The sequence below is a fragment of the Pipistrellus hanaki genome (assembly GCF_964339955.1).
Source record: "Pipistrellus hanaki genome assembly, chromosome: 8".
NCBI classification, from domain to species: Eukaryota; Metazoa; Chordata; class Mammalia; order Chiroptera; family Vespertilionidae; genus Pipistrellus; species Pipistrellus hanaki.
Genome location: NC_140510.1, coordinates 73,873,357 through 74,143,460, shown reverse-complemented (window position 1 = coordinate 74,143,460; position 270,104 = coordinate 73,873,357). Strand labels below are relative to the sequence as shown.

Sequence of the window (270,104 nt, the reverse complement as noted above, 5' to 3'; positions counted from 1 at the left end):
CATCCTTTTATTGGAGTCATGAATGAAACTACCCTGTTACTTTAATTTCTTCTTACTCTACTTATACTTTTCAAATAGCATATTAAAGTTATAAAATTCCAATTCTCTTGGGGGGAAAGCCCTAAAACTCCAGGCCAGTGTCTATAGCAATTTGCAAGGACCTCTCACCCTGATGATGCTCAGCAGCCCGGGAGGCAGGGGTTCACCCCACAAATTCCACTTTGTAGACGAGTGGCTATGATTCACTTCCTGTTAGAGCTGAGCCTCGAACCTAGAACTTCCCAGTGCTCTTCCCTCCCACAGCTACAGAGATGTCATTTCATACAGGGCATGCATTAAAAGTTCAAAAGTGAAAAGTGAGTTGGAGATAAAACTTATTTTTTTTAATCCTCACCTGAGGATGTTTTTCCATTGATTCTTTTAGAGTGGAAGAGAGGGAAAGACAGAAATAATGATTGAGAAACATCAATTGGTCGCCTCCTGCATACTCCCTGACTAGGGCTCGGGCCAGGGAGGAGCTTGCAGCCAAAGTATGTGTCCCCTGATCCGAATCAAACCCAGGACCCTTTGATCCACAAGCTTTTCATAAAACATTCACAAATGTATCCATTCCCAGCTTGGATTTTGATCTACAGTGGAGAGCAGGGGAAAGCCATATGTTGATTTAGGATAAAGGGGCTGATAAACCTTATAATCGCTATTTGGTCTTGACCCTTGGCCTTGCTGTCAGCAGTACCCTTTCTCTTGTTTTGTTTTCTGTGATGCCTACTTTCAAAGCTCTTCCCCCCTCCCTGCAATATGAAATGTTCAGACAAAGAAGTAGCTACAATCTGAGACGGGATGGGCAAACCATTCATTTCAGAGCAGTGGCTTGGTAGGGGGCCTTCCAGAAGGAACTGCTGTTGTCTTCCATCCTTTTCTCACCACAGCGTGAGAAAATTAGTAAGGTTAATAGGCTTACTCTCAGGTAGGTATCTCCACAGTTTTCCCTTCCACTAACATAAAATGCTCTCCTCTGTTGCGGGTTGTTTTGTGATCCTGAAATACTCAACACAAGCATGAATCTTTAACCATTAACAATGTGCTGACAATTTGAGAGAGGAAATATTAAAGGAAGGCTAAAAATAAAAGAAATTTCACAGACTCTTCAGGGTAAGGATTACTTAAGAGTTGTGCCAGGGGAGGCTTGGGGGGTCATTGAATGGTTAGGCTGTGGATTAAAACAAAGAGGATGTGCAGAGATTTAATCTGGAACAGCGAAGTGACTGGCAGCTGATAGCAGCTAATTTCCCGTTAAAGCTTTTCTCTCGAGACCAGCAACACTACGTGCTTGCAGCCTCGCAGGTAAGACACCCTGCCGAGTGGTCCTCAGTACCAGCAATCCACCTGACTGCCCTTCTGTCCGTTTTCAATAGCTACAGGTACAGGCCTGGGCTTTCTGGTCTAAGTGGTTTAGCAGCATTTAGCAGCATTCCAGAAATTTCAGTGTGTATTAAAGCTGTGCAAAAGTACTTTGTAGGTAAAGAAAATTATTGTGGCAATTATTGACTTGGTATAAAACAGGCCTTACATAAATGCTTGTCTATTGATTACAAAAAAAAAGAGGGGGGATAGGAAGGGGGTTGAGTTCTAGGCTCAGCTAGTTCTAGAGGTTTTCTTCCAGCCACAGGCAAGTGCAGTGGGCATTTGAAGCTTCCCCAGGCCATGGCGTGATTCTTCATTGTCAAGGGAGGGAAGCGTCCTCAAAGAGCCATGGGCCGGTTCCCCTGCCCTCATTCCCTCATGCCCCCTTCCCCTGGCCTGCTGGCTGAACGACGTGATGGATGGCGCCCAGCCACCACCTGGAGCAGGAGGGTGAGGAGCACACTGCCTCCGGGGTGGGGGAGGGCTGAGTGGAGAGAACCCACTCTGAGAACTTCATGGAGTAAGGCTACCCAACCAGCCCGGGGCTGTCTCCGCCTCTGGACGTTTACGTGAGCAAGATATAAACTTCTGTTAAGCCACTGTTGTTTTGGGCTTCTTTTTCTTGAAATTAAACCTACCTAAAACAGCCCAGCCAGTATAGCTCAGTGATTGAACCTTGACCTGTGAACCGGGAGGTCCCAGGTTTGATTCTGGTGAGGACACATGCCTGGGTTGTGGGCTGAATCCCCAGTAGGGGGCATGCAGGTGGCAGCCGATTCATGATTCTTTCTCATCCTTTATGCTTCTATCTTTCCCTCTCCCTCTCTTTGAAATCAATTAAAACATATTTTTTAAAAGCTAAAGAAATAAACCTGCCTAAACCAATATAGAAAGTAAGCTCTAAGAGTGTGGCTCAGCAGTAACACACGACTCTGGTACAATGAGAGAACGGGGCTCCTGAGTCAGTTAGGCCAGGAAAGCTTCTACACTCTGAGTGATGCTAAAATCAACGAGGCAAAGCAGAGGGAGTGTTTTATGAAACAGCAGTTTTCTCTTTTGCACAACTAGCGATGATCACAGAGTAAGGACCACAGGGCAAGGATTTCTTGTTTGAGGAGGATCCCAGTGGGTAGCACAGTGCCTGGCTCGCCCAGTAAGTGTGTTGCAAATACATTTCAGGGCCCCAAAAGCTGCATGGCCAGCGTGGTTGAGTGAGCGGTGTGCTGTCTATCGATCTGTGCCCCAGGCCTGGATTCTTTGTGGGAGCTCAGGCGGGAGGATGATCCCCTCAGACAAAGGCGCAGACATGCCTGACACGGAGGACCTGAAGCGCTCTACACCGTCCAGTCCCGAGAATGGTACGTGGCTCCTCTAAGCTAGGCTGGCCTGATACCGTCACTCTGGATGGGTGATCAAATACATGGGTAAAATTCTGGCAGATTCACTGCGATTCCTATAGGATCCTGTACACTTTCGAGTGTCCTACCACATGTATTGGTTATAAGTCTAAGTAATTTTCAAGGCAGAGAGGAAAGATATGGACCCAAGGTCTTACTTAAAACTAGAGCTTCATAACTTGTTCGCATTCAAAGTGTCGCTGCATCAAATAGAATCCCTATGAAAACGCTCCTAAAAACCCAGGCATTCACAAAAACCTGCCCAGTCCCTTTAGTCAGTGGAATCCTGAGGTGTATATTAAAACCTTATTGGGAGTTAGAGTTTTTAAATAACACCTTCAATAAGCATTTTCAGAAAGTGTAAAGACAAATGACTCTATGTTTGAATTAGGGAAGGAGGACCCAGAATAGATAATTTGGAATAAGCTGGTAAGATTGGGGAGAATATAAACAATATTGCTCTCACCACATCTTCCACCTGTGTACCATGACCTTATATTTCACCAGGCGTTAGCAGGAGCCCTATGGGAGAGCCAGCATATTCTCTTCTTGCCGCAGGCACCTGGGTTCCAGGTAGCTGGCTGACTTTCTGAGCAAGTGACAGAATAGGGCCTGAAGGCAGATCCTCTGGGCTCAAACTCAGTGTCATTGCCACCCCTCAGAGCCATCTGTCCTGTGGCACATCTCAGCTGGCTTGTCCTTCTCGTGCACTCCGTTTTCCTTGCCTCCTCCACCTGCCTGCCACCCTGACTGCCCTCTGCCTTTCCCAGGTCTCTCTCAAACCCTGAGGCTTGTGCTGCAAGAGCTGAATCTGTTCTACAGCCGAGACGTGAGCGGACTGTGTCTCCTGTACGACCTCCTCCACTCCCCGTGGCTGCAGGCTCTGCTCAAGGTGCGCCTGACACTCAGAGGCCTTGGCCCATCCTGGGGGCAAGAACCACCTATCCAGCGGGGCCGTGGCCCTGGCAGGAAATCCCAATGGGGAAAATGTTTTTTTTTTTAATTTGTTAAGTGTATTTTTTTTAATATGTTTTATTGATTTTTTTACAGAGAGGAAGGGAGAGGGAAAAAGAGCTAGAAACATCAATGAGAGAGAAACATCGATCAGCTGCCTCCTGCATACCCCCTATTTGGGGATGTGCCTGCAACCAAAGTTCATGCCCCTGACTGGAATTGAACCTGGGAACCTCCAGTTGGCAGGCTGCAGGCCGAAGTTCTGTCCACTGAGCCAAACCGGTTTTGGCTGTTAAGTGTACCGTATTTTCCGGCGTATAAGACGACCCCCTAATCTTACAGTTAAAACATAGGTTTAGGCCTATATTCGCTGTATAAGACTACCCCCCACTTCCGAGGCAACACCAGTTCTTTTTTTAATAGACCGCCTCTCTGACTCTGGCCAATCCGAGCAGGCTTTTTACTAGAACACAGTGTAGCTTCGGGTACAGAATATGTACACTGCGTTCTAGTAAAAAGCCTGCTCGGATTGGCCAGCGTCAGAGAGGCAGTCTATTAAAAAAAGAACTGGTGTTGCCTCGGAAGTGGGGGGTAGTCTTATACAGCGAATATAGGCCTAAACCTATGTTTTAACTGTAAGATTAGGGGGTCGTCTTATACGCCGGAAAATACAGTGTTTTTATTGATTCCAGAGAGGGAGGGACGGGAAAGGAGAGAAGCATCCATGATGAGAGAGAATCATGGATGGGCTGCCTCCTGCACGCCCCACACTGGGGATAGTGCCCTGACCAGGAATTGAACTAGGACCTCCTGGTTCATAGGTCGTCACTCAACCACTGAGCCGCGCTGGCCAGGCAGAAGAAGTTCTTAGAGGGCAGTTCTCAGAGAGAGCGAACACACCTCTCAGTTTAGGAAGGAGCTAAGTTAGGGGGTAGCGAGGATATGGCAGCTCCTTTTTTTTTTCTCCCCGAGGGCCCGGGATCACGAAGCAGCCCCGTTCCTATCTTAAACTCACACAGGGTTCTGTATCAATCACATCTCAGGGAAGTGGGGACCCCACCTGCTTTGTGTCAGGTGCTCTCCCTCCTGGAGAGCTCAGCCCCGGCTGGGTGGCGCGGACCACGCTCTCACCGCTCACACCGCAGCGTCTGTGCTTTGCGCTCCGCCTCCCGCATCACCCTAGTGGGTCCCGGACACTGAGCGCCGCCCTGAGGCCGAGCAGGGCGTGCGGCTCTCCAGCCAGGGGACTGGGCCAGCGGCCGGCAAACTCATTAGCCAACAGAGACAAATATCAACAGGACAAAGACTGACATTTCTTTTGAGAGCCAAATTTGTTAAACTTAAACTTCTTCTAATGCCACTTCTTCAAAATAGACTCGCCCAGGCCGTGGTATTTTGTGGAAGAGCCACACTCAAGGGGCCAAAGAGCCGCATGTGGCTCGCCAGCCGCAGTTTGCCGGCCACTGGACTAGGCTGTGCTGGCCTCTTGGTCTTGGTTCTGCATCCGAAGAATAAACGATGTTTCTAAAATGAGATGAAGGGCTGCACCGTGGAGACAGGCAGGCCTCGGTGTGCCCGACCCAACCCTCGGCCCTGTGGTGGGAGAAACTCCTAAGACTCAGCGGAGGTGACGTCAGAATTTTCACAAATGAACTCTTACTGGAGAATTAAGAAAGGGGGGGAACACAAACAAAAGGGAAGAGCAGAGTACAAAGAAGCAGGTGTGTGCCTGGCCTTTGGCTCACATTCTCCTGTGAACCCTGATCCCAGCGCTCACGTCCTGCCCAGCTGCCGGGCCCCGGGCCTCATGGGGGTCTGGCCCCAAGTGGGCATTGGCCTCAGTCCTAGAAACCCCCCTCTTGCTTGTTTTTTTTAAAAATATATATTTTGTTGATTTTTTTACAGAGAAGAAGAGAGAGGAATAGAGAGTTAGAAACATCGATCAGAGAGAATCATCAATCAGCTGCCTCTTGCACACCCCCCACTGGGTATGTGCCCACAACCAAGGTACATGCCCTTGACCGGTATCGAACCTGGGACCTTTCAGTCTGCAGGCCGACGCTCTATCCACTGAGCCAAACCGGTTTCGGCTTTCCTGGTTTTTTAACAAGAGAAAAGGTTGAGTCTTTCAGTGAAATCAGTTAGGGAAATCACTCTCCCATGGCAACCAGGGGGAGAGACTTTGGAGCATGAGAACCACCAGCTTGGCTTCATCTCTCCGTGGCAACCGGAGACCCCTGCCTAAAGGCCAGCACGCTGCCCTGCTGCTTGTGCGGCTCCTCTGCTCCTCCCCTTGGGGATGCTGGCCCCCAGGATGTCCACGGTTCTGCGGTGGACACGCCCTTCTCGTTCTCGTTCCCCTGCCCTCTGCAGGTGTATGACAGCCTCCAGGAATTCAAAGGGAAGAAACTGCTTCCCGCCACCTCCCGGGCACAGGCGCTGTCCCACGAGGTGAGGTGGCTTTTAGTCCCCAGAGCAGCAGAGCTGGGAGGGGCTGCATTTCACTGCCAGAGCTTCTTAAAGAAACCAGCGGCGCTCGTGGCTAAGGCTGGTGGATGATTATGCATCTGCTGAGGGTTTCTCATGGAGCTTTACTAAAAGGGGGGGAACTGGCCGCTGTCCCCCTCATTAAACAATTTCACAACGTGTGCTTTCTCCCCGACCAGGTGGTGGAGGTGTTACATGCAGCCCCTGGTTCCCCTGAGACCCAGGAGCTGAGACAGATCCTCCAGGCTCCACACTTTGAGGCAAGTGCTTGCTAAATGGACAAGACGCCCCTGCCTGGCCCATAGGCAGAGCGGGGAAAGGGCAGAAATGCCGGCGAAACGTGCTCTCGGAAGGCAGGTCCTACTGCTTTCCACGGGACCTGCCGTTTGTACCTAAACATGTCATTGTTGTGTCTTACACAGCATCAAGTCGCTGTTTTCCAGACAGCTCTGTCCTACGTGTGCCGTTTGTTCACCTCGCCCTTCCCTGCCCCCAGGCCTTGCTCCGTGCCCATGACACTGTGGCTCAGAGAGACTTTGAGCCCCTTCTGCCCCCACTGCCGGACAACATCCCCGAGGGCGAGGAAGCAATGAGGATTGTTTGTTTGGTGAAGAACCAACAGCCCCTGGTAAGACGGCCGTTTTATAATTCCCGCTAGGATTATACCGGGGTTCACTGTGAACTAGATTATCTCTAGCGGTGTCCTGGCCATGCTCTTGCCTGAGGTCCCAGGCACAGTCTGAGGCACTCAGGACATGGGAGGGGCACTCTGTTCCAATGTATTTCACTCAATTCTAATGTATTTGCCTAGTTCTTCCCCCATCCCCACCCCCATTAACGGGAAGCTAAGAAAGGTATTCTTTTGATTTTCTAAGAATAGCCCCCCTTGATTAGTTGTAATTCTGGGATGCTTCTTTATCTCTGGAAGGCTCTACATGTGGTTATGTCTGTGCGGTTAGAGAACTCAGGCGGCTGATGTTGAATGGCCTTTCCCTTTTTTAAAAAAAAAAATATATATATATATATCTTTATTGATTTCAGAGAGGAGGAAGGGAGAGGGAGATAGAGATAGAAACATCCATGATGAGAGAGAATCATTGACTGGCTGCCTCCTATACTTCCCCTAATGGGGATCAAGCCCACAACCCAGGCATGCGCCCTTGACTGGAATCGAACCTGGGACCCTTCAGTATGCAGGCTGACACTGTATCCACTGAGCCACACCAGCTAAAGCGGCCTTTCCCTTTCGATGGCTTGGCATGGCCCTGCTCGGTAGGAATGCCTTCATCTGAAAGACCAGAGCTCCGCTGAGGGAAGCCAGCAGAATGGTCCCGAAGCTCAAAGAGGAACCCGTGGTACTCTCTCCCCAGGGAGCCACCATCAAGCGCCACGAGATGACCGGGGACCTCCTGGTGGCCAGAGTGATCCGCGGCGGGCTGGCCGAGAGGAGCGGTAGGCCGGCGCCCCAGGGTACAAGCGGGACGGGAAACTAGGCAACGCTCGGCAGTTTAGTCTTCGGGGCAGGAAAAGCCCTCTGTCCTAACGAAGGCTGGGGCTGTGATAAGTGCCGTTGCAGTGCTTGGTTACCAAAGAAAGAAGGGGTACATATTCCAAAGGAATCCTGTCCCTCCTTCTCTGAGCTCCTCCGCCTGGGCTCCACCATCGTGTTCCCTCTAAGTACCGTATTATCATGCCATTTTACAGAGGGGGAAACTGAGGCTCACGGTGATTAACGAGCTTGCTCCATTTGAGTTGGGATTCAAGTCCCGGTGAGCCTCACTCTATGTTCCCAACTTTCACTCTTCACTCGGTCCTCCTGCTCTCAAAGGGCACAGCTCTTCCCCCTCCTGAAACGCCTCTCGCCGGTCCTTTCTTCCCGCCGTGAATCTTCCACTCTGTGCTGCCGGAGCCAGCCGCTCTGTCCCTGCCGCCCCTGTCCTCACTGTCCATGGCCCCAAACCCAGGCGCAGCCTTTTACCCCGACATCCTTACAGTAATCCCCCGGGATCTCCTCGTTGCTAAGTCCTCTGGCCCTTCCTCCAGCCTCTCTGGCCCATGTGATGTTGTTGACCTTGCCTTTCTCGAAACTGTCATCCTCCTTGGTTTCTGGCCAATGACATCATCCTGCTTCTTGTCTCCCCTTTCTCTCCACCCCACTGTTCTGCTTCGTATTTCTCAAGGCTTGATCTTCACCCCCAGGTTTCTCCACGGGGTCTCTCTTGAGGTGTTTCCCCCTTTTCTTTCCACTTATCATTTCCTCAGGACCCTGACATCTTTACTTGTAGTGTTATCTTCTAACCAGTGTTCCAGTTCCCATTTCACCACATCAGATTAGCACAAATAAAAATGCCGCCATCAGTTAACATCCAGGGCTGGCGGGGAAGTAGAAAATGCAGCTCTCCTGCACTCTGGTGGTGGTGTAAACTAGAATAACTGCTTTGCTCTATTACTATCAGCATTAGTATTTCACTGTCAGAGCATGGCTGAGTGAGCGGCTTTGTCACAGAGCTTTGGGACAGGTGCCCCTGTCTTCGCCAATACCGTTGTCCCCTTCTCTGTCTTGTGTTCCCGGCTGCCTAGGTTTGCTTTATGCCGGAGACAAACTGGTGGAAGTGAACGGAGTTGCGGTTGAGGGACTGGACCCTGAGCAAGTGATCCACATTCTGGTAATCGTCTCCTCTTGGCCGTTGCGTGCCTCATGGAGATGCCAGGCTGAACGGGCCGTGCAGCCCCTGGTGTGTCCACCGAGTGTGAGGGGACTTGACCCCTCTCCACACGTCCTCTTTCCAGGCCTCAGACCCTGTCTGTTTCTGTATGCCGTCCCCCCGCCCAGGACAGAGCAGAGCTGAACTTCTTCCTAATTTCCTGTTTAGCTGTGACCCCTTGTGAGAGTTCCTGAGGAGGAAACCACTGTTACACTCGAGCATTTGAGTTGGAGCTCCCTGTGCTGAGTCCCAGGAGCTCCCCGAACTTGGCCATGTGTCATTCTTCCCCCTCTGGCATTTTCCAGGCCATGTCTCGCGGCACAATCATGTTCAAGGTGGTTCCAGTTTCTGACCCGCCCGTGACCAGCCAGAAGATGGTGAGAATGTACTGCGCCTTCGTGCTACTGTTCTCTAGACTGTTGTGCCCTTCTTCGATACTGTGTATATTCTTCAATACTGATGACGCGAGAGGCAAATGAATAAAGGAATACAATAAAAGGAGATGAGGTACCAAGAAGTTAAGAAGTCATATAAAGAATGGCGAACATGCCCTAGCTGGTTTGGCTCAGTGGATAGAGTGTTGGCCTGCAGACCAAAAGGTTCCGGGTTCGATTCTGGTCAAGGGCATGTACCTTGGCTGCAGGCTCCTCCCCGGCCTGGGCCCTGGTTGGGGCTCATGCAGGAGGCAACCAATGGATGTGTTTCTCTCACATTGATATTTTTCTCTGTCTTTCCCTCTCTCTAAAAATTAATGGAAAAATATCCTCAGGTGAGGATTGAAAAACAAGAAAAAAGAATGGGGAACATTTGAGCAAAACCTCTGAGAACTAAGATTATATTCCTAGAGTCACTTTTCCCATAGCTCTTAGACTCAGTTCGAGAGGCAAGCCCTCCTTTTCTGTGAGGATGGAGAGGAGAGGTAGAATGGTCGATGGAAGAGTGGAAGAAAATTCTGTCTGGGTGGCCCAGGCGTGCACGGGTTCTTCTGATAGTGCCATTATGCACCCCCCCCCCCTCCCGTCAGGTGTATGTTCGAGCCATGACTGAGTACTGGCCCCAGGAGGACCCCACCATCCCCTGCACAGGTGGCCGGGCTGCCTTTCCAGAAGGGGGACATCCTCCAGGTGGTGGACCAGACTGATGCGCTGTGGTGGCAGGCCCGGAAGATCTCAGACCCGGGCACCTGTGCAGGCCTCATCCCTTCCAGCCACCTTCTGACCAGGTGAGGCGCGGGCGGCTCCCGGACTCAGCACTGAGCCACCGGGAAAGAGAGCGTTCCGCAGGCTCCGTTCCTGCAGTTCAGATGAGAAGAGAGAGACAGGCAGATGGACAAACTCACACACTAGCTTAAAAATCCAAGTGCCGACGTATCCATATGCCTTACGCTTATTAAATACCGAAGGACTCGAATAGTCATTCCAGTTAGAAAAGAGGGAAAACACGTAGGAAACCAAATTAAACTTTAAGTGGTAGTTCCAACTCCTCTCTCAACCTTTCAAGGCTGAGTTGAAACCTCAGATACTGAAGCTCAACCCATCACCCTCGCTTCTGTGCTACTGAGTCCAAGGGAGTAAAGACAAAAACAAAACAAAACAAAACAACGTTTTTACAAGGTGGAAGGCTCAGCCCACGTAAAGAAACCAGGAAGTCGAAAAGAAACTAGCAACGGATATTGAGAATAAAATTGAAGCAGGATGAAAATCAAAACAGTCTGGTGTTCTGATCCACTAGGTCAATTGCTATTGAGCAGTCTGAGAACTGACTGTTGAATTTAGCAACATGGATGTTTTTGGGGGGTCCCGATAAAAGTGATTTCTGGGGCAGAGGGTAGGGATGAGGGCAAAATGTTAGAAGAGGTATTTGTGTGCCTGACACATCTTCGGGAATTAGGGCAGACCGTGAGCGAGCAGGAGTAATCTGCGGTCGCCAGAAGGAGGGGGTGGGGGGATAATAGTCAGAGCTGGGGATTCTAGGGAGGAGGGAGAACCATCTGGAGATACTCTGACAAGCAAGGACACGGACCGAGCTCCAGGCATGAGTAATGATACGCTGGGCCGGCTGACAGCCGCTGTGTGCCCCTCTCTCAGTCATGCTCAGCGAAGTCAGGGTGGCAGCTGGAAGGAACAGAGACATCAGAGGAACTAGCAAAAGCTACATATTGGGGCTCCCCTGCCCCAGAGCGGCTGTGCCTGACACCACTGGGAGGGGGAGGGGCCAGGTTCCCCCGGGAAAGGTGCAGGCACAGCTGGTCTCAGGGAGACCTGGGCTTTCTGAGGGCGAGGATTGAAGAGCTGGCTCACAGGCGGGGCTGGGTGTGTGTGAGAGGGCTCGGGGAGGGGCCTGGTGGGCAGTCTCCAGGGATTAGAGTGTAGGGGACAGGGGTGATCTGAGCTCTGGGGGCTGAGGACACAAACAGGGATAAAGGCCCAAAGAGATCCTTCTCCATGGTCTCCTGAGGGCAGATGTGGTGGGGAGGCTCTGGGGGGTCCTGCACGGGGCACACGAAATTCCAGGGGTACTGGACGAGGAGCAATAGCAGGAACTGTCTCTAAAGGAACGGTGGAGGGCAGGCATCCACAGCCAGAGGGAAACAGCACCTGCTAGAACATTCTAGTGAGACCAGCTGAGGAGGGGAGGGAACTGTAACGAGGCCTGTGGCCTGCGAACTAGTGGACACGGGCACATTTTTACTCTGAGTCAGTGTGGCTCTAACAATATCCCATGAGGCAGGAGAAACATGAGAAAGTTGGTGTGTTTAGAGAACGTATTTGACAATGTGTTTGGGGAAGAAATCTTTTTCCCTTGGGCAGAGGCAGCAAGATTCTAGGAACATTCTGACCTGGATCTATGCCTCCTGGGTTGACCTGGGTTGATTTTTCTTCTCATAGTGCATTTCTTTTTTTGTAGGAAGCGACGAGAGTTCTGGTGGTCTCAGCCATACCAGCCCCACACCCACCTCAAATCACCCACCTGTGAGTGTGCTGACATCTCAATCCCTGCACGTGCACCGTGGCAAACTGGCTTCCTGCCCAAGACAGGATCTTTATTTTTATTTTTAAAATATATTTTTATTGATTTCAGAAAGGAAGGAAGAGAGAGAGAGATAGAAACATCAATGATGAGAATCATTGATTGGCTGCCTCCTGCACGCTCCCCACTGGGAATTGAGCCTGCAACCCTCGCTGGTTCGTAGGTCGATGCTCCACCACTGAGCCACGCAGGCCAGCCTCCTTTGTGTTTTAACAAAGTTTGTTTATCAAGCCATATTGAAACACTCCTGTAATTCATTTTCCTATTTCATTTCTCAGAGACACGTGGGAATGCTGACAAAACTTTAATCAGTATCTGGAAACTAGTATGGCCTCTGGGTGACATGCAATTTGCTCATTTAGCCCAGGTGCAATTCGTATCAGTGTTTTTGAAAAGCTCACCCTGAAAACAGCTTGCACCCTATTAATCCCTAAGGCCAGGAATGCCAGGGCTGGAGCCACTGACTCAAAGGGTCACCTCTTACAGGGATGTTTTTGATGGAGTGCGATCACTTTCTAAACTATTAGATCATTTCTTTTTCAATATTGTAGATGATTCTACAGTAGATATCATTTTGCATCTTCCTGCTCTGCTTATATGTTACCTTAGGAAACAAAAATCCCAGGAGCAGTTTACTGAGTCGAGAGATTTGGGCGTTTTTATTAATGAAGACTTACTGAAAAATTCCAGGCCTATGTTAGTTTGCAGATGGTTATCAAAAAGTTATTTACTGAAGATGCACTTATAGTTGTCATCCTTCTGTCTTTCCCACTTTCTTTCCCTTTCCTCCCTACCTCCCTTCCTGTCAAGATACAAGTTCCTAAAATATGCTGAACTGAGCATACTAATTCAGAAGTGAGTAGAATGCAATCTTTTATTGGGATGAAAAGTAGGATTTGCCAGATACAAGTAGATCACCAATTTTAATAAGGCTCATAACAATATTAGTTTCTATAGGCTATTCACTTATCATTTTGTTACTAAATCTTTACTAAATTTCTGGAGAATAAGCCCAGAATATTAATTACTATAATTTTGGCTCTTTGCTTTTCTATATTGTAAGTAAGTTAATATGAGAAACTGAGTATAGACTAATGTGTGCCCCTCTCTCCCCCACCTCTCTCTCTGCTTCAATCATTTGTCTGTATCCAGCGATTTCTATGGAAGAAGGTAAAAAATAGCATTGGGGAAAACCCTCATCTCCAAAGTCTCCTAGAAATGCCCTGTAGTTCTCATCAGCTCCATTCAGTTCAGCTGTTTATTAAGCTCTTCCTATGTACCTAGTGGTGTGCGAGTCACTAATGCCCCAATGTATGGACAGATGACAGTCAAAAGAACACACACAGTATATTGTCTTAACCCTGAGAGGAATAAAAGAAAAGAGAACTAACATTTACAGTTTACAGCCCCAAAGTTGAAGGCAGCCCACCATAAGAACTCAGAAGAAAAAAAAAGAAAGTTAGGAAACTGCTCCGCACTTTTGAATCAACTGCTTTACACATACTGTCTTCACAATAGCAGCCACCCTAGCCAGCAGTATGGACTTGCTGATTTTGAGAGAAAAAATCAGTAGCTCTATGAGATCCCAGAATGACAAGTTTAAAAGTCAGGGCTACTTGTGCTGTTACTATAGCTTTTGTTTGCCTTTAGAAAAACAAAAACAAACTAGTTATGTCCTAGGAACTAATGAATTCATTGTTGCTATAAACCACATGTGTCAAACACAAGGCCCGCGGGCCAAATCCAGCCCGCCAGGCCTTGCAATGTGGCCCGCACCGCGCTGTCATCACTGCACTCCGCTGTCAGTTTATGACATTGTCAGTTTATGACTGTTCAGTAAACCATTCGGCCTGCGATTTAGGCTGGATTTTAGATTTTGGCCCCTTCTCTGATTGAGTTCGACACCCCTACTAAACTATTAATGTAGAAAATAATCTCTAAACAAAGATAAGGCATTAAATAACACCGTTGAAAATCTCAGCTACACTACTTGTTTATCTGTGCCCCTTCTCTATAAAATAGAATTTATTCCATAAAATGTTTCATGTGAAATATTTTATTTAAAAATGTTGATTAATGCTGTGCCTTTTCAGGAGGTGATAAGTACTACTTTATAACATCATAGTCTATTATATAGAATATAATATGTACTTTTAAAACATACTTAACACATTTATTAAAACACCATTTATTGATCTCCAGGGAAGTCCTGGCCACTGTGCTAGGCCCAGAGGTACAATGCTGAAATAAAGTATGTTTTGATATTAAGAGGAAAATTCAACTCAGTTTAATAAATAATCCACGTACCTACTATGTGCAGGACGTTGTACAAAGACCTGGAAAGTACGCAGACATTAGTAAGACATTCTCGCTCTGCAGGCGCAGTCTGGGCGGGTGACACCCAGTGGTTACATTACAAGGTAGACAGATGTGCAGCTGCAGAGTTCCAGGAAGCAGGAAGAAAATGCCGTCCTGAAAACGGCAGGGATATTCATTTTGATCAGGTTTCAAAGGGACCTTGAACATTATAGCAAAAGCAACAGCTTAAGCAGAGGCCCAGAGGAAGAGCCAGTGATGCCGGCTAACAGGAGTGTAAGATCTGTGAGGGATGGCAGTGGACAGTGGCCTTTAAAGTTGGGTTGGGGTCATGTTGTAAAGCAGCGATTTGTCATTTCATGGCTCATAAACTAATTACTAAAATTCTGCGGCACACCAAAAAAAAATTATTTTTTGCCAATCTGGCAAATTTTATAATTTCGATTAATTTACAAAGTGACTTTTTAAAAAAGCAGATGCTTGTACTTGTATATAAGGACTTCTGGTACCGCGAATTAACTAATCATATGCAACCTTATTATGCTACCCGACCAATAAGATGCAACTCTGTTCTATGACCTAAACACACAGGTCAATTCCGGGCATTCACACTGGACGGTTATTGTTGTGTTGGCTGTTGTCATTTTCTTATGTGACAATCTAAGGGAAAGAGGTCAGTGCCCCCGGATAAACAGTCAGGTGTTGAATGATTGGAAAATTCTTGTGGCTCACTGGTTGAAAATCGCTGTTGTAAAGGGTTTTCAGGACTAGGATGAATGCCTTTAAAAGTTATATTTTTTTATTCTCTTATACATAACCAAGCTAAGGTAAAACTAGTTAACACTTACTGAGTGTTTGCCTCGTGCCTTTTCATCATCTTATTTATTCCTATCCTATATGGTAGGTGTTATTACTATTCCCATTTACAGAAAGAAACTGACACTTACAAGGCAAACTCCTCTATCCAGCTTCTGAAAGCCCATTCTTTAAAATTTGTAGCTGCCCATATCATACATCTTCATTTAACACAGTGGAGCCTTTTTTTATCCCGTGAGTGAGCAATAGTTGTAAGAGTGGCGTTCTTAAAGGTGGCCTGTGCTTTACTGACAGAAGCCTGCATGTAGGCAGTCTTGTTTGTGATGCTATAATAACACACTTAAGTTCTCCTCTTCTCTTGCATAGACGACGACATGAAGATTGACGAGAAGTGTGTGGAAGCAGGTAACATTGCCTCTTGATAGATTTACCAGCAGCGGAAAGATGGAGCACCTCAGGGCCAGAGTCTCTTAAGCAGAGCCAGCCAAAGGGGCCACAGGCCTTTCCTCTGTTAGAAAGGTGTAAAATGAACCCTTTTTCTGTGGTTTTGACACTTGGAAGAGCAGTCCAGCTATGGGGATGTCTCCAGGTCTAACCAACCTTCTAGAAATCAGTACCTTGGAAATGATCCCAGTAACACTGGGGTGTTACATTGAATAACATTCAGGTGGAACATAGAGAAACCACCATGAGAAATACTATAAAATATAATATATTTAAAAAGAAAAATGTATAGTTTGATATAGTCTGGTACCATCTTCTGATAGATTATAGTATAGATAAATAGTACAGGTTCCAAATTTGAGAAATATATGAGAACTTTTTACATTTCTATACTTAATTAATTGATTTAAAAATATATTTTATTGATTTTTTACAGAGAGGAAGAGAGAGGGATAGAGAGTTAGAAACATCAATGAGAGAGAACCATTGATCAGCTGCCTCCTGCACACCCCCTACTGGGGATGTGCCCGCAACCAAGGTACGTGTCCTTGACCGGAATCACACCCGGGACCTTTCAGTCCGCAGGCCGATGCTCTATCCACTGAGCAAAACCGGTTTTGGCTCAGTTTTATTTCTTGAGGCAATAAATGCACCCAGGTTCTTCCATAATCCTTCCAGACACGTTCTGTGCATATGAAAGCAGGGATGTACATTTTTTCCTACTCTCTCTCACACTGATACTTACCTTAAACACACACACACACACACACACACACACACACACACACTCACACACACACACACACACACAAATAAAAATACCCTCAAATAAAACCCTACACAAACTGTTCTGTTCCTGGCTTTTTAACTTGGCATTATATATATCTTGGAGATGATTCCACCTTGGTACGTAAAAAGCCACTTCATATTTTTTAAACAGCTTATTTTTATTATAAGCAATGCTGCAATGAATACGTTTGATGCAGCATTGCCTGATCCAAGGATGTGTGGATTGATGATGTTGCTTTATATTTCAATAAAACCTAGCTCCTTAATCCTCAGTATCTCTTTCCAACACGAACAAGAACATTTTAACTGATGAGAAAGTCGGTTTCAAACCATTCATATACTCATTCTCCTTACCATGCTTCCCTGGCTCAGGAGCCCCCAGTCTTCCGCAGGGCAACCCCTCCTGCATCTGGATGGCCCTTGAACAGCGCAAATATCCAACCACCTATAGGAGCTCCCCCCGACATTCTGCCTGTCCCTCCCCTTTGAGCCTAGTTCTAGTTATTCTCTCCTGTGTCGTTTATTTTAAGCTCCTACTGTACCCTTGCTTGATATCATGGCCCAACTGCTCAACACCATCTCTCACTTAAGACTGATACGTGCCAAAGAGACACCACTGATTTTGTCCAGATTTAAGAACACATTTTACAGTTGGTGTGTGTGCAGAAGCACGGGGACAGGGGATTATGCTGTTAGACTACAGATTGAGTATGACCTGTAATATAATGACACTTTTGGTGTTTTGCCTCCATGGAAAACCGTAGACAAAGAAACGTTTGAATCTGGTAAGTAAAACACGAGTATGTGGTTCTGATTTTAAAATGTATACAGGGTTTCAGATTTCGGTGGAGTTTGAACACCTGTTTAGGATAGGACACAAGCGTTGTTTAAATTCATCAACAGTACAGTGGTGAGAGGTAAATTTCACCTTAACCAGTAGGGCCATTTTGGAACTGCGAGGGCATAGTTGGTGTCACCTTGGGGAAGGGCACCCCTGGCCTCTAACTGGTGGGAGTCGGGAAGGGTAGAAGGGGTGCCGTCCATGACACCGCCCTGCACTATGCTCTGAATTACCTGCGGAACAAAACTCATTACAAATATGCGAGAAGTTCTTTGTACACAATGGCGAGGGAAGTTCTCACCAGACAAACACGGAGAGCTGGTGGCTTATGAGACAGTCACTATGGAGAGAGACTTTGAACAGAAAAAAAGACACGGCCTTGCAACTGCTGAAAAATCAATCAATTCCACACACTGTGTGTATAGCATGCTGATAGCAGATAACCTGGATAGTGAGTGATGGGCACCAAATCCGTTATTTTCTTTAATGTGTGATCTGTTATTACTGATGGTACATGATATCACCAAGTGTCTGTCCCTCAAAATAATGTCGGCATCATTAGTAGCAACAGAGAGCCCTCAGAATATCTTTAGAAAACTGGCCACCTTCTGGGGCCTGTTAGCATTACCCACCCTCCTGCAAGTGTGTGCTTCCTCGTTTTCTCCTTTCGTCACCTATAACTGCTCGGGCACATTACCCCTAGTTCACGTAAGGCAAGTTCTCTTCCTCTGACCGTGTTCAAGGAAATGTTTGTGCTCAGCTTCGCCTGTCTTCAAGGGGCCAGCTGGGGATGGGCGGGTGCGTGGGTGAGGGTAAGGAAGGAGGACACTCAGGCTCCCTCTGGCAGCTCCTGCCCCAGGCCCGGACCCAGGCCCCTGCCCCCTTCCTCCTCTTCCTGGCTTCCCAGGCTGCAGCCCAGGGGCCTCTGGGGGAGCAGGACAGCGGAGGCTTAAACGAGTTGCCTTTCTATAATTTCTCTCTTTCAAGCCTCATTCCATGCCAAGGAGAGAGGAGTTTTCATGGCTAAAAAGCCTTCAGGGAGAGTCCAGATAAGCAACTTGCAGAAAAAGCTACTGTGCCCCCAGCAGCAGGGTCATGCCAATGGCTCTGGGCGGGTGTGTGTATGTGTGTGTGTGTGTGTGTGTGTGTGTGTAGCGTGAAGGGGGTTGCTGTTCGCTCTGCCAGGACTCCCAGGACTCCCAGCTTCTCTCAGGGGGACGTGACTGCCTCACTTCGTCATTGTCTTTATTTGATGGCTGCTTGATCTCAAAGGCTTAACTTGTTCATGTTTACTTATTTATTTTTACACTTCCTCAAATGCCCAGAGGAACTTTCAGAAGGTAACTGTTTTTATTTCTTGGGTAAACCAAATAAAGCTATGTTTAAGGTCATTCAGTGCCTCAAAGTGAATACCTGACAGAATACATTTTAAGATAGACTCATGATATTTTAAGGCTGAACTATTCAATCTCATAGAAAATATTTAAAAATAAACAAAGAAATTCAGCTTGATGAATATATCCCTAAGTAATCATTTCCTTTTAAACTTACTAACGTATTTCAGTTAGAAAAATATGCTTACTTACCAGAGATGGAGTCGATATTGGAGTGTTTTCTTTATATTTTAAAATGTGTGGGGTTTTTTTGTTTGTTTGTTTGTTTTTTTAAGAAAATGAAGGTTAAGAGAAAAAGCTTGTATGTGTCAGTTCATTCTATGAACAAATGCTCTTTGTTTTTTTTTTCCAATGATCAGAACAGGGTTGTGTAAGTGATGAGAAACAGATGTTAGTAAAAAGTAACTGGAAATGACATTTCTGTAATATTTCTTTCTGGTGTTTATAACAAGTTTACTGAGACCCCAGAGGAAGCAGAGGCAGGAGTTTCAGGGCCGCTGGACAGTATTCTTCCCTTTTTGCCTCTCCCATTCTTGAATAGTCAAAAGTAATGGGCAGCTGTAGAGCAAATACTAACTATATAGAATGAGTCATTTAATAATCCTATATAATAAAAGGCTAATATGCAAATTGTCTCATGGGGAGTTCGACCAGGAGTTTGATCGCTCACTGTGACATGTGCTGACCACTAGAGGGTGGCATAGAACATGGCAGGCAGCCAGCAGCAGTGGGGTGCTGAGGGAGTGAGGGAAGGAGGAGGTGGGGAGGCCAGGAGGCAGAGAACTTGATCGGCCCTGATGGCTGGCCAGGCCTAGGGACCCTACCCATGCACGAATTTAGTGCACTGAGCCTCTGGTAGAGAAGATTAAAACCCATCGCTGACAAAGAGCTTACTTACAGGACCTGCAGAAATCAATAACTACAAGTTAAAGCCAGAGCCGGTTACCTCTCTGTGTGTTTTTAATCAGTTTACTTTGGGCATGTTTAAGGATATATACCCAATTTTTACATGTTTTTACAATGGTTCACTATCTTTCTTATAACTTCACATAAGCCTAAAATTGGTTCCTGTTCCCAATCATATGAGACAGATTATATGAAGTGTACTGCTAAAATTCTGAAGGTGTCTCCATGTAAATAGTTTGGTACACGCGATTGGATGGATAGTGCTTAGACACTCAAGGCTAAGACAAGTGGTGCTGCCATCAACTGAAATAGTGTCCATGAAGGTTTGGAGAGAATTGCATGACTCTGTTCTAAGTAAACTTCTCCTCCTTCCCCATGTATCCCGCTCCCACCACTCTCTGTGCCCCAGACAAGGAGGAGTTCGTTGGCTATGGTCAGAAGTTCTTTATCGGTAGGTTTGGCTGAATCAGAGGTGGGTCTTTGGCACTTCCTCAGTTATTTTCGTACCTGACAATCCTCTGATAGCTTGTTTTGTTGATGGACATTTCCAACCTTGTTCCTTGTTCTGGTTTTTCTCTATCTTTTGTGTGTGTGTGTGTGTGTGTGTGTGTGAGTGAGTGTCTATATTCTGATATGTTGATCCTTCGTTGTTATTCATCTGGTTTCCAGTGGATATTTCTAATTATTTACCCAGTATAAATATTTTGTATTCTGCCAGACTGTCCCACAAGTGCTCTTAAGTGATACAATAGGTAAATGTACTGAGGATAATAAGAGCTGTTTTTCTTTGTTAGAGAAAGGAGTTACACATGTGGAAGGATTGGCGGGGGGACAGGCATGCTAAGATAAATCCTGTAGTGCTGAATTGGCCTTGAAGGTATTGGTGTGAACTCATGCTTTTCAATATATATAGATGCAAATATGGATGTGTGTGTGTGTGTGTGAGAGAGAGAGAGAGAGAGAGAGAGAGAGAGAGAGAGAGAGAGGCATATATAATCTCCAGCTCTACCTACTGAGAGGGCCTGGGAGCAGCTTTGGCACTTCCAGAAAGCTCTGAGGTTCAGTGGACAGATTAGGTAGGATTCCAGGAGTTTGCAAATCACGACTGAAATGTCCAACTCTGCCACTGAACACACAGTTATGAGCAGCCACTGGTACTGTCTGTGTCTTAGTGCTTCCATCTGGAGGTTGTGAGTAATCAGCCTGCTCCACTGTTTCTACCCTGGCCTGAGCCACCAGCCCCCTCATCTGGGAGTGGCCCCTGAACTGCTGGCCCCTGACCCTCTGCCTCCTGGGCCTACAGTTTACATCCGGCCTTCAGCAACCAGAGGAGTTCTTCCAACATAAACCAAATCATGTCACACCCCCCTCTTGACCACCCAGTGACTTCCCACTCCACTTTGACCACAATCCAACGTGGGACCCCTTGTGTGGCCTCCCCAGCTTCCTCTCCAGCCCACTTCCTACCACTGTCCCTCCTGCTCACTGCCCACGGCTACACAAGCTCCATGCTCTTCCTCAGGCGCTTCAAGCTCGCCCCTTCCTCTGCTCCTTTGCAGTGTTCCCTCAGCCGGTCTGCTCTTCCCCCCAGACGCCTCCTTAGCTGGCTCCGTTACTTCATCCAGACACCTGATCGGTGTCCACGCTTCGGACACTGGACTGAACCACCTGCCTGCAGAAGCACTTTGTCAGCTCTCTACCCACCAATCCTCCACCTGAGCACTCACTTTTGTTGATTTTTGTCTCTCCTCCTCCCTAACATGTACATTGTATGAGTTTCGTTGGCCATTATCTGACCAGCATCTGGCACAGAGTGGGCGCTGGGTGGGTGACACTTCGAGGTAACGTCTGGGCATCTTGTTATTTTGCCTTCTATCCCTTCCTCTCTCCTTCCGCCAGGCAGGCATGGCTCTGCTCGTTAGCACGTTAGATCGCAGTCGCTGCGTGTCCACCAGGGTGGACGCTGGAAGGAGGCTCTCCTGCCTGGGTCTCACGTTCTGTGCTTTCCCCGCCCAGCCGGCTTCCGCCGCAGCATGCGCCTCTGCCGCAGGAAGTCTCTCCTGCCCGCCCTGTGCCCCGGCCGCTGCCCCAGGGCCCCCTACGAGGAGGTGGTGAGGCACCAGCGGCGCCCCTCGGACACGCACCGCCTCATCGTGCTCGTGGGTACGTCCCATCCATCCCCATCCGGGCAGGCAGCCTCTCCTCCTCAGTGAGGTCTCCCTTCTCCTCTCGGTGGCCTCGCTGGGTGCAGTGGGAAAGCACAACTCTTTAGTCTAGGGGCTGCCATGAGGACAGCGTGAAAAATAAAGCCCGTTTTATGTGCGCGTGTTTAGAGGTAAACCCTTAATGCCTCGTGCTTTTATTGTCTATAGTTGAATGTCACATGCTGTCTTGTACTTGAACTTGGAGAAGAACAGGTTGTATAGTGGTAAGACCATAACTGAGATTTTATTTTATTTTATTTTATTTTATTTATTTGCTTTTTTGCCTGATTAGAATTTGTTCTCTAAGCATAAATGACTGTTCTCGCAGACTGGATCATTAGTCTGTGTAAGGAAAAAATCCTCAAGATCCATTTTAAAAGAAATTTGTCACCACCTCTTTTAAGGGACAAAAACTCCTGGACCGTATCCTTGGTGCTAAGCAACAAGGCACATGAGTGTGGATGGGCCTTTTGTGACCCAGACCTCCACCAGGTGGTCCCTGCAGTGGCAGTCACCTCGTCTTACTGCCCCCTCCTCTGTGATCAGGGCAGGTCCCTGTGGGGCAAACAGCATGGCTTACAGCCGGGACCAGCTGCCCCGTGTGCAGCGCACAGTGCAAAAGGGGACTGCAAGGCCCCTCGTTCCAAAGTTACCAGGGATTTACCGCAGCAAACGAAGAGCATTTAACCCAGGGCAGTCCCCGAAGCACTGGCTCTGTGCCCCAGGTCCGCCCTGCCTCCGGGGGCACGTGGGGTGCTGACTCACCTGCCTGTGGGGAAAGCGCCCTGACTTCTGTCAGCCACAGCACCGCTCACTGTGGAGCCTGGCTTCTGGGTGGTGAGTCGGCAGAAACCTCATTTGCAGAGGACAGGCCGAGGCTCTGAGACGAGGTAGAGCATTCGCACCGGGCCCCACCTTAGACGGGGTTTGCTGGGCTGGCAGTTTCTGCAACTCCCCGCCTCATTTCTGCATGTTAAGATGAGGACTCTTCTGCCGCTGCTCCCGTTCCTGGGAGCTGTCACCCTGAGAACATTTGCTCCCAGGTTTCTCAGGGGGAGGCTGACATGTGATTCACCACATCTGATGAGTTCTGTCTGTGACTGTTCTTGTAGGGCCTTCTGGTGTTGGAGTGAATGAACTGAGAAGACAACTCATTGAAGTTAATCCTGACCATTTTCAGAGCGCTGTGCCACGTACGTTTTGTTTCTCTCTCAACACAGTTCATGTTTTGGTAAAAATTTCTTTGCATCTGCAGAGGCACCAAGATTACTTAGTTATGTCTTACCCTCTTTGTTGAAAAAATATAAGACATGAGGAATAGTTCTTAAAATTTCTAACTGTATTTATTTTTACAGAGGAAAATGAATTACTAACTAGGTTTTAAAAAGATGACTGTCCTTTTTCCATTTCTTAGCAGTCATATAAATACCTTCCTGGCACTGCACTTGATTCTTATTTGCTTTTTTATTAAAATGTATAATATTTGCACATATAATGCCATGTAACTGTAAGTGTGATTATACCATACATTGTGGGAGGAGCTTGTGGGTACTTCCCCTTCACCCCAACTTGAGACAGAGGAATTTAAGAAAACCACTTAAAGAACTTAATATGAGTTTCCTGCAATTTAGGTGTCAAACTGAACCTGAAACTATCTAAAGGATAGAGCTTGGAGGACGTGACCAATGGCTGTGGTTTTGGAAGTGGCTACCCTGTGAGAGTCTGTCACAGTAAAAAGTGCTGTGATGTTTCCCAAGGACCAGCTGAGGGTGGATTATATGGGAGGGCGACCCCTGGGCTGTCTTAGCTTTGCCAAAGAGGAAGTCTCAGTAGAAAGAGGCCGAAGGGGACCCCAGATACTTCAGGGTGTGGAAGAAATCACAAATGATTGGCTGGCATAGAGGTGGATTTGAGGTACTCAGTACACGTTAGTTGAATACATGGATGAGCAGACAATGAATCGATTTTAGGTAGTCAGTGGATTCTTATGTTTCATACCAGATGTTCTTTAAGCTGAAGATACCAAAGTGCTCATATCAACCAATCAGATTGAATTCAGACCCCCTGACCTCTCCCTTCTGGAGATCCCTAATCACCATTCCCCACAGACTGCGGACTGTCCTTGGCTTTCTCCATTTCAAATCTCAGACACTCTGGTGCAGTAGAAAAGATTAGTCTAGGAGGAGACAGAATACCTGGGTACTTGTTCTCAACTTTTCTTTTCTGTAGTCTATGTATGTGAGCAAGTTAGTTACTCTCTAAAATCTTCAGGTAGCTATGGTAATAGCATCTCACCTAGCTAGGAGTGTAAGGGGTGACATGAGATCTGTGAAGTGCACTATATAAAAACATACTGCTGATATTGCTACCTGGGAGGTACATTAGAGCTCATACATAATTCACTGGTGCTTATTTAGAAGTTATATCAGGTGTTCCCTTAGGGTATCCCTATCCTGGCTTAAAACCTAATATATTCTTGTCCACACTATGAGCATTAAATAAAGGCTTACAGATTAAATAATTTTGATATCAGAACTACTTTACTATCAACAAGTCAGACTACTTTTTGGTTCTAGTATTTTGTCTACATACTTATATATACATTATCTGTTTTGTAATGAATCAAAACATTTTGAAGACTCTAACATCTTTAAAATTTCTGACAGATACTACTCGTTCCAAAAAGAGTTATGAAGTAGATGGACGTGAGTATCACTATGTGTCAAAGGAAGCATTTGAAAGCCTCGTGTGTAGTCACAGGTAAGCTAGATGTTCAGAATCCGATCCTCACTTCTGCTTGTTTTACATTCCAACTAGAGTCTCTATTTTAAGCACTGCTCGAAGCTTCTGAGGAAATTGATTTTTGTTTCTGAAGAATTAACCAAGAATGTACATTGCTATACTAGTAAACCAGTCACTGGGCTCTGAGAGGGAGCAGAATAGAAGTGCAAATTTTATTTTAAAATATATTTTATTTTTATTTTTTAAAAATATATTTTATTGACTTTTTTAGAGAGGAAGAGAGAGGGATAGAGAGTTAGAAACATCTATCAGCTGCCTCTTGCACACCCCCTACTGGGGATGTGCCCGCAACCAAGGTACATGTCCTTGACCAGAATCGAACCCTGGACCTTTCAGTCCACTGGCCGACGCTCTATCCACTGAGCCAAACCGGTTTCAGCAGAAGTGCAAATTTTAGAGAATTTGAATTCATTAAGTCCTAGATCTCCAAATATTTTTTTCTCCACTGATAGTTTTTGTGCTAGCAAAGTTCCGTATTTTATTCCATGCTGCTGGAGTTTATCTCCATGTTACTACTAATAATATCTTACCCGTAGAAAGAGTTCTTGTTTTCTTTGTCCCACCTTGCAGGATGCTCGAGTATGGAGAATACAAAGGCCACTTCTATGGCACCAGCATGGATGCTGTTCAAGCCGTCCTCAATGAAGGGAAGATCTGTGTCATGGATTTAGAGCCTCAGGTGGGTCTGTGGTGGAATGTTTCCCATCTTCTCATAGTAATGAATGCATGCCATTCATTTTGGGCACCTGCTATATAGGTTTTATTCTGTTACTGTTGACCTTTTAAGGATAAGACTATTTCCCATATCTAAGGGTCAGGATCTTACAAAAAGAATCAATTATCACCCTAGCTTGTTTGGCTCATTGGATAGAAGGATCCCAGATTGACCCCCAACCTGAGTATGTGCCCTGATGAGGAATGGAACCTGCCACCTTCTAGTTATAAGATGAAACTCCAACCAACTGGGCCACACTGACTAGGGTAAGACTTCTGTTTTTAAATGTGCACTTAATTTCTGTGTAGGGCATTCAAGTGGCTCGAACCCGTGAACTGAAGCCCTATGTCATATTTATAAAGCCATCTAACCTGAGTTCTATGAAGCAATCTCGAAAAAATGCCAAGATCATTACAGACTACTTTGTGGACATGAAATTCAAGGTAAAATCACTGTACTGTTTCCACAGCCTCCTTATATTAAGGAATATAACTTTTGTTTCTAATGAATAATGCCGTATGATTTATCTTTTATAAATATTAAAGTTTAATAACTGTTATAATGCTACTCTTGTTTTTTTCCTTTTTCTTTTTCTTTTTTGGAGGGAGGGTGTCTAGATTAACCCTTCAAACCACAGTTTGCAAAGCCACATAGAAACTGGGTGTACACAGGCCTGATATCTGTATTTAAAATGAATTATTTATTTTATACAAACATTGGGAGTTTACTTCTTAAATCTTTTAGTGAATATATCTCATTTGTAATGAGACACTTTATATATATTTCTAAACATGAAAATTTTTATTAATGAAGATGGTAATAATAGAGGGGCCAACCCAGGTGAGATTAATCAGTGAACTTTTCCTAGGATTGCTGATTTCCCCTCCCAACCCCAGTTTTTAAAAGTAAATCTACCTTAAATATTTTAAGTCATGGCATATATTTAGCAAGGTGTATAAATCTTAGGTGTAAGCTCAATGAATTTTTACATGTCTGTGCACACAGATGGTCATCGTCTTGATCAAGATCTTACTTCTTCCACTTATTTTTGTGTGTGCGGTAAAAAACAAACAAAACATGTAACATGAAACACAAAACTTAACATCTCAACCGTTTTAAGGGGATAGTTTAGTAGTATTAAGTTTATTCACATTGTGAAAAGGATCTCCAGAACTTTTTTATCTTGCAAAACTGAAATTAAACATATAAAATGCATCATGAATTTGGATGCCATCCTTTATATAGGGACTATACGAATGCCTGTATCACTTTAATTATAGTGTATATGTTGCCTAAGTGAGCACAGGTGTCTTTATATTATCATTTATCTCTCATTTTTATCTTTTATTTCAATGACTTCTGTATGCATACAAGTCTGATTCTCCAGTTTGCATTTCAGACAGTGGAGTCCATGGATATAGTCCCTGAGTCTCATTTTTATGACAGTGTAGACAAATTAACAAAATTATTTCTGGATCATGTGTGTGGTCACCTTGTAAAGGAGTACTGCCACAAGATCTGTGTCTGCATTTATATTTATGTTTATGATTGTATAGACAACAAGTTGTACTAGTTTAATTGTTGTGGACAAATTAGAAAACAGAAATGAACTTAATGCTTTAGTGTTGAGTGAAGGCCAAATAACCTTCACTGAATGAACATTTCATAATAGTAGAAATAGATAATATTATAGGTGAATTAAGTCATTATGAAGCAAAGTGTAATTTAGGAATGCCTATTCAATAGAACCATTTTACCATCCTCATGTTAAAAGTGACCATTTTGTATATACAAAATAACACCATTCTTATTAGATTGTTTAAAATTTATGTTTAAGTTTTATTTATATTTAATTGGTAAACATTTTTTTTGTTTTATGTTGTATATGGTTTGAGCACTCCAAATGTTTAAATAATAGGATAATTTAAGTTTAAATCAGAACTTGAGAGGATTGGTCTGTCTACAAACCATCATTCAATTTTGGAAAACCTTGACCAGGGAAACATTAGTAAGACTAAAGAAAGAATCATATGTCCTTTGGTTTAAAATAGAGGACACTTATTTGACCTAATTTTTAAAAAATAGTTTGCATCTGAATGTAACAGCGTAACAAACTGCTATCATCTCTAATCCTCCCGTTGAGTTTGTTTTATCCGCATTCTTTTCACTTCCCCTAAAGGATGAAGACCTACAAGAGATGGAGGATTTAGCCCAAAAAATGGAGACTCAGTTTGGCCAGTTTTTTGATCACGTGATTGTGAATGACATCTTGCAAGATGCATGTGCCCAGTTGGTGTCTGCAGTTCAGAAGGCTCAGGAGGAGCCTCAGTGGGTACCAGCAACGTGGGTTTCCTCTGAGACTGGGTCCTAAGGGCTTCTGCTTCACGCTTGAGTTTTAACAGCGTTGTCTATTTCAGCTCTGGAGTAACAGCTGCAATTGTGTTTCCCCAAAAATAAGACATCCTCCGAAAATAAGACCTACTTACAGGTTTCCTTCTGAGTGAAATATAAGGCATCCCCCGAAAATAAGCCCCCCCCCCCCAGGCTAAACATGAGAGATTTGGTCCACTGATTCTGAAAGAAATGGAGTCATAAGAAATTCACCAGGAAATTCAGGAATTGGATTGTTATGATGATGTTCCAGAAGATGATGACATGATTGTCATTGAATAAATGAGTAAATTCTTGATACTGTAGGATTCAGTTTGTCTGGTTTGTGTTGACAATTACCGTACTACCGTATACAGGTAATAAATTTCCTTTATTTTCATTTAACAATAAATGTGTACCGTATTCTTCTTCATGGAAAAATAAGACATCCCCTGAAAATAAGACCTAGCACATCTTTGGGAGCAAAAATTAATATAAGACACTGTCTTATTTTTGGGGAAACAGGGTATCTGAAGCAGCAGTGTTTGCCCCGTTTTAATATGTGCAACTTTTAAAGTCCTGCAGTTTGTTAATTAACCTTATTTGAAAAAAAAGTTTGCATTGCATTGTTATATGGTTACCTGTTTGGCATTTTTTAAAAAATTGTTTGCTTTTACCTTCTATACAGCAATTGGTAGGGATAAGAACAAAGTCAAGTGACTGAGTAGAAGAAACTTTTATAGTTTTCATATGGTTGTAGTACAGTTCAGATAAAAAGAGCTTTCCTAAATAAAACAAGTAGTATTTAATTTCAGAAACTGCTTTTTTACCTTATAAAACTTATTTTCGGAAAACAACTTTTATAAATTTTACAAAAAATGCCTACTTGGCGAACTTCAGCAAGAAAGATGGGTGATATACATATTTCACACCTAACATCAAAACCTACAAAACTGCACTGCCCTCATTTTACACGAGACAAGGAAAAAAATATTCTTCTGATCAAAGCTGTAATAATATTAAGTTTCCTAAAAACCAATATCTACATTTATGCTTAAACTAGTGGCCTGGCGCACGTATTCACGCACATTGAAAGGATTAACTAGAAGGTGGCCGGCAGGGCGGGACTGGGAGAGATGGCTGGACACACCCTGGAGCCAACCTCGCATGATCCCTCCCCTGCCTGGCTGCACCTGGGGCAGCTCTATGGCTCTCTAAGGACCTCTGAGGTCCCCGCAGCTGGGCAGTAAACCAGATTAGGGGCCAATAGTGCCCCAGCAACAAGGTAAACCATTGGGAATCGGGCTCCCTCCTCTCTGGTTCTGGGGTGCGTCACCTTGAGAACCCAGAACCACCTCTGCCAAGTCACTGCAGCTTGACAGCTCCTGCACAGAGCGTCTGCCCCCTGGTGGTCAGTGCCCATCATACCTACTGGCCAGGTAGATGGTCAGACAGTCGCTTAGTCTTTTTTCTCTTTTTTAAAATTAATTAATTAATTAATTAATTAATTTTTTTATTTTTTTATTTATTACAGAGAGTAAGGGAGAGGGATAGAGAGTTAGAAATATCAATGAGAGAGAAACATCGATCAGCTGCCTCCTGCACACCCTCCGCTGGGGATGTGCGGGCAACCCAGGTACATGCCCTTGACCGGAATGGAACCTGGGACCCTTCAGTCTGTAGGCTGACGCTCTATCCACTGAGCCAAACCGGACAGGGCACAGTCTTTATTTATTTATTTATTTTTTTCAGGGCATAGTCTTTTATGTAGACAGAATTTTAGTCCGAGACCAGTATCTGGGAAAGCCACAAGAAGGGAACATTATTCCAAGAAGTCCTGATTTCCTGTCTTCCCCAGGCCTGAGCCTCCAGCCGCCCTTCCAGCCCGTGTCCACCTTCTGCAGCCTCTCCCCGCGTCCCGCACCGCCCCTCTCCTGACCACCGAACGGAGGGCCGCTTCCACGCAGCTGTAGTTTGCTGTTTAAAGTAAACAGCGTCTTTCTAAAGATCCCAACCACGCAAAGCGAAGGTTGCCCTTTTTAAGGACCCTCAGGGCGAGCCCGGGTTTGCCTCTCTGCTGTGCGTCTCGGAGAAAAGGTTTCCCCACTCGGTTTACCGGGTTTGCGGACGGAGGGACGGCCGCGGAGGATCCGGGACCGTCATTGTCTGGACCCGCCCCGCGCCGCCGGGAACGGGGCGGAGCCGGCCTGGGCGGCGGCCTCGCCCGCACCCGCCTCCCACGCCGGCCGCCCGCCTCCCGCGGTGCCGAAGCCGCGGCGGCGGCGCGGGGACGGGCTCGGGCCGCGGCGGTTGCGCCTGGGAGCCCCGCGGAGAGCGAGCGCCATGAGGGCCGACCCGGGGCCGCCGCCGGAGGGCCGCCCGGTGAGCCGCCCGGTGAGCGGCGAGGGCGCCGCCTGGCCCGCGGCCGGGAGGGAGGGCACCGGGGGGACGCGCATCGGCGCCCGCGGGACGGACGGAGCGGGGCGGGGCGGACGGTCCTCTCCCCGCCGGGACCGAACCCGGGCCGGCGGCAGGCTTCCGGGCCCGGCGGGCGTGTTGCCTTGACAACGCCTCACTGCCCGGTCGCCCCGGCCCGGCCCGCGGGTGGGAATGCCGGCGGCTCCCGGGAAGGGACCGGTTTTTGCCGGTGGAGACTGTTCATCGTGGGCATCTCTGCCGCGTCTCCAACAAGCAAGTCTCTTGGGAAACCCCGGGGGGCCCGTGATTGCACCCACGCCGGCTGGCGTCTCCTCCGGGGCGCGTCAGCCACCCCTGGGTGCCCCGCGCCAGCGGCGGTGCCGGCGAGGCCAGGCCGCGTCCCGGCGTCTCCCCGCTCCCCGCGGGGAGGGGGCTGCGCGCCGGGCGCACTGCGCCTGCGCGCGGCCGACCCGAGCCGGGAGCGGGGATGCGGGGCTGCGGGGCCGCCGGGAGGCGGGGGATGCGGGGCCGCCGGGAGCGGGGATGCGGGGCCGCCGGGAGCGGGGATGCGGGGCCGCCGGGAGCGGGGATGCGGGGCCGCCGGGAGCGGGGATGCGGGGCTGCAGGGAGCGGGGATGCGGGGCGGCCGGGAGCGGGGATGCGGGGCCGCCGGGAGCGGGGATGCGGGGCCGCCGGGAGCGGGGCTGCAGGGAGCGGGGATGCGGGGCGGCAGGCAGCTGGCGGCCTCGGGACGTTAGGAAGAATGGGGAAGAAGCAGGTGGGGAGCGAGCCTCCGCTACTTGTGAGTTACCGGATTTTTGCATTCAGCTGAACTGTCCTACCTTGGAGAGGCGTGCACATTGGGGATTTCGAATGGGTGACATGTGGTTTTTGCGGAACTTTTGTAACGTGGAGTTGTGAGAACCGGCCTTGGGATCGAACGCTCCGCGCAGCATCCTTAGGACAAAAGCGCTATCGCGGGACCGTGGTACTTTCCCCTGGGAACGCTGAGTGCTGGGCCGGGTGAAGGCATCTTGCCTTGCCTGCACCCGGCAGCATTTACAGGAACACGCAGTTTAAACGGCTGCAGAATAAACTGCAACAGCCTGAATGCCCACCCCTTTGAAGCGATGTTCTCTGCAAGCAGCGCGGGGTACTTGGCCCAGTGAACTGCTGCAGGCGTTTCTGTTAGTATTTTGTTTGGAAAGATCCCATTCTTTACTATCATCTCTCTGGACAACAAATACAGCTCTTCTTATTCATGGAAAGCAGCGTTTCTAAGGGCTCCCCTCCAGTCTTTCAGTCCTAAAATGCATCCTTCATCCTGTGTGCAGGGGGATCTTTTTAAATAGCCTGTGACTGTGTGGCCTAAAACCTCCATCGGCTTCCTGTTAATGAATTAAAACAACATCTAGCTCCCTTCCCTCCAGCTTCAGGACCCTGGTTAGTCTGGCCTCTGTCCACCTCTCCATGGTCACTGCTGTAGCCTTCCTGGCCTTTTACCTGGGACCCCCCTCAAGCCTGTCTCCCCCAGGGCCTGGGACCCCCACCCCCAATCCCGTCTCCCCCAGGACTTGTGTGTTTGCTTCCCTTTGTCAAAAATGCAGGCTCCTTTCCCAGTCAGTCTTCGCTCAGGTATCTGAGGGATAACTGAATGTCGTGAAAGCAGGATCTCCTCCTTTTGTTCATAAATGCATTCTTGGTGCTTAGAACAGGGCCTGGCCGTGGGTAACAGGGTACATAGAAAGGAAGGCATTTTATATGAAATTTAAATATTGCCCATTTGGTTCTCATCAGAACCGCCTGGCTTTCCCTGGTGAACAGCAATCAAGAGGTTTGAAAAATGGGAAGTAAAGCTGCTGTAGGCTTTTACTGACAAGCAGTTTTCTTCTTTTCCCCTAGCGGCCTCCACGAGCCCTCCCACCTGTGCCAAGGTAAAAGCACAGGGGTTTTACTGTGGGGTTCTAAACGTGCACAGTGAACAAAGTGAAGAGTTGACCACCATTTGCAGATCCATCATAATTCAGAAAAGGTTTCTTGATATTTTTAAGAAAAGGCTTCTTAACAGTCTAAAGGTGAACAATCCCTGAATCTTTGGGGTAACGGTTACAATGAAGTGTTCTGTTTCAAAGCCTGACTTCGAACACGGGAGGATAATGGATCTCTTCTGAATGTTTCAGGTTTTTGTGTAGTAGAATCCTGGCCGCGCTCTGTTTGCTAGAATTGTTTCCTCAGAGTTTAAGCTGGTTTTAACCAGCGACCGGGACTTTAGGAAGAGTAAGAGTTCTTAATCTGTCTAATCCACTTTATTAATAGATAGAAGGGAGAGTGTATATGTAGATTGAGAAAATATTGGGGTTATTTTATTAGCAGGTTTACTGGCTTGTTATTTGTAAATAAGCTAGTTTGTAAATGAGCAAACTGTGTGTGAAAACTAATTCTATTTTAAATTTGTAATGATTTAAGTCGGTTTTCAGTTTGACAATGTTGTAGATTTCTAATTAATGGAGTTTCTTTTTTTTTTTTTGTCTTTGTCTTGATTAAATTTCGTCGGTGTCATGTAAAGTAATATTCAAGGTGAGTTCACTGTTAATGTAAAATTTTCTAAATATGGTATTAAATATTCAGAAGTTTAATTTATTGATGTTTCTCTTAAAGTTGAATCTGGGTGGTATAATTTATAATAATACAGCATCTTTATCATAATAATCTATGGCTGCCATTTTTAAATGATGGTTGAGAAATAACACTAGTAATATGGTTGATACTTGACCTTACAAACATAAAAGCATTCATTTCTGTATCGAGTCACCCGGATCAAAACCCCTGGCTAGTTATCGTTCTGTATTAGGGACTGCATCTTACTGTGTCTCATTTAGTCAGGGTAGACTGGGCTATGCCACACAACCCCAAAATTTCAGTGACTTAATATCATGTAAGGTTATATCTGGTTAACGCAAAGTCTGTTGTGGCAATGATTCAGGGCATTTGCCTCTCATCGCCTCTTCTCTAGTGAGGCAGTGATGCAGGCCACTTCCGTCCTGTGGCTTTGCCATCTCAACGTGAGGCCTCCTCTGTTGTCAGGAGAGGAGAGAGCTGCAGGGCTTCTCACTGGCTCTTTCCGTGTTCTGGCCTCCAGATGACACAGATCACTTCTCTCATAGCCTATGCTCCAGAGCCAAGCACAGGCCCAGGGTAGGGGTCACATGGATATTTGGTGAGCACACCTCCTGTGTCACTGTTTCTGCCGCCACTGACCAGCAGTGAGCTCTTAGTGCCGCACCGTGGGCTCTCTGACTTTGTCAGTGTCTTACCTTCTTTCCCTTCCTGTGTAGGTGTAGGCTGGAAGAGAGGGAAAGGCCTTCCCTATTAAAAGTTCCCTTTTGAAAACACTGTCCCCTGCACAGGATTTTAGGCAGCCTTTCCTTTTTTTGTTTTTGTTTGTGTTACAGATGATGTTCCCCTTAGTCATCCCAAGAAAAAGAAGCCGAGGACAAAAACGGTGCTAGGTAAGAAGTTGCTCTCTGTGGTGTGGACCTCAGGTTTTCCCAGGCCTCGGGCATGAGAAACATCGGATCAGGGAGAGACGAGGTCCACGGCCACCGGGAAGCAGCGGGACTCCTGGTGGCAGGGAGGGACAGGCAGTGAACAGCCTGAAGGGTGCCTCGGAGGATTCCTAAAAGAAAGGGTTGTGCCACCAACACTCTTACTTCCACCACATTCTTGGACTCTTGGGGGTCTTTTATCCCCATGACAACATGAGTTATCTTAAGCTATAATTGGTTCCAGACCTTGAATAGGTTACTGGGTTTAGAGACATAGGATTCTTGGATCTCTCCTTTTAAATACTTAAAAATATTTATTTATTTATTTATTTATTTATTTATTTATTTATTTATTTATTTCAGTGAGGTAGGGAGAAGGGGAGAGAGATGGAAACATCAATGATGAGAGAGAATCATTGATCGGCTGCCTCCTGCTTGCCCCCAATTGGGGATTGAGCCTACAACCCGGGCATGTGCCCTGGACTGGAATCGAACCCAGGACCTTTCAGTCCACAGGCCGATGCCCTATCCACTGAGCCAAACTTAAAATTCGAAGTTACAAGTGAGGAGAAAGGAAATCAAGATTGGTTCTGTAGGAGAAGGGGTTATTACATCGGAAACATTCCAGTTCCCTCTTTTCCCATCTTTTTACGACTCTGTGGTCTCTATTCAAGTTATCCCATTTTTATTTTTATTTTTACTCTATTTCTGTAGCAAGTGCTTCTTTGGAAGGTCTTGTTCATAGGTCACCCGAGAGCAGCGAGTCACCAACTAAAGAACTGACAGAGCATCCAGAAGCTCCTGTTCAAAGAAGACAGAAGACAAGGGTACCTCTTGGTATGTAAAAGCAGCCAGGTTAGATGGTGATTTTGGGTGTATGAGTAAAAACCTGAATTCTCCTCCCACCCCGACTCCCACCCCACCCATATCCCTTTATTTTTCTTGCTTGCTTAAATTTTTTATCACTAGAGTTGCTCTAATGGGTTAAGTCAAGAACACTTTAGAGCACATGTGTCAAACACAAGGCCCGCGGGCCAAATCCAGCCCGCCAGGCCTTGCAATGTGGCCCGCACCGCGCTGTCATCACTGCACTCCGCTGTCAGTTTATGACATTGTCAGTTTATGACTGTTCAGTAAACCATTCGGCCCGCGATTTAGGCTGGATTTTAGATTTTGGCCCCTTCTCTGATTGAGTTCGACACCCCTACTTTAGAGGGTCTCTTGATACTATGTGTGTAGATTATGAGGGAAGTGGTGCAAATTCAGGACTAAAAAAAGTTTAGATTTTGATGTGTAGAAGAATTTAGTATATAATGAAACTGATATTTAAGATTAGTTGGGAAAGGATAGATTCTCTATTGACAATATAATAAAGCAACAGCTAACACTGAGTTTCTTAAAATATATTTTATTGATTTTTTACAAAGAGGAAGGGAGAAGGATAGAGAGTTAGAAACATTGATGAGAGAGAAACATTAATCAGCTGCCTCCTAGACACCCCCTAGTGGGGATGTGCTTGCAACCAAGGTACATGCCCTTGACTGGAATCGAACCTGGGACCTTTCGGTCCGCAGGCTGACACTCTATCCATTGAGCCAAACCAGTTAGGGCCATTAATTGAGTTTTGCTGTGTCTCAGGGACTGTTCACAAGGTAGACAAGATGATATAATTTATTTTGCCTATCGAGTTGGCAATGCTTTTAAAAATTTATAAAATAAATGTTGATGAGAAAAGGGTACACCCATACACTGCTGATAGGAGTGTAAAATGGTATAACCTGTTCAAATGTATAGGAGTAGAAGTAACTACAACAGCTACAGTAATTAAAGGAGGTCAACTGAAATATTATGTATCAGAGCAGAAACTGGTAATATCAAAGATTTAACAATGTGGTAAAACCCAGATAAAACATGTTACCCATTTGATAGAAACCAAGTACTCATTAACAGGATTGTTTTGGTGATATTGTGATGTGGAAAACCGCCAGTAATATATTGTTGAGTCAAAAAGCAAAGGTTGTAAAATAGGATGTATCAGAGGATCCCATTATGTAAAATATGTTGTATTAATTTTTAGGACTGCCTTCACAGATTGCCACAAACTGAGTGACTTAAAATTTAGTCTCAGACAGACCAGGAGACTAGAAGGTCAGGAGCGAGGTGTGCGCGGGGCCACGCCCCCTCCGCAGGCTCTAGGAAAGAGCCCACCTTTCCTCTTCTCGCTTCTGGTGATCTTAGCTGTCCTTGGCTTATGACAGCATAATGTCATTCTCCGCCTGTCTTCACATTCCTCTGTGTGTGTCACTGCTGGGTTACATCATTTCCCCCATATTTTTGGCATTGCTACATCAAACATTTTGTTGTGTTTAGAGATATAAAATTTTTTTAATCAAATGCAAAACAGTGTTACCCAATTAAAAATTTTAAGGTGCTCTTGTATTACAAAAGTCTTGTACATTTCTTTTCTTTTTACATTATAGTAATTAAAATTTTTAATCTTTTTCTTTTTCCCCCCAGAATTGGAGACTGCTTTCACCCAGAAGACATCTAGTCCACCTTTATTACGGAATGAAAATGGTATTGATGTGGAGCCAGCTGAGGAGCCCATTATTAAAAAACCTCGAAGGAAGACAAAGTAAGAATTTATTTGTTCTTCTAAATATTCTTCAGGGACACTCTGATGCTTAATTTGGAACTTCCAAGTGATAGCTTCTGATGAAGTCTATAAATACTAGTATATCTCTAGGATAAATACTAGTATATCTCTAGGATAGTATATCTCTAGTATATCTCTAGGATTGGTTTAACTGATATCTTTGTAGTATTACAAAGATATCAGTTAAACCAATCTAATGACAAATTTGAAAAGTGTAGACCACTGAGAAAAGTAAAGTACTGTACTTGAATAAAAATTCTTAGGAGCTGTCTCTAAAAAAGAAACACAAGTAGAAGATTTTATATAAGTAACAAAAAATTACATATTCAAGATATTAAAAATGAAAGGTAATATTAATAAAATAGGCTATTGAAATTTATTTTCTCATTTTATTAAAATTGAAATGATCATTACTTCAGCAATAAATAATAATGTGTAATTTAGCATAGGATTCAGAGTTAGATAAAATAGAAAGACATACTTTAAAGAAGTACCCTGAAGTTATATAACACTATTATTTGTATTTAGACATGACCCTATATTACGATTTAAATAGTAATCAATCCTATATAATTAAAGGGTAATATACAAATTGACCCTAATGGCAGAATGACCAGAACGACTAATGGACCAGTCACTATGAGGTGGTCCCTTTCCCCGAGCTGGTGAGCGGGCAGGAACGGCCAACCTCTCGGTTCCGTCCCCTGGCCGTCAGGCACCAGTCACCAGATGGCAAATGGGGAACCGGGGGTGGGTGGTGATGGGGGCGGGGCCGGCTGTGGGCAGCTGAGGAAGATGGCCCTGATCACAGGACAGGCCTAGGGACCATACTCAGGCACAGATTTCATGCTTGGGCCTCTAGTGTCTCTATAAGACGATATAATTTTAAGTCTGGAAAGAATCTTACAACCTAGTTCAGCCACTTCCTTGTCCAGAGGATAAAACTGAGGCCTACACAGCAGTTAATAACTGATCTGTTTGAGTAAAATCCAAATTTCTCTGCTCAAAGTCCAAGGTTCTTTTCATTCTACTCACAGGTACGTCCTCGTGTGGGTCTGTAAAAATTCAGTAAGCACCTGGTTTCTTCCTTTCTCCCTGACCCCAGGAAGGCCCGGCCAGCGGAACTGCAGTATGCCAATGAGCTCGGCTTGGAAGACGAAGACATAATTACTGACGAGCAAAGGAGTCCAGAACAACAGTCCGTATTCACTGCGCCCACCGGCATTAGCCAGCCTGTGGACAAAGTGTTTGTGGAAAAAAGCCGTAAGTAGTTCCTTGTTTTGGAATATTTCTTTTCTGTCATCACAGAGCATGTGCCATGCTACATACCCTGGGGTCTTTCCCTAAGAAATGTAAAGGGTTGTCAAATATCGGTGTACCTTTATAGTGTTGACATTTAAATGTTAGTACTTCTAAAATCTCTAAATTAGAATATATTAGACGTTGTCATCTTAAAGGTTTCTAGACTTTTTTCTTATTTGGAAGCTCCTTATTGTATTTTACTAAACACTAGAGGCCCGATGCACAAAGATTCGTGCAGGAACAGGCCTTCCTTCCCCTGGCTGCTGGCACTGCCTTTGCTCCGGCCAGAGCCACCTTCCCGCCTCTCGCTTTGTCGCGTCAATTTGCATATTCTCTCCTTATTGGCTGTGGGCGCTGCCATCTTTGTCACAGAGTTATGGTTAATTTGCATATTCCAATCTTTGTTAGATAGGATAGTCAATTTCCCAAACTGTTACGTCAGCATCTATTTTGGTTTGAGAAGGAAGCACATGGACACACTCCTTCTACGGGTCCTTAAGGGAGGAATAATTTTTTAAAAAAACTCAGCAGGTTCTTGGATAATTGTGTAATGTGTTCTTAGGGCGATTCCAGGCCACCGACCGCTCAGAGCTGATAAAGACCACGGAGAACATAGACGTGTCGATGGACACGAAGCCCTCCTGGACTACCAGGGACGTCGCCCTCTCAGTGCACCGGACTTTTAGGTGGCTGCCTTTGTTGGACTTTTCTTAACACAAATATTCTATTTTTTTTTTTAAGTGTCAATTGTTCAACACTGTTAAATAAGAAAATGCTTGATTTTACTTTCTATGAAATGTTGAATTTTATTCTTGTATATGAGTTGGTTTTAAAAATACATTAGCCTTTCACTTTAGTAATTCATGTGTAATAATTAAGCCCTTTTCCATTCAGGATGGTGGGCCTGTTTTCTCATGGCTTCTTGGCTGGCTGTGCTGTGTGGAATATTATTGTGATATATGTTCTAGCAGGAGATCAGCTTTCTAACCTCTCGAACCTTCTGCAACAATACAAGACGTTAGCATATCCATTCCAGAGTCTTCTCTACTTGCTTTTGGCTCTCAGTACAGTTTCAGCTTTTGACAGGTAAGACTGTTGTGACTATAAATCTTTCTAACTTTTCTTCAGGGGGAAATGTTGAGCAAAATGTGTCACTGACTGTGACAGTCTTCAAAATAAAATTGTTTTGACTTTTTTTTAGGCAAGTCTGTTTTTGTTATTTGTGGGAGGGAGTTAGAGGTGGGAATACTGTGGCGGGGTGAGGCAGAAGGGGGGAGAAACAACACCCAAAAGTCTTAACTCATTTCAGCATCACTCTAAGTCAAACACTTCTTTCAAATATAATCAGTTCAAAAAAGTGCAAAATATAATCTTCCAAATACTTTTAATGAGATATAGAAGAGTCTGGATATTTTATGAGTATACTGGGGTTACTATAGCAAAGTACAGCAAACTGGATGGCTTAAAAGAACAGGAATTGATTCTCTCACAGTTCTGGAAGCTAGGAGTCTGAACTCAAAAGTGTCAGCAAGGTTGGCCCATTTTGGCGGGCTCCAAGAGAGCCTGTTCCATGCCTCTTCTAGCTTCCGGTGTTGCTGGCCTCCTGGGGCTCAGTGGCTTGTAGACTCAGCACTGACTGCAGTCTCTGCCTCTGTTGTCACATGGCAGTCTTTCTGAGTGTCTCTGTGCCTGTATCTCTTCTTTTAAGGTCACCAGTCACATTGAATTCCGGTCCATTCTAATGGCCTCATCTTAACTTGATCATGGCTGCAAAGGCCCTCTTTCCAAATAAGCTGTGACTACTTCAGGCTTAATAAGAGACAATAAATGTGGCAGCATTCGAACAGAGAGGGAAAAACGCTAGTCACATTTTGTAAGGTTATGGTTGCCCTGTGACAAGAGACCTCTGTATTTTCTAGGATTGACTTTGCCAAAATATCAGTAGCAATCCGAAATTTTCTTGCCCTGGATCCAACAGCTTTTGCATCTTTCTGTGAGTAAATAGTTTAATTTGATAACTGTGTAATGCTTGAGTAACATTGTAATTGTGAACAAGGAAAAGTTTAATTTTATTTTTTGAAACATGTTATATTATTGCTAGCTATAAGCATTACTTATAGATGTTTAGTAGAATTTATAATTAAAAAAACATGGTAATCATAATTTTGATAATACTATTTTTCAAAAGAAGTTGAGCTTAGTAACTTTTAAGAGTTTATTTTGTTTTTATTAAGTATTATCTAACTTTTGTATTTCTACTTGACATTAAACAGATTGAGTTGACATAGCATTTCAGTAACAAATGATATTTTTTATCTTTGGATAATTTGGGATACATTTTGTTCTGTTAAGAAAATATTAACGAAACTAGTGTTAGGACCTTGAGTCAGTCATTTAATTTATTAAAAGATCTTCTAAAAAAAAAAAAAAAGATCTTCTAGATTCTAGTCATTTCTAAAGATGAAATAGTGAGCATGGCAAAAGTACCTGTGTTCTTGAAAAAATAATCCAGTCTATTGAAATTGATCAAATGACTTTCTTTTATATTGTCATTCCCTAAAGTAGAGATTACTTTTGACCTTAAAATAATCTATAAATTAAAAATAAACTTGACTGTTAAAAACACAAACATCATTTATCTTTTCCCCAGTGTACGTCGCTGCTCTTACCCTCTCTCTGAGCCAGCAAATGACAAGTGACAGGATCCACCTTTATACACCTTCTTCTGTGAACGGCAGCCTCTGGTAAGGTTCAAACAGCATTAGCAGTTGTTGATGGTAATAACAGCGACAATGGGAGTAACGGCACTATTCTAATCCTTCCACTCTTTCATGTGTTTTTATCTATTAATAAAGGCCCTGTTTTTATCTTCCAAATTGTGGCAAGAAAATGCCTATTAAATTTTTTAATGGGTAATTATTGTTATAAACACCTGCATTTTTTAATGAAATGTCCTCTTTTTATGATCTGTTTTAAATCTCTTAAGTTATGGTTTTAAAATATGTCATTACATGATGAACTGGAAGAGCCTGGCACCCTCACCCCCAATCTGAGCCTAATACGTCAGAATAGTGACGGGAGGGAGAGCGGGGACCGAGTGGGAAAACCAAGCCGTGGGGAGATAGAGCAGGCTACGGTGCGCCACCCTCCTCGGCGCTGGGGCTAACCCTGGAGCTCACAGGACAACTGAGATTTTAGTTCACAAAACTTAGAGTGGGGGGTCTTTTTTGAGAGAGTGGCTAGAGGCATGAGGTAAAGCGAGAAAGGAAGGACATCTCATGAAGAGTAACACCACAGTATCTGGAAAGGAAACTTAGAAAAAAATTTGGCAACACTGAATTTCCATTTCTATCGCTGTACAAAACAGGTGTGTTTAGAATTCAATAACTTTGTACATTTGTTTTCATGATACATATTTATGAGATCTATATATATGGTTGTATTTTATAGGGTATCATGTTTTATTTCACGCTTTCCTTGCTATTCCTGCAGATGAGGAATAAAAAAGATATATTTAGATACATGAACAAAAATGAAGACATTAATAATGAGTATTTCTGTATCTTTAGGGCGGCAGGAAATGAGAAACAGGTTCTCCAACCGTGGATCCTGGTGAATCTGGTGTTGGCCATTCTGGTTGGACTGTCTTGGCTTTTCCTGTCGTATAGGCCAGGCATGGATCTTAGTGAAGGTATTAAAGAGCAAATAGTATACGCATATCATGGAATCTTCTATAATGATCTTAGAAATCTCTTTTGGCTATAGCTTATGATAACTGTGGTAACAAAGATATTTAAAGTAAAATAACATAAGAAGAGTGACAATAAAGTGGTGGAGCAATACTAAGAGAAGCAGAAAGGAGCGTCTAGGAGAGCTGGGGTCTGGAAGTGCTGAATGAGGCCCTCTGTGCTCTGGTGCATATTTAGAGGTGTTTTTAACCCTTCAAGTGTTTTATAGAAAGTCTCTGCTCTTCATTTCTCCTACTCTCCTTACAATCAAAGTATCTCTTTATTTTTATTACAGTTTTATTAATATTATTTTTTCAATATTACTTCAGTATTATTTTGTATTAGTTGCAGGCTTACAGCCCAGTGGTCAGACAGTCATACACTTTACAAGGTCAAAATATCTCTTAAATAGGAACAAATCACGCTTCGTCTATGCAGCCTCTGTCAGATGCAAATTAAAGTGAATTATTCTTACCTCTTCCTCTGTGTTGAACAAATTCTTAACCTTTTATTGTCTAACACAGTGTTGACTAACCTGACCCTTGTGTGCCCGTGGGAAGCGAGATTTACTCATTTCTAGTTCTCAGACCCCTTTGGGACCCCTGGAGGAGAGGAGTCTATTGACAAACTGCTGGTCCTCTGGCACTCATTTACATGTTTGCAGTGTAAGGTGTATTTCATCACTCTTGAACCTCTGTGATATTTTCTGGACTTTGGTTATTATTATGATCTTGATTGTTGAACATCCTGAGCATTTAGCTGCAATTTGGTCAACTAATTACCAAACTGTCTCAGAAGTGTTAGAATTGAGAACCTTCCCAACATTCCCATTTGTAAAAACCAAGACAAAAAATGTAATCGTGTGTATTTTCATTGATGAATGTACCTTTTTTGTATCATCATTCTTATGTGGCTTCAGTAAATATCCTGTTGCTTTATTTCTTTTGATATATGTAAAGTATTTTTTTAAAAATTTTCTAAGGCAGTGGTCGGCAAACTCATTAGTCAACAGAGCCAAATATCAACAGTACAGTACAACGATTGAAATTTCTTTTGAGAGCCAAATTTTTTAAACTTAATCTATATAGGTAGGTACATTGTTATTAACTTAATTAGCGTACTCCTAAGCTGGCCTTTGCTAAAAACGCAAGGGGCCAAAGAGCCACATGTGGCTCGCAAGCCGCAGTTTGCCGACCATGTTCTAAGGGTTTATATATTTTGCTATTTTCTTTCACTCAGTATAGTTTTTAAATCAGTAGATGGGTGGATAAAAACAGCTATGGTACATTTACACAATGGAACACTAATCAGCCATAAGAAGGAAGAAAAATTTATCCTATAAAACACGTGGACCTGGAGAGCATTATGCTAAGGGAAATAACCCAGTCAGAAAAAGACAAGTATTATACCATGTGATTTCACTCATTTGTGGAATTTAATGAACAGACTTACTTAAAAAGCAAAATCAAGACAGACCTACAGATAGAGAGCAGGCAGACAACTCTAATGTAGGGGAGGGGGTGGTTTGGGGAGTGGTGGTGGAGGGATAGAGCAAAAAAGAAAGAAGAGAAAAAAACTCAGGGACACAGGTGGTAGAAGGGAAGAAGTGGAAGAGGGTAAATGTGGTAGGGGGTAAATGGTGATGGGAAAAAATCCTCACTCATTTTTACTAGACGTTATAATTCAAATAAAGTAATCTAAAGAAAAAAAGATTTTTTTTCATATAATACTTACATCAGAAGACTGTATTCTAATTATTTCTTGTTATTTTAAGAAATCACATATTCAGTATATGCTAAGTAATAGTTGCAGTGTAGAAAAGTCAACTAATATCTTTCTACACTGTAGTTGGGATTGAAGTTACATCTAGCAAGCTTGTGCAGTATTCAAACTAAATAGCAAAGTGTGTTTCTAAATATTTGCAGAATCCTGCTCTCTCTTAGGGTCATGTGAATTATGTAACATTTTTATCATGTGGATAAAAAATCACTATAAAGTAGGGATGATAACACCTCACTTACAGAGTTACTATGGTGACTAAATGGGATAGCACATTTAAGATATCCTGGCAAGCACCTCGTATTAGTTCCAGGCCCATTCTCCACATCTGCTCCCAACATTTTAGGTCATGATCACTTACAGAATTAGACATTTCAGTTGTTTAATGATCCTGGGTTCCCCAGGTGACTTACATTTCCTGGTGAGCATTATTATATTATCTCCATTTTAGATGTTTTATTTTTCAGGGGCTAGCAATATATTTAAAACTTGGAAATTTTTACTTTTTGGAAAATTTTAAACGCAAAACTTTTACCCTTGTCATTAGCTCATCCTTTAAATCAGATTTCACTATCAAGAATTCTTCTTGTACTTGAAGGCTTTCTGTTGTTTATTTTATGTCTATACGTAAAAGGATTGTTTAAAACTAAACTGAAAAACTTGCTGAGGTCCTGGGAAATCATTTTGAGTATGTTCTGTTCGCTTTCTCTCCCAGAGTTGATGTTCTCCTCTGAGGTGGAAGAATATCCTGATAAAGGAATCAACGCCTCTTCCTAATGCCTGCTCACCTTCAGAGGAAAACGGCCCAGTGCTTAGAAGTCTTCCCATCCTTGTTTTTAAATGTATTTTTATAAGATATGCACAGGTGTATTTTGAAATGATTTTTTTGATTATGTAATACTGAAAAAAAATCTCAAGATTATGGAAATTGTTAAAATTGTACCTGCAATTTATACCCAATCGTCATTATCTTAATGACAAAAAGGAGGTAATAAGCTTGAAACAAGTAGGTAAAAGTGTTTATTTCCCGTTCTGTCAAATTGGTGGCATTTATAATCATTATCTTAAAGAGAACAAGTAACTTCACTGTTACAAAAGCTATATCAGGTTTAAACATAAATTTAGGGAATGGGCACGAAGAGAAATAAAGACCTTCATTATTTATTTTTGATATCTCCTTCCTGGGTTCATTGAAATATGAAATTTGTCTTTTTTTTTTTTTTAAGTGACTTAGTGACTGTGTATCATGTAATAAGTATAATGTAATGTAATTTAGCTTGAAAGATGTTTTACTTCATGACTAATAAAAAGAAAATATATCTTTTTTGTTTGAAAAATTTTATAACTGAAAAAGTTTACTTCTTTTTAAAACCGATATCAGTGGTTCCCAGAGCTGGTTGCACATCAAAATCATTTAGGAAGCTTTAAAAAATAATTAGGAAAAAAAAAAAAAAAAAAAGACGTAGCAAAAGAGAAGCAGAGTAGGCAAAACACTCCAGGGAAATAAAGCAGAGGCCAGTGAGCTTGCTGAGCTAACACTCAATTGACTTTTGCAAAACCCTTTCCGCTGCCTCTGTTTTGGCATGACGAGAAGAATGAGTAGAAATTCACTGAATCTATTCTCGAGAGATTTCTGGCTCTCGAAATCCTACTCCTGAGGTGGCCTGCACTGGAACAGGTCTCTTCAGAGCTGTGTCCAATGGCGCCTCAACTGGTGTGAAACCCTGGATAAGGCTCCATGGGGCAAGGTGTCACAAAGCCTCTGGGGCACAGCAACAAAACGAGTGGGCCAGCCCTCCTTAGCAAACAGCTGAATGTTGTAGAACAGAAGAGGATTGATCAATTGATAATAGAAGTGGATGCTCCTAGAATAGGTCTAAATGTGGTGTAGGCATCATAATAGGAGTGGTTTGCCGTCTCTGAGGCTGGAGTTGCTGAAAAGGGATTCCCCCTTTTCACAGAACTGTGAATGCGCTGGCATCCTGCCAGTCCCAGCTTTCACTGCCAGCAAACTTCAGGGAAGCCACGCTCATTCGAGCTGAGGCTCACCACATCTGAACAATGAATGTTATGAAGGATAAGTATGAGAAAACCAATGTGGGGGATTGTGCCCTGGCTGGGAATGGAACTGGTGACCTCTTGGTTCCTGGATCAACACTCAACCACTTGAATCACACTGGCCAGATCTATTTCTTTTTAAATTAACAATTAGTTGCAATAGGGTGAATCCACTAATGAGCTATATCGAGTGGCAACTTGGAGACAGCTGTTAATTCTGCATTTGGAGTATGTGTATGGGGTCTTATGGCTTACCTGGAAGCTGAACTTTGAATTGGTCCTTGAATAAGAGAAAAATGGGTTCCAAATAGAATAGCGATTAAGGATTCTGGAGGCTCTTGGTTTTCGCATTAAATAATTCCAATTTACTGTAGCCCCAGTTGGTTTGGATCAGTGGATAGAACATCAGCCTGTGGACTGAAGGATCTCAGCTTCAATTCCTGTCAAGTGCATATGCCCAGGCTGATCCCCAGTGGGGGGCATGTAGGAGACAGTCAATGATCTTTTCCCTCATCATTAATCTATTTCTCTCTCCCTCTCCCTTCCTTTCTGAAATCAATAAAAATGTATATTTTAAAATTCCAATTTATGGCCAATAAAGAAGCTCTGGCGTTCCTGGTTTTGTTTGTTCAAAAAGCAGACTGTATTTTTAAGTGTTAAAGGTGAAATCGTGGAAAGGATGGATGACAGCGGGCTGGGAGACCCATGCATACACCATGGTGCTTGTGTGAGATGGCCTACACTAGGTGCCATAAAGGGGAGGAGTAGGCTTCAAATATTTGGGGTTAGAATTCAAACGTGTCTGGCATTTTAAGCTTTTGTGGGGAGAACACTACCAGGTTCAAATGAGATTGGGACACACAGGAGGCCTAGGAGGGAAGATGCACATCAACGCGCTGTGCTATGTCCGTGGGGCAAACTGACTCTCGAGCCACATGCGGCTCTTTGGCCCCATGAGTGTGGCTCTTCCACAAAATACCACGGCCTGGGCGAGTCTATTTTGAAGAAGCTTCCATCTGAGTTTGCCGACCAGTGGTCTAGGCTGTTGGAAATAGCGCATCTGGAACGTAGGGTAAAGCAGTGATGGACGCTAAGTCTCCGGGAAGGACCGTTGCAGGGAGGAGGGCTTCGGGGAGGATAGGGGCAGACGGGACGCACTCCGGTGTCGGACACCGGTCACGTGCCGAGGAGCCTGCTGCCAGCCGCATGGTGGGCTCCTTCTCAGGGCACCGGGCACGGCCTGTCCCTCCAGGCTCACAAGGCTGCGGGCCCCCAAAGCCAGCCCCGGGCGGGGCCGCCTAAACGTGCGGCCGCGCAGTGTTGTACGCTTGTGCGCCTGCGCGTGTGCGTGCGCGTGTGTGCGTGTGCGTGTGCGCCTGCGCGTGAGCGGGAGGAAAGCGCGGGAAAAGCGGCGGGAGGGCTGCGCCTGCGCAGTGGCAGGCAGTCAGTTAGGCACAGACCCGCCCTGGGAGGATGGACGGATGGATTTCCCCAACAGATGCCTGAGGTTTCCAACGCAGCCAGCCGCAGTCGAGAACCACGCGGGCGGGTCCACTCCCTGTTCAGAGCCCCCGTGCTTCAGAGGAGCCCCCGAGCTCCCTGGAAACGCGCCCATCAGAGGGTCTGGGTGTCCCCCAGGCCGTCACTTCCAGGAGTAAGGCAAGACCATTAATCTCTCCAAGGACCAGGCCAAGAGGGCCCTGGGCACCGGCAGGCCAACGTGAGTGTCTCCCCCGCCTCTCCGACCCCCCCCCCCCCCTTAACCCCCTCCTAACACCCCCCGAACCTCGACCCCCACCCCACCCCCGCCCCCCGCGGAGCCTGCCCCTACCCGACCACCCCGAGGGTAAGGAAGGCAAAGGGACCAGGGCCTGCAGCTGGGAGGGAGGGAGACCTGCCCCAAATGGAAGGCGGTCCTACCTGAGAAAGAGCTTACTTGTGGGGTCCTGGCAGTTACTTCACCTGTCAGAGCCTCGTTTTATTACTGTTCACGGAATACACGGATGACACCTGCCTCGCTTACCAGGCTGTCTGAGCAGCCACAGGAGGTAAGGATGTAAAGGGCGTAACAGGGCAGAGCACAACGCACAGTCAGCGTTAGCCTTGTCCTCCTCATTGGGATTTCATGTAGGTGGTTAAAGGGCTAGACTGAGATATGTCCATGTTCAGGTCTGTCATACTAATGTTATTTATTAATGTTGTCATTTATATACAGTGAACTAAAGAGCTTTTTCAAGCACCCACGTCTGTAAAGTATTTTTAAATAAAGTTCTTTTTGTTGTATAGTTGAAAAAAGAAATAAAGGGCTAGACTGCAGAAACTTTAGTTACCCTTGTTTTCAATTCCCCAGGTTCTTTTCTTTTTCCAAATAAATGTCCTAACATCATTACAACAACAACACATATTTGCCCTTAGGACTGGAGATGTCACCTTTAGACTATGTTACCATATGTACTAGTATTTGGGTTCCCCTTCCCCCAGAATTTCTATTCTATTCCACCACTCTCTTTGTCAACTTCTGTATATTACATCAATATAACAATATATATAATATAAAGTGTGCCTTGCTTCTTTATGCTTTTACACTTGTTTATTCTATCTAGGCTCATCTCCCTCTAGTTCTTTTTTTTTTTTTTTAAATATATTTTATTGATATTTTACAGAGAGGAGGAAGGGAGAGAGATAGGGAGCTAGAAACGTTGATGAGAGAGAAACATAGACCAGCTGCCTCCTGCACACCCCCAACCAGGGATGTGCCCGCAACCAATGTACATGCCCTTGACCGGAATCGAACCTGGGACCTTTCAGTCCGCAGACCGACGCTCTACCACTGAGCCAAACCGGTTTCGGCTCCCTCTAGTTCTTACTTTTTTGTTTCTTCAAATCCACTTGAAGTATCATAATCTCCTTTCTGAATAATCTCTCCCCACCCCACTTATTTGCCCTGTGTTTCTGGGATAGTTTGTAGGCATTCTGAATAGGGCTTAGTACTGGAATCTGACCCTCGCCAACTCTTGTTATTACTTGTCTTGTTTAATTGGGAATGAAGGAAGTAAAAGTGTCACTTTTTATAGATGACACAATCCTTTATATAGAAAACTCCAAAGACTCCACCAACCAACTATTAGAAACAATAAACAAATACAGTAAAGTTGCAGAATACAAAATCAATGTACTAAAATCTGCATTTCTATACTAACAGTAAAATTTCAGAAAAAGAAATGGAAAAAAATTCCTTTTGCAATTACAGCAAAAATAAAATAAAATAAAATAAAATAAAATAAAATACCTAGGAATAAACTTAGCTAAGGGTGTGAAGGACCTATATTCTGGAAACTACAAAACAGTATTAAAAGAGATTGAAAAGACACAATGAAATGGAAAGATATTCCATGTTCATGGATTGGAAGAATCAAAATAGTTAAATGTCCATATTACCCAAAGTAATATATAGACAGTGCAATCCCCATCAAAATCTCAATGACATGTATATAAGCAAATAACTTTTGACAAAGGCGCCGAAAACATACACTGGAGCTAAGAAAGCCTCTTCAATAAATGGTGCTGGGAAAACTGGAAAACCGCATGCAAAAGAATGACACTAGACTACTGTTTGCCCTTGTGTACATAAGTTAATCCAAAATGGATCAAAGACTTAAATATAAGATCTGAAAGAATAAATCACATAGAAGAAAACATAAGTACTAAACTTATGGACCTTGGTGTTAGAGAAGATTTTATGAATTTGATCCCAAAGCCAATGGAGGTAAAGGCAAAAATAAATGATTGGACTATATCAAACTAAAAATCTGCACAGCACAAGAAACCAATAAAACAAAAGGCAACCAATCAATATTTGCAAACAACAGTTTCGACAAGGGCTTAAAATCCAAAATATATAAAGAACTCATACAACTCACCACCAAACAATCCAATTAAAAAATGGGAACAGACACTTCTTGAGAATTAAAAAAAAACCACCACTGCAATGAGGTATCAGCTCACAACTGTTAACATGATATAACTTTACGCTTGCCAACTTTTAAAAATGCTTTGCCATGACATTTTTTAAAGGTCAGTTTTCATCTATTTGTAAAACAGACTAAATAATCTACTTAAAGTCATGTACATGGCCAATCCACTTAACTAGCAAACACAACACCGTGAAAGCATGAGGGCATTCATATGAACCCTTCTGAGCATGAAACCACACTTTTCCTCAGAATATTTGTATGCTGCTTAGAGTCAGCTCAATAGGGTACTTTCTTGTTTGTTAAAGAAAACTGCTAAATTCTAATATTTTCTCTTGCTACCCTAGGGGGTAATCCCTGGGCCTTGCTGTGAGTGTTTTATTTCATGAGGACCGAAAACCACAGAGGGTGAAAAGAAGCCATTGCTCTTGAGCTTGGGCTGGGGAAAAGAGGCTTCAAACAAATCTTTTTGAGTTAATAATTCCATGTACCTATGACTTGCACAAGAATAGCAAGATTTGACCAATCAAACAAGTTATTCTTTTTCCCATGTAGAAGATCTGAGTTGGCAAAGAAAGAATAAGACAAGCCTCTTTTCTTGGCAGTTGATTTTTCTATAATGAAGCTAAAATTGTTTTTCCATCTGTCTGTCTTCAACACCAGACTGAACTTCGTAAGGACAGGAACACTTCAACCTGGAGTCAGCACAATGCCAGGCATATGATTGTAAATAATACTTAATATAAGGAAAATGAGGTTTCCATTAGGAAGTAGGAATATCCTACCGGAGGGTAAGCATGTAGGCTAGTGGTTTTCAAACAAAATGGTGGAATGGAAGAGAGTGGGTCAAGAAGGTCATTCGGAAAGAAGTGCAGAACAATGGGAGTGAATGCAGACTTTTAAAAATATATATATTTTATTGATTTTTTACAGAGAGGAAGGGAGAGAGATAGCTAAAACGTCAATAAGAGAGTAACATCGACCAGCTGCCTCTTGCACACCCCCTACCGAGGATGTGCCCAAAACCAATGTACATGCCTTTGACCGGAATCGAACCCGGGACCTTTCAGTCCGCAGACCGACGCTCTACCACTGAGCCAAACCAGTTTCGGCAAATGCAGACTTTTTAATAGAAATGGGAGGGACTGCTATTCAGGGTGTGGCCAGCAGTGACAGAGATGATAGGCATAATAGAATGAATTGAAATAAAAATTCTCTGCAGATTCAGGAGAAATTCTAGGTGGTGTCAGAAGGTATTATATAACTGATTTCTAGAACTTTTGTTCAAGGATCTAATAGAATACTGGCAAATAATTGTACTGTCATAGACAAGAGCTTTGCTCAGGTGAGGAAGGAAAAGTAAAAAGTTGTAAGATAAGGGGGAGGTAGGATTTTTTTTTTCCAGTTTGTTAAAGATAAATTGAACATCTGTATTTTAAAAGAAATTTTTCCTGTTATTTTGAATTTTATAAGATGCACATTCAAAAATCAAAATAACTTTCAAGTAGACTTCCATAATAAAGTTATCAAAACATTAGAAAGCCTGAGGTTCCACATTAAACACACATATAGTGTACCACAGTTTAATATTTTTCTGACAATACAGTAATTGTAATTAAATTACTTTAAACTACAAATTTTACATACACACACATACACACACACAGGGTGGGATGAAAGTAGGTTTGCAGTTGTTCATATGAAAAATAATAATATACAAATAAATTCTATGTTTTGCATACGCACAACTATAAACCTTTTGCCCACTCTGTGGAGCAAATATAAAAAAACATTAAACAGTTAGATGCAACAATAACAAAATGATCCAAAATGTATAAAACAAATTTTTCAATACAACTTTAAAATAAAAATGTCAACATAACAAAGGATTTATTTTATACTTGAAAAATCAATGATTCATGAAAGACATATAACAACAAAGATTCATGGGAATTTAATGTTTGTAAATAAGAACATGTTAATTTGAGTTCAGCAAAGGTTGGGGATAAATATACTTTTCAAGCTATATTTTTAAAACTAAATTTATTGGGGTGACATCTATATATATATATATATATATATATATATATATATATATATATATATAAAAGCCTAAGCAACTGGCTGACCAGCCAGTAGCTATGATGTGCACTGACCACCATGGAGTAGACGCTAAATGCAGGAGCTGCCAAGCTGCAGTGTCTTGGCAGCGGTGGTTCTTGGATGACACACCCAGAACCAGAGAGGAGGGAGCCCGATTCCAGGGTACATCACCTGAGAACCTCCCTCTTGAAATCCAGGACCCCTTGGAGGATGTAAGAGAGCTGGTTTTAGCCCGATCCCAGCAGGCCAGACTGAGGGACCCCACGGGTGCACGAATTCATGCACCAGGTCTCAAGTTGGTCAATAATAAGATACAAGTTTCAAGTGTACAATTCTATGATACATCATCTGAATATTATATTGGATGCTCACCACCCTAAGTTAAATCTTCTTCCATCACCATATATTTGACCTCCTTTATCCTTTACTACCTTTATTCCTTCCCTCTAATAATCACCATACTGTTGTCCAAGTCTCTGAGTTTTTGTTTGCTTTCCTTATTTGTTCATTTGTTGCTTTCAGTTTTATATCCCACATATGAGTAAAATCATATGGTTCTTAACTTTCTGTCTATTTCACTTAGCATAATATTCCCAAGATCCACCCTTATTGTCACAAATGCCAATTTTAAGTCATATATATATATATATATATATATATATATATATATATGTGTGTGTGTGTGTGTGTGTGTGTGTGTGTACACATCTATGTATTTATTTACTTATATGTTAATCATCACCTGAGGATATTTTTTTCCATTGCTCTTTAGAGAGTGGGAGGGAGGGAGAGATGGGAAAGGAGAGAGAAAGAAAGAGATTGATTGGTTGCCTCCCTCATGTGTCCAACCAGGCTGGGGATTCAAACTGCAACCCAAGTGTGTGCCCTTGACTGAAATTGAACTCCAAGACCCTTGGTTGCACGGGCCAATGCTCTAACCACTTAGAAACACCACCCAGTCTAAGTTATGTTTTTAATAGGCAGTTTTCCCCTAGTCCTCTTGCTTCTCCCCTCCATTCCCCCTTTCTCTTTACTTTAAAAATCTATATTAAAATGTCTTATAATTTTTAAGGCTAACCATTGTGTATAGTGATTAGAACCCTTAGAACAAAGTTTAAAACCAACCAACAGATAGCGGTTAGAGAAGTTACTCTGTCATAACTAAAACCCCAAACCGTTTGTTCACTGCTTTATCCCACGTACTAACTATTCCAAGGATTAAATCCCAGTTCCTTCCATGACTGATAAATGCAGGAATATTGGGATAATTTGCAAGTAGGATCACTGCTCTTAGTTCGATACAGTACCAAGTCCACACCAGGTTGAGACTGGAACATGGTAATGATGGCCCTTTTAAGCAAGGACTCATTGTTTATGCTACAGTGTACTTCTCTCCTTTGCTCTCTGCTAACTCATTGATAAATTTGTTGAGGGTAGAGATGAGTTTTCTAGTCAGATTAATATCCCACTTCCTAATATAATACCTGATACTAGAGACTCATAAAATTGAATTGAAATAGTTATATTATTTGCCTCTAAAGCCTTAATTTATTTACACTGTAGATGCAGAGGAAAACTTTTACAGGGTCTGAAAGTAAAGAAGGAAAAGGAACATCTAAACCAGAAAATTTGGTGCCATTTGGGGATGTGGTATGTATGATTAATCCTTAGTAAACCCATATAAGTTATTTCTTATTTTACATTAAAACTAGTTACTGTTTATTATTTGGTAATCAAAAGTATGCATAGAAAATTGTACTTTCTGATAGCATACGCATTGATTTTTTTTTTTTCATTTTTATGAGTCAGAACACCATTCTGGTGATCACTGAAATTATGGAAAACATCCTGATTCAAAGAAAAAAATGTTTTCTATATTAGGAATTCATAAAGTCAAGTTTTATAAGAATCATCTGGAATAATTTTTAAAAACATTGCTTCTCAGGCCCCACCTAAAACCTGCTAACTTAGAATTTGAGAATGGGGTTTTAGGATACTGAATAAAAAAAGCTTATCTCAAGCAAGGCATATTTCTTATTATTATATGAAGGTGTTACACTTTACCACTTCTTACCTAATATAAAATAAAAATGATTCAGAGTGATGATTGGATTTAAGTTGGTAATGAACCATTGTTTTGCTTTGTATTCTTGTTCATTTTAGGTTTATCTTAAACAAAGCCTGTCTGTTTTTCTTCTCTGTTTCTGCTTTCTGGTGTTTTCCAATAACTAGAGATTTCTAATGAGAAACAATATTTCTTATGAAAAAGACTAACAAAGTAGAGCTTTAAAAGTATGTAGTTTGGTATAGAGTAAAATAGAAGAAAAGTTACTTTTAAAAATTTACTCACTGTGTTTTTATTTTGATTGTTATAGGTTGGCTGTCTGGCTATTCATGTAAAGAGCTGCAGTCATTTTACACCTAACAGTATCCTTTCTTTTGATTAAGAATCATGCTAATATCATATATCACTATTTCAGTTAGATATTACTATATTATAAGACACTCTAAGACTTAATGGCTTAGAATATTAATTATTTTATTATTAATCACTATATGTGCACTCCTTGGGTGGTACTCCTGCTTTATTATCGCAGCTGAGGCTATAATCACCTGGCAGGTCAGAAAAGCTGGGATGTGTATGGGTCATTTATGTGTCTGGTGCTTTAGTGAGATGCCTAGAAGATTGGCATTATTTTTTCCCTCTATTCATTTTTATTTTATATTACATTAAAATACTATTTATCTTCATTACTGAATTTGTTGGTGCCCTCTTAAATTTTGTCCCCTGGCTAGCGCCTCTCCGACACTTTCCTAGTCCCAGTCTGGTCAAGTTCATTGCTTGTTAAAGCAGTCATTGGTCCAGGTGAGACTCAAGAGCAGAGGACAAGAAATGTCGCTCTGGATGTGGACAGTGACAAAAGAATTTTAGCCATTGGTAACCCACCTCAATCACCATCTAAGTTAAAGGAAAATATATATGATATCTTCTTGGAATATATATTACTAATTCATTCCTAAGAAATAACTGTGCTTCTTTTAAGTGGATTTATTTAACTTGGTACCCTTAAATAAATCCTCTTCTTAGATTTATCATGGCATACACCCAGTCTCATTATGAAGATGTGGTGTTTCTTTTTTATATAAGTGATTAGTGAAGAATTCTACATAGAGATTTTTAAAGATAATTAGTTAAATCATGAAAAAATATTGTTTTAATGGAGTGCTATGAAAAGTAAAAGAACAAGCTAATATAGTATAAGCGAGTATGTAGTGAATTAAAGTAGAATGCTGCTTTAAAATTTGTCCTTAAATTAAATAGAAATTATTCTCAAATGACATATTTTTAAAATTTCTATATAATTATGCTTACCAAAAATTTTCAACTATATATTGTAAATGCTTATTAACCCTTAAAATATGAAAAATTGCAAAGGAATTATGTTTATTTTTTTTAAATATATTGTACTGATTTTTCACAGACAGGAAGGGAGAGAGATAGTTAGAAACATCAATAAGAGACAAACATTGATCAGCTACCTCCTGCACCACCCCCACTGGGGATGTGCCCGCAACCAAAGTACATGCCTTTGACCAGAATCAAACCTGGGACCCTTCAGTCTGCAAGCCGACCCTCCATCCACTGAGCCAAACGGGTTTTAGCTGAAAAGGAATTATAATGGAATTGTGACTATAAAAATATGAGAATTGATCTAAGGAAGTATCAACCTTTTCTAGTTAAATTGTACCTAACATTAATGGGCAAAAATACTATTTTAAAAGACTTTTCATCATTCAATGTGTTCTACAATTATCTCTTTATTTATTTGATTGATTCTTAAGTTCTAGCCTGAATTGTTTAATGGATTAATTGTATAATGTGTTATTGTTTAATTACAACAAAATTTGCTTCCTAAATATTTATTTATTTTCAGTCAATTTACAGCATGACGAATTTTGCATTCGTATCTCTATAAACAACATTGTGAAATTTACAAAACTGTGTAGCTTGCTATCCCAAAATATACCATTTATGCATAATGAAAAGAAAATTATGATTAAGTTTGATGAAGTGAAGTATTTTTCTGTACAGGTAATATTGAAGTTTTCTTCTAGATATAAGAATGCATTTGTTTCAAATATGCTACATTAATTATATCCTTTGGGAAGGGATAAGGGAAGAAACAAAAGCAGTACCTTTTAAAAAAATAAGTAGGTTACTGTAAAATGCACAATTTTGGGGGTCTTTTTCCCTGAGATCTTACTGTATGTGGTTTATCACACATGTGTTTTTCTCTGTCTTGCTCTTCCCTTCCTATCTCCCATTGCCCACCCCGTCTTAATTCATTTGGGCTCCAATAACAAATTACTGTAGATTGGGTGGCTTAAACAACAAATGTTTATTTCTCACTTTTCTGGAGAATGGGAAGTTCAAGATCAAGATGCTGGCAGATCTGTTGTCTAATGAGGGCCTGCTTCCTGGTTTGCAGCTGGCCCTCTGCTCATTGTTGTAAGTGATATAGCAGAGAGCAAAGAGAGATCATCCTTTTTGTGTCTCTTCTTATAAGGGCACTAATCCAGTTCATGAGGGCTCTACCCTCATGACCTAATTACATTCCCAACACCCCACCTATAAGTACCATCACACTGGGGGTTAAGGGCTCAACATGAATTCTAAGAAGACATTCAGTTCATGGCACACCATTTTTTCTCATCTCCCCCCCCCCCTTTTTTTTTCTTCTTTCTCCTTATATAAAATCTCCCCAATTATTTTTGCATGGATTAATCTCTTCAGTTTTTATAATAATCCCCTCAAATATGTATACTCTCATTAGCATTAACAAAATTAAAACACAACCTACAAAATGGGAGAAAATATTTGCAAATCATATATTTGATAAAGGGTTAATATCCAAATATTTATAAATATTTAAACTCATACAACTTAATAGAAGAAAAAAATTAAAAAAGGACAGAGGATCTGAAGAGACATTTTTTCCAAAGAAGCCATCCAAATGATCAACAGGTACTCACCTTCAGTAATGATCAGGGGAATGCAAATCAAAACCATAGTGAGATATTGCCTCACAGGGGTTAAAATGGTTATGATCTAAAAGACAAATTGCCAGTGTTGGCAAGGATTTGGAGAAAAGGGAACCTTTGTGCATTGTTGATAAGAATGTAAATTAGTGCAGCCACTATGGAAAACATCATTTCTCATCACTGTTATTTCTCTCCTTTTCCCTCTCAGAAACCAATAATAAAAAATATACATATTTTTAAAAATCTTTATTGTTGAAAGTATTACATATGTCTTCTTCTTCCCCCATTAACTCCCTCCAGCCAGCCTCTGCCCTCCCCCCCAGGCCTTCAGCACACTATTGTCTGTGAATAAAAAATATATATTTTTAAAAAGAGTATTTACAGCCCAGCCAGATTGGCTCAGAGGTAGCTGATCAATTATTCTATCTCTTCAATGCTTCTATCTCTCTCTCCCTCTTCCTTTCTGAAATTAATAAAAGTATACTTTAAAAATTAAAAATAGAATTACCATATGATCCAGTAATTCTGCTTGTGGGTATTTATTCATAGAAAACAAAATCACTATCTTGGAAAGATATATTCACCCCCGTGTTCAATGCAGTATTTACAATAGCCAATATTGTAAAACTAAGAACCCATCAAGGATGAAGAGATTTAAAATATTTTAATAAAATATTATTTAATCGTAAAAAAGAAAGAAATCCTACCATTTGCATCAAAATGGATGGACCTTGAAGGCATTATGTTAAGTGAATAAGACAAAGAAAGGCAAATACTGCATGATCTCATATAAATCTGGGGGGGGAAAAAAAACCCACCACCACCACCAAAAAACCCAAACCTAACTCATGTATACAGAGAATAGATTGGTGGTTGCCACAGGTGGAGTTTTGAGGGTGGGCAAAATGGGTAAGGTGCTCAGGATATCTAATGTATGGCATGGTGACAATAGTTAAATACTATATTGTATATTTGAAAATTACTAAGAGACTGGATCTTAAAATTTCTCATCACAAGATGAAGATTCTAACTGTATAGTGATGGATGTTAACTAAACTTATTGTGATAATCATTTTGCAATATATACAAATATCAAATCATTATTTTGCATACCTACAAGCAGTACAATGATATCAATTATATATCACTTAAATTTTTTAAGCACTTAGAATCTTGGGATAGGAAGGCATGAGATATTTTTCTAATTAGCAAGAGAGTATGGATTTTAAAGGTGACTTAGTAATTGTATTACAGGTTTCAAAGTTCCAAGTTGAGACAACTGTGTTCATTTCATCAAAAAGTTAAAAAAAAAAAAAAAAAAAAAAAAGACTGAAATGGATTAAAAAGAGAGAGACAATGTAGGCATGGGTGTTTCAAAAAGACTGTAATTGACAGTAGACATAAAGAAGATCCTAAGTTTTGTGAGATTAGTTTGAAAAGTTATGACTAATAACATGAAAACTAATTGCTAGACTATGCACATAATAGAATATAGTTTATGGATGTATTTATTCAAAAGTTATATCTGAAATTCAGACTGACAATTTAAGCCTTCTTTTTATATGTATTTTCTATTAAGGTTCCCAGACGTCAAAATGATGCCCGGAATAAAATTTTCTTGGATCTAGTGCAATATGATAATAAAGAAAATCAGACTTTGTTAGGGCGTGTTCAGGTACACCTTTATGAAGTAATTCAGGTATATATCAAAATATTTTTTACTTTGAGTAAAAAAATTGTCCAGTTATTTATTGTTAAGATTTACCTATACCTGATGGATTCCTTTTATTTATTATCTACCTTCAAACTCATGGGCTCAGGAAACAATATTTCATCTATCTGTTAAAAAAAAAAGAGAAAGAGAGAGAGATTTGGTTTATAACAGTATAATGTTTTTGAAATTTTAATTTTCTGGAAGGGCAGTGATACAATCTAAAAAAATTAAGCTTGTTTTATTATGCTTTCTGAAATGTTTTAAAATAAGACTCAGACCGCAAACTCTATCTCTTAGTTGGCAGCATAAATGTCAGTTCTTTTATCCTTATCTGGGCAGCTTGCTATCTGCCCTGTGCGTGTGTCATTTAGGGGTCAGCCAAAATTTTGGACAGACTTTGTATACAGATTTTATGAGTCCTTCTGTCTTGCTTTCTCCTTCCTAGAAGTGTTCCCTCCTGTGTGACAAATTTTGAAAAAGGAAAAATCAATGAATCCTTGGTGATGACAGAGAGGAGAGAGAGACTGGGAAGAAAAAAGGAAGCTTTTTATTTTTAAACAGAAGAATGCCAGTGTAGAAGGATTGATAAAATTACAAACTCACCATTTTTACAACTTTTTATAGTAAATTCAGTCAAGAGTTAGCAATGGCACTAGAAACATTAGGTAAAAGGTGCTTGGGGAATAAGATATTTGCCTGGTGCCAGAGTAACGGTCCACAGATTAATTATTACAAAGGGGAAAATGCCTATACAGTAGACAGATGTGGTGGCTACCACTTTAACCAAGAGCTTGAACTTAGCATAAGAGATTGTGGACAATTTTAACACCCACCGTGATACAATATGATGTGCACAACCTAGGAATTATTCTCATCAAAACCATTGAGCCCAAGCTTAACTAACCTGAGTCTAGATCTAACTGACCTAATGTTTAGGGAATAGGGAAGAAGTTAAATAATGACCTGGTCAGGTAAATGCATAATGTGAGACATACCAGCTTTGCTTCTTTAAAAAGTTAAATCATTAAAAAAATATATAAAAAAAATGGAGCAACTGTTCAAGATTTTTAGATACAGCAACTTTGAAAACAAATTTGAAAAAGTTACAAAAGACATTCTTGTGAAATTTAGGGAATTTTGAATATATATTGCATATTAGATAAATTCTAAAATTATTGTTAATTCTCTAAAGTCTGATACTAATATTGTGGTTATGTGGAAGGCCATCCTTATCTTTACAGTACGCAGGGAGGAGTTTGACATTTAGGAGTCAAGTGAGATGACGGCTGCAACTTGTAAATTGTGCAGTAACCATGGACACACAGACAACGCAAACGTGGCCAGATGTATATCAGTGCTTATTATTTTGACTGATCTATGTTTCGCTAAGTGAGAATTAGTGATTAGTGACTGGAATGTCTGCAAGAGATGCCAGATAGCATGAGGCTTAAAATTGGAAACTGTTCATATCTACCTGGAAGCAATAGAAGGGAGTGTGGACGATGTTACCCCACCTCCTGACCTTGAGGTTCGTGGGCCTTCAATTGAATGTAGTGGTGAACCGGGTTTCAGGTAAAGTAAAGGGAGATGTATAGTGGATCAGTTAAAGGTGTAAGGTTGCTGCATGGTGCGGGGCCTGATACGGCGGGGTTCTCCCATTTTCGTGGCCAGCGCAGAAAGAGATAAAATTGGTTCTTCATAGAGGCATCCGAGGACTGAGAAATAATGAAATGAAGAGAGTTGACGCAGAAATAGGTTCAAGCTGGGTCCCGGGTGGGTCGCCGACCTCCTCTGCTGGAGAGACAGACGACTCACCTGAGCCACGCAGCACATCTACCCTGTTTCCCCGAAAATAAGACAGAGTCTTATATTAATTTTTGCTCCCAAAGATGCGCTAGGTCTTATTTTCAGGGGATGTCTGATTTTTCTATTAAGAAGAATACGGTACACATTTATTGTTAAATGAAAATAAAGGAAATTTATTACCTGTATACGGTACGGTAGTACAGTAGTTGTCAACACAAACCAGACAAACTGTGAATCCTACAGTATCAAGAATTTACTCATTTATTTAGTGACAATCATGTCATCATCTTCTGGAAGATCATCATAACAATCCAATTCCTGAATTTCCTGGTGAATTTCTTGTGACTTCATTTCTTTCAGAATCAGTGGACCAAATCTCTCATGTTTAGCCTAGGGGGTCCTTATTTTCAGGGGATGCCTTATATTTCACTCAGAAGGAAACCTGTAAGTAGGTCTTATTTTCGGAGGATGTCTTATTTTCGGGGAAACACGGTATTTATTTTCCAATACACAAGGGGGTTTCACTGGAAAACCCAAGACCAAAGGAGCCTGGGAGGGCCCAGGTCCCACCCATCCCTTCCTCTCCGGTGCCAGATGGATTCCACATCTCAAAGCCCTCTTCTGGAACCCAGACAAAGGCAAGCCAGGAACTGACACCACCTCCGCACTCCCAGGGCAGGGGTGCAACTGACATGACTCTGCCAATGGCCCAGGGCCCAGCCAACAACAATCTAAACTTTAAAGAATGTCCATGTGTCTTCCCAGGGGGCCCTCTACACATGGCTCAGTGGTTGAGCGTCAACCTGTGAACCAGAAGCGTCAACCTATGAACCTTTCAATTCCCAGTAAGGGCACATGCGCAGGTTATGGGCTCGATCCCCCAGTAGGGAGCATGCAGGAGGCAGCCTATCAGTGATTCTCATCATTGATGTTTCACTCTCTCTCCCTTCCTCTCTGAAATTAATAAAAATAATTTTTTTAAAGATGTAAAGCTGTTAATCATGGAATGGGAATTTCACAGGTCGAGGTGGGAAATGCTGGGAAGGAAGGGAACTGTGGGGTGTTGCTTTAATGGGAGAACTGATAGCACAGCAGAGATGACCAGAGATGGGTGACCAAGGACACCAAAGTTGACCTGGTTTAAAAGATCCCAACAGTCCCTGAAAGATGAGAAAAGCCCCCAGTCCTGTCAGCAGTCAGCTTAGCATTAGGTTATGGTGTTTGGTGTGTGCGTGTGTGTGTGTGTGTGTGTGTGTGTGTGTTTTATGTTTAACCCTTCAATCACAAACTACAGAAATGATTCCTGGAAGTACTGTAGGCAGGTGCTTTGAGACTTCCAAAAGGAGAAACTATAACAGGACGATTTTTTTCTAAAACATACATATTAATATTAATATTTATTTTTGGTTCAATCTAGAATTTTTATTTTCATCCAAATATTAATTTTATTTGTAATAAGCTATTAAATTAGTATGTGCATTAAAATAATCTGATTTTTTTAAATTATGAAATGGTTTAAATTATATACACAAGTGAGTCACTATTTAAAAATTTTATTACTTTTTTTCTAGAAAGGGTGCTTTACAGAAGAATTTCAAATGATGAATGAAAACACAGTAAGAGCTTTACTGAAACTTCCAAAGTTTTTTGCCCAAACTTAACATTTCATGTAACTTTACTCTGATGTTATTTGTAGTATCTATTGTTTTTATTCTTTTGGTACCCTGTTAGACACTGTTTGAATTAATGGAAATATATTAAATAGAAAGTACAATATTTATTCATAAAATCTTTATCTTCACCTTTAAAAAAACAAACAAAACTCTATCTGACTGCTGAATGGTGAATGAGGAAAAGAGAATCATTGGGGAAGAGAGGAAGATTCCTCCACTGCTCCTTTGATTGCACAACCTCAGGATCCTCCCTTGCAAAGAAAACTGTACTTTTCTCCTTAAGGAGTTTCTGAAGAGATGTTTACAGTTAATACTTGAGTTTCTTTCTAAGTACTTAAAACTACTATCTTGATTAATTGCACTTCTATTCAGAGAGCCCTCTGCTGCCAATAGCCAAAATAAAGACAGGGACATAAAAAGTAGAATGATGACTGGTTTGGCTCAGTGGATAGGGGATCTGCCTGTGGACTGAAGGGTCCTGGGTTCAATTCTGGTCAGGAGCATGCACCTCGGTTGCAGGCTCAATCCCCAGCTCTGGTTGGGGCGCATGTGAGAGGCAACCAATGTGTCTCTCTCACATTGATGTTTCTATCTCTCCCCCCCTCTCCCTTCCACTTCTCTAAAAACAAACAAACAAATATAAAAAAAAAACATGGAAAAATATCATGGGGTGAAGATTAACCAAAAAACAAACAAACAAACCAGAATGATGGACATTTGAGGTCATAATCTCTGATCCCCTCCTTTACTTCACATATTAGTGAGCTAAGTTTAGTGTCTGAATCAAAATATCTGAAAATGGAAGTGGAGGTGAGAGAAGTGTGAGTAAATACTTTAATATATATATATATGTATATACATATATTTGTATCTCAGCATAATCCTTTTAACAATTATAAATTGATATTCTCCATATTCTAGTCATATAACATTCCTTAACTTTAACATAAAAGTTTAAAATTTCAGTAACTTCATAGATTTTTTAATAAGATTTCCTTGTATAAATGTGGGTTTTTGTTTTTTTTATTAGCTTGTTTTTGTTTTGTTTGTAAATCAGGAGATTTCATGCTTTGGTTTTCTAACTCACAAATTTATGAAATAATAATATCACTTGTTATAACTTCTTTATTAAAATATTTTTCTGATCAAACAATAAAGTAAGTTTTCTACATGTTTAGTTTATCTGCAGGATGGAGGTGGACTTCATGTTCTCCTATGGAAACTTTGGTTATGGATTTTCACATCAGGTTAGTTCCCCTTCTGGCAGATATTTAGTGCTCAATAGATATTCTTTCTTCCTCTTTTAATTTCTTTTCTCATTATATGTGTTGTTTAATTTCTTTTCACATTATATGTGTTGTTCAACTTGTGTTGAAACTCAAGTATTTTATAGTCCTGAAGAATAATAGAATTAAAGTGAACTGTAACTGTCATTAAACAGTGTTAAAGTATACTTACCGTTTTCAGTTAAAACCTCTTCAGAAAATTGTTGAGCCACCTATGTTTATGAATATTGCACCGCCTCCGGAAAGAACAGACCCTATGACGTAAGTGTTTAAGTCTTACTAACACTGTTAGATCATGTGGCTTTTCAAACATTTAATCCGATGGATGAGCATTTTGGTTTTGTTAGAAAATGGCCAGAATGGATAAGTCTCCAAGGTAAAGAGAGCAGTGAATTGGTTTGCTTAAAAAAGGAGGAAGAAAATTTGAGTTTCTGGTTGCAGTCCTGAAGAGAGCTGGGGAGGAGGTCTGGAGATAGAAAAATAAAGGAGGTGGGTGACAGCTTCGTGGCGGAAGGAGGGAATGAGGTGGGCTGCCTGATGAGGGGTGGCCAGTGGAATATTCCTTTTGGAGAAAGAAGTGGGGGCCTTCTAAGATCAGGATGTCTCATAGTTTTTAGTTTTCTGCTCTGCCTTATAGTAACGTTTACCTGACTTCCACACACTCTAGTGTTACTTCCAAATCTAGCCAAAAGTTTGTCTATGCTCAGAAAATGTCATTAGCATTTTACTAGGATAACTGTGCACTAGGGAAAGGAAATCATCCAAGTGTTCAGAGTTACTGGACATTAGCTTTGAGCTGACATTAATTTCAGAAGGTCCAACACATCACTGTTGTTGACCAGTCAGAGCAGAGGTTTATGAAGGTCAGGTGATCAATGGAGTTTTAACTCTGATCCATCACACAGCGGGTCTAGTGGGTCTCCAAACCCATTCAGGAATTATTTTCCTAATTCCAGAATATGTAGTTGCAAGAAATATACTCAGCAGTTGATGAATTCATACATTGGTTTCCTGACCTGTGGAATGAGGGATATTATGGTAGGAAGGGTCAAATAGAAACCACTAGAGCCACCTCTACCCAGGAAAATAGTAAACCAAAAGCAATACCACATTCCTCAAGGGATTACAGAGATTAGTGCCATCATCAAGGACTTGAAAGATCCAGGAGGGTGATGCCATCTCATTCAACTAGCTTATTTACCTGTGTAGAAAGCAGATGGATCTTGGAGACTGACAGTACAGACAGTCCTTGGGTTACGTTGGACTTAATGTATGTCGTTTAATGGCTATGTCGCCATCTCCTATTTATTTATTTAAAAAAAAGTTCTGTCATTTTGACTTCTGTACATATGTGCTTTATGTTTTTTTATTATTTATTTACCACAAGTAAAGTCAGGAATTGTTATCTTTCTTTTAAATTTTTTTTTTTACTGTTTCACTTCATTACTGCTGTGTGTGTGCTCCATGTGATTGACATAGGTGCTTATGTAGGTGGGTTCCGACTTAAAGCAAAAGTCATGTTACATCGGATCTCTGGCGTAATCCGAGGACCTGCTATAGATTGCTGTAAGCTTAACCAGGCGGAGACTCTGATTGCAGCTGCTGTGCCAGATGTGGTTTCTTTGCTTGAGCAAATTAACACATTCCCTGGTACCTGGTATGCAACTATTGACTTGGCAAATGCTTTTTTCTTCATGCTTGTTAATAAGGACCATAAAGCAGTTTGCTATCAGCTGGCAAGGCCAACAACACACCTTCACTCTTCTACCTGAGGGGTGTATCAATCCTTCAGTCCTATATGTCTCAATTTATTTCATAGGACTCTTTACCTTTCCCTTACACAACTGATCACCCTGGTCCAGCATAGTGATGGCATTGTGCTGATTAGATCAAGAACTATACTTTTTAAAAATGTTTTGGTCCAGGTGTACAGAACAGTGGCTAGACAATTATATTATTAACCAAGTGATCCCCCTGATAATTCTAGTATCTTCCTGGCACCATACGTAGCTCTAGACTTACTGGTAAGACATCTGCATGTCAGGTTGAGAAATAAATCTGACAAAATTCAGGTGCCTTTATCACAGTGAAATTTTAGGAATCAGTGATATGGGGCTTGTCAAAATTTTTCTAAGGTGAAAAGTAAGTTGTGTCTAGCCTCTCCTAAACAGAAAAAGAGGCACAACATTGAATGAGCTTCTGGATTTTGGAGTCAACACATTTCTCATGGGGGTCTGGCCCATTTACCAAGTGATCTGAAAATACAGTGTGACCCCCAAAATGTGTACATACTTAACAGCTGATAGCCCTCTTGATGTTTCTTTCTTTTCAGATTTAACCCATTGGAATTAATAATTACTCAAAATGTGTGTATATTTTTGGGGGAGATACCCTGTATATATTACATATATCTTTATTTTCTTCCCTCTCTTATCCTCTTATCATTAAATATAAGATATATTGACTTTACATCATAATATTTAACTATTGTTAACCTTGCATTATAGAATTTAAGTTTCAGGAGAGTGAGGAGAAGGGTTAAGGACTTTGCACGTCCTCTTCTGAGGAAGAGGCTAGTGACTTTTTGGTTGTGTGTAGGATAGTTATAGCGATTAGGAGGAATTATGACCTTGTTATTGTTTTCAGTTGGTGACTAAATATGTTTTAAGGAAATGTTTATGAGTGCCAAGATGACAGAAGGTGGATGTGATAGTATATTTTATATATCAACTTGACAGGGCCATGATAGAAATTGGGAGAGAGGTCTGGGCTCAAACACTTTCTATTTCTGTTTAGAACTTTAAGTCCTTCTTTCCTACTTCTGCTGCCCATGATCTTAGTAGTAAGATTACTCAGAGAGCACTTCTCTCAGGATTTCTGACTTTATCTTCTTTCCTTGCTTGTCCTCTGATGGCTCAAGGTGACAGGGTAAAAAATAGAAAGATTCTAAAGTGATAGCTAACAGCGTTTTAGAAGTGTACTTTTGTATAATTTCAATATTTAACTTTATTACCATTTTGCAGAAATGTTATTATACCACAGTCAATAGAATATCCAGCATTCTTATCCCCAGACCTGAAAGTTACTGTTGGGATGCCACCTCCAGTAGCCCAATCCACTCCAGTGCGACTTGAAAAACTTCAGCAACAACCTCGGGAAAGGTAAAAAACAAAAGCAAAATAAAAAATATTTAAAATATTATTTATGTGTTATTTGTGTATTAGAGGGCCAGTGCATGAATTCATGCATGGGGGTGGGGCAAGAAAAGGGGGAGGGTCTGGCTGGCCTGGCCCCAATTGGCAGATCAAGTCCAGGCCAGCTGTGGGGAGGGGCCACGGGCAATTGGCCAATGGGTCCTGCCCCCAATTGGGGGTTGAGCCTGAAAGGGGGAGGGGCTATGGGCCAATTGGGATGGGATGGGCCAATCGGGGGCAGGGCCAACTGGGAGGAAGGGCCTTGGGGGGTTGACCAGCTATCCCACCCTTGATTGGGATGAGAGAGGCTGATCAGGGGCAGGAGGCTGGGGGAAGGGGCCATGGGAAGTTGGCTGGCCAGCCCCACCCCCTGATAGAGCTGGTTCACTGGCCAGAGTGGGTGTCATAGCGACTGGCCATTATAGTTATTACAGTGTTACGGTTGCTGGCTTCATATATATATATATATGAAGATTCATGCAAGAATGGGCCTTCCTTCCCTTGGCTGCTGGCACCGCCTTCCCTCCAGCCAGGAGCCACCTTTCTGCCTTTGGTCTGGCCCAGAGCTGCCTTTCTGCCTCCCCATGCTGCCCAGAGGCTCAGAGCTGCTGGGGTGGTGCGGAAAGCCTGCATTGTCGCCATGGTGATGATGTAAGCATCCAACCTCACCCCTGGCTTTTCGGCACCTGTATATGCAAATTAAGCCACCATCTTTGTTGGGTTGATTTGCATACTCACTCTTGATTGGATGGTGGGCATTGCAAAGGCAGGTCAGTTTGTATCTCTTTTATTAGTGTAGATAGATTAAAATTTTCTTTTGAGGCGTGGACTTGCTATTACTCTGAACCTTCATCATGGTTATATTTCATGGGTTCAGAGGTTATAACTGAGTTTTGCTTAACATACCGTATTTTCCGGCGTATAAGATGACTTTTGAAATGAAAAAAGTCAACCGAAAATTGGGGGTCGTCTTATATGCAGAGTATATCCTGAAAAACGTCTCGATATGCTGCTAAACGAATTTTCGAACTCGATCCCGAAAATCGTCTGGATATGCCACTAAACGAATTTTCCAACTCGATCCCGCACCAATCACTGCAAGGCTGCTCGGACCGCCTCTCTAACTCAGCCAATCCAAGCAGGCTTTTTATGCATGCAAATTATAGTACATGTTCTGTACCCGAAGCTACACTGTGTTCTAGTAAAAAGCCTGCTCAGATTGGCCAGAGTCAGAGAGGCGGTCTATTAAAAAAAGAACTGGTGTTGCCTTGGAAGAGGGGGGTAGTCTTATACAGCGAATATAGGCCTAAACCTATGTTTTAACTGTAAAATTAGGGGGTTGTCTTATACACCTGGTCATCTTATACGCCGGAAAATACGGTATTTAGATATTTGTTTTAAAAAGTCAGTGTTATGGCACAAAAAGAAATGAGAACTCTTATTCAAGAAGTTAGTGTCAAGAAAATAAAGAGGTAAACTAAAGCAAGGTCAAAATTGACAAAAGATCAGTTTATTCAGGAATAACAGAGGACATGCAAATTGTAGCTACCTATAAGTAAGTCACTTGAGAGTTAGGGGTAGACTGTATGGACAGGGAATGTATAATTTGGTAAAATAAAAAACAGAGCCCTAGCTGGTTTGGCTCAGTGGAAAGAGCGTCAGCCTGTGGACTGAACGGTCCCATTCAATTCTAGTTGGGAGTGCATGCCTGGTTGCAGGTTCAGTTCCTAGTGGTAGGCATGCAGAAGATAGCCGATCAATGATTTTCTCATCATTGGTGTTCCTATTTCTCTCTCCCTCTCCCTCTCTGAAATCAATAAAAATATATTTTAAAAAAATATAGAGACCAGCTTTGAAAATTCCCTGAGCTGAGAAAACCAGTCAGCCAGTCATACAAACAGCACAATTTAATTATTTTGCAAGACCAATTTGACTTGGGTCATTTCTTGTTCGTGTTCAGGAAACCATAAAACTTCCCAGGTTGATATGAGTGAAGCAAACCCTGGATTAATTTCCTATCATTTAAGAAAATTCCAATATTATCAGTTTTCTGTAAACTAGGGATTTATAGGAAATCAGGTTGTCAGTCCTTAAAGTTTGTTTTCTGAGGTCACATGGGTGAGATTTTCCATTTTGTATTCTTTGGTTCCATTTAGATTGAAATTCTTCCACAGGAGGAAATACAATATTTGCTTTGCCTTTGACTCAACAATGGAATCTAGAGGCCTCTCATTCTCTGCTCTATAGTTCAGTCTAGATATTTTCTTCTCACTTATTTACAGTTCACTGGTTTATTCTTCTTTGTATCTAATCAGCTGTTAAACCAATTGAATTCTTAATTTCAGTTTTCTTCTTGGTTGTGGAATTTTCCTTTATTATATAGTTTCTACTTCTCTACCAAAATTCTCAGTTATAGCTCTTAATTTTTTTGAACATATTAATCATTTCTCCATTATCTGGATCTTCTCCTATAAGTTGGTTTCTATTGATGACTTTTTTTTTTATAGTTTTCTGTCAAATCTTATAATATACCTACGTGTCTTTATAGAGTGCCGAACATTGTACTTGAAAACTTACAGAACTAATAATTCTTGGGTGTATATACTTTCAAAGAAGATATGCATTTGCATCTGGAGTCAGCCAGCTGATAGGCATTAGGTTGTTTCCACTTTGTAGCTATTATGAATAATGCTGTTATGAGTATTCATGTGTAGATTTTTATGTGAGCACTAGCGGCCTTTTGCATGAAGAGATTCATGCAATAGGCCTTCCTTCCCTTGGCTTCCAGCACCGATTTTCCTCTGGCTTCTGGGATCCAGGCCTTCACTCCAGCCAGAGTCTGCCTTCTTTGTCTTTGCTGCAGACTAGCCAGAGTCTGCCATCTTTGCTCAGATTCAGGTTGGAGCTGTCTTCGTCTTTGCTGTGGCCAGGGTGCTGCTCCTGTGGCCAGGGTGTGGCCAGGGTGCTGCTCCCCCACTCTCCCTCTCATAGCAGGCGTCCTGCCCTGCCTGGCCCCTCCACTCCTGGAGCAGCTGGGTGGCCACCATCTGTCTCCTATTTTGCATTTTCCTTCCTGATTGGCTGGTGGGTGTAGTGGAGTGATGGTTAATTTGAATGTTTCTCTTTTATTAGTGTAGATATTCTTAAAAAAAAAAAAATATATATATATATATATATATATATATATATATATATATATATATATATATATATATATATGATATATAAGGAGAGGGATAGAGAGTTAGAAACATCAATGAGAGAGAAACATCAATCAGCTTCCTCCTGCACACCCCGTACTGGGGATTTGCCTGCAACCAAATTATATGCCCTTGACCGGAATTGAACCTGGGACCCTTCAGTCCACAGTCCACAGGACAACACTCTGTCCACTGAGCTAAACCAGTTAGGGCAAGCATATGCTTTTAATTTGATGAATGCTCCAAATGTGCTTGAGAAGAATGTATATTCTACTGCTGTTAGATGGAATGTTTGTAAATATTAAGCCAATCTATTGTAATATAATGCATAGTTTTAGTCCAATGTTTCCTTAAACAATATATTATTGGTTTGCCTCTTTTAGAACTTTTAAAAATGGATCATACTAGATGAATTTTATTGTGAATCTACCATATATTTTTCTTGCTTATTAAATGTATAACTCTGTCTTTTCTTTTTTTAGGCTGGAAAAAATGAAAAAAGAATATAGAGATCTGCCTACTTGGAGAGAAAAAGCTACATATTTAGAAGGAATTCTTAACCCCAAATTGGAACCTAATAAACTTAAGGTAATTAACATTTGTTCTCCCATATAGAGCTTTTAATAATTTTTATTTTAGAAGATTATGATAATTAAAAGTGATGATTAGATATTATTTATGTTCTTGATATAAAAATGTTATTTATGGTTCATGCACTCTACTATTTTTATAATGTGACATTCAATAAATATTACTAATTTATAAGGTTTAGTATTTTAACAGCTTGGATTTTTCCCTTTTTTTCTTTATTGATTAAGGTATTACATATGTGTCCTTTTCCCCCCATTAACTCCCCCCAACTCATGCCCTCACCCTCTGGTGTTTATGTCTATTGGTTAGACTTATATACATGCATATAAGTCCTTTGGTTGATCTGTCCCCCTTACCCCCACCCTCTCCTACCTTCCCTCTGAGATTTGATGGTCTGACTAAGGCTTCTCTGTCTCTAGATCTGTTTTAACAGCTTGTTGAGATATAATTTGTATAGAATATAATTCACCCATTTAAAGTATACAATTTGCCCTAGCCAATTTGGCTCAGTGGATAGAATTTATACAATTTGCCCTAGCCATTTTGGCCTGTGGACCAAAGAGTCCCGGTTCTTTTCTGGTTAAGGGCACATACCTGGGTTATGGGCTTGATCCCCAGTACGGGGCATATAGGAGGCAGCCATCATTGATGTTTCTATCTCTCTTCTCCCTTCCTCTCTGAAATCAATAAAAATAAAAAAACATTTTAAAACAAAAAGAATGCTACCTTCTCTCAAAGCATCAATACAAGATTATTTAAAAATATAATAAAGTGTCCATTGTTACAATCAATTTTAGAACATTTTCTTTACCCCCCAAAGAAACCCCACACCTCTTAGTCTGTATCCTTCAAGTTCCCATGTTCCTTAGCCTTAATTTCAGTCTCTATAGGTTTGCTTTTTTTAGACATTTAATATAAGTGAAATCATACAATATATGGTCCTTTCTGACTTGCTTTTTTAACTTAACATAGTGTTTTCAAGGTTCATCTTTATTGTAGCATGTATCAATACTTTATTTCTTATATTGCAAGATAATATTCCATTCTATAAATATATAACATTTTATTTATCTATTCGGCTGATAGGCATTATTATCTATTCAGCTGATAGGTTGTTTCCACTATAAAGTGAATATTTGTGTGCAGGTTTTTATGTGATCATATGCTTTTAATTTGGTGGTGGTGAAGGGGGATATGCATGGAGTGGAATAGCTGGATAACATAGTAATTCCCTGTTTTACTTTTTCAGGAATTACCAAACTGTTTTCCACAGCAGTTGCACAATTTTACCTTCAACCAGCAATGCATGAGGGTTCAACATCTTCTCCAACACTATTTCCCCTTAAAAAAATATAGCTGTTGTAGTGATTTTGAAGCGGTATCTCATTGTGGTTTTGATTTGCATTTCTCTAATGACCAATGATGTTAGCATCTTTTCATGTGCTTATTACTCATTTGTATGTTTTCTTGGATAAATGCTTATTCAAATCCTTTGCTAATTTTATAAACTGGGTTATTTGTATTTTTATTGATGAGTTGTTAGAGTTCTTTACAAATTTAGACCCTTAGCATATATATTAGTAAGATTTCATATTTAGAAATGCAGTCTAACCTCTATTTAAAAAATTTTTTTTAAAATATTTTATTGATTTTCCACAGAGGAAGGGAGAGAGATAGGGAGCTAGAAACGTTGATGAGAGAGAAACATAGACCAGCTGCCTCCTGCACACCCCCTACTGGGGATGTGCCCGCAACCAATGTATATGCCCTTGATTGGAATCAAACCTGGGACCTTTCAGTCTGCAGACAGACACTCTATCCACTGAGCCAAACTGGTTTCACCTAACCTCTATTTTTACCTGGCAATAAGGATTCACAGGGATTTCAGTAGATAGATAAACCAATGAAATGGTAGTTATATTAATATATTCATGATTTTTGTTATCTCTGCTATAATTGGGCAGAGTTCTGCTGCTATGGAATAAATGGATTAGCATTACCAAACTGAATAGGTATTTTAGGAAAAATTTGAGGGTTCTTCATTAAAGGGACTATGGACTTTGGGATCTTACTGAAAAATCAGTATATATAAGCATGATTACTCTACCTTATAATTCTTCTTGGAATTTTGTAAAGATCCACATCTCTTATCAACTCAGAGGCCATAATATATTTTAATAAAAAAGTCATGTTTCCTCCCACCGTGTGGGGGCCAGATATGGTGGGGATCTCCCTTTTCCGCGTCCAGCAGAGAGAGAGAGATGAACGAACCAGTTCTAAGTGGAGGCGGCCAGGGATTGAGAAATAAAAGAAAGAAGACACAGAGATAGATTTATAAAGCTGGGAGCTGGGTGGAACTGCTGCCACCTCTGAAGGAGAGGCAGGGACCCCTAGCCCACACAGGGCATTTATTTTATACCCTCAAATACCAGGAAGTATCACCAAAATTTAGGATCAAAGGAGCTTATTTGCATTCTTGAGTAGACCCCAGCATTCCTGTGCTTGACTGGATTTACATGTCTAAGCCTGCTACTACAGATCCCTGGCTGAAATGAAGGCCAAGCTGATAACACTCTTTCATTTTTTGGCAAAGGGTGTTCCCAGGGTGCTGCTCTGCCTGTCACCCTGAATTCAGCAGACAATAATTAAAGAAATGCCCACGTGCCTTCCCAGGGGGCCCTCAAAGTTACATTATATCATTTATCTTATAATCTTTTTCTCATACAATCATGCAATCATCATTAAATACCCTATCAATTCCTGGGTATCCTCTCCCTGGAACTACAAATCCTAGCCAGATGTATCTCTCTTTAAAACAGTGCTGTTTGGTTTGGTTTTCTTGTCTTCTGTACATTAAAAATATTAAAAGAAGGCAGAGAAAAATGTTTAGCTCTTTAAACATTTGTCTAATCCATTTTTTCTCTTTCTTTCTTCATCTTTTTTTGGTTCTAGGAAAGTAATATCCATGAGGAACCTGAAAACCAATTTGAAAAGAAGCCTGAAGATACATCAGGTTAAGAAACTAGTTTACTTTTTGTGTTTATTATTAAGATAATTAAAAACAGGGTAGTTATATCACAAATATAAAATTAGTAATTTGCTTTAAGTGGATTTCATGTTTTGATAAGGAATAAATATGCCTTTCATTATAGTTTAAGTACATAGTATTTCTTTTGTAACACTCCAAAGAAAAGACTTAGACTTAATCCAGTTATTTTAATTTTTTAATAGTCCTTTTCCTACTTTAAGGACAAGAAAAAAGTTAAATTTTAACTATGACCTATGAAAAAGTATTTTAAACATTGTTAACTGTAGAGCTATTAGTCTCTTAGGTAGAGGGTGTGTCTGTGTGTTGTGTGTGAAAGAGAAAGGGAATGAAAGAGAGAAGGACAGGAAATTAAATTAGCATTAAATTTGCAAACAACACAATTATCAGTAAGATATTTAATTAATGGAAAAAACTGTTTATGCAATCTTTTCTTTAAAAAAAATCTCTGTAAAAAGTTTCATTTGGAAAGTTAAAATGGATGCATAATACCATATCTTTAAAATCTTAAATTCTGACGGTGTGGAATAAGTACATTGTTATAAGATTTTGGTCACAGGTGACTTTTCTACTTCACTGCCTCTCCTTCTCTGGCTACATCAGGCATCAATATATTCATTTCTTAACCCCTGAGGTCAATCGGCCTGGCTGAGCTGCTGCATCTTTAGTTCACTCTTCGCCTGAAACATTCAGTTTTTAGGTGTAGGGGAATCGCATTTTTCTCTTCAGTATCACTGTTCAAGATGGTATGTTTACCTCTTTCACTCACTGGTAGTGGCCATCTTTTTTTTTTTTTTTTTTTTTTTAATTTTTCCACTTATCCAAAGAGCTTATTTTAAGTTCCATTGGATCATCTAGTGACTTCTTTCCTTTTGGTATTCCTATGGTTTCCTATAGTTACAGAGAATATTTATTTATTTACTCATTTATTTTCTCACCCAAGGGTGTTTTTTCGTTAATTTTTAAAGAGAGTGGAAGAGAAGGAAAGACAGAGAAATATAGATGTGAGAGAAACACATCAATTGGTTGCATCCTGCACGAGCCCCAACCAGGGCCTGGGCCAGAGAGGAGCCTGCAACCCAGGTATGTGACCTTGACTAGAATCAAACCCATGACCTTTTGGTCCAAAGGCTGACACTCTATCCACTGAGTCAAACTGGCAAGGACATAGCTAACATTTATTGATCACAGTGTTCTAGGCACTTTACTTGGGTTCTATAAGTCAATCCTCACAGCAGTCAATTGAGGGCATTATTATTATTTAACCACATTTTTACAGATGAAAAAAAAGAGGATCAAACCAACAATGGTCACACAGCCAATAAATGGTAAGGATTGAATTTGAGCCTACTCTGTTGAACTCAAGCATTTAACCATATGGCTGCTCACATCTTACATATATTTGTGTCATACCTTTAAGATATCATTAGCCTATTTTATTTATGAGAAAAGCAAGGCTCAGAAAAAATGAGCTGAGCATGATGGTGCAGCTAGTAATGATCATATAATTTTTTTACTAGACTTCATTCCTTTATATCTCAATTCTTTATTCCCTCTCTCTTTCTTTTAGGTATTCCTTTTTTCTTTACTAAAAGGGATCCTTTGTATTTTTAGAAAAAGTTTACAAGTGCTTTATTCAGCTTCTCTTAAATGGTCTCTTTTCACTCTTTTTTCCAATCCCAACCTTATCACTGACTCTCTGGGGTTTATTTTCTTTTCTTTTGACTTTTAGCAAAATACACTGAACACTTGCTTTTATGTCTTAATCGATGGATCTGAAATGTCATCACTTTATATGTTTTCATTTTACCTTCACACTTGTACATTCTTCCCAATCTTCCAAGAGATTCATCCGTCTGTCTTTACTAAATAGTGTTTGTTTAAATAGCTACCTTGATTTAAATTGTTCTTTATTCTTGGTGAGAAAAATTATAATAATAATAATTTATTGGTGTACATATTAATAAGTTTATTTTCTATATAATAAAATATTCTGTTAATTTAACAGATATCTCTTATATAAATGAGGAAGTTGAAACTATTCCAACTGAGGTAAGGGAACTTGGAAGACAACTTCTAATAGTCACGATTTTTTAAAGGGATGAAATATTTATAAATGGAGAAATATTTACAAATGGAAAGAAAAGCACTCATGAAGTTATTCAGTTTATCCTGTTATTTTTGTTATGATAATATTGTTAGTTACATGACTTGTTTAAGTAAAATTATACTCTTAAAGGAGAAGTTTTAGCATAAAATAGTAATATTTAAAAATATCTATGAAGATAGGGGACAAAGAGAAGGGGGCAGGTAAAAGAAAAAGCATCAAGTTCTGCATAATGAACTTAGAAATGGATGCCACAGACTGAACCACATTCTTTATTTTTTCTCTATGTAATGATAATCTATATCTTATAAAAAGAGTTTACATAATATTTTATCTAATTTTACAGAAGGTACATTCCATAAAGTAGTGAATTCTTATGTAAACCAATAAAAAATAAAAGACTCTTCTATATTACTTAACAAATGGGATTTAATGATTTTCACCTTTGGGTCAAATATCAGTTGAAGAGTTAATATGTACTGTTTCACTAAGTCCAGGAAGGGGGGAAAAGGATAGGGAACTTTTCATAAAGCTCAATTTATTTAGTTTAGCAGTCCTTTATTATAAGACTAGAGGCCTGTTGCACAAAGATTCGTGCAATAGGCCTTCCTTCACCTGGCAGCCAGCACTGGTTTTCCTCCAACACCCGGGACCCAGGCTTTCACTCTGGCTGCCACCTTCCGGCTTCATTAACTCTAGCAGGTGTCTGCAGGCTTCATTCTGGGCCAGAGCACTGCTCCTGTAGCTCTCTCTGCCCCCGCCCTCACCCTCATAGCAGATGTCCTGCCCCGCTTGGCTGCTCCATGTCTGGAGGAGCTGGGGGATGGGGCTGCCGCCATCTTTGTCCTGCTAATTTACATATTCCCTCCTGATTGGTTGGTGGGCATTATGGAGGTATGGTCAATTTACACATTTCTCTTTTATTAGTGTAGATACCATTCTTTGTACTATTTTACTATTAAAATGTCTTTTATTTTATGATATGTTGGTAATAGTATAAATAAAAAGTTATACTATATTCTTTTTTGAGATATTGCTGATTTATAACATCTGAATATATGAGAACCATTGATTTATAAAGTAGTATGAACATTGTTATGGAAAATAGTCCATGTTTTCAGGCAAGTAGAAAATCGCTCAATTCTTTTATAAGGACTGTAATAATTTACAAATATTGATGGTAACTTGTTATAATAAAGGATAAGGGTACAAATGATTTTAAGTCCAGTTTTGTTAGTTTTAAATATTTCTAGTCAGTAATGTCTAATTGGTAGCTTGTTTTATTGATATATTTTCTAGTTACTGGGTAATGATGATAAGAAAGGCGAGACTCTACCAACTTTGAACAAGGAGGATAGAGATCATCCAAAGGAGTTTGCCTCTAAAAAGGATGAACCAGCAAAACAAAGAACTGCTCTATTGTTCACTATTCCTAACCTGACAATAACCGAAGGGAACAAAATAGTACCTCTAGAGGAACACCATTATGAACCTGCTCCAGACAGAAAACTGAAAAAGCCCTCTCAATCAGAAGAAAAAGTATTAATTAAACGGCCTAGCATTTTAAAACCACAGTCATCTGCATCAGAGGTAATGTTGGAAAATATTACTAATAGTAAATCCCAGTAGAATAAAGAGGATTATTCCCAACAGAAATTAGGTGGGGAAATAGCAGTCTAAGCTTAGTTAGAAGAAAGAACACAAGTTTAGTTTTTCCAAATTAAAAAATCAAAAGGTAGCTTTCAAAGCCAAAATCCAAAGGAAGACCTTGAACTAAAGGTATTAGCCCTTGCCCTGACTGGTTTGGCTCAGTGGATGGAGCTTCGGCCTGTGGACTGAGGGGTCACAGGTTCGATTCCGGTCAAGGGCATGTGCCTTGGTTGTGGGCACATCCCCAGTAGGGAATGTGTAGGAGGCAGCTGATCGATGTTTCTCTCTCATTGATTTTTCTAACTATCCCTCTCCTTTCCTCTCTTTAGAGAGTCAATAAAATATATTTTTTAAAAATAATAAAGGTATTTGCCCTCATATTAGTATAAGACTAGGAAAACAAAATTAATTCATTTAAAACAACAAATTAAATACAATAAATTGAAAGTGCATTCAAATGTCTCCAAGCAGAAGTGTGTCTTAGTAAACACTAGAGGCCCAGTGCACGAAAATTCGTACATGGGGGAGGGGAGTCCCTCAGCCCAGCCTGCCCCTCTTGCCCCCCTTACAGTTCGGGAGCCCTCATATGATGTCTATGGGGAACCGGCCTAAGCCACAGCCTGGCCTCTCTCTACTGGAGGTGACTGGCCAATCAGATATATAGATACTTTCTGGTGGCAGCATGGTCTCCTTCCTTATTTCTTTCCTCAGAGGTTGGAGAACAGGGGACTAAAACATGAAGACAGAACTGGGGCTGGGCCTGGGATTTTTGTGGGCAGCAGAAAGGGGGAGAGGGCTGGGGAAAGTCTAGTAGACACATTTCCTTTAATTGTACCGGAGCCCAGTGATGTTGGTATTCAGCCCCCCTCACTTCTCAACTGAATGTACAACCACCTCAAATTCCAAGCGGGGCTGTTTTCAAGTGGCTAAAGTGCTGGGAACTTACAGCTCCTGGCCTCTCCCCTCTCGGTTTCCTCCTTGGGTCAGTTACGAAGTTCACTGAGACACCAAAGCAGCTCTGCCCTGGGGGGAGGGAGTGCGGAGGTGGATTGGGGACGCACACATGCAGGCACCACATCCCAGGTCAGGGACACAGGCAAGCAGCATCATGGCCCTGACCAGGGATGCAGGCAGGCAGCTTGACCTCAGCGCTGGGGCAGGCCTGAGTGTGCCTCTGCTGGGGCAGAAGTCCCAGCCCCCAGCCCCGTTCCTGTGCGTGCACAACCCGTTGACGGGTCGTGACTTGTACACTTAATGGACAAATTAGTATGTTACCTCTTTATTATGTAGGATTCCTATTTATACTCACCATGTAAAGAGGGGGAAAAAATGTATGAACACTTTTATTTAAAATTTCCACTGAAATAACTTTCCGGCTTTTAAATTTCCTTTCAATTTACATTTTGTTATACTTTTAGCTAAATTTTACACCAACCCATGAGACTAACATATTTCTGGTATCTCTGATCTCTTTGCTTTTGCTTTTTTTTTTTTTTTTTTTTAAATAAATCTTTATTGTTCATATTATTACAAATGTTCCTCATTTTCCCCCCTCCATTGCTCCCCTCCACCAAGTTCCCATTCCACCCTCTGCCCTTTCCCCATCCCCCATTGTCCTCATCCATAGGTGCACAGTTTTTGTTCAGTCTCTTTCCACACCCCCCACTCCCCTTTTTCCCGAGAATCATCAGTTCACTCCCTTTCCATACCTCTGATTGTATTATATTCACCAGTTAATATTGTTCATCAGATTTTTAAATTCCCTTGGTTTTAGATTCACTTGTTGATAGTTACGTATTTGTTGATCATAATTTTTATCTTTATTTTCTTCCTCTTCCTAAAGAACCCCCTTCAGCAATTCATATAATTCTGGTTTGGTGGTGAAGAACTCCTTTAGCTTTTTTATATTTGTGAAGCTCTTTATCTGGCCTTCGATTCTGAGTGACAGCTTTGCTGGGTAGAGTATTTTTAGCTGTAGGTTCTTGCCATTCCCGTCTGGCCTGCATGGTTTCTGTTGAGAAATCAGCTGACAATCATATAGGTGCTCCTTTATATTATAGGTAACTACCTGCTTTTCTCTTGCTGCTTTTAATATTCTCTCTTTGTCTTTTGCTCTTGGAATTTTAATTATGATTTGTCTTGGTGTGGTCCTCTTTGGATTCCTTTTGTTTGGGGTTCTGTGTGCTTCCTGGACTTGTAAGCCTAACTCTTTCACCAGGTGGGGGAAGTTTTCTGTCACTATTTCTTTCAGTATGTTTTTGGTATCTTGCTCTCTCTCTTCTTCTGGGACCCCCATAATTCTGATGTTGGTTTGCTTGAAGTTATCCCAGAGGTTTCTTACATTATCTTCAACTTTCTGGATTCTCTTATCTTCTTGCTTCTGTGGACGAGTGTCCTCTGGCTCTTTGTGTTCCAAATCTTTGTCTTGATTCTTGCGATCTTCCATTCTGTTTTTAGGACTCTGTATAATATTTTTTATTTCAGACAATGTATTCTTTATTTCTAGTTGAGTCCTTTTCATATTCTCATAGGTCTCATTTATTTTATTGGCCTTTTCTAGGAAATTCTTGAAAAACCTTCCTTATAAGCGTGCTTTTGAACTCTATATCCAGTCGCTTTTTCTCCTCCATTTTTTTTCATTTGTGATGTTTCCTTGTCTCAGCATTTTTGCAGCTTCCCTGAGTTGGTAGCCTTAAAAGTCTCTGTGTTCAGCTTGGATGGAGCGGAGTTTCAGGGTTGAGCCTACAGCCTTGACTTCCTTAACCCCCGCCCTTTGAGGCTCCTGAGTCTCAGTGTTCCTCAGTGTCCTTCAGTACTCGTTGTAAGCACCTCTGAGAGAAAGGTGCCCTCGAGTTTCGCCCACTACCAAACAGTCTAGGCTCTCCCCCAATGAGCCCGGAACTGGTGTTCAGTTTAGTTGGAAGTTGGGTTCAGAGCAGTCTGGAGCTTTTGTCTCCTTCCCGCTAGGGAAATCCTGTGGCACAGTCAACACTCCGTTCTCTTCGAGCAATGTGCGCGCTTCCGGGACTTCCTTTCGCCGCTCCCCTGAGTTTCCACCTTACAGCCCAGGCTCCCTCCATATGAGCCTGGGTCCCCAGGGTCTGGCCTAGAACTGGGGTTCAGTGCAGTCGGAACTGGAGCTCAGCACAGTCCGGAGCTTTTGTTTCCTTCCCGCGAGGGCAATCTAGCAGCAGAGTCAATAGTCCATCCTCTGCGCGTAATGTGTGCGCCTCCGGGACTGCCTTTCGCTTCTCCCCTGAGGTTCCACCTTACAGCCCAGACTCCCTCCTTATGTGTCTGGGTCCCCAGGGTCTCGCCCAGAACTGGGGTTTAGTGCTGTTGGAACTGGGGTTCAGCATAGTCCGGAGCTTTTATCTCCTTCCCACTAGGGAACGCCAGCCAGGCACTCAGCCTCCCCTTCCTCTCCAGCTCCATCCTCTCCATCTGCGCATTATGTCTGTGCACCATGTCTCTGTACCTTAGGCTTTTACAGCTCCTCTGATTTTCCTTCTGGTTTTCTCTTTCTTTCTCATTGTAGAATTTCCAGTCAGTCGACTTTCCTGTAGTTCTGGGTATTGTCCATTTTGTATTTTAGTTGTATTTTATTGAAATTGTTATTTGAGGCTGCAGTTAGGTGTTTACCTATGCTGTCATCTTGGTTTCTCCTGATCTCTTTGCTTTTCCAAGATCCTTAGGCTCATATTCTACTGTGCCAGGTTTAGGCTTGAGATACAGAATTTTAACATCTAAATCAGCCTCAAGAAAGAGGCTTCCTCAGTATGGCTTCACTGCGAACTGAAGATACCAGTTAGCTATCCGCTGCTTATATGAAGGAGTCAGGATCAGAAAAACTACCATATTCTGAAGGTGAAGGAAGGAGAAAGTGAAGGCAGTGAGTGGGCCATACCAACTTGGAAGCTCCTGGCTCTGCCCTTGGGACTAGGCTTTATCTTCTGAATGATCTTTTTTTTTTTCTCTCTCTCTCTCTAAAAATGAGCTTATATGTGTAACTGAGTTGTTTTGCAGCTCATGTCTTGTCTGTAGAAAGTTGAAACCCTCTTTTCATTTTAAAGTGTCTCTATTTCTTTCAGTCCAAGATGCTATGATTATCTTAAAGGTCTTGTGAGCTTCCTATGTGCCAAATTATGACCCCAGCCAAATGTTACATCTTCAAGACAGGCTACTTGCCTTTGGCTCATAGTCAAGGTTCTATAGTACCATATCCTTGAAAACCTTAGAAGCTTTCCTGTCTATGCACCCTAAGTTACTTAGAACATTTTTTGTCTACCTGAGTTGGTCTGTGATAACCACCTTAAATCTTTTTTTTGAGGTCTTAACAATTCTTACAGCCTCATCCTGTGATCTAGACCTTGAAACCACTTTTTACTCAAAATGCCATTGGGCCCTGAGTAATGAAGTCATGAGGTGAGAATTTTGGGGCATTGATTCAGTGGCTTAACAAAACCAGGAACCTCTTCTTCCTCCTCTTCTTCCTCTTCTGCTTTCTCCTCTTCCCCTCTTTCCCCCCTTCCCTTCCCCCTCCCATTCTCCCCTCCCATCCTCCTCCTCCTTTTATGCTCATGCTTGACATTTCATCATCATAAGATGTTGCTTCAGTCCTAGACATCATATATGGATCAAGGCAGGTGAAAGAATGTGGGGTAGAGCAATCAAGTACTTCTTTTGCAACTGCTCCCTTTTATTTTTACAAAGAAACAGAAGTATGGTGTATTGGGATGATGCTCTAACCAACTGAGCTACCTAGCCAGGTTGGGGACTGGATGAAAGAAGATAAAGGGATTTAACAAAACAAATTATGTATATGTATAAAACATATACACAGACAGCAGTTGGTGATAGCCAGAGAGAAAAGGGGGTGGGAGTAGGTGGGCAAAGGGGGGATAAATGGAGACATAAAGAAAGCCAACTCTGAAAGTATCTCATCTTGTCACCAACGCTGTCAAGAACTTACCTACGTGTAAACTAACAAGTTAGCCTGCCAGGGCTCTGAGCATGCTAATAGAAGACATGAGTCTCCTGAGTCAGAGACAAAGGACAGATTGTTGCTAATTATCCTCCAGGTGGGAAGACTTCCTTGCCAATCTGATGATTTGTTCCATTTTAACAATTGGTGCTCAGGTCTGTACTCAGAAGATTTTACTCTTTGACAACAGTTACAGAAATGCAGACCTACACTGAGGATGACAGGACAGGAATTCATGACTGCCATGGACAGAAGCCAAGTGAATCATCAGAACTTTGGCTGGTTTGCTTGGGAGATGAGGATACAGACTGTGTGATACCTGTAAGGGAACAGTGACAACAGCTCGGCCATCTTATGTCAACTACTCTGGAGTATTAGTGTCAATCTTACACCCATTTCAAAACAACAGTAAAATATCTCAGTTTTTTTTGTGGTGAGTTTTGGCTGCTATAACATAGTTTTGGCCCTCCAATGAGATTTCCCTGAAGCAGATGAACTCTTGTGGAAAACATACTCAGACATTGACTAGTATTCAGGCTCTTACTACCCTGTGTTGGGTACAAAATGCTGATGAAGATGATACCCTAGGAAATGAGAAACAGAACCAAAGAAATACAGATAAATTTTTGCAGTTGGCTTGCTCTGGATAACTCTTCTAGCCTCTATGTTGAAAACAGGTAAGAATTTATGAGATGTCATCATGGTAATGGGACAGCAGATGCTTTGGACTGAAGTAGGCTCCACAGAGTAGCTTCACTGCTTTGCAAACCAATTCCAAGCTATCTGAGTCCGCACAGACTTCATGGTCCTTTACAGAAAGCAGTATAGATAAGACTGCTGTCAAGGCATTCCCAAAGATGAAGTAAAAGTTGTTAGCTATGAAGACCTTGCTTCCTGATATAGAGTATTGGAAAGATTAACAGCAACAGAAGTTCATTGGATTGAACCATGAGTTGCCGCTACACTACTCAAAACTGAAAGAAAATGTGAAGCACTGTTAAGTGGCATGGAGTTGCTTCCTCCTCCTGCATCCATGTCACCTCCCTTCCAACTTAACCTAATCTCAGCTACTTGAGGAGAAACATGATTGGAGGTGGAGCCAAGGTCTCTTGTCCCTAAAGAAGCTAGAACGCTCTATATAGCCATTCGGGTTTGCTGGGGAATTTCAGAGAGGGTAGGGCACAATCTTTTATAGCTCTGCTGGATATGGGTGCACAAGAATCTTACTTGCACCTGTGGAAAGCAAAGGCACTTAGATTCTGGTATGGGGTTTGGCAAGGTTCACAATGGGGAAGGGAACTAACATAACCTTGTGGATGGGGCTCTGTAGATCAATTGAATATACTGTTGTTTCTATATCTGGATGTGTAGGAGCAATTATTGTGTTACATACTTGTTCATCTTCATTTCATAAGTGCCACAACTAGAATCAGAAGAGCCACAACTAGAGAAATACTGGTGTGAAATGTAAGTCATTACCCAACTTGTCTCCCTGTGCCTTCCCAGGTGGTCTAACACTGTAATTCTAGGAGAGCAAAGAGCAGTAACAGCCTTCATTAAGGACTTACAGGCTACAAAGAAAGTAACAGATGCATTATCTCAACAACTACCCAGTCAAATTTGCTAATGGAGTTGGAGACTTATAGTAGATTATCACCCATAGAATCCAGTTGCTACTTCCATACCCACAGTTCCAAATATTGTGACTATAAGTGAATCCATTATACAGAATGATGGCACTTGGTATGTTCTCTTGGACATTGCCACCACCACCTGTGCTATGCCATGGTACCTACTCACCTGCCATTTGTCACCAGTGAGTGGGTAAGCATTTAAGATGATGTCCCTCTGGGTAAGCATTTAAGATGATGTCCCTCTGATGTCCACAGCTTTCACTATATAAATCATGTCATCAAATCAAAAGTCTTAGTCTCAACATCCTTGAATATGGTATTATCACATCTTCACCAGCAGAAGTGGCTTAGTAAATCATGATAAAATTCATGTGCCTACTTACCAGGTACAGTTCATTGGGGTTATCTGGGCAGATTCATAACATTCAATCCTCTGGCAGTAAAAGAAAAACTGTTGCCTCTTTGCCCCACTTCCATCCATCAACTCCATAAGAGGATGCCCAGAACTTTGTTGGACTCTGAATATAGAAGACAGTAAGCATCTCACTTGGGCATTCTACTGGTCCTTTGTATTGGCTAACTTATAAATTAGTATCCTTTTAGTGGAGCCCAAGCCAACAAGCTGAGTTAGGAGCTGTTCAGCAAGTTGTGATACACTATCTTTGGGGTCCAACCATCCTAAGAGTTCTTGTGAGCTATAGATCTTTGTGCTGATTGGAAACCCTGCCTGAAAACCCTTCTTGAGGTTTTGGGTTTATTCTCAGACACAACTCACAGGTATCCCCCTTTTGGAAAGCAGTTATTACCTTGAGTAGCTAGTACCAAGAGCTACTGAACTTCGTGAACACTTTACCTGTAGAGGCCTTGTGACTTTTTGGCCTGTTGTTTCCATTTTGGGATGGATCAAGTTTGGCTCAGCAACTAACAAGGTGAAAGGGCCCAATAAGTTTTCCAAATGGAAATGATATATTCAAGAACACAGCCTGGCCCTAGTGAATCTCAGCTTTACATTGTGGCATTAGGGAAACCATATTCCTCCCTCTGCCTCCTGAAGAAAATCAGTGGTTCCACTGTCAGCTTACCTGGTATCTGATGGAAAATGCCTGTTAAAGAAATTTTGTATATGATGAATCACTTCCTTCTTACTGCTTTCAAGTTCTCTCTTCAGGTATTTTGGTAGTTTGATTATAGTATGTCTTGGTATATATCTCTTTGAGTTTATCCTTCTTAGAGTTTGTCAAGCTTTTTGGATGTATGGATTCATGCCTATTATTAAATTTGGGAAGTGTTTGGCCATTATTTCTTCAAATATTCTTTCCAACCCTTTCTTCTCTCTTCTTTGACTCACATGATGTGTGTATTGATGGTTGTCCCCAATGTTCTTTAGACTCTGTTCATTTTTCTTGAATCTATTTTTTCAAACTATATAATTTTGTTCTCCTATGTTTAATTCACTGATTCTGCCTTCTTATCTGCTTCCATGTGCTCTCAAACTCCCTGAATAATTTTCTCATTCCAGTTATACTTCCTGATCTAGAATTTCTATTTGGTTCCTTTTCAAAATTTCTATCTTTTTATTTTAAACTTGTGGCCCAGTGCTTGAATTCATACACATTGAAAGGAAATTAATTAGAAGAAATATTTTAATATAACTATTTGCCCTTTAAAAAAAATAGAAGTATCAACCAAATTCACGATCAACAATGATATATTGAAACACAGGCATGTGATTGGCACCAGCAAGAGCTTTTTATGTATCACGCATGCAGGAGTCAACTAGCCTTTCATAAAAATAGAACAAACTTGCTTAATTAGACCTGCTTTCTGATTTAGCTAAACTTTTTCCAGCCTGGTGAAGCACCCTAACTTTTCTTTCAGGAAATTGTTAGCAACACAGCAGTAAATATCAACACAAAGCAGATTATTATTGTAGGTCACATGGAGAACAAATGATAAAATATTTAACTGCAGCAGTGTTTGACTATATTCTGTGCAGTAAGAAAATCTGAAGTCATTTTCAAGGTCCACCATTTCTTCTTCTTTTTTTAATCTTTAATGTTCAGATTATTACAGATGTCCCTCTTTCCCCCCCCTCCCCCAAATCTCCCCTCCACCTGGTTCCCACCCCACTCCAGGCCCTCCCCCTCCCCCACCAACCTTGTCCAAAGGTGTAAACTCTTTGCTCAATCTTGTCCTGCACCCTCCAAAACCCATTCCCCCTGAGAATTTTCAGTCTGCTCCCTTTCCATGCCCCTGATTCTATTACATTCACCAGTTTGTTCTGTTCATCAGGTTTTTTATTCATTTGATTTTTAGGTTCACTTGTTGATAGATATGTATTCAATGTCATTTTGTTGTTTATATTTTTTTATCTTTACCTTTTTCTTCTTCCTCTTCTTAGAGAATACCCTTCAGCATTTCATATAATATATATAATAATGATTTGGTGGTGATAAACTCATTTAGCTTTGTCTTGTCTACGAAACTCTTGATCTGACCTTCAATTCTAAATGATAGCTTTTCTTGGTTACTTGCTATTCATCACTTTGTATATTTCTTGCCACTACCTTCTGGCCTGCATAGTTTCTGTTGAGAAATCAGCTGACAGTTATATGGTTACTCCCTTGTAGGTAACTGTTTTTCTCTTGCTGTTTTTAAGATTCTCTCTTTGTCTTTTCCCCTTGGCATTTCAATTATGATGTGTCTTGGTGTGGTCCTCTTTGGATTCCTCTTGTTTGGTGTTCTCTGGGCTTCCTGGAATTATAAGCCTATTTCTTTCACCAGGTGGGAGAAGTTTTCTATCATTATTTCTTCAAATAGGTTTTCAATATCTTGCTCTCTCTTTTCTTCTGGCACCCCAATAATTCGGATGTTGGTATGCTTAAAGTCATCTCAGAGGCTCCTTACATTATCTTCATATTTTTTTTATTCCTTTTTCGTTTTGCTTTTCTGGAGGAGTGTTTTTTGCTTCTTCATATTTCAAAGATTCTTGGGATGCTCAAGTCTGCTCTTGAATCTCTGTATATTATTCTTTATTTCAGTCTATGTATGCTTAATTTCTGATTGGTGGTCCTTTTCCATATCTTTGAAGGTCTCACTAAACTTATCAGAGGTTTTTAGAAGATTCTTGAGTAACTTTATAACTGTGGTTTTGAACTCTATATTCAGTATTTTGCTTTCATCCATTTCTTTCATTTGTGACTTGTTTCTTTGTCTCAGCATTTTGGCTGCTTCCCTGTGTTTGTTTCTATGTACTGGGTAGCTACTAAGTCTTCTTGAGTTGATAGAGTGGCCTTGTGTGGTAGGTGTCTTAGCAGGGCCCAGTGGCTCAGCCTCCCCAGTAACCTGAAGTGGACGCTCTTGGTGCACCCCTTTGTGGGGTGTGTGCACAGTCTTATTGTAGTTAATGCTTGATTGCTGTTGGTATCACTGGGAGGAATTGACTTCCAGGCCAATTGGCTGTGATGACCAGCTGTGTCTATACTGAAAGATGTGTTGCGCAGGAGACACCCTTATGGGGCAGGACTTGCTTCAGTGGGGCTTTGGTGCTCACTGAGTCTGCCCCTTGAATGTGTATCTTATGGATGTGAGAAGTTGTAGTCCGGTATGATCTCCCTCTGATTACTGGATTCACTGGCTCTTGGATCTCCAAGGAGGTGCAAGTCAGCCACTGTCTGGGGCCACCCAGGAGGAGCTACAGAGAGATCTGTAGATTCCTCTTCTCTTATGGAGTTTGGAGGTGCCCAGGTGAGGCCCAGTTGTGAAGCAAGGCAGGCTGCTGCTGCTGAGGCTTGGGCCTTCTTTTGGAAGCTCTGAGGCTCTCTGACCCAGCTGCAGTTTGACAGGTTTTAGGCAGAGAAAGTCTATGCCATTCATATGCAAAAGCCTATGCACATAGCTTGGGTGATGGTATAAATTGGGTGGGGCAGGGTCTCTGGGAATCACTAGGGTGGAGTAAACAGCAATGGCTGTTAGTCAGCTCCAAACTGGGGAGGTCCCCACATCTCCATGTCCCTTACCTCATGCAGGAACAATGATCACTGCAAGCACTGGTGAGAGAAAGCTGCCCTCACGTTCCTGTCCCAGTGCCAGAAAGTCAGTTTCTCACCGTATGTATTTGGGTTCCCCAGAGTCTTGCCCAGAACTGGAGTTCAGAGCAAGTGGGAGCTTGTATCTTCCTCCCAATTAAAAGAGCAGCACATCCAGGTGCCAGCACTTTCTGTGCCTCTGCACCTCTTACCAGTCTCATTGCACTTTCTTCACCTCTCTACTTGTGGAACTTCCACTCAGCCAGCTTTCCCACAGTTCTGAGTGGTAGTTCAAAATTAGTTGTAATTTTGATGTGGTTGTCAGAGGCAGCAAATATAGGTGTTTACTTATGCTGCCATCTTGGTTCTCTCTTCTTTTCAGTTGGGTCAAGTTTCTAAACTTTCTAAATCTTCATTTTCCGGCTAATGAAAAGAAAATAGAATTCCAACAAGTCTCCTATCTACCATATCTACTCCAGGACTTCTGTGAGGATCAAATGAGATGAGGCATGGGAAAATGCTTCACAGACATTTGGTTAGAGTGTAAAGTGTTTCCACCTGGCCATAGTGTTTCTGGGCTGAAGAAACTGCAAGAAGGCTAATCATTGCTAGGGAGAGGAAACTTGGCATTGCTATGTGATGTCATTACCTGGACAGAGGGAAGGACACTTAACATATTAGCCTTTTATATATATAGATTTTTTTATACATTGTTTCTGTTGCTGTTTAGGTCTTTGTGATCCTTTTAGCTCTTTGAGTATATTTAAGAAAGTTGTTTTAAAATCTTTGTCTGGTAAGTCCAATGCTTGCATTTTCTTAGGAATTGCTTCTATGTTCCCCCTCTTTCCCATGAATGGGCCATATTTCCTGTTTATTTGTATGCCTTATAATTTTTTTATGGAAATTAGGCATTTAAAATATTATAATGTAACTCTATAACTTAGATTATTCTCCTCCATATTATGGGATATTATTGTTGATTTTTTAGGGCTGCAGTTATCTATTTCTTTTGTGATTTATTCAAATTATTTTTGCAAAGACTGTGTTCCTTGTCATTTCCATTAAGTCTTTGTTCCATTATCTCAGTAGCCTGGTAATGAACTAATAGATTTCTTAAAACACCCAAATTTGGCTATCCTTTAAAAAGTAATCAGCCCTCTGGTTGCTATAAGTTTTGCAACTAGAATTAGATTCTGGAATTTGAAATAATTGATCTGTCAGTGTTTGACAATTTATACTGGTTTCAATGGAGAAACCAATTCTTTGAGCACCATACTCCACCATTTTGTATAATGTCACTTCTCCCTTCTCTTTTGATACATATTTTCTTTGATATTATTCTTTTTTATTTTATTTTTTAAGTAATTAGTCTCCCACCCTCCAGAGCTTAGAGCGAACAAGGGGGGGTGGGGGTGTCAATGATATACAAAGTAATATCACATGACTTGTGGGTTTTTTTTTTAATGCTTGCCAAACCTACTAATACAATGTTTCAGCCATGCAAGTTATCTCACCACCTGCAGTTGCACTAGTGAAATTATAAAGGAATTATTTTCTTTATGTGAGATAAAGCCAAATTATAACAATGGACCTCATTTTGTTATCTATATATATGAAAGTCTAAGTGACTGTTAGACTGTTTGATAGGTCGCTATGACATACACTGGAGCTGCCCCTGGTAGTTGGTACGCTCCCATAGCAGAAGCACCACTCAGCTGACCGATGGGCCCCAGACACCTCTGGGCTCATGGCTAGCAAGCGCACCTGCAGCAGCGTGAGCCTCTCCCATGGACAACCCTCCTGTGTGTCCCTCCCCCATCAGGACCCGACTGGCATTGGGACTGACTGGGTGCAAGCCTATGGCCGCTTCTTGGTCATGGGCGCACCAGTATCGCCCTAGGACAGGTGCACGGAGACCTGCAGCGGAGTGGCAGTGAGCCTGCCAACTGGGGGTTGCAGGCGCAACAGGGTCAGGACGAGCAGGAGCACCATGCCGGCTGGCCCGGGCTCAGGCTCCTCCTTGGCTGCCTCCCGCTTCATGTATTACTACATCCTTCAGGGGGTGTTGGACTGCCAGTTTTGACCCAATTCCCGCAGGCCAGGCCGAGGGACCCCACTGGTGCACGAATCCATGCACCGTGCCTCTAGTTATTTATAGCCATCAGTAGTACTAAGTTTAAAATTTATATTGATATTTAATTATTGTTTTATTAACTTTTTCTGGTCTGTTTTTATTTCAGAGCTCATATTGTTCATTTAACACGCTGGATGAATATGTAAAGCTCCCTGGTTTTATACGTATGTTATTATTTGTATACGTATTCTTATAATTTTCAAATATTCATTGAAATTGAAAACATGAAGTCATATAAAACAATGGTTATCAAAATTTTCTTTCAAAATGTAAATCCACTTATATGTTGTGATAGCTGGAATGAAAAAATCTATGGAATTATAATATAAGTGGAAAATAAAGCAACATACAAGTGACCTTAAAATCCTAGATAATGTTTATTTTTATGTATTATAATACTTAGTAACCTGTTTATTTTTAATTTTTTTCCATCACCATGTAGTTTATCTGTGTTTACAAACATGTTGGCTACCTTGTAGATCTATTAGTGGAGAGGTTTTTCTAATTCAAAAAGTTGTTCTATGATATCATTATGAAAACATATGCAACATACCAGTAAACCCAAAGGTGGTAATTAGAATACTTAACAAATAGAACAGCATGAGCATGTAACAACCAAATCAAATAATGATGTTGGATCAGAGTTCTGGAGGTTTCCCGCTGTGCCATATTGGGGTTTAAGGAAAGAATGTGCTTCACTTTTAACAGCTGCAAAAACATTCAGAACCACCTAGAGTGCATGATGAGTTTTTTGTTTGTTTTTACTTTATTTTTTGAATTGGAATTAAGTACCAGAAAAAGTAGAAGTACACAATATAAACACTGACTGCAATCTGACTAAGAGACAATCTTTTCTCTACATAAAAGTACAGAGCACAATGCCATTTTAATCATATGTATGCATTTTAACAGTGCTATTGAATATAGTAATTGGATTTATTAGTGACAGACCCAAGAGTGCAGTGTGACAGAGATTAAAAGGAGTAGTAATGATGGCAACAATAACAACAACATTTGCATTCATTGCATGCTTATTGTGTTCCACACATGGTGTGACATGCTTTAGCCCTTTAAATTACACAACAACTCTATGAAGGAGGATCTTCATTGTTTGACAAGTGAAGAAACTGAGAGGGAGTCCAGATAATTTGTCCCAAGTTACATGGTTCGTTAGTTCAGAGACTACTGGAGAGCAAGCAGTCTGGCTCCAGAGCATGCACTCTTAATAGCCATGCTACACAATCATTAGTTAGATGCAGGTGTAGAACATGCTGGTCAAATGCTATAAATGCCTACTTATTTATATAATTATTAAAAAAAATTTTTTCAGATGACTTAATGCAAGATAAGAACTGTGGATGGCTAAATACAAATAAAAAAGGAAAAACAGTAAGTAGACAACATATACTTTAAAAACAATAATTAACATTTTATATTGTTTTGAACTAATGTTTTATCATACATTTCATTGTTTATTATAAATTTATTATTATAAAGCAATATAAATATAACATTAACTTTAGCAGACTACGCTATTGAATTGCTTACTTCTACCTCTGCCAAAATTGCTATTGCTTAATAAGCAACTCACAATATTACCCGGAAAGCATGGACTACCTCTGCCCATCTATTGTGATATGAACAATTTTAAAGAAACCATTCTTCTCATTCCAGTTGCCCATTAATACCTGAAATTAATGATATTGTATTCCTTTCTTTGAAAAAATTTAACCATTTGTATGCAATAAGCATCTATAGATGTGATGGACTTTTTAAATTTAAATTCAAAATATCGTGGCAATTAACTGATTAATTGTTCAAGATTCAACTGTCTACATGCAGACTACCAGCAGTAAATATTTCAGAGCTACAACAGGGCTTGTGTAGCTTGGGATGAGGATCAGGCAAGAAAGAGATACTGAGCCCAGCCGGCATGGCTCAGTACTTGAGTGTAGGCCTATGAACCAGGAGGTCACGGTTCAATTTGGGTTGTGGGGCTCGGTGCCACCCAGGCTCAGTCCCAAGTCGAGGTGTGCAAGAGGCAGCCCCTGGGTGATTCTCTCTCATCGTTGATGTTTCTATCTCTCCCTCTCCTTTCCTCTCTGAAATCAATAAATATATACAAATATATTTTTTAAAAAGATATACTGAGATGAAAGGTGAGAAGGAGAGAAAGAAAACTTACTCTGCTTCACACTTTGCACTCAGTAGAGAAGGACCATGCTTACCCAGGGAGGAAGTTCCCAAGCCCCAGAGGAAGCATCAGTACTTTTCCTCGCAATATTTTTTCCTTGCAATTTTTAATACCATCACAAGTAGTATTTATTCCAAATATAGAAGGCTGGTTTACATTTGAAATCAATCCACATAATCCACCCTATCAACAGACTAAAGGAAAAAATCATATGATCAAATCAATAGACAAAACAGTTTTGTGGGGATCAGGCCAAATCCGTGCACAGGCCTCCAACATCCCCTGAGGAGACTTGGATTGTGAGAGGGTACAGGCCAGGCTAAGGGACTCCACCAGTGCACAGCCTCTAATATAAAATAATATTGAATGTCAAATGTAACTGAAAAATAAAGTTTAACAAATATATATAGTTCTCAGTTACTAAAAAAACCCCTCCAGCTTACATTATAGTTAATACCTTTCAACACCAGGAAGAAAGCAAGGGCTATAGTGTGGGAAGTTTTAGAAATTGTAATAGAAAAATAAAAGTCACAGAGATTGGAAAGGAAGAAAAACAACTCTCTCTGTTTTCAGATTAAATGGTTGTCTATGTAGAAAATACCAAGGAGTCTATAAAAATAATAAATGAACTCAGTAAGGTTAAAAGATCAAATAACAAAAATCAATAACCTTTCCATATGCTAACAACACGTGGAAACAAAATTTAAAACAGAATAGCAGTTATAATAATTTCAAATAAATTACTTATAAACCTATCAAGACATGTACAGGATAAAAGTTACAAAATGCTGATGGAAGAAATCAGAGACCTAAGTAAATGGAAAGACATACCATGTACATGGATTAGAAAACTCAATTTAGTAATGATATCAGTTTGTCCCTAGATGGACCTATAGATTTAATGTGATTTTTATCTAAATTCCAGGTTTGTTTGTTTTTTTTAAATATGGACAAGATCATTCCAAAATCTATGTATAAAGGCACAGGTCCTAGAATATCTAACAATGTTTAAAAAGAAGAAAGTGGGAGGAATCACTTTACCTGATTTCAAGGTCTACCATATAGCCACAGTAATAAAGAATCAAGAAGTGTGGTATTAAGGAAAAAAGAGACACACAAAGATCAAAGGAACAGAATAGACATCTTAGAAACATACCTACAAAAACATGCTCAGATGATTTTTGACAGCGATGTAAAGGCAATTCAATGGAGTAAAGCTAACCTTTTCAACAAGTGGTATGAGAGCAATTGGCCATCCATGGGTAAACAAAACCAAATTTTGACCTAAGTCTTATATCTAAAATAAAAATAAAATCAAATATGGAGAAATTGATGGGAATTTAAAAATGTATAGCCACTCCTGAACAGTGTTTGGCAGTTTCTCAAAAAAATATACACTGAGTTGCCAGATTATTATGATCTCTGAATGCAAAATAATCTGGGCACTCATTTTGTGTGTGTGTATGTGTATACATATTAGAGGCCCGGTTCATGAATTTGTGCATGGGTGGGGTCCTGCCAGCCTGGCCAGGGGGAGGGGACATGGGTGGTTAGCTGGTCTGCCTGCTGGTTGAACTCCTGGTCAAGGAGTTTGCATATTAGCCTTTTATTATATAGGATGTACACTGAGTAGCCAGATTATTATGCTTTCAGAGATCATAATAATCTAGTTCCTCAGTGTATATGCAACTGCTATGTAACCCAACAATTTTACTAGTCAGCATTTATCCCAGAGAAATTAAGTCTTATGTTTACAAAAACAACCTGAATACAAATATTCATCGCAGTCTTATTCATAATAGCCCAAAAGTGGAAACAACCCAGATCTCCTTCAATTGATGAATGGCAATTATTCATACCATGGAATAATTAATACTCAGCAATAAAAAGGAACAAAGAATTGTTACATACAACAACCTGGACAAATGTCCAGAGAATTGCGCTGAGTGAAAGAAAGAAAAAAAAAAAAAAAAAGCTGATCCCAAAATGGTATACATTGTATGACTCTATTTACATAACATTCTTGAAATTATAAAAATGAATAACAGATTAGTGGTTGCCAGACATTAAATAGGTGGTGAAGGCAGGAAAGAAATGAATGTTACTATCTATAAAATGACATTGGAGATCCTGGTGGAAATGTTCTGCAACTTGACCTTATAATGTCAGTGCCCTGGTTGTGATATTTTACTACCGTATATCCCCGAAAATAAGACATCCTCTGAAAATAAGACCTAGCGCATGGAAAGATAAGACATTCCCTGAAAATAAGACCTAGCGCAACTTTGGGAGAAAAAATTAATATACGACACTGTCTTATTTTCGGGGAAACAGGTAGTTTCACAAGATGTTACCATTGAGGGAAACTGGATAAAGGTCATATGGGCTCTCTGTGTTATGTCTTACAAATGCATATAAATCAATATTTCCTAATAGCTGGATTTTCAAAAACTAAAGAAAAAGAAAACTTACCTTATATATATTTCTTAAAGGTGGTAGCCAGACCAGTATACGACAGATGAAACTAAAGTAAATTGAACAAGATAAATTCAGTGGGTAATTTATACAACATAGGATATGCACAATCAATAGATTTAGAAGGTTGAAAGAACCCATCACCTATGGCAACAGGCTTCTGAAGAAGACATATCAGAGTTCTTGAACAAATTCTGAAAAGTCGAGGCTGATTGCTTCACAGACAAGTCACAAAAATCCTCAGAATTTTATGGTAAAATAAACTTTGAAGTTGTTAGAATTTAAAAGAGGGTTTTTTTTTTCTTTCTTTCTTTTAATAGAAATGTGTTAGTTTTTATCTCAATCAGCTTTTAAAATTTTTTTATTTTACTAGAGGCCCAGTGCATGAGAATTCATGCACTAGACGGGGGGTCTTTCAGCCCGGCCTAACCTCTCACAATCTGGGAGCCCTCAGGGGCAGGAGGTGGCCCGGTGGCCAGGGGAAGGTGATGCCCTCATCACACCTCTACCCCTGCCACTGCCAGCAGTGCAAGCCTCTGCTGGCCCTGGTAACCTGAGCCTCAGGTGACCCTGGATGGCTGAGCAGCTGCCACCTGAGGCTTATCTGTAGCTTGGGCTGGCCCTGGGCAGCTGAGAAGCCGACATCAGAGGCTTGTCTGCACCCTGGGTCAGCCCTGGGAGGCAGAGGGGGATGAGGGGACAGGCATGGTCATCTTGTGGCTGTGGGCACTGCCATCTTTAAAGGTGTAGCAGTCAATTAGCATATTCCCTCTTTATTACATAGGATTGATTTTTTACAGAGAGCAAGAGAGAGGGATAGAGAGTTAGAAACATCAATGAGAGAGAAACATCCATCAGCTGCCTCCTGCACATCCCCTACTGGGGATGTGCTCACAACCAAGGTACATGCCCTTTACTGGAATTGAACTTGGGACTTTTCAGTCCAAAGGCTGATGCTTTATCCACTGAGCCAAACTGGTCAGGGCTAAAAGAAGAGGTTTTAAAAAATGAATCTAAGGAAGTGTGTTAAAGAAATGCAGTATTTTGTCCAGTCAGTATGGCTCAGTGGTTGAGCATCGACCTATAAACCAGGATTTCTGGTCAGGGCACATGCCCAGGTTGTGGGCTCTATCCCCAGTGTGGGTCAAGCTGGAGGCAGCTGATCAATGATTCTTGTTCATCATTGATGTTTCTCTCTCTCTCCCTCCCTCTCCCTTCCTCTTTGAAATCAATAAAACCATATTTTAAAAAACGAAATGCAGTATTTTGAGACAAACTTCTGAAGTGCTAATCTGAATTGGAAAGGACTAACCTTTCAACTCTTGACTGGTTCACGTGACAGTCTTTCAGTAGTTTTTTCACATTTTTATAGCCCCTTCATAAGTTAAGACTTTCAAAATATGGCTTAACTCATTTCTACTTAAACCCTAACAAAGACTAGATGCTAATATTTTCCCAAACATCAGGATGTAAGAAAGGTGGGGAGGGATGAGAAATTTAACTTTACCTACCAGTGAAAGACAGCGTTTGGTGATGGTAAGAGAAACTCGAATGAAATAGTAAAATAGCTTGGATTTTACAGGTAGAAATATCTAGATTCTTTCACTTCCATGGTCATATAACTTTGGGCAGTTTACATCTGAGTTTCAGTTTTCTCATCTGCAAAATAAGTATGCTATCATTTATTTCAAAGAATTTCAAAGAGCTTGAAACATAATAGTCACTTACTATTATGGTAAGCATTATCTTTTTTTCACCTGTATAAGTATATTAGGATAAATATGAGAAGTGGAATTGTTGGGTCAAAGTTTTATTCTCATAGAAACTGCCAGATTACTCTTTAAGCCAAATTTATGTAGAATGTAGGAAAGTATCCCCCAAATGTAGGAAAGTATCCATTATCCCTGCTATGTAGAAATACACCCTGGTTTATTCTAGCCTTCCTCTCTTTGTCTATTTTGTAACTTCTCTCTCCAACCATGAGAAATATGGATCTCAACATTCACTATCCATTTACATATATATAAAGCAGTTTCAGAATTCCTAACTTGTACTATACCCACGACAAATTTACCTACTAGTGCACATACAGTGTTTATGTATAGTTTATTTTATTTTTAGCCTTACATTTCTAGTCACAAAATTCAGTTACCAAGATCAGTTCTTTTTTTCTCCTACTCCCTTCAGTGTATTTATAGCTTACATTTTAATACAGTTAGATTCACTGTCTGCATTATTTTTTGTAAATAAGTGGTTTATCTATATTTATTATCAACTCAGAATTGACTCCTTTATCCAACTGTTTTCAAGTGAGAAAACAAAAAAACTAGTTCTGAAAGCTTAAGTAACTTACCCGAAGTTACAGAGTTAAAGTTGGGATGAGGAGCTAAAACTCAGGGTTTCTGTGTCAAAGTGGTTTGACACTTCCTCAAATAGGGATGTTTTTAGCCAAGTCTCTGAAATATTTCTTGACCCCCAACATTCTGTTTTTATTGTTTTAATATTAGTTTCATACATTAATGTTTTACTCTTTGTGAAATACAGCTCAATGAATTTTGACAAATGCATAATGATGTATTTTAATTATTTAAAAAAATTTTAATAATATTGTCTATTCAAGTTTTCTTATTCCACTTGAGTCACTTTTGCACAAAGACTTTTCTATATGCCATCAACATTTTTTCAGATTGATTATCCTGATAAACTAGCCATGTTTTCTGCATCTTAATTTTCACTTAATATCACTTTGTTTATATTGCCTTTATATCTACTTAATTACTTTAAATGGCTAAAATGTTTTTCATAACAATAGCCAATACTCTTATTGCAAGCTACTATATTAGTGCCTTCATATATTAACTCATTAAATTCTCACAGAAATCTTATGAGGTACATATTATTATTATATTTTATATGTTGGGAAATTATGCATAGAGGGACTGATTGTCTAAGGACATAGCTATTATGTGGTAAATTTGGGTTTTGAACACGGGCAGACTAGCTCTGAAGTCTGTGTTGCAAACCACCAAATTTTACTGTTTCTCATTGTGAACCTGTACAATTATTTAATCAATGCCCTATTAAGAATTCCCTTTATTATTCTTACATTTATAAGTTTTATAAGCCTTTAAAAAAAACAATTAAAGCTATACCTGCACAGCCCCCCAAAATTCTGTTGCCACAAAAGGGTATAATGCAAAATGAAAGTCATCCTTCTCTACCCACAACCACACTACCATTCTCATTTCCCTAGGATGACTACTTTTAACAGTTTGCTTTATAGTTATTCCAGTAAGTTTTATTATAGTTTTAACTTATTGAAAGTCTATTTGATTTTTCAACTTACCAACTTCAGGTAGAGTGTGTTGATATTACACTTGGAAAGATGAAGGATTTAGAGCATTTATAATATTTCAAATATTCCCTCTAATTTTTCTCAGTGCTATTAGGCATGAATATTTATTTTTCTAATGGTTATCTTTAAGCCTTTAAAATATATGTAAACCAAATGGACATTATCTACCAATTTCCTTCTATGAATTATGAAAAAGATTTTTTTAAAGGTTTCATTTTCTGTCTTCTGAGAATCACTGAGAATGTGATTTCAATATATTATCACATGCCATTTGTTATCTAAAGCATTTTAAAACCTTTTAAAGTTAAATTATTATTTGTTCTGACAATTCTGTTTTCTACTTTTGTTTCCCCTTGAAGTTGTTGTACATCATTTTGGTTTTATAAATTCAGTAGAATAAATATTACAGTATTAAGGAAGTTAAGAATATATATATGTGTGTGTGTGTGTGTGTGTGTGTGTGTGTGTGTGTGTATCTTTAAATACAGATTTATTTTGATAATTGGAAAAGTATAATATTATGAGAAACTTGGGAAATATTCTTTCATTACAAGCAAGTTCAAAATTAAAACTTCTCTTTTTATAAGGTGGCTTTTTTTCAAAAACAATACATAGCATCTTTGAGACCAGAACATTCAGAACCCAAACCAAAATATCAGGTGAGTGCTATGTTATCCTATTCCAATACCAATCATACTTAACTATTAGGTTTTCCTAATATATTATGTAATTCAATGGCTCCAAAACCAAAATACTCATTAGAAATACTGGGTTATTTTTTAAAAATACGTATTCCCAGGTCCCACCTCTGACCTAACAACCTCAGTTTTGAAATGGAGCCTAGGAATTTGTACTTTTCAAAAAAACCTAAGTGGTTCTTATGCTGTCACTTGAATATCAACTAGTATTTGAAAACCAGTTATAATGAATTGTATCCATTGAAATGAAGCTTAGACTACTAATGTGATAAAATTCTAGGTTGATTTCACACTTCGTTTTTTTTCCAATTGGATAGATAATGTAGAAGTTGTTTAAACAAAAGTTTTGAATAAGAAACTTCATTTCAGTGATAAAATAGTTCGATTTCAGAGCTACAAAACTGCCTATGGATGTCACACTGAATTTCACTGTAAATCCAGAATTTTGTGTACTGCTCTCTCAACCATTTCTGAGGCATATAAAGTATTAATCAAAAAGCAAGATTTTACTGTGATGTTCTAAGGGTTGAATGGAACTCATCACAGTTGAAATTCTAAGGCTTAAAAGCAGGTGACATAGGCCCACAAGTCAGCCTTTAAAGAATATTCCTGATACTTTCACTGGGATAAATATTACTTTGCATTTTTAAAAATTTTCCTAAAATGATAAATGTTTGTACGGATAGGACTTAGATTCTGATGGTAGACATTGTTTAAGCAAATGCTACTAACACTGGAAGTTGAATTCTTTACTATTTGTGAAGTATTTACAAATATTCCAGGTTGGAAAAAGCTTTTGGACACAGAATAGTAACAGAGTTAGAAATTGGAAATTTTTGCATTAAAATTTCAAATACTTTTAAAATAATTTTATTTTATTAAATAAATATTTTTAAAATAAGTTAGTTTTCAGTTTGTAGAAGGTAGGAGGATGGATAGATAGACTGACAGATTGCTTAAAGACTTAGCTAGAAATGTATTTTTTCATTTTTTTATTAAGGTATTATATGTATACATATCTTACCATTGTCTCCCCCCTCCCCACTCCCATACAGAAAATGTATTATAAATTCAAAATAAATGTTACAGGATGTCTTACCTTTTTTTAATTTTACAGAATCTCAACACCAAGAACGATTTTGATCCTTTTCTAAGGCCTATAAACAACAAAATATCAGCCAGTAAAAGGAACTATGAAGATATGTCCAAATATAGAAACACTTGTACAGATGTTATAGAACACGAGGACCAAGATCCTCCTGACTCAACACATTCAAAATCTTTAAGCCCTACTGATACAAACCAGCCCAATGATCTTGATAGCAGCATTGTAGACAGGAAGAAACAGTTAAGCCCTACTGATACAAACCAGCCCAATGATCTTGATAGCAGCATTGTAGACACGAAGAAACAGTTAGCCCCTGATCCTGATACCATCACAAAACAGACTTTAAGCAGTACGAATAATTTAGATTGTGATCCTACCATCACCACAATAAAAAATTTAGATGTTAAGAATCACTTGAAGGAAAGACTAGTAGCTGCATCTTTGCCAAACTTTAAAAGAGAATCATCACCAACTGAAAGTATAGATAGAACTATAGGTCGCCTCTCAAAATCATTAAGTTTTACTGACCTCCCACTCAACTTACAGCAAACTGTGGTGCTCAGCCCAAATTTAAGTAAAAATCTTGAAGACCTTTTAGATAAAATATTTTCTAAAGCAAACATTCCTAATGACACTGAAGCAAGAGAGAAAAGCCCTAGTTCTCCACTTCCAGGTGTTCATGCTAACCCACCAAGAATTTTGGAAGATAAAATACTTGAAAAAATCCAAGATTTAAATAGCTGGCTTTCAAAAGGAGACATTTTGAATTCAGGGTCTCCTGTAAATACAAAAATTAAAGATATTCCTGGAGTTTCATTTTCAGAAGATGGGCCAGGAAATTCTCTAGAGATAAACAGGGACCTCGACTCTGAAAACCACTTGAAGGATGGTGAGATAGCTTTTCCAATTAAAAAAAAAAGTACTGTCAAAAAGAAACATTTAGAAAGTGAAGTGTTGAGCACCGAACCAGATTTCAGTAGCCTCGCACATGATTTCATTATAAAGCAGATATTCACTGCCCCATTCTTCTCCAAGTTGGCGATGGGAGTGGAAGAATTGAGTGAGACACAGCTTTGCTGGCAGAATCAATTGTCCACATCTTGGGAGAGTTTATATTCAAATATTTCAGGTCACAATGAAAAAATCGATGATGGGGAAGAATTGTCAGAGGCCCAATCTATTGCAAGCCAGATAATTCAATCATTGCCTGTAGATACTCTTTTAGGAACTGGGATCATCAAAGTGGTAGAATTGGATGATGGAGGCCAGAAGAGTTCTTTGCTGCACACAGAGACAGCCTTTGCTGGAGAAAAACCAAAGGGCTCCACAGAAGATTACTCGGAAATCAAGAGCAAAACAGATTTTCTTGCAAAGCAGAATATACCCATCATTCCCAAAGAAACCACTTCTTTTTTTAATAGAGCCACATTTATAGACAAAAGCCAAAATACCTCCACACAAGATATAAAATATCAGTCAACACCAGATGAAAAAACAGATTTGCCAAATAATGGTCAGAGGCTTGATAGAGAAGAAAATGATCTAAATTCTACCTTAGAAAATTTAAATAACTTGTCTATGGGCAAACTTAATGAGCCAGATGTAATAAGGTTAAAATCCTTTTTTAAAAACGTATTTAGTATTTTTTTAGGACATAATCAATCTGAAAAGAGAAGACAACCAGAAAAAGAACTAGACAGACTAATCCAACCTCCTCTTCTAAATAATGCAGAAGACTTTGAAGAAATCAAAGAGAATTTTGGTGAAGCAGACAAATTAGACAGAAAACCTAATTTGAATCCAAAGCTGGGTGTATTTCTGGAAACACTCTCAGAGTCAGAAATTAAAAAATTTAAGTCTGAGTTAAGTAAACATATCCAGCATTACCTTATAGAAAGACTTTCAGAATCAGGACATATCACCAAAGAGGATTTATCCAACATCTATCAAAATCTGTACTTGATGAATGAGAAAACAGAACCAAAAGGGCAAAATGTTTCTCTGGAGAAATCTTCAGAAATTATAAAAGAAACAACGTCTTTTGTAGATAATTTTAATCATCATTTCATAGATAAACATTTGGAAATAAGACTGAGATCCTTTTTAAATGAAGTTCTGCAAAACTATTTCCAAAAAAACCCTTCGGAAAGCAGTTTATTTAAAGAGACAGTAACTGAACCCGTGCACTCAAGCATATCTTCTATAAATTCTGAAAGTTCTTCATTATCTTTTCATGAGTTAGAACAAGACACTTCAAAAGGGAATTTTGGTAGAAGGCTTGAAGTAAATATGAAATATCCTCTAGATAAATCTCTGCAAAACTATATTACGGCTTTATCAGAAAATGAACAATTAAATCTAAAAGCTGATTTAAGTAAATACCTCCAGATACTTGTTATAGATAAACTTTCAAAATCAGGACTAATCACTGAAAGGCAATTAAAGGGAATCAGCAACCATATAGATTTGATTAAGTCTAGTTTCACACCATTAAAATGTATAAAGCCAGATTTATCTTTCAGAGATGAAAATAAATTTATGTGTGAGGATTCAGAAAAGCAAAATAAATATCCAGAAGTTGCTCATGAAGCTACTTTACAAAAGTCTCTTGAGGATAGAGTTGTAGAAACAGAATTGACCAGGAAGGACGAAAAGGAGTATTTTCCATTACAGAATATTAAAGGAAATCCAGCAATAATTAGTGAACAGAAAACAATGACTGTAATTAAAGTACAGCCTTCTTCCAACAAAAATATCCAAGCAATTCCATCAAAGAAGTCATCAGAAAAACTTACAGATATAGTGCTGAAGAAACAAAGGAAAGCACATGGTTTCATGCAGCTTTCTGAAGCAGAAACTTTTGATTTCAAAACAGAGATTCAAAACCCACACAGTTGGAATGGTAAATCAGAAATAACTCAATCAAACACTTGCTATGAAAGCACACTAAAAATGAAGTCCCTTGAAAAAACGGACCAGAATAACTATAAATTGATGGTACAGGAAAAACATGAAGTATTGTTGCCACCAAACCCTAGAATTCCTTATTGCACAATGCCAAATGAAGATGAAGAATACATAGGTAAATTCACGTTTCCTCCCATGCAGAATAACACTTTAACTCATTTCAGTTCTGAGACTGGGAACAACAATTGTCAGAGACTGAAAGGATATAATAACAATAATAAAAAAGAACATTTAGAAATACTTGCACATTATGAAAAAGAAATACAAAGTCTTTATATAAAACCAAGTGAAATTTGCAATGAAAACAGTGCTAAGGTCCTTGAATCGGTTAAATATAAAGTTGTGGGAGCTGAGAAAAACTCAAAACCATCCCTCTTCCCAGAAGTATTAAAGAGAGAAAATCTAAAGCCCAGGGTCCGAAAAGAAAGAGATCATGTCAACCAGCAAACAAAGCCATCTAAGACAGTTAAGATACTGGCATCCACGCCGCCCGCCAGGAGAAGGCCAAGGAAATCTGTCCCAAAGACATTGCTTCATTGGACTGCAAGAAAAACTATACACGTAATCATGCTTTTCTAATCTTCCCCTTCTGTATTTTCTGAAGTTCTGTAAATAATCTAGGATATCTATATCTGTATATTTATACATAGATATATCTGCACTCAAGTGTGTGTGTGTGTAAACTTCGTTGCCCCAAGATGTACAGATATCCAAATTTAAGAAAAATTCTTCTGACATCCAAATATCATCTTACCTGGTCCAAAATATAATCACAAAACCAGGGGGCTGTTAACACATGAGTACCTTTGTGTGAAATAGATAAAGGGCACACCCTCTGGAGTATTAGGAAAAGGCATCCTTCCCACTGGGAAGATCCTGTAGGCTGCCCCAGTCCGGAGCCAGAGCACAAGCCCTGTCCACGAGAGATGGGCTGGCTTTCAGCCCCAGCTCACCCCCGAGTCAGGGGCCATTGTACAGGCACAACCCGAAGAACCACTGGCAGTGGCTGTATGCTATGGAAATATATAATGTGTTTCAGTGAACAAATATATTATTATGTCCCAGTTGTTCTGCTAAGCATTAGAGTATGCAATCAAATTATGAAGTGCAAAATTTCATGTCTTTTTTTTTTTTTTTTTTTTTTTTTTTTTACCACCAACCCACTGCTCACAAATTTGGGAATTCAAAATCTATTTTTAATCCTATATAATAAAAGGGTAATATGTAAATTGACCCTAATGGCAGAACGACCAGAATGACCACTGGACCAGGACCAGGGGGGTACAATGTATGAATTTATAATACATTGTAGGTATGCCAACAGATAAGAGCAGTGGGCAAGAAAATTAAAATATATCCCTTCCATTCCTAGAATAGTTTATATAAAGTGTAGTAGCAGATTTACCTTCCTGTTTTATGTTATACTAGAACCCCTTCCTGTTTTATGTCACTGGACCCCCCCTGGTTTTGTGATTATATTTTGGATCAGGTAAGATATTTGGATGTCAGCCATCTGCATGAGCCCTAGCTAGGTCCTGGGACTGAATCTGCATCCGAGGTATATCCTTTACCAGAACTGAACTTCCGACCCTTCAGTCTGGCTGATGCTCTATCCACTGAACCAAACCAGTTAGGTCCATAGTAAATTGATTTTCTGGGTAAAGCAAATATTTAGCTTTAGTAAATAGTAAAACAAATTAGTAGCAGGGTAAATATTATTAATATACTCTCAACATTGGATTTCTCTTTTCTATCTAAATTTAGTAATTTAGTATCAAGTGAGTGAGGGGTTGTGTGCACTAGGAATAGGAAAAAAATGGATTTATGGCCTTCAGAAAACAAAGACTCTGAAGATTCTTTAGTCAAGTGGAATCATTAGTATCATTTTCAAACAAAATAAAGAAATTGTGTTTAGATTACATGTTATGAGATCATAGGGTTTCAGAATTCTTATCCTAAGACTGGGCAAGAGAGATTGCGTTATCTTTATTTCCCTCTCTTAAACCAACGGTCCCTGAACTTTTCTCTCTAATGACATTGGCAACAGAGAATAAATGGTAGGAGGGAATTCTTCAGATCATTGGAATGTCTGGCTCATCTGATTCTCTAAAATCCAAGAATTTCCCAAAGGACTGAAAAACTGAGTTGTAGGAGCATCCAGAAAAATAACCAGAGGGCAGAGGGGGTACGGCTCTATGCGCTTCCACTGGTCCTCTAGCAGCAGTACATCCACTGCAGAGCAAGGTATAAATCACTCACAATGTAGCAGATACCCCTTAATGCTGAGGCTTATCTAATTGCTCTATGCACATGAGAGAGGAGAGGGAGAATGAAGCTTCCTTGTTCTCTGCAAACCCAGGCAAAAATGTAAAGTGGGTCACGTTTCTTTTTAGACTCTTGGTACCTACTATTTTGTAAATCTCTTTACTGCTGGCTAATTCTTAGCCCTGCCAAACCTCCCCAGCTCTCCAATTCTAATAACCCATGTTCACTTCCTCTCCAAATGAAAGCCGCCCGTTCTGTGGGTGTGGCCATCTCTCTGAAGTGTTAAGAGACAAGCTGCTCAAACTGCAGGGGAAACTAGTTTACACTAATTTGAGAAAGACTAATAGCTCCATACTCCCTTATGCATACTTGTAAATTTTACAAGTAAAGTTTAGAGAATCAGATGAGCCAGATATTCTGATGATCTGAAGAATTCCCTCTTACCATTTATTCTCTGTTGCCAATGTCATTAGAGAGAAAAGTTCAGGGACCGTTGGTTTAAGAGAGGGAAATAAAGATAACGCAATCTCTCTTGCCCAGTCTTAGGATAAGAATTTTGAGACCCTATATGATCTCACATAACGTGTAACCTAAGCACATTTTCTTTGTTTTGTTTGAAAGTGATAGTAATGATTCCACTTGACTAAAGAATCTTCAGAATCTTTGTTTTCTGAAGACCATAAACCCATTTTTTCCCTATTCCTAGTGCACACAACACCTCACTCACTTGTAAACTTTACAATGTAAAGTATTATAAAATATAGCCATATTATTAAAAATTTGAAGAGAAAAGGAAAACAAAGCCCACAATCCTGCCACTCTAACACAGCCACCATTAAAAAAATATATATTTTGGTATATATCTTTTTGTTATTTCTGAATGTCTTATTTTTTACTCTCAAAATATACCCATTTTTAAAATTGTTTTAATTTTAAACGTTATAAGCATATCCTTAGATGCTGAAATCTGTGGATGTGTGTGTATTAAAGATGTTTATTAACTTTTAAGGAATGAAATTTGGTATAACATAAAAAGTAAAATATAAGAGTTCATAATATATACGTGGGGCTGGGGAAGACGTATTTTGGAAGAGGAGAATTACAGAACAGGCTGTTTGGCATTGCTTAGGAGTCTGACCCCTGGAGACAACTTCCCTAAATTTATCTGGTTTCAAGCTTTATATCATCCGTCCCTTTGAAATAACAGATCCTTTGAAATAATAGATTTTTTTTAAAGATTTGTTTTTATTGATTTCAGAGAGAGGAAAGGAAAGGGAGAGAGGAAAGGGTGATGAGAATAATCAATCACTGTCTCCCGTACACCCCCTACTGGGGGTCTAGCCTTAACCCGGCATGTGTCCTGAGGGGAGGTGGTACAGAATCCAACCTTGACCTCCTGGTTCATGACCTCCTCAGCCACTGAAACACACCAGCGGGCTGAAACAATGTTGTGATTTTGTTATTGTTCGTTTTTTGTTTGTTTTTGTGGTTCTACATTCTCATCTCTGTTTCTATTTATTTGGTTATTTATATCTATTGTTTGTAGTATTACAAGGTTTCTATAGTTTCTAATGGGGGAGGCATTGGGTGGAAGGTCTGAATTTGCCTATAAAACATTTGATCCTCTCATTTTTTGTCTTTGACTATTGCTATTACAAACTTTGGTTCTTATAAATGTAAAATATACTTTAAGGAAGCTTAACTCACCAACTCGATCTTTTATTTTAATATTTAGGATTGTTCGGATAGATTTGAGGATTTTCCTATGACCCCATTTCAGCATCTTAAAAAACTGAAATCAAGATCAAAGCTTTCAGAAAAGAAGCCAGATGAGTTAAAACATGCAAGACCGTGTACTGCTCCGGGGGTTAACAAGCATCGAGAAAGCTACACTGGAAAGTTTACAAGTTTCAGCAGGCTTAGTTCATTGAAATGATACAGTCCCATATTATGAAATCCATAAAACAGTCAAAAAATTTTTAAAAGAAAATGCTGAAAATGTTTGCTCACTTGTAGTATTATCCAATTGTTAAATAGCTCAGAATGATATGTGAGACTGACAGTAAGAATATCATTTCTTCAATTAACAAAATGGTTTGGAGATCTGTCCTTTTCTGTGATAGAAGTCAACAACCAAATTTCATCTTGTTAGAACCATTTTGTTTTAATTAAAATGTAGAAGAAACGCTTTTTGATGTAAATGTTTTCATTTATGAATTATAGGGAACAAACCCGGAGATACATATTCAGTTCATATTCATTAGCAACATTGTATTCCTAGCTTCTTTTTCACTATATGACAGTATTGCTTCAATTCGTAGCTCTCAGATTTTTCAAATCTGTTTTATGTTCTGAATGATCCCTACCCACCAGTTTTTAAGTTCTCTGTGTGCTGTTGATCCCCCTTATACTCTTCAGCTTTAGTTATATTTCTTGATTCAACATAATATAATTCTCTAGGCCTATAAAACTTGTTAATTTTAATATTGGCTATCACAACTTTTTACACTATAAAGATGATAGAGAACAGATTTAATATGAATTCCTGAGGCAGCTCCTACATGTAGTGATTTTCTTGAACAACTATGAAAGGGCCTCTTTAATAACACAAAACTCAGGAAGCTGTATACATTTGTAAACACTGCCTAAAATATTACCTAGCTAAATCAGCCCAGGACTTAAGTCAGAGACTTCTGAGAATTAGCTCTATTCCCATCAAGTACAGTATTTGGGTCCTGTTGAACTTGGGCTCATTCTTGAGAAGCAAAATTTCAATTTATAGAATTTTTTGTCAGTTTTAATTTTTCTCTCATAAATCATAAAAACTATGGGGTTTAAGTAGATTGCTGATGGAGAACTTAATTCCTGTATATTCATTTAATGGTATGATCAAGATAGTACATTTTTTTGGAGGCCAAGAATTTCTAGTAATCCTCAAAGTTGTTCTTGCATCAGTCATAGTATAACTGGGAAAACAGTTATAACTCTGAATCTTTAAGTAGAAGATACATGGGGAATTGGTTTCATGAGTGATGGAATCAAAGCTAAGAAATCAAAAGGGATGTTGGGTCAATCCAGAGATTAGCAAGACCAGGATGCACTACTACGAAGAGACAGCAGGAGTAAGCGGTGCTACCAGAGTCCTCAAGCCAAAGGCCACGAGCATAGAGCCACTGCCAGGACTCTCTGCAAGACTCCAGGAAGAGGAGTACAGGGTGAGAAATGCCACGTTCCCCTCTCTCTTCCTGCTCTCTGATTTTCCACTATTGCCTCCCTGGACACCCAAAAGAGAGGGTGCATGGGAAATGTAGTTCCCAGTGAAGTCAAGCTAGGGAAGAGTGGAGAAATGGATCTAAGAGCTGACAGGCAATTGACCAGCACTACTTATGAGGAAAACCATTGATGGGGTTTGCAGTAAAAAAGGAAATATTTACTATATGGAAATCTCAGATCCCTTTGTTTCATTAAACTTTTTGTGGCAATTCTGTGCACAGAGTTTAAAATTTCCTACCAGGGAAATGTCTCAAATATTCAAGTCTTAAAAAAAAAAAAAAATCTCATAACTTTTATTCAAGGTTGAATTCCTTAAATATTTATTAAATGTCCATAATATGCCAAACATCAGGATGTACTAGTGAATAAGAATATTCTCAAGGAGTCCACAGTCTACTAGGGACACAAGCACAGAAGTAGTAATAATAGTTACATAAGCATTATTTGGGGAAAGTACTTAGCTCATAGGGTATTTTAGCTTGGGTCCTTCAGAAAGCCAACATGACTGGACATGTGTATTAGGCAGAATAATGATCCATCAATCCTAATCCCAGGAACCTGTGAATATGGTACCTTACCTGGCAGAAGGGACTATGCAGCTGTTATTAAAGATCTTGGGATGAGATTATCCTGCATTGCCTGGCTAGACCTCAGATAATCTTGAGTCTTTATGAGAGAGAGGCAGAATGTCAGAAAAGGAGATGTGAACACTGAAACTAGAGCTGGCCCCTGCGGCCAGGGGGGCAAGCAGCCAGAAGCCAGAAAAGGCAGCCGATTCAGAGCATGGCCCTGCCAACGCCTTTCAAATCTCCAGAACTGTAAATTGATTTGACCGCCAGAACTGTAAATTGATTTGTGTTGTTTTAAGCCACTAAGTTTGTGGTAATTCGTTACAACAGCGATAGAGAACTAATACAGCAAACAGGGAGCCCATGGTGCAAAATTTAAGCCAATCTCAGGGTAAGGACGTCAATCGAGTACAGTATCTACTGTGATGGTTAATGTCAAGTGTCAATTTGACTGGGCCATAAGGTGCCCAGATATTTGGTGAAACCTTCTGGGTGTTGCTGTGAGGCACTTTGGATGAAATTAATGTCTAAATCTGTAGACTAACCAAAGCAGACTGCCCTCCTCCATGTGGGTGGGCCTCTCCAGGTCAAGGTCTAGCGAGTTCCTCCCACCTGCCTGTCTGTGGCATCAGCTATGCCAGCCTTGGGACTGGAATGCCACTGGCTCTCTAGGCCTTCAGCTTGTCCTTTCACCCTGAAGATCTGGGGACTCCTTAGCCTCCATCATCATGTGAGGCAATTCCCAAGAGTAGGTCTCCTATTGGTTCTTTTCTCTGGAGAACTGAACACACGGGAGATCTGAGAGGCACTGCCTCACGCTCTCCCCAGTCCACCTTTTACATGCCACATCCCACTGCTCACACAGACTCAGGAGAACCTCCTCTATAATTCCTGTGGCTCTCTCTTGTGAAGGGAAGTTTAGGAGGTCGGTGGACCACTACAGCCCCTGCTACCACAGGTGACCTCAGGGCCTCTCTCCTCGCGGGTCTTTGTGGCTGACTTGATGGATGACCTAAACATTCTGGACAAGGGCTGACAATCAACATGGAAAGGTTTGTTTCAAGTTGTCTTTTAATTTACTAGTATATACTGTCTCATTGCTTTTAATTTTTTAGCCTCAAGATAATCATTTAAAAATAATTTTAAATGGAAATGTTAGAGAAGTGTACAGATTAAGAGAATCCACAATTCAAACTGCATACTCTGAGACACAGCATCTCTCTCTTGCTAATGTGGTACTACCATGAATTAAGGTCTCTTATGTCATTATATGTTATATCACCCACAGAAAGAAGCAAGAATAATCATATAAAGGACCAGAATATCTTCTTTCTCCATTGATGAATGTCCAGGTTGTCCCCAATCCACAGGTTATGTAAACAAACAGCTTTCCTTGGCAAAACAAATTAGAATCTGTTTTAGCTTTGTCAAACCAGGCAAAGAAAAATAAACGCATAAACTCAATTCAATAAATCTTTATTGAGCTCCCACGAGATGCATGAATTTAGGATCTATAATTTACATCAGTAGAAAAGTGTTACTTTAGCCCCTTAAAAAAAAAAAAAAAGAAATCACAACTTCTCTATATATTTCAAGTGAATCATTTAATGTAAGTGAGGTTTGATATTATCATAAGTATTAACAGAAGAAAATGGGAAAGTATAAACTTTTCCCTGTTACCAAACAAGGGTTTGATACCAGAGTCCACTAGCCTGTTGGTCTAACAATAGCTGATCAAAAAGGCTTGAAAATCCGGAAGTAAAAAATGTATTTGGAAGCACTGTCCTTTGAGGGCACATTCCCTGAGGGCAGGAAATGTTGAGAGAATTAAATGGCTCAAAAATGATAGTGAGATCAAGAAGAAGAATTAGTCACAGCTTTGGAAAAAATAAAACTTGAGAATGGATGACACTAAATGTAGCTAGATGAATACTTCTAAAGTTTCCCTGGAAGTGTAGGAGCACTCTGAACTAACCAAAGGGGCTATGAACTCACGCTCCTTTGAATAGAGTGGTTTTAAGTGGTAGGTTCTCCAGTGCACCAACTGTATTTTCAAGTATAATTCTAGTATTTGTACCTAGAAATACAGAAGAAAAGCAGCAGGGAGAAAGTGTCAAGTATATAGGATGTAAAGGATTTGGCAGCCCTAGAATTCCCAGTTTGCATCTTTTTCATCAGGAAAGTCAGAGTCTGGCTCAGTCCAAGGAGGCGAGGGAGGCAGTGCTACTGATGGCTTTTGATAAGCTGGAGGCAACAGTGAAAGGATTGTATCCTGGCTCTCTTCTTTCATCTGTCAAAGAAACGCAAAATAAGGTTGTTGGTACATAAATTTAATACATTAGTTCTGTTAGCAAAAATTAACTTTTAAAGAAATCATTGAAAGTGTGTAAGATTGTTTTTAACCAAGTCACTAAAAATATCTTTGATTCTGGTCATCTGAAAACAGGAAGAAGGGAAAGCCAAATAGAATGATTTGCCCTTAAGTCATTTCCAGACAATATAGAACAATAAAATGTCTCTAAATTAATCAAAATATCAACTGAGGATATAGTCACATAAGATGATTTGTTTTTACTCGTTTTGCAGAATACATGTATTTTAGAAAGTCTAACTGAACTACCCAAAAGTTTTCTTGATTTTGACTTTATTTTGTAAGAAAGCTTTTATTAAGAACCTTAACAACCAAACTGTCCCATTAAGCCAATACATGAAGTGACTTTTTAATAGTATTAAAAACATGTAGACAACAGAAAAAAAGATCAGCTTACCTGTTTGAAGAAAACATGGGACAATAAACTGCTTGCTGATGGCCTGAAAAAATTTTTAAGTTATAAAAAAATAGAAACTCATATTAGAATGTTGATTTTTAGGTGTAAAAATCTAATAGAAATTAGGTTTAGACCTACAAAACCCAATACTAAAAAATTAAAAGGAAAAATAATATATGTCAGAGGCCTAATTCTTAGCTTCCTTGACTAATGAGAATTCTACAGATATCCTTAATTAGTCCATAACTCAACATTTACTAGGCACTTACTAATTATATGGAGCTTATGCTAGTATTAAGGGCCTAAAAAAAGATAAGACGCACACCCTATTTCTAAAATATTAATGATAAAGTGTAATTATATATGATAACTTATATTAAAATAGCAGCAACTAACATTTTGTACTGCTTGAAAATTTCGAAAATGTCTTCACATAAATGCAGTAATTAACATCCAGAAGATTAACTGATTTTTACAAGATAACTTGGTTAGGAAATGAAATAGCTAAAACTGGAGCCAAGTTTTCTAATCTTGAATCCTGCATTCCTTCCTTTTGCTCACTGCTTCTACTTGTTTTTAGCATTGATGCTATCTAGATTAGACTATAATTTTTGGATTGAAGATCGGAAGGAACTATCACAAAGCTTCTATTAAAAAAGTAAAACATATGTTTTATGTTACTTAGAGGTGAACAATATTACCTTTTCTCAGGATCTTGTTGCAAACAGAGCTGTACCAAGCTAAAGAAGGCAGGGGAGAAAGTTTTTGAGGATGGTGTTTGCAATCTGTCACTATTTACTGTGTGAGATCCACTGGAGACAAGTACACTTTCTCCAATCCCAGAGTCTACCCCTGACCGGGAATTCTTCATTCTGGATTCTGACTGAGGGAAAATACTGATATCCAATGGGCTGTAAGGAGGACCTTTCAATTTCTGTAACAGCATCTAAAAGACAAAAACATTTTCTTTAACCCTCATCAGACAACAACAATAAAGATCCTAAGAGTCTGCAGCGGGGATGTTTACCAGATGTTACCTAGAACATAAAAATAAGGGATCATATTGATGGACAGTACTTCTGGGAGTTTAGTAGCATTTACCTGAGTCCGGTGCATGTCCTGGAAAGGCACCTGCCCACTGGCCAATTCACATGCTGTAATGCCAACACTGTAGATATCTGACTTTACGTTGTATCCATGTAAATCCTGTAGAACAACGAATGTGAAGTCCTTTAGTGTAAATAACTTAAAAAGTTACATACATGTGCTTTTTTTTTTATAAAGGATGGTGACCAATAATGGAAAAACTTACAAGTGAGAAATCAAGCTATACCTAAAATATGGTACACATTTTTAAATTCCTAACATAATAATTTTGATAAGAAAGAGGGGAAAAAAGTCTTGCAGTAGTAGTGCATTCACCAATCCAAATATAAGGTCACAACTGTCCTTTAGTCAAGCTTAGAAGACACTCGAGACGCACAGACAACCCAATGCAACGGCCACACCTGACCTGTCTCAGTAGTTCTGGACTCAGCCACGGCTGCACTGATGTGCTGAACTGTGGGAAATCAAACACAGCCCTATGTCTCTGTCCATGCTTAACCAAACTATGCAGGTGGGACAGGCCAGAGAGGGTCACTAGGCCATCACCAGAAATGAGGATATGGCTGGCTTTAAAACTCCTAGAACAAAAAGAAACAATCCTAAATACTAGGAAATTGGCCAATGACGAAAGAATAAAATCTGGTCAGAACAAATTCACGTATGCTCTTGGAAATTAAATGCTCTTTATAAAGTAGCAGCACACTGCTATGAATATATGGGAAATGCTCAGGGAATTAAGGAATCCTTCCAGCTATTCAAATAGCATTAGGACAAGAAAAGATGTAACTGACAACTACATACATGCTTGGAAGTGATAATATTTTATTCAAACTTGGAAAGGAATCAAATGATTAATTTCACTTTTGTAGGATGCTATTGCAAAAGAAGAAGTCTAAAAAAATCAAAGAACTAATTAATACTTAAAGCATAAGGTTATAATTTAAAGTTAATTGCAGTATAATAAAAAAAAAGCCTTTTATAGTATTAACACTATTTACAAAGATATGTCTCATATAAAAATTTCCTTTGTCAAATTATAAAAGAGCCTGTTTTTTTATCCCAAACACTGGATTTGAAAATATAGGGTTTCTAATAGACTACCAGATGTCTAATAACCTGGTAAAATTACAGTACAGTCTGTGAGAAATCCTCAGTTAACCAGAATGCTGCTAAAAAAACAACAGATGGCCAAACCGGTTTGGCTCAGTGGATAGAGCGTTGGCCTGCAGACTGAAGGGTCCCGGGTTTGATTCCGGTCAAGGGAATGTACCTTGGTTTTGGGCACATCCCCAGTAGGAGGTGTGCAAGAGGCAGCTGATCGATGATTCTCTCTCATTAATGTTTCTAACTCTCTATCCCTCTCTTCCTCTCTGTAAAAAAAAATCAATAAAATATATTAAAAAAAAAAACACAAAACAAACAACAACAAATGTAAGAAAAAAAGCTTTACGGAGTTGGAAACAAATAATAAAAAAACAAGCTAATTTAAATGTAACTTAATTAAAAAGGAAAACAAAGTTCCAGTGTATCTTAGAACAGCACTGTTTTTAATATTCAGCCAATTCTGCATCTACAGTTTGGTAACTAGAGAATTGATATTTAGTATGATAATCTCAAGATATACAAAATATTTAAGAAAACAGAGAAGGGTTGTTGCAATTTGTACATGATTTCATGGCTCACTCACCATGAAATTTAGAATTGGCCATCAGATTTATGGCTTAAAGATTAAAAACGGATAATGGAGCTATTAGCTTAAGGAAAAAGAAAGATATAACTAGAACCCCACTCCCTACAGCGCTCATCCCACATCAGATTGAGACGTGAGTTCCGTGAGGGCAGGCTCCAACAGGCACTGAGCACAGCACTCGGCACAGAGAGGGGGTCTGGAGACTGTGGTGAATAAGCACAAAATGCAAGTACCTATTGGCCCTTCCTCCTTCAGTTTCCTACCTCTCCTTTCTGATACTCAGCTGCTCGCTCCTTCCTAAAAGCTCCCTAAGAAATTTCTTCCACTAAAATTCTTTCGTTTTGCAAAACACAAATGAGTAAATACCTGTGAATACAGCCATTTTGGTGCAGATAGTGCAACCCTCTCACTGCTCCAAAGAGAATGTTTCGTATTAAAGTTTCACTCATTCCTTCAGGAAAGTAAGTCCTCAAGAGCTGACTTGCTGAACCTGAAAGAAACCACTGAAATCTTTAAATGAACATTGACGGTGATTTTGCTTTTGGATAGCTTTTTAAAAAAATGATATTTTATTGACTGATTGATTTTAGAGAGAGGAAGAGAGTAAGGAAAGGGGAGAAAGAAAGAGAGAGAGAGAGAGAAGGGGGGGAGTTGCTCCACTTATTCATGCACTCTTGGGTTGCTTCTTGTATGTGCCTTGACTGGGGATAGAACACACAACCTTGGCATAAAGGGATGATGTTCTAACCAACTGAGCTACCTGGCCAGGGCCTATCTATGCTTTAAAATGTTCTTTTCAACTATAAACACCACACACACACCCTTGTTACATTTCAGAACTAACCATTTTCATATGCAAAGGAAATATTTAAAAAGACTTTTTTAATGACACTTAGGACCAGAAAAGAGAATTAACTATTTTTAGCATTGCTGAGAAAATAAAACAAAACATAATGTGTGTATATATATTTTTAAGTCCAGATACAATTCACAAAAGCTATCCTAAAAATCCAAGTTTTAGAATCCATTTGTTTATTCAACAAACTTACTGAACACGGTTTTGCGCCAGATACTATATGAGCCCCAGGAACAATACATACATAATCCTGCCCTCAGGGTGCTCCGATCCAGTGAAGGAGTAGGCACACACACAGATGTAACCACTACTGCAAGTGAATGTAAGTTTATTGTGCAGAGAAACTGGAAGAATTTGTAGCTCTCCACCGAGGGAGGACAGAAACAGAGGGGGAGAGGCAGCGAGCTCAAAGGCACGGGCTTCTTAGAGAAGCAGTGGTGACTCACTCACCATGAGACCTTTTTTTCTGAAGACTAAAATTCAGCACAAGCCAGAAATAACAATATAGCATGAAATTTGGAATTGGCCATCAGATTTATAAATTAAAAGTGGTTAATCATAAATCTTACCATAGGCCATAAATGGAGAAATAACCCAAAGCCAGCTGCCAACAGTGAAAACAGTCCAATAAGTTGTAATATTGGGGTGCCGGAAAAAGTGGGATAGAATCACAGCTTTCTAGGATAAACACAAGAGAAAAGACATGTAAAAATGAAGGTAACAGCAGTCATGTCAGCTAATTCTCAGTAGAACTTATTAGTACGAACCACTGTTCTCAATGCTGTCATGCCTTTAAATCTCGTATCCACTACACGTTTAAAATAACTTTACAGAAGAGGACACTTAGAAATGAGTTAGAAAACTTGTCCAAGACCACATGATAAAAGAAGTGAGTGGGATATGAACTTAGTATGAACTCTTATTAACAATACTGTATTCTTAAGATAGAAACATTTTAAAAAATACATTTAAAGCCCTGGCTGGTTGGCTAAGCTGGTTATATCAAAAGGTTGCGGGTTCAATTCCTAATCAGGGCACATACCTAGGTTTCAGATTTGATCCCCAGTGGGGTGAGTACGGGAGGCAACCGATCAAGGTTTCTCTCTCTCTTCTCCTCTAAATATCAATAAAAACATATTCTCAGGTGAAAATTTTTAAAAAATACATGAAGATAAAGTAAATATGAAGATAAAAGTAACTGCTATCATTATATCACAGAGAAAACCACTATTAAAATTTTGGTATAGCCCTAATCGGTTTGGCTCAGTGGATAGAGCGTCGGCCTGTGGACTGAAGGGTCCTGGGTTCAATTCCGGTCAAGGGCATGTACCTTGGTTGCGGGCACATTCCCGGTAGGGAGTGTGCAGGAGGCAGCTGGTCGATGTTTCTCTCTCATTGATGTTTCTATAACATCTCCCTTTCTGTAAAAAATCAATAAAATATATTAAAACTTTTTTGTATAATTTCTTCCAATCTTTGTGTAATATACATGTGCACATGTAAACATTTTGAAAATGAATTTAATATCAAAACCAAATCCTTCTTTATAAAGAAAGTGATTAGTGACAACAAAAATGGTATTATAATATTCCTGAAAGGCAATTCTATTAAAATTTATCAATTTAGAAGTTAATTTTGCCTAACTGAATGGGAGGGTTAAGGTCTCTTCTAATTCCCTGTATGACTATTTGTGACTGGACTAACGAGGGGTTTGTAAATCTCCATACCAGCATTTCAAATATGACATTCATGTGAAGGAATTCATAGTTGTTACCAAAGTTTGAATATATTTGTTCTCTCATGGATCTGCCTTCCAAGTATTCTTTCTAATTCTGTAATTGCATGTTTATTAGAAGAAAGAAATCTACTTTTCTCTAACAGAGAGACCTGTTAATTTGGGGTGGGGAGTTCTTACAGAGGTAACTCCGTGGACGGACAGGACTTTAAATGTGTTATTGTCTGGGGTTGTCACCTGTAAAGCTTTCAGGCGTTCTTCAGTGCAGTTTTCCAGATTTGTGATTTTGACAGTCACCAGGGTTCCTGTGGGAGTATGCCGTGCAAGATGGACAGAAGTCAGGTTGTCAAAGCCTCTTCCTACAACCAGACAGAAAACTTGTGTTAGCAACCAAAGAAGGAAAAAACTGGTAATTTGAACTTCATTAAAAACTTCACTCTGCAAGAAAATGAAAAGGCAAGCCACTGACTAACAGTATTAATAATACTCTTAACTGACAAGATTTATATCCAGAGTATTTAAATCACTCTCACAACTCTATAATAATCAAACAAAAACTCATTAAAAATAGGCAGAAGATTAAACAGAAGCTATAGAAATGGCCAATTAGCACATAAAAAGATGTTCAAGATAAAGAAATGCAAATTAAAACCACAACAATATGGCATTACTTCCCTATTATAATGGCTAAAATTGTGACTTGACAAACAAATTGTGACACAAACAATGGCATGCTGCTCAGTAGTCCCTACGCCCATTTCCAGTCCCTTCCAACCACTATGTGGTTTTTGTAAAGAAATGGTATCATAAAGAATGGAGTCTTTTGTGCCAGGCTTCGTTTGCTTAGCAAACAACTTCATAGGCTTCAGTAGCTAATTTATTTTTATCACTAATAATTCATCCTCTGACCATACTACAATTTATTTATCCATTTACAAGGTGACAGATCATTTGGGTTGTTTCAGTGTTTGGAGACTATAAATCAAGCTTTCAAAAACATTCTTTAAGTAGACATGTTTTCATTTCTGTTTGGCAAATACCTGTGACTGGAACTGTGAGGCCATGGGTTAACCTTCTGAGAAGGTGCCAGCCTCTGTCTGAAAGCGGCTGGACCAGTTTGTGTTCACCAAAGCTGCAGGTGCTTGACATGCTCGCCAGCATTTGGTGTCAGTGTTTAAATTTTAAAATGCCTAGAGTGGCACCTATTAATAGGCACCAAACACTGTGATTGGACTAACTAGGGGTCTGCAAATCACCAAATTCTGTTACTTTTATCTTTAAAAAGACATTAATCTCGAATTCATCCCTTCCTCTGCAGGGTCGGCATCACTGCTGTGGCTCAAGTCCTGTCCTTTTTCCGGAGCAGCTGCAGGGGCTTCCTCACTGTGCCTATACTCTCAACCAGGGCACGTGGCGGAATCACTGAGGGGACTACTTCCAAAGCCTCTCCTACCTTCAGTCGCCAGCAATTCTGATTCAGTAAGTCTGTGATGGGACACAGTCATTGCACTTTTTAAAAAGACTCGGGTGGTGAGGATACTTCCTCATCACTAATCTACCTACACCTTTCAGACTTCTGCATAGAACTGCTGCCAGTAGTCTTTCTAAATCCGGCATTTTATCAATAGAAAGGTACTACAGCACAGCAGCTGGAAGCTGAGACCCTGCAGTCAGAAGGCTTGCTTTCAAATCACTAACTGTATGACTGTTAAATTAATCTCAGAGCCTCAGAATTCTTACCTGCAAAATGGGAGTGGTAGGAGGGTCAAATGAAAAACACATATCAAATATTCAGTATAATGTCTTGTAGATGCTAATATTAGCATCATCATGATTCTACAATGTCTTTCTAGCACAGAGAGGATAAATTCCAAATTCCGGCCTTAAATCCTTTAGGTAATAGTGTTCCCAACCTCCCAGATTTATCTCCTGCCCTACCACTGCCTACACTCCCCTTGCTCCCACTTCTAGGCAACCATGTGGCAGTCCCTTTCTAACCATCACTGAAGTATTTTTTATCTTTTTTTAATTGACACCATCTGAACCTGCCTCCTAAAGGCATTTTTACCAGTGCTATTTAAAAAAAAAAAAATATTTTATTGATTTTTTTTTTTTTTTTTTACAGAGAGGAAGGGAGAGCGATAGAGAATTAGAAACATCAATGAGAGAGAGACATCGATCAGCTGCCTCCTGTATACCTCCCACTGGGGATGTACCCACAACCAAGGTACATGCCCTAGACTGGAATCGAACCTGGGACCTTTCAGTCCACTGGCCGATGCTCTATCCACTGAGCCAAACCAGTTTCGGCTGCCAGTGCTATTTCGAAAAAGTCAGATCCTTATTCTCCTTGACCCTGGCCGGAGTGTCAGCGACCTAAGCGTGGCCAACTGGAGGATGGGGTGAGTGACATAAAGAAGCGGCAGTCAGAACTCGCTGCGTGGGATCCACCGTCTGGCGGTGGAAGTGCCCTACGAGGTAGCACACGACCGAGGCTGCTCCATGCCATGGCCCTGGCTGTGGTTCTAGGCTGAGCTTCTTTTGGCTTCTTCCAAGCCTCATAATTTCTCTGGTAAATAATCCTGTGTTAGCAACACTGTGTAAAAATTTTCTCTTTGGCTTGTCAGGATTGTTTTCTGTTGTTTGTAACAAACACTGTGACTGGAACATCTGGCAACCTTTTCCTCATTCCCAGGATCCAGCTCTTTCTTGACTCCCAGATAGATGGTCGGATGCTCCATCTTCTCTGTTCCCAGCACCTCGCACACCTCCACTGCAGCTCCCTCTAGTGGGTAGAACAAAGCCATCTGTGTGTTCATCTTCCCAGAGAACGGACTCCTCAGGTGTATTCCATGGCTTTATATCCCAGCATCTAACAGCGCCCGCAGCGCTTAATGTTTCTGAATACTCAGAGCAAAGGTTTCATGTGTATAAGGCTATAGATTAGGGGTGTCGAACTCAATCAGAGAAGGGGCCAAAATCTAAAATCCAGCCTAAATCGCGGGCCGAATGGTTTACTGAACAGTCATAAACTGACAATGTCATAAACTGACAGCGGAGTGCAGTGATGACAGCGCGGTGCGGGCCACATTGCAAGGCCTGGCGGGCTGGATTTGGCCCGCGGGCCTTGTGTTTGACACATGTGCTATAGATAATGGCCCATCCTGTTCCAAACTTAACTGAGACAGGTTACCACAACAGAGGGGATTTCAGATAAGTTTTTAAGTTAAAAGAAAGTAATTTGATTAAAGAACTATGACTAAAAAGATCTTTATTCTCATCAATTTCATTTCTATCAATGAAGGATCCATTATGTGAAATCCATGATTATTACCTATTTCCACTTGGAGTTCATAGTGAGAAGCGTTGGTGGAACAGACCGCTTCACTGAGTCTAGCAGATGGAGACAACCAGGGAAGGGTTGGCTTGTCAACCTGCATGGTTTTAGGAAGATGAAAACAAAATACGTTTAGACTCTTTTGGTCTCCCAATTTGATCCCCTACCTTAATATAAAATGCAGATGTTGTATTTTCCAACATACAATGCTCATTAGGAAGGCACACTGAAAGGTGACTTAGGACACTGGTTCAAGATCTAAAAAGAACTTACAATTGCTAATAATTGATGCTAGTTAGAAATCAGCTGATAATGGCGAGAGGGCAGGAAAAACAGTTTTATAGGTAGCAGAATACTTTCCAGCACAATTTCAAGCAAGCATTTTAAGGAGTTGCTAAGAATAGTTCATTCTTCAAGGTAGTAATAAATAAATAAATATGTCAAAGTAAGAGATGCAGGGGCCCGCGAGGAAGGATTCTCTGCTTGTGCTACTGTTTCAAGGAATTGCGAGTTTTATCCATGACACACACACATACATGCTCAGCTAGTGGAGGTGCTAATGTCAAGAAATAATTTCCACTTTCTAGTCTATTAAAATAGACAAGATGAAATGAATCAGAAGGGAGATAAAAAAAATAAATTTCAAGAAATGGGAGACCACAGTACTGACCCCCCGAGTTAATGAACATGAACCCTATGGGTGTCTCACTGGGTGCTCTAGAGTCGGAGTCTGGTCTGCACCGTTCCAGTGGCAGCGAAACATGCACACAGGAGGAAGAGGAGGCCAACCACTTGGTGTCATACGATAGCTAGGAGGCTCTCCCAGAAGACACAGCGCTCCAAAGCACCCGGGCGCCTCACAGGCACCAGCAGGCGCCAGAATCTTATTACTGCCTCCAAGGTAAAGAGAAGGAAGAAGGGCGTTAGAAATCATATTACTATGTGCTAGGAATTGTGCTAATTACTTTTTATATCCTTAACTCACATGTTCCCTAAAATTTTAAGAACAGAAAAAGATAAGCTCCTGGCTAAAGATGAATAAAAGTGAATATTGTTAAAAGAGGGATGAAAGATTGTAAAAAGAAATTCCACTTTATAATTGGAAACAATCCCAATGAAAAAAAGAGAAATATAAATCAATTTAATTTCTTTAGGACAGGTAGTCTTCAAATAAACTGAGATCTAACGAACGCACATAAGAGACAGGAAGAAGAGCATATAACAATTTAAAACAAATTGGAAGTGACAACCTGAAGCCTGTCAGGGAGGCAAGAACACAGAATTAACTGAGGCTTACAGTTCACTGTCTGGAAAAAATGGCATAGGTGGTCACATGATGGAATGAAATCAGGTGATCAACCTGTACTTTGCATCCATCTTCTCCATTAGGGAAATAGTCTTCTTTAAACTAGAAGGCGCATACGTTGTAAATAACTAGCTCAAGCCTAAAACAGGTTATTTTATTTTATTTTATTTAGTTATATACACACTAGAGGCCCGATGCACAAAATTTGTGCAAGAGTAAGTCTTCCTTCCCCCGGCTTCCAGGACCAGTTCCCTCTGGCACCCGGGAACCAGGCTTCCCTGGCAGATCTGGCTTCCTCGGGAAGGTTGTCTGATCCAATTAGCATATTATGCTCTTATTATTATAGATAAAACAAAATAAATCTATGAAAACAAAATTAGACAATGAGTCTTCTGGTAATAGTCCAGGTGAGAGATGACGAGACGTGAGTAGCAGCAGTTAGTGATCAGGTGAAGGAGGGCATGGACTCAGGTATTTCAGATACAGAATCATAAGACTTGGTGTATAACTGCATGTGGGAGCAGAGGTAGAGGCAGTGTGAGGATAATTCCAGTTTCTAATCAGGATGATCTAGTAGATGGTTTTTATTTATTTCTTTATTTTTATTAGCCAGAGCACAAAACACAATGTATTGCTAAGTCTGAGAGAAAATTAAGGTTTTATCCAAACTGCATAAAAATGTCTTCAAAAACCCTAACACAAGGTAGTCTACAGACACCCCTGTGCACAAGAAAGAGTGACAGATGTAGGTAAAAATGTGAAAATCATCAGTTCTGCTTGATGCCAGAGTCCCCTCCTGACCTGAGGAAAACCTGAGGGAGCTCCAGGATAATGTAAAATCTGAGCAACAGAGCCTTAGAATAGGTGAATGCTCAAGGAGAGATGGGTTAGACAGAAGAGAAGACGCCAGTGATAGGTCACTGGAAAAGAGCAAAGACTCAGTAATGGAGATGGATGTTGGAGAACCAGGGTGAGTGGTATTACAGACGCAGAGAAAGAGTATTAATTGTACTCAATCTTTTCTTACCAAGTTCTGATGGATACTGGTTTCAGACTGCTTTTCAGGTCTGAGTGATTCAACTTGTGTTCGTGAAGTGCAGAAACAATCCTGGAAATTCAGAAATGAATTAAATACAGTAAGTGAAAAAAGCCCCCACAAAATAAGCAGGGGTGACATGTGGATACAAGAAGGTCTAGTGATGGAGTGAGGGGCAGAGAGAAAGGGTAGTACACAGGGACCTGGAATTGAAGCCAGGACTCATGTGGAGGTACAGTATGTGCAAGGACAGAGAAGCAGCTGTGTGTGAAGACTAATTCTTTCTGTTATAATTCTACTTGGCATATCTCTGATCCTTGTCCTCTCTCTGGAGGTCATAGTATCAATTCATTTTTACAGTTGGTATTGATATTGAACTCTTCTATCACCTGCAGTTTTCTTCCAAATATTTAGCTAAAGATTATTCTGCTCTACCCACTATATTCATTTTTATTTTGATCCTCAGATTTGCTTTGGAAAATGAAGTAGATATCTCACATTAATATATTTTCCAGATATATAAAGCTCCCCCTTTTAAGTAAAAAAGCTATACTTTAAACAAAAGTAATGCATTCTGTATTTTCTATAGAACATTTTCCTCACTTCATAGTTCTGCCTCTTACACTTGGCAATGAAGGTGTTGATTATCAGATATGAGTTTGAGCCCTGGTTCTAATTTTTCGCAATCTTGGGCCAAACTCAAAATGAGGATTATACCACCTGCCCAGCCAGTCAATCACAACTTTGAAGAGTGGAAGAGATATAATGTGTGAAAATTTTCTGTAAACTATACATCCTCATATAAGTGCACCCATCACTTTTTAAAAGATCACTGCTTTAATATAACAATTCAAATATTCAAGTATTGTATTGTATTCTATATAAAACTAGATGGAAGTCATAAAACTACTTAATCTAAAGTAGATATCAATATCTAAAGTATACTAGGTGTGGATCTAATATTATCAGAAAAAAAAGTATTTATACATCATATTATACATTGACCCAATTGCTCTTTGTCTTGTTAAGTAGAGGGGCTTATTTAAATATTATTTTGCTTGCCTTCAGTCAGATGGAAATTTTTAAGATATTTTTGAAAGATTGAAAGGATAAGACATAGCTAACTAGATAAGGGAGGAATATCTAAGTAGAGCATATGTATGAGAAAAAGTGGGTTTGGGTCAAAAGAACAGAATAATGAGTATATCAGAAAAGTATAGGAGAAATTCTTTTTTGAAGAAATAAAAACTCGAGAATTTAACTCATTTCTTAAGACCAGAAGTCATTCAGGTCAAAATAACATCGAAAAGTAAAGAATATCTCATCAGAATATGCCTTTTGTTATGGCTCTGCATTAACTTTCTAACTACTCTGATGGCACAAAATCAGATCCATGTTAACAAGAACTTACCAGAAAAGACATTGAATCGCTTTATTTCACAGAAAGTGACGAAAATCCATCTACTGCAGAGAAGATTGCTTTATCTTCAAGATGCAGAAATATCCTACTATAAAAACAAGAGGAAAATAATTTAGACTTACATATAAGCTTCTTGAGAACTAGTTATCATAAACCCACACAATATTTAGGCAGCTACTCTGACCCAAGGACCAGAGACAGTCCTGGAGAGGGTCTTTAAAGAGGATTTCTGTTTACTGAACACCATTTGGGCTCTGACGTCACACCGGAAAGGCAGAGTGGAGGTTCTGGATCCCTTTTCAAAGCCTCAGTATATCTGCATCTCCCCTTCCCTATCTTTTCTGCACTCTTTAAAGAGCCCTAGCAAATGTGAAAACAATATAAAAAAACAATGTTGGGCCACTTTTAATATAAATGGTGTTGCAAGAATTCAAAGATTCCACTCTAAGTAAACTTTGAGGCTTCCTTATCAGATTACTTATCTTTTCAATCATTTGAGTTCCCTAACCAGCAATTTGGAAAGAATCAGGATTAGTAACAAACTAAGAATATGTTCTTGTTGCTACCTTTAAAAGAAGAGATTTTTTTTTCTTCTGTTTTCATGTAAAATAACATTTTTTGGTAGGTTGAATATTTTTTACCTTATTTTGAGTTCTCAGTTCTATTCTTGGAATTTATTTATAGACATGAAAAATATGCAGATTATTATAGAAGTCATTACTGTCCACTTTCAGTAATAGAGATTAAGCTCAATAGTTTATGAAGACTCTGCAACAGATTCAGAGATTTAAAATAGTAACTTCTACAGATTCAAGGAGCTATAAAAGCACCACCAATAGTTTCCAGATTTTTCCTAATAGAAAGGGTAGTACTTTTCTAAACTGGCTAGTGCTTTGGTATTTCTTTATAACTAATCAATGTCTTTACTTTCATATAAATTGGCTTCATCATTTAATTTAACAAAGTTCTCAAGTTTGATGAAGGCATCTGCAAATATCTGAGCAAAATGAGAATGAAAAGATCTTGTAAACCACAGATATTACAGAGTGGTACCCAATTTTATTGCTAAAGAAAAATATGTATTTGTTCAAGGTGGTCACTACACACCAAAGGTAAAGAATGTGAGGCAGAAGAACCTGAAAGCTCGATTATTTTGTCTTCTGTCATTCACTGCATCGGTGTAAGGCACTGGAAGTTGCTGTTACAAATGCCTGCCCTGCCCACCGTCCAGGGGGATTGAAATCAAGTGAGAGACTTCATCGAAAGTACCCATAACTCCCAAACAGTGTATCAATACGAGAGCCGAGAGGATGCTCTGAAAGCCACACTCAAATACGCCAGCACAAAATGGTATGGCTCGTTTGGGTAGTGAGTTGGCAATATTTTGATAAACATGAAAATGTTCATACCTTTCAACCCAGTTATAATTCTCATTTCCAGTAACCTATTATAAGGAAATATGCAAGCCAATGAAGAAACCATCTATATAGAGAAAGCCATTCTGCTGCCATGTGAGACAGCAAAGTAATCATTTCACAGTTGTTTCATAATCGGCTACTACGGTGCCGGGCACTGGGGGCACTCCCTGGTGACAGGGCAGGTAAGGCTCTGACCACCTGTAACTCACCTTCCCACCGGCAGAAAGACGAGGGATGTCACAATGAACTGAACTGTCTGGTTATTACGATTCTGTTCTCTGCTTTTTCCACTTCATATCAGTAAGTTCTTTCTTAACTACAAGAACAACCACAAAGCTTTACACTTCATTACCTTGCCTATTTTTCAGAAAAACGCAGAAGAAACGGGCACCAGGTGTGAGAATTGTTAGTACTAAAAGGTTGTCCCCGTGGGTGGCTTAATCCCAGAGGCTTTTGCTTATGGCTATCCCAGTCTAATAAGAGATAATTTTACAAGACATTTTGAGGTCAAGGCGGCAGCTGCACCTAGTCAGGGGCGGGGACGTGTGTGTGTGTTGGAGACCCACTGTCATATTTTTCTCTACATGTTCGTTCACTAGGTATGAACATGAATGCTTTAAAAATGTCCATATTTCAGACCTAATTTTCTAAACGTATTCACAAGTGCATTAGTGTGGCCCCTTACACCTGTATCTAAAAGCTAATTAGGATAAAGCTTTACAAATAATTTAAAGTTGTCCTATAACAGACTGGTAGTCTGAAGGTTTTCATCTGAAAGGGTGACACTTTCTGTGAAAATCAGGAGCTGTGTCAATTTACAGAACTCCAACAGTCCATTGTGCAAACAAAAATAAAAACAAAAAACAAACCCTTATTTAAATCTACAGCTTTTAAATGACTGTAATTTTCAAAGTGGTCTTGGAAACCTATAAGATCCATAATATCTTAAAAAATATATAGCAACGCACAACTCAGTATAATTTTCCAAATTAGGATCGTGACTCATGCTTTCAGAAGATGCTGCCTGACGGCCTACTGTGTGCTCCGGGCTAGGCAGGCGATGGGTCACACCCCCGGATCCAGTTTTCAGGGGAAAGGGTACCCGGCACAACAAAACCCACGCAGGCGAACACGACGCTGAACTTCAATGCTGAGGACAGAAACGACGCCGGGCATCAGCTTTGGTAAAAAGTTCCTCCCGGGTCCTGCGGGGACGGCGCCGCGGGGGCTCGGACCTCGCGCACCCGGCGCCGCCAGCCCCGCGGGCACCGCCTCCCCGCGCGCAGGTGCCTCGGCCACCGCGCGGCCGGGGGCGCGGGCAGCGCCGGGCAGGGCCGCGCGCGAGGCCGGCGGCCCGGTCCAGCCTCGGGCTTCGCGTGGACCGCGCCGCCCTCCTCCTGCCCCTCCCGGCCCCGGCCTCCCACGTTACCCGCAGGCGATCACGGCCAGGACTCTTTCTCAGGCGGCCAGTGGTGCGGGGCCTGCGCGGCGCGGGAGCCCGGTCCGCCCAGGGGCACGGCGAGCGCGCGAGGCCCGCTCCCAGCGCGGGCCGCGGGGAGCAGAAGGCCGGCGCGACCCGGACCGGGGCGGTCCGCGGGGAACTCTGCCCCAGTCCCCGGCTCTCGGTCGGGGCGGAATTCGCCCCACCCCGACCTGGGTGGCCCCGCCTCCCGCCCCAGGGCCGGGCAGCCAGGGGGCGGGGCCTTCGGGCTTGGGGGCGGGGCCAAGGAGGAACTACAAACTCGGGAAACTACAATTCCCAGCAAGCCCTGGGCCTGTGCGTGGAGGCTGCTGGGAGAGTGGGTTTCATTCGCTCTTCCCCAATTGTAAGGGGACTGCCTTCGATCCGGTGCCGCCGCGAAACTGAAGTCGCCGAGCAATGATGCTGTGAAGTCGCCGCCCGTCCCTGCCACGCCCGGAGGTCCCCGGCTGCGGCGCCGGCTGCAGCTCTGCTGCCGGCCGCCTTAGGCGCTTCTCCCTGAGGGGACGCGGGCGGAGGGCGGAGGACTCCGGCCGTTCCTGTGAGTAACCTTCCGTGCGCGACCCGAGCTGTCCTTGCCGACTTCCCTGGGCGCCGGGCGCCCTCAGCCCGCGCGCCGCCCGGTCCTCCGAGGTCACGCTGCCCGGTCCTCCGAGGACACCGAGCCGGAGGCTGGGGCCCGAGGGCAGGGTGCGCGCCGGGGAAGCGGGTGTCCCCAAGTGTGGGTGCGCAGTGATGGGCGCCGTGCGTGGCCCGGGGGCCCCCCCACCTCCGAGGACCGGCGGCGGCGTTCTCTCTCCTTCCCCCCGGGACCGTATCCGCCCGGCCCCCGCCCCTGAGCGCTGAGCGGCTTAAACCCAAAGCCTCGCTCGCCATCTGGGATGTGAACCGGAGGAGCGGGCATTGGAAAGAGCTCTTTCTGGGCTAAGTTGCGTTGGACTTTTGTGTGTGATTGATCTTGAGCCAGACACCACAAGTCTTTCCAAAGAAACGGTTGACTTTAGTTTCAAGCGCAGATAATGGGTATTGGCAGATGTCCTTGTTAGGACTGGCATAAAGGTAATCTCTCAAACACTTAAAAGATTTCTGGGTCACAGAGTGGTGCTTGCCCACAAACTTTTTACTAGTGTTTAAGTTTCTCTCTCTCACACACACACACACGCACACACGTGCAGTTTGAGCCAAACACACACACACACAGACACATACACACCACAAACAAAAAAACGTACTGTTCACTGGCAATTCCTTAAGCTAGAATGGGCCATAGGAATAAAATTAAATTAAAATTTTCAGTTTTAAAAAATATACATTTCAGTAAGCTTTTTCCCGACCCTCAAATCTTTGCTGTAGAATTGGATGTCTGGGCTACAGTGGTCTCCAAATAGCATGTTAAGGGTGGAGACGGGGCACTTCCAAACAAATTGTGAAGGACAGTTAGGGGTGAGAGAGGGCAGTGTTCATGCAGCTTTCTATTTTTAAAATTAAGTAAATGTTCAACAAGCCTGAGACATTCAGCAAGCGCACACTTTGTGAAAGACAGTGTTTTGTCATTTTATAGCTTTTTATTCTTATGATAGAAGGGGTTGGAAAGAACAAACATCTGAGTGCTTTCAATCTGCAGTCACCCCAGTCACCCAGTCACCATAACCCTTTTGCACTTAGTCTGAGGCTCAGAGACGTTAAGTGGAGACTCAAACCTAGATTTGCCTCCCTTCAAAGTTACAGGTCAGATAACTTGTCCCTCCTTCAGAAGTTGTTCTTGAAGGCATTTTCCAGTGTTATTTCCCAATACTGGTTTCTAAACACTTTGGACATCTAGAATAAGTCCAAACTCCTGCTTTTGAACAAGTTGTTCTTTCTGCTTGCAATTCCTGTCCCCCAGAGAGCTACCCATTAAGATCCTAAAAGCGCATGCCAAATCCACTCCAATTTACTTATGTAAGACATAGGATTGGATTTTCACCTTAAAGGGCCTTTCTGGCTCAAAGTTTTAGTGAATCTACAATTGAAAATATGAGCCAAGGAGCCTTATTCGCCACTGAAAATGCTTAATATCTGTAGACTTTAAAGAGCAGAAAGACTTGTTTCTTAAAATTTTTACTTTTATACCCTTTTATGTTAAAAACCAATAGAAGAAATGAGACATGATAATATACTATTTCATGTTAATTTTGAGCTCTGTTATATCATCTGTGCTAATTTTTGAACCTCTTTTATTACCATACTGTTTAGCTGATAAGAAATCTGAGGCATTAAAGTACATAATACATTTTAAGTGATTTAATAATGCAAAGAACTAAATTATGCATGGGTTCCAGTCATTTGTTCAGATCTGCAGTGTCCATATAATAATGGGAAACATTTATATAATGCTTACTACCTATTAGATATCCATCTAAATGTATACCTTATTCTCACAGAAGCACAATGAGGTAGTTTTAAAATTATATTCATTGGCTAATAACATAAATTTCAGGGGTACAACTTTATAATACAACATCTATACATTCTATTGTGTGCTTGCCAGCCAAAATCTAATCTTCTGTCACCTTGTATTTGACTCCCTTTACCTTCTTTGTCCTCCCTCCACTTCTTTTCTCTCCTGGTAACTGCCATTCTGTTGTCTTTATCTAGCAGTTTGTTTTGCTTGTTGCTTTTTGTTTTATATCCCATACATGAGAAGGTCTTGTGGTTCTTGATTCTTGTTCTTTTCCATCTGACTCACACTAGCTATAAGTGAAATGCAAATCAAAACTACAATGAGATACTATCTGACACCCATTAGAATGGCTGTTATCAATTAGTCAAATAAGTGTTGGAGAGGATGTGGAGAAAGGGAGCCTCAAACATTGCCGATGGGAATGTAAATTGGTATAGCCACTATGGAAAACAGTATGGAGGTTCCTCAAAGAATAGAGCTACCATATGACCCACCAATACCTGTTCAATATCTACCCCCAAAAATTAAAAACACTTATTTGTAAAGATATGTGTACCCCTGTGCTCATTGCAGCATTATTTACGGTAGCCTAGACATAGAAACAAAGGGGCCAGACACTGTGCTAAGTGCTAGGGATTTCGTCTCTGCTCTTAAGAAAACAGTCTGAAGAGGGAAAGAGACAGTTGTGATAGTGTGTAACAGGATAGCAGCATACAGGGGACATCATCCAGAGGTACTGTGGGAACACAGAGAAAGAGCACTGAAATCTTCCTAGGGTGGTGAGGCTTGGGCCAGTCTTGGGAAAACAAATGAGAATTAGCCTGGACAAAGAAAGGAGAAGGGGCTGTTATGGGCTGGATTCTGCCCCTCCAAAATTCTTGTTAAATGTTGAAACCCTGATCCCCATGACCTCAGAATGTGACCTTATCTGGAGACAGGGCCTTTAAAGAAGTAATTATGTTAAACTGAACCCGGTAAGGTAGGTCATAATCTTTCCTGGTTGGCATCCTTATAAGAAAAACTTTGCACACAAAAAGAGACACTGAGAAAAACCATGTGAGGGCATAGGGAGAAGGTGGCCATCTGCAAGCCTCAGGAGAAACCAAATCTACCAGCACTTTGAACTTGGACTTCTAGCATCTAGAACTGTGAGAAAATGAATTTCTGTTATGTAAACTAACCAGTCTGTGGTATTTTGTTATGGCAGCCCTAGAAGATTAATACAGGGATGTTCTAGGGCTAGGCAAAGAAATGGCATACAAAAAGCCTTTTAGGTGTGGCCAGGTGATTAGGTTCTGTGGTAAAAAGTGTTGAAAGATGAAGTTGGAGACCAGGCTGGGACCATATTAGGAAAATTTTGTATGAAATGCTAAGGAGTTTAATCTTTGTCTTAAGGGAATGGGATGAAGATGATTTGTAGCAGTGCAAAAACATCAGCTCTGCATTTTAGAGCAATTTAGATTACTCTGTGGGCGTTGTAGAGGATAGGTTAAAGGGATAAGACTGGAGGCAGGGAGACCAGGTTAGGTGTCCATTGCCACAGGAAGATGAACTAAATATTTTCTTCGAATGTCAAATATCAAACTAAAACAGTACCATTGTTAAGGAAGCTTTTAAAGGGCACAGCTAACCTTTATACATAAGAGGATTTTGGAAGGACCTGTATATACTTTTTTGTACCTACTAATGCTATGCTTTTGACATTTGGCTTTTCATAAAGCTTTACTCAGTTATCAGAGAATTCTCATTGTTTACCACTGTATTTAATACACTTTATGGTGCTTACACTGTTCTAAGCCAAGTCCTATACTTTGATCTTAGCCAAAAGGCTGAGAAGCAATAAGCCAATCTTATGAAATATATATTACTATCTCCATTTTATACATACAGATATTGAAGTACAGAGAGGTCCAGTAACTTGCCCCTGTCACATAGCTGATAAATGGCAGTGGTAAGATTCAAACACAAGCTGTCTTCAGAATCTGTGCTCTTAGCCATTATGCTATGCTGTTGCCTTACAGTATTAAGATCTTCAGCTGCCTATGAAAGGAGGAAGACAAAAGTAAATTGGGTATGTTTTCCATAGAGAGTATACAGCTTATCAGGAGGGATAAGGAGCAATAATAAGTTGTTGTTTTTTAAAGTGTTTTAGAGAAAAGTGGAGCATTGAGAGGCAGTGATTACTAGGGCTTCTGGGAAAGCTTGGTGGAAAAACTGGCATTTGAACTGGGATGTGAGGATTGGATAGACTTTAAATATGAAGAAGAGAAAGAGGACATTAAAGTTATAAGCAATAGCATGAAAAAGTTATAGGATTGGGAGTTTCCTGATGTGTCTAGAAAACTAGTAAGTGCAGTCCTTTGTTTTGTTGGGAATATATTGTGTAGTTGGAGAAAAGAGTTTGGGGGATGGGAAAACAGGAAATGTCTGGGAAAGAGAACTCTTAGGGATTGAGGAACAAGGAAAATTGTGAGGTTTTAAGCCAAATGATTGAAGTTACACTAAATGTAATGATCTTTTAAGAGAGAATAAAGTTCATCTAGTCCCAGCTCATCAGTAGCAAGTTTTGTCTTCACTGACTCACGGATCCCTCTGTTTCCATTTGCCTTGCTATGTGTTTGTTACAATAATTCAGGCATCCTATCTAGTAAAAGAGTAATATGCAAATTGACTCTCTCTCCAACACACAAGATGGCTGCCCCCATGTGGTCAAAGATGGCTGCCCCTATGTGGACACAAGATGGTTAGCAAGGGAGGGCAGTTGAGAGGGACCAGGCCTGCAAGGGAGGGCAGTTGAGGGGGAACCAGGCCTGCATGGGAGAGCAGTTATGGGCAAACAGGCTGGCAGGGGAGCAGTTAGGCAACAATCAGGCTGGAAGGGGAGTGGTTAGGGGATGATCAGGCTGGCAGGCAGAAGCAGTTAGGGGCAATCAGGAAGGCAGGCAGGCAAGCAATTGGTTGCCAGCAGTCCTGGATGGTGAGAGGGATCCCAGATTGCAGAGGGTACAGGCTGGGCTGAGGGACTACCCCTCCTCCCTCTGCACGAATTTCATGCACCGGGCCTCTAGTAATGTGATAAAATTTCTTAATTATTTTTCTGTCTCTAATTTCTCCATTTCTGAAATTTATTCTCTATCCTGACTCCAGATTTATTTCTTAAATGTCACTTTCCATTTAGAAACTTGTTCCCAGTTGGATCAGGTTCAGATTTCTTCATCTGAGCTAGTCAAATTTAAAGCTCAAAATACTTTCCCATAATATTCTCACTTAAATTGGTCTGTACACTGCTGCCAGACTGGCTCTGCCTGCTTCTGTCTTTCCCTACCAGCTACCCCCATTTTCACTATCCAAATCTTTCCATCCTTGAGGAACTCCCTTAAATCTGACTCCTCTGTGAAGCCAGACCACTTCAGCTGGAAAAAGTGCTCTCTCCCTCTGGCAATGTACAGAACAGTTCTGTCTAACACTCATAAATTCTTAATAAGTCTGCTGGTGGTATATTTATTTAGATTATTAGCTCTTAGGTCGAATGTAAATCATAGAGACTACTAGAGCTCTTGTCAATAGATCTTAGGTTTCTTACATCTTTAATCTCCTTAGGGCAAAGACTATTATACCCTACTTTTTATTTCTTTTCAGTACTTTTAGTTTATTTCAAGAGGCATTGAAAGCTGTCTCATAAACAGCTGATTGGCCAATTGAGGTCGTTGTATTGAAATTTTTTCAATCACTGACCTGCTTTTTAGTATGTAATGTTCTGATTTTATTCCTAGCTTTACCATAGAACTCATGAAACCTTAGGCATAGCCTCCTTGACCAACCCACCCTGCATTATGATTTATTTATGCTAAGAAAATGAGCATACAAAGTCTACTTATGGTATGGAGGTGGAGCTAATGAATGTTGTAAAGATGAGAGAGGTCTTTGAAGCTTGTCTGTATATATCACTGCCAGTTGTTGCCAGACTTTGAGTTCTTCCTCTTTAGAAAGATTTCTCACAAGTCATGAAGAAGGAAGAATTAGTTCAAATAAATTAGGGTCTAATTTAAAAGCATTACACCATATTGTGTAACAATGGAGTTGATGAATTATGCATGTTAATAGTGAAAGGATTCACCCACCAGTTCAGTTGATAGTTCAAAAACAAATATTTATTGAGTTGCTGCTCCTGCCATTGTATTACCATTCTGATCAGCAAGGAGGAGGAAAAGGAAAAGATAGCAGCTTCCCTCTCTCTTCCTGGAAGTAAATTGAAATAAATTGGATGCTGCATTGTAACATAGAGGTGGCAGAGGAGACTGCTTTAGGTAAGACAGACTGGTAACTACTCCTTTAGGCTGGCTTTTCAACTGAGGCCTGAGGGTGAGAAGTAGTTGCCTTGTAAAGAGCTAGAGGGAAGAGTATTCCAGGTACAGGGGACAGTTACAAAGGCCAGAGATAAGAGAGTGTGATGAGATGTGAAAGGAAATGACAAAAGGTCTGTGTCTCTGCGCTGAGTGTGAGCACAGAGCAGAGTGTTGCAAGATGAGGGACAAGTAGGGGCAGACCTTGTAGACTGTGATGTGAAGGGTGGATTTTACTCTAGGTATTAGGGGACCCTTCATTTGTTTTTAAAAGGAATTTAGTCTTAAAAAACACTCACCTTATGGAGAATAAAAGATTAGCCCAGAGTCCTAATAGGAGCTTGGTTCACCTTAGGAATCTTAAGAGATGATGATGGCTTGAATTAGGATGAAAGAGGAGGGAATGCAGAGAAGTGGGTAAATTTGAGAGACATATATTGATATTAGACTTCACAGAACTTGGTAATGGGTTGGATGTGGCAAGGTGAGAAAAAGGATCTGTTCAGTGGATCAGTTTAGGGGCTCATGATCAGCCTTTGAGAAAATTCTTTGAAGCTCAGGAAAAAGTCTGGATTAAAAGCCAGACTGGGAGTTATTAACAGAAAAGAGAGTCAACAGAGGAAAGCAGGGAGTAGTCAACAATGTTGAACCAGAGATGACATAAGGTAAACTAAGAAGGTATGATTGAATTGGTTAGCAGGGACTACTGGTGACTGAGGGAAAGTGGTTTCAGGAAAAATCAGATTGTAGTGGGGTTAAGGTATGAATAAGAGATGGGGAAAGAGAATGAGAGGAAACAGAGGACAGTAGTTAGAGGGAGATTTAGAGAAGGCAGGAAAAGAGACTTTTAAGTAACATATTTCATTATTTTTCAACCTGGTGGACATATACACATGTAGAAAAATTGAAAGGTAGCCGAAACCGGTTTGGCTCAGTGGTAGAGCGTTGGTCTGCGGACTGAAAGGTCCCGGATTCGATTCCGGTCAAGGGCATGTACGGTGTTTCTCTCTCATCGACGTTTCTAGCTCTCTGTCCCTCTCCCTTCCTCCTCTCTGTAAAATATCAATAAAATATATTTTTTAAAAAGAAAAGAAAAATTGAAAGGTATATTAGGAAAAATAAGTTTCTCTCCCCCTTCTATCTTTCACCCAGTTCCTCTTTTAAGAGGATTGCTAATTTATATCTCCATCAGCAAGTGTGAAAGTGCATGATTGAGAATATGTTTATACTTCATTCTTAGAGTTTGGAGAGAATACTAGCTATAGATTTTGTGAATTTATTGGTAGGAGGAACAAGAGTAAGAGAACATATAGGGTTTCAGAGATTAATAAGAATGGTGTGGTATAAGGTGGTCTCAGAAAAGGACGTTTACGAGGATAATGGCCTGTGGGGTGAAGACCAGGTTGATGGCCAAATTCGCAACAGCCCCATCCATGTCATTTGTAATCTTTTCAGGAGAACCCAACTACTTCTTTACATTTAATAAAACGCTTGCCAACTTAGAAAATGGACTTCTCTGAAATTCATCACATACAGAAAATTCTGCGGTCTAGGCACCAAACCTCTGCTTTCTGTTCTTACTGCTTTTAGTCATTGGCATGTTGTGTGTGGTGTTTTGGGTTATTCAGGCCAGTGGTATAAATCAAAACAAAGGGAAGTTTGTTGGTTAAGAAAGAACACTCTCTGTCCGAAGGAAGAAAGGAAGTGAAGCAGGCTGGGAGCCAACTAAAATGTCTCTGAGATGATACAGCTGTTCCTAAAGCACATAATTTAACAACTTAAAAAGACTTTTTCCCATTATTCTCATCTTTTTAGCTAGTATTAGGCTCAACACTGTTCTATTTTTAGTCATAAAAAAACAAAAGACTTCAAATATTAGCTATTGTGGGTTTTTTCAGTAGATACTTTCTCATTTCTTATTTGATATGAGATTTAATTTAACTGTAATTTATAAACAGCTGCAAATACTGTTAGTGGGAAACATGATAAAACTAAGCTGTGAGCCAAAAATTCATTTGTAACTTTCCTATGAAATTGTCAGTCAGTTCTTTTTAGTAATTATAAGAAAAGTGGGTACTGTATTATTGCTATAAAAATATTGAATCCCTCTTTTAACAGCAAACTCTTATACAGAGTTATTCGTAAAGCAAAAACAATGTTTTCTTTCAAATGTTCACTATTAGCTTATGGTGTGTTTTTATTTTTTCAAGGCAATTCATTTAGTTGATGTTGGGCTGAAATGTACTAATAAGCCTTTGTGTTCATTAAATTACTTCTGTAATTCAGTGTGTTGACATTTTAAATCACTAAGCTCACATTTAGGCATGTATTGCTAGCCTCACCTGTACCAGTTGCTTTAAGTTTGGGGCATACGAACATAAGACACCTGCATCCAAGGAGCCCACAGTGACGTGAGGGAGAAAGTGAGCATGTGTCTCTGGGAGCGAGCCTTCGAGAGAGGACCCTGTCAACGCTGATTAAGGAACAAAATCACAGTGAAAAATGTTAAGGTTGTTTAAACATTTTCCATGTTTGTAATCTACTTTATGTTTCTCTATAACAATTGGCAGTAAAATTCTCCCACAAGAGGAGGACTTGCACTTTTCTTGAGTTTCCTCTATGTGTGCATAAAGCAAAACAGGCCTCGTGGGAGACAGTGAAGGACAGAGCGTATTCATAGCCAGCCTAGGGAAAAGCACACCAGGTGAGAGGCACTGGGCACGGGACTGTGCCAGAGGAAGAGAAGAAGCCAGCTAAATCCCTAGCGCTGGAGGGATGAAAGAAGAGGTGCCGAGGAACCAGCCAAGGGCAGAAAAATAGGTCCTAAGGTTTAGTCTCAAGCAGACACTTCTGGATTCTCTGATAACCTGGTTATCTGGTTTCTCAGCTAACAGCAGATTAGAAAGGGGAGAGACACTGGCAACCGTAAAGTGTAGTGGTTGATTGCCTCACAGTGAGGCAGAAAACCAAATTAGAAGTAGACTTAAAATCTTAAAAAAAAAAAAAAAAAAAAAAAAAAAAAGGCAATTTGAGACCATTTAGTATAGGGAGAAGGAGCTCTTTAAAAGCTTTAATCTTAGAGGATAGTACTAAAGTCACTATAATACAGTAATTACTTAGTCATAGTAATGACCCTGAGTCATTGCATTCCATCAGCCTTTTCTATCTCAGGACTTCTGCTCCCCGCAATAGCAGTTTGTTGGACTTTTTCTCATTATCATGTCTTAACTTTTTTGGGAAACATCTTATTACCAGTGTTTTTAAAATAAGAAAATTGGAGTAGAGGAGAGTATTAAAGATATTGTAGTTTTTGCCACAGTGTTTTCAAACACATTTCTCTAGGGAATGTTTGCAATGTTAGTGTAACTCACATGTGTCAAACACAAGGCCCGCGGGCCAAATCCAGCCCGCCAGGCCTTGCAATGTGGCCTGCACCGCGCTGTCATCACTGCACTCCGCTGTCAGTTTATGACATTGTCAGTTTATGACTGTTCAGTAAACCATTCGGCCCGCTATTTAGGCTGGATTTTAGATTTTGGCCCCTTCTCTGATTGAGTTCGACACCCCTTGTGTAACTGATGTGCTTAATTGATGTAGTCCTATATATACACACTCATATCTCTTTACTAAAACCCACGAGAGGACTATGTAGATTTTTGTAAATTAGGCTAAGAAAGGCTTCAATTTTCAAATGCTCTAACAACCTCATATTTCTTGTGTAGTACCATTTTTTCCCATACTACAGATTGCCTGGATGTAACTTGACTACAGATTGATTTATCATCTTAACAGATATTTATTGAATGCAAGATATTTATTGAATGCATTTGCAAGATATGTATTACGATATAGGTGGACTTAATTCCTTGCAACAAAATTTTATTTTGATCTTTATCCCACTTATTTTTAGCAGCTCAGAACAAGTGACAGAATTGTTCCCAATTTACAGTAATAATATATCTGTATTATTTTCTCAATACTGTTGAATGGTTATTTAATGGCAAAATCAAATGCAGATTTGAAGTTGTCTTATTAAAGAAATATAATAAACATAAAAATACAGATCATTCTGTTTCTTTGTTAAATCAGCCAACTCTGGGAGCAGATGACTCATTTCCCCCCCCCCCCCCCCCCCCAAAAGCACATAAGAACAATTTGGGGGATTGTGTGCCCTTTTTTTCTTTTTCAGTAATCAGTATGTATTTTTTACAAAGTGGAGAGCTAAGAGCTAAGACTATTTTAGAAGGATCTCTGAGGCTTTTTCTTTTTTTAAAAAAATATGTTATTGATTTGAGAGAGAGACAGATATATATATCAATCAATTGGCCAAACTATACACATTCACAGTCACCTACACTCCTTGTTTCTCTTCATAGTACTCAGAAATGAGAGGTCCCAGCTCTGAGTTTGATTCTTGGCTCTTTTTAACCCGTGAGCTTAAGTTTTCTCTATAAAACCTTGACAGTAATGTCACATCCTGGGGTAGTTGTGAGGATGAGAGGGGATTGTGTGCATAAAGCAAAAGCAGGTTCATGGAAGAAGAATAAAGTCAATGCCCTGCACATAGTAGGTGCTCTGTCAGTGTTAGCTATTATTGGCAAAGACTGAATTTGGAACAGAATCAATTTCTCTATCTTGTATTTTCCATTTGAAACATAGAGCTCTTTTGTCTTTATATCAGTTGTTTACCATTATAAGCTAACCTCAGCAAACTTCTGTAGTGCTGGGTTCATTTGGTGTATTCTTTAGTAAAATCATGAATTTAACAAAGACGTTTTGCCTTTTGTTCTTAGTGTCAAAAGAACTCATTTCTGCTCATTAACTTTCACAGGACAGTGATGTCTGCTCTTCAGTTGTTCAGGTCTAGAAACGGAAGTTTTCTCGGGGTACTCTGTTGATCAGGCCTTGAGGAAAGTATACACTAAGCAGACCCACCAAAGAATGATAAGAGGCAGAGTGTCTGCTCTATAAACAGTGGAACCTTCAGTGGGCCACATGTTTTGTTTCCCATAGTATACTTTTCCCTTATAGGAAAATCTGCGTGAGAGACCAAGTTACCAGAAATTTTTCCAGTGTCTGCATTTAGAGGTGGAGGACACTTGAAGCATCAGGAACGGTATGCTAAGGGAATGGAGGGGTGGGCTGAGTTAGCAGTATGGGTTCCAAGAACCTCAGTAGATTAGAGCAGAGAATGAGGGCTGAGGTTGGAGGACCAGGTGGAAAACTATTGCCCTGGTCAGGGACAGGGAGAAGGACTTGGATAAGGCCATAGCAATAGGCTTGGCGGATAAATGGACAGTAACTACATGGAAAGCAGGGATTGAGGAGAAGAAAGATGATTTTGGTTTTTGGCCCTGCTGATCAGGTGAATTGATAATATTAGCTAATTATAATTAGTAAAGCAAGAAAAAACAGATTTAATGGGAGAAGAATAATGAGTTCAGTTTAGAATGTGATAAATTTATGGTATACGTTGATAGAGTTTCAGTTTAAAGTAAAAAAAAAAAAATGCCATTGTGGGCTAAAGATAGAGACTTGGAAGTAATTATCATATAATTAGAAATTAAGGCCTTTGAAGTAGATGAGATTTCTGAGGAGAGAAAAGAGAGGGCCATGTTAAAATCCTGAGAACTGGGGATACCAGCTACTAAAGGCAGGTGGAGGAATAGAGTTACTAAATTTCCTTAGCCACCTAGTTACAAACCCAGCTAGCTCATTTGAGAATCTTAATTGTCTCCTGAGTTGCAGACAGACAACAGAATTTTTATTTGTTTTTATTTGGTTCCTGAATCTCATTGGCAAACCAAAATCATCTGCTACTTGCCACTTATCCCTCAAAAGGTAACTTTATCGTGGAGTCGTGGAATTGATGGTGACAAATGGATTGGAAAACAGTGAATCTTATGTCCAAACCATAATATAATTTCAACATTTTTTGCCTAGTAGAATTACATTACTAAAAGGGTTATACATCTTAGATATGCAGAATTCTAGACTCCTTCTAGAATTATATATGTTTATATGTTTGTTTATATAATAAATATTCTACCCTGGCATCACTCCATTTTAAGTTACACCCTGGTTCTGGCCACTTAAGATTGCATGTCCTGGAGCCACTGATTATTTTGTTGATCTGAAGAACTATATTGCCTACAGCTTTTCTTTTGGCACCTTTCAGAAACGTCTACTTCGGGATGTAAAAAATACCATGATTTAGGGTATAAGCCAGAGGTCCACAAATTATATCCTGTGGGCCAAATCCAGCCAATTCTGTAAGCTAAGAATGCTTTTTTTCATTTTTAAAGGGTTGGAAAAAAAAGGGGGAGGGGTGGGCAGTAGAAGCCTTATATGGCTGCAAAGTCTTAAATATTAACTAACCATTTTTTTAAAAAAAGTTTGCTTTTTGTTGTATGGATTCTTGAGTTTTTAAATGGATGAATCACCTGTTCATTTTTAGAAAGTCCCTAATGGAAACTATCAGTGATTATATAATTGTATATTCTGAATATTGTGTAATTCAGAAATGAATTACTTTAAGAAATCCAGGATGGCTGCTCGGGTAGGCAACTAGCCGCAGCCGCACACAACAATTTTAATAAAATACAACTAAGGTGTAAAATGGACATTACCCAGAACTACAGGAAAGTCGACTGACTGGAAATCCTACAACAAGAAGCAAGGAGAAAACCAGAAGGAAGCGCGGAGGAGCTGTAAAAGCCTAAGGTACGGAGACACGCGGCGCGCGCGGAGAGGACGGAGCCGGAGAGGAGGGAGGCCAAGTGCCTGGCGGGCGTTCCCTAGCGGAAAGGAGATAAAACTCCGACTGTGCTGGGCCCCTGACTGCTCTGAACCCCAGTTCTGGGCCAGACCCCGGGGACCCAGGCTCATCCACAGGGAGCTGGGCTGTAAGACGGTACCCGGGGTAGTGGAGAAAGGAGGTCCCGGAGGCGCGCACACTGCCCCCAGAGAAGGGACGGCCGGCTGTGCCGCGGGATTGCCCTGACGGGAAGGAGACTGGGGCTCCAGACTGCTGTGAGCGCCACCTCCAACTCCACTTCCAACTGAACTGAACCCCAATACCGGGCTCATTGGGGGAGAGCATAGACTGTTTGGCAGCAGGCGAAAACCGAGGGCACCTTTCTCTCAGAGGCGCCGGCAGCGAGCACTGAAGGACCCGCATAGGGCGGGGCTGACGGAAGCCAAAGCTGCAGGCTCCACCCTGAAACCCCGTCCCATCTGTAACTGCGAAATGCGACAACAAAATAGATCACAAACAAAAGAAATGGAGGACAAAAAGCGTCTGGATATAGAGTTCAAATCTACGCTTATAAGGTTTTTCAAGAATTTCCTAGAAAAGATGGATAAGGCCTATGAGGATATGAAAAGAGATCAACTAGAATTAATAAGGAGTCAACAAGAAATGATAAGGGATCAACAAGAAATAAAGAATACATTGTCTGAAATAAAAAATATTCTACAGAGTCCTAAAAACAGAAGGGAAGATCGCAAGAATCAAGTCAAAGATTTGGAACATAAAGAGCCAGAAGACACTCCTCCACAGAAGCTAGAAGGCAAGAGAATCCAGAAAATTGAAGATAATGTAAGAAACCTCTGGGACAACTTCAAGCGAACCAACATCAGAATTATGGGGGTTCCAGAAGATGAGAGAGAGCAAGATATCGAAAACATACTGAAAGAAATAGTGACAGAAAACTTCCCCCACCTGGTGAAAGAATTTGACTTACAAGTCCAGGAAGCGCACAGAACTCCAAACAAAAGGAATCCAAAGAGGACCACACCGAGACACATCATTATTAAAATTCCAAGAGCAAAAGATAAAGAGAGAATATTAAAAGAAGCAAGAGCAAAGAAGGTAGTAACTTATAAAGGAGCACCTATACGATTGTCAGCTGACTTCTCAACAGAAACCATGCAGGCCAGAAGGGAATGGCAAGAAATATTCAAGGTGATGAATAGCAAGAACCTACAGCCAAAAATAAGCTACCCAGCAAAGCTATCACTCAGAATCGAAGGCCAGATAAAGAGCTTCACTAATAAAAAAAAGCTAAAGGAGTTCATCACCACCAAACCAGAATTATATGAATTGCTGAAGGGGGTTCTTTCAGAAGAGAAAGTAAACAAAGATAAAAATTATGAACAACAAATACGTAATTATCAACAAGTGAATCTAAAAACCAAGGAAATTAAAAAAATCTGATGAACAATATTAACTGTTGAATATAATAGAATCAGAGGTATGGAAGGGGAGTGAACTGACGATTCTTGGGGAAAAGGGGAGAGGAGGGCGTGGGAAGAGACTCAACATAAACTGTGCACCTATGGATGAGGACAATGGGGAGAGGGGAAAGGGCAGAGGGTGGGGTGGGAACCTGGTGGAGGAGAGCAATGGTGGGGGGGAGGGGAGGAACATTTGTAATAATATGAAAAATAAAAACTTAAAAAAAAAAAATAAATAAATAAATAAACAGAAATGAATTACTTTAAAATGATTGCATATATTGATTATAAGTTGACATGGAAAGATAACTTAGTAGACTGCTAAACAGCACGTTAGTATTCTACTTCCCAGTGAAAGCTGGTAAAAGATTATAATTAGCTTTCATTTATTCTTCATTTTTTTATCTGCCATATTATACTGCCTGAGTTTTTTTTTTTTTTAATGAACATATTTATTTATTTATAGTAAGAAACAGAGGTGTTGTGTTTATGTGTTTTGAAGAGAGAAACGGAATGGAAATTTCCAGTATAGCTTGTGACTGATTTTCATCTGATGAGAATCAGAGGTTTGTTTATTTAAGGAATGTAGATTGTATGTACCACTTTTAAACTCTTGTCATCTTTGAATCCAAAACACTATTTCCTTCAAAGCTTTTATCAGATAACAAAACACCTGAAAATGTTAACACTGAGGCTTCATCACACTTGTTTGTTTATTGTTATTTATTTATTTATTTATTTATTTATTGCCATTTCCTTAATTGAAATCTAATTATACTGCTTTAGAGCAGTTGGTAGTAATATAAAAGCAACATGTATTTTTAAGAAATTTTCAGGAACTGTGTCCACACAGTTTGCATTGCCAAGATTGCTAGTTCTGCATAGATTGTCTCCAGCAAATGTTTTTGTATCCAGGTTCATGTTCAGACTTTATGGATTGAAGAGATGCAATAATAATTATATGGCAAGTAACTTACTAAAAGAACAGTAGGATTTCCATAGGTTTTAAGAATTTCTCTTTTATTCCCATGCCTTGCTCCAAATTCTTATTTTCTTTCCCCTAAGGCAAGCATTTTCATATGTTTATAAATATAATGCAGAAAAAAATGAATTAATGTAAATGGCATTGTGGTGTCTCTCATTTTGCTTCTTGCATTATTCGCTCAGCACTGTCCTTGCGGTGCTATGGTGCTCTGTAGTATGTATCCACCACATCTTGCCTATCTACTCTTCTGCCCTCACCTTACTGTCACAAACAGCAGCGCAGGAGATAATCTCAGAAATGTCTCTTTATGGGCTGCTAAGGGAATTTCTCTGGGATACATAAACCCAGGAGCACAATTGCTGAGTCTTAAGATATGTATGTACTTCATTTGCCTAGTATCTGATGGTTTCTTTGAATGATTGCACTGGTCTGCATTCCCACCAAGGGATTTTTATTTGGGGACATTTTTATAAGTTTGTCTAAGACCAATAGTTTAGTGACAAGAAAGGATTACCATAAGTAAGAATAATTGTTAGAACTCCCAAATTATTGCTAAGTGGCAGCTCCAGATAAGATATATAGCTATGCTTTTTATAAGCTCGAGTGCTCTTTGAGAGCTAACTTAATAATGTGGATAAGTAGGAGCTGATCTTGTAATTTATAAACTTTCTAAGCAGAGGGACAAAGTATGCTTGAGACCAAGGGATTCAGCTCTGCCAATCACCAACAAATGGTCATTTTCAACTCTGCCTTTATTGTTATTGATAGTATGTTTATTTTATATGTGTGTAGTTCTGAAGTATTTTATAAATATTACAAACATTATTTTCTCTCTAAAAGCAGAGCTGTGATAAAGAGAGAGAGAAAAAATCCAATGCCTGATTTATACAAAAGTAGAAAAAGTGAAAGTGGGAAAATTATACATGTTAAATGAATGATTGGACATAGAATGATTAGGAAGAACAGTTCCACAGTGTGTGAGACATATACACTATGTGTCTGTGCAGTTGACAACCGGCCAATGATGAAGAAATGTGAATGTTTGAAATGTTTTAAAGGATCATAATTAAAGTGGGATGTCTATTTAGTTAAAGGTTGATGCAGGTTAAAATTAGGCAATCAGGAACCTAAAGGCTAAGCATGGTGAATGGAAGTGCAACTGTGGAAATTTATCAAAAACCACAGATGGCACCATGGGTTCAAGGCCTTTCCTAATCTGCAGGTGCGGATTCCTTAGCTGCCAGAGGTTCCCTCCCTCCTCCTGTTGGTAGAGATTGTGGCAGGGAGGGGTTGCCCATCTCAATAATGTTCATTTTAAACATTACAGGGTAGGGTTTCTTTAATGTTCAAAATATCAGCTAGGAGGAAGTGTGGACCCTGTAAGCCTAAATCTCACTCATGGTTTTGGACTTTTAAACTAAGTGGATTTAACTACTACCTTTTGGAATCCAACCTGTTTGTAAGTAGAACTGCCTCCATATATTTCATATTCTGAAAACCCTACTGATCTTTAAATTGAATGGCACTAAAAAAGAGGGACAAAGTATTTGCTGGGCACAAATCCTGGTTCCTCAGGCGAGCTTTACAGTTGCTGGTAGGATGTAGCCAGTGCGGTGCACTAGCACACAGTGCCTGGACTTGGTGCGGGTGTGTGGTCTCTGCCTTCCTCAGCTCTGCTGCTCTGTCCAGGTGGGATTTTGGTAAGGGTCCCCCTTCCCTCCCAAACCCTGGTTTTCTTTCAGCTCCTAGCACTGAAGTCATCGAAGAGTCTTTCGTGGTTCAGTGTCTGGTTTTAAAATGATTGTGGTGTGTGTGGTTTTTTACATCTTTGATGTAACCAGATACATTAAAATTAGTGAGTCTCTCAAAATCTATGATTTAATGTAAGGACAATGTACACTTATTTTTTAAGTTATACAATTGATGCTTTGTCTGGATTAGGCCTGCCACTGCCTGAAAAAGCTGCTGCTGGAGCTGGTGATGGGCGCTGTTACTACTGACTGATCAACAGCTACCATGTATCTTACATTATCCCCAAAGTATTATTGGTACAATAAAAAATTTAAATATATTTCTGCTTTAAGAGTTTCGTTAAATCATTATATTTACTACACTTCTGTCTGCACTTCTGTCAAAAGGAAGAATTTATTTTAGCCTTTCTCTGAGGCTGTTCTGACTGAAGTATCCTGTGTTAAGGAAGTAGTAGTATTTTTTGAAGGCACAGAGCCTATATTTAGGCACTCATTGTTGACTGTTAATTTCCATGGCTAGGCTAAACTAAGTCAGTTACCATGTTGTTTTCTGCCAGCAATATTTATATCAATGTCATGTTTTGCTTGTTCTTTTTTAAGTCTCCTTCTTATCAAAAGAAGTCATTTAGCTATTTTATTTTCTCCTCAATGTGCATGAATTACAAATGCTGGTTTCTTGGTAATAATGCATATGCTTGATCGATCTTTTATAAAAAAGCAACAAAGTTGTTCTTAAAAAGTGTGAGCAGAGATCCAGAATAGACAGTAGAACTTAGAATATGTGTATGCAAACTAGGCAGGGCACTTGAAAGGGTGTTGTTTGGCTTGCCAAAGTTCAGTTTTCACTACATTTAGGACTCGGATTTTGCATGCTTTCTCTTTATTCAAGCATCAGAGAAGTAGAAAGAAAAAAAGGATTAATGGCACTAAATATCGTTTGTCAGAAGGCAGGAAGTAAATGTGACTTTTGATGTTGAGGAAAGATGGCATTAAGCAGTCAGGAATGGGGTTTACATTGTGCTTAACTCCGTGGAAGATACAGAACTAACAATGAAGACAAGTAGTATTAACTGGTGCTAATAGAACTAGTAACTAATATATGCATCATATTCACTGTATTCTAAAGCATTGTTTTTAGAGCTTTACATGTTTAATTCATGAAATTCCCCCTTGGACCCTAAGGTAGGTGCTATTTTTTTCCTCTCTCAACTCACTTAATCCCCATAACAACCCCATTAAGTAGATGCTGTTATTAGACCCTTTTTATAGATGAAGAAATGAGGTTAAGTAATTTATCCAAGATCAGTACAGCTAGTAAGTGAAGCTGGAGTTCAGATATAGGCAGTCTAGTTCCAAAATTCATGTTCTTAACTACTGTGGTAGAATAAGTAATGGCCCTCAAAGATACCCAGATCCTATTGCCTGGAACCTGTGACTATTATCTTATACTAGGCCTGGTGCACAAATTCATGCATTGGTGGGCTCCAGCTGGCCCACCCTGGTGGGGCTGATCGGGGCGTGGCTGGCCGGGACAAAGGGCCATGGTTCTGGGTTCTGGTCATTCTGCCTTTCAGTCACTGGGCTTTTGTTATATAGGATGGTTAACACGTTAAGCATCATGTGGGTCACCGGTGACTGACACTGAACTTTCTGTTTGGACCTTGTCAGTTTCCAGCCGCCAGCATATTGGTGAAATCAGATATCACTGGCTAAATGGAAAGGAAGACAAAACAGGCTTGATGCTTAATGTGTTAAAGAGATTTTGCAGAAGAGACCAAATTAAGAATTTAGGAGATGAGGATATTATCCTGGATTATTCCACTCCATTTAAATGTAGTCACAGTTGCCCTTGTAAGAGGGAGGTAAAGGGAGACTTGGCAGAAGGTGGTGATGTGACATAGAAACAGATTTGAAGACAGAGGAAGGGGCTGTAAGCCAAGGAATGTAGCTATAAAAGCTAAAAAAGACAAGGATTCTCCCCTGGAGCTTCCAGAAGAAACACAGCCTTGATTCTGGTCCCTTAAAATCATTTCATCCTTTGACCTCCAACAGTGTAAGATAATAAATTGACTTTGTTTTAAGCCACTAAACTTGTAATTTGTTGCAGTAGTACAGGAAACTAGTACAACCACTATACTATGGATAATGGTACCAGTTATAGTTAAGACATTATAAGCAGCCCTTCTGCTTAATCCATGAAGAAATAATCTCCCTTAATAGCCCTGTTTTATGACACTTGTCTCTTTATAGCATATTTTCTCAGCTCTTATCTCTCCATGAAGATTATTCAGCTGTAATCTTTAGACTACATCTTTTCTGTACACAAACAGGCTAGCCATTCTGGCCTTAGAGTTGGCTGTTGAGCCAGAAACTTAAGAAATATTAGGAAGTCCCCTTTGGGGACACCTTTGCCCAGATGGAGTTTGTATCTTCTTCCAATAAACTTCTACATTTTTTATTAAAGTAAAAAAAAGAGTAAATATTAGGCTGAAGACATCATCTTTTCTTCAGGCCCAAGCGAAAGGCGGAAACTAAAGGGAACAAGCGTTTTAGTCTTCATACCTGACCCTCCCCATATAGAGTAGTTAGTGTTGATGATGAGAAACTGTTAGATAATCTCCTGAGTCAGAAAACCAGGCTTGAAAATTGAGGCTTTTCTAATGCCAAGTTAGAGACATTATTCTGTACTCACTATTGCCACTCCAAACTAGACCTACTGAAGAGCTCAGATCTAGACTAGAGCATGTCCAACGGATTTATTTAGTACTAAAGCGTCACCAGGAAGAGCACGTCATTTCCAAATCATCCCTGACTTGCTCCACAGTCTGCAGGTTGGGCAGGTTCTTGGATTGCCCTGGAGGTCTGGATTCCTCCTGCATGACTCGGGAGGTGGACTTAGTTCTGTGTTCAACTTGGTTTTCTCTATTCTTGTTTTTGAGAGTTAAGACCAAACCCTTAACAAAATCCCAAAACTAGGGATCAAACCCACAGCCTTGGCGTATTGGGTCAATGTTCTAATCAACTAGGCTACTCGGCCAGGGCATCTCACTTATATGTGGAATCTAATGAACACAATAATAAACTGATGAACAAAATAGAACCTGAGGCATGGATACATGAAAGACTGACAAAGGTCAGAGGGGAGGAGGGATGAGGGGGACTGGATGAAGGAAGCAAAGAGATTAGCCAAAGAATATAAAACATAACCCATGGACACCGACAACAGTGTGGTGATAGCTAGAGGGAGGGGGTGGGGCTGGATGGAGGCAAGTAAATGAAGGCCCACATAGAGGACATCTGTAATAGTACCAACAATTTAAAAAAGAAGCATTTATTTTCTAATATATTTTTTATTGATTTCAGAGAGGAAGGGAGAAGGAGAGAGATAGAAACATCAATGATGAGAGAGAATCTCTGATTGGCTGGCTCCTGCACACCCCCTACTAGGGATCAAGCCTGCAACCCAAGCATGTGCCCTTGACTGGAATTAAACCAGGGACCCTTCAGTCCATTGGCTGATGCTCTATCCACTGAGCCAAACCGGCTAGGTCAAGAAGCAATTCTTTAGAGCAAAGATCTGGAATCCATAAAGTTGAAACTTTAGGATTTTTGTGTGGGGTATTCCTGTGTGATATATAGAAAAAAAAAAAAATTTTAAACAAACAAAAAATAGGAATGGTAATGTAAATATAAGATTAAGCCAGCTGGCATGTAATAGTGTTCAGCAGAGGGTCTCAAGGTTAAATTTTCAGAATGATTTTTGGTTAAAATATGACTAAGAACCACAGTTCTATTTAAGAACCAATTTGGACCAGTATAAAAGACACTTGGCCTTTATCCTCTCCCATTTCATCCTTCTCCCTTTCTCCTTCCTCTCTCTTCTTCACAAGCAAATTTGTGTCATTACTTTTTTTACAATGCTTTCTTAGAAATTGAAAATAATTTTGATATACTTGTAAGTATAAAAAGTAGAAGTCTATTCTTTATTGGAATTCTTCTAGAAGTATTGATATAATTGCAAGTATCCAAATGTAGGGGGGAACCCTGGTTAAGAAGTTGATGTAGGAAATAACTGAATTAGACAGATGGTTATTTGATGCCTGAATAATATTACTATTAAATCAGAGATTGGCACACTTTTTCTACAAAGAGTCAGATAGTAAATATTCTACAAAGCATATGACAAAGTATTATCTGGCCCAGAATGTCAGCAATGCCACAGTTGAGAAACACAGTTGTATATTATTCCATTTTATCTCCTTTGTTCGTTTATTATCTGTAATTCTTAAGTCATTTTATTGGTTGCTTTAGGATTTATAGTACACATCTTTAACTTATCACAGTTTACCTTTAAACAATATGTTACTATTTCCACGTAATATAAAATCTTTACAACAGTATATTTCCATTTTTCTCCTCCAGGCCTTTGTACTATTGTTGTAGCACATTTTACATCTACATATATTATAGATCCCATAATATGATATTATTTTACTTTAAACAGTCAAATTTAAAAAAAAATTTAAATAGTTTTATTGGCAAATTAACATATTTCAAGTGTACAATGTGGTAAGTTTTGACATAAGTAAACACTTGTGGAACTATCACCACAATCGAAATAATGAATTTATACATCATCTCCAAAATGTTTCCCCTGCCCCTTGGTAATCCCTCCTCCAAACCCAGGCAGTCACTGATTTGCTAGAATTTTATACAAATGGAATTATAAACTATGTACTCTTTTTCTGTCTGACTTCTCTCATCCGGCGTAATTATTTTGAGATGTATCCACGTTGTAGGCATCATTAAGAAAGCATTCTTAATGCCAGACATTGCATTGCAGGTAATTGGACTGCTATTATTAGCAAGCGTGCTGAATTTCAAAGTCATTTGTTGTGTTCTTTGTTTTAGGTCATGACTGTCAAGGTATGATAATCACTGAGAGCACACATCACTGCAGATGTCATTTGTCCTTCAGGAACTGTCCATACAACCAGATCCATTTTTTTATTGAATGGCTTGATGGATTTCCTTTACTCTAATTCATACCAAAGCTGTCCTTCTCAACCAAAGCAAGAAAGGATCCTGCATGAATCAATCCCAGAATGCCATTTTTACATCACCAATGGGTGAAGAAAACCTCATGAATAACAACCACAAAGACTCGGAGAGCATCACTGGTGAGTCCAATTTAATAAATATCAAAAGGTGTTGCTTACAGGATAAATGCAAATGCCTTCATCCAGTGTATAAGATTACTATAATGAAATGGAGGACTGAATTAATGCTTTCATCCCAGAGTCTCCTATCATATTATCAGAATCTGCCTTGTGTGCCTTTCCTTGTCTGTGTCTGACTCCCTCTACCATGAGGTCCTGTGACGATCAGCAGGAACTGTCATACTAGTCCTTCTACCCCCAAAGGGCAAGGACAGAGTTGCTTGTATTTATTGGTACATATATCCTGCAAGCACTCAGCAAGAATACCTGGCATATAAGAGGCACTCAGGACAGACAGAGTGTACAAACACAGGTGAAGGCCTATAAGCCCTCATTTGCAAGATTAAATACAAAAACTGAACAACCAACGTTTTTTCTAAACTTTGGTTCTAAATCTCATTGGTCCACAAAACCTGACCTGTGCAGCTATTTCTAAACTTACCTCGCTTTGGTTATATTTATGTTTGCTGAAAATGTATTTTATTTTTTTAACTTTGTACAGTAATTTTTAAAAATTTATCTTTATTGTTGAAAGTATTACAGATGTCCCCTTTGTTTGTTGTTTTCCCCCCTCCCCCCTTGGTCTCCTTCACCCCCAACTGTCCCTCTCAGGCCTTCACCACTCTGTTGTCTGTGTCCCTGGGCTATGCTTATATGTATATAGGTTCCCCTTTAATTAATCACTCCCTACCTATCCCTAACTTCCCTCTGAAATTCGTCAGTCTGTTCCATGCTTCTGTGTCTCTGGATCTATTTTGTTCATCAGTTTATTTCATTCATTAGATCCCACATATGTGTGAGATCATGTGATACTTACCTTTCTCTTACTGGCTTATTTCACTTTGCAACTTCTCTTTACCGGTAAGAGACATATTTGTGGCAGGAAAATTTTGGATAATCACATGGAATTCATAGAAATAGAATATGATGTAGTTTAGGGCTCATTTAAGTGAACTGCTAAGAGCTCCTTTAGAACCATATTTAAGGTTTTAAATGTACCTCATCTTTGTGGTTATTAAGCCATAGCATGTCCTTCTAGGTGGATAGGGATGTCTAATATTGTTATCCTTCTTGTAATTGATTTACTAAATTGTTATTGTTAAGGTCCAGCAGTGGAAATTTACTCTCTTAGGGTATGATTTCACTTTGTTGTTCTTTGCCAGAGTTAGGACATGTTTCTTTATACAACCCACAAAGGAAATACCAGATCTCTTTAAAAAGTGAGAGGGTTGGTGTAACATCCTGTATTTTCTCTATTTTAAGTCCTTATATTTTAAGCATGTTACAAGGGATTACTTTCCTTTTCTTGTAAATGACTAAATGTGAAAGGTGTTAAGTGATGGGCAGTGTTTGGGACAGAAAGCCAGGAACAAACACCCAGAGGCAGAGAAGCACAGGTGAGTTCAGAGATATGAATGTGCAGGTGAGAGTAGTGATATGAAAGGTATTTAGGATGTTCAGTGCACCTCATATTTTTAAAAAAGTAAAGTACTTAGTCCAGAACTAGTGCAAGAACACTGTGCTGGAATGTTAACATAACTGGTTAATATTTAATCAGTAAGTGTTAATTTTTTTTATATCTAGCTGGTTTTTCCAGATTTTAAAGAATCCTCCCATAGAGTTTAAATTCTTTTACTAAAAAGGATATAGTTTTACTTCTTTAGAATTACTTTCTGCTAATTGTTTGTGCTGCCTTTTGTTTTTTACTCAAGCATATAAATTTTTGGGATCAGATCTTTTTTAATCAGCACTAACTAGGTTGACAAGGAGGAAATAATAAATTTGTCTAAATTTATTTTAAAGTTTAAAAACATACACTAAGCAATATATTTTTATATATTTGTGGTATTATTTTACTGTAGTTCTCATATTAAAGTAACCCAGAGAAAGACCAACTACAGTAATAGGATATATTAATAAAAATTAGTGGAGAAGTGATCTTGTCTAATATATCTTGGATTTTCTTACTTTCACAAAATGAATTACACTGAATTTTCTCTGTAGCCTAGTAATTGAAATATATTGGATTCATTTACATGAACTCTCTTCTTTAGATGTCTGCTCCAATGAGGATCTCCCTGAAGTTGAGCTGGTGAATTTGCTAGAAGAACAGCTACCCCAGTATAGACTAAAAGCTGACTCTCTCTTTCTATATGAAAATCAAGACTGGACTCGGTCCCCACACCGGCAGCATCATGCATCTGGCACCCTCTCTCCAGTCCTTGCTGAAGAGACTTTCCGCTATATGAGTGAGTATTTTTTTATCCTTTTAGAGTTTGTCCATTGAAGTAATAATCATGAGTATCTTGGCGTTGGCTTTTAAAACATTTGACATTGCTAGCCATTGTTTGGCGATGATTCTATGTGTTATGTCTGAATACAAAAAGTTTGTCATTCTTATGGCTCTGAGTGTCCAAGGTTTTAAGCATACCCAGATGTTCCCATTTCTTCTGTCTTTTACTTGATATTTTCTCAGACTGAGTAGAAAAGTAACTTTTTAAAATAATAGTGAAATAATTTAAAATTTAATATTCCTTTATGTCTCTTGATACTTACTGTCCCAATAGTTTGATATCCTAACCCATCAGCTTTTTTACTCTTATCTTCCCTATTAAGCACAGTCACGGGAACTATGTCAGTCTTTAAGAAGCATAATTCTTGGACACATAAGTGGTTTTAATAATGACAAGGAGAAATAAGTGCACATTACATAGTAATCTTCATTATTAACTTAAGAATTCATAGAGAATATTTCAGTGAAAGGCTAAGCCAAATTGTTCTGAAAGTAAGTCTGTTTTACATGAAACTCTTAAAAATGACAAAATTAAATAGAATATTTTTTAACTAAAGTATGGAAATCTTTTTGCTTTTGACCTAATTCCAAAGATCTTCATTCAGGCTGTGCTTACTTTTTTTTAATTTCCTATAGAAATTTTGTTTATATAATAGCTGTTATAATCCTCCTATGTAATAAAAGGCTAATATGCAAATTGTTGCCTTGGGTGCAAGTTCAGCTGACCAGGAGTTTGACCAGGGGGCAGGGCCGGCCAGACAATCTTCCATGTCCCCTCCCCCTGGCCAGCCCTCCGGAACCCCATACACGAATTCATGCACCAGGCCTCTGGTATATAATAAAAGTCTGTGGGTTCTACATTATGTTTGTGAAATTCTTTTAATTTGAATTAGATATGAGATTGCATTAGATCCTAGACATTTTCCTAGCCCATGTTTCAGTGTTTTTAAAGATGTGGCTGTAGAATGATGGTTGTGAAATACTTGTTTTCATAGTAATCATTAACTTGCTTTTAATAGTAGTTTCCTAGAATAAGGTTACTCACTGCTCAGAAAGAATTCTAAACATTTTTTAAATTTGAATTGGACTATCAAGAAACTCAGATAAGACTGTACTTCTGTCCCCGATAATTTTTTTTAAATAGCTGAATATTATTAATAAGGCTCTTAAGGTTTTTTTAAACTTTCTAGGTTAAGAAGTGGCTTGCTTGGGATTTTCTGAAAAATGCTTTTTTAAAGGAACACTATTTTTTATTTCCATTTCCCATTGTTCCATGAGTTTTTAGATTTGTGAGAAGAAAATTTCAAACTGAAATTTCATCATAATAAATTTAGTTTGTCATTATTTTGATAAAGTGGCACAGAAAGTATCCCTTAGTTTATATTCTTTGTCCCATAAGTCACGGAGGGGCAGGGAGGCACTGCAGCTAGAAAGATGTCTTAAAGATTTAATGGAGTTATTTTTAGGATGATTTTACAAACAAACTGGGAAATGAAAGATTTTTAAATACTTGGTTTTTAGGACTTTATAAAACAAACCATAATGTTCAAGGGAGCCATTTAAAATGAGATTAATAGGATGTTACAGATCTGCCCTTTAGGTCCCGGAAAACACTCCTGCTCCATTAGTCAAATGGTACAGGTTTTACTTTACTTTGAAAATTAAACTCTATACTATATGTTGGTATATACCTAAGATCATGAAGCAAATAACTGGGATTATAATTGCTCCACTAATACTTTATCTTTGTAATTTACTTTCATTTCACTGTTATTTTAAAAGGTATCAATTCTTTGGCACTCTAATATAAATAACTTTCATTATGAATTTGCATCTTATGAATGTAAACTATTAGTGATTTACTTTATTTAGCAAATTGACCAAGGCTTTAAAAAATAAGATACAAAACATTCTCTTACCCTTTCCCACAGTTTTCTATCCCCTTGATATTTCAAGATTGGTGGTTTTAAATAATTACGTATCCTGGTAAGCCATTCTTGGGTTCAGCCCCTTCTTTTCCCTACTTCCTGCACTTGCCAGGAGATACTGTGCTCATTAAAATGAATTTTAACAAATTATAAAGAAGTGGCACCTTCTCTCTTATATAACATAAAGAAATTGAAAGAGCTGTGAGAAGGAAATAAATTTGAAAGGGATCAGGGCAGGGCTTTGGGTTGGGAGCCTGTGTCACATGAGCAAAATGATACCGGTTGTTCTCTGTAGCTCTCTCCAAACAGACTGGAAAGAGGTTGTTTACTTTTAAAATAGATCCAGAGAGCAATGAAAGGTCCAAATTAACCACAATTCATCTTAGTCCCCACCATCACACAGAGTTTAATGTTGGTACTTCCCATCCTGAAAAAATGTGAGATTGGGGTAGTTGATGCAGAATAATAAAGTGCTTGTGTATATTACCCCCATTTTTCCCCCAGGAACATTACATTCTCTAAATATTACACCAAAAATGTTGAATATTAATTAACAACCTTCCAAAACCAAGTTACAAAATTGTTCTGTTAAAAAACAATTTATCTATATGTTAATTGTACCTCAATAATTTTTTAAATTATTTCCCTGATGTATATGGTTTTGTTATTATTGCTGTTGTTATTCCAGAGAATTAGGTTAGGAAAGTTCATGTCTAGAAATAAGCAAGAAGCATTGCTAATTTCTGTACCATTTAACATATTTCTATTTTAACCACTAAGAACTGAAGGGAAAATAGGATTTGATAGAAACGTAAAGTCAGTCTGCTTGGCTTTCTCTTCATTCCTGGTTAGAGAATTACAGTTAATAGTCTATGGTTTTAGAAGCATTTAATCTCAATGCCTAAATGCCAAGAGAACTTGTAAGAGCTGTGCCCTGAAGTACTTTTGAAATCTTCCAAGCAACATGACTTTATCAGGAGTATTGTGATTAGGCAGAGAAGACAGAACTCATTAAGCTGCAGAGAGGAATCGTCTTTCTTTTTTTTTCTTTTTTTTTAAAAATATATTCTATTGATTTTTCACAGAGAAGAAGAGAGAGGGATAGAGAGTTAGAAATATCGATGAGAGAATCATTGATCAGCTGCCTCTTGCACATCCCTGACCGGGGATGTGCCCGCAACGAAGGTGCATGCCCTTGCCCGGAATCGAACCCGGGACCTTTCAGTCCGCAGGTATACACTGAGCCAAACCGGTCCCAGCTCGTGTTTCTTTCTATATGCTTTGTGACTGACTCAGTGGAGCAACTCTGCAATTGAGCTGGCTCAGTCTTTGAGGTGTGGTAATATACAGCCTGTGTCATATAAAACATAAGAATTGAAAAATTCTGGTTGCATTATCTAACTTCTTTGCCATAATACATATTGAAGCATTTTAAATTTTACTTTTGCAACCTTTTTTTTTTTAAAATATATTTTATTGATTTTGTACAGAGAGGAAGGGAGAGAGATAGAGAGTTAGAAACATCAATGAGAGAGTCATCGATCAGCCGCCTCTTGCATACCCCCAACTGGGGATATGCCTGCAATCAAGGTACATGCCCTTGACTGGAATCGAACCCGGGACCTTTCAGTCCCCAAGCCGATGCTCTATCCATTGAGCCAAACCGGTTTCAGCTTTTGCAACCTCTTAACAAGAACTATTTTTTATTAGAAAGATAAAATTTATTCTTCATGGAAAATTAGCAAAAAACAAAAACAAAAACAACAGATCGACTATAATCCCTACCCAGAGATAGCCACTATTAACATTTTAATATATATATATCCTTCCACTTCTCCTATATGCAGATATGCCCACACTTTGAAGAACAGAATTGGGATCCAGTGCTGTTTTAGAACATGTGGATATGCTAGTATCTAGTCAGATAAATGCCTTTTGATCTTGGTGGGACTGTGGTAGAAACAGCAGGATAGTGTTTGAGCTCCTTACTAGGAATGAGCAGACCCAGGTTTTATCTTCTGACCTTGTGAGCTGGGGTTATTAGCACCTCATTATTATCCTGGCTTTGCCACTAATGGCTTGCTTTGTGGTTTGGACACATTATAAAATTCCTCTCAGTCAAGATTCCTCATACAAGAAAATGAGGTTATTAAATGAGATTAACTTCTTAAAGTTCAGCTTTAAATTCTCAAACAGTGACAGATGGTTTTATATAATACTGTGTCTTTCATTTTCTCTTCCTCTTACATCATGTGTGACTTGCAGCTCACAGCTGTTTTTTACATCCTTAACTTACTGGCTTTACTTCAAATTAAATTTGCCACTTCATTTTCAACTGTGGTCAATTATGTAAAATAGGCTATGTCATGTATTTTTTTCAAATTAGTTGTATAAAAATTGTTTTTAACTGAATTTTATTATTCTAAAAACAAAAGGCCAAGGTGAAAGGCAATAAGCCTTTATTTGAGATCACAAAAAATAGCTGTTCAGGAAGCACTGATTCAAGCAGAAACCCAAATAGTGTTCTGATTATGGGTGAAGGCAAGGGGTTTTTGTGAGAAAGAGAAGGAAGTAATTATATGAATACTAGAGGCCCAGTGCACGAAATTCGTGCACAGGTAGGGTCCCTAGTGGCTGCCAGTTGCCGACTGCTGGCCAGTGCGCCTCCCTTCCCCCTGGCCGACAGCCGCTGGTGGAAGGGAGGTGCTCTGTCAAGGGGACAATTTGCATATTAGGATTTTATTATATAGGACAAGGAAGAAATTTCTATTAGTGACAATAAGCTACCAAATTGTGAAGATTTCTTAAACCCAACAGCCTGTTTTCCTTAATCCTGTGGTTAAATTATGGAGTCACTTTCTCTACTTATAAATATAAATTCTTTTAGAGTGAAAATGATTTTTAGTTTTTTGTTTTGGGTGGGTAGCTTTTCTTTTTTTAAGTTTTCTTATATTCAGTTTAAAACTCCTATTTTTAGCTATCTTCTAATATCAACACAGCACTTTGTTTTACTTTTAACTAGGAATAAGATTATCATTAATAATTAAGGTCTAGGTAATTCTCATTCATTTTAAGCAGTTATGCTAGGAAGAAAAATTACAAGCTCAGATATAATAACCATGTCTAATGGTGCCTTTTGGGCAACTTCAAGTATCAAGATGGGTCTAAAGAACTACAAGTGGCTTAAATCGGGGCTATTTCATACATACCAGTTGTGTTTAAAGAGTAATAGTTGTATGATAGTCAAATGATCATATTTGAACCTTCTAATGACTTTGTGGGATGCATTTATGGCCTCCATATTATAAATACAGAATCTGAATCTCAGAAGGGTTAAATGACTTGTTCCAGCTCACTCAAGCTTTTCTGCTCCAAAGTCTCTCTTTTTTTATTTCTTCAAGACAAACTAATTATGAAAACCTAAGTAAAACATAAATCTATATCATGTAGTACAGTCCAAAGTCAAGGACTCCTTTGTATTACACATCATTTTCAGCTGAAAAAGATATTACTTATTATGACTGGAGTCACTGGAGTCATATTTGTCCTTTTCTTTGGAGCAAAATTATCCAAGTGTATTGACAGGTCCTGAGTTTATGAGGTACAGAAATAGTGGGCTTGCATTATGCAGCTAAGAATATAGTATACGATTTATTTTATAGCAATGGCCTAGATATGAAGATTATCATAACGGGTTTTTAATTAAGCTAAAAATGATTATGGTCATTACAAAGCTACAAAAAGTCTTACAAGTCATATTCCTTGTTTATTGATGTTAACTCACAATAATAGGTGATGATATTCAAGATAATTACAACAGAATTTTAATTGAATTCCTTTGTAACAGTATAACTTCTCACTAACTGGTCCTCGGTGACTTTAATTAGATTAGGATGTAAAACATTTGGTGATTTAATATATTCTCCAGCGCACATTCTGTAGTGTGGGTGGGCCAAAGTTTTAATCTTACCAAGGAAGGAGGAGATAGGAAGTGACTGCCATCTGATCATTTGATACTTTCTTAATTTATTGTATGATGCATGTTTGTAATAATGAATCTATTTACAGATTATCCAACACATGAAACATCTCCTCCCCTTTTTTTCACATATATTTTTATTCTCTTAAATGGCTTGTAAACGCCTGGGTATGTTGTTGTTGTTATCTTTCGTTTCTTATAATAGTTAAAATTATCTTTTATTTATAAATCCTATAAACAGTTGTTTTTAACTGTCTTAGTTCTAGGCACAGACAGGGTGGAGCAGATGACCAAAACTTACAATGACATCGACATGGTTACACATCTCCTGGCAGAGGTAGGAATATATCTTTTTCTTTTACCTGTACAAAAAACTAAAACTTGAAGATCATTTGGAATCTATCAACTTTTTATATCAAATGAAAAATGATGATGTCTTTGTTTTGAGTTATTTTATAAGATTGTTACAGTTGAAACAACTGGCATACCATCTGGCATTCCAAAGCAGAATGGTTCTGAAGTTAATTGTTATGAAATTATAGAAGGTTTAGGGGGCTTTGTTTGTTTGTTTGCTTTTTATTACAATGGTGCTGGCTGGTCTTCCTGTCTTAAAAAAAAAAAAATGTCACTCAGCCTGGAGCAGAACTGCCTATTCAAGAGACAGATCCATTGCAAATCTACTCCCGCAGCCTGAAGCATCTTCCCAAAGTTTTGCTCTCAGTTTGGGTTATTATTTTTTTCAGCTCACTTTGTCCATTTTTTTACACTATACATATTTTTAATATGTATACATATTTTTTAATATGTATAGTGTACTTTTTCCAATTGGAAGTCATAGAAGTGTCTCCTTACACTTCAATTTCAGTTGATCTATGGAAGACTGTCTTTCTCTTTGAAGTACCCCCTCCCTCCTTCCCCAGTTCCCCAGAACCATTTTGTGTGTGCCACTTAGCTTACGTTGCCAATGAAATAAGTGGGCCTTGAAAATCTGGAAATAACCCATCCACCTATTGTCATGTACTATGGAGCAAAAGAGCAGAAGCTTAATTTTATTTACAGTGATTACTGTAAGCAGAGCCCACACTCACATATAAGGTAGTTATATGTATATTGACAGGTTTTCATCCTATAGAATACAGTCTTCACCACCATCATGTAGATGGGATTTCTGTGTTCTAACTAAGTATCACCACGTGCCCAGAAAGAGTAACTCTTGCTTTGCTTGGCTTTTCTGTAGGCAAATGCATCATTACCACCAACTTCTTTAGACTCTCCTTTTTTTTCTAAACTTTAAACAGAACCTTGCACTTCAAAACTTTCAGTCCTTCATCCCCTATTTTATTTCACGTCATCATTCTTGCACCAGTTGACAGTAGGACTCTTGAATATGCTTTCCTCGAAGCCTCTGGCTCTCAGGGCATATAAGCTTTTCTCTAAATGAAACTTTGCAGCATACCTACCTGATCCTCATATCTAAATACTCAATTCTGTATCATTACCGGGCTTGATATACAGATGCATTTGTTGGGCCTTTGTTGTGTGCCAGTTCCTGTCCTCAGTTTTGAAGACTGCATTGATTTTCTAATTCCCCAAAGTTGTAAGTATAAAGGTTAGGTCGCTGGATCCTAATCAGTAGGGTTGACTAATCAACAAATTGCACTTGATATCAGGAAAAATGTGCCCTCTTGACCAACATATTTTAAACATCACTGTGTGCCAGGCCCTGTATTTATTTGGTATCTGGGTGTTAAAATACTTTCTAGAATGTTGCTTTTTGTGTTTATTTAGCAAAATTGACTATAAAATCTAAACTACCATGTACTTTTGTTGGTACTCAAAAAACAGTGTTTTTGTATTTTAACAGAGGGATCGTGATCTGGAGCTAGCTGCTCGTATCGGACAAGCTCTCTTAAAGCGAAATCATGTCTTGTCTGAGCAGAATGAAGCTCTGGAGGAGCAGCTGGGACAAGCTTTTGACCAAGTAAGTCTTTGTCAAGTGTTTGCAGCGTGAAGTATTTAGGTCTTGGGCTATGGAGGAATTTATTTTCCTGGGTGTCCTGGGTGACAATGAGTAGGTAGGTAAGATCAATACACGTAGACTTTGTTGGTAACCATTGAACTGACCAGTAGTGAAATGAAAAATACTGTAGAGAGGAGTGCTTATGTGAGTCTGCGTTGGTCTATATAAAAGCTTATATTCAGTACCTGTAGTAGATTCTAACACTTTTTTCCTTACCACTTGGTGTAAATGTTGTGTGTCATCTTTATTTTTTTAAAAATACAGCTCCAATTAATAGATACCCAAATGAAGTATCTTTGATCAAAAACCCAAATAAAAGGAAAATTTATTTATTTATTCCTAAGCAATGAGTATTTTCAGTGAGAACTGCTTTATTATTATTAACTTGAATGGTTAAATTTCAAGTTTTCTATAATTTGTTATTTTTACCTAGTTTTACTTAGATTTTATAAATGCATTATATTTAATAACATTTGAGCCTTTATGTTGAATATATTTATTTCCTAGAACTAAAGTTAGGAAATCATGCAGAGTTATACAGCTTAAAAGTACAAACCTGTAGAATGAGAATTTGAAAGTAGGGATCCATTGTGATAGTTTGAAGTTCCTTCAGTTTTGTTTTGTTTTCAACTGTGAAAAATTTCCTTCTATCTTTCTGTTATATGGAATGTAAAAATTGGCTTTCCTTATCATCTATTATAGAAAAAGCTGTATTTGTTGAATTCATGTTCTAAAATTATAGTTTGGGAGATATCTGAGGTTTATTATTTTTTTTTTTTAGCACTTGCTACTTTAGTCAGTAAATCTTGCAGCTAATTATATTATGATGAGGAATAATTGCTCAATGAATTAAAAGTTATATTACATATGTTATATTAAATAATCTACACTAATAAAAGAGAAAATTCAAATTGACTGTACCTTTATTTATGACACCCACCAGCCAATCAGGAGTAGGTATGCAAATTAACCCAACAAATATGGTGGGTTAACTTGCATTTGTGGGCATCCCGCACTGTCCTGGCAGCTCCGGGTCTCTGGGCAGTGTGGGGAGGCAGAAAGGTGGCTCCAGCAGGAGCAAAGGTGGTGCAGGCTGTCAGGGGAAGGAAGGCCCATTCTTGCACGAATCTTCGTCCATCGTGCCTCTAGTACAAAATAAAGGACATCTTGTAAATCTAATTCTTTTGCTGTGCAGGTCAATCAACTACAGCATGAGCTATCCAAGAAAGATGAGTTACTTAGAATTGTCTCCATCGCTTCGGAAGAGAGTGAGACTGATTCCAGCTGTTCTACACCTCTTCGGTTTAATGAGTCCTTCAGCTTATCTCAGGGCTTGCTGCAGTTGGACATGCTGCAAGAAAAGCTCAAGGAACTGGAGGAAGAGAATATGGCTCTTCGGTCCAAGGTACATTCAACCCAATTCCCAGTTTCTTTAACTTAAAGGTCGTATGGTTTAAATCCAGCTAGTGTTGAGATGAAATGCAGCACAACTAAGATTTGCTATTGACATTCAAATTTGGGAGTACAGCCAAGACGCTCATATTTATTTGCCTTCCCTTGTTTCTTAGATCCCACCGAGAATTGGATAATAGCAAGTTGACAGATGAGAAAGCCCCAGCATAGAATATATACCTTGTCGAGTTTATGTTGGAAAATTACAAGGTTCTGTGAGCTTCTATGATGGAGGGGGGAATCAAAGAAGTCCTACTTAAGCTAGCGATATTTTAGCTGAGGCTAGGGATTAGCCAGGCAGATAGGTATGGGAGTTGGGATGAGGAGGCATTTAGAGACTCAGAGGGAATGAGGGAAATGTTTGAAACATCCTTTTCCATACCTTTAATTTATGGTAGATAAAGATTTATGGGGTTATTTTTTCCTTTGTAAGTGATTAACTTTTATGTTCAAATGAGAATTAAAGGTTATTTTTAGTTAATACTGTAAATAATTAGAAGATAACACTATATTTTTTTCTTGAAGGCTTGTCACATAAAGACAGAAACTATTAGCTATGAAGAGAAGGAGCAACAGCTTGTCAGTGACTGTGTTAAGGAACTTCGTAAGTATTAACATATTCTGTTTGCTTTTGGGCAGTTCTTTGGTAGGATATCTCCAACTCAGAAATTAGAACAATGGTTTCAGTAGAAACATCTCAAGAAACACTATTAAATAATTACTGAAGATCTTGGAATACCACATTGACTGTACAACTCTAAATAAAATACCATATGTACTTTTCAAAAATAACTTTGTTTCAGTTGCCATTTTCATTGAATAAATATCTATATTTCTATGAGTTATAGCATGTGAGAATGAAAGAAACCAGAACTCTTATTTGGTTGATGAGAAAATAGTCCTGTTGAGAATGTGATTTGTCAGAAAATGACAGGTCAGTCGCAGGGCCTGATCTAACATTCAATGAGTAATTTATTAAGTGCCAACTATGTGTCTATAAAGGAATATATTTTTGGTTTGATGTAATGTTAACTAAAATAGTTTTTAAAGTAAATTAGTTGGGAAAATATCAGCTTTACTAGAGAAAGATATTTAATTTCTCTATTAATATAAAGCCTGTTACTTTGAAAGAGAAATGTAATATCACATCAGTTCATTTGGGCTGTGGGCTCAGAATGTGATAACTTAGAGTAGCAGAATATTGGAGAGCCAGAAGTAATGTAAATTGAATCTTCTCCATCAACACTATCATTACCCACCTTTTAAACTTTAAAAAACAAAGAAGAAATTACTTGTCCAGGAATTCAGGTCGAGGTCTCCTTCCTTGTTGCCATTCTATGAAATGTTATAGAGTTTCTGTCAATTAAAAAATAGTTTTATATGACACTAAAAAATAATTTTATATGATACATGGTTCTGCCACTTGTGCTTAGATATCAAAGTTTTTATATGAAATAAAGATTTATTTCCCCCATGGAATTCTAAAGATTCTATTTCATACGCATTCAAGAGTGCTAGCTGTAAAAATTGCTTTAAAGGTTCTACTCAGGTTGCCACGTATCCCAGAAAGTCTCTCTCCTACAAGAGCATTTCAATAGCTTCATCAGTAGGTTAACAGATTGTAACTGTTCCATTCTGGAAACGTTCCTATGTTAGACTTCTTAAGTTTAACTTTCATTGCTTGTGGGAGTTTATTTACATTCCTAAAGAGTTCTCAAAGACATAATGAGATTATGTCTTAGCACTTGCAAAGATATATAATTCACCTATATCTTTTCAGCCTACTTGTTCTTCATAATGAAAAAGATTAAAGCAAAACCTTTAGCTTGCCTTTACAAGTCATCATTGCCTAATATTCAGTTCCTAATATTAGCTTTTATTTCAGAAGAATCTTTATTTTTTATTTTATTTTATTTTTAATATATTTTATTGATTTTTTTTACAGAGGAAGAGAGAGGGATAGAGAGTTAGAAACATCCATGAGAGAGAAACACCAATCAGCTGCCTCCTGCACACCCCCTACTGGGGATGTGCCCGCAACATGGTATGTGCCCTTGACCGGAATCAAACCCGGGGCCTTTCAGTCCACAGGCCGACGCTCTATCCACTGAGCCAAACCGGTTTCAGCAGAATCTTTATTTTTTAAATTTATGTTTTAAAAAATTGTATTTGTGATAGTCCAGTGCTTATTACAAAACAAGATTTGGCGCACAGCTATAGTTTGCCAACCCCTACTCTTCGTTTATATTAATTTTTAAAATTTTTATTTATTTCTAAGGTGAAACAAATGCTCAGATGTCCAAAATGACTGAAGAATTGTCTGGGAAGAGTGATGAACTGATACGATATCAAGAAGAGATCTCCTCTCTCTTGTCTCAAATTGTAGATCTTCAACACAAACTTAAAGAGGTAAGTTCATTCTTTCATTCAACAGATGTTTGTTAAGCACTGACCTATTATAGTACCATGCACTGTGCTAAGTACTAGATTAAGCAAAATAAGCACGGTCCCTCCCCTTTTAAAGTGCTGAAACTGATGACTGCTTTAGTCTTCTCTGTGTCATGAAGCATGAATAACTACTTTCAAGTTATAATTTCTCTCTCAAAATGATACTGAACCTAGGTTCTGCTGCCTGCCGCTCAAAAACCAATAGAGACAGGGGCTGGTAGAAGGAAGGTAGGTTTATTCAAGAGCCGGCTGCCTGAGAAGATGGTGGACTCCTGGCACCAAGACTGTCTTAACAATTGGACAGAGGCAGAGGTTTTTGTAAGGAGGGAGGAGGAAGAGAAAAAAACACACAGAACAGAACAGAGGAATCAAAATGAAGGGACTGAGAGTTCTCCAAGCAAGCCGACAGTCTGTTCAGATAACTGGTTGAAGGTCAGCAATTCTCCCGAAGCTGGAATGTCTGAAGGTCAGAGTCTGCTGCTTTTGAAGTTAGTTCCTAGAATTCTTAGGCAAGCAGACTGTTTATCTGCAGTCATGTATTAATAGGTCATCATCAGAAATGATGTTAGAAGAAAGCTGGGGGTGGTTACAGTGAATGGGTGAGATCTTCCTCAGGAAGTTATGATGTGAGTTATTGTCTCGTGCTCATTGTCCTCTGAACCCCTTTATGGATTTTCTCTTTTGCCCATTTTATTGCTCTTATTTGGCTTTTGGAAGGTAAGCTTTTTAGAGATCTCTACATAGACTATGCCTTTAAGATGTCTTTAAAAAGAGAGTAGCCTCTATTTTGTATGGGAAGGCTTCACAAGTCCCTTTTAATATGTTGTTAGCATGTGATTGAGAAGGAAGAACTGAGACTGCACCTGCAAGCTTCCAAAGATGCCCAAAGACAGCTGACATTGGAGGTAATGAAATCTTTCTTTATCTGGTGTGATACAGGAGGGGGAGGAAGGATTCACTTTCGTCTTTGTAAATAAGATTTAAAATAACAAAAGAGGATCAAGATGAGAGCTAAGAAGTAAAGATTTTTAAAAATTATCTTTCTAAAACTAGTAAAAACAGGCAACATCCTATTAATTCATGGGGGAAACCTTGACTTTTATAAGATTCTTTAGGAATATGTGACTCTTTTACCAGTTTACCTTAGCTACCACAATGGTTTTTAAAATGTCAGGAGAAATAGCAAAAATCTCTAACTTGGTATCTACATAAAAACTCTATATTAGTTATAATTTAGTGGCTCTTTAACAAGCATCAGAGTCACCTGGCAGGGTGAATTTTAAGTGTAGATTCCAAGCACTACCCCTGAAAGATTCTAAGTCAGTACTGAGGGCCTAGAATCCGCATTTTTAATAAGCATTCCCAAACATGGTGATGCTAATATACAGTCTACATATTACACTTGAAGAAATTTTTGAAGTTAAAATGCACTCTGAAAAATATGTACTCTTTTAACATGCTCGTGAACCTAACAATAAAGAAGGTTCTGAAACAAGAGAAAAACTACTTGCTTAGGATAATTGAGCATGCTGACATCAAATATAATATTATGTAGACTTGATCTTGTCATTTACAGATTTCAGAATGATGTTTAAAAAATATAGCAGTATGCTAAATCTTACTTGAACATGACTATTATATTTCCTCTATAAGTTTTTTTTTAAGGGGATGAAGTATTAAATATTGAATTGACGGTTATGGTTTTCTCAGCTATATTTCAGATTTTTAAGAAATCATATTTATGTATAAATCTGGTTAAGACACTCCCTACTTCTGGCAATTTGAAATATATACTCTCCTTGCTTAGTTTATTCCAGAGTCTTTGTATTAAAATGAATTATATTCATAAACTTAGACATCTGGATAAAATTAATACTTATCCCAAAAGATTCCTCTCTCTTGTCGTATCTATATATATAAAAGCGTAAGCAACTGAACGACTGGTCCACCCGTTACTATGACAGGCACTGACTACCAGGGGCAGATGCTCCACACAGGAGCCGCCTCATGGTGGTGAGTGCGCTCCCACAGCGGGAGTGCCGCTCAGCTGACCTGTGGCAGCGGCGTTCACCTCTCCGGATAGGGACTGCCTGGGCACAAGTCTGCAACAAGTGCAGTGGAGCTGGGATGTGTGGGAGCAGCAGGTGGTGTTGGACTGCTGGTTTCGGCCCGATCCAGACAGGCCACACCAAGATACCCCACCAGTGCATGAATCCATGCACCGGGCCTCTAGTTAGAATATAATAGAATACACTAATTACCATCCTTTCTTTCAGTTACATGAATTACAAGACAGGAATATGGAGTGTCTAGGAATGTTACATGAATCCCAAGAAGAAATAAAGGAACTTCGTAGTAGATCTGGCCCTGCTGCTCATCTCTACTCCCAATCATTTGGAGCTTTTTCTGGGGTAAGCAACTGAGAAAGATGTTAGATATTTAAGGAAACTTGTTTAAGATTAGATTGTCCTGAGAGTGGTACAGTTTCTGATGATGTAATGCATCTGAAGAAGTGATAATATGGATTGTCCTTTGATTTAGGCCTTAATTTGCATATCTACATCTACCTTAAAACTAACCTTCCTTCTAACAGGTGACCATCCAGATTTATTGTAAAATGCATATGAAGTGAACCCCAGGGAAATTAGTTTTAGGTCTGTGTACCGTAGAGCTACTTAACCTTGGGTCATCCTTACCCCAGGCCCACTTCACTCCACTCTGAGCATCTAAAATACTTTTCATAAATCTTGAATTTCTTGTTATATTTAACTTCAGTTAGAGTGTAAGCCCCATAAGGGCAGGATTAATGTTTAGTGAGTTCATCAATAAACAGTATTTTTAATTAAAGAAATTAATGAAAACTTTTGAGTTTATGCCAGAATTTGCAATATTGGTTCAAAGACTTATTTTAACAATCTAGTTTTTGTTTTTTTTTAATATACTTTATTGACTTTTTTACAGAGAGGAAGAGAGAGGGATAGAGAGTTAGAAACATCAATGAGAGAAAAACATCGATCAGCTGCCTCCTGCACACTCCCTACTGGGGATGTGCCTGCAACCAAGGTACATGCCCTTGACCGGAATCAAACCTGGGACCCTTCAGTCTGCAGGCCAACGCTCTATTCACTGAGCCAAACAGGTTTCGGCAACAATCTAGTTCTTAAACACATACATTCACTCCTGTGAAATTTTTTTAAAGATTGAAACTATAAATGATAATAGATTTTCTGAAGAAGAGTTGGGAGCACATTTTTGTTCTTTTGCTTTTGAAATAATCTTAAATCTAGAATAAAATTCCAACAATAATTCAAAAAATTCTCATATATCCTTCACTTAGATTCCTCAGTTTTTAACATTTTACTACATCTGCCATATGGTTCTCTTATCCTGATCACTTAACAACAGTAAGTTTTGCAGATACATCCTAATTTCCTTTAATACTTCAGTGTGTGTTTACTAAAAACAAAAGCACTCTACATTACCACACTGCCACCATCAAGTCAGAAAATTGACATCCATACAATTGTGAGATAGTAATTTTTAAATTTCATTGTTTTCAACATTTATTATCTTTCTTTTGTAAGTTAGAGCTTTTCTGTCTCACTTATTCATTTAGTTATTCCTGTTTTAGTCAAAGGATTATATTTCATTATTACTTTTTAATTTTTTTTAATATTCAAAATTTCCCAAGTATGGCCAGGAGGATCTCCTTCAAGTTGTTTTACCCTTCCCCTGACTCAATCCTGGAATCAACCATTTCTCCACGTTTCTCTGGTTACTTTTAATGAGGAATGGTATTTAGATTCCAACATCTGGAAGTTTTGTGTCTATTGCCACTAGTTTCATTGCATCCGGGTCCTTCGGCAGATAAAACTAAGAAATATACGTATGTTTATTTAACACCCACACAAACACATCTGTATCTTCCTTTCCATCCATATTGTTCACACCAGAACCTCCAGTCCCAGTCATTGTCAGCTCAGCCCCACTGAGCATGCCATACATGCTAGCTGAATTCTCACCCAGCCCCGGGGGCAGGGGAACATTGCTTATTTTTCTTTTAATGACTTTTCTAAAATAAAAGAAGCCAAAAGAAATTCTTAAATACCATCAAATATTGCCCTCCGCAGAATCACTATTAACAGCTTACTTTATAGCCTTTCATACCCTTTATTTTTGTGTTTCTATATATATAATGTTTTATATTTATCATACTGGTTTTTGCCACCACTTTCCTGAAAATGTAGTTGGTTCTTGTTTAAAAGTTACATTTCCTGAATGTCTCTTATTTTCTTCTGTATTTTCTTATAACACCAGAAGTACTGGATTCTGCAGACTCTGTTAATTAATTTAAGAACAGTCCATTTCACCCAGCAGGCTTCTTATATAATCACTCTTTTCCTTAGGAATCTCTGGCATCTGAGATTGAGGGGACCATGCGTAAAAAGTTGAGTTTGGATGAGGAATCGTCTCTCTTTAAACAAAAGTAAGTTCAGATCACATACATGTGCTGTTACTCAACTGTTAGGATGGAAATTTAAAAGAAGCCACAATCCAGAGGAATAAGTATAAGGAGATTCAGTAGTAAGTCTGCTTACTTCTCCATTTTTTCCTCTTACTACTCCCATTTGTGAGAGAGTTCCTATGTCCTGATGTTTATTTTCTCATGATCTCTCCTCAACTTTAGAGGCTCTTCAGGAAGGCTTTATTTATTTATTTTTTAAAATATATTTTATTGATTTTTTACAGAGAGGAAGGGAGAGAGATAGAGAGCTAGAAACGTCGATAAGAGAGAAACATCGACCAGCTGCCTCCTGCACACCCCCTACCGGGGATGTACCCACAACCAATGTACATGCCCTTGACCAGAATCGAACCTGGGACCTTTCAGTCCGCAGACCGATGCTCTACTGCTGAGCCAAACCGGTTTCGGTGAGGATGGCTTTATTTTAAGGAATTATACCTATACGAGAGGCCCAGTGCACAAATTCGTGCACCTTGAAAAGAACTATAGACTGCGAGGCTGCGGTGGGCACAGGGGTGGGTCTCGGTCCATCCTCCTCACCCCTTCCCAAACCCTCCCACCACAGCCCCCTGTCCCCTGTCTGCTGGCAGCCCTGCTCCCGCTGCCACTGCTCCCACAACTTGATGGCACCAGCCCCACTCCCACCTGCTGACAGCATGGAGCAATTGGGGTCGGTGTCAGCAGAAGGTGTGAGTGGGGTTGGCGCTGTTAGTGGGTACAAATGGTGGCTGCTGCCCCAATCGCCCCTCAAGAGCAGGGGAGATAGAGAAGCCCTGAGGGGCAATCAGGGCGGACAGCCGCTTGCACCCACCTACCACTCACTGACGGCACTGAGCGATCAGGACTAGCACTATGTGCCAGCAGTGGGTGCAAATGGGGCCGGTGCCAGCAGCAGGTGCGAGCTCCGGGCAGGACCACAGTGCATGGGAGCAAAAAGTTTTCAGTAACCACCAGAGGCTCGCCCCAATGACAGCAACTGGTGCCCCACCTTGGTCTGGTGCCCCTGCTCACCTGCTCCACCATTCCCCCATAGCCAACACCTGCCAAGTTCTGTACTCTATCGCCTGCTGCTGATGCCCTCCATGTTACATGTGCGCCCCCCTGGTGGTCAGTGCACGTCATAGCAACTGGTTCAGTTCCACCTTTTGGTCTATTTGTATATTAGCCTTTTATTATATAGGATATCTCTTTTCTGAAGCACCTCAGTCATAGGGAGTGATAATGAACACTTCTTTTTTGACAGGGCCCAACTGAAACGGGTATTTGATACAGTCAGGATTGCCAATGACACACGGGGCTGCACTGCCCCATTCCCAGCTCTACTATCCATTCCAGGCTCCAACCGATCAAGTGTCATCATGACAGCAAAACCTTTCGAGTCTGGTGTACAGCAAACAGCAGAAAAAACCCTCCTGAGCCAGAGGAGCAGCTCGGAGGAGGCTCCAGGGTAAGAAACACAGACCGAAGCAGTGATTCTGTATTTTTTATGTCATTGACATAACAGATTCACATGCACACATTCCAGCATTGCTCTGTGCTGTCCTAAGGCAGTTCTGGAACCGTCCTTATTCAGTAATGATGCCACATGCCATTGTTTGTAAGACTGATCATTGATAGCAAAAAAGTTTTTTTAAGAGTGAAAAAGCTTTATTTAATTAAATGTATTCAAAATGGAGCTGGCATCAAGTTTGAGTCTAAATCTTCCTGTTCAAGTTCAAATTTGTTTTAATGCGTTTGGTCACTAGCAGTTACACGTACATAGTACCAGATGACCCTTTCTCATAACCCATGCTCATAATCTCAACTACTTTGGTGCCTTTATAGTAAGTATGAATACCTATTGAGGAAAACTAGCTTGCTCTTAATTTCCTAGTTGCTTAAACTTATATTTTTTCCCACTTTTTATTGGACTAAATATGTAATTCAGTTCATTGAATTACATGTAACTAGAAAATAAACATTACTGTTAAAAGTTGTTTTTGTTCGGGTGTTTGTTTTTATTGTGGGTTGTTTTTGGTCTTGTTTTGTTTTGTTTTGTTAATCCTCACTGGAGGATATTTTCCCATTGAGTTTTAGGGAGAGTGGAAGACAGAGGGAAAGACAGAAACATTGATGTGAGAGAAACACATCGATTGGTTGCCTCCTGCATAAGGGCCCAGGCCAGGGAGGAGCCTGCAACCAAAGTACATGCCTTTGACCGGAATCGAACCCGGGACCCTTTGTTCCACTGAGCCAAACTGGCTAGAGCTCAGCTGAAAGTTTATGAAAGATAGATGTTTGGCACCTGAGATAAGTCTTCCCTAATGCAAAAATAATTACAGTACTTTATTGCCTGGTCTGTAGTGAACATTCACTGCACCTGCAGTAGCTTTACCTGTGAAGAGTACCTTGCCTTAGAAGACTGAACAAACAAATCTGTGTGAATTCACACATAGTACCAGGAGCAACTACAACTCAGCTTGCTACTCTTTCTTTTGATTTCAATTATAAGATGCCTCTAATGTTAAAGTTGGTGGAAAGTGAAAAAATATGTGTCATAAAATATGAAAATGCAGTATTTATAAATCTTGTTTGCTTTTTAAATATTCTGTAATGTTTATAAAGAGTTCTATGACCCAAAGCAATTTTTTTAACATTTTAATTATTTTTTTAACTTGTTTATATTTTGCATCTCATAGTTTAAGGAGTAGCATTTTTTTCTTTCTTGGTAGCACATAAAATAATGGTGCCTTTTGTAATGAGTGGTATCATAGATTCATGAAATATAATACTTATTTTTTTATACTTGCTACCTAAGCTGAATTTATAGATGGTCATTTCTGTAGTTTCATATATCAAATGAAATAGAAAGGGTGGTAAACAAACATAATAACAAAGTATATTTTTATCTATCTGAAGTCACTATTTTTATCTACCAAAATATATATAGAGTACTAATGATTTTGTTGTGTTACTATTTCTGTATCCTAGATATCTAAGAGAAACTACTGTGTTTTTAAGATCAGTCTTTGAACATTCATCATTGCGGAAAGGAGAGGGCTAGGTGGTGTTTGTGACCCTCACAGACCTAGTCAGTTAATGTGATTTTCCCATAGGAACGTTCAGAAGCTGGGTCAACCACAACCCTCTGAAGATGGTGATTTGGCTACAGCACTGCATCGCCTTAGTCTGCGGCGACAAAACTACTTAAGTGAGAAGCAGTTCTTTGCTGAAGAATGGGAGCGGAAGATCCAGGTTCTGGCTGATCAGAAAGAAGGGGTTAGTGGCTGTGGCACCCCCACCGAGAGCCTTGCCTCTCTCTGCACTGACCAGTCGGAGACCACGGACTTCAGCAGTACCAGCTGCCTTCGGTGTTTTATGCCTGAAAAATTACAAATTGTCAAGCCTCTTGAAGGTAATCAGTAAAGGCCATTTTTAAGCCATGCACCTTATTGGCCTTTCCTTGTCCTAGATTGAGATTTGTATTGTCATTGTAAGAGCACTGTGTGCAGAAGATGTCTTTATTATCTCTAAATACCACTGTTTGGGGTGATAATGCATTGCAGTACTTTGTGGGAAATGAAGAAATCTGCATTCTCCAGATCATCAGCCATTAGCTTTCTTTTTACTGATTATTTTTTTTAATATAAATGTGATAGAGGAAGATTAATCTTTCCTTGTCCTTTGCTATGGAATACTGTTGAGGGCAATTTTTATGGTGAGATAAATGGAATATAATAAGTAAGAATAATCTAGATGTAACACTTCACCTCTACTTTTCTTTTCAAAAAAGTTTTTTACTCCAGCCCTAACTGATTTGGCTCAGTGGATAGAGTGTCGGCCTGTAGACTCAAGGATCCCAGGTTCGATTCCAGTCAAGGGCATGTACCTTGGTTGTAAACACATCCCCAGTAGGGGTTGTGCAGGAGGCAGCTGATCGATGTTTCTCTCTCATCGATGTTTCTCTCTATCCCTCTCCCTTTCTCTTTGTAAAAAATCAGTAAAATATATTTTTTAAAAAGAAGAGTTCTTTACCCCAGAAATATCATCTACTTGGAGGTATATATCCCTCTATTTTTCTTTTTCAGTTCTGTTCATTTTAGATGTTACTGTTCTCTCCTTAGAACTTGAATTCAAAATAAATTACTTGTTTTATAGAAAATTGACAGCCTTCAAATGATTCTCTGCTATTATCATGAGAGTCTGTGTTAGAAAAAAATCTTTAGTACCGTAGGAAACCTATGAGGATCCCTCAAACTCAAAGGTTCTATGTTAATTTCATTCACTAATGATCAATGCAGGCATTTGTCGGAGTTGCCATTTTTAGGATGAAAGGACTGTAGTGTCTTAATTAGACATTGCATGTGATGCAAATGCTTGGGGTAATCATTCACCAGGACTCATAGACAGGAGCCAGGGGGACATATCCTCCTTTCATCATTTCCTTCCTTGTCTGACTCCCTGCTACCTTGGGGGAAGAAGAGTAATGAGCAAGTGGGGAAGTACACACAAGCCCACTGAAAATTCAAGGTGTCTTCCACCCTAGGAGCCTGGCTTTTGACTCGAAAGTTCATAAGCCAAGGAAGTATTGATTTTTGTCACCTGGGAAAATAACAGTCCACCTCTGAGGCACATCTTCCTTCTCATCACTACCTCAGCACCTTACTTCCTCTTAAGGCTGTTGTCTTTCTTTCACCCCTGCTTTAGATGTCCTTTTTAAAATTAACTTTTGAAATAGAAAAGTTATTATTTGTATCTTCAGCAACTTATTCTTCCATAGAGGACTTTAATTTGCAAGTTTTACCAAATATTAAGATCAAATAAGTCATTTTTTTCTTTACATATGTAATTTTAGCTTCTGCTTCAAGATTTAATATTTGTGAGAAATTTACAACATGCCTTTTTATTTTTGTCTTGCGTATTCAGGATCACAAACTCTGCACCACTGGCAGCAGCTTGCTCAACCAAACTTAGGAACCATTCTTGACTCACGTCCCGGTGTCATCACTAAAGGCTTTACCCAGTTGCCCAAGGATGCCATCTATCACCTCTCAGATCCAGAAGAGGACGAAGAAGAAGGTATCACTTTCCAGGTCCAGCAACCTCTTCAAGTGGAACAGAAACCTGCAGATCCCAAGCCAATAACAGGAATCTTTCTACCGCCCATTACTTCAGCAGGTGGTCCAGTTACAGGTGAGAAAAGTGCTTGGTTGAATATAGTCTAGTAACTAGTAGTACTTTGCATCCTGACTTACTTATGGTCAACTGACTACCTCCATTTCAGTCTCACTATAATGTACTTAGCCTTGTAATAGCTATAATTAATAAAAGTGTAATATGCTAATTAGACCAGGCATCTTCCAGACGTCATTCTGGACATCCTTCCTAATGAATCCAGAGCTGGAGGGAAGCCAGCCCGGGCCCCAGGTGCCTGCAGGCAGCCGGAGGAGGGAAGCCCGGGTCCCAGGTGCCTGCCATTGGCCGGAGGAGGGCAGCCGATGCCAGCAGCCTGTGTCTCGGGTGCTGGAGGAAAACTGGTGCCGGCAGCGGGGGAAAGGAAGGCCTACTCTTGCACAAATTTTCATGCATCGGGCCTCTAGTAATATAATAAAAACCTACAGCATTTACTGGCCCTTCTAATTCTACTTTATCTTAGCCAGCCAACATAATTAGATTTGAGAGGAGAGAGAGATCAATTCAGTAACTGGCTTGCAAACTTTTAAGGCTCAGGACCTCTTTATACTCTTAAAAATCAATGAGAATTCTAGAGAGCTTGTCTTTGTGTGTTGTATGTATTGATAATTATCATATTAGAAATAAAAACAGAAATTATAAAAGTATTAACTGATTTAAAAATAATAATTACGTTAACAATATGTTTTATGAAAAATAGCTACTTCTTAAGTAGTGGAAAGAGTGGTTTTGTTTTATAATTTTGCAAATCTCTTATTTATGTTTTAATAGAAAATAAATTCTCGTATCACCTTCCACATTCAGTTTATTACAGTTTGTTGTTTTGGTTGAAGACTGCAAAAAAAAATGCAGCCTCACACATATATGTAGTTGGAAAAGGAAAGAGAAAGCCTCTACAGGTATTTTCGGATATTCTTTGATTTTACACCAAAACTTGATCAATGTTTGTAGAAATATGATATCTGAAACCCTATCAGTGAACTTTTATACTTTATTACATTAAAATCTATTGTTCTGTCCTACACTTTGAATGCATTTTTCCCCATGCATGAATTTTTGCATCATGCATTGGTCATTTGGAAAATATTGATTCACTGAAGTTATGCAGATGTTGACACATTTTATTATGTAATATATTAAAATTATATAAATATCACCACCTGGCTCATCAGATAAGTCTTTTAGTATTAGGAAGCTTTCAAGTTCTCAAGTTTTCCAAAATCTCATTTTCTTTCCATATCTCAAATTTTGTCAGTGACAGCAAATATTGTCAGCTACTTTTCTTGAATAGACAGTTTCATGAAAATTTCTGCCAGTTATCCAAGTCTGAATTACTGTAGTTTGCCTATTTGTTGTTCTTTCAAGCGAAAATGATGTCCCATGAAAAAATTACAACTCAATTGCACATGTGCTTTTCCTCTGGTATCTTGGTATGCAGGAGAGTGCTTAATGACTACTTCCCACTTCATCACACAGAATATTAAAAAGATTCAAGAGTCAATACTTAATAAATAATTTTTGCTGCTTCATCAAGGACTTGCTTATATGAATCTGGCTTTTTTGCTTTTTTTTTTTTAAATGCTATGAATAGATAACAGCAAATGCCACCCCAATCGAAAAGGCAGATAGTGTTTTAGCATTGTTACAAAAGTGGATTCCACAGCGTCTATAAACCACATTTTGAGAACCACTGGAATAGATAGTTTGACTAGAAAGATTGAATGAGCCCTAACCAGTTTGGCTCAGTGGATAGAGCGTCGGCTTGCAGACTGAAGAATTCCAGGTTCGATTCCGGCCAAGGGCATGTACCTTGGTTGCGGGCACATCCCCAGTAGGGGGTCCGTAGGCGGCAGCTGATGGATGTTTCTCTCCCATCAATGTTTCTCTCTCCCCCTCTCCCTTCCTCTCTGTAAAAAATCAATAATATATATATATATATATTTTAAAAGATTCAACGCTAGATCTTGCTTATTATTTTTTAAAAATTTTTCCGAATATCTTTTTGTCTTGTTTCTAAGCTTTTTAATCCTTTTTTTTTTTTTTTACATATCGATATATATATTTTATTGATATTTTGCAGAGAGGAAGGGAGAGAGATAAAGAGCTAGAAATGTCGATGAGAGAGAAACATCGACCAGCTGCCTCTTGCACACCCTACCGGAGATGTGCCCGCAACCAAGGTACATGCCCCTGACCGGAATCGAACCTGGGACCTTTCAGTCCGCAGAGCGACGCTCCACCACTGAGCCAAACCGGTTTCGGCAGCTTTTTAATCCTTTTAAATTACAGTTTTAAAGTATTAAAAGGATTCAGCTGTATACTAAGCAGCCAATACTAATTACCATATTTATATCTTTTTTATTTCCAGATTTGGGGATTTTTGTACAAAAGGCACTTTATAAGTGCTGTATTATTAATAAGTGTTGGTGAATTTTTTACATTATTAACCTGGTCTTTCAATGTTGTGTTTGAATCCCTAGAAGTCTGTGCTTCTGTTGCAGCTTCAAACCCAGGAAAATGTCTGTCATGCACAAACTTAACATTTACCTTCACCACCTGTAGGATATTACACCCCTCCGATGTCACTCAGGTTACTCCCAGGTAGGTGTGGGCAGTTTGAGGTCTGACTTCTCTTTTCAACTATGTGCTCATGAATTTCTTTCAAAAATTACTTTCATTTTAATTCCCAGAATTTTAATTCATGTTCTGTGATGATTTGTCTTCAAAATATTTTCACATTGTATTTTCTCATTTGGTCATGGTACATCTTTGAAGTAGGCAGGGCAAGTGAGTGCCGTGTAAATAAAGAAAATGAGGCATAGAAAGTTCATGTGGCTGATCCAAGGGCAGACAGGTTATAGATGGCCCGTCTGAGACTCTACCCACAGTTAGCCAAACTGCAAGAGTTGAGGGGACCAGTCCTCTCCACACCAAAGTACCCTCACTTCTGACACCATCTGCAAGTTCAAGGGGTTCCCAGATCCACTCCCTGGTTTGATAATTTGCTAACAGGACCCAGGACTTCACTGAAAGCTGTTATGCTCACTGTGACTATTTATTACAGGGAAAGAATACAGGTTAAAATTAGCCAAAGGAAGAGATGCATAGACCTGAGTCGGGAAGAGTTCCACTTGCAAAGCTTCCCTTGACCTTGGGATTCGTTACTTCCTTGGCATTGATGTGTGATAGTGCACACAGAGTGTTGCCAGCCAGGGGAGCTCACCCAAGTCTCAGATTTTATTTTGAAGCTTCGGTGTATAGGCATGATTGATTTATTGATTACCCATATGGTTGAACTCTCCTCCAAGTCCACTGACCCAAATCCACCACCCTAAATAATGGTTGGTCTGTCTGACATGGCCAGGCCCATACCAAGATCTGCTGTAGCCAGCTTCCATCCTAAACAAAGACACTTGTATCAGATTTGGCATAGAATACCTCCCAGAAGTGAAGCAAAAAGATCAGCCCCCTCTAGCCAAGGCCAAAGTATTTACTACACAGTCTAGAACATGGATATCCCATTCCAACAAGTAGCTGAGGGATCTCAACTTAATAAACCATATTGCTATTTCTGTCCTACCAGTTCCCAAATAGAATATAAGGCAGTTTTCAAAAATTCAGAGACCATTGCAGTGATACTATTAACTAGAAGGAGAGAAGAAAAATAAAGAGTAAGGCTATAAAATGGATAGAGGAATAAAGCTTAGTGTGCAAATTGTACCATAAAATTTTATATACTTGCTGAGGTGAAGCATGCATTTGAGTCTCAACTTTCCATCTGCCAATGTGGAGGGAAATAACATTGTGATCCACAGTGTCTATCAGATAGAAGCAAATCAATTGTTTAGGGAAGCATTTGGGGGATATCCAGTGAAGATCTCAATAAAGTCTGTAATGAACAGACAGTTGCAATGTTTCCACATTATTCTTACAGTCAACAAGGTAAATTTTGTAAAATTAGTTCCTGAGGGGACTGTCAGTTCAGGTTGATACCATCATATGAAGTGTACAATTAAGGAAAGGATAGGCACATTCTGCATTAAGTAGGGACAGGGAGGGTGGAATCTGGCAGCACAGTATGTAGACATTCCTCACCCCTTTAGAGGTTTTTAATTGAACCAAGCAGTCAGTTTATTTGCATTTTGCTTCTCTTATACAAGCCGGTACTTTGAAAGGTTTACTTAGTGATCCTAGGCTTGCATTTTTTTCAGAATCTTTAAAAAACTTGATGTCTTGATATACTTGAAATATGGGGGAGATAAGAGATCAACCGAACGACTTATATGCATGCATATAAGCAAAACCAATGGACGAAAAACTCTGGGGAGGGAGGGCATGTATGGGAGTGGGGGAGGGGGAGCAATGGTAAGATATGTACACATATAATACCTTAATTTAAAAAAAGGGGGAAAAAAAGAAATGAAAGTTTATTAAATACGGTAACATTTGATCAAGGGGGGGGGGATTGACTAAAGAAATATCCGTTTAACAAAACAAAATAAGAAGAAACATTCTAATAGCTGTTAAAGCTTTTATTTTTAATACCTTAATTTAAAAAAAGGAAAAAAAAAAAGAAATGAAAGTTTATTAAATACGGTAACATTTGATCAAGGGGGGGAAATTGTCTAAAGAAATATCCGTTTAACAAAACAAAATAAGAAGAAACATTCTAATAGCTGTTAAAGCTTTTATTTTTAATTTCCAAGAAACCTGTATTCTAAGTAAGTCAAGGTTGAGAAAAATGTATTCCATGATATCCTTATACTACTGTTTGGAATTAACATTCCTGAAAATTGAAATTTAACAATTTTATTTGTTCTCAATAATATAAAATTGAAAGATTAAAAAGAAACAAATTTCTCCTTAGAAGAGCATCTTAGGTTTAATTATGAAACTTTGTGTTTTTTTAAAAACTCCATTGTTGTCCTAACTCAGTGGTTAGCAAACTCATTAGTCAACAGAACAGCAAACCACAGCTCTCTAGCCACACTGCCCTAACTGGTTTGGCTCAGTTGACAGTGTGTCAGCCTGTGGACTGAAAGGTCCCGGGTTCGATTCTGGTCAAGCGCCCATGCTTGGGTTGCAGGTTTGATCCCCAATAGGGGACATGCAGGAGGCAGCCAATCAGTGATTCTCTCTCATCATTGATGTTTCTCTCCCTCTCCCTCTATGAAATAAAAAAAATAATAAAAATTTCATTGTTTACTTATGGATTGTTGTCTCAGCATATTTCACTTTATGGAGTGGATGTATTAATAAGAATTTCTAGAGGTTACTTTCTTTAATATTTAAATTTATTTTATTTCCATCATAAAATTTAATTATATTCCCAGATATATAAAATTTATGAATTTATCTAAGAGTATAGTAAACTTTCATATCCTATGAAATGTTTCAAATTATAAATATTAGCCAATCATTGAAGTAACATATCAAAATTTTCATTCCACAGATCTCTACCACAGAGTTCAGTTCAGTTCCTCTATATTTAATGTGATAACTACTGTAATTACTTAAATACTGATTTTGGAGATAACTTTTTATACTTAAATTGTCTCTCCTGCATTTTTTTTTTTTAAGCTCTGGGTTCCCTTCGTTATCCTGTGGAAGTAGCAGTGGCAGTTCATCAAGCACAGCAGTGAATTCTCCTGCTACGTCCTATAGACTCAGCATTGGTGAATCGATCACCAACCGACGAGATTCCACTGTAACCTGCAGCAGCACCATAGGCTTGGCCAAACTTCTACAAGAGCGAGGCATTTCTGCTAAAGTGTACCACAGCCAAGTTCCCGAGAACCCCCTCCTTCAGCCTCTCCCTAAAGTCCTGGATATCCCTTCCACACCCCCAAATTCACCATCTCACTCACCTTGCCCTTCTCCTTTGCCCTTTGAGCCTCGAGTACATCTCTCTGAAAATTTTTTGGCCTCACGACCGGCCGAAACATTCCTGCAGGAGATGTATGGCTTGAGGCCTTCCCGGAGCCCTCCTGATGTTGGCCAGTTGAAGATGAACTTAGTAGACAGGCTGAAGAGGCTGGGCATAGCCAGAGTGATCAAGACCCCCGATGCCCAGGAACATGGAAGAAGCCAAGAGGCAGAAATTGGTCTTCGAAGACCAGACTCGACTGTTTATTTAAATTCAGGTAGCAATTTATTGAGTGGCCTGAGGAGGAATCAGAGTCTTCCAATCATCATGGGTAGTTTTGGCACCTCAGTTTGCACATCCTCACCCAAAATGGATAACCTGAAGGAGGAGTGAGGTTCAGCAGATAACTGAACTCTTACACAAATTAGCACACGAAGGATAGATTTGCACTGACACATGTAGTCCGGTCTTACTGAAAGAAAAGGAATGTTGCAGATGGGCTGTGAATGTGGAAGAGGAAAGTGGAAGATTGGAAACAATTGGGATGAGGTCCTAATGAGTAAGGTCTAGTAAATTGAAAGTATAAATGAATGGGTCATGAGTGGAGACAGAAAAGGAACAAAGGTTTAATACACTCCTTCAGTTGGTTTTTTTGTTTTGAAAATGAAAAGTGACCAGAAAATAAATTCCATAATATTGAAATATACCAGGAATACTTAATTTGCTAGCACATTTACTTCTGGTGAGTATAAGCAGAGAACACTCCGGTTAGGAGGAGGTGAGAAAAGGACCTGTCTTGACTATTGCCTAGAGAAAGCTGTTCTGGAAGGTTACTGGGGTCATCAGTCTGTTACTGAAACAACAGTGAGGTGGCTTTATGTTTTCTGTTGATGTCTGGTTAGATTACGCCTTCATCATATGGCAGGCTCTCAGCATTAGCAAGCAAGGTATTTTCATAAAATCAGAACAGTAGAGTCTTTTTGTTTTCTATTTCCAGGCTGGTGAGTCTCTGGGAGCCCAAACACCACCCAAATTCCTTTTGTATTTGTGATTAATAAGTTCATTTTTAAAATTTGTATTTTTATACAACATCCAAAAGAAACACAACATTATGGGAGGTAGGATTTATTTTTAAGAAGGAAATATGGGTAAATTGAAACCAATGTAACTTTTTTCCAGAATATGGATAAGTGTGGTGCCCAAGGAATATGAACATAAATGAATTTCCTTGGAGGCTGGATGAGGTTAAATCAGAAGTACAATCAGTAGGAATTAGAAAATATTATATATTTACAACTGTACACTTTTTTAACAAGTACAGTTGGCAACTAAACTCTTTCCAAAGTGTGCTATGCATATTTTTAATGAAAAATGACATGTATTTGCACAAAAATTCTCAGGCACATTAAATTATTTATTATAAGCTGAAGTAAAACCCAGGTGCTTGCTTTGAGACTGATTTTTTAAATATGAAATAATTAAAACACATCTGCCTTTTTCTAAATATCTGTGAAATTATAGAAAGAACTTTTTAATGGGGGAGTCAAAGCTTTTGCTTTTTGAAGGTGAGGAAGGGAGATTATTCTCCAGGAGGTCCAGTAACATCACAGTGTCTTCTTTGGGCCATTGGTCTTGGCCATTAGTCAATGCCATTTCTAGGACTTTGGGCCACTTACAAGGTCCCCGTTATACAGACACCACAGCACAAACTTAGAAGTCTTCATGCTTAAGACTTAGCAGGTGAGCTATTTTGGAAGTTTTGCAGTGTGTTTTTTATATTTCTTCTTTTTAGCTGATTCTTAAAGCTTTTTTATTTATTCTCAAAGAAAGTAATCTTATTGCCAGTTCCTAAGAGATATCAGGAAGTAAGAAAATGTAGGGCCATAGAGTAGTACAAAATTATGAGATTTATGTCTATTATATAAATATAAATTAAGCATCTATAAGTTAAGATTTTGGACTGTTCTGTATCATTACTATACTTTTTTATAACCAATGCAAGGGTGTAGGCTCAGCTAAGTGAAGCTCATCTGATTAAGGAGAACCAGACGTAAGTTTTTGAAAATTAGGTTGATGTTGCTGTTCCACCAAGAATATGATAATTGTATACTGGTGCATGCTTCTCCCTAGAAGTGAATTCTGTCTTGAATTGGGTTTTACTGTTTGCTAAAGCTTTCGCCTAAAATTAGTTTTGGTACAGCCTGAGAATCTATTATACCAAACGTGTGCAAAGTATAGTAAGAAGAGATGGAGCCTTATAGCAAGTTCCTTCTCAATTATCTGTTACGCTTTAACATTTTAGTGTTTTTCTTTTCTTTTTTTATCAACTGTGTATGTACTTTTATGCCAGTATAGGAAACTCCAGTCTTTTTCCATCCTTCAAGAAGATTCTCAGTGATTATATCTCAGGTATTTCTGAGTATCTTATTATACAGTAGAAAGGATGCCTTCCTAAGCTCAGAATTAAAGGGTCTCCTGAATTATGATGATCCCAAATCTTCTGTAAATAACCTTAGGCATGTGACTTAAGGAAAAGGTAATGGCCATTGTTAAAGTAGTTTTTTAAAAAGTTTTATACTCTATGTCCTTGATTTAACACAAATAAACAGATTTTGGCAAAGGGAGGAAATAAGTTAGAGGCAGCTCATAACAAGAGCTGCTTTATAAAGGTATATTATATATGGTATTCAAAGCCTGTTTTGCGTTTCTGACCACTTTAGTACATAATTAGTAGTACTTGTTGGTTACTAACATTAACTATTGACATCTAAACTAGAGCTCTGAATATTTAATGGTCCACTCCTTTGAGGTTGGGTGCCTGCAGGCCTATACTCCAAGTGCAGCACCATAACATCCACACTGAGTGGTTTGCATTGCGGAGCACAGCTACCTAGGAGTGGCCAAGTGCCCTCTGGGGCAGCCAGGGAAATACTGTTGTTTGATATCTGGGGCTTGACTTGTCAAACAGCTCTTTGTTGCACCTACCTTTGCTTTGTCAAATGTAAATCAGATAATAAATATCTTCTTAAATTTTTATTTGTCTTCATGTGTAATTTGTCCCAGTTCTTGTCACTGAAAGTCCTGCATGAAGTCTTTTCATTATGTTTTTTTGTTTGTTTGTTTGTTTGTTTGTTTGGTACAGCCAACACAAAACAAACCAATAATAGTCATAAGCAGTAAACAGATCTTACTGCATTTTCTTAGATACTTATTAAAAATGTCTTGCCTTCTCAGCGAAATACTAATGTTAGTAGCATCAGTCCTCTTCCTGGGCCTCTGGAAAGAAAAGAGCCTTTTATGCAATGCCAAAGTTGCCCTAAATTCAACCAGAGAAGAGCAGTTACCACTTAGCCCCCCTTCATTTCCTTCCCTTCTGTGTTGGAGCTGACAAAGTTGTAGTAGCATCTAAAAGGAGGAGGAGGGGAAAACCCCAAAGTAGTGTTCATTAGTGCTAAGCCTTGGCCAAGTCAGCACCTGGGGTTTTCCTTTAGAGCCTGCTTCTTTTGTAGCTTTGTTTTTAAACACTACCCACATAAGGTCCAAATCCTGCTCTTTACATCATAACAAAACATTTAAGTATAAAATCTCACACAATAAACAGGCTCAAATTAAATATCCAGTCTCTAGCTAGAGATGGACTTGACTAGGTTACTAGTCAAATCGATCCACTGTTCTCCGTAACTTCTTTCCCTCCCTTTTAGCTTTTAAAGGTTGTCTCCATCAAGTCTGCTCATGGTGCTTGGAGTTGTGGCAACCACAAGACTCCCCTCAGCGCACTGAGGTTGCGTGACAGAGATATGAAAAGAACTCAGTTCTTCGATGACATTGCTGAGTCTGCTTCAGTTCTGGTAGCACTACCTCCATACTTTGTAGTTCATGAAATGAATGAACCTCTTTGATTTAAGCCACTTTCATTCAAGAGATAGTTGTACATGCTAGAACTAACAGCTGGCTCACACTTTTAGGAATATTGGTGTTCCTCAAGGCTTTGTTCTAGACCCTCTTCTCTTCTTACGCAACACCCTTTCCCTGGGTGATGGGATCCACTCTCTTGGCTTTAAATATCTACTCTGAAGACTCCTGATGTGTTTCCAGCCCAGACTCTTCCTAGAATTCTTAAACATGTAATAGATATCTCCACTTGGATGTTTCGCTGGCATCTCAAACTCAACATGTCCAAGCCTGAAGTGGGGCTCTACTCCCCAGAGCCTGTGTATCCCCAGACTCTCCCATCTCAATAAACGGCACTGCCAACTACTCATTTGTTTAAGTTAGAAACCAAGGAGTCAGCGTTGCCTCCTCACCCCAACATCTGTTGTATCCCACTTCTGCTCCCTCAGTTAAGGCCACCACTGTGCCTCATTTGACCACCAAATTGGTTTCCCTGCCCTAACCGGTTTGGCTCAGTGGATAAAGTGATGGCCTGCAGACTGAAGGGTCCCAGGTTCGATTCTGGTCAAGGGCATGTACCTTTGTTGCGGGCACATCCCCAGTAGGGAGTGTGCAGGAGGCAGCTGATTGATGTTTCTCTCTCATCATGTTTCTAATCCCTCTCTCTTCCTCTCTGTAAAAAATCAATAAAATATATTTTTTAAAAATTGGTTCCCCTGCCTGTCTTGGCCCCTCCAATTGTGTCTCTACATTGCAGTCAAAATGACTGTTCTAATATGCAAAAATAGACCACTCCTCTGATTAAAACTTGTCTGACTCATTAGATTAGGAGAGAAATCCTGCCACACACTCCCACTGCATCTGGTTTGCAAGCCTCATTGTGCTTTTGTTGAATGTATTGTTTCCCCCACTAGTCTCTAAGCTCTATGGAGCACAGGAACTGATGTATATTCTCCACCTCACAAAAGTGCCTGGCACACAGTAGATAATAACGTGGAGTAGAATGAATGGATGAGTTTATATCAATGTTTGTAAACTATGGGTTGTGATCCATCAGTGGATCAGGACATCAATCTAGTAGTTTTATAATCAACAATATCATTTTAAGTAAAAGGGAAAAAAATAGATGAGAATAGTATGTAACCAGGGTATGATTTCATACAACTTATTATAAAGTGTAACATATATGTATTTCTTTTTTTAAAATTGATTTCAGAGTGGAAGGGGGAGAGAGAGATAGGAACATCAATGATGAGAGAGAATCATTGATTGGCTGACTCCTGCACACCCCACACTGGGGATCACGCCCACAACCCGTGCATGTGCTCTGAGGGGGAATCCAACACTGACCTCCTGGTTCATAGATTTATGCTCATACCGGCTGGGCTAAAATATATTTCTTTTGTATTTCAGTAAGATAAAATAAAAGCCACTGGTCTATAAGCATTTTTTTTTTTCTATAATGAGAAAAAGCAGCCTTAGGGGGCGGGGGGGGGGGGGGGGGAAATCTGAACTCCCAGGAACTGAAAATGACTCCTGCCCTTGGGGATTTGAACTTTTATAGCAAAGCTTGAAATTCAAGGAAGAAAATGCCTCCTTTAGAGTTTTTGGTTTCTGTGAGCAAATGACAGAAGCTTAAACTCATCATAGATTCTGCCTGGCAGCTACAGTGATAGGCCAATTAAGCCTAGGAGTGCTGTTTAATTCTAAATCTTCTAAAAGTATATCTTAATGTGTATTTTATCTTATGTCTTTGAGAATTTAACTGGCTGCTTCTCCAGCCTTATCTCTTTAAGAGCAGAGTGCCTCAGCAAAGGAGGCCTTGCCATTCTGTTTCCATAGCAATGAAAGAAACAAACCTTCCCCAATTATCTACTAAGGACAAACCTCACAACTCAAAAGGGCCAAGTCAAGAAAGTCTGAATACAGGGGTGACTTTCTCCCCTAGTTTGACTTTCGTTGCAATACTGAAAGACTTAAACTGTTTGTCTTTAGAAGGGACAATCAGCTCATGCCAGCTCAGCCTTGGTAAAAGCCTGTGACTGGATTCCCTGGAAGTCTGTCAGTGCTACACATACTCCGAATTTTCTGCTTTGGCATTTCAATCACGTGGAATGATCACTAAAGTCTCAAGTTCTGGAACCTCTGGATTTGATTTAAAATGAATTTTGATTTTGTGTGGATGGGAAACAGTTTCTCTCTAACATTGTGATGTCATTAAGACTCTTGACTTAGGAAGAAACCCTCTGGGAAAAACAAATCTTTGGGCAGACCAAGGTAAGTCTTCAGAAAAGACATTTTATATAACTATTTTCTTCTGATTAATCAATACCTTTCTGAAGGCTCAGCTGGCTCACTGATGACCACCAGGTGGCACTTTCAGTCCACTGAGCCTCAGGCAAAACCATCAGGGAGAGGTGCAAGAAAGGAAAAGAATGGAGAGGGAAAAAACCCTAAATCACACATGCATGTATGTATATGTAAGCGCACACACACACACACCCTTACCAGTATTCTTAGAGCCATACAGTGCAACGTCAAGCTACTGTGAATGTAGATCTAGCTATGCTGATAAGGAATTATCTATTACATATCCTCTTATGCAAAAAGAGGGTATGTAGTAGAGGGTGTAAAGTATGCTCTCATTTAGGTAAATGTTATATATATTTCTGGGAGGACACTAAATATACTAACAGTGGTACCTCTTGGAAAAGTACTGGAAGTGGAGGGTTGGTGTTTAGTTGGTATGCACAGTTATTGAAATAGTGAAGTACTGCCACACGGGTTGTATATATACATTGTCCAAGACCCCCAAATATCCTCCTTGCCACCTGGGTTGCCCCAACTCCTCCCCGGGCACCCCCAAACTTCCTCATGATTCAGTAACTAAGAGGTTACTGTAGCCTGGCATGGGGGCAGGAGTGGGGTCCTCCCAGACCCTGTTCCAGCCCTGTAACTATGTCTATTCTGACTGTCTTACCGGTTGTTATGTATTTCAAGTATCAACCCCATGGGTGTTTGGAGAGAAAGGACTTTACTTTTTGAGCAAAAGAATGCACACCATGGCATTGTTATAACAGGAAACAAAATGCTCATCAATACAAAACTGATTAAAAATGTAAGGGTGTGGGGGGGGTGTGGGTAGGGAACAAAACAAAATGAAAGGGAAAAAACAAAAATTAATTTTAAAAAGAGGAAAACTGTAAATGGATACACTCATAAAACATAAATTAAGCCATAATATACAAACAAATCAGACTTGCTTTCAAGATTTTTTTAAGTGTAATTTAAACTTTATATTTGCTTTAAAATAATCTGATGTTGCAGGAATGGGCTGGGTATAGATGAATAGATTAGTCACAAATTGTTTTTTGTTTTGTTGTGGTTTTTTTTTTTTTTTTTTTTTTGCCACCATTTACCTCATCTCCCTCCCTTGAAGGAGGGCGTCGCCCGCTTCGCGCCTACTCAGTCGTCCTATCACTCTCCCCACGGCGCTCTTCCCGGATATCCGGCCTCGGAGCAGCTCAGGGACGCAGGGGACGCAGCGGACGTACGCGACGTATGCGCGGGAAAAACTTGCGTGCGCCCTAGAGACTTGCGCGCGCCCGAGACCTGCAAGTCCGCAAGTCCGCGCCCCATCGACAGTCCCAGGAGGCGGGGCTGGGGCAGCTGCTCGTCGAAGCACGTGGCCCGCAGGCGCTGCTTCCGCTCTGCCCGCCGGAGGGGCTCCTCCGCTGGGCGCCGCTCACAGCCGCCGCCGCCGCCTCCCGCCTTCCACGTCGGGTGCGGGGGCGTCCGTAGCTCAGTAAGCGGCGCCGCCGGCCGGCTGGCCCCTTTAAGTCCTGATTTGTAATATACTGTTGTCATGGCCCTTACATGTTCACAGTTACACCTGACAATCTGTTTCTCCTCGTTGCGCCGGTTCCAGAGGTTACACTAACCCAAATAGTTATCCAATTCCCATTGCGGACAAGTTGCCTGGCCAGGACCCAGGGCGGCACGGAGAGGGCCCCGGGCCAGAGGCGCAGGCAGGGAGTGGCAGCACTTCCGGGGGTGACCGGCCTTAGCGGCTCACTTCCGCCTCGGGATGGGCCCTATTCTCGCGGGAAGGGGACACAGATCCGGAGCGGAAGCAGAGCTGCCACTGCAGCCTCCTCTCTGATTGATTTTCCCGCAGTTCTAGCCCCTGTGGCATTGTCTTCCCGCAGGGGGCGCCTCATCCCTACTGCACCCCTGACCTCCTCTCGCTGAGATCCCTGACCAGGCCCCCAAACACAGGGAAGCACAGACAGCTGGATACAGGGGAGCACAGACAGATGGATATGGAGTCTTGTGGCCTGGTCTTTATGTACTTATTTATTGACTGTCATCAAACTTTTATTTATTTACTTTTATTTTTTTCATTTTTAAAAAATATATATATTTTATTGATTTTTTTACAGAGAGGAAGGGAGAGGGGCAGAGAGTTAGAAACATCAATCAGCTGCCCCATGCAACCAAGGTACATGCCCTTGACCAGAATGGAAACTGGGACCCTTCAGTCCGCAGGCCGATGCTCTATCCACTGAGCCAAACCGGTTTTGGCTTTCATTTTTTTTTAATTAAGGTATTATATGTGTACATATCTTACCATTGCGCCCCCACCCCACTCCCATACATGCCCTCACCCCCCAGAGTTTTGTGTATGCTTATATGCATGCATATAAGTCCTTCCATTGATCTCTTATCTCCCCCACCTCTCCCTAACCTTCCCGCTGTAATTGGACAGTCTGTTTCTTGCTTTACTGTCTCTGTATCTTTTTTTGTTCATTGATTTATAATGTTCTTTATTATCCATAAATGAGTGAGGTCATGGAGTATTTTTCTTTCATTGACTGGCTTATTTCCCTTAGCATAATGTTGCCTGGTCTTTAGGTCTTTGCTGTTTTCCCAGCCTCCTAACCTCCTTTTTGGCCCTCATCTACTCCACACGTGTCCTGGCCAGCCCCTCCTGCACCTGCCCCTCCTGCACACCCTGCCTGTCTTCAAGGCCTTGTCGCCTGCCCTGCTCCCCAGCTCACTCGGTTCCCTTTCTGAGAACACCCGAGGACCTGCATGCTTCCTGAGGGCAATGTACAAGTGCTCGGTATCCCCCCAGCATCTGCGTGGCACTCACAGCAGGAGCGATACCTGTTTGTGCTATTAAACGAACCTGTGAAGGTGTCCCAGGGTCGCTTCACGCCTTTAAGTCTCAGTTTCATCATCTGTAAAATGGGTTTAATGTTAAGGTCCTCTTTAGCTCCAAAAGTCATTAGACCACGTAACTGGGTTTCTCAAGCAGCAGTCTTATTAGAGAAAAAAATGTTCCATTTTTCATCTGATTCTTAAATAAATATATTCCAGTGTACTATTGGAAACCAGTCACTGCCTTAGAAATTGGGGTTAAATCTACTATCATTGTAAAGCTGCTATTGGTCTCTTGGCTCCCATAACATTTTGTTTTGTGGTAGATTTAATTTTATCAAATAATCCACTGGCATTTAAAAATTAAATTGTGTTAACAGCTCTGCTCCTCAGTGTGCTCTCTAGAGGCAATTATTTTCAACATTTTCAGCTACTTTGGAACTTAGCTTCATACTTCTAAATAAGTTATCTCAACCCCGTTTGTTAATTTTTAGACATTCTCTATTGACTACTTGCTGTGATAGATGAGGATTGTTCATCTTCCCTTCATTGTCTTCCCTCCAATTTTTCCTAAATTTTCTGGCTTTTGTTTGTTATTATTATTACAAGTGGCCCGAGACAAATCACCACAAATTTAGTGGCTTAAAACCACACCAATTTATTGTCTTGCCATCCTGAGACCAGAAATCTGAAAATGGGTTAAAATCAAGGTATTGGCAAGGCTTTCTTCCTTTGATAAGCTCTACAGGAGAATCATTTTCTTGCCTTCTCCAGCTTCTAAAGGCTGCCCATTTTCTTTGGCTCAAGGCCCCTTTCTTGGTCACTCCTACCTCACCATTTTCTGACTCTGACCCCCATCCCCCAACTTCCTTTTATAAGGGTGCTTATGATTACCTTGGGCTCGCACTAGTAATCCAGGTAATCTCCCCGTCTCAAAAACCTTAACTTAATCATGGCTATAAAGCTCCTTTGGCACAAAAAGTAGCATATTCACAGGTTCCAGAGATTAGAATGTGGACGTGTTTTAGGGCGGAAGGAACATTATTTAACTTCCCAAAGGTTCCAATAGACCTGTGGAATGCCCGCCAGTTTCATCAGATAATCTACCAGTTCCAAGTTCTGAGTCTTTTGGGACCTTTCACATGGGATTTGGCTCCTTCTGGTTCATACCCCCTTTGCAGACATATAGGCTGTAGCTTCCCATGGTGTGCTCAGTGAGGAAGTTACTATGCCAAGCATATACTGACATCACCTGTCCAGTACTCTCTCCTCTCCCATCCTCTTTGTTTTTGTGGAATTAAACCTCTTTTAATCCTGCACTCTCATTTTAGTGGGATTCTGGGGATGGGGGAGAAGGAGTGGGAGGGGAGGAGGGGGCGGAGGAGGGATAATAAACAAGTGTAATCATGTTTATCTGATAGTTGTTTTTCGCGCAAGTTTTCATAGTGGGGAGATTTTTGTTATATATATATATATATATATATATATATGACATATATATAACATATATATAACATATATATAACATATATTATATAAATATATATAAATAAAAAATATATATAATATATATTATTTTATTTTATTTTATTATTATTTTTTTAAACAGGGCCCAAAAGGGAGAGTTTTCACTGTGACCCAGGCAGGTGACCAGGAATGAGTAGCTGGGAGATCCAGTTTAATCTGAATAACAGAGCTCATGTTCCACACCAGGTTCTGTGTGGAAAATCCCTGTGCAGGCCCTGCCATAGGGATTTCTCTTTGCGTCAGTAAGAGTTAATGTGGCCTGATGAAAGAGCAAGGGCTTGGGAGTCGGGTAGACTATGTTTACTCAGTAACTTGCTACCTCCAAGAGCTCTCTAAGCCTCAACATCCTCATCTGTAAACGGGTAGTGAAAACCAGCCAGAGTGGTTCAGTGGTTGAGCGCTGACCTATGAACCTGGAGGTCATAGCTCAATTCCCGGTCAGGACACATGCCCAGATTGTGGGCTCTATCCTCTGTGTACGGTGTGCAGGAAGCAGCCAATCAATGATTCCCCCTCATCACTGGTGTTTTTATCTCTTTTCTTCTCCCTTCCTCTCTGGAATCAATAAAAATATATTTAAAAAGAAAAAAATAATCCATCACTTCCTATGTACCTGGCTCACACAGTAAACACTCAGTTATAGCAAATCTTAAACTGCTTTCAAGTCAAGCCTGAGATGGCAAGGAAAGAGCTGTGATTCTATAGTTAAGACCCTGAACCAGATCAACAGCCTCCAGAATCTTCCATCTGTGCTTCGGGCCTTTCCTGGGTTCTTCACAATTTATCTCTATGCACTGTTGCTTTGACTGAATGGTGTGACTCTGCTCTTCTCCTCCCATTTCAGCAAGGGCCTCCTGACCTAGCAGCTAAGACTGCCCCAGACCTCCTACCATGTACCCCAACCCTCTCATCTACTGCACCTGCTGGGACCCCTGGAACTTGGGGCCACGGAAGCTAATCAAGACCCCTCAGCCATCAAGAAAGACCTGCACACAGAAGACCAAGTAAGGATTGCCTGGGATGGACGAGGACTGGGAGCTTGGGGTCCAGTTGCAGCCTTCTTTCTCTCACAAGATTTCTAAAACAATTTGGTAGCGAAGATCCCGAGGGGGCCAGAAAGCCTAGCTCTGCATGGCTTTCCCTGTCAACCTGTTAGCTGTACGTTGCTCTTGCCAGTCCTGCCTAGGCGTAGTGTCACTGTAAGAAGGAATCTCAGAGTCGGTTGAGCAGAGAGAGGGGGGCTTGCAACCAAAGGGCCCCATGGCAGCTGCCCCTCCATTCGGGACCACGAGCTTTGGGAACTGGGGGACAAACTGTGCTGCCAACCGGGGACCCCTGAGGACAGTGAGCAAGTGCCGGAGGCTGCCAAAGATCATCTGTTGTCAGTCCATATTTCCTAATTCAGGGTCACTGTGGAGGGGTACCTCCTCTGGGAGTACTCAAACAGATTTCTGAATTTCCAGTTCTCTCTTTTTGCAGTCTGTTTTTACCTTTCAGGCTAGCTCCTCTTCCTCCGGCTTCAAAAAAACAAAATTATGTCCAACCACCAAGAAAACCTCCTGTCCCCCCAAGGTAAGTATCTGCATGTGTGTGGGGTGGGAATGGTTCGAGGTATGTGAATAAAACAATCTCCTTCCTTGGCCTTCACACCCTTGCCTGAGACTTGAACTCATTGCTGTCACGAATGTCAGAGAATTACCAGAATCCACTGTGGTTTCCCTCAAACTTCAGATCCTACAGATAAGATTCTGTGGCCCTCTGTGCCCACAGCTTGCAGAATCACCACAAACAAGCTTTGTGCCCTAACAACTGTTTCCTACCTTAAAGGGGCACAGTTCTTGATGCCTGTTAAAGGCAAAGAGCCTCCCATTGGTGGTGTTTCACCCTTTTATGGATTACTTTCCTTTGCAACTCTGTTTTTACTTATAAATTTAAAAATTTACCAATATTTTATAAGCTTATAAATATAACTTAATTTTGTCTTTGCGTGAGTCTTTGTATTCTGTTTATTTATTTGGAATGTATTTGCTAAGCACTTTTCTAGGTTCAAGAAACAGCAGTGAACACAAGAGAGCCTCTGATCTCTTGGAGTTGACAGTCATGACTTTATGTATGGCTGGGCAAGTCCCTCTGTAAAGGGGACAGTGGGAGCCACACTGACATCTGGGCCAAGTGCTCCTGTCAGAGGGAGCAGCAAGTACAAGGGCTGTGAGGAACTCGCTTGGCACACCTCGCCTTTTCCAGGAAAGCAAAGAGACCAGTGTGGTGGGAATGGAGGACGTGAAGATAGAGTGGTGGGAGATGAGCTCAGAGAAGTAACAGAGGTGATGAATGCGGTTGGCATAATAATGGTTCCCCAAAGACGTCTGTACACTAATCCCTGGTATCTGTGACCATGTTCTGTTATTTGCTGCTTTTGGGCAATTGAGATGACAGATGACATTATGTTTGCTGAACAGCTGACCGTGACAGATTATCCTGGATTATCTATCCGGGCCACGTGTAACAATAAAGGTCCTTATATGTGAAAGAGGAAGTCAGAGAAGGAGATGTGGCAATAAAAGCAGAGTTAGGAGTGTGCAACTACTGGCTTTGAAGATGGGGAAAAGTGGGCAAGGGAACGGGTTTTAGAGCCTCCAGGAGGAATACAACCCAGCCAGCACCCTGATTTCTACCCAGTGAAGCCCCTTGCAGACGTGACCCTAAAACTGAAAGATAATAAATTGCCATTGTTCAAAGCCACTTAGAGTAGTTTATACAGCAGCAAAAGGAAATTAACACAGTGAAGTTTGCTGGCCACTGTAAGGACTTTGGCTTTTACTCTGAAAGGGATGGTGTATCAGCTGCTAGACCTGCCATGACAACAACAATAACAAAATTCAGGGCAGCTTAAGCAACAGACACATATTTTCTCACAGTCCTGGAGACTGGAAGACCAAGAGCGAGGTGCTGCAGGCTGGTTTCCTCAGGACTCTCTCCTGGGCTTGCAGTTGGGTGCCTCTTGCTGCCTCTTCACATGACCTTTCCTTTGTGCGTGTGCCTCCCTAGACTCTCTGTGCATCCTCGTCTCTCTTGTGAGAGCACCATTAAGATCGGATTAGAGCCCACCCTAATGGCCTTATTTTACCTAGATGCCTTATCTCCAAATACAGTCACATTCTGAGATAACAGGGGTTAGGGTTTCAGCATGTGAATTTGGAGTGGGGAGAGGTAGACACAACTTAGCCCATAACAGCTGGGAAGCCACAGAGAATTCTGAGAAGAGTGACACGATCCAACTTGCGTTTTGAAAAGACTAATCTGGCTACTGCACTGAGAATGAAGACTTACTTCGGTGGCCAAGAGAGGAAGCCTTGGGAGAAGCCAAGGGAGATAATGTGCAATTGCAGGGACCCCACCAAGGGATGGTGGTGATTGAACCTGTTGGAGACAGTAGAGGTGGTATGAAGTGGTTGAATTCTAGATATATACTAAAGGTAGAAACCAATAGGCTCTGCTAATGGGATGGTTATAAAGTATGGAAAAAAAAATCAGAAGGAATCAAAGCTGACTTCAGGATTTCTGTCTAAGCCACAGGAAGGATGGAGTTGCCATTTTCTGTGACTGGGAAGACTGGAGGAGGTGCATATATGTAGGGGATTGGGCTTAGACAGTTTGAGATCTCCCTTAATTTCCAAGTGCAATGTCAAGTAAGCAGCTGGGTAAGCAGGTCTGAGAGGTCTGAGTTGCAGGTACACATTTGAGAGTCATTAGCATATGGTACTTAGAGCCCTGCACCCAGGTGAGATCTTCAAGGCAAGGAGTGGAGACAGCGGTGGGAAGAGGTGGGAGAACAGCCCAGAGCACTCCTGTTGGGAGGAGGGAGAAATGAGAGGATCGGAAAAGGGCACCAAGAAGGAATGGCCAGTGAGGCAGATGAAGAATCATCTACCTGGTGTTCTGGAAGCAAAACAACAAAAATGTTTCAAGGAGTGTCTGATTATCTGTGTTAAAAACCGTTGCTAGTCAATTAAGATGAGGGCTGAGCAGTTCTCTTGGACTTAGTAGCCTGCATGTTGGTGACAACGAAGGGAGTCGTCTCAGTAGAGTGATGGTGGCAAAGCCTGAAGGGAATTGGATCCATTCATAATAAGGAGTCCACGAATACCTATGTCTGAAACGTGTCCTTGTTGCCTGCCTCTGTGTGCTGGCACCCTGTAGGCATGATCCCACTTGTGGATCTTATCTAACTTCCATTTCAACAGGCAAGCTCAAGGCCTCAGCTAACCAGTGCTTCTTGTTGGGAGAGACCTCCCTAAGACCCACATCTCCACTCTGACCACCAACATTAGCCCTGGCCAATATTGTCCTCCTCTGGCTTTGCAATATATGAGGAACACTTTATGGGTATTTAAAAAAATATTTAATATTTTAAATATTTAATACTAAATATTTTAATATTTTGTTTTTTTAATATTTAAAATTGTTTTTCTCAAGAAAAATTATAATGTTACATGCAGTAAACACCAATTATTTGTGGGTATTTTAAAATTTTCTATCAAAGCCCTATTAATTGTATTTACAACTTTCCAGTAAGACCATTCAAGGCAACTTATCCCGTGAAACATCTAAAACCCATCTTCTAAAACCAATTAAAGAACACACACTGGGGATTGTGGCCTCTGCTCGGGCCCTGGCCAGCACTTGGGAAGGGGAATGGAGCAGCCACTCAGGAGGGCCGCTGCTGCTGGCCTCACTCTGGGGAAGAGGCTCAGGCAGATGTTGACATGACCTCCAAATGGGGACAAAGAAGCTGATCAGCAGTCAACTTTTAACCTAGGCCTCTGTCCTCAAACATGCCACCTTGACTCCCTGAATTACATCCCCTTTGTGAATCCTATAATTTTCTTGCAAATATATAATTTTTTTTTGTTAAAAGTTTTTTTTTTGTGTTAAAAGTTTTCAATTCTTTTTTAAAAAAATATATTTTATTGATTTTTCACAGAGAGGAAGAGAGAGGGATAGAGAGTTAGAAACACCGATGAGAGAGAATCATCGACCAGCTGCCTCTTGCACACCACCTACTGGGGATGCGTCCACAACCAAAATACATGCCCTTGACTGGAATCGAATCCAGGACCTTTCAGTCCGCAAGCCAATGCTCTATCCACTGAGCCAAACTGGTTTCAGCAAAAGTTTTCAATTCTTAAACATGAACTATAACTCAATTTTTATAACCCTATTTTAGCAATTCTTGGGGTTTGTTTTGATTTTGATTTTGTATACATCAGAGGCCTTGAAAAATGGCAGTGGCAGAGTGCTCGCAATCCCTTAGAGACACAATTAGAAAATCTCTTTATCTGTACTTCTCTATGGCACTTTAACTCTTTTTCTCCGTCTAGTTTCAGTATTTATGTGCCTTTTTTTCATCTCTTAAATAAAACTAACACATCTCATTCCATTTCTCTTGGTACAGAGCACTGTGGTTTGCATATATTAACTACTCATTGAATCCATTAAATGAGAAAATGTGAAATGCTTTCATCGATGTCAACAAAGTATCAAAATTAGGTCATTGTAATCAGAGTAACAGGTAGACAAGGACAAAAAGAGTAAAGATGAGTCATTCTGGATCAGCCTTTCCTTTTTCTTTTCAGTGAGAGAAGCATCGTTTTCTGACAAAATGTATATCTATGTAGCCACATAGAAGTTCCAAAGTTAAAGCAATGCTGTGGAAGGTCTCAGTTTGTTCAATGAGATTAACTTAGAGCAAAAAATGGCATAAACTCAAATCCATGGTCAGTTTTTTAATGACACCTGGGCCATCCAGTGGTTTCCCAACAAGGCTTTCCTAAATTCAGAGAAAACAAACCAAATTATCCATTGTGGACAGTTGAATTAGGAACATTTGGTTGATTTAAGTTGCATTTTAAATGATTTTAAATCTTAAATTACATGTGGACCTTATTGAAATATTAATGTATATTATGCACTCATGCCCATTTCTTAACACATAGACTTTTTTTTTTTTTTTTTTTTTTTTTTTTTGTCAGTGAAGTTAAAATCAAAGGTTGGTGGTCACCTCTAAGGTAGCCAAATCCTTGGAATGGTTTTCTCAGTGCTTCTCTGGAGGCCCCCTGTGGGGGTGGGAGATGTGGAATCTAAACCAGACTGATGGTTATTAACTAAGATGGAGCTGCTTCCACCAGGAAAAGTCCTTCCAACCCCACTGCCCACATCCAGAGTCAGCCACAGACTCTGGACCAGTCGCATCCTAGTAACTGACTCCACAGCCCTTACTGATACTGTGGTTGTTTTGATTGTGGGGAACTGGAACTTCTAGAGCAAATTTTATTTACTTGTTATTTTTTTAAATATATTTTATTGATTTTTTTTTTTTTTTCAGAGAGGAAGAGAGAGGGATAGAGAGTTAGAAACATCAGTGAGAGAGAATCATCGACCAGCTGCCTCTTGCACACCTCCCACTGGGGACGTCCCCGGCAACCAAGGTGTATGCCCTTGACCGGAATCGAACCTGGGACCTTTCAGTCCACAGGCCGACACTCTATCCACTGAGTCAAACCGGTTTCGGCTAGAGCAGATTTTAGTTGTCTCTCATCACAGCAGTTGCCCAATGGTTGTGTGCATGTGTAGTGTGTGGAGGTCAAGGGGAGAGGCCTACTTATCTTTGTCAGCACATCAGAAGGTGGTTACTCTTACTCTCATATTTCAACCTTCTAGGTGAACTTCCTTATAAATACTTTTTTGATATTTGGGTACCTGATAATATACTCATGTTTCTGTACCTGAAACAAAAATTTATTATGATCAGGGTTAGTACCAGATCTCAAAATAGTAACACTTTGCTTATCCTGAATTAACCTTGCAATTTCAGGGTCCCCGAACATGGAGAAGAAAAGTGATTGCAGAGACAACATATATGTCACTAAAAAAATGTGTGCATTTATGATTATGCACCATCCCTTTGAATTTCACTCCAAGCTTCTTGGCCCTTATTTTAAGAATGGTTCTACTATTAGACTCGTGACTAGTTGATTTCCCAGTTTTTCACTACCTGCCATTTTATTACAACCTATGTACCAATGGTCTCTGGACCACTAAATATTCTCTATTTAAGTATAATATTTTTAAGAACTGAAGGGCCACACAGATTATCCTAGGAATGTCACATTTTGCAGATGAGTGGTGGGGTCAGGGCACAGCTGATCTTGGAGCTTCTCCTTGCTCTCTGGTTGCTTCTGAGCATGCATTTCTCTTGCAGAATGAAAACCCGTTTAGGAAAAAAAGAGGAGAGCACTACTTTACCTTCTGTGAGTAAAAATGGAAAGAGGGTTGTGGGGATATACAGTTATTGAGTACCTACTGTGTGCAGGCATGGGCCTTTTACATGTACTGACTTCATTGAATCTTTGCAATGATCCTATGAGGAGGTGCTGGAATTACTGCACATCGTGTAGGCCAGGACTTGGACTCAGCTCTGCCAGACCCCAGAGAGAGTGTTTAATGAGCTCTTCACTGCCTTGCGTAGGGTGAGGAGAGTGTCCCAGGAAAACCAGGTGGTGACAGTCAGTCCAGGACAGGAGACAGCTCATGCACAGGGGTAGGAAACCCTCTGCTCTACTTGGGAATCCACACATGCTGAGCAAGGAGCCGCCAGGGCATAAGAGGAGGCAGGGTAGGAGCACACTGGAGAAGGAGATGGGGAGCAAACCCTGAAGGATCTTGACACCCTCCTAGAAGTTTGGGCCCAAACCTTTTGATGTCTTGGAACCTTTATGGGTTTGACAGGCATGTGACCAGATAAGATTTACATTTTACGGGGGGAGGAGGTGGCGGGGGGCTTGGGGGGAGAACACACCCTCTGGTGGGATATAATTGGTACTTTTACTACTTTCTGCTTTTATCTATTTTCCTTTCTCTCCTAACCCCCTTCAAAGCAGATCATGCGATCCCTTAATGGGCAGGAAAAAAGTAAACCAAAATGTCACAGCCCTCCAGGTGGAGAGGATGATGAACTTAGGGGAGCCAGATTGAAGGTGGAGAGGCCCGCTGGGAAGGTAGCTCCAGAGCCCAGGAGACACATGGTGGTAGCCTTCGGCTCCATCGGGCAAGGCTGGGAGAGGAGAGGATGAGGATGAGATACTTTTAGGAGATAACAGCGACCAGACCTGTGGCCTGCAGGGGTGTCTTGCACAACTCTAGAAGGTACAGTCGCATCCGGACCTATGGCGGCTGGTAGCCCTGCATCTGACGGGAGACAGAGAAGGAACTGACTAAAAAAAGTTTTTTGCAGCTGTGCTAGGCATTTTCTCATGTCAATTTGTTTTAGCTTCACTTCTGGACACAACGGAGAACATAGAGGAGGAACAGGTTTGGGTGTAGAATGTGCAGTGGGTGTTAATGGCTGGATTTTGGAAATGTTGAGCTTGAAAGGCATAGGGAGACATCCAGGATCTAGTTGAGTCTTCGGATTGGATCTCAGGAGAGAAATATGGAGATACGAGGGTGAGTGGTAACTGGGGAGGGCACAGTCCATCTCAAGTCTCTGTTTGTAGATGTGAGAGGGGCACTCGCGGATTTGGAGGACTCTCGGCTCTCTGCAATATTCTCTTACCTCCCACCCTGTTGCCTAGGAAGTGATCAACGTGAGCCCCGGCTATCGCCTCTTTCGAAATAGGGAGCAGATTTCCGTCACCTTGGGAGATGAGATGTTTGGCAGGAAAAATCATTTGAAATCGGAGATCATGGACAAAATCAGCACTCACAGGTAATGTCTTTGGACCAACATCCAGCTCCTCAAACCTCTCCCTAGCTGGCTCAGCCTGGCCTAATGTCCATTCCCAGTCCTGCTCTGGAGATGCTGTAAGTCACTCAATGCCTCAGCCCTCTGCCTGCTCCGCTCCACCCGGCCTCTCTGTTCCAATCCCATTCTAGTCAGGATGAAGGTCAACTCTGTGGATCTGGAAAATGATTAGGTGTACTATAATTTGTATTAAAGGAGAGGAGTTTTTCCTGAAAGTAATGAACTAATGAGATATAAATACAATAAATTTGTTGGATGAAAACTAAAAGTCGGGGTTTCTGGGAGGCCTGAGGATACATCCCTTTTTTATTATGTCCAAAGGTACTACTCAGTTCATGCCTCTGGGAGATGGAGCTCAGAATATTCTGGTCTGACTCCCTCCCAGTTGAGTACATTGTCACCCTCTCTGTCATTCAAGTCCCACCCACTCTCTATCCTCCAGTGCCATGTAAAAGCGGTTCCCACATCCTTTTCATTCCACCTCCTAAATCTCTCACGTCTTCTTCCCCTTCCCCATCTACCTACACTATTGCAGTGGTTCCCCAATGAGTGTCTCTTCCTTGGGCTTTACATTGCTATGAAAATTATTTTTTCAAGACAGAAATCTAAAGACTAACAATAGCAACAGAACACACACACACACACCACACCTAGTATATAGGTATAGAGAAAGGATACAACCAGGCTGTTAGCAGTGGTTTCATTTGGGAAGGGATTCAGACTGGGATAAGGCTGAAGGACACATAGGCCCACTACTCAGAGGGGCCATGCATGAAGTCACTCAGATCTGAGCTGGCCTATCGAAACCAGACTCCAGTCTCTGTGTTCCCTCCAGGTCCTGTTTGGTTTGCTGTGCACAGAAGGCCCTGTCCAGGAGATGGGCCATGTATTCACAGTCAAGCTAGCACCCTGAAGCACCTCTTGGCCTCATTAAGAAAGTTGTCACCAGTTGTGGCATAATAAAACACAATAGCCCACAATTGTTTTATTCCCTGGTAAAGCTGTATTGTTTATATTGAAGATCATGCTGGGAATTCCCTATTGTTCAACTTTCTCCTTTCTCATGTCTTAATGTCCTTTCCTCCCACATCCTTTTGTTTTCTCAACCTCTTGAGTCTAGGACCTCTTCTCTGCTGCACTGCACACAGCACTGCCCACCACTCTGTCTACTCCAGGTCAACCAAACAGAGCTGAGTAATCTTAGATATCATGGAGGCTGCAGACCCAGAAGCACAGAAAGCCTTTATCAAGTCTGAAGGCCTCTCTCTCTTCCTCTCTCTTTTAAATTTTTACTATTGAAAGCATTACATACGTCCTTCTTTTCCCCCCATTAATCTCTCCCAGCCCCCTCCCATCCACCTTCCCCAGGCACTAACCATGCCATTGTCTCTATCCACAGGTAATGCATATATGCGTACAAGTTTATTGGTTGATCTCTTCCACTCACTCTCCCCCGTCTTCCCTCTTTGCTTCAACAGTGTGTTCATACTTCTATGTCCCTGGGTTTATTCTTTTAAATTTATTTATTGATTTCAAAGAGGAAGGGAGAGGGAGAGAGAGATAGAAACATCAATGATGAGAGAGAATTATTGATCGGCTGCTTCCTACATACCCCCTACACAACCTGGGCATGTACCCTTGACCGGAATCGAACCCAGGACCCTTCAGTCTGCAGGCTGATGTTCTACCCACTGAGAAAAACTGGCTAAAGCTCTGGGTCTATTTTTGCTCATCAGTTTATTTGGTTCATTAGATTCCACATATGAGTAAGATCATGTGATACTTCTCTTTCTCTAACTGGTAAAAGCCACTCTCTTAAATCTCCTCCTCATCCAGTTTCTGGCCCATTCCTTGCCTATGATTCACTGTCAGCATCAATCCTATCCCCCACCTTCTCATTTCCTAATTTTCTGAACTTCTCCCCCCTCCATTTCAACTATCATTACCAAATCAAGGTCAAACCCTAATACCGTGTTTCCCCGAAAATAAGACATCCTCCGAAAATAAGACCTAGCGCATGGAAAGATAAGACATCCCCTGAAAATAAGACCTAGCGCAACTTTGGGAGAAAAAATTAATATAAGACACTGTCTTATTTTCGGGGTAACAGGGTAGGTTTCTGACATATTCCATTTCCCCTTCTATTCAGTAGTCCACCAAACCACCCCACTCAGTTCTGGCTAACTTACCCAAAAGGGCCATGTTTGAGGCTCAGCCACCCTACTGCCACATTCCTTCTCTCCACTCCTCTTCCCCTCCCTCCCCACTCAGTGATGGTGGAGCAGGTACAGCACGTGGCTTGTCTCTCCCTCATCCATTCATACTCAGGAAGAGGCCTGACTGGCATGAGATAAAGCTCTGTGGGTGACTGAAGAATTGCTTATCCCATAGGACTGATATCATTACTGACCTAGAAGAGCAGATCTCAGATCTGACGATGATAATAGAGCAAATGAACAGAGACCACCAGTCTTCCGAAACAAAGGTGAGTGATCCTTAAGCAAGCTGACATTTCTCTGGGTACAGGAAATACCAAGGTGTTTAGATCATGCTGTCTTCCAGGCATGCTGCCAAGTACTTGACTCACAGGAGCCATGTTGCCCAGGCGAGAGCTCTGAGGATAGGACTGGGGCCACCCAATGGTATTTCTCTGTCTCCATCCTCCTCCATAATTGCAAGAACTCAAGTCCTTCCTCCAGGCCTAGCTGTTTCTGTGAGTTCCCCCAGTGCCTGCAGGGTGTCAACACCATTGTTCTCTCCACAGGATGGGGCACTGGCCATTTCCGGCCTGGCGCTAAGTTAAGCTTCAAAGGTTGTGGAGGCTCTTGCTTAGACACCACGGCAGTCAGCACTTTCAGAATTGCTCAAAAAATTACCCAAAAGCCTTCAGTCCCCACTTCCTGTTGCTACTGAAACTACCAAAGCCAAAACTTCAGATGCCACTGATGTAAATTATACTCTTTGGGTTTCCTGGGGATTTTGGTGAAACCTCCTTTAGATTTTACCATCTATTTTATCATAATGTCTTCTTCCCCACTTCGAGCAGGTGTGCCTGGTGGCTTGCACTGGAGTGATAAACCAGAGCCATAATCAGACCCCCTCCCTTTCTTGCCTGTTGTTATTGAAACGCACTTGTATAAGGTTGAATTCCCAGCGGGTCCAGCCTTCACCCTCTCATGCACCCCAGATGCTTCCGAATCCTACAGGGACCCAGCTTATGACTCAAACTGAACCTTCCCTTACTAATGACTCATTACTACTATAATTATCTGAAAGCCCTGGCAGGTTTGTGGGCTGTGGTTCTTCTACCCAAAGAAAACTGAGTCTTGGGAAGTTAAATAATTAGCCTAAGAGCATTTACCTTTATTGGAGAAAATGCTCATTTTCACTCACTTAAGACATATTTAGAGATTACTTTCATGGAGGGACCTCAGATTGTGATCCTTAACATTCACCTAAAAATAAAAGTCCTTCCACCTGTAAACACCCCAAATTGTTGTGTGACCCTGAACAAGGGAGGAGTGCTGGTGCCACTGTTCAGTCAGAGAGGGAAGGACAAGCCCTGAACCCTTGGGAGCTGACTAATTTGGAAGTGTCCACTCCTCCTGAGACAATGGCCAGAGGACTGGATGTGCTGGCATGGAGGGTCACCTGGAAGTGGGCAGCACTTGCCTGCTGGAACCCAGACATCCTGCCAACGAGTCTTGAACACTGGATTTAAAGTTCTTCGAAGACCTCTTTGGCTCTTTCAGGCCAAGTCATTTGTTTAGGAAATGATTTTTCAATTGAATTCTGTATTTAGGGGGTTTAAGGCCACACTCTTACAAAGAGATTACAGCCCAGCAGAGAGGACCAAGCCTGCTCACAAAACCTGGTGGTGACAGGATGGTTTCTGTGCACCAACACTGTAAGCTGATCACATGCCAGACCACACAGAGCAAGACAAGAATTGTTCTGTTCCTTCATAATGACAGAGAGACACGGGGTGGGGGTGGGGGGGCGGGGGAGCGGGGTGCACCCCTTGAGTCAGAAGGCTTCTCAAAAGTTGCAGACTGGAGAGAGAATCCAAGATGGCTGCTCGGGTAGGCAACTAGCCGCAGCCGCACACAACAATTTCAATAAAATACAACTAAAATATAAAATGGACATTACCCAGAACTACAGGAAAGTCGACTGACTGGAAATCCTACAACAAGAAGCAAGGAGAAAACCAGAAGGAAGTGCGGAGGAGCTGTAAAAGCCTAAGGTATGGAGACACGCGGTGCGCAGAGAGGACGGAGCCGGAGAGGAGGGAGGCCGAGTGCCTGGCTGGCGTTCCCAAGCGGGAAGCAGAGAAAAGCTCCGATTGTGCTGGGCCCAGCTCCAACTGCTCTGAACCCCAATTCTAGGCCACACCCTGGGGACCCAGGCTCACCCATAGGGAGTTGGGCTGTAAGGCGGAGCTCCAGGGAACGGCGAGAGGAGGTCCCGGAGGCGAGCACAGTGCGCGCAGAGAAGGGCCGGCCAGCTGTGCCGCGGGATTGCCCTGACAGGAAGGAGACAGGGGCTCCAGACTGCTCTGAACGCCACCTCCAACTCCACTTCCAACTGAACTGAACCCCAATACCGGACTCATTGGGGGAGAGCATAAACAGTTTGGCAGCAGGCGAAAATCGAGGGCACCTTTCTCTCAGAGGCGCTTGCAACAAGTACTGAAGGACCCTGAGTCTCAGGAGTCGCATAGGGCGGGGCTGACGGAAGCCAAGGCTGTAGGCTCCACCCTGAAACCCCGCCCCATCAGGAAAGCTGCCTGCGAAAATGCCAAAACCAAATAGATCACAAACGAAAGAAATGGAGGACAAAAAGCGACTAGATATAGAGTTCAAAACCACACTTATAAGGTTTTTCAAGAGTCTCCTAGAAAAGGCCGATAAAATAAATGAGACCTATGAGGATATGAAAAGGGATCAACAAGAAATGCTAAGGGATCAACAAGAAATAAAGAATACATTGTCTGAAATAAAAAAATATTTTACAGAGTCCTAAAAACAGAATAGAAGATCGCAAGAATCAAGTCAAAGATTTGGAACATAAAGAGCCAGAAGACACTCCTCTGCAGAAGCTAGAAGGCAAGAGAATCCAGAAAATTGAAGATGATGTAAGAAACCTCTGGGACAACTTCAAACGATCCAACATCAGAATTGTGGGGGTCCCAGAAGATGAAAGAGAGCAAGATATCGAAAACATACTGAAAGAAATAGTGACAGAAAACTTCCCCCACCTGGTGAAAGAATTGGACTTACAAGTCCAGGAAGCACACAGAACTCCAAATAAAAGGAATCCAAAGAGGACCACACCAAGACAAATCATAATTAAGATTCCAAGAGCAAAAGACAAAGAGAGAATATTAAAAGCAGCAAGAGCTAAGCAGGTAGTTAGTTACCTATAAAGGAACACCTATACGATTGTCAGCTGATTTCTCAACAGAAGCCATGCATGCCAGACGGGAATGGCAAGAAATATTCAAGGTGATGAATAGTAAGAACCTACAGCCAAAGATAATCTATCCAGCAAAGCTATCACTCAGAATTGAAGGTCAGATAAAGAGCTTCACTAATAAAAAAAAAACTAAAGGAGTTCATCACCACCAAACCAGAATTATATGAATTGCTGAAGGGGGTTCTTTCAGAAGAGAAAGTAAATAAAGATAAAAATTATGAACAACAAATACGTAACTATCAACAAGTGAATCTAAAAACCAAGGAAACTAAAAAAAAAAATCTGAGGAACAATATTAACTGTTGAATATAATAGAATCAGAGGTATGGAAGGGGAGTGAACTGATGATTCTTGGGGAAAAGGGGAGAGGGGGATGTGGGAAGAGACTGAACATAAACTGTGCACCTATGGATGAGGACAATGGGGGTGGGGAAAGGACAGAGGGTGGGGTGAGAAGGGGGGGGAAAGGAACATTTGTAATAATATGAACAATAAAAATTTATTTAAAAAAAAAAAGTTGCAGACTGGAGTGGGAGTGGGATCTTCAATCCTGTGTTACTGATGATGGCCTCATTTGCAGCTCTCCAATGAAATGGAGAAGCGCTGTGCTGAGATGAAGCAGGACTTTGAAAACAAGAGCAGGTATGTTTTCTGGGGAAAGCCCTTGTGTGCAGGAGGCCCTAAGGCTCCTGCATCCTCCAGGACTTCAGTTCACTGGATTTCAGACGCTTCAAATGGAGCTAGGTAACCAGGGGTGGGGAAGGTGAGATGCATGTCTTTGGAGAGCAGGATGGTTTGATTTGAGGCACAGAAAAGGTTTGGCACTTTCTTATACAATTGTTTCATTCCCATTATAATCTCCTTTTTTGTTGGTTGCTTCAAAGAACCATCTTTTATTTTCTTTTTTCTTTTTTTCAAATTTCTTTATTGATTAAGGTATCACATATTTGTCCTCATCCCCCCCATTCCCATCCCAACCCCCTCCCACGCATGCCCCCAGCCCCCTTTTGTCTGTGACCACTGGTTAGGCTTATATGCATGCATACAAGTCCTTTGGTTGATCTCTTCCCCTTATCCTCACCCTCCTCTACCTACCCTCTGAGGTCCAACAGTCTGATCGATGCTTCCCTGTCTCTGGATCTTTTAAAATTTCCATGTGAGATTTCTGTAGTAGACAGCTGTGGTTCTCAGCCCAACCTCTTCCATCTCCTCCTCTTTCTCCTCTCCTCTCCTCTTATTGCTGCTCTCCCTGGCTGCTAGGTCAGGACCTGGGTAAAATGGCAAGAAGGTATGGGAGGGGCAGGAGCCAGAGCCCAAGGACAAACCAAGAGGAAGTAAATGAGGTGTGTTGTCTGTGTGGGTGAGGAAACCTATAAAATCCCCTCCATGCTACCTTAAAAAACAATTTTTTAAATTAATTGATTAACTTATTTTATTTCCTAACTTATTTATTTTTAATAGAGTTTCATTTTAGAGTAGTTTTATGTTCATAGTTAAATAGAGTGTAAAGTACAGACAGTTCCCATATATTCCCTCACCTCACATCTGCATGTCCTATGGCATTATTGACACCTTGCATTGCTGGTGTGCATTTGTTACACTCAATGAACCTGCACTGACACAATCCATAGTGTACATTAGAGGTCACTCCTGATGTTGTCAACACACATTATATGGCCCTAGTGGATAGAGCATCAGCCAGAGGACCAAAGGGTCCTGGGTTTGATTCCAGTCATGGGCATGTACCTTGGTTGAAGACTACTCCCTGGTCAGGGCTCATGCAGTAGGCAATCAATCAATGTGTTTCTCTCACATTGATGTTTCTCTCTGTTTTTCCTTCTCTCTTTCCCTCTCCCTAAAAATCAATGGAAAAATATCCTCAGGTGAGGCTTAACGGGTAAGGCCTCTAGGCCTGGTGGGCAATCAGGGCTGATCTGTGGGGCAACCAGTGGGGTGATTGGAGTGGGGGGCCACTGGCACCTGCCTTGGCTGGCCTGGTGCTGCCCACTCGCCAGCCCCACCCCCTCCACCACCAGTCGCCTACCTCTACATGGCAACTGGCAGAGCGATGGGGGGAGGGGAGGGGAGGGGAGGGGACATGCCCTGGCACTCGCATTGGCTGGCCTGGGGCCTGGGGTCTACGGCTGGGGAAAGCTCCTGCATTGGGCATCTGCCCCCTAGTGGTCATAGTGACTGGTTGTTCTGCTGGTCATTCAGCTATTTGGTCGATTTGCATGTTAATCTTTTATTATTATATTAGAGGCCCAGTGAACAAAATTCGTGCACTGGAGAGGGTGTCCCTCAGACCAGCCTGAACCCTCTTCAATCCTGGACCCCTTGAGGGCAGTAGGACATTTCTCTCACAATATGGGACTGCTGGCTCCCAACTGCTCGCCTGCCTGCCTTCCTGACTGCCCTTAACCACTTCTGCCTGCCAACCTGATCACCCCCTAACTATACCCCTGCCAGCCTGATCAACACCTAACTGCTCCCCTGCCAGCCCAATCACCCCCAACTGCCCTCCCCAGCTGGCCCAATTGTCTGCAACTGCCCTCCCCTGCTGGCCTGGTAGCCCCCAACTGCCCCCCTCTGCCAGCCTACTTGCCCTTAACTGCACCCACACCAGCGTGGTCACACCCAACAGCCCCCATGCTGGCCTGGCCACACCTAACTGCCCCCCCCCCCACCGGCCTGGTCACTCCCACAAGTCCCCCCTGCTGGCCTTGTCACCCCAGGCAGCCTGCTGGTCATTACTGTTACTGTGACAGTATCCTAGATAATTTGCATATTCCTCTATTATTAGTATATTATTAGGTCTATATTCCACCATTATAGACCATACAGAATAGTTTCACTGCCTTAAACATCCTCTGTGATCTACATATTTATCCCTTGCTCACTGCTAACCCCTGGCAATCATTGCACTGATCTTTTGACTATTTCTGTAATTTTGCCTTCTCCAGAATGCCAAACAGTTGGAATCAGACAGTTGAAGCCTTTTTCAAATTGGTTTCATTCACTTACTAATAGGCATTTAAGTTTCCTCCATGTCTTTTCTTGGCTTGACAGCTCAAATAGCCTTTCATTGTACTACTCATCTTGAACACTGGAATGGAGACTAGAGAGACCTTGGACTCTAACATTACCTATGGCACCCACCAGCTCCATTCACAATAGAGATTGATGAAAACCAGAGTCCTTTTCCCCTTCTCTTCCCCAAAAAAGTGCCTCAAAAAAGCGATGGCCTGCTGGCTTTCTGTGTGAGGGGTTAGAGGTGGGATCAGGTGAATAAAACAGCTCAACTCTGGACTTCTTTTCACTGATGGTTGTGACCTTCCCTCGGGGCCCCACAGGGAGCTCAAAGAGGCTCACACAGCAGAGCTCAGTGAGTTGGAGAACAACTACAAAGCAGCCTTAAATGAAGAGAAGTTGGCTTCCCAAGAAAAACTAGGTATGTTCAGGACCCGGAAGAATGACCATGATGAAGGGGTGGGAGGCTGACTATGTAGGTCTAGGGCTGAGAGATTCTCATGGCCATGATGGGCTTTAGCTAGACTTTCAAGGTTTCCTCTTAAGCTCAGGAGGAGGGAATGATTGAGAATGAAACTGAAAATAGGGAATCCATGCCTACCAATGTCCTTCTGACCCTTTGTATCGAGTCTTAGTTTCCCCATCTGGGAATTGAAGATAGTAATATTGGCCTTTATCAGTGTGATAAAAATGAGAAAGCACTTTTAAAAAATATATTTAAAGTTCTGCAAATATAATACTATTCTAATTCAGGAAGTTTCTTCACCAGAAAAATGATGGTGTCATTAAATTCTAACTGACACACTGTGATTTGTGTGGCCTCATAATTCATATGGGTTGTGTTGGCCATTTATTCCATTGTTTATGCTGTTCTTGAGAAGAGGAAGTGTGTGGTCTTCAGAATTCTGAGTTCATAGGCTAATGTCCACATAGAGGAGAAATTCTATAACCTCTTCTCCCCTTCCACTGCCTTTCTTTTTTTAAGGTAGTATTTATACCTTGCTGATTTCCCAGATTTTTTTTTAAGACAACATGTATGTTTTCAAAATCAGGAAGTGTGATTTTAAAAAGAGAAAGGCAGGTGCATGCTACAAGATTTTGCTTCTCTTCTTCCAAAACTCAGTTCTCAGACTTAGTTCTGAGACTTGGTGTCCATCAGAATTGCCTGGGACTTAGTTCTCAGACTCTGTGACGCATCAGAATCGCCTGCGAAGCATATTATTGACAGATACTGGGGCTCTCCTCTGAGAGCTCAATTCAGTAGGGTTGGGGTGGGGTTCAGGCATCCTATGTTTCTAATAAGCCTCCAGAGAGGTCTCTGGGGTACACCGTGGTTTTACCACTAAGGGGATGAGTTTGATATGGGAAAGGTGTGCCAGAGAGCTCACATTTGAATTTGAAAGTGTGAATTTCAGAGCAATAATGCTTATCCTGTTGTTTTCCTTTTGTCCAGAGGAGATGGGAAAGGAATACAAGTATTTGAAGAATATGTTTTATATATATCAGGTGAGATCCAGAGCTCTTTGTTGGATTACGAGAGTAAGGAGTAAGAGAAGCAAGACACATTCTCTTGCTTGATGATGATGAGATGAATCTAGAGCTCTGCCCCAGAAAATAATTCCATCAGCTCCTCAGCATCCTTGCACCCTAGTGGTACACACTGACTGCGCCCAGGGAGGAGAGTGCACCTTTGGACTATGATGGCTCCCGTGCATGACAAGTCAGTCACCCAGGCCCTAAAGAAGCCCATAGAAAAATAGGTTTGTGGTTACAAAAGTAATACCTGCTCAATGTTATGTTATTTTATTTTTAGTGGTTTTTTTTTTTTAAAGGAAATATGTAGACCAACAGCAGCAACAAAAAGAAAAACTGCCACTACCCCAAGACAATGACTGTTAATATTTGTACTTTGTGACATCTTTGATTTTAATAGAGTTCTGGATCAAAAGGAATAATTCTTGTAAAGGACTTTGATATATTTGGCCAAATTTCCATCCAGAAAGACTGTATCACTCTGCACTACTCCCTCTAGCAGAACATGCTCTAGCATCTCAGGGTATAACCCATTCATTTAATCAATTAATTTGATGGAGGCCAAGGAACAGAGTTAGGGCAGGATTTATTCCTAGGGGATGAGAGAGTGGGAAGTATGGAATGGATAGGGAAGTGCTGAGGCAGCAAGTCCCCATCCTGTGGTGACCAACTATCGATAATTCCATTTTGCTTGGGACTTCTGGGTTCCAGGCAAACAAGGGTAGTTGATCATCCTATCAAAGGGGGAAATCAAGTAACATACCAGCACCACCTCTGAAATTCAATTTACCACTCATAGTTTCAGTTTTGAACTAGAATCCAAAACTCATTTTTCAAGATGTACCTTCATACAGTCAGGGAAGCGCCATAGACCAGAGAAGCATCAGGTTGATGAGCAGGTAAGCTGCCCAGTTCCTTTGGATACTTGGTATTTGCTTCAGTCTGGGCCTCTCCAGAGAGTGTGGCCTCACTGGAAATAGCTGCCCACCGGCCTTGAAAATGATGAGAGAACCTCTGTTTAAATGGCCACAAACAATTATAAACGAGCTCTGATGCCCAGGCCCAATATAAATTCCGTTGCTAACTTCACAAGGAGGGCAGTCAGGACTGGTGGCATCCCGGCCCGGGTTCCCCCTCTCCCCCTTGTAAGGCCCCCCTGTCATGAAGTGGTTAGGCTTATTTAACGTTAACCACAAAGGAAGTTAGGTTTGCTGAGGGAAATGATCACTGAAAAACATCTTGTTTTCTAAGTGTTTACTAGGCATTTCTTTTGTTTCTTCATGTGCTCTTTATGAGTGAGTAATGCAGGGGTCTTCAAACTACGGCCCGTGGGCCACATGCGGCCCGCAGAGGAGTCTGATCTGGCCCACCAGGTTTTTTGGGCAGTGAGCGCAGCCAAGGTGTTACAGTAGGAATTAGTAGTTCATATAGTCCGGCCCTCCAGCTCTCTGAGGGACCGTGATCTGGCCCTCACTTTAAAAAGTTTGAGGACCCCTGGATGAGTCAGAGGGAGTTGACGACATGGGGAGCACTACCTGTCTTTAAACTCTGCAAACACTGTGCAGAACCAGGCTTTTGAGCTTCAGTTGCACTCAAGGGGGCTGGGCTGGAATTTACTTTCTTCAGTCACCCACATAGAGCTCCCCACCCCTGCAAGGGTCCCAGGTGAGGGAAGCTGACAGGGCCTGGCGCTGGGCCTTGGGCCAGTGTGCAGCCTTTCTCAGGGCCCTTTGCTTCTGTTGCCGTTGTTCCTCCACAGGACAGCCTTTATGATGAAATGGAAGATAAGTGGACAAAGAAAAAGGCAGAATGGGAGAAGAATGAGAAGTTGGAACGGGAAAAGATCCTACTACAGCAAAGTGAGTACAGAAACTTCTGATGTCTTGATGAAAAACCTCCATGAAGCTTGGTCTCGACTCAAGGAAGGCAGCCTTGGATTCACTGCGGTGATGAGCCACATGGCTAGACTCCCAAATGGAAGGTGTCTGGAGTTTGCAAGAAAGTGACAGGAAGGAGTCTTTTATGAAGTTCAGCCACCTGAGATTCCTACACCTTCTAACACTCACTGATTCCAAGTTTGGCCATCATGGGCTGGAACAAGCTTTGGGACATCTGTAAGAATGTGGACTTGTTATCTAATTACAGGTGACTCCAAAGTTCCAGGAAAAAAAGTTCTTAAATTAGGTTTCAAATATTCAGTTGTTGGAGGAGGGGCAACACAATCCATTGTACTGGATTGTACTCTATATTCCCACATCCTCCCCAAGTAAGCCTTGTTTGATACATATATAGAGATGTTGATATATATAACATTGTATAAGTTTAAAGTATATAACATTGATTTAATACATTTATATATTTCTATATTTTAAAAAATATTTTTTATTGATTCCAGAGAGGAAGGGAGAGAGAGTTAGAAATATCAGTGATGAGAGAGAATCATCAATTAGCTGCCGCCTGCATGCCCCCCACTGGGGACCAAGTGTGGCCAGTGTGGCTTTCGATTCAAAGGCTTGGAGAAAGAGTTGATGCACAAATTGACACACAAGACAAGAAATATTAATTTGATTATGGGGGGAAGCCAGAGAAAAGCTCAACTGTAGTAGTCAAGTTCCACTGTGTCTCTGTTCCCAGCTGCTTTTATTTACTAGAGAATACACAATTGCCTTTTGGGAATGCAAACAGACATACCAATGGTAATGTTCAATAAACAGATGATCATGTTGGGGAGTTTGCTTTAGGCCAGTGGTCAGCAAACTCATTAGTCAATAGAGCCAAATATCAACAGTACAATGATTGAAATGTCTTTTGAGAGCCAGATTTTTTTAAACTTTCGAATGCCACTTCTTCAAAACAGTCTCGCCCAGGCCGTGGTATTTTGTGGGAGAGCCACACTAAAGGGGCCAAAGAGCTGCTCGAGAACCACAGTTTGCCGACCACTACTTTAGGCCATTGAGTCAGCAGTAGGTAATAAAATGTAAATATTCACCCTGTGGATATCAAAGGGAGTCTAAACTCAGCCTTCTGGTAGACTCCTCACATTTATATTAATTACTGTTGATCTTGGTTTCCAGCAATCAAGCTTTCAACCCAGGCACATGCCCTGACCAGGAATTAAACTATGACCTCCTGGTTCATAGGTCAACATTCAACCACTAAGCCATACCAGCTGGGCTTGCTATATATTTTTAATATTTCCAACACTTAGCTCAGAGTTTGGATCATACATAGGTGAGCCTTCTACACACACCCCTCCCCGAGCAGCTTCATAAATAGAAAAAGGAGAGAAGAATTTATAAAGATTCTGTTCCCTGATCTAGAAGACTAGTTGAGTTAGGGGTACAACCTCTACAAACCTATTTCACATCCTACCCCAACCTAATTCATATCAAATTTAGTTGATTTAACAAATTACTCACTTCAATGCAGATACTTCTGGAAAAGTTAATTCTTAAGGCCATTTCTGCCCTGGTGGGGACACTGGACTTCTAGAAGATAGCATGAAGACCCTGGAGTTAGACTGGGAAGGGAACGTGGAGCTGCTCCTGCTGGAGGCTTTGCTTAGAATCTTGGTGTGGCATAGCCCAGGTCAACTCCCAGATTTATAGCTACTCATACTATACTCATCTCTTGTTGTCAAAGTCTAAGTTAAGATGTTACAACTGGTTCTTGGAGACCAGTGTAGCTGAATATAGATTTATCCTGTGAGCCCGGGAGTTGCCTGCTTATCCATTCAGTATTGTGATGCTAAAGAAGAAATTTGTTAGCCCCATCACCCCTTCTTCCTTCTGTTCAATATTGTTTGGATCTCTCCTGGCAGTTTCCCTGCCCCCCCCCCCAAAAAAAAAAAAAAAAAAAAACACAAAAAAAAACCCCACACACAATAAAAATGTTTAAGCCTATCTCTACACCAGGGCTAAGTACAAAGTGTCTTATATTGCTAGAAAAGTCATGTTAGCCAAGAGCTATATTTTAAGACTAGACGCCTGGTGCATGAAATTCATGCAGTTGGGGGAGGGAGGAGTCCCTCAGCATGGCCCATGGGAAGCAGGCCTAAGCCGCCAGTTGGAAATCCTTAGTGCTGCTGCAGAGATAGAAGAGGCTCCTGCCACCTCCCTGAGCTCACCAGCCATGAGCCAGGCTCCGGGCTTCTGGCTGAGCAGTACTCCCTCCTTTCCCTCCCCCGCCCTGCTGCCCCGTGGGAGCACACTAACCACCAGGGGCAGCTGCTGCATTGAGCATCTGCCTCCAGTGAGAAGTGCACATCATAATGACCTGTCAGTCTGCCATTCAGTCGATTTGCATGTTAGCCTTTTGTTATATAGGATAAGGATATTCAAGAAAGCACAGTGGTTGCTTCAGCCAAGAGAACAAACAAAACAATAAGCAACGGATCTAAAATAAACTACATGAAGAGTACAGGAAACTTTAGAGGTAACCCTGCAGGGCTGATGTGATTGAGAGCCACCACCCTATTGACCTCACTCTCAAGCTTCTCCAGGTGTGTGTGTCAGAGGCTGAACAACAGGATGAAAGCACCTTGGGCTTGACCCAGGCTGGACTTTCTATTATCTACTTATATTCTGGTTATCTCCCTGCACCTGTCCTTTCCCCTCGTTTACACCTTCTATAAGTGGTTTCCTCTCATTTCCACAGAAAATAAGATGACAAAAAAGTTTGAGTTAGAGACGGAAGAAGAAAAGAAAAAATTAAGTGACTCCTACAGTGTTATCCTTGAGAACTTCACTCGAGAGAAGGAGGTGAGTCAGCCCACAGCACATCATTGGTGGAATGTGCAGTCTTGAAGGGCCATCCGGTTTCCAAGGATGCCCCGGTAATTAGACCAGCTTCCATCTTCCTGGGAATATTTCTCCTTCCCAAGCTTCCCTGGGACATATGCAAGAAGACAGACAGTTTTGCTGTTCTTTATCTAGATAGCCACACCACAGAGTTATTGGAATGAAACTTGTAATTAACAAGAAATAAAGAATGTGAAACATGCAGAAGCTAAAATTCCCTATTTTGCCAAAATCCTAGTCTCTGAATATCCTTCTCACTCTTGACTATGGCTGAAGCGAAAGAGTATTGTTGCAAATTAAACTAAGCAAATGTGGTCGTATACGACTCTTAGTAAATAAGGATAGCAACTAAAAGTTAGAGATTATGAGGGTTAGCAGCTCCTGAAAGTCACTTCCCTACAACCTTGACACTAATACCAGGTTAGAATGAAAGCAGGTCTCAGACAAAATTCTACCAAACACGTGGACATTTACTAAACAAACAGGCATTAGCCAGCAAGTCCAGGCAGTTATACCACCAGTTCTCTGAGTTTTGGGGTGCATGAAAGAGTCAGCATAGGTATTTGCCATGGTGTCGCAGAAGTAGGCTTCTATAAGCCTTCTGTAACCCTGCAGTCAGCATCAAGCAACCAGAGCTCCTCCTACACAGGACACAGTTCACTGGGGGTCAAGTCTAAGACCCCATCCCTAAGTGCACACACTACAGGCTTTGTTAGATTTTTGTACCCATTTCATACAAAGTGCAGAGAATCTCTAACATTCCATTTTTAAGAGCCCATTTCTAACCATTATGTTCATTGAAAAGCCACTAATTTCACCAATAAAAGCCCATGTATGACATTCACTATATTACTGAGCAAAACAATAATGAGGAATGGGGCATGCTCTGAAATAATGCTTCTGGGGTGTGGAGAGCTCATATGTTTGAATAAGAAATAGTGGTAGTTCCTCTTAGTGGGGAGAGATTTGATCATCTTCATGTATTTCTTCTTCCTCCAGTGACACTGATTATAAACCTGTAAATGGGTGTTCTCTCTCTCTCTCTCTCTCTCTCTCTCTCTCTCTCTCTCTCTCGTATGTAATTTACATTTAGCAAAATGCACAGATATTAAATATACAGTATGATGAGTTTGGAGAAATGTATATATATCCATGTAACCAACACCCAAATCAAGATCTAGAACATTTCATCAACCCAGAAAGCACTTTAGTGTTCCTTTCCAGTAATCCCTCCTTCCCTCAAGATTTGTTTTTTTTCTTTTTCTTTTATGGTTACACCTTTTTTGTGTCTCCTTTATGAAATTGTTGACTATTCCAAGGACATTAAGATATCTTTTTTTAATAAATGCTTTATAATTTTAGCTTTCATGATTCTGTGATCCATTTTGAATAATTTTTGTGTGTGAGATAGAAGTCATAGTTCTTTTTATCCCCTCATGGATATCCAGTTGTTCCAGAATGATTTGTTTTTGGTTTTTTTTAACTTTTCTTCCTCCATTGTGTTGCCTTAGTGTATTTGTCATATCTGGAAAGTGGAGGCAGTGGACTCTCCATCTTTTCCATTCAACTATTTGCCTTCATTTCAGCCAACAGCACATTATCTTAATTACTGTAGCTGGAAATCAATAAGTAAAAATCTAACTTTGCTCTTGTTATTCAAAATTATTTTAGCTTTCTGTATCCTCTATATTTCTATATAAGTTTTAGAATTATCTTGTTAAGAAAACCTGCTGGTATTTTGACTGGAATTGCATTGAGTATAAAGTTCAATTTTTGGGGAACTGCATAGTTAACAGTATTAAACCTGGATGCTAACCAGAAAAGCCTTTGAAGAGAATGTTTCTTTTACTATTTGTCAATGCACTATGGTTTAACCTGAGTGAGATTTTCATTATTTAACTTCAACCTGTGATGCCATTAGTTTATAATGTGTGCTTCATGAAATCAATATGTAAACTTTGGTAACTATTACATTATATTTCTGAATCCTATTTTGGTTTTCCTAGTTTTTTTTAAAGAAGTGCCAGAACCCCATTGCTGAACTTTTTCAAATAAAATTACTTTTAGGAGCTCTTGATACAACATGAAAATGACACCTCGCAATTACAGGAGCTGAAAAAGGCCAAAGAGGTAAGCTTTCTCATTTTTTTTTTCCTGTTGCACCTTACAAATACATCAATAAGCACAACAATCCAAAATCTATGGGACACAGCAAAAGCAGTCTTTAGAGGGAAGTTTATAGCTCTACAAGCCTACTACAAAAAAGCAAGAAAAAATTGTAATAAATTATCTAACTCTACAACTCAAAGAGTTAGAAAAAGAGCAACAAGAAAAGCCCAGTGTTTTCAGAAGGAAGGAAATAATAAAAATCAGCCGAAACCGGTTTGGCTCAGTGGTGGAGCGTCGGTCTGTGGACTGAGGGGTCCCAGGTTCAATTCCGGTCAAGGGCATGTGCATTGGTTGCGGGCACATCCCCAGTGGGGGGTGTGCAGAAGGCAGCTGGCCGATGTTTCTCTCTCATTGACGTTTCTAGCTCTCTATCCTTCTCCCTTCCTCTCTGTGAAAAAAATCAATAAAATATATATTTAAAAAAATAATAATAATAATAAAAATCAGAGCGGAGATAAATGACATACCCTGTTTCCCCGAAAATAAGACAATGTCCTATATTAATTTTTGCTCCCAAAGATGCTCTATGTCTTATTTTCAGGGGATGTCTTATTTTTCCATGAAGAAGAATACGGTACACATTTATTGTTAAATGAAAATTAAGGAAATTTATTACCTGTATATGGTATGGTAGTATGGTAGTTGTCAACACAAACCAGACAAACTGTGAATCCTACAGTATCAAGAATTTACTCATTTATTCAATGATAATCATGTCATCATCTTCTGGAACATCATCATAACAATCCAATTCCTGAATTTCCTGGTGAATTTCTTGTGACTTCATTTCTTTCAGAATCAGTGGACCAAATCTCTCATATTTAGCAATAGCACTGTCTTTAAATGAGTACTTCTTGTCAAGGTAGCCTGCTCGCAGTGAATTTGCAATGCAACTGTCAGTGATTTTCTCCCGTGAATTCTTCACCCAAGTCACAACTTCTTGCAGTTTAGGTTTCACAAAGTTTCCACGCTGATTTCTCTCCATTATATTTTCAATGTAGTCATTAATTTCCATGCACAAATTGTCTTTGAATGGCTTGCTTATTGCAATATCAAGAGTCTGGAGATAGGCCATCATTCCTGCGGGAATCATTATCTGATCTATTTTTCTTTATGAAGAAATGTCTTCATGTCTTTAGTGAGTGCTGGCTGCATCCCAGACTAGCAGACCTCTTTGGCTCCCTCGCATAACAAGCGGCAGCATTAAATCGACCCACTTCCTTATAACTGCTTGTGTGGCCCAGGCTTTTTCAGTTTCAAGAATAAAAACGCCAAAACACGTTCAATCTTTTCCTTCTTGCCCTTAGAAATGATTAAATGTGGGATTTTAGTGCCATCCAGACGAATTGCCAAAATACAGGAAACATGTGCACTTTCGTAAGCAGTGGAGGGAATGTACACTAAGAAGGCACCCTGCTGTTCAATTGTTGTTTGAGATGATTGGCCCATAAACACTGCAGTTTCATCCATAGCAATCATGTTGGAGAGATTGTATTTAGAGAAGTCAGCACCATCAATAAAGGACTTGAATGCAAGTGCTTGCTAAATAACTTGAGTGTCTTCCAACAAAACAATGTTGTACCGGTTTTGTACAGTTCACTTCGCTGAAGGAAATTATCTTCTTAAAGACAGTTCTCTTCGCTGAAGGAAATTATCCAGTCAGTGTTGTGATGCTTTGAAGTCTTCGGGGGCTATGTCAAACTGTGGTGCCATTTCAAGGGCAAATTCTTGGATCTGAGCCCTATTCACAACCAAAGCCTCTGCTCTCCTGTCAACAACCCATTCACAGATCAGGTCTTCCAGCTCGGAAAATAATGGTTCGGACCTGATCCACATTTGCGCTTTTTAGCATTTCCCTTGTCCACTTATTCAATGAGGTTACCATACTCTGCTCGCCATTTTCGGACCAATCAGATACTCAACATCTCTTTGCAGAAAGCAGTAAGATTTTGGCCCCAAGAGTCTTCCACGATTCCTTTCTTGTACTCCACGGAGTAGCTTTTTCTTTTTGCGCTCATTTCTAGGGGTAAAAAAAAGGAATTGGGGTATCAAGGTGGGGGGGAGGGGGATCATTTAAAATGACACAGGGGGGATAGAAGGGGGAACCAAAATGGCACAGGAGAATCAGAGGGGGGATTACCATTTTAATAACCCCTTTTGATCCTTCTGTGTCATTTTAAGTGATCCCACTCCCCCCACCCCTGTGCCACTGAACACCTTCACCAGACATTCCCCCTACCCCTTTATCAGACATTTGCCTCCTGGGGCCTGCCTGGGGACTGAAACTGGGCTTGCTGGGGCCTGGATCTGGGCTGGAGCAGGGTCTGCCACTGACTGAGAACCTTCAGTCATCATAAGGGCGGCAGCGAGCATCAGGTAGTGTCACCAGAGACAGACCAGCACTCACCACCTTTGCCTTGTCCCGTCCACTCTAATACTCCTGTTCTTCTACACACATCTGTGAAAGTCTCCTCCTCTCTCCCGCCCCATGCTCACCACTCACTCCGACCTCCGCTCCGCCTCCACACAGCAGTGATGTCAGGACTCCGCGTAACATCACTGGTTGCTAGACGCCAGTCGGGGCGGCAAATTAATTTTTATTCTGAGACAGAGCCAAGGGGGTTCCTTATTTTCAGGGGGATGCCTTATGTTTCACTCAGAAGGAAACCTGTAAGTAGATCTTATTTTTGGAGGATGTTTTATTTTTGGGGAAACACAGTAGAAACCAAAGTAACAATACAAAAGAGCAACAAAACCAAGAGCTGGTTCTTTGAAAGGATAAACAAGATTGATGAACCTCTAGCCAGGCTAACCAAGAAACAAAGAGAGAGGATCCAAATAAACAAAATCAGAAATGAAAGAGGTGAAATAACAACAGACCCCGCTGAAATACAAAGGATTGTTACAAAATACTAAGAACAACTCTACTCCAACAAGCTTGACAACCTGGAGGAAATGGACATATTCCTAGAAAAATATTACCTTCCAAAATTCAATCAGGAAGAATCTAAAAATCTCAATAGGCCAGTAACTTTGGAAAAAAATTGAAGCAGTCATCAAAAAGCTTCCAGCAAATGAAAGCCTGGGGCCAGATGGCTTTACAGGAGAGTTTTACCAAACATTCAAGGAAGAACTAAAACTTATCCTCCTCAGACTATTCCAAAAAATTCAAGAGGAAGGAACACTTTCAAGCTCCTTCTATGAAGCCAGCATCACCCTAATACCAAAACCAGATAAAGACAACACAATGAAAGAGAATTACAGGCCAATATCCCTCATGAACATAGATGCCAAAATACTCAACAAAATTCTAGCAAATCAGCTCCAGCAGCATATCAAAAAGATCATACACCATGACCAAGTAGGATTTATTCTGCAATTCAATAAGCGTGATACATCACATAAACAAATTGAGAGATAAAAATCATATAGTCATATCAATGGCTGCAGAAAAATCATTTGATAAAATCCAACACCCTTTCCTGATAAAAACTTTCAACAAGGTGGGAATAGAAGGATCATACCTCAACATAATAAAAGCTATATATGATAAATCCACAGCAAACATCATACTCAATGGGCAAAAACTAAAACCATTTCCTCTAAGGACAGGAACAAGACAGGGATGCCCACTCTCACCACTCCTGTTTGACATAGTACTGGAAGTACTAGCCATTGCAATTAGATAAGAAGAGGAAATAAAAGGCATCCAAATTGGAAAAGAAGAAGTAAAATTGTCCTTATTTGCAGATGACATGATATTGCACATAAAAAACCCAAAAGACTCCATCAAAAAACTAATAGACTTGATAAATGAATTTGGCAATGTAGCATGATACAAAATTAACACCAAGAAATCTATGGCATTTCTATACACCAATAATGAACTTACAGAAACAGAGACTAAAAAAGCAATCCCATTTATCATCGCACCAAAAAAAAAAAACCAAAGATACCGTATTTTTCGGACCATAAGACGCACCAGTTTTTAGAGAAGGGAAATGAAGAAAAAAAGATTCTGAAACAAATAGTGTCCTAAAATATTTTATGTGCATTAAAACCCAACATCACAGTCATAAACACATGTAATCAACCCTGTAAAGTAAACAGCAGCATTTAGAACCATTTTAGAGCCAGGCAAGCACACAGAGACCACACAGAGCCGGGCAAGTAAAAAAACTTTTTTTTTAAAGTATATGTGTAGGCTATATTTGGACTATAAGACGCAGGGACTTTTCCCCCCCACTTCTGGGGCGGGGGGGGGGGGGGGGAAGTGCGTCTTATGGTCCGAAAAATACGGTACCTAGGAATAAACTTAACTAAGGAGGTAAAAGACCTATATGCAGAAAACTACACTACACTGAAAAAAGAGATATAAGATGGAAGATGTAAACAAATGGAAGAACATACCATGTTCATGGATTGGTAGAATCAACATCATCAAAATGTCCATACTTCCAAAAACAATCTATAGGTTCAATGTACTCCCCATTAAAATACCAACAGCATACTTCATAGACCTAGAAAGAACTCTCCAAAAATTCATCTGGAACAAAAAATACCCCAAATAGCCACAGTAATCCTGAGAAAGAAGAATAAAGTAGGAGGGATCTCAATACCAGATTTCAAGCTGTATTACAAAGCCACTGTTCTCAAAACAGCCTGGTACTGGCACAAGAACAGACATATAAATCAATGGAATATAATAGAGAATCCGGATATCGACCCAAACCTCTATACTCAATTAATATTTGACAAAGGAGGCATGAACATACAATGGAGTCAAGACAGTCTCTTTAATAAATGGTTTTTGGAAAACTGGACAGATACATGCAAAAAAATGAAACTAGATCACCAACTTACACCATACACAAAAATAAACTCAAAATGGATACAGGACTTAAACATAAGACGGAAAACCATAAAAATACTAGCGGCATCCACAGGCAGCAAAATCTCAGACATATGCCAAAAGAACTTCTTCACTGATACTGCCCCTAGGGCAATGGAACTAAAGAGAAAATAAACAAATGGGACTACATCAAAATAAAAAGCTTTTTTACAGCAAAAGAAACCATCAACAAAACAACAAGAAAGCCCACTGTATGGGAGAACATATTTGCAAATGTTATCACTGATAAAGGTTTAATCTCCAACATCTACAGACAGCTTATACAACTAAATAAAAGTAAGATAAATGATCCAATTAAAAAATAGGCAATGGACTTAAATAGAATATTTTCAAAAGAAGACAGAAGGAAGGCCAAGAGGCATATGAAAACATGCTCAAAGTCACTAATTATCCGGGAGATGCAAATCAAAACGACAATGTGATACCATCTCACACCTGTCAGAATGGCTAACATTAACAAGTCAACAAATGACAAGTGCTGGCGAGGATGCAGAAAAAAAAGAACCTTCGTGCACTGCTGGTGGGAATGCAGACTGGTGCAACCACTGTGGAGAACAGTATGGAGTTTCCTCAAAAAACTGAAAATGGAACTCCCATTTGACCCAGTAATCCCACTCCTAGGAATATATCCTAAGAAACTAGAAACACCAATCAAAAAGGATATATGCACCCCTATGTTCATAGCAGCACAATTTACAATAGCTAGGATTTGGAAACAGCCTAGGTACCTGTCAGCAGATGATTGGATCCAAAAACTATGGTACATCTACACAATGGAATACTATGCTGCCATAAAAAAGAAGGGATTCTTATCATTTGCAACCTGGATGGAATTGGAGAACATCATGCTGAGTGAAATAAGCCAATCAATGAAAGAAAAACACCACATGATCTCACTCATTTATGGATAATAAGGAACATTATAAACTGATGAACAAAAAGATAGATACAGAGACAGTAAAGCAACAAACAGACTGTCAAATTACAGTGGGGAGGGTAGGGAGATATGGGGGAGATAGGAGATCAACCGAAGGATTTGTATGCATGCATATAAGCATAACCAATGGACGAAAAATTCTGGGGAGGGAGGGCAGGTATGGGGGGGGGGGGGCAATGGTAAGATATGCACACATATAATACCTAAATTAAAAAAAATGGAAAAAAATTAATAAAAAAGATGTTTGCCTTAAAAAAATCAATAAAATTATATACTCTCAATAAAATGGAATCAATGATAATTCCAAAAAGAAAACTGGTAAAAAGAAAACACACACACAAAAAAAAAAAAAAAAAAAAAAAACCATGGAAGAACTAAAGCTGAGTTTGCTGAAATCAATAAGTCAAAAAGGATTTTAGAATTATCTGTACAACAAATCCATTAGTGTCTTTTTAGAGCCTGGTTTGAACAAATATATGGGCAATATACTGTGTAATCTTCAATGTCAAAGGCCTTCCATTTCTAGTATGACTCAAACCACAAAAGGGTTAAATAGTAAAATGCCAGATTCTTTCCTTCAACCTCTGGAAAGTATTATCCTGCCTCCTTGGAAGTCTAACTCCAAGCCTTTCCTTAAAACTTGGAGTTTTCATTATCGCCCACCTCACCCCAGCCCCTCAAGGAACTCTCTCCTCAGACTTCCCTGTGGGAGATACCTGAAGGGAAACTGTTCAAACCCACGAAGTGCCTTGTGATTCTTCTTTCACTGAAAATTCAGTTTGGATCCAGAATGGACATGTGTGGGACATGATTAGCCATTAGGAAAGCATGGGATGATACCTCAGCATCCAGGCAGGGCTTCATTGTTAGGCAAACAGACTGCAATGTCCTACAAAGGAAGGGAATGGGTTTTGGAGCAAGATAGATCCCGGGTACTGTTTTTCTCCCCATTTTTATTGAATGCATTGGGGTGACACTGGTTAACAAAATTATACAGGTTTCAGGTGCACGTTTCTACAATGCATCGTCTGTACACAGTATTGTGCATTCACCACCCCAAGTAGTTTCCATCCATCGCTATTTATCTCCTTATAGCCTCCTCCATCTCCATTTACCCTCCACCCCCTGGCAATTGCCACAGAGCATTCTTATAACCACTTTACCGAGCTTGTCTACTGATTAGCTATAAATTAGTTGCCTCCTGCATGAGCCTCAACCAGGGCCCAGGCCAGAGAGGAGCCTGCAACCAAGATATGTGCCCTTGACCTGAATCAAACACAGGACCCTTTGGTCTGCAGGCCGACGCTTTATCTACTGAGCCTAACTGGCTAGGGCTGGTCCATTTTTATAGTTACTTCATCTCTTTAAAGTAAATCCCACACTTATACTGTGTCCTCCACCTTCATCCTAGATTTGGTTTTAATCTACTACTGTAATTATTTTGTTTTTATTTAATTTTTTATCTTTTCCTCACTAGAATGTATCCCCCATAAGAGTAGAAATTACATTTGTCTTCCTCATCATAATATTCCAGAGCTAATACACTGGATCTACCTTGCTTCAAAGCCCATTCCTATAGTAGGTTTTTATTTCTAATTAACAGACTTTTTTTTTTAAGAACAGTTAAGTTTTCAGAAAAATTAAGCAGAAAGTACAGAGATTTCACATGCATTCCCCATCCCCACACAACTTTCTCTATTATTGATACCTTGCATTGGTGTGTTACATTTGTTACAGCTGATAAACTGTTAATATATTATTTTTAACTAAGGTTCATAGTTTACATTAGGGTTCATTATTTGTGTTGTACATTCTATTGGTTTTGTCAATAATGCTATATAGTCACCATTGTAGCATCATACAAAATCGTTTCTCTAACCTAAAGATCTTCTGTTCTCCAAGTATGTCTTTCCCTTTCCCTCCCAACCCTTATCAATCACTGATCTTTTTACTAACTATAGTTTTGCCTTTTTCAGAATGTCATATAGTTGGGATCTATCATAGACATTTCATAAATACTTGTTTAATAGATGAATAATTGCTAGCTATTGTGACAACCCATTTAAGCTCTGGTGAGGACTGGCACTGGGGCAGTGATAGTGAGATTGTAGGGGAGGGTATAGATGGGGAAGACAAAAGGAGGGGGTAGGGTTAACAGGGAATAGTGATTAAATGGTGCAGGAGGAGGGAAGTCGATGCTGAACATTCTAGTCCAGGTACCTAGAGAAGAGAATAAATGGGCAGACATCCAAAACAGTTTCCTCTTACACAGGTCATAGAGGAAGAGTTGCATGCACAAGCTGTTATCCTAGAATCACTGAACACCACCCTCTACCAAACCCAGATGGAACTCCAGAAGGAGGTGAGTCCTGGCTGAAGTGGGGATGGGCATCTGGGGGAGGATCCCAGGTCTCGGTGTAGCTCGGCCATACAGCTCTGGTTGGGAAAAGATTGCTATTAAAATGCACATGTCTTTCAGAAATCTGCGGTGGCAAATCTGGAGAAAACATTCCAGTCCAAGCTTGCTGAAGCTGAAGAGAAGTTTAAATTCACTATACAGCTCCTGAGAGAAGAAAACATTCATTTGAGGTGTGAAAGGGGTGCAAAAACATGGCTGACTTATCTTTAGGAAGGGGAGGGGATTGGGTGAGGAATAGGTGAAGATGATCACAGGTGTTTCCTAAAGAAGCCAAGGCACAGGCACTTTCAGGAGGAAGATATTCACTGTAAGCCTGGTCACAGAATTTACCTGCTGTGACCAAACAGTTCATTTGATAGTTACTATATCTTTTTTCATGCTGTTGAGCATTTTACCCTCATTACTATGAATTCTTGTTTCAGATAAATTTCTTAGCTCTGCTTCATTTATCTCTTCTTCTGGAGAATTTTCTAGCTCTTTCATTTGGGAATTGTTCCTTTGTCTCCTAATTTTGGCTGTCTGTTTTGGGTTTGTGACTATGTTTAAATAGATCCTCTACCCTTCTCAATCTCTAGTACAGGACAATGTTAAAGGCTGTTTCTGACTCATTGGATCAGGCAAAGACTCAAAGCCTCCAGAGACTGCCTCTGCCCACAGACTAATAGGATTCTGGCTTGAATTACACTCCCCCCCAAAAAACAAAACAAAACAAAACAACAACAACAAAAACCATTTTGTTTGAAATGATGCTGTGTCTTAGTTTTTAAGCAAAATGACACATGGTATTTATCTGAGACTCTTTAAGTGCATTCAGGATTTTAAAAACTAAAGATTATTTTTAAATCCATCTCCCCTGAGAGTGTAGGGATGTAGATGTTAGTAGTTTACCTTTAGATGTGGCTGCATTGTGTTCCTGTGGAAATCAATTTTAGGTCATAAACTAAACTGCAACCTGAAGATACATCTTAAATTATTGAAATAAATGTCAATCAATACTTTAATAAAGGGAACTTATTTATTATGTTGATTTAGTGGAAAATTCCTTACATGGGCATTTGGTCACCCACATATCCTATCTCACTAAATTTAAAACTATTGAGAGAGATTGCTCCCAGTGAAAGAATGAAGCCACACTCTCTCCCCAGATAACCTACCCCACTCTCTACTCTTTGAGTCTATAGTGATACATTTTCTCTTTCTTTATAGGCAAAAGATAAATGCCAAGAATGGAGGAACTTATGAAGAACGATCTAGAAGGTCAGCCTGTATTACTATTTATGAGGATGATTCTGAGACTTCAGAAGACGGCAGCAAGAAAAGACATGAATTATGAGTAGAAAGGTTGTTCTCCATCATCTGAGTTGGTAGGAATACCATCTCTGTAAACCTAGAGCACTCCTGTGAAGTTTTTTTGAGAAATGCATATAATGGGTTCTTGATTCTACTTTCATCTTTTCACAATTTGCTTTCTTCTGAGTGGTTGGGAATGTTTGAATTCTTATCTCAATTACATAGATTTTATTTTTTCATGACTTTTCATTGAGAAGTGTTGTGCTCTGTAGCTAGAGCTGAGCTTTCTCTGGGTGTACTATTTTCTCTCCACCTTTACATATTTTATTATGAAGACACTGATCTGAAAATTTTCTTCCTATAAAATGTTAACTATATTTGGACTATACCTGGGCATTTAGCTAGCAAGAAAAAAATTATTGGTTTGATTTCAAAAATCTTTCTTTTTCATATGTGTCCCCACTCTCACCTCTCAATCACATTCCCTAACCTGTGATTTAGGAAGAGTTCTGATAATTCTTGCCAGATTCTCTAAACCAGTGTTTCCCAAACTTCTCTCATGATGAGAATCACCTGGTGGAGTCGTTAAAATACAGATTCCTGAATTGTATACTTTTGTATACTTAACTAGTGCTCTAAGACAGAGCACTAAGTTAAGTATACAATTTTACCTATATGTTCCCAAAAATTCTAGTTTAGCACTTCTTAGTTGGGATTCAGGAATCTGTATTTTAACGACTCCACCAGGTGATTCTCATCATGAGAGAAGTTTGGGAAACACTGCTCACCATTGCTAGAATTCAAATACCACAGTGCAGGCAACAAAAATAAGTGAAATGGGCTGCACATGAAGCAAAACAATCCGATCATCACAGTGATAATTGGTAATTGGCTGCAGCTTCAATAGAGGGGACTAGAGAGGGGAGACAGTGAGAGAGCCATTCCATTGCTGCCATACAGGAGCATGGAATTAATGGAATCAAATATTCTGATTTTTCTAGAGAAGGTATTCTCATTTTTATATCACATCTCCCAATTTTTAAATATGAACAACACATTTTTTAAAAAAAATATATTGATTTCAGAGAGGAAGGGAGAGGGAAATAGAAACATCAATGATGAGAGAGAATCATTGATTGGCTGCCTCCTGCATGCCTCTTATTGGGGATCAAGCCTGCAAAGGCTTGTACCCTTGACCAACATCGAACCTTCAGTCCTTCTATCGACTGAGCCAAACCAGCTAGGGCTGAGCAACACATTTTTTAAAAATACAACTGTGTGAGCCAACATTGGGAGGCTCAAGTAAAATGTATCTGTGATTCAAATGTTTTCCACCTGTGAGATGCCATTGGCAAAAAAACAAAACAAGCAAAGCAATCTCCTGAGAACAGTAAGGTTAAGTTATATTTTATTAGAAGTACATTTGAAAAACTAATTTAAACACACACACACACCTAATTAGCTTTTAAAAACAAGATAATTCCTGAGTATTTCAAATGAGATTATAATTTTAAAAGCATGACTAAAGCACAGCAATGCTATCAAAATAGCAAATCAAGCATGTATAGAAGAATGCATATACTCCAAGAGCAATAAGAGAAAAGGCTGAAAAGGGAATTTGGGAACAGATTGTAACAGATTTGTAAAACCATTCTGAGTTTTTTAAAGCTTTTAGTGCAAGAAATAATATTTTCAAATTTGTATTTTAAAGAAACCAGCAGTGCAATTCAGGGCATATTACTTTGAATGAAAGTTACTTGAGACACAGCCAGTAGGAGATGGACTCTCTGGCCACGTTTTATCCCCCTGAAAGTCAGAAATGAATCTCCCATGTGAAAGGCACTCCTTCCGCACCCCCAATCCCCGCCCCATATGAAGAGGGTAGAAGGCACCAATATTATCAGACAGGGAATTCATGGCCAACAAGGCAGTGTCAACAAAACTTGTTATTTCTTTACTAATTGAACCCAAACTTCTTTGTTTTGTAAATTCTTCTCAAATTTATTGTTATTTTGTCTGAAAGATATAAAATCTGCCTGATTTGGTCTTTTTTTTTTTTTTTTGTCTCGTATTTCTATGAGCATGTATGAGAGTTAATTTTATTTTTCTACTGTTAATTTAGCTTACATCATTTTAATTAGTAGAAAAGTCAAAGAACCTGGGTGAATAAAAAGGAAAATTTTTCCTTACATATAATTGTAGTGTGGAGGATGGCTTAGAAAGAAAGTACAAAACAAAAACATTCTTTTTTTAAAAAACATTTTTATTGGTTTCAGAGAGGAAGGGGAGAGAAAGAGAGAGAAAAAAACATTAATGATGAGAGAGAATCATTGATCAGCTGCTTCCTGCACACCCCCTGACCAGAATCAAACCTGAGACTCTTCAGTCTCAGTCCATCCACTCTTCGGTCCATCCACGGAGCCAACCTTTTGGACCTCACGGACCATCAGGGGTCCATGGACTACTAGGTGATAACCGCTGATTTGAAGGGAATTAAATGATTTGGAGTTGAAAGCAGATCAGAGATGTGTGGAGTACATTCTGCTACTGTTTTTGAACCATTGCAATGTTGCATTTCTTTTAAACTTACTATCCTTTGTATCTACTATAGTTTTAAAAACTCTTTTATCAAATTAAAAATACAATTAAAATCATGCTTATGGCTATTGTTGCAAAGCCAGAAATTTAGGCTTCAATTTGCCTAAAAATTAAATAGTATTGACTCCCATTCTTTCCCCTCTCTGCCTTCAAAAACTGAGGGGTGGTCCCAGGTTCAATTTGGTCAAGGGCACGTACCTTGGGGCTTACAGGAAGCAACCCATCGAAAAGGGGAAAATATCCTCAGGTGAGGATTAACAACATAAAATAAATGGGGGAGGGGGAGCAGCATCTTATTAACAATTAAATTAAGCATAGTGTTATGAAAATAAATGATAGAATAAAGTAAAAGCATAATAATAAAAAAATTAAGCATAGTGTTATAGATCAATCAAGGGGGAAGTAAAGTTTTTTTCTCAGAGTGAAAGTGGGTTGTGGCATCTGCTTCCCCATATTCCTCTTGTCGTCCTTACTGCTCACTTCAAAGTTTACCTCAGTGAGGATGGTGAGAATGTCATCACCCCTGTAAAACAGAACACAGCACTGTGACCATCTGTGAGGGGAAAGCACTGGTAAACCCATTCATCTGCTGTGCTTATGCTAGCTATTTCTCTCAAAACATCAGGCGAGCCCAGCTGGCGTGGCTCAGTGGTTGAGCATTGACTTATAAACCAGGAGGTCACAGTTTGATTCCCGGTCAGAGCACATGCCTGGGCTGAGGGCTCCATCCCCAGTAGTGGGCGTGCAAGAAGCAGCCAATCTTTGGTTCTCTCTTATCATTGATTCTTCTACCTCTCTCTCCCTCTCCCTTCCTCTCTGAAATTAATTAAAAAAAGAATATTTAAAAAGAAACATCAAACAGATGAAATAATAAGTTGCTAAACCAAGACCTTTCAGGTAAAGGATGTTTCAGAGCTTAATAACTTATCTCAGGATCTCTGTAGATCATCAGAAACCTCAGTGTTAACATGAGATTTGGTTTCTTCCCCTCCCAATCTGTTTGTACCTCACTCTATTCCAGGTTCTATGTTACTTGCCCCCATCATCTCCTCAATCCCTAAAATTCTCTGCCCCAAATTGACATTGCTTCTGTGGACTCATCCATGATGAATCAAACCTATGGGAAGTGAAAACCCAGTGTCTCCAGCAGCCACGCCACCCTTCTCTCCAGCCTTGCTATCCAGTTTAATTGGGCAACCTGTTCATGCACCTCTGCAAATAGCCCGCCTCTAACCCCACCCGAACCTTGCAGGATTCATGGTCTGAATCGCAAAATGCAAACATAGTGTTGATGTTATGGTTCACTCCTTTATCCACCATAGAAAATTCTCATTCTTTATACACTTTAAACATAATAATACTGAACTAGAAGGAACCCAGCAGAAGATTCCTTGCTATCCATCTGTCCATTGTGTGTGCATTTGGGTGAACTGTGACATGCAAAACTTCATATAACTAAAAGAATTGTGGGATATTTAAATGAGGAAAGGCGGTTTTCCTACATTTTGTGGGTTTAAGTCAGGCCAGATGAGAACAACAATAAAGGGTTTCTGCTCTTCCACATTTCTCTCTCACAATACACCAAGAAGGTTTGAGGCCGGTTAGCTATTATGGAACTTTTGATTAGCTGGAGGATAGTACACATTGAAATGGGTCATTGTCTTTTTGGAAGACTTCTTAGATGTTTTCTAGTGAAGGTGGCATGGTCATGATTCTGCCCCAATACAGAGCTAGACTTTATGACTTCACCATCCTTCCCAGCCATCTGACACCCTGCCTGTCCTTTGAGGTGCTAAAAAAGGGGAAGTCCTCAGTAAGTGTCTCCGTTTTTTTCTATCTGTGACTAGAGATGTTAAGACTTGTCCTCTCTCCCACTTTGCAACTGACAAGGACAGTACAGCTATGAGGCCCGCAGCTGGACATGTATAGGTGAATGAAGGGTTGAGTAGACAGGCATTACCTAGGACATCTTTCTCTCAGACTCTGGCACAGTGACTGGATATACCAGGACCCCTTTTCGGTGCTTCGGTAGGAAACACAGTTGTTCACAGTGGCCATCCCCAGCAGAAAGTCAGCCTCATTTGGGATATTTCTCTTTTGATATGAGTCCATTTCTAAATAAGCATCATTCTCTTCTGAGTCGGTCTCAACAGTTATGCCTTTCTGAAAGTTATCCCCTTGACAAGCCTGGATAAAAAAGATTTTCGGTTTGCCTGCAAGGGAAGGGCACTTCAAACCAGTGAAGTAAGAGGTCAGCTCATAGATGGGGGCTTCCTGCCCATCGCAGCCATAGACGATGCCCTTGTCTCCATGGGAAAGGATGCAGCAGATGAAGCAGTCTTTGTCTTTGTGGTCCTTGCTTTGGTAGCTTTTCAGGATCTCACAGATTTGCTTTGCTGTGGTGTCTTTGTAACGCACTACCTCAAAATGAAGCTCACTAAAGATGTTGTGCAAAGCCTCTGAAAAGTGAAATACAAAAAGTCATATTACACCAACAGTACCCAGACCAAAGCCAGAGCTAAAGAGAGCATTGATAAGAATTTGAACCAGAACTTAAGAACAAGATCCTCTATATTAGTGGCTAGATTCTAATAGCTGGAAAAAATTTCTCAGTCCTGAGGCAACAAACAAAAGTAGAATACTATTGTTGGCCCAGAGCACTAAGTTAAGTATAAATTGTACACTTTTGTATACTTAACTAGTGCTCTAAGACAGAGCACTTAGTATACAATTTTACCTATATGTTCCCAAAAATTCTAGTTTAGCACTTCTTAGTTGGGATTCAGGAATCTGTATTTTAACAACTCCACCAGGTGATTCTCATCATGAGAGAAGTTTGGGAAACACTGGTCTACAAGATGAGTAAGCTGTTACTTAGGCTTACTTACCAATCCAATCTAAAAAATAATTGTATTATTTACACTAATCAGAAAACCAAAACCAAAAGGACTTTTAACAAACTATCCATACTTTATTCTGAATGCTCTCAAAACTGTAAAAATAAAATATATGAATATTTAAAAAGTCAAGCAAAACTAAAAGACCTATTTATTACAAAAAAAAACAAACTATCCTCTCTAGCCCTCCCTCTTACCTAGTCAGGTTCCATGAAGGCAACCACTTTCAAATTCTAACTCCTTTTTGTTTGTTTGTTATTATCAGCCTCCATTTTGTAATAAATTTTGGTACATTGCTATTTATTGATTGATAAATTTTAGACTTCTGTATTGCATTACTGATATGGTGCTCTTACACAATTGTTTACAATTTTTAGTAGAATCAATAGTAATGTTTTTATTACTAGTACTATTTAAACAAATACTTAATTATGCTTCCCTTCTTTTTTTTAATTGTTGACACAATTATAAATTTCCCCCATTTCCCCCACCTGGCTTTCACCACACTGTTGTCTGTCTCTAGGGGCTATGCGTATATATTCTTTGACTAATCTCTTCACCTCATCCAATTCTCCCTCCCACCTCCCCTCTGACATGTCAGTCTGTTCCGTGTATCCATCCTCTGGTTCTGTTTTGTTCATCAGTTTATTTTGTGTCCCAACATGCTCTATCTTTGAGAAGAATATATTCTGCTGCTTTGGGTTGAAATGTTCTGGTGTAAATATCAATTCAATCCTATTCCTGGCCCTTGGCAACCTGTTTGAGCCACAGTTTGTGGGCTGCCTCTGTGGGCGCGGCAAGGCCAGCTTTTACCAGTACAGGGCTCAGAGGGGGGTCCACGAGCCTCTCCAGGCACCTAGGATCTGCCTCCACCTGCCAGCTCGCTGTTCAGCTGTCACTGAAAGAACCTCTGGCAGAATGGGGAGGTGTGATATTGGATCTCCTGTGAGGGAGGTGCCATTCAGACTTCAGGAAAGACGGTGGGTGTGATCCCCATCGCAGAGCTACAGTACAGGCCTGTGTCTGTCCTGGTTTTTCCCTGACCTCAGCAGGGCAGAGCCCCTAGTAATTGTGTGTGTGTGTGTGGGGGGGGGGGGGGGGGGGGGAGGAGTGAAGGGTGGGGAGGCGGGGCTTCTGTAGCCCAGAGATTGAGTCTGGGAAGCCAGGAGGGTGTTGCTATCAGGTCTCCTGTGAAAGGGAAGAGCCAGTCTGGTTCCTGGGAAAGGGGGGGGAATGATTCCACCCCAAAGCCAGTCACTGACACCCCCTGAGCGTTCCCAGACTTCTTGGCCCCAGCCAATGCTGCTGACTCCTCAGCAGGGCTTAAGATCCACAGGGTCCGGTGAAAGGGATTCCTGAGGATGAGGTAACAGCTTTTCCCCAGGCTGATTGCTCGACCCAAGAAAGAAGGCTGCTGCGGTATCAGAGGATGACTCGGGACAGGCATCCTGGCAGTGGTTCCCATGTTTCCAAACCACACCCAAGACTCTCCTCAGCCGACTGTTCGCACTGGTCTCCCTCCGCCAGAGCCTGAGGGAGTGCCTGGCTGCCAACAGAATTTTGCACAATGATCCTTAGGGTGCCTCTGTCTCTAAAGGGCTCTGCCTCTCCTTGGCAGACAGAAACCCTGCCATTTCTCACAGCCTGATGCTATGTGGGCACCTGTTCCCAGCTCTGGCGCTCTGGTCTGGGGAGCCACACCTGGGATTTAGGCTTTACGCCCCACAGGGGGAGCCTCTTGAAGCTGATCCTATCCCCTTTAACCTCAGCCACCTCTTCATATCCCCCCACTTCCTGCCAGCCCTGGGTTATAAGTCTCCTCTGTAGATTGTCTTTAGTTGGTAATTCAGGAGGATCACTCCCCAATTTAGTTGTCTTCCCAATTGGGATCTGGGAGGAGGTGAGAGCAAGATCCACCTACTCTGCTGCCATCTTGAAAAGTCCTGTGCTTCCTTTCTTATGAAACTTTTGTCTTTCCTGGAATTAGTAATTGCACTAATTTTTATTGCTTTGTTTTCTATGTGCTTAACACTACTTTTTCCCTCAAATGTGTTCATAGATCTAGCCAGTCTTTCAACACTGACTAGGCTCCCTGTCTGATTTCTTTTTTAATAAAACATTGTATATATTCAAGGTGTACAATATGATGATATACACAGTGAGATGATTACAATAGACAAGCTAATAACATATCTCCACACATAGTTACGGTGAGTATGTGTATGTGTGATGAGAGCACCTGAAATACATGCCTAGCATATATATGTCTAGTATTCAATACAGCATCATCTATCTACACTAATAAAAGAGAAACATGCAAATTGACCATACCTTTGCTATGCCCACAAGCCACACCCACCAGCCAATCAGGAGTGAGTATGCAAATTAACCTAACCAAGATGGCTGCAGCCACAGAGCAAGCAGAAGGCTTGGGTTTCACCGGCAATGGAGGAAGCCAACCTTCCCACACACCCTGGCTGGCCCTGGCCTCCACTCAAGGCTACAAAGTTTCAATTATAGAAGATAAATAAATACCAACAAAAATGGCTGCGGCCACAGAGCAAGCAGAAGGCTTGGTTTTCCCTGACAATGGAGGAAACTTTGTAGCCTTGAGTGGAGGCCAGGGCTGGCCCTGGCCTCCACTCAAGGCTACAAAGTTTCAATTACAGAAGAAAATAAATCCTAGATACCAGGGTCTCTGCTTGGGTCATCGGAGGTGTGTGGCCATCCTGCAAACCACCGCAGGCCCCTCACCCAGGCCACCCCAAGGGAACCCTCACCCTGATCTGGGACACTTCAGGGCTTAACAGCCAGCCACCACCCATCCACCAGGCCTCTATCCTGTCTAATAAAAGAATAATATGCAAATTGACAGTCACTCCAACACACAATATGGCTGCCACAAGATGGCCAGCAGAGGAGGGCAGTTGAGAGGGACCAGGCCAGCAGGGGAGGTCAGTTGGAAGGGACCAGGCCTGCAGAGGAGGAAAGTTGGGGGTGACCCTGCCTGCAGGAAGGGCAGTTTGGGGGGGAACCAGGCCTGTAGGGGAGGGCAGTTGCTTGGGGACCAGGCCTTCATGGGAGTGCAGATAAGGGTGACCAGGCCTGCAAAGGAAGGCAGTTAGGGGCAATCAGGCTGGCAGGGGAGCAGTTAGGCATCAATCAGGCTGGCAGGGGAGTGGCTAGAGGGTGATCAGGCTGGCAGGTAGAAGTGGTTAGGGGCAGTCATGAAGACAGGCAGGCAAGAAGTTGGGAGCCAGCAGTCCTAGAGGGATCGCTGACTGACCATTTAGGCCCAATCCCAGTAGGATCAGTCGGACATCCCTCGAGGGGTCCCAGATTGGAGAGGGTGCAGGCTGGGCTGAGGGACTCACTCTCCCATGCACGAATATAAAAGGCTAAGTGACTGTCCAACCTACTGACTGGCTGGATGGCTGGTAGGTATGAAGCGCGCTGACCACTGGGAGGCAGATACTCAATGCAGGAGCTGTGTGCTCCCTCTGCTCAGCCAGAAGCCAGACTCATGGCTGGCGAGAGCAGTGGTGGTGACAGGAGTCTCTCCCACCTCTTTGGCAGCAGTAAGGAGCAGTGAACAGGCGGGTGGTAAGGAGAAAGGGGTCCCGGACTGTGAGAGGCGTAGGCCAGGCTGAGGGGATTCCCCCCCCCCATCCCGAGTGCACAAATTTTGTGCACAGAGCCTCTAGTTAGAAATATTTTATATATCTTTGTTGCCAAAACCAGTTTGGCTCAATGGCTAGAACGTCGGCCTGCGGACTCAAGGGTCCCGGGTTCGATTCCGGTCAAGGACATGTATCTTGGCTGTGGGCACATACCCAGTAGGGAGTGTGCAGGAGGCAGCTGATCGATGTTCCTCTCTCATCAATGTCTCTGGCTTTCTATCCCTCTCCCTTCCTCTCTGTAAAAAATCAATAAAATATATATATATATTTTTTAAAAAAGAAGTATTTTATATATCTTTTGGATTCTACTGTACCTTCATCAAAGTCTGTTCCATCCCTATCCTTTATTTTGTGAAGTTTGGGCACGTTCTCCCGTGCTTTGCTAAAATCATAATTATTAAAGATCACACAGTATCCTCGAGGTTTGCTTTTCATTCGGTAAACTTTGTCCGCTGTCTGAAAAACAAAAACACAACCCAGGAGCTGACAGTGAGGGTCAAACACTTGAGATATTGACAAGCAACTCCCTGGTCCAAGGTTCGGCTGGCCCCTGAGCCAGAGTGGGCACGTTCAGTGACTCCCACCCAAGCTGACATTGTTTGCCTAACAAGATGGCTCCTTTCTCCTCACACAGGATCCCAGACTCTTGCCCCACCTGCAGTGTGTCTAGTTAATGTCCCAGTACTTGGGCCTCCTGAGCACCTTACACTTACATTCGTATTGTCATCATAGTATATTATTTGTCCTCATCTCTGCTCAAGGCAGATGACATCTTAGTCAGGAACCAGGACTCAATCATTTGTGAGAGCTCAAGCAGGAGTTGTTCAATGAATGAACATCTCAGGGCTGTCTCTGGGCTGCCCTTCCATGACTCTGATTTCCACAGCTGTCTGATCAACTCATCCCTGTTTTTGGGCAAACAGCTGAGGGACTGCCCTTCACATATAACAGTGAGTTCCCAGACTGTTAAAGCTGATGGATTAATCTGGTTCTCAGGACCACAGGGACAGGGGGTGAGAGATGCACTGGGCAGGCAGATCTTGGCTATTGCAGGTCACAGTTTCCAGACTCTAGAACCTGACATTACCAGTCAGTGGTAACCCTGGGTTGGCCTTATTTTTCCAGAGCTGTTTCAGTGCAAAGATATCCAACATTTATTGGGAAATCCATGCAGCTCCTTTCCAGTAGAGAAAGGGGTTCCCAGCTGGGGTGGGGAGGTTGGTTTGGAGGTGTGAGGGATTCTTGGCTGTATCCTATATAATATAAACCTAATATGCTAAGTGTCCAGTCGTCTGGATGTCGGTTCAGCCAATCAAGGCGTAATATGCTAATGATATGCTAAGGCCACTCAAATGCTCACTATGATGTGCACTGAGCATCAGGGGGCAGTCACTCCAACCGGTTAGGTTAGCTTGCTGCTGGGGTCCGGCTGATCAGGACTGAGCAAGATAAGCCGGACATGCCCTGGATCCCTCCCATGGTCCCTCTCTGGCTGGCCAACATCCCGCGTCCCTCCCTGGCCCTGACATGCATTGGTGGGTCCCTCAGCCTGGCCTGCACCCTCTTACAATCCAGGACCCCTCAGGTGGGCACACTGACTCTCAGGTAGTTCCATCTGTATAATAAACGTGTAAGCACCTTGACAGTGAAACAACTGGAATGACCAGTCACTGTGATGTGCACTGACCACCAAGGGGCAGACACTCAATGCAGGAGCTGTCCCCTCATGGTCAGTGCACTTCCACAAGGGGCCATGCTGCTCACTCAGAAGCCAGGCTCATGGCTGGCAAGCACAGCGGTGGTGGCGGGAGCCTCTCCCACCTCCATGGCAGCGGTAAGGAGTGAGCCGGCAGGAGGTAAGGAGCGAGGGGTCCCAGACTGCAAGAGAGTGCAGGCCAGGCTGAGGACCCCCCACACACACACCAGTGCATGAATTTTGTGCACTAGGCCTCTAGCACTTAATAACCTTAAAACCTTGAGCAAGTTATCCAATCTCTCTTGCACCCAGGATCCTTAGCTGCTCTTGGGGCAATGCCTATAGAGTGCTTTACTCTGCTGTGTGCTCCCTGACAAATAATCCTTGATTTTCAGACTGAGAGGGGTCCGGTAACTTGTTCAGGAGCCCACTGGTAACTTGTCCTCTAGGCTTAATTTTAAGTCTCCCGCTGGGCTCCTGGAGTCCAGGGTTTCCTCTGCTCCCCGCCACAGAGAGGCGTGAGTGGGCTATGAGTCAGAATGGGTTCAGTGGGTCGCTGAGGGTTACACACGCAAGAGTGCTTATGTCTAGAAAGGCCATTCCTGGGCCGGCTCTCTGGGGTGAGAACACAGAGATGGCTAGATCACGGGCGTTTGGCACTTGCACCCGATCACCAAGGAGAAACCGTTTTGAGATGTCAAGTTAAAGGAAACGGCTTTGCTCTCCCCAGTCCTGCTGGGCTCTGCCTTTGGGCTGCTGCGGCTGCTGAAAGAGCCGGGCTGGGGCCTTCTCACCCCTCTGCTCCAACTGTTTCAGGGTCTTTGTCTTTGGTTTTAAAATAAACCTTTAACCCGAGATAACGTTTTCTTTGCGTTAAAAGGTCACACTTGAAGCTTGTCCTTCTGTGAATGTTTTCTCTAGTCCTCAAAATAGTCACCACGTTTCTTCTCCTTACTAGTTTATCGGGAAGCTACAAAAGCTAAGGAATAGTCTAAGGAGGACCTGTAATGCAAAGAGGAGAAGTGGTGGGAGGTTTCCTCATACCTGCGGTGGCTCACAGTCCTGCTCCCGGGACTCACTGTCCTGCTCCCGGGGCGCACAGTTCTGCTCCCGCGGCGACTCACAGTTTTGTTCCTGGGGCTCACTCTCCTGCTCTCGAGGATAGTCTGAAATTGGCCCTCCCTCTGCAGGGAACGACACATGGCAGAGAAGGCACCTCAGTCAAGAAACATGCAACACCTGGGATAACATAAGTCCCTTCTAACAGGAAAATTCATATCCTTACAATCCACAGAATAAGTCCCATTCTTACCACTGAATAACTCAGCGTCTGTTTCAGGCTGGCTGGCCTGAGGCCGCATAGTTTGTGTCTCTAGACACATCTTTTAGTGGGTAGAGCAGAGGTGACAAGAAGTAGCCACCGAGCCCTCTTCCCGGTACTTGGCGGCAGGTCCATTAAGATGTGGACATGGATGGTAGGGGGTTGTAGAGAGGAAGCAATGAAAATACCTAAGAGTAAATTAGTTAAATAAGTCTTGAAAACATCTCTAGGTACCACCACTTCAAAATTCACCTGGACTTCTGTTAAGAGGTTAAGATTAAAAAAAAAAAAAAAAAAAACACAACTCCCTGCCCAGCGGGCGTGGCTCAATGACTGAGCATCAATCTGTGAACCAAGAGGTCACAGTTCGATTCTTGGTCAGGGTACATGCACAGGTTTCGGGCTGGATCCCCAGTGTGTGGAGGGGAGGGCAGGGGGGGGGGGATGTAAGAGGCAGCTGATCAAAGATTCTCTCTTTCCCTTTCCCTTTCTCATTGAAATCAATAAAAAATATCTATTAAGAAAAAACCAATTTAATCAGCCGAAACCGGTTTGGCTCAGTGGATAGAGCATCGGACTGCGGACTGAAGGGTCCCAGGTTCAATTCCAGTCAAGGGCATGTGCCTTGGTTGTGGGCATATCCCCAGTAGAGAGTGTGCAGGAGGCAGCTAATTGATGTTTCTCTCTCATCAAAGTTTCTCTCTATCCTTCTTCCTTCCACTCTGTAAAAAAATCAATAAAAATATATTTTTTAATACATTTTGCTGGTTCACAACTGTGAGGTTATTTCTACCTTTACTTAATTCTTCTTCATAAGCACTGATTTTATCCAGCAGGCTCAGGTTGATTTGTCCACAGATTCTTTTTAGGGTGTCCAAATTTCTTTCCCCAAGGATGAGTCTCTTCTCCATCTCCATGAAAATATCAAGCAAGCTCTAGAGGGAGGAGACATAAAGTTGGAAGATGGAATTGGGCCATTGACTTTTAGATTAGATTTGTTTTTACATGCCCCTTCTCCAACCCAAGGGACTGCCCTCGCTTCCCAAGCAGACTCTCCTGAGAGGACAGCCTGGTCTTTCCAAACCAATATACTGCTAGGAAGGCACTTCCGTGTTTTCTGCCCAGAAGTAGAGAAGACAGAGGAGTCACAATATCCCTCCCCAGGACCCGGGCCCTGCGCTAAAACCACCTGTGACGCCTTCGTGTGAAACAGCCAGAGGTGCACGCTGGGACAGCCATGGCCCCCATGGTGACAGCCTGGGAACTGCCTCACACCCAACATTTCCTCCGGTGTTCACACACACACACACACACACACACACACACCACACCACACCACACCACACACGCATATACCACACCAGACACATACACACACACACACAAAAACCCTGCAGCACACCACATGAGCACAGATATGCACACATCCAGAAACACCCCACACATATATAAACACACATGCACACACATCAGACACACAAAACCACATCAGACACAGACACCTGTCTCTCGTGGCTCTGCAGAGTCCCACACTGGGCTGAGCCCACAACCCTCTTCTCTTCTCCTGACACTGCCTTGCTCCTGGTCATTACTGTGAGGAGCACTTCGGAGCATACAAAGGGGTCACATCTTCTTCTTCAGCCCAGGCTAAAAAGTGAGAATCTGGCTGCTTTTCCCAGAGTAGCCCCCCTTCAGCCTCAGCGATCCCCACCGGCCGGCTCTTCCCCGAGACTGAATCCTGGCATGACACCAGGTCTTACCATGCTTTCCGCCAGTTTGTATCTAGAGAGCTCCTGGTTCAAAAAAAACTTAAAGTCCTTCAATTCCTGTGCAGTTACATCTTCTGAAATCTGGAAAAGCATGACCCTGCGGTGGGAAAAGGAGACTCTTGAGAAACGCTTTTTTAAATAATTCCTCCGATGATACAAGGCGCCCCAGCAGGCTGGCTTCCGATGGCCTCCCTTCCACAGAAAGCCAGCTCCTGGCAGGGGTGGGAGCTGAGTGCTTGGGGAGGGGCTGGCGTATTGACACAGAAGACCACTGCCTCATGCCCCACCATCCAGCCTTAACAGAATTGAACCAACTGTCCTTCAGTTCATGTCAGTTCCACAAATTGTGGTTTCCTGGCGTCTTCACTATAACATCGAGATCTCGTTGCAACAAGAAAGCTTTGATTTTGGAAATGACGTTTTTCAAAATGCAAATCCGATCATCGCTTTCTAATTAGAACGTGTCAGTGTTCCCAGCCATCGCCTTCAGCAGGAAGGCCAGACACTCAGAAACTCTGTGAGTTGAGCCCAACCTAACCCCTCATCTTGGCCACTCCTCACCACCTCCCACTGTCTCTTCTCCGAGCACACCCAGCTGCCCTGCCCCTCACCTTTTTGTGCCTAGCCCCCCACCACACCCCTGCTCCCTTGTCTCTCTTTAGACAACCACTCATCCACTAACAGCTCAAGCACAGCCTGAGTGCATTCACCCTCTGCGCCTTTGTGTTGCCCAAAGATGAACAAATAAATCCTCTGTTTATCAAGCTCTCTAAATCCCCTGAGAGAAGGGCCCAGGCCCGGTTTGCTCCCATAAGCTCGGAGGGATGTGAGGGAGAGTGTTTAAATGCAGGGGACACAGACTAAGGATGTTGGAACCCAGACTTAGGATGTTGGGTCCCACCGCTTACGAGCTGTGTGACTTCAGACACGTTACACACGTTGTCTTCATTGTGGACCGCAGGTGCTTCTGGGTCTACTCGTTGGACCATGTTGGGGGTTACATGAATAAGTTTACCTGCCGTCCTCAAACCAGTTGTTGGCAACGCACTAAGTGCTCGACACATGGCACTATTATTTCCTAACCTATGGTAGGATTTGGGGATATGCTTGTTCAATGAGAAGAGGAATGTTTTATAATTCATCCAACTTTCATTATTATGTTGTAAAGGAAACAACTTTAATGCAAAAACACGTTAACCTCAAAGTTAAATTAGAAAATTAAAGTCCTGAAAATAAAAGTAGTATTATCATCTGCTTCATCCTTCTCATGGAACCTCTAGCCTAGGAGTATTTTGCTAAAGCTTTCTCGCTTGGGCCAAGATTGGGTCCAATCTATAGCCACTGTCCCTTTTAACTTTACTACCAGGTATTTTTCCCTTTCACTTTCCTCATATTGAAACCTACTAGCTTTCTTGTACCATCACTGTCTACAAATAAACCTGGATAGTTTATAAGACATTTATTTTTAGGTAGCAGTTCTACTTTGACATTTTAAATGTCTAGTGTTTTCTTATAAATGGAAAGCGATCACACATGTGTTTTTTATTTACTGGCTAATGATAAACAATGAAGAAGCAGTAGCTTGTACTTGTGCTGGCTCCACCCCAAACTATAATAGCATGTTGAATATTTTAACAGACAGATCCTGCCCCTGGCAGGGACCCCTGACCCTATAAGAAGGACAGGCCATGTCTGGCAATGGCCGGTTATCTCAGTCTAGCAGCCTCCAGAAGACCAAGACGGTGGGCACAAGCTGAGACCTTCTAGGTCCTAGTTTGGGGAATGTTGCTTTTTAGGACTAATTGGTGCCTAGTTTAAAGATTCCTTAAAGGAACTTCTCAATCCTATTAAAACCAGAGTTCCCAGTATTGAATAGTGTCCTCCTTCCCAACGCATGTTCACCCAGAACACATCAATGTGACCTTATTTTAAAAAGGTCTCTCTGTTGTGATCTCGTTAAAATGAGGTCATATTGGATTCGAGTGGGTCCTAATTCAATGACTGGGTCCTTACAGGAAGAGGGAGATTCAGACAACAGACACAAAAGGAAGAATGGAGAGAGGGGTTAGATTGATGATTCTACAAGACGAAGGCTACCGAGAACAGAGGATTTTTTAAAAAGAGAAGTAGGGCCAAAACCGGTTTGGCTCAGAGGATAGAGCATTGGCCTGTGGCCTGAAAGGTCCCAGGTTTGATTCCGGTCAAGGCCATGTATCTTGGTTGCGGGCATATCCCCAGTAGGGGCTGTGCAAGAGGCAGCTGATCAATGTTTCTCTCTCATCGATGTTTCTAACTCTCTATCCCTCTCTGTAAAAAAATCAATAAAATATATTTTTTTTTAAAAAGAGAGAGAGAGAGAGAGAGAGAGAGAGAGAGAGAGAGAGAGGTAATGTGTTTCTATTTTTTAGGTTTTGAGAATCACAAAGATGTAACAGGAAGTGACTTATCACCCTAAATTACCCGAGTCTCCCACGGGTGGGGACGGGCTGAGCTGCAAGGCCTTTGGCAGGATTGACACCCACGTCAGTGTCATTCTCTGAGCAGCAGCAGGCCTCACGCCGGCTAAGCAGTCTCTGAGGGCTCTGGCCTGGCCCCTGGAATGCCTCATTGGAGGATTCTATAATGCAAGTGTGAGAAATTCTCCATTGAGAATTTCCAGTCATCCACAAGTGAGTGGGAAGAGGATTTTGGGTAAAAAATAGTGACTCGATATCTAAAACTAGAGGCCCAGTGCATGAATACTCTAGTGGGGTTCCTTGGCATGGCCTGCAGGGATAGGGCCATGGCAGGTGGCTGGGGGGGAGCCCAAACCCTGGCCTGGCACCATGCCACTCCCACTCATCCCGACCCAACTGTGCATTAAGCTTGCCCATCGTGGGAGCACACAGACCACCTGGGGGCAGCTCCTGCATTGAGTTTCTGCCCCCGGGTGGTCAGTGCACATCATCGTAGTGACTGGTCAACTGGTGGCTTGGGCTTTTATATATATAAATAGACAAAGCACATAATGTGGGCATCAAGAAAACAGAAATACCAACACAACAGACACAGAAAGAGAGTTAGAACATTTAGAAAAGGTCTATTTTAATGGCAGCATACTTGCAGGTAATGTTTCACCTTACAATTTTATTTTATGGTTTGAGCTTTTTTTTTTTTTTTTTCCTTCCTGAATTCTACATCAGGTCTCCACATTTCTTCATCTGGAAATAAGAAGCCATCTTCCCACAGCCTCCAAAGTCATTCTACATTAACAACCTGCAATTAACTCTCCCACAGAGATGTATCCGCTGCCCCCCACACACACACACACACTTCCCGTGCTGAGGCTGCGAAATGGTCCCCACCTGTACGCAGAGATCTGAGCCCGGCCCGGGATCTGAAGCTCCTTCCGCATCTCCTCCTTGCTGGTCTTCAGGCCCTTTTCCAGCAGATCCAGCCTGTCGATTCGGAATAGCAGCTCCCTCAGGAAGGACAAGTTGCTTTCCTCCAGCATTCTCTTCTCCTGGAGTTTCTCGAAGAGCATCAAGGCGTCCTTGATGGGCTCCTGCTTCCTTGGTGGGATGTAGTCCAGGCTCAGGAACTTGAGTGCGGCCACCTCATAACTGTTCAGCGCTTCCCCAATTTCATACAGACAGCTGCTGAAACTCATGCTTGCCCGTGTTAGTCAAATGTAGCTATAGCCTAGGTCAAAACACAACATTACGATGAGAAAGAAAAGTACCAATAACTGGTTGGTTCCCTCGTCAAATGCTATGGCATTTGCCATACACGTCAGACATTTTGCTGTAGATACAGGGAAGAAAAAAAAAGACAAACAAGCTCCTGCTCTCAAGTAGCTTACTGTTTGAGATGGTCGATCTATAAACTAGCCAATGGTCAGAAGAGTTGTGATCAGGGTGCAGTAGGAACTATAAATACTTGGAAGCAGTGGTTCTCCAACTATCTGCAAAGCAGAAGAAGGCTTTGTTGAAGTCTCACTCAGACTCTCCCTTGCCTTCAGAGGTGCCTGGAGAGCTGCTGCGTGAGAACCTTGGACTAGGAAACCTGAACTTTCCATCTGCCTCCGTCATCCACTCGATCCCACAGACTCTGTGCCTTCAGCACGTTCCTTGACCTCAAGTAACCTTGACCTGTTTGGACTCCTTTCCTTCCTAAAGCAAAGCAGATGGTTCCTGGCTCTTTAAGCTCCCTGCGTTTTACTAACATTCTTGGGTGAAAATGCAAATCCTGATTACACTCAGAGGTATTAAGCAAAGGTGAACCAGGATCCATATATTCTGTACATATGATATTAAAATAGAAATACTTTTGATTTGCACATGAAGGTAAGTGTTAGGTCTGATCAAATAATTGAATCATTCCCCCCCTCCCCTGGAAACTGACCTTTAGGCCACTTTCACAACAGACATTCCACTCGCTAAAGACCGTAACCTCTTCCCTGCAGTCCTTCCCAGGATCCAGACCTGCACAGAGAATTCTCTGCCCACCCCAGTCCCTTAAAAACCTTTGGCTGCCAAACTGGTTTGGCTCAGTGGATAGAGCGTCGGCCTGTGGACTGAAAAGTCCCGGGTTCGATTCCGGTCAAGGGCATGTACCTTGGTTGTGGGCATCCCCAGTAGGGGGTGTGCAAGAGGCAGCTGATGGATGATTCTCTCTCATTGATGTTTCTAACTATCTATCCCTCTCTCTTCCTCTCTGTAAAAAATCAATAAAATATATTAAAAACAAAACAAAACAAAAAAAAACCTTTGGCTCCCATCTTTGGGTGCTGGCTCCATCTGGGGGCACAGCCCATCTGGTATCCAGATGAATTAATAAATTTATAATCCAGAAGCACTTTGGCTTCATGCATTCCTCCGTTGGTGGCCCTTACAGTAAGCTTTACTTTTTTTTTTTTTTTTAAACTGACTGAAAAGACTGTGAGCCTTTTAAAAATCACCTTCCTATCTGCACTTTGATTATAAAACCAGTGGGTTTTTTTGGTGAAATTTTAAAATGAGTTATAATATGGTCCCAGTTATCATTACATACAACACACACACACACCCACACACACACACATTTATACAAAAATTAGGATCAGGCTGCATATTCAGGTGTATACACATCCCCTCCCCCCCCCCCACACACACACACTTAACAACCTATATAATAAAGATGTAATATGCAAATTGACCATCACTCCAACACACAAAATGTGGTCAAAGTGGCCCCCATGTGGTCAAAGATGGCCACTCCCATGTAGACACAAGATGGTCGCCACAAGATGGCCAGCAGAGGTCAGTTGTGGGCGATCAGGCCAGCAGGGGAGGGCTGTTAGGGATGACCTGGCCAGCAGGGAAGGGCAATTGGGGCAACCAGGCTTGCAGGAGAGTGGTTAAGGGGTGATCAGGCTGGCAGGCAGAGGTGGTTAGCGGCAAGCTCATTCCCTAAATCACACTCCATAGGAATACACCTGGGTGCTCACCAGGGTATGCTCCTGGCGTCTCATCACAGCGTAACGGGTAACCTCAAGGACCCAGGAGCATCTCACACGTCCTCCAATAAAGGGACACTAAGCGAGCTAAGGCGTGGTCATGCCACACCACGTCACGCAGAGGTTAAAAAGTGCATTCCATCCCCCAAACTACAAAGGGATAGAGATTCAAAATACGTTGCTATGATGACAGTGAGAAAAAAAAAATAATCGCACACCTACTTTTTTAAAATACTCAAAGCAATACAATTAGATTTTCAGTGACTACAGACACATATGTAAAAGTGAGGTCTGGAGGGAGACGTACCGTACTAATCAAGTTGTTCCTCCTGGAGACGGAGGGGAAAGTGACTGTGTGGGCCGAAGGAGTGAGGAAAAGCAATGTGCCTTTTCCTGTCACGTGTTAAGGAGAAAATACGCAGGTACCCTCTGCGTGAATTAAATGGAACTTAAAACACCAGCCTGGGTGTGTCTTGTGTTTAAGAGAGAGGAATAAAGTGGGTGGAGGAGGGGCAGGCAGTGAGGTTTTGGGGAATCTGAGGAGAGAGAACCCCATGGAGATAAGATCACGGAGGAGTGACACAATTACATGCATGTTTTTACAAGGAAAAGGTGGGTGCGGGGGGGGGGGGGGGGACTAGAAGGACCAAACATTTATAAAGAACTTACTTTCTTCAAAATAGCCGGAAACTCCCACACATCTTCTGTGTCTGAAAAAACTGGTGGGCTGAATATAGGAAGACTACAGAAGAACCGCATGCAAGAACCTCTATCTAACAGGCATTTCCTCTCAGTGGCAAATACACATCTATTCAAACACGGACAGAATAATCACAAACCCTGACCACAGCCCTAACCGGTTGACTTAGTGGATAGAACATCGGCCTGAGGACTGAAGGGTCCCAGGTTCAATTCTGGTCAAGGGCATGTACCTTGGTTGTAGGCACATCCCCAGTAGGGTGATGGATGTTTCTCATAAATGTTTCTAACTCTCTATTCCTCTCCTCTCCTCTCTGTAAAAAAAATCAATAAAAAATATTTTTTAAAGGGGAAGGGGCCAAGATTAGAAATGTATACATATAATACCTTAATAAAAAAAAAAGAAAAAAAAAACCCAAAAAAGTTTTTAAAAATTAAAAATAAATTAAGTCCTTTTGAAACTTGAAAAAACCCTGTCCACAAGGAAAATTCTAATAGATTTCCAAAAAGCAGAAATAATATAGCCTATGTTCTCTGGCTATTAGACGTTAACAATGAAATTAGAAATTAACATGTTAATTAGAAGTTAACAATGAAAAATGGCCCAATCAAACACATCACCAAAAAAAAGGCTCTTCACATTTAGGTGGCTTTTTAAACACATGGTGTTCGAACAAATGGGTAGACTTCTGGGACAGCTGAATCCTAACTGAACTCCTTACATCAAAATAAACTGCAGATGGATCAAAGATTAAATCCTTAAAATTAAAATACTAAGATAAGACAGGAGAATTTTTAAAAATAATCTTACAGTAGGGAAGAACCTCTCTAAGTATGACAGAAAACCCAAAAGCCATCAAAGAAAGGTTGATAAAATGTATTTAAATAAAAACAAATATTCTGGGAGGGGGAAATCCACAAATTTTCAAAACATAAATAAATCTTGCACTGGGAAAAATGGGGCAGTAATATGTAATATAAAAGGGACTAATTTTTTTTTAAATAGGACTCCTGCCGGGACCGGTTTGGCTCAGTGGATAGAGCGTCGTCGGCCTGAGGACTGAAAGGTCCCGGGTTCGATTCCGAGCAAGGGCATGTACCTTGGTTGCAGGCACATCCCCAGTGGGGGGTGTGCAAGAGGCAGCTGATCGATGGTTCTCTCTCATCGATGTTTCTAACTCTCTATCCCTCTCTCTTCCTCTCTGTGAAAAATCAATAAAATATATATTAAAAAAATAATAATAAAATAAATAAATAAATAAATAAATAAATAAATAGGACTCCTACATGGACATAGATAATGGGGCAGTGAGGACTGGGGCAGGGGGTGGGGCAGGCTGAAGAGAGTCAATGGGTGGGGGGGAGGGAAGGGGTGATATATGCAATATTTTCAATAATAAAGAACTATGTTTAAAAAATAAAAAATGGGGAGAGAAAGAAAAGAAAAACTAAAATGGGGAAAGGAGAAGAAAAATTAGAGGAAAAAAGAAAATTATTATTATTAATTATAATACAATAATTAACAACTAACAATTCAAGAATAAACTCTTTGCTGAAACCGGTTTAGCTCAGTGGATAGAGCGTCAGCCTGCAGACTGAAGGGTCCCAGGTTCGATTCCAGTCAAAGGCATGTACCTTGGTGGCGGGCACATCCCCAGAAGGGGGTGTGCAGGAGGCAGCTGGTCGATGTTTCTCTCTCATCGATGTTTCTAACTCTCTATCCCTCTCTCTTCCTCTCTGTAAAAAAATCAATAAAATATATCTTTAAAAAAAAAAAAAGAATAAGCTCTCTGTTTCATGTACTCACAACTGTAAACCTACTTTGCCCACCCTGGATGTACATTACAATTCAAGGCCAATGATCTGTCTCATAATTGATGCTTTTCTTTCTCTCCCTTTCCCTTCCTCTCTGAATAAATAAAAAAAATTATGTTTTTAATTTTATATGTTTTAAAAATATTAATCGAACAAAGTTTCCAGCTCAGGAGACTGTCCGGTAAACGCGGGTGCCAGGGTCCCTGAAGTTAGAACATGAGTTTACTTAGAGCATGACTGGGGCTGGGCTCCTGTCCTCGGGAGTCAGCTCATGTCGCTCTCTATCTTACTATCTCTGCAGTAACATGACAATGTTCTCTAAGTGATTTTTGCATCGAATCAAAATGGCCACTTGGTAAAATGCTGGTGAGGTTTCTTTCCTGGCTCAGGGCTCCCAGCACACACCGGTATGACTGACAATCAGTCTGTTTGTTTGTTTGTCTGTTTGTTGTTTAGGTCACTTAGTTTTCTAGTCATAGTGCCTGGAAAGCGATCGCCTGTGTGAGATTTCCCACCATTAACCACAGGCTGCCGCTGGCACTGGGTCCTCCGCTTACTGGGCAAACTCACGAGCTAGAAACATGGTGAGATTGATATTTTTTAAAATATATTTTTATTGATTTCAGAAAGGAAGGGAGAGGGAGATAGAAACGTCAGGGATGAGAGAGAATCATGGATTGGCTGCCTCTGCACTCCCCACACTGGAGATCGAGCCTACAACCCGGACATGCGCCCTGCCCAGAATTGAACCATGACTTCCTGGTTCACAGGTCAACACTCAACCACGGAACAACACCCGCCGGGCAGATTAATTAAAAAACAAAAAAAAATTCCTCGTTGCATTTTTCTGATCCTAAAATAGTAGAAGTAACACTCCAAGGCAGAGGAGCGGGGTGGGGAGGGGAACCCCTCCAGGAGGTTTGCTTGGCTTTCGGTTATAAAGTATCTGTTCAACAATGAATTCACATACATAGTTCGCATTACATAGAGGAGTACGTTTAATATTTTTATAAGATATTTATGCCTGAAAGCATATTACGGTAAATAAAGGTTTTTTGAGATATATATTTATGACATATAATCCATATAAATATAAAAAACATGTTTTCTTGTCTCATTTTTACTGCTAGTCTCTGACAAAATTGCTATTATTATCCTCATTTTTTCTATTGTGAGAAATCAGTTTAGAAAAGAGCCAGTAAGAGATGAATGAGGCTAGATCTGAGCGTCTCACTTGAAGGTTGCAATGATAGACGATGAAAAGATTTTTACTTTTTTCTAATTGCAGTTGGAAGCCAGTGAAGGAAAACATCCAATATGCAAACTGTCCCCTCAGGAGCTCCACTGGTCGCTATGACAAGCACGGCACCTTCCAAATGACCCCATGTGGGCCCGATCAAACTCCCCCAAATGCCCGCCACCCCTTTCCCAGCCAGCCTCACCCCCATTGTTCCCCCCACCCAAACGGGATCAGGGCCAGCCAGCCAACTGCCCTGGGCCCTTCCTGCTGGCCGAGCCTCGGCAGAACAGCAGCCAATCTCCCTCGGTCCTTTTCCCGGCCGGCCAGCCCGCCTGATGGACCTCGATCACCGGCCAGGCCGAGGGACCCCACCTATGCACAAGTTCATGCATCAGGCCTCTAGTATAATTATATTTTTTAAATATTAAAACTATTTAAAAATTTTTAAAAGACCAAAAAATTACCCAAAGCATAAAACAAGAATTCTTATTAACTTCCCTAATGCAGGGAACTGTACAAACCTTACAAACCAAGCTAGTACATGCGGGAGCCTAAATTTAGACCTCAAATCCACCACTGCCTTATGGCCACGATTTAACTACAAATAAACCTCATCTACTCACAAACAATCCTTCTAGCAATATTCTAGCAGCATCCCAGATCCTTTAGGAATGTGGATAGCAGGGGACAAGACATCCAAAACTTGCAGTCATCGTGTGAGACAAAAGCCTGTATCTCATTTCCAGCTCAACAGGACTTGAAAATGGCTCTCAGGCCCAGCCCGTAGTTGACAGTGTGGCCATTCCCTCCCGGCCGGGATGGCCACCTCAAAGTGGGGACTCCCCCAGAACCTGCCAAAGTTCTTCGAGATTTAACTTTCGCTTTCTATTCTTTGACAAGTTTCACCTGCATAAGGATCACAGTACTTAGAGCATTTCAAAAAAAAAAAAAAATAGAAATGCATCAACCTTAGCTAAGGAGGCCTTGAGATATGCAATCTGTGGGGCCACGGGCACTAGGCTCAAACACAAGGCCCATTTCCAGGAGCCCACAGCCACCAGATCCCATCCCCAGCAGCCTAGAAAGCCCTAGAAGCAAAGGCCTTCCTCCCCAGGGGCCCAACTGACCTTACCAAAGGCAAATCCTGGGGCCCGCCCGGCTGCTGCTTCTCAGGCCTGGACCCACACCGCTGCTTGCTCTCCGCTGGTCTAGCCAAGGCAAGAGTAAGAGTCCAATGAAGCATGAACAGACTGACTTCCGGTTTTTACTCTGGCTCCTCCCACAATTTCATAAGGCTTACATAGAACCAAGAAATTATTACCTTTAGCTATATAAGTATGGGTGTTTGGGGGGAGGGAAGTCTCATTATCATATTCCAAAATTAGAAAGTGGGACTAGCCGAAACTGGTTTGACTCAGTGGATAGAGCGTTGGCCTGCGGACTGAAAGGTCCCAGGTTCGATTCTGGTCAAGGGCATGTACCTTGGTTGTGGGCACATCCCCAGTGGGGGATGTGCAAGAGGCAGCTGATCAATGATTCTCTCTCATCAATGTTACTAACTCTCTATCCCTCGCTCTTCCTCTCTGTCAAAAATCAATAAAATATATTAAAAGAAAGAAAGAAAGTTGGACTAAATGATGAGTAAGATTGCTTTCATTTCATACTTCCAGAATTTACCAATAGTCTAAGCTTATCATAAATTTTATGTTTTGCCTAAAAGATCAGGGTTCAATCCCAGTCAGGGCATAGGCCCAGGTTGTGGGCTTGAGCCTCAGTGTTCAGAAGGCAGCCAATCAATGATTCTCTCTCATCATTGTTTCTCTCTCTCTCCCACTCCCTCTCTGAAATCAATAAAAATATATTTAAAAAAATAAAAATATAACTTTGATGTTTTCATTTAATAAATATTGACTGAGCACTTCTGAGAGGCGTTGAGATCTGCAAACTGTGGGGACCCTCACCACAGCTCACAGAGAGTGTGCCAACTCCCACAGCTAAGTCTCGTGGTTTTCCCATCGACACTCACACACAAGGGTCACCTCCAGGGGCCCCTCGGCCACCAGATCCCACCCTCGGAGGCTTAGAAAACCCTGGAATCAACCCAGCCAACCTTCCCTGGGGCCCTCATCGTGGTTGGAGCCTGGGAGACGTAAAGGTGAACAAAACACATGTGAGCCCCGCCTTCCTGCTGTCTGTCAGTTGAGATGTTCTCTGATGTTAAAAGTAGAAACAAACAAAAAAAACAACCACCACCTCTTTTCTTGCAACTTCTTTTTTTCCCCCCACAGTGGAGTATAAGCTTCCAGATGACGTAGGCCCGTCTCACTGCTCAGAGGATTAAGTGAGGTGTCTGGACACATCTCGTCCCTCGAGGCGGCCTCGGTAAAGGTGCATGGTTAGACCCGTGACCTTCACACCCCCGATTCTGCTCCTAAAGTCTGAGTGAAAACAGCCACAGAATGCAGCTCTGTTTCGGAGCTAAATCCTGGCCCAGGGGGAGTCCCGACCCTCACTCCTCCTGATCACCAGCCAGCCCTGTCCCTCTGTTCTGTGACCTGCTCCTGCCCTAGGCTTTGCGCTTCACAGGGCAGAGGCTGCATCTTTCATGCCCCGTGTTCCCGGCACCTGCCACGGGACAAAGCAAGGACAGGGATATGGATCAAAAGATTTCAAGAACTGTCTTTTGGGAACCTCCGAGGGTAGGAAGCTGGGATCAAGAAAGAACCTAGACCGGGGCAGGGGGAGGGGGGGACAGTGGGGTTTCCAGACCAAAGACAGGGGCATCGGGATGTGACAGCAGGACTCACTTAGTCTCTGCCCCAGGACAAATGGAGAGGAAACAAAACATAACGTCTTGTGGGATCTCCCAGCTGGTCCAGCAGGAGAGACACGGTCCATGCTCGAGGCGCCGAGGTTTTGAGGAGACAGCTGAGAAGCGCAGCAGAGGGATGGAGATTTCCAGAGCTAAGAAGGAGCAAGGCCAGAGGGTGTAGCCCAGAGAGAAAGGCTCGTGGAGATCCTGGCGGGACCCAGAGGCGTCCTCACTCAGCAAGTCCCAGCAACGTGGTGTCCAGAAGCCAGGCTGCCCCGGGCACTCACCTGCTCCACCTGTCCCAGCTACATCATAGTCACCAGGTCCCGGAGCCAGGCCCCCTGATCTCCTAAGGCCACATGCTCCACTTCCTAAGGCTTGTCCACACAACCAGAGGGGTAAAACAAAAAACAAACCCACAATGGAAGCAGGAAGGAAAGGGCGGGGTGGAGCTGCCTCCAGAAACTTTTCTTTCACTTTCGTCTCAACTTCCTCTCTTCAGCACATTTCCCAATTCACCAATAAACTATGAAGACTTTTAAAAACTCACCAGAGAACTATGCAAACACTTCCTGCGGCAGAAGGGCAGAATCTGGCGATTTAGAAAGAAACTATCTCAACAGAAAGAACTAGAGAATAAAATTTGCTGAGAGGTAATAACCTCTGTCGTTTTTTAAAGACAGAAAGTGATGCCAATGTACATGCCGCTGAAGGCGGTCTGGGGAGAGGGATGGCCCCTCCCGGGCAGTTGCTCAACTGCACAAAACGCAGGTGTTGGGCTGGTCCAGCCCTGAGATAACAACCCTGTGGCGCCCCTGGCCACGCCCCCAGGTGATGAGTCACCGGTGCCAGTTTAGTGTCGAGCCTGGTGGTAATATGGATGGAGATCTGTGCCCCGACCCTGAGCCCCAGGCCCTCCCCAGCTTTTCTTCATCCTCGTCCACTCCTCTCTCTGTTTCCTGTTTGAATTTCCTTAGGGGTTTCGTGCCTTTTTGTTTTCACAGTGTGCATTTTATAACCAAACGCTGGCAATCATGCAGTACTTACCTAGATGCTGCTGCATCCTTTACACACGTTGTCTCTACAGAAATGCAGGGTCTTGTTCTCCCGTGTTATGGAAGAGGAAACTGAGACTCACACTGATAACAGACTCCAACTCAGTCCTGTTGGACCAAACACGGGATTATTCCACAATAACATGCTAGCTCTCCTTCCCTCTACACTTAGGATTTGAACTACGCAATGGGCTGGAAAAGCAATGAACTTGAACGCTAAGACAGAGTGGCCTATGCCCAAAGATCAGAAGGTCTTGGGGTTCTCTGTCACCCAAGAAAAAGGAGCCGGTCGAATGGTACCAGCTAACATTTGCCAAACATTGTGTGTGCGCCGGACACAGTCACCTAAACTGGCTCATTGCACCTCAGAAGTGGGTGCTATTCTTTTTTTTTTTTTTTTTTTTTAATATATTTTATTGATTTTTTTACAGAGAGGAAGGGAGAGGGATAGAGAGCTAGAAACGTCGATGAGAGAGAGACATCAATCAGCTGCTTCCTGTACAACCCTTACTGAGGATGTGTCCACAACCAATGTACATGCCCCTGACTGGAATCAAACCTGGAACCTTTCAGTCTGCAGATCGATGCTCTAGTCTAGCCGCTGAGCCAAACCGGTTTCGGCTGTGTGCTATTCTTATTCCCATTTTATGGATGAGGAAACTGAGGCCTGGAGAGGTTGAAAAACTTGGCCAAGTCAGCTAGTGAGTGACAGAACGAGGTCTGTTTGCCTCTAAGACCCCAAGCAGGTTAATTGCTGTCTAAATACAGTGGTGCCTCGCATAAAGAACGCCTCGCACAGCGAACGCTGCACACAACGAACTTCATTTCATGATTCATACAACGAACTTCGTTTCACACAACGAAGTCGCCCGAGCTTCCACGACCGCTTTGCCCGAGCTTCCATGACTGCTTCGCCCGAGCTTCCACGATCGCTGCCGATGTAGTTCGATTCTGGTGCAGTATTTGCCACCAAACACCACATTCATTCTTCAGCCAATGGATCAGCAAGTTATTGCGAACTTTAAAAAACTCTACACTAGAGCCCTCTTTAATAAGGTGTTTGAAGAATGCGAGTTTGGTGGAGACAATATGACTGTCCGAAAGTTTTGGAAGGAGAAATTTGATGTCCTTATGGCAATACGACTTATACAGAAGGCCTGGGAAGAAGTGTCACAAAGGACCCTCATTTCTGCTTGGAAGATGCTTGTGCCTTCGTGGACCCAGGAAGAAGCAGTAGTTGATGACACAGAAGTGGTGAAGGACATCATCACAGTGGCCCAAAGGTTGGAATTAGAGGTAGAGGAAGAGGATGTAGAGGAGCTTATTGAGGAACACGAAGAAGAGCTGACAACTGAAGAGCTCCAAGCACTTCTGGTCCAGCAACAGGACAATGCTCAAAGGGAAGCGTCATCTGATAACGAGGAGCAACAATCAAACAATCAACCAATCCCAACTGCTGACATCAAGAACATCCTGGTCAAATGGAAAGCAGTTCAGGAGTTTACCAATGCCCACTATCCGGATTCAGCTGAAGCAAACAGGATCAACGATCTTTACTCCGATACTCTTGTCCGTTATTTCCGGCAGATGTTGAGAAAAGAGAAAAACAAACGACTTTGGACAGGTTTTTCATGAAACCATCTGCCAAAAAGCAGAAAATGGATGAAGATGTGCAAGATTCGGTAGACTCTACTTAGTCTGTCTTAAAATTAAAAAAATGTGTGTTTTTTTAAAAAAAAAAATTGTTTTTAGATGTATCTAAATAAAAATAATAACAAAAAATTTATCTTTTTTTATGTCATCTTAGCATATTTTATGCTACAGAACGAATTATTATTGTTATGGGAAAACACGTTTCACATAACGAACTTTTCGCATAACAAACTTGCTCCTGGAACGAATTAAGTTCGTTGTGTGAGGCACCACTGTACCATGTTTCCCCGAAAATAAGACATTCTCCGAAAATAAGACTTACTTACAGGTTTCCTTCTGAGTGAAATATAAGGCATCCCCCCAAAAATAAGGCCCCCCTAGGCTAAACATGAGAGATTTGGTCCACTGATTCTGAAAGAAATGGAGTCACAAGAAATTCACCAGGAAATTCAGGAATTGGATTGTTATGACGATATTCCAGAAGATGATGACATGATTGTCATTGAATAAATGAGTAAATTCTTGATACTGTAGGATTCACAGTTTGTCTGGTTTGTGTTGACAACTACCGTACTACCGTACCGTATACAGGTAATAAATTTCCTTTATTTTCATTTAACAATAAAAGTGTACCGTATTCTTCTTCATGGAAAAATAAGACATCCCCTGAATATATTATAAGACCTAGCGTATCTTTGGGAGCAAAAATTAATATAAGACACTGTCTTATTTTCGGGGAAACAAGGTACTAACACCCAATGATGGTTCTCAACTTGATTCTGGAGATAAAACAGACAGAGTACTTATAGTAATCCCCAGGCCTTCCACTGTCCTCACCCTCATTGTTGCTTAAGCTTACAGCCTCTGTAAGGTGGCTATTTTAATGAGTGGACTTGGGTACAGATGAGGAAACTAAATTCAATGCCCACCATCTGACCAAATGGCAAGGCCAGCAAATAAACCCTTGAGAATTTATGCGCATCCCCCAATCCACACCCAGACCCAGCCTGGCAGACACTGATCAGCCACTGGAGGTAAAAAGGTTAATTCAGGAGAAAACTCTGTGAAATAGGGTCTTGAAGAGAGCGCTCTCAGGATGTGGCACTCACCACACAAACAGGAAGAAGCACACCTTGCATCTTGAGCAGGGAGTGACACTCCACTATTCCTTCCTCAGCAGGAGGAAGAAGATCCAGCTTGCCCGGTAACAGCTCAGCCATTGGGGGAGCCTGCCATAACTCAGCCAATGAAAATCATTATCTTTTGAACATAGGGGCAGAAATAGAATGGTAGGCAACCAGCTAGAATTGTAAGAAATAGTACTCACGCTCTGTTAACCGTGGTTGTTTTGTTCTGATTAAAGGAGGCACATCCTAACCTGGCTGGCAGCTGCCCTCCGGACCTGGGGGCTCACCTGGGAATGCAGGCCCCCCCCCCCCCCCCCCCCACGTCTGGAGCTGCCTATCATCTTGGAAAGATGAACAACTTTGCTGCCGAAACCAGAATCGCCAGCCCTTTGAGGATCCCCAGCACATGCATATGACTAAGCCCTTTGGAGAACCCCAGCCCATCTGCATATCTGTAAACGGCCCACTTTCCCTTTTGCCTGCTTTCCTTTGTATGTCTACCAGTCTAAGCAGTCGGCTTATGGTGGGGTCCACAGTAGACTTTTGTGCTGCTCTCCCATGCTGCCAGCAATATCGGAATAACCCCTCACATAGGATTCAACCCTGTCTCTGCTTAATTGGCTCAAGTAGTGTGACAGGCAGCACGGACCCAACATTTGTCTGGTTACACATTCAGTTTCTTTCTATAGACTCCTTTACACCAGCACCCCCCCCCCACCCACCCCCTCTCTCTCTCTCTCTTTCTCTCTCTCTCTCTCTCTCTCTCTCTCTCTCTCTCTCTCACACACACACACACACACACACACACACAACAGTCTATAAAGAGTGTTCCTCGCTGAAACCAGTTTGGCTCAATAGATAGAGCGTCGGCCTGCAGACTGAAAGGTCCTGGGTTTGATTCTGGTCAAGGGCATGTACCTTGGTTGTGGGCACATCCCCAGTAGGGAGTGTGCAAGAGGCAGCTGATCGATGATTCTCTCATCGATGTTTCTAAATCTCTATCCCTCTCTCTTCCTCTCTGTAAAAAATCAATAAAATATATTTTAAAAAATAAAAAAAAAAAAGCCTCTGTGCTCAGCTTTGATGGGGCAGTTTCAGGGTGGAGCCTACAACCTTGGCTTCCTGTCAGCCCCGCCCTATGAGGTTCCTGAGTCCCAGTGTTCCTCGGTGTCCTTTGGTACTCGGTGCTTTGGTTCTCGCTGCAAACACCTCTGAGAGAAAGGTTCCCTCGAGTTTCGCCCACTACCAGACAGTCTTGTCTCTCCCCCAGTGAGCCCGGAACTGGGGTTCAGTGCAATTGGAAGTGGGGTTCAGTGCAGTCCGGAGCTTATGTCTCCTTCCTGCTATGGCAATCCAGCGGGACAGTCAATAGTCAGTCATCTGCATGCAATGTGCGCACCTCCAAAACTCTGCCTTTCGCTGCTCCCCTGAGTTTCCGCCTTACAGCCTAGAATCCCTCTGTATGAGCCTGGGACCCAAGGGTCTCGCCCAGAACTGGGGTTCAGTGCAGTTGGAACTGGGGTTCAGCACATTCCAGAGCTTTTATCTCCTTCCTGTTAGGGAACGCCAGCCAGGCACTTAGCCGCCCCTCCTCTCTGGCTCCTTTCTCTCCTCGCACGCAATGTGTCTCCATACCTTAGGCTTTTACATCTCCTCTGATTTTCCTTCTGGTTTTCTCTTTCCTTTTAGTTGTAGAATTTCCAATCAGCCAACTTTCCTGTAGTTCTGGATAATGTCCACTTTATATTTTAGTTGTATTTTTTGAAATTGTTGTGTGAGGCTGCAGTTAGACATTTACCTATGCCGCCATCTTGGTTTCCTTCAGATTTTTCTGAAGTTCTTTTCTAATTATAAAAGTACTAGAGGCACGATGCACGAAAATTTGTGCACTCGGGGCGGGGGAGGGGAGGTTTCCTCAGCCTGGCCTGTGCCTTCTCCCACTCTGGGACCCCTGATCCCCAGGGGATTGGGCCTAAGCTGGCAGTCAGACATCCCTCTAGCAACCTGGGAGCCCTTGGGGGATGTCCAACTGATGGCTTAGGCCCAATCCTCAGGGGAAGCAGGCCTAAGCCGCAGTTGGACATCCTTAATGCTGCCAAGGAGGTAGGAGAGGCTCTGGCCACCACTGCTGTGCTTGCAGCCGTCAGCCTGGCTTGTAGCTGAGTGGAACTCCCCCTGTGGAAGTTCCCTGCCCACCAAGGGGCAGCTCCTGCATTGAGCATCTGACCTCTGGTGGTCAGTGTGCATCATAGTGATTGGTTGTTCCATCCTTAGGGTGCATTTGCATGTTACCCTTTTATTATGTAGGATTTACACACCTCAGACAATTTTGAAAATGCCAAAAATAACAAGAAATATAAAATTCAGCAGCAACCCCTTTGTCCATAGGCATCATGTTTGTCATAATGAGAATTAAAATTTTTGTCAACTTTCTCCTTGAATTTTATTCCAGCCTCCTTCACCGCTACTTCCTTTAAGGACTAATCCTGAGCAGGGTCCATTCGCCAGCTTCTCTTTTCTCTCCTCATCTGCCTTGACCCCATTTGCTTGACTTTTGAACAGAATTTTCAAATGTTGAATGCTGCCCTCTGGTGGAATTCACTGTGGCCATGTGTTGGAGACAGGGTGTAAGTTAACAAGGTCCTTGCATTTGAGGGGCTAGCAAGGCTGGCCCGCTATCCACACAGTTTTCCCAGACTTGTTTGGATGGTGACTATCAGTAGAATGAGAGTAACCTTTCATGGCTTTCAAGAAGTCTGTAACTATTTACTGAGATTTGCTATACCAAGAATTTGTCCTTCTGCTCTGTCTTTCCCTTAAAGATCAAGAGGAACAAAAAAATATATTCCTCTTGACAGACCTCCTATTCAGTGCTTTGTGTATAAAAAGCATTGCGCAGTTAATAAACTTGCTGCGGTTGGTCAATGGCTACCTGTAGTCCTCCCGACCCCACTTTCCTGTCTTTCTTTCTTTTCTCAATTCCCACCTCCCTACCTCAGCCTGGTTCACCTGTCATGCTGGGCCTGGCAATTGGCACCCCGAACAGGCACCTGAGGTCTTAGGAAGCAGATGGCGAGAAACTCCTCCGGATGAAGAGTGCGCTCACTGAGGTAAGGGAGGAGCAATTTATTGATAGTGTTACACCCAGATTTCGTGATCCCCAAAGACCACCAGGGAGCCGAGTCGGATGCAATAGCAGAAAGCCTGTTCCATGTTAGCGTGGGCTCTGTCCCACTCACGCCAACATTGGCGTGGCGGAAAAGCGCCAGCTTCAACAGGTCTAGGGGTTTTATTGGGGTGCTGGTGTCACTGCTTTGGCTGACCCTGATTGGTTGGGCTAGGGTCCAGTTACATAAAATGGAGGATAGCTCCGCCCTGCCCCACAGTACAAAATGGAGTCAGGAGTTAGCCCCGCCCCACCCTGCACTCTCAATAGTCTGGAGTAAAGCATAGGACAAAGTGAAAGTGCCCCATAGAGGCAAATGTTAAAGTCTATGCGATCACAAAATAATGTCGTTTCTTGTTCAGATTAGAATCTTAGTTTGTGTATGGAATGTATTAAGGGGAACTCCACTGCTGAAACTACCTCTGGTGCAGAGAAATTTAAAGGTGGCAGGAGAGGGCAGGACTATCTGCCCTCTCACAATAAGATTACTTGCAATAAGATTACTTAATACGTTGTTTAAAAATTATTAGAGAACTTACAGGGACATGCAAATCTTGGCTAAATTGGGTGTGAGTTATTACTTCAGAAAACGAAAAAGAAAGAAAAAATTTGAGATCTATCTAACTTTTAAGCATGAAAAGAAATTCAGCCAGATCTGTTGCTGATGCTTCCCCTGAAGTAAGCAGGATGTGGGGGAAGGGAGAGACATGAGGCGATCCAATATAGAAGCCCGCTTTCCTAGTATATTAAATTAAAAGTTTTCTTTCTGGCCATGAAAACTTTGGAAATGCATCTGGGATGTCTGTACATGTGTAAAGAGAAAACTGGTGTAAGACAAAATGTGCACACATCCGATTTTGGATATTAGATAGGTCTTGAACTGGACTTAACTTTTTACAAAGGCCACAGAAATGAAAAACCTAGAGCTGGTTCTTTTTCCCAAGAAAAACAACGAAAAAGTCTTCTTGAAAAAAATTCAAGCTAATTCCAACAACAGGATTTGCATTTTCATAGTAAAGAGTAGTTTTCAAAATGCCAGTGAACCTTATTAAAAAGTTAACTTTTAAGGCCTTTAAGAAAATAAGTAAATTTGTCATAGAATTTACCCAAAGTAAATGCTTTAAAATAATTATAATTGACTCTAAAATCTCAAAGAAATTATTAAAATATAGATAAATAAATAATATATTAATTATAAAGATCTAAGTAGCCAGGTAACTGGCTACATCCTTTGTTGAGGGAGGAAAGGGTAGAGGCCCTTCCCCCAGCAGACAGGTAATATAGTGTACTGCCAGGAACCATCTTTGAAGAATGTGGTAATTTGCATTCGAATAAACCAAACCTAGTTTTCCAGAGCCACTGGCAAATAAAAATTAAAGTTTAAATTTGCCCCATAAAAAACCTAGAGGACAAAATTAAATCTATTAATTGATTATGTGTTGTATTTTTCTTAGAAATATAAAGTGTTATTAATCTAGGACAAACTAAATATATTTAACTTGCCAGCTTTAAAAGTTCAAAGCACAAATTAAATTAGGAGAAATTATAGAGTTGTGGTAATTGAATACTTAAAGCATAATTACTTATTTTTAAGAAAATAAAATGTTGCCGAAACTGGTTTGGCTCAGTGGATAGGGCGTCGGCCTGCAGACTTAAGGGTCCCGGATTCAATTCCAGTCAGGGGCATGTACCTTGGTTGCGGGCACATCCCCAGTGGGGGGTGTGCAAGAGGCAGCTGATCGATGATTCTCTCTCATCGATGTTTCTAGCTCTCTATCCCTCTCTCTTCCTCTCTGTAAGAAATCAATAAAGTATATTTTAAAAAGAAAAGAAAAGAAAAGAAAATGTTGTGTTTTCTCTGATAATTAGAAATTCAAAATATATTAGTTATTGGTCTGATTTTAAAAAAAGGATTAATTTTATGATCGTTTAACTATAATTGATATTCTTTAAGATAATTTAGTTATACAATCTTTGAAGCATATATATATATATATAATTGAATATATATACACATATATATATAATTGAATATATATACATATATATAATTGAATATATATATATATATATATATACACACACATATATATATGTATATATATCTTGGAAATAACTTTCCAAGTTATTTCAAGACTGAGAGTGACTTTTAGACATTTTATGGGCCCCAAAATGTTTTTCAAAAGTCTATTCTCTCTTAAAAGAAATATATATATATTAATTAAACCAAGTGATACTTGAAATTGCATGGAAAGCTTTATCAAATAAAAATTAATATATTTTACTTACACATATATATTAAATGTTATAAAGGTTTTCACCTGTAAGAAAGGCAAAAACAATACATTTTTAAAATATAGCCAAATTTTTCAACAGCAGTAGAATTTCAAGGAAGACAAAAGCCATACTTTTAGATCAGACCAATAAAGTATCAGACCTATAAGTTTTATTGAATAAGTTTCTTTATTTTTTAACTTAAGATACCTAGTTTAGTATTTTACTTTATAAATTAGCCTTTTAAAATATAATTAAGGTCTCATATAAATTAAGTTACATAAGAAATCTATATTTAAATAATACCTAATTTTATATAGCCACCTACATTAAGCTAGAGACGGGGCAACTTTTAGAACTTGTAAAATCAGATGTAAATTTACTTTATTTTAAATAAATATACCTACTTTAATTAAATGAATTAGTTTATTAAATTATAATAAAAGTTTTCAACTAAATAAAAAACCAATATTTTTGTAAACAATTCTAATAAAGATAAAATACAGCTAATAAAAGTTTTATCTACAATATAAATTTGACTGTCTTTAAAAAGAACAGATTGACCAGCTGCTGCCCCTCTGGCCACATGGCTTGTGGCCGCCATCTTGAAATAGCAAAGGCCAACCCCCTTCCTTTGAATAAGCCCATGATCCTCTATATATACAAATAAGCCTAAGAGGATACTTTAAAATATAATTGCAACTTTTATAAAAAGAAGAAATTTAAAATTTTTGAATTCTCTTTCACTAATATTTACAGTGTAAACTAAGATTGTTATTAAAATGGTAAATGTAAAAGTAAATTAATAGCCAGCCTTACTATAAAAGTAATTGTAATATAGCTAGCTAGTCGCCTGTAGGCTTGACCTTCAAACTACAGCCCTACAGGTAACCTATTATAAAAAGAAGGACAAAGATTCTTAAATAAAACTCTCTGTAACATAAAAATTATTCTAGAAGGAAATAAAGAGGTTTCCTTCAAATGTTACAGGAATTATAATTAAAAGTCTATGTGTTTAGCCTTTTAAACTAAGGTAAATAATTTATGTTTTTCCTCTCTGATAAGTTTTATATAAAATTAAAGATTAATAGCAGAAACTTAATAGGACAAGTAAAATTAATAAATAAATTAAGCTTTATTTCAGATTAATTTAAATTAACTAATTGAAATAAATAAATATTCATAAAAACTTAATTGTATTAGACAAAAAAACTGTTCTTAAAGTATTAACAAAACTTTGTTGATAAGTTCATCTCATAATAAAATTGCTTAACATACAAAAATTAAAAATAAAAGATTATCAAGACTGCATTTAAAAATTTTTACAAAAGCCTCATAATAATACAAAAAAGGAGATTAATAGAATAATATCTTAAAAGATATATCCTGTAAATAAATTACATCAAGCCTTAATGGTGTCAAAATAAGCCAAAAGAAAATCATTTAGACAACAATCAAAATGATCCCAAGTCTAATTTATAGAAAAGATTTCTTTCTTAACCTCTGGTCGAGAATATGTTTGTATATTTCCAGAAAAGCCCATGTGGATTCCTGCAACAACGGATCCCAGGGAAGAGCTGATAGAACTGTTCCAGCCACAGAATAGGCAGTAGCCCACAAAAAACAGACTAAAAGTAGTCCAGAAATAAAAATAGTGAAGATGGCCGAGACCGGTTTGGCTCAATGGATAGAGCGTCGGCTTGGGGACTGAAGGGGCCCGGGTTCGATTCCAGTCAAGGGCATGTACCTTGGTTGCGGGCACATCCCCAGTAGGGGGTGGGCAAGAGGCAGCTGATCAATGACTCTCTCTCATTGATGTTTCTAATTCTCTATCCCTCTCTTCCTCTTTGTACAAAATCAATAAAATATATTTTTTTAAAAAATAGTGAAGATGCCTTGCCATACTAGCGGTCAGCAGCTCACTGCTACGGGTTGCCCAAGACCAAGGGCAAGGAAGGTCGGTGTACATACTTCCAGATCATATATACACACCCTTCTACATAGAAGTCAAAATACTTAATATTTTATATTCTGCGGGGAACCCTGGCTTAGAGGCTTGCTTTATATCTAACACAGGGAATAGTATTAACTGCCACATTAAAAGAGATGTTATACCTCAGGCATTAACCAGTTTTACAGATGGATCCAATTCTGAAAAGGCTGGATCTACTACAGCAGGGGAGCAAAGGTCCTTCAAACCCCTTATATTTCCGTAGAAATACAAGCTCTTATTTATGCCTTAACAGGTTTTACTACAGAGCAGGAGTGCAGGAATGTGAGAGCCACGAGAGTGCGTTCCTGTTCCCAGGGACTTACGTAACCCACCTCTTCCCGCGCTTGCCGTGGCCTTCCCGACTCTAGCCAATGCCCGCTCACAGGTGTGCCTGCCAACAAGTGCCTGCTCTATGGCACGCAGGCTTTCCTGGGCATGCCTCTTCTCTCCCCCTGTCCAGCCCCTTCCCCCAGCCATCTGCGGGGAAGAGACAGTGGTCCCCTGGAGAGGGAAAAACGGCAGCTTCCTGGGACAGCTGCCCAGCTGAGAGGCCTACAATATCTGCTCCTTTCCTGTTATTAACAACAGTTATTGTACCAGTTTCCTCGCCCCGGGAGCAAGCACTAGCAAGCAGGACTCCGCCGGGGGAAGGAATGCTGCTGTTTCCGCTGGTAACACCCTGAGCCCCGCGAGGGAAACCTTGAACTTTTGAAGCCCTTTGTTTTCACACTTACTAATTTTCTCACTGAAAAAGCACCTGTGTAATGAGACTCCGATATAAAAAGAACTTTGTAATGCAGTGTATCATCCTAAAAATAATTCATCTCCAACTGAAGCGCATTCTAGAAATTTCCCTGAAGGGTTTGGGTTTGGGTTTGGAGGGTACAGTTTATTCTGGCCAAACGCAAATCCTTATTTGAAACATCTAGTCTTTCTAGATGTTTAAACATGCACAGCAGGCCCAGACTGGGTGGCTCAGTGGTTGAGCATTAACCCAATTAATGTAGAACACATTCCTGGATTGTGGGCTCTATCCCCAGTGTGGGAGGTGACCAGTTCATTGATGTTTCTATCTCCCTATCCTTCTCTCTAAAATCAATACAAACATTTTTTTAAAGTGCAAAACATGAGGTAAAAAGTAGACATCCTTTAAGTATTTTTTTTTTTTCTGAAATGGTTATATCTGGGGAATGGAATTGTTTGTTTGTTGTTTGTTTTGAGGGAGGATGGAATTGTTAAACTTGATGCCTTGCAGAGTGTGCTGATTGTTTATGAGATGGAGGAGGAGGAGGAGGAGGAGGAGGAGGAGGAGGAGGAGGAGGAGGAGGAGGAGGAGGAGGAGGAGGAAGAACAGAGAGAAGGGATCTATGCCCAGAAGTCTTTGGACAAGCTGACTGTCTAAGCCAGGGGTCCTCAAACTTTTTAAAGTGGGGGCCAGATCACGGTCCCTCAGAGAGCTGGAGGGCCGGACTATATGAACTACTAATTCCTACTGTAACACCTCGGCTGCGCTCACTGCCCAAAAAACCTGGCGGGCCGGATCAGACTCCTCTGCGGGCCGCATGTGGCCCGCGGGCCGTAGTTTGAAGACCCCTGGTCTAAGCATTGTTGTGTATGTGCATTTTAGTCAAGACTGCCACGCATTCAAGGATAAACAAGTCCTAAAGCCCAAAGTATACTAAACGCAGAGGCAGCAAAGTAATTACAAGTGCGCTTCTGTTGGTTTTTAGGAAGGACTGTCTTCGGGGAGTCTAGGCTAATCCACCTGTGGGCGCTAGATGTAGTCCTGTGCTCAGTCACTGAGGTGGTGGAGGAGGGAGAAGGGGAAGGGTGAGGGGAAGGGCTCTTTGCAATATTATAGTACCCCCATATCTAGAAGACAGTTGTAGGTTACAGTCACAGGTCTATGCATGCATTTTTGTAAAACCCCTCTGTTTACTGTGGACAAGATTCATTCTTTTTTAAAAAAAAATGTATTGATTTGAGAGAGAGAGAGAGAGAGAGAGAGAGAGAGAGAAATATCAATGATGAGAATCATTGATTGGCTGCCTCCTTCACGCTGCTCTCCCCACCCCCCCACCCCCACCACCACACACACACACACACACACACACACACACACACACCCGGGGACCAAGCCTGCGACCCAGGCACGTGCCCTGACATATTGGTTCACGGGTCAACACTCAACCAACTGGGCAATAAAGTTATAAACTTTTTTTAAAAAAATGTATAGTTCCCTTGGCTAGCACCATTTTAGGCTTTGTTAGTGGAGGGCGCTAGAGGGATGGTGCAGGGTGGAGCCGGTGAACGGGCCTCCCTTCCTGAGTGGGGTGCTTGTCTTCCTGCCCCCAAGGCAGGGCCTCAGCTCACAGGCCTCGGTGGTGCTCGCCCTCCAGGGGATTGATTGAGTCAGCAGGCCAGGCGCAGCCTCCGCCCCAGCTCCCCCTCGCTGACTGCTGACAAGCTCTGGAACTTCCCACCACCAGGGGGCGCAGGGCCTTCCAGGTGCCTTTCTTCACAGGGAGCAGGGGAGGGGAACCTTTTTCCTGCCAAGGGCCTTTTGGATATTTATACTTATAATTCATTTAAGTTAAATGTATGTTGCGATTTTAAAAAAACAAACTCCTAGATTTATTGAATTTCAAGTCCCGCCTGGTTGCCTTGGCAGGGCCAGACCAAACCATTTTGTGGGTCTTATCCGGACCCAGGCCAGACATGCCCCACCCCTGGTCTAGAGGGACGTTCCCTCTGAGCGACAGGTGTGCTGCCCATCTCTAACTGGGCCCTAACTGGGAGATGGAGCTACATACATGGCTTTGCACACTATGTACCTAAGAAAGCAAGCTGCAGACCGTATGTTCATGGGGGTTACCTATCCCGATATGATAGGCAGCTTTTCAGGTGCCTACACACAGTCCTAATTCGCTCTTTTCATTCCTTGCTGGTCTAGCATTACAAAGCTTTCTCTGTTTCAATGAGTCATGCCCCTGTTAAGGCCACGGGGTGGTTTCTCTTTGCACACCCTGCAGTAGTGGACGTGTGTTTTTGTAAACATGGCTGTTTTGAAGAAAACATCTGGAAGAGGAGCCAATTGTTCTGTTCTAGGGCTTGCAATTCCGTTTTTTGTTTGTTTGTTTGTTTTTGAGAGGTGCGACATTGCTTTTCCTGGAAGGGTGCACAATTTATGTTACCAGTCGTACTTAAAAGCGCCCATTCCCCACAGCTTTCCCCATCTCTTTTTCTTTGATTTTTATTTATCAGAGGGATAGTGATTCATTGTTTGAATTTGTTTTGTGGAGTTACTAAGACGACTGAACATCTTGTCATAATTTTGTTTTCCACTTTTATATCTTCTTTTGTGAAATCTCTGAAGCGATAGTCAAAACACTGGAGATGATCATTACCTCTGTGGAAGGAACTGCAGGTTTGGGGGAAAGGGGTCAGCATGAACTTTACTTTCCCCGTGCATCCTTTTGCACTGTTTTAATTCTTTTTTACTGCGTTCCTTCGTTAAGTTTCCAAATAAAGGAAACAGAAAATTCAAAACGACGTTTACAATAAAATGAGAAAGATAGACACATACACACATGAAACAAAAGTCTGAACACACAGATGCAAGTTACAGCATAGGGAATATAGTCAATAACATCGTTATAACCATGTATGGGGCCAGGTCGGTGTTTGAAACATCAGGGGGACCCCTCTCTAAAGTACATGATTTTCCAACCACTCTGCTGTTCCATCTGAAACTATTACACAAAAATATCAAATGTGAACTGTAATTGAAAAATTAAAAATAAAGAAAAGTGTGCACAATAAGAGGGAAAAGAGTGATGAGTTCAGTCCAGCCAGGGTGGCTCAGTGGTTGAGCACTGATCTATCTAATTCCAGGTCAAGGGCACATGCTCAGGTTGTGGGCTCAATCCCCAACAAGAGGGTGTGTAGGAGGCAGCCAATCAATGATTCCCTCTCATCATTGTTGTTTCTATCTCTCCCTCTCCCTTCCTCTCTGAAATTATATATATCTACCTAATAAAAGAGTATCATGCTAATTGACCCTACCTTCTCAATGCCTACCAGCCAATCAGGAGTGGGTATGCAAATTAACCCAACAAAGCTGGTGGGTTAATTTGCATACACAGGCACTGAGGCAGCTGTGAGTGGGGCAGCTCCTCCTCCAGGCCTCTGGCCAGCGTGGGAAGGCAGAAAGGCGGCTCCAGCCAGAGCGAAGATGCTGCTGGCAACCAGGGAAGAAAGGCCCATTCTTGCACAAATCTTCATGCATTTGGGCCTCTAGTATATAATATATATATTTAAGAGTGATAAATAAGTTCAGAATTCTAAAACTCCATGCTCCTAAATAGAAAGCTGGGGCTAGAAAGGGGTCAGGTTTACTCTGGCTTCAGGGCCTGTAAAATCAGGTGGCGTGGCTGTGGGTGAGTGAGCAGCGAGCCTCTGGAAAGGACTTTAGCACAGTCCTGCCTGCCTGCCATGGAGTGTGAGACATCTGAGCAAAGGTGCCCGGAGGGAGGCGGCTGGGCTGTGGGAGGGAGTCTGCCCAGCGTACCCACACATCTTCTCTTCCTTCTATGAAGCCGGTTTCATTTTCCTTCCCAGAAACTCTAACCCCTGACTTACTAAACACAAGGAGCAGAAAAAGGGGGGTGGGGGGCCTGGTGAGTAGGGGTGGTACTTCCAGGAAATCCAGACATAAAGCATCAGTGCCAAGGGCCAGAGGAGTAAACCACCAATGACTGGAAGAATGAGTCACCTTTCCTATAAGTAATTGAGTTCATCACCATCTAGAACTTGGCCATGCCCATTTCTCACAGACCTGAAACTGTTGATAAAGTTGGCATGTCCCTGCCTCGAAGTTAAGGTCCCTCGCCTGGGGCAGCTCTTACCCGAGGGTGGAGGGTGAGGGGGGATGGATGCACTCTGGGAGGCCAGGCGGGGACAACAGGCGTGGCCTCAGCTTTGCCTGCCTTCCTCTCTCCCTTCCAGGCTCTGCAGCCAAAGAGAAATTCCTAAACAAATCACTAGCACAAGAAGCCTCCTGAGTCCCTGACTGACCCCGGGCATTGTGTGTGTGTAGGGGAGGGGGGGTGGGGGGGGGAATGGGAGGGAGGCTCCAGGAGTGAATTCCTTGACGGGCTGGTCCCTGCACAAGAGGAGGCATTGACTCTTGGGGGTCGCACAGATAGCTCACCCATTGCTACCAGGAGAGAAAGCAGCAAAGGAGGGTCGAGTGCAGGTGGAGCAGGAGGTTTGGTGGTGCAAGAGGAAGTCAGTGAAATGAGGCCACAGAATGCAAGTGAGGAGAGGAGAGTGTGAGACGGCAGGGGGGGCGAGGCTAACTCCTGACTCCATTTTGTACTGTGGGGCAGGGCGGAGCTGTCCTCCATTTTATGTAACTGGACCCTAGCCCTCACCCAACCAATCAGGGTTAGCCAAAGCAGTGGCATCACCACCAGTGTAAAACCCCTGGGCTGGGCAAAGTTCGCTCTCTTCCGCCATGCTGTCGGCATGAGTGGGACAGAGCCCATGCTAGCATGGAAGAGGCGCTTTTGTTTATTGCATCGGACTCGGCTCCCTGGTGGTCCTTGGGGATCACAAAGTCTGGGCGTAACAATGGACCATGATAGAGGTCTGAGGAGACCAAAGCAGGCGGAGATAGTCCAAGAGAACAAAAGGGTGATCTCAGCAGGAAAATGTCACAGTTTGTGGTCATTGGCTTGAGGTCAGTCTCAAACAGTGATGTTTTTCCACAAGCCACAAGTAGGAATTCCAATACAGATGTGGTTAGCAGACCCACATGTGGTTAGCATACATATGAGATCAACCAGAGTTCAGATTCTGCCCTGAGAAGGGCTGAGGGGAAGCAGGGATGTTTAGGGTGCAAAAGGGAGAATTTATGATGACCCGGGACTTTAGCTGGGTAAGGAGGAAGGGAGGGGTGACTGTTGGAGGGAGGGGCCTAGAGGAAGAGACTTGGAAAGGTAGCAGGCGGTTGTCTGACAGAGTGGCATGGTTAAAATCGAGACTTGGGTGGAAGTACAGATATTGGTAATGACAGTTTACTGGATGCATGATTGGGAAGACCTGGAGCTTAAACTGATTTATGGAGGATGGGAAGGATCAGGAAATAATGGCAAAGTGTATACCAAAGAGGAATTATAAGTGAATTAGCTCTTCTTTATCTGTTCTTGCATTTCCCAAATATTCCACAATGAGCGTCTTTTACTATGTAAACAGAAAAAAAAAAAACGGTATTAAATAAAAGCAAAGATATTACTCAAAGGTTAAAAGGAAAAACAACAACTCTTTATTGGTAACTCAATTACTACTGTTTATAAGTATCCAGTCCACAAAGTTTATAGTTATTTCCATTCTAGAACTGTACCAGGATTTCCAAGCATCTTACACAGAATCATTTAAAATGAGACCAAATGAGAAATGTTTCACAGTGCACGCACTTTGCTTCAGGCAATGCCTGTTTTACAATGCACACATGGCCGGGACCGGTTTGGCTCAGTGGATAGAGCGTCGGCCTGCGGACTGAAGGGTCCCGGGTTCGATTCCGGGCAGGGGCATGTACCTTGGTTGCAAGCACATCCCTGGTGGAGGGTGTGCAGGAGGCAGCTGATCGATGGTTCTCTCTCATCGATGTTTCTGACTCTCTATCCCTCTCTCTTCCTCTCTGTGAAAAATCAATAAAATATATTTAAAAAAAAAAATACAATGCACACATGTTTGTATTTGTACCTGCATTAAGAAACCCTGAAATGCCCCAGCCAGTTTGGCTCAGTGGATAGAGCGTCAGCCTGTAGACTGAAGGGTCCCTGGTTCAATTCCAGCCAAGGGCATATGCCCAGGTTGCGGGCTTGCTCCCCAGTAGGGGGTGTGCAGGAGGCAGCCAATCAATGATTCTCCCTCATCATTGATGTTTCTATCTCTCTCTCCCTCTCCCTTCCTCTCTGAAATCAATAAAGATATATACATTATATAGATTAAAAAAAAAAAAAAGGAAACCCTGAAATTATTTATGGGATGAGAAGGTAAGGGTTGGGCATACAACCGACATAAATGGGAGCGAGACTTTACTTGGGTACCTTTTTATGTTTTATTACCTTTGAACAATACAAATATATTATCTATTCAAAAATAAATGTAAAAATTAAGTATTAATACAATTGTAAATTTTTAATAGAAAAACTCTTTTAAAAATCAGATATGCAAATTTATGCTAAGAAATAATTGTTTATATTGACAAATGAATCTTTTTTTTAAAGCAGATTTCCCCCAGTACTTTTCACTAAGGGTTCCACTTTAAAAAATGTAGTCCCTGTTCTAAAATACAAATCTATCCCTATGTTCTTAACACAGAAGAAAACTGCAGACTTTTGACAGGACCCATACCCCACCAGAAAATAAAGTTAAATAACTTGTTGCTTACAGCTTATACCTCCTCTGAGGATAACGATACTTGTTTGGTATGGCTCGAGTTTAGAATGAGATCCAGTGGTTTTAAGTCCTTTCTAAGGAGGTAGATTCAAGTCCAGCAGAGAAAGGAAGGATTAAGCTGTCCACACGTGAAAAACCAGATAGCAGGGTTGCAGAGCAGTAGATACACCGGATTGCAAACCCTTCACTAACAGCTGTGAGAATTCAACAAGTCACCCAACACTCGAAAGGCTGGACCACAGGGTTTCTAGAATTCTTGTAAGCTCCCAAATCCATGACTGCATGTGATGTGAGTCCCCACTGCTAGAAGAGTGAAGGATGGTGGAGGATGGGCAACCCTGTCATGGGTGAGAGGATGGATTGCAGCAGGTTTCAAATAGATTAACCACGGGCACCAGACAATAAATCCGAGGGCCTCCAGCCGAGGACCCTCATCCATGCTACATTAAAAAGTTCAATGTATGGGCACACA

The 270,104-nt window shown here is 41.0% G+C and overlaps 8 protein-coding genes across 21 annotated transcripts; 6 read left to right on the top strand and 2 right to left on the bottom strand.

Moving 5' to 3' along the window:
• Positions 1 to 2,683: 2,683 nt before the first annotated feature.
• On the top strand, positions 2,684 to 27,829 carry MPP4 (MAGUK p55 scaffold protein 4; the record flags this gene model as incomplete). Its single annotated transcript, XM_084893211.1, is given in 22 exon segments — positions 2,684 to 2,762; positions 3,572 to 3,693; positions 6,129 to 6,206; positions 6,422 to 6,502; positions 6,739 to 6,870; positions 7,613 to 7,694; positions 8,823 to 8,908; positions 9,253 to 9,324; positions 9,972 to 10,034; positions 10,036 to 10,169; positions 11,855 to 11,919; positions 13,130 to 13,147; positions 15,476 to 15,514; positions 17,107 to 17,127; positions 18,509 to 18,523; positions 19,893 to 19,934; positions 21,500 to 21,646; positions 22,800 to 22,880; positions 24,354 to 24,447; positions 25,060 to 25,168; positions 25,513 to 25,647; positions 27,384 to 27,829. Coding segments are annotated over 22 exon segments (1,887 nt in total). The 3' UTR covers positions 27,576 to 27,829.
• Positions 27,830 to 29,647: 1,818 nt separating this feature from the next.
• On the top strand, positions 29,648 to 45,663 carry TMEM237 (transmembrane protein 237). 2 transcript variants are annotated; one of them, XM_084893270.1, is made up of 13 exons: positions 29,648 to 29,968; positions 31,895 to 31,926; positions 32,559 to 32,569; positions 33,445 to 33,501; positions 34,252 to 34,374; positions 36,055 to 36,172; positions 37,299 to 37,456; positions 38,058 to 38,181; positions 38,390 to 38,581; positions 39,415 to 39,488; positions 40,146 to 40,239; positions 41,065 to 41,186; positions 43,718 to 45,663. In XM_084893270.1, exons 1-13 carry the CDS (start codon positions 29,918 to 29,920, stop codon positions 43,777 to 43,779), a joined length of 1,218 nt encoding a protein of 405 aa, XP_084749396.1. In that variant the 5' UTR covers positions 29,648 to 29,917; the 3' UTR covers positions 43,780 to 45,663. The 2 variants fall into 2 exon arrangements, with proteins under 2 accessions (XP_084749396.1, XP_084749395.1); XM_084893269.1 differs by having other exon boundaries at positions 29,820 to 29,956.
• A 7,034-nt stretch (positions 45,664 to 52,697) lies between these two features.
• Positions 52,698 to 76,423, top strand: LOC311626258 (cation channel sperm-associated targeting subunit tau-like; the record flags this gene model as incomplete). The annotated part of the gene is made up of 12 exons (XM_084891330.1): positions 52,698 to 52,784; positions 53,510 to 53,561; positions 55,070 to 55,227; positions 57,757 to 57,876; positions 61,269 to 61,313; positions 62,549 to 62,617; positions 62,838 to 62,917; positions 65,680 to 65,817; positions 69,533 to 69,638; positions 72,594 to 72,654; positions 74,696 to 74,739; positions 76,094 to 76,423. 12 exons carry the CDS (start codon positions 52,698 to 52,700, stop codon positions 76,421 to 76,423), a joined length of 1,290 nt encoding a protein of 429 aa, XP_084747456.1.
• A 5,203-nt stretch (positions 76,424 to 81,626) lies between these two features.
• On the top strand, positions 81,627 to 106,333 carry C2CD6 (C2 calcium dependent domain containing 6; the record flags this gene model as incomplete). Its single annotated transcript, XM_084891329.1, is given in 6 exon segments — positions 81,627 to 81,749; positions 99,064 to 102,582; positions 106,022 to 106,191; positions 106,193 to 106,214; positions 106,218 to 106,278; positions 106,281 to 106,333. Coding segments are annotated over 6 exon segments (3,948 nt in total).
• A 3,255-nt stretch (positions 106,334 to 109,588) lies between these two features.
• Positions 109,589 to 126,460, bottom strand: STRADB (STE20 related adaptor beta). Of its 6 annotated transcripts, none has more exons than XM_084893265.1 (14): positions 126,231 to 126,460; positions 125,011 to 125,117; positions 124,793 to 124,827; positions 123,375 to 123,471; positions 121,955 to 122,035; positions 119,619 to 119,718; positions 116,522 to 116,643; positions 115,119 to 115,227; positions 114,060 to 114,183; positions 112,410 to 112,581; positions 111,998 to 112,102; positions 111,598 to 111,842; positions 110,897 to 110,939; positions 109,589 to 110,418 (listed from the first exon to the last, which is right to left on the bottom strand). In XM_084893265.1, exons 4-14 carry the CDS (start codon positions 123,384 to 123,386, stop codon positions 110,275 to 110,277), a joined length of 1,257 nt encoding a protein of 418 aa, XP_084749391.1. In that variant the 5' UTR covers positions 123,387 to 123,471; positions 124,793 to 124,827; positions 125,011 to 125,117; positions 126,231 to 126,460; the 3' UTR covers positions 109,589 to 110,274. The 6 variants fall into 6 exon arrangements, with proteins under 6 accessions (XP_084749391.1, XP_084749392.1, XP_084749390.1 ...); XM_084893266.1 differs by having other exon boundaries at positions 123,375 to 123,468; XM_084893264.1 differs by lacking the exon at positions 124,793 to 124,827.
• A 137-nt stretch (positions 126,461 to 126,597) lies between these two features.
• On the top strand, positions 126,598 to 181,977 carry TRAK2 (trafficking kinesin protein 2). 4 transcript variants are annotated; one of them, XM_084893185.1, is made up of 16 exons: positions 126,598 to 126,822; positions 148,953 to 149,221; positions 151,315 to 151,509; positions 157,721 to 157,797; positions 159,325 to 159,441; positions 160,676 to 160,885; positions 161,458 to 161,536; positions 163,211 to 163,341; positions 164,211 to 164,285; positions 165,657 to 165,791; positions 167,787 to 167,866; positions 169,149 to 169,352; positions 171,001 to 171,299; positions 172,811 to 173,077; positions 175,558 to 175,678; positions 178,658 to 181,977. In XM_084893185.1, the coding sequence occupies exons 2-16, from the start codon at positions 149,131 to 149,133 to the stop codon at positions 179,334 to 179,336; spliced, it is 2,760 nt and encodes a 919-aa protein (XP_084749311.1). In that variant the 5' UTR covers positions 126,598 to 126,822; positions 148,953 to 149,130; the 3' UTR covers positions 179,337 to 181,977. The 4 variants fall into 4 exon arrangements, with proteins under 4 accessions (XP_084749311.1, XP_084749310.1, XP_084749309.1 ...); XM_084893184.1 differs by lacking the exon at positions 126,598 to 126,822 and adding an exon at positions 138,104 to 138,183; XM_084893183.1 differs by lacking the exon at positions 126,598 to 126,822 and adding an exon at positions 139,194 to 139,339.
• Positions 181,978 to 185,023: 3,046 nt separating this feature from the next.
• Positions 185,024 to 237,873, top strand: FLACC1 (flagellum associated containing coiled-coil domains 1). The gene is made up of 16 exons (XM_084892538.1): positions 185,024 to 185,111; positions 190,369 to 190,528; positions 191,022 to 191,096; positions 196,786 to 196,834; positions 198,158 to 198,291; positions 200,719 to 200,812; positions 204,386 to 204,447; positions 207,159 to 207,256; positions 208,289 to 208,341; positions 210,128 to 210,227; positions 213,025 to 213,128; positions 215,235 to 215,297; positions 223,458 to 223,547; positions 223,665 to 223,774; positions 224,811 to 224,968; positions 236,956 to 237,873. Exons 2-15 carry the CDS (start codon positions 190,416 to 190,418, stop codon positions 224,935 to 224,937), a joined length of 1,272 nt encoding a protein of 423 aa, XP_084748664.1. The 5' UTR covers positions 185,024 to 185,111; positions 190,369 to 190,415; the 3' UTR covers positions 224,938 to 224,968; positions 236,956 to 237,873.
• Positions 226,286 to 251,468, bottom strand: CASP8 (caspase 8). 5 transcript variants are annotated; one of them, XM_084892535.1, is made up of 9 exons: positions 250,893 to 251,346; positions 249,218 to 249,293; positions 242,200 to 242,536; positions 238,847 to 238,952; positions 237,880 to 238,021; positions 236,810 to 236,949; positions 234,384 to 234,525; positions 229,453 to 229,951; positions 226,286 to 228,015 (listed from the first exon to the last, which is right to left on the bottom strand). In XM_084892535.1, exons 3-9 carry the CDS (start codon positions 242,502 to 242,504, stop codon positions 227,880 to 227,882), a joined length of 1,470 nt encoding a protein of 489 aa, XP_084748661.1. In that variant the 5' UTR covers positions 242,505 to 242,536; positions 249,218 to 249,293; positions 250,893 to 251,346; the 3' UTR covers positions 226,286 to 227,879. The 5 variants fall into 5 exon arrangements, with proteins under 5 accessions (XP_084748661.1, XP_084748662.1, XP_084748660.1 ...); XM_084892536.1 differs by having other exon boundaries at positions 249,213 to 249,293; positions 251,185 to 251,346; XM_084892534.1 differs by having other exon boundaries at positions 251,185 to 251,346.
• Positions 251,469 to 270,104: the final 18,636 nt, after the last annotated feature.

What these genes read in the sequence shown, in the direction of transcription:
- TMEM237 (XM_084893270.1), top strand. Translation starts at nt 29,918, where the DNA reads ATGAGGGCCGACCCGGGGCCGCCGCCGGAGGGCCGCCCGGTGAGCCGC. An exon ending in AACAGCTTTTGCATCTTTCT is followed by an intron (nt 39,489 to 40,145) that starts GTGAGTAAATAG and finishes TCTTTTCCCCAG; the next exon opens with TGTACGTCGCTGCTCTTACC. An exon ending in AGGCATGGATCTTAGTGAAG is followed by an intron (nt 41,187 to 43,717) that starts GTATTAAAGAGC and finishes TTTCTCTCCCAG; the next exon opens with AGTTGATGTTCTCCTCTGAG.
- STRADB (XM_084893265.1), bottom strand. An exon ending in AACGCCTGAAAGCTTTACAG is followed by an intron (nt 115,228 to 116,521) that starts GTGACAACCCCA and finishes TGTTTATCCTAG; the next exon opens with AAAGCTGTGATTCTATCCCA. An exon ending in TTCTCCATTTATGGCCTATG is followed by an intron (nt 114,184 to 115,118) that starts GTAAGATTTATG and finishes GGTTTCTTTCAG; the next exon opens with GTTCAGCAAGTCAGCTCTTG.
- TRAK2 (XM_084893185.1), top strand. Translation starts at nt 149,131, where the DNA reads ATGAATCAATCCCAGAATGCCATTTTTACATCACCAATGGGTGAAGAA. An exon ending in AGAGACTTTCCGCTATATGA is followed by an intron (nt 151,510 to 157,720) that starts GTGAGTATTTTT and finishes TAACTGTCTTAG; the next exon opens with TTCTAGGCACAGACAGGGTG. An exon ending in AAAGACAGCTGACATTGGAG is followed by an intron (nt 164,286 to 165,656) that starts GTAATGAAATCT and finishes CCTTTCTTTCAG; the next exon opens with TTACATGAATTACAAGACAG.
- FLACC1 (XM_084892538.1), top strand. Translation starts at nt 190,416, where the DNA reads ATGTACCCCAACCCTCTCATCTACTGCACCTGCTGGGACCCCTGGAAC. An exon ending in GGCTTCCCAAGAAAAACTAG is followed by an intron (nt 207,257 to 208,288) that starts GTATGTTCAGGA and finishes CCTTTTGTCCAG; the next exon opens with AGGAGATGGGAAAGGAATAC. An exon ending in AGATGGAACTCCAGAAGGAG is followed by an intron (nt 223,548 to 223,664) that starts GTGAGTCCTGGC and finishes CATGTCTTTCAG; the next exon opens with AAATCTGCGGTGGCAAATCT.
- CASP8 (XM_084892537.1), bottom strand. Translation starts at nt 242,504, where the DNA reads ATGAGTTTCAGCAGCTGTCTGTATGAAATTGGGGAAGCGCTGAACAGT. An exon ending in GCTCAGATCTCTGCGTACAG is followed by an intron (nt 238,953 to 242,199) that starts GTGGGGACCATT and finishes TTCCCACCGCAG; the next exon opens with GGTCATGCTTTTCCAGATTT. An exon ending in TGGAACAGACTTTGATGAAG is followed by an intron (nt 229,952 to 234,383) that starts GTACAGTAGAAT and finishes TTCACTTTTCAG; the next exon opens with AGGCTTTGCACAACATCTTT.